Genomic DNA, 237,823 nt, shown 5'->3' with positions numbered 1-237,823 from the left:
AACTTTTTTCTTGTAAGAGTAATTTTTTTGGCCCTCTCCACTGCTGCTGCTCACTGCTCCCCTCACCTCCCAGGGGGTGATCAAGGGTGATGGGTCAAATGCAGAGAATAATTTCGCCACACTTTGTGTGTGTGTGACAATCATTGGTACTTTAACTTTAACTTAACTATGACTTTATTCTCCTAATTTTTGCTCGTTTCTTTGTTCTTGTTCCTTTTTTAAGACTGTGGTTGCAGATTGCATACTATAGATGCTATAGGTCCTTGATATTAATACTCTAAAGCTCTGTGAGAAAGGGGAGACCTCATGGCATTGGCTACAGAGGGGAGGGGGCGTGTTGTCTTAATCCAATGTCCAATGTGTTTGACTGGTAGAGCTCTCAAACGCTCCCACACTTGCCTCGCTGTGAAGCCCGAGCAGGAGAGGCCTCTAATTTAGGTGGAGCTGCAAGCTTGCTGGGAAAAGGTGAGGGGGTCAGGTGGTCTCAGTGGCCGTTTTAGGTCCTCTAATGTCCGCTGGGCGTGCAACTAGCGCCCCTTAGCGGACTGCTTGGAAAAGACAGATCAGTAAATCTATTTTTTAAAGCATGGACACTGCAGTTTATCAGGATGGTAATGGTGGTTAACACTGCCCTCTGGTGGTTACTCAAATCTCCTTCTCAGTGCACTCCATGCAGTTTCTCCATAATAGTGTCCTGCACAAAAAAATTGGGATACTGGGCTTTCTGGTAAAATGTCCGAATGAAGCTAAAATTCACTATAACCTTTCACAGATAAATGTATTTTTGGCCTTCTCTATACTTTATATGAAAAAAATCAGACCAGATTTAATTGACTTCACCCTGTATAACCTTTATTGGGCATGTTGGCCTCATCCTGAAATTTCACCCGAAATCTCAATATGATACCCCTAACTTTTTTTGAGCCATTTCACCAACTCCAGTAACTAAAATATATAAATGCGTGAACAAATTTGCTGTAAAACATGCTTATTGTTAAGTGTCCTGCACATTTAGAACTTTTTGGAAGCCTTCTGATCAGATAATTTTACAAGTCTAATTCATACTAATTAAAAAGTGTGATATAATTTGGTTATAGTAATGGTCATCCCAGCAGGCACAAGACTTTGAAAAAACGAGGACTTTTTTTAATTAGATCCTGACGTTGAGCAACAACCTAACGTTGGAACAATTAACATGCTTTTTGACGTTTAATCAATGTTGGGGTCTGACGTTGATTTGACCTTAGAATTTGGGAAATGTCTTAACCAAGACTCTACTACACAAATACAATGTTGAAACATGCTTTTTAAACGTTTATTCAATGTTAGGTTGTGACTTTAATTTGACTATTGAAATTTGGTCATTTCCCAACCAACATCGTGGATCCAACGTTAGACATCAATATTGTCTCAATTTACAAATACAACTATTTCGCAACGTTGTTTCAAAGTCGACAGGTTTAAAGGACATGTATAATAAACACATCGATGTCTTGTGCCTAATAGGATGTCACAGGTATATTCAATGGAAAATACCATAATTTGATGAACAGGCCGTGTATACTGTGGACTAAAGTTCATTAAAAAAAACTGAGCAAAATAAAAAAAGTTTTTATGCCCTCTGAAGAAATGGACTATCCGGTTTGTCTTTCTGGTATTGTGAAATAACTGCCAGTGTAAAGTACACCTTTTTAAAAAATGTTACATAAAACAATGGAGTGAAATAGATTTACTGAAAAGACAAAATAATCATTATCCCTGTTGGTTAAAACAACCCACAGCATAGTCCTGTTACCCGGATTATTTGCTGTAATGTGCTTAATGTAACAATGTTATTTGCAAAAATGGTACCAAGTGTGACTATTTCATGTGCATTATCCAATAAAATGTTACTTTCAGTCACTTCAGTTTAGGAACCCTGCTCTAAAAACACCCCAAGTTTCCTGTGATAGGATAATACACATTTTGTGTATCTTTACAGTTGAAAAATTAAGTTAGAGTTACAAGCAAATGGCACACTTTAGGCACCCTTATAGTAGTTGCAAGTGAAATCTCATGACCCAATGGCGAACTCGTATATATGCTACTAAATATATTTAATTTTCCTGCTGTACCATGTAAAGATTTAACGTCACGAATACACGAAGCCAGTGTTTTTCAACGTTTTTTGAGCTAAGGCAAATTTTTTTCATTGAAAAAATGCAGAGGCTCACAACCAGCAGAAACCCTTAAAAAATTAAGCTCATTAGCCGATATTGACAATAAAAAGTCGTCGCAATTGTTGGATATCACTCTAAACCACAACCAAGCATGCATCACTATAGCTCTTGTCTCAAAGTAGGTGTACTGTCACCACCTATCACATCACACGCCCTGACTTATTTTCACTTTTTTGGTGTTTTCCTGTGTCTAGTGTTTTGGTTCTTGTCTTGCGCTCCTATTTTGGTGGCTTTTCCTCTTTTGTTGGTATTTTCCTGTAGCAGTTTCATGTCTTCCTTGAATACTCTTCCCCACACCTGCTTTGTTTTCACAATCAAGAATACTGAATTTGTGCAGACTTTATCCTTCTTTGTGGGGACATCGTTGATCGTCATGTCATGTTCCGATGTACTTTGTGGACACCGTCTGCTCTACAGGCTGTAAGTCTTTGCTGTAGTCCAGCATTTCATTTTGCATAGCCGTGCCCAGGCTTCAATGCCTTTTCTTAGTGTCACTCACCTTTTGTATTTGGTTTAAGTGTTAGATACCTTTTTACCTGCACACTGCGTCCCGTATATTGTGATCACGACAAACCATGTTCCCGACTTCTACAAAGCAATTAGCTACCTGCTGCCACCTACTGATATGGAAGAGTATTACACGGTTACACTGCCGAGCTCTAGACAGCACTGACACTCAACGGCACATTTGCAGATTATAATCACTAGTTTGCAAAAAACATTTTTAACCCAATTAGGTGAAACTACATAACCGGTTGAAAAACACTGCACTAAGCAACATGCTGTGCCAGTCCAATTTTTATTCAACAGTCTGTTGACAAAACGTGCCTTCAGATATCATGCAACAAGGCCACACATTTTCACTGTACTGGGCCAATGGTTCTAAAATTAAGAAATTACAAATATGACGTACAGTCAGATTATCATGTAGAAAGTTAGACATCTGGAATGCAAAAAGTGGCAAATTAAGTATGAAGAAGTGAAAAAGACAAGTGCCCAGTAAGAGCTTTATTAAAACACCACTTTTGACCATGGGAATGCCACGAAAGCAAGTTAACACAAAACTGCAGCACCAGGAAAAATAACCAAAAAACAAAAGAGCTTCTTTGAAGCCACTTTTTAAAAAATACCCCAGGTGAGTAAATGCAAGCTGGAACCATACAAACTTCTACAGGTGTTCTACGCTAAAAACAATTAAATCACGCGATGCAGACGTCGTCCTGAGATGGCACAACTTCTAGGAGGACTTCCCGTTATACGGTCTTCTGCTGGCCCTTCTTTCCAATCAGAGATTTGTGGATGTGTGGGATCACACCTGCAAAGACACATCAAAGTAAGTCAAGGAAACAAATGAAACGTCCCTGAGATGTTTGGCGGTGAAGAGCTTACCTCCCGCCGGCGATGGTGGCCTTGATGAGTGAATCCAATTCTTCGTCTCCTCTAATTGCCAGCTGCAAGTGGCGGGGAGTGATGCGCTTCACTTTAAGATCTTTGGAAGCATTTCCTGCCAACTCCAGGACCTTGAGAGCCACGCAAAGTTATGGAGAACAGAACAGGTAAGCTTAAAGAAGAACAAAATATATAGAGAGAGTTTACTCGTAAGAAACTATTTACCTCAGCAGTGAGGTACTCGAGAATGGCGGCACTGTACACAGCTGCAGTGGCTCCAACTCTGCCGTGGCTGGTGGTTCTGGACTTGAGATGTCTGTGGATACGACCCACTGGGAACTGCGGGAACAAAAGAGTGTCTAGGGCCCTTGGTGCTTGCTGGCTGTAGCTCAGTTGCGTCTAAGCTTGACTGAGCCTCTCGGAATGAAGACTAGAGGAGGAAGACGAAAACCAACCCTGCAGCCCAGCTCGCTGTGAGCGCGAAATAGCCTTCGTCTTGGTCTTTCCGGAGTCTTTGCCCGCCTTGCCACCAGCCTGAACAACAAGCATCCGTTCGTGAGTTGAAACCACCGAAAAAATGCCTCGACTACAATGTTTAAAAAAAAGTAGGCCCCCTGTAAGACACATTCTACATTTAAATACTCCAATTACAATCAAAGCAGGAGAGGGTTAAGCTAGCTAGCTAGCATGCTAAGCTAGGCTAACAGCGATTGCCAGCAACTATAACATCGGCAACGCAGTGCAGCGAGCAAAAGTATTAAGCCAAAGCCTTTCGTTAAACGTAAAAAAGGGTCCAGTGGCTTAGCCGCGCAAAGAAGAGACACTTACCATGATTAAATCTTCGAATAGGTTCGGGCGCTGTAGCACAAAAGCTAAATGCAGCACATCGACTGATGGTTTGAACTACAATCCCCGCCTACAATTGTCCTTGTTAATATAGCCGAGACACATCCGGGACACTGCTGGGAGACAACCAACCAATCACGTTTTACTATTTGGGGCCTTGCTCGGCGTCCAGCCAATCAAGGACAAAGGATGAGCTTTGCGGGAAAAGGGGACTATTTTCCACCTCACGTCCTCATGGGTAATGTAGTACCAACGTGGAGGTCCTTTGTACTGTCCCAACAATAACAAACGGAACCGTTGATTTTTTTTTGTATCTGGAGAACATTAAGTGAGTTTGGCGCAAACGACGTCGTAATAAACACAAGTTGTGTATCTGATAGTTTCAGTTTGCGGATGTGTGCAGTATTTGATGGAGAAAAATCGCAATGCATGGATTAAAAAAAAGCACATTTAGTTTTCCAGTATGAAATATTAAAAAAAAGGGATTCAAAAAGTTGTTTTCTTTTTTCAATAATTCAAATATTTGACATTGACTTGTGCCAATATTTCCACAACCAATCAACAAAAATGTGTAACTACTTCCTATTTTATTGTTTTAGTAAAACATCACATTATTCATTTTAATCAGTATATAAACATACTTTAGGTGTGATTAATTTAACTGTTTTTTGTTGTTGTTGTTTTGTCAAAAGTCAACAATTATCAACAATGAACAATACTGCCTTGTAAAAAAAATATTGTAAATGTAAGGTATCATCTGCAACACTCCTGACAACCACACGAGAGCAGTGTGCAACTGTTCAATGTTCAGCAGCCATTGAAATATCATATCCATCCATCCATTAACTACCGCTTGTCCCTCTCGGGGTCGCGGGGGGTGCTGGAGCCTATCCCAGCCGCATTCGGGTGGACAAGTCACTACCTCATCGCAGGGCCAACACAGATAGATAGACACATTCACACTCACATTCACACACTAATAAAATAAAGAAATACAACTATAAGTGAGAATAGTCTGACTTTTCCTTGACAAATATCAAGAGCCAACATACACACGCACTTACACAAACACACACACACACGCACACGCACACACACAGATTCACAGCGCTTCGCTTATTCCATATTTTGTTATGTTAATCTTTCTTCCAAAATTGAATATATTCATTTTTGTCCTCAAAATTCTACACACAATACTCCATAATGACAGTGTAAAACTTTTTTTGTTTTTAGAATTTTTTGCAAAAAAATAAAAAACAAAGAAATCACATGTACATAAGTATTCAAAGCCTTTGCTCAATACTTTGTTGATGCACCTTTGGCAGCAATTACAGCCTCAAGTATTTTTGAATACAATGCCACAAGCTTAGCACACCAATTTTGACAGTTTTGCCTTTTCCTCTTTGTAGCACCTCTCAAGCTCCATCGGGTTGGATGGGAAGCGTCGCTGCACAGCATTTTCAGATCTCTCCAGAGATGCTCAATCGGATTCAAGTCTGGGCTGTGGCTGAACCACTCAAAAACTGAAGCCCTTACTTTAATATATTGTCTGTGTGCTTAGGATCCTGAAAGATTAACCCCATTCTGAGTTCAGGAGCACTCTGGAATAGGTTTTCATCCAGGATATCTCTGTTCATTGCTGCATTCATCTTTCCCTCTATCCTGACTATAGTCTCTCAGGTCCTGCCACTGAAACCATCCCCACAGCATGATGCTGCAAGTGCCATGCTTCACTGTAGGGATGGTATTGGCCTGGTGATGAGGGGCATCTGGTTTCCTCGAAACATGACACCTGGCATTCACGACAAAGAGTTCAATCTTTGTGTCATCAGACCAGCTCATTTTGTTTCTAATGGTCTGAGAGTATTTCAGGTGCAAACTTTGACAAAGTAATGGCTTCCACAGAGATGCTTGTCCTTCTGGAAGGTTTTCCTCTTTCCAAAGAGAAATGCTGTTGCTCTGACAGAGTGACCATCGGGTTCTTGGTCACCTCCCTGACAAAAGCCCTTCTCCCCCAATCGCTCAGTTTAGACGGCGGGCCAGCTCTAGGAAGAGTCCTGGTGGTTCTAAACTTCTTCCATTTACGGATGATGGAGGTTCATGTGCTCATTGGGATTTTCAAGGCAGCAGATATTTTTCTGTACCTTCCCCAGATTTGTGCCTCGATATAATTCTGTCTCGGAGATCTACAGACATTGTTTTTTACTTCATTCTTGGTTTGTGCTCTGTTATGCACTGTCAAGTGTGGAACCTTATATATAGGCAGGTGTGTGCCTTTTCAAACCAAGTCCAACCAACTGAATGTACAAAAAAAGGGACTCCAATTAATATGTAGCAACATCTCAAGACTGATCAGTTAAACAGGATACACCTAAGCTTACTTTTGAGCTTAATGCCAAAGGCTGTGAATTTGATTTCTCAGCTTTTTATCTTGAATCCATTTGCAAAGAAATTTGCAAAAAAAACGTTTTCACTTTATCATGGGGTATTGTGTGTAGAATTTTGAGGACAAAAATGAATGAATTCCATTTTGGAATAAGATTGTAACGTAACAAAATTTTTAAAACAAAGTGAAGCGCTGTGAATACTTTCCCTTTGCACTGTAATATATACACACAAATACATACATTTGTGAACACACATTCATACATACATAAATACATACATATACGCACATGCATTCAAATACATCCATATTGTATACTAATTGACACACATATACAAACATCTTTATTTTCATATTTTACTCATTTTTCTGCATGCTGCTGTTGTTGTTACAGTGGTGAGTAATTCATAATAGTGGCAAATATTCTTTGTTGAAATTGTTGTTATTACTATGACAATAATGATCACTGTCAGTAGGCCAGCTGTATTACTGTTTATATCACTAATTTGTTATTTTGGATATGCCAAACACCAAATCAATTAAGATATCTTAAAAGGTAACAAATAATGCAACAACAGAAGAAGTATCCTACACCTCTATTTTGTAAAGTCAATCTGATCTGATATCAACAATATTATATTCCATATAGTGAAGTGAATTATATTTATATAGCACTTTTTTCTAGGGACTCAAAGCGCTTTACATAGTGAAACCCATTATCTGCACCTTTAAGCGACATTTAAACAAGTGTGGGTTGAACTGGGAGCAGGTGGGCAAAGTTTCTTGCCCAAGTACACAACGTCAGTGACTGGGATGGTGGGAGTGGGGATCGAACCTGTAACCCTCAAGTTGTTGGCACGGTCGCTCTGCCAACTGAGCCTCGCCGCTCCAATATAGCTTGACAGGACAGGTTAAAAAGTAGAAAAAAAAGACTAATAATGGATTTGTTGGTATTTCCTCAGTACATAGTAATGGACTATACACTTTAAATAGCAGTTAGTTTAAATGAGAATGTATCCATGACAACATGCACAGCTGGTGTTGGGTTGGTCAGCATGAGTCACATGCCATACATTCTCAGTGGTAGTCCCTCTTGCAGCAGTCACTCTCTCTCTTGACCTCTTGCTTTCTTTTTTCCTCAGTCACTGTCAATCAACTCCTGGTCTATTTTAAAGACTGTGTTTATTCTCTAAAGTTTTCGATCCATTTCCAGATCTTTCCCAGCCGGGGCCAAGACGAGGCAGAGTCCTGAAATTTTTCCAGAAGTGTGCAGGGAATGTTGGCCCTTACCTGACACTTTAAATACTACAGTCTTTTGAGTGAACCAGGAAGCAGAAGTCAAATTGGCCTTAGTGGGGATCTCATAGGTTGCCTGCACATCTACTGTATCTCGGCAATAATCCAACAAAATATGAGTGGACATCCCATGCACACTTGGGAGGATGCAAAAGACAGAGAGGGAGAGCCCAGAGGAAGAAGGGACGTGCAGAGAGCGTGAGAAAGTGTGATGTCACAATTCTCTGCAGGGACCCGTGGACGACATAGCATTTGGTAATAAAACATTGCAGCACTCTTCTACCACACAATAGACAAATAATTGAAATTGTCTTACTGAAAATACTCCTCTATATACATCTTTGGCATTGCCTTAGGCTACTCTAGGTAACCATTGTTTTGCTCCATATGCTGACAGTTGCACTACTTTTTCCATTAACATTAAATCACCAAAAATGATTCCCGGGCACGGTACCGCTGCTGCCCACTGCTCCCCTCACCTCCCAGGGGGTGAACAAGGGGATGGGTCAAATGCAGAGGACAAATTTCGCCACACCTAGTGTGTGTGTGACAATCATTGGTACTTTAACATGTCACTTGCCTTTATTAATATTCCTAAACAGTATCAATGAATAGACATATAGCACAGAGCTACTCCATAATCAACACTTTTATAGCTGGTAGTAAAAAAAAATGCAATAAAGTATCAATTGAGCAGGGAGCCATAATTTCCAGATACAGTGCACCGAATGAGTTGATCCATAACTCTTGAGGGGGGGACTTGAAATAGGCTCTGTGTTTTTTCCCGACCCAACACACACACACACACACACACACACACACACACACACACACACACACACACACACACACACACACACACACATATATATATATATATATATATATATATATATATATATATATATATATATATATATATATATATATATATATATATATATATATATATGCACTCTTCTACTATGAAGCCACATTGATGTAACACGTGGCTTGGCATTGTCTTGCTGAAATAAGCAGGGGCGTCCATGGTAACGTTGCTTGGATGGCAACATATGTTGCTCCAAAACCTGTATGTACCTTTCAGCATTAATGCGCCTTCACAGATGTGTAAGTTACCCATGTCTTGGGCACTAACACACCCCCATACCATCACAGATGCTGGCTTTTCAATTTTGCGCCTATAACAATCCGGATGGTTCTTTTCCTCTTTGGTCCGGAGGACACGATGTCCACAGTTTCCAAAAACAATTTGAAATGTGGACTCGTCAGACCACAGAACACTTTTCCACTTTGTATCAGTCCATCTTAGATGAGCTCAGGCCCAGCGAAGCCGACGACATTTCTGGGTGTTGTTGATCAACGGTTTTCGCCTTGCATAGGAGAGTTTTAACTTGCACTTACAGATGTAGCGACCAACTGTAGTTACTGACAGTGGGTTTCTGAAGTGTTCCTGAGCCCATGTGGTGATATCCTTTACACACTGATGTCGCTTGTTGATGCAGTACCGCCTGAGGGATCGAAGGTCACGGGCTTGGCTGCTTACGTGCAGTGATTTCTCCAGATTCTCTGAACCCTTTGATGATATTACGGACCGTAGATGGTGAAATCCCTAAATTCCTTGCAATAGCTGGTTGAGAAAGGTTTTTCTTAAACTGTTCAACAATTTGCTCACGCATTTGTTGACAAAGTGGTGACCCTCGCCCCATCCTTGTTTGTGAATGACTGAGCATTTCATATACCCAATCATGGCACCCACCTGTTCCCAATTTGGCTGTTCACCTGTGGGATGTTCCAAATAAGTGTTTGATGAGCATTCCTCAACTTTATCAGTATTTATTGCCACCTTTCCCAACTTCTTTGTCACGTGTTGCTGGCATCAAATTCTAAAGTTAATGATTATTTGCAAAAAAAAAAAAAGTTTATCAGTTTGAACATCAAATATGTTGTCTTTGTAGCATATTCAATTGAATATGGGTTGAAAATGATTTGCAAATCATTGTATTCCGTTTATATTTACATCTAACACAATTTCCCAACTCATATGGAAACGGGGTTTGTATATATATGTGTGTATGTATATATATATATATATATATATATATATATATATATATATATATATATATATATATATATATATATATATATATATATGTATGTATGTATGTATGTATGTATGTATGTATGTATGTATGTATGTATGTATGTATGTATGTATGTATGTATGTATGTGTATGTATGTATGTATGTATGTATGTATGTGTATGTATATATATGTATATATATATATATATATATGTATGTATATATATATGTATGTATGTATGTATATATATATACAGTATATATATATATGTATTTATGTATGTATGTATATATATATATATGTATGTATATATATATATGTATGTATGTATATATATATATGTATGTATGTATGTATATATATATACAGTATATATATATATATATGTATTTATGTATGTATGTATATATATATATACAGTATATATATATGTATGTATGTATGTATGTATGTATGTATATATATACAGTATATATATATATATATATATATATATATACATATATATACATATATATATATATATATATATATATATATATATATATATATATATATATATATATATATATATATATATACACATATATACATATATATATATATATATATATATATATATATATATATATATATATACACATATATACATATATATATATATATATATATATATATATATATATATATATATATATATATATATATATATATATATATATATATATATATATATATATATATATATAAATATACATATACACATGTGTGTGTAATATAGGTCAAAACATCCTCTTAGCTTTGTTGCACTATGATTTGGTTAGTAGTACATGTGTACTACTAACCAAATCAGTGTAATGCTTAATAATATTTTTTATTTGGAATATAATTCTACAAAATGCTTCAGGCCGTTAAAAGTGAACTGTGGCTGTGGGTCAAAAATGGCCCCCATTCAAGGAGCGCTCAATGAGCAAGCAGAAGCCCTGCCCCCGTTTATGTAAATCACAATAATGACGTTGTGACCGCACCCATTCCTTTTCCTCTACTGACAGAAGCGTGTCGCTTAGACTTCCGGCCTGGGACATTCACGGTAAAACACTCTAAAAGCCAATAAAATAGGCTAAAACATTACTATGTGATTGTTTAGGGGTTTTGTTGTGGATCTGGCTAAGTACAAAAAGCCATCAAGGCAGTGTCTACGACTTTAGAAACTACCCAAAACAAACAGATTCTGAGAACACAAATATGCTAAAAAAATGTGATTCAACAGAATTATTTGCCGCACAGAACTTTGATGTTGACCGATATGATTTGAACAATTCTGTGTTGTTATTTTTCTTTGTGGTGACGAGCTTGTGCTTTTATTGTGTAAGATGACGCCGGTATTATCGTTGCGACATGTGCGTACTCGACGCAACTTCCTGGCAGATTGACAGCTTCGCAGTAGCAGTAGTTGTGTGATACGCCAGTCAAGCTCAGGCTACTTCACAGCTTTTCTAATCATTTGATGTTATCCACGATGTTTTATTCTGGGAGCCCCCCCTTCGTAGTTTAAAATCATCCGGGGTGCCGGAGAGTGGCACAGACGCTCGAAACAAAAGTAAGAAGGACGCCCAAACTGCGTGTTTGATGGCGGCTGGGGATGGAGCCCAGCTGCCGGCCACAGTAGCGGCCAGTCGGAGTGTGGAGAAAGCCCTGGAGGACGCCGCCGCCAGCGGGGCTCTCAACTTGGCCAACCGAAAGCTGAAGGAGTTCCCGCGTAGTGCCAGAAACTACGACCTGTCCGACATTACCCATGCAGGTAACTTTTTCGATCTTAACATTTGAACACGCAGCATTTTTTTTAAATTGGAAGTTAGTGTCTTTTGTTTTGCCGCCACCTGCTTCTCTTCCCCCATTGCTAATTGCTGGGATTCTCCCTGTAAACTAGCATAGGCTGCACAACACTTTTCTAATAATACCCCTTCATTTGGTTAAATATACAACTTCAAACTCATAACAAAGTCATTTATATTTCGTTTCATGTGTATATTGCGTGTGAAGTGCAGATCGGTTTCCTGTAACAAAGCATCCTGATTCAGTTAGCGGCTCCTTTCTTCAATAAAATGGCTTCTTGTGGCCTATTTGCTGTACATTTTATATGGAAAAGTTCCACATTGAAGTAACACCACTTGGAGCTTTAATGGAATAGTTGTTTGCCACCAAAGAAATGCCATGCCTTTTTACAATTTTATTGGGATTGGAGCAAGTTTGATGTTCATATTGGTTCAATTATTAATACTTTGACCCCTTTAATGTTGACCTTTAATTGTGTATTTTCATTTTGCTGGTTTGGAGATCTTTTTAATTGTGTTGTTGTCAGTGTGTGTATTTGTGTGTGTTGCTAAGTAGCTTGTAATGTTTGGACTAAAGTGAGTGGACTACCTGGTCCTCACTGTGTGCCCAAAGAGGATTACGCCAGCCAGGTTGGCTGACATCAATCTTTGCTCCACCGTGACTTAAAACAACGCTGACTAATTATGACCATCTGCCTCATAACAAGCCAGGTCTTAACCCACAGAGGCTTTGAAAGCATCCCCACGCTCACACCTGCCATTAACAACCGCACATTGCCTGTGTCTAGTAAAGTCATGACTTGGCAATAGAACCCTTGTATTCGCAACAACGAAAAATCGCAAATAATGAAAACACCCATAAAAATAAAAACATTTTAAATAAGCCTAGATATTATTTCTGCGTCAAGGTGCTGCCTATACGCTAGCCTACACCTGCTTGCTCCTCCCTTTCCAAACCCTCGTGTCTAGCTTGATTTTGGATCATAATTTGCCGAATTGGCAATGACTGTTGCCATAGGCTCCGATCTACATTTCTGCCAGTGGGTGCTCAGTGTGTGTATTAAAAAAAAAAAAAGACGTTCAGCGAAGTTAATATCCCATATGATTTGTGGCTTTATTATTTTGTAAAACGGACCAAACTCGCCACAAAATTAACTACAACTAGATTGATTTTTCAAAAATGATTTTAAAGATTGAAAGTTGCCATCAATCCCACGTGGGTGCTCGGCATTGTCCGTGGGTGCTCTGGCCCCGAAGCACCCACAGGATCGACTGTTGCAACACACCAATTAGTTCCAGCTCCAGTAACACTGCATGTCTCCCTGTAACTGCCATTGTTCACTCACAACAAAATAAGCTTAACAACCTAAATGCACATATGCAATTGTCTGAGGGCTCAGACATTTAAAGTTGATACAACCGGAGCCAAGGTTTAGCATTTTCCCTTGCCATCAGTCTCCTGTCTCCATCTCCTTCTTATGCGGCTAGTGGTGATGTGTTGCTGCTCAGGCCGCTCGGTCTTCCCGGTTAGCAGTTGAGGTGATCCAGCATTCCTTCAATGACGCATCTACAAAATCTAAAGTGCTTGTCTGTTGTAATTCCAGTAACAAGTTACTGTGCGATGATACATTAACTTGTGTTTTGCCTCGATAGTTTTAAGGCCGGATTGTAATAAAGTTGACTTTCGAAGCAAGTGCTTTTGCGGCGACACAGGGATCCACCTTCTTACACTGTCACGCCATCACACCGTGAGTATGAAGTGATGCATTCACATTACCTGAAACGATTCCTCGAGTAATTCAAGCAAGTCAGTTACAAAAAATTATAGCGTAATCTTTCTCTGCCTCAAGGAATCGTTTATTTCATGGTGAAGCGAAAAGCATGACGAATTTTAATGTGGTCCAACACGTTTATGTCAACCACGCAGAGGAAGGAGAAAGTGGATGCAGTGTTTCCCATATATTAATTTATTATCATATCATAATATATGCATTTATAAACAAATTACATTTTCCCCCCAACAAAGGCATATTTGCCGCTTCCAGTTTGCCCTCGCTCATAAACAAATTATAATGAAAGTGTGGTGGCATGTATCGTACCTCTGGTTTATGCCAGACATACACACCTACTTTGCCAGGGATGTACAGCAGCATAAGTGATTTGTGCTTCCAATGTCGTAATTTAGACGTTATATTTAGCAAGCAAGATCGAAAAAGAAGTGTGTCTTGCGTCATGCGTTTATTCGGTAATCAAATACAATTACAGTACTAAACTTAGAATAATAACATTTGCAAAATAAAGAGTCACATTACATAATGTGTAAATGTAATAAATTAGGAGCAGCACGGTGGAAAAGGGGTTTGTGCGTCTGCCTCACAATACAAAGGTCCTGGGTTCGATCCTGCGCTCGGGATCTTTCTGTGTGGAGTTTGCATGTTCTACCCGTGACTGCGTGGGTTCCCTCCGGGTACTCCGGCTTCCTCCCACTTCCCAAGACATGCACCTGGGGATAGGTTGATTGGTAACACTAAATTGGCCCTAGTATGTGAATGTTGTCTGTCTGTCTATCTGTGTTGGCCCTGCGATGAGTTGTCCAGGGTGTACCCCGCTTTCTGCCCGAATGCAGCTGAGATAGGCTCCAGCACCCCTGCGACCCCGAACGGAACAAGCGGTAGAAAATGGATGAATGGATGGATGTTAAGAAGGCTTAAAATAATGAGAACAAAGCAGAACTGTTGACCCTAGTCATGAATAAAAACAAAAATAATTGTCTTAAAATATATGTATACAATGTTGAGGGTGAGCATTTATTAGAAAAAAAGAATAATGTTGATGGCAAGCAAAACATGTTTTGTTTATTTCAACTATGTTCCCTAAAATAAGCATTGAGGCTAGAAAGTGTGTTTTATCTGATTACATGATTGATCGGACTCAATAATCGATAGATAACTCTATTATTAATGCCCTAATTCACATTGCGCCAGCTTCGTACACAACACTGTGAAAGATCTGCTACAGTGTTCATGTTCATGACTTTGTTTGTTGTTGAACTTGTACGTCCGTCTTTGTGCTCGTATCGGGATGAGAGCCCAGAAGTGTTTATGATAAAACCAACCCAACCCCCTCGCTCCCCTTCTGGCAACTTCCTAGCTCCAGGAAGGTCAAAGGTTCGTACACATTCGCACAAAGAAGGCTTGCTTCTTTCCCAGAGTGCTAGAAGCCAACAAAGCTTGGGTCTTGTATACTCAGCGCACCCTCTGGACCTGCAAGTGTGTGTGTGTGTTATTAGTGTAGTAGTTTGTCTTTGATAAGGATATGTGCAGCCCACCCTCAGGTCAATGAATCTCTCGACGGATTTGTCATGGATATCTAAATACAGTATCTCTCAAAGATGGTGGCGCTAGTTCTATAAAGACGGTTGCAGCCAAAGTGCAATATTGTCTGTTTATTTTGTTGGATAAGAAGCTGCCCCCTTCATAGTAACGCAAATACAATGTTCTGATATTATTACCAGCATAAAAGCGAAGGAAGGATCAAACTTCAAAGTTTGTTTAGTAGCATGCCAAAATTGAATTCTCAGTACATGGCTTCGAAGTTAATATGAATAGCTTCTTAGGGATGTGAGAAATGAAAGAATTACCTCATAGTGTACCGCACAATGTACAACTTTTGAATATATTTGGACATTTCTAGTCTTCAACTTTGTCAAAACTTGCACCCTGTATCGCGCATGTGCCATTGTTTTCCTGACAAATACATCACATGGTGTCGCTGTTCTTAAAGTTCGACCACATAAGTAGGACTGACTTGAAATGTCTCAGACACATCAGTTCGCCTTATAAAAACACCTGCTGTAACTAGGGATGGGTAACGAAATCGATATTTTTATCGGTACCGATAAGTCTGTTGGTACTACCGGGCAATGATCCACGTAAAATCAAACGGTGCCATTTTTCAATACTTTTTGTTGCATGTGACCTCATGTCAGGTTGCAGACTCTGCATAAGCTCAATCAAGGCTGCACGATTATGGGCAAAATAATAATCCCGATTATTTTCGTCAATATTGAAATCACGATTATTGATCACAATTATTTACTTTAATTAAAAATATGTTATTGCACTGTCTTTTCTAAACACACAGTATGTGAACTTTAATCTCTAAATTAATCTATAAAATAATTAATTAATAATGAAATAAAATCCAACTAACTCAAATAAACATGCCATCGCAGAGTGCGATCATAAAGTGCAAACAAGTGAAGAAATTAGATTATGCACGGAAGGCACATATAAATGAACATAATCATTGTACTACTCACAGTATATATGACATATGTCTTTGGCCAGTTGTTTGTATACACACAATTGTAAGCTATTGACCATATATAATACCCATATGCGGCAGAGCTTGGACATACATTTTTTTTAAGTGGCATTAAAAATGTTATTAAAAAGCATTACATTTGATTTGCTCATAATATCTGTAGAAACCCTGAAGCAGCACATTTGTTGTACTTTATTTAATTTATTCAGTCTTGCACTTTAATTCCCACTTGTTGTTGAAAAGTACATCTGACTAGGGAACAGACGAGGGTTGAAAGGAAAAGATGAGTTTGGCGAAGGACTACGGTCCGTTAAAAAAAAATCCCCAAAAACTTCCATACTGTTGAAGTGACTTTTCTTGTTTTATCTACAATTTCTTCGCCACTGAAAAAAATCAACAAGATAGCGCAATCAAACTTAATAGTTGATACTGTTCCGTGATTGGCAGTTTGTGTCCCTTCCATTTCTCACTGAGCACTTCCTGCTTTGTTAGACCACAAGTGCCAATGTTCATGCAATCAACCATGCTTAATTATTTCCGGTTTCTTCTGACCCCCAAAAAATTTATAAATATATTGTACATTTTATCGGACACATTTTTTATTGATATCGATTGTCTATTGCAATATAGATATCGTTTTATCGGCCTAAGTACAGTACTTACAGTATAAACACTTTGTAGGTCTCAACAAAAAAGACCCAACACATTCAGCTTAAAGGGGTACTGCATTTTTTTGGGGGGAATTTTGCCTATCATTCACAATCCTAATGAAAGACAAGAAGAAATAAGTTGTTTTTTTTCAGTCTCGCATATAAAAATTGTCTTGTGATAGGTGGCTAGCAATGCAGCCAATGGGAGCAATCAATTCTACCTCCTAAATCACTTTGAAAATGCATTCAAAATCCGCCAACAATACTTCATTTACGTTCCGTAACCTGTATAAGTGTTGTTAAAAGGAAAGGCCATGTAACACAGTGGTAAAAATGCCTCTGTGCCAACTGCAAAGTGTTGCTGCCATTAAATTCTAAGTTAATTATTATTTGCAAAAATAATTAAGTTTCTCAGTTCGAACATTAAAAATCTTGTATTTGCAGTCAGTATATACAATTGAATATAAGTTGAAAAGGATTTGCAAATCATTGTATTCTGTTTTTATTTACGATTTACAACGTGCCAACTTCACTGGTTTCAGGTTTTGTGTATATATATATATATATATATATATATATTTGCAGTGTGTATATAAAATGTTGATGGAGGGTTTTAGACGGTGACTCCCATTAGCCGCATCTTCCAAGCGTTTATTATTTTTAAAATCCTAAAAATAAAAAAAAAAGACGTGTTCTTGTCTCTCTCATAATGATTGTGAACGATAGGCAAAATTCCCCCCCAAAAAGTTCAGTTCCCCTTTAATGGCAAATACAACTTCCTGACTAAGGCAACACACTGTAGTCCAGTTTAATGCCATCTAACATCTTGGAATTGCAATTACATGCAAAGTCTTCTATATATTACAGTACAGTACTTGCAAATGAGACACAAAAGTGTAAGAAAACAAGATAACTAGACAGCACAGCTCATTGTAAATGTTAAATTAATACAATTGACATTGTTTAAAAAATATATTATTTATGGTGGTTTGGGAGGGATGAGCTGATCCCAGCTGCACTTGGGCATAAGTGATCAAAGTCACGGTCATGTTTTTAAAAAGCGTTTTATACTTTTCTGATCGTCTTACAGCCTGGACGAGTCGCCACCTCATTATCATGCATTATTAGGCAGCCTACATACTCATACACATACAGTATATATGGCAGTATAACACACTTTTTCAGGGATATAAATCACGCATGACAACCTGCTTTGCTGTTCTGCAGCTTTTCGTGTGGCACAAACTATTCTTTATCCTCTTCGTGTGTTGCTGCAATTTTTTTTTACTGAGTTTAGTTTACGTTTTTTTTTAAATTTCTCTCCCAATCATACAAACATGCTTCTACTGTAACGTACTGTTTCCATATCGATAATTTCAGCAGCTGTGTTTCAAGTGATTCACAGACACGTCGTACGTAGGGTAGTACAAGTCCCCTGATAAAAGGCAGAAGCCGATATTTGTCAAAAGGCCAAATATCGGCGCCAATATTCGGGCCGGCAGATAATTGGTCAATCCCTACTACCGGGTATACATGCGTTTTAAAAAGCTGGTTTCGAGCCAATACATGCAATAATTCTTAATTGTAAAACTACTGAATAACTGTAGCTGTGAATGGTTGTGTCCGCTATATGTGATACCCGTCTCGCTCTGACCCAGAGTTCAAAGTTCAAATCTGTATCTTAGCATTCTAACATTAGCTACACAAAGCTTAGCAACATTACCCTTGTGTGTCTGCTTGTGTGTATGCACGTGAGCCTATCATGTGGGGAAAAAAACCTTCTCAGTTGTTAACATCTGTTGTGTCATTAGACTTGCGTGCGTACATGTTGAGTGCCCAACCACCCCACGCAAGCCCAGACCAGCCCAGCCCCTCTTGCTTTATTTCCTCCTGGCTGCGGATGTGGGCTCACTGTTCACTCAAGTCTTTACTTCTGCTTTGTCTTGTCTTCACTGTCTGCATTTCTCACTGCAGGAAGCTGTGAACACTATTCTTTTGCTGTAAATACATGACTTGTATTCCATCTTAGTGCATGGTTGTCATGCTGGTCACAGTGTTGTTACTCGACTTCATGTTGTTTGAATATTGAAACAAAAACCAAGCCATACCATTATAGTGTTTGTGGTTGACTTGCCGTCAGGAACACACAACCAAAAAAGTAGCTGCTTTGCGTGAAATTGTCATGTTTTTATGCAATTTTTTAGTTCTTCAGTTAACTATATGCAGGTCAGTGTGGATGATTCAGAGCATGATTCATGTGTAGGGGTGGTGGTTTAGCATTGAAAGTATTTTCGAGCCCCATGGCAGCTGGTGCAGAGGGGTACTCCCTCTCCAGTCCCATGGGAGGTAACCAGAGCGAATGCTGGGAGCACAAGAGCACACTTGACTGTTCATGCGCCAAGGCTTGATTCAAACACTCGGTCACCTGCACAGTCGGGCTGAAACTAACAATTACTTTGATAGTCGATTAGTTGGCTAATCAGATAATAAAGCGTACTAGGGCTGCAACTAACGATTAATTTGATAATCGATTAATCTGTCGATTATTACTTCGATTAATAATCGGATAAAAGACACAAACTACATTTCTATCCTTTCCAGTATTTTATTGGAAAAAAACAGCATACTGGCACCATACTTATTTTGATAATTGTTTCTCAGCTGTTTGTACATGTTGCAGTTTATAAATAAAGGTTTATAAATCAAAAAAACATTTTTTTTTACCTCTGCGCATGCGCATAGCATAGATCCAACGAATCGATGACTAAATTAATCGCCAACTATTTTTATAATCGATTTTAATCGATTTAATCGATTAGTTGTTGCAGCCCTAAAGCGTACCCATATTTAATATCTCTAATTTTTCCATCGACTTTTTCCAAGTTATTTTAGGCATGTGCTCACGAACAACAAAGATGACTAATTCATTCATATTTATTTATACTGTAACTGTGCTGCTCATTCAGCTGTTACAACAATTAAAAATACTAATAAATTGTTGTCCATTTAAAAGAAATGAAAGGCTAGGTGCTAAAAAAAACAATTAACCTTGTTTATGTATTTAAAACAAACAGTAAAATGGCAGCAATGAAAACAACAAAACACAAAATCTAACTTTCTCAAAGAGAAAAGCATTTTGTGATGTTTAAAAAGCTGCACACTGGTGTAACGACTATTGATTAACTCTTGGCAGTTTTAGCACTCTAATTGACTCAATTTGTATAATTCTATATAATTAATAGATTGTATGTGTAATCTTTATGATACCTCCGCATTGGTGACTGTCTATCTTTCTCTGTCTGTGTGTTCACGCGCGGTTGGTGTTTGTTAAAGTGCCTTTTTTGACGGCATTGCAAATACTCAATGTGTAGAATTATATATTTGATTCATTCTTAAAATGTTGGCTATTTAATATAATGTATGCATTGGTGCCTGTCATTCTCTCTTTGTGTGTGTGTGCGTGTGTGCACGTGCGCGGTTCGCGTTTAAGTGCCTTTTTTTCGGCATTGCAAATTGAGGCTGCTTTAAAACATACTTGAATTGATGTAGACCAAGTTTAGCTGGCTGAATTGGGCTAAAATGATATTTAAAGTTATTTTTCACACAACTTTGTCTCACTCTTGTTAGCTAGCTAGCAAGGTAGAAGCTAACACTTTTACCGAGATTGAGACCGCATCCTCTCTCCAAATGTCCGACATCATGCCTCTGCTTTAAATGCTTGCGTATCACAGATGTACTGCCATAAAAAAAAGGTCCACTTAGCAAAATGAGCAAGGTATTCATGTATTTAACAAAAACAAGAAGAAATGTCTTCACACTTTACATGTAGTTAATGCGAGTGGCAGTGTGGGCCGTTTCCGCCCCTAAAAACACAGTGATGACGTCACGACAAATATTATTGTCAAAGACAAATTTTATTGTCGACATTTTTCTACAATGACGACTAATCGTTGCAGCCCTACTGCACAGACACTCTTGCTGTGACCCAAAAGAACCCTTTGAGGTTATGTAAATAATCTAATGGTTTGTGAGAAGGACTGACTGGTGAATATTGAAAAGCCAGGTTCTGTATGCCTTATTATGTAAATTGGCAGATCCTTGAACCTCCACACTGTTTGCTGTCCAGATGGCTCATTTAGCGGGGAAGTTCATGATGTAGCATTTTCAAACGGCCTCTGAAGGCACCTCTATCTAAGGTTGGATCCATTACCATTGGAACGTAGATGATTCACAATGGTTAAAGTAATACAGACGGTACCAAAATGCGTAACTAGCGTGGACACGCGGAGCAAAAACACATAATATGATAATACACAATGTAATAAAAATGCATAATTGATAGGTGTGTAACGATTGATCGATATATCGATAGATCGACTAGTTGGCCTTCCAGAAGCTATATATGTCGAGCTAACATTGTTTTAAAAGCTAATGAATCAATTTTATCAATACTATAAAAGAAAACATTGGCTTTAAGAACAGCGGACATTTATATACAGCTGTTTTTACCCCTTTTTGAATGATTGTATACCGCAAATGTTCTGTGAAAAGATCCAAGATAGCGCTCTCCACAGGGCACCGTCATGGAGGCGTCCGACTCAACGTCCTTTTACTTCTTTTCCTCAGCTTCTTGTCCAGAGCTTGAAGGACATACTCTGGAAAAAGTTTTTTATGATCAGGCGACCTTAATAAAGCCGAAAGAGCGCATAAATGTCTAACTTTTGGACCCAGCTACGCTCAAGTCCTTCTCTGAGCTGGCATGCTATGCCAAACCGACAGACCGCTGCAGACGGGGTCACCAGACAACAAGTCGAAAGGAAAGTGCGGCAGACAGTGAGGAGATGACCATAGACTCTGGAGCATGGTTAGCGAAAGAAGGCTAACTCTTCCAGTTATCCATCCATTTTCTACCGCTTGTCCCTTTTTTGGGTCGCGGGGGGTGCTGGAGCCTATCTCAGCTGCAATCGGGCGGAAGGCGGGGTACACCCTGGACAAGTTATAGTACTGGCAAATGTTTAATATTTGGAAAATATGATGGACGGACTTCAACTTCAGCGGCAAGACTCGGGTAGGAGGAATAAACAGGCATGGTACACAGACAGTAATATGATTTCAAACTCCTGCTCTGAATGTGGAATATCTGACTTTGATGTTAAGGCCATTTTATTTGCCCAGAGAACTGAAATGTATTATCGTAAGTGTCGTGTACACCCACCCACCCTCTAAGGAGGAGCCTGCCCTTAAGGAAAATACACAAGAGGATCAATGGGCATGACAATACGTACCTGCACTCTGCTGATTTTTGGTGATTTTAACCACTGTAAACTATGGTAATACTTTTGCAAGAAATAACAGGAATTTAGGAAACTTCACCTTCAGTGTCCAGTATTTATTTCAGTCACACTTGTTGAATTTTTGAATTGTTTCGGATCGTATAGTTCTAAAAAAATAACGCCGTTCCTGAATCGTATCGGCAACTATATGCTGATTTAAATTGAATCGTTGTTAAAACAAATCATTACACTCCTAAAAAATAATACATGTATAATTGAATCGTAGCCCCTGAATCGTAATCGAATCGTGAGACTATTTCCACGCCTACATCTAACACAGTGTTGTTTTCAGCATCACTTTGAAATCATTACTGTAGCTTTTTTTGTTGCAGTGAGAAGGTTCTTTAAAAAAGGATATATATGTCCGAAGCGTTCATTTTGTGAAAAACTATAACTTGAGATTAACCTGTGATTGTGGTCCCGTGTAATTGGGTCACAAGAAATATGAAAAGCGTACCAAATTGGCAAGGATGTCCATGAGTGCAGGCAGTTAAGCCCTGCAATGGATCATCAACAGTCTTCAATGTAGCCTTCAGTGATGTATGGTTGACATGAGGTTATTGTGCAGAAGACCGTAATTGCTTAAAGCTGCTTAGACTTTTTTTGAAAAGCCTACAACGTGCACACTCGCTGTGGGACACCTTTTGAGCTTTAACAGTAGGATATACTAAAAGACTATCCCACTTTTTGAAACTGACCTGATCTACAGTGGGAATGCACCATTTTGCAAAATATGTGAATTCCAATTTTCTCACTTGTTGATTATTAATTTGTCTTACATACACAGAGCCACACGCTTTCATTTGAAAGAAGTCACACTATTTTCTACTATATTATTGTAAATATTTTTAATATCATTATTTGACTTTTCATTGTCTTATTCTGCTATAAAGAAACTTCTAATGGTCTTTCTGACATTCTTCATGGAAGGTCTCGGAAGGACAGTTTAATAGAAATGAATAAAAAGACAAAACAATCCATCAAGTCAGACAAAATGTTGGGCTAATGCAACTCCACGATACAATCATGCATGCAATAAAGGCAAGTCAAATGAAAAATAATTTAAAACTCCAAAATGATGAGTCATGGAAAGTGAGAAAGCAGTGCCGGCTGTCATGCTGAGTCCTCGAGTAAAATGGCAGCATTTGTTAAGTATATTTTGTTAAATTAGAAGTTGTGGCTTGTACAGCCCTTTGAGACACTTTTGATTTAGGGCTATATAAATAAACATTGATTGATTGATTGATTGAAGTTTGAATTTGACTATTTAGAATTAGAATGTATGTGAAATTGTGAATTGAGATTTTGTTAAATTTTATTTTGTTTTGTGTGTGTGCACTCTTTATCTACAGTGTTCTCGGAATAGCCCTCTGTGCATAATGTAACCTGACTATTTTACTACAGTACTTCCTATCTAATGCCTGCTACAATTACTTCACCGCATTCTTCTTTCGTTGTGTAGCCGTGTTTTCAGAGCCTGGACGTGTGCATGCGGTTGCCATGGCAATTTGTTATTTTTGCTGGTTTTACCATCTGCTCTGTATCTCACTTTTCACTGTGCTGCACTATTGAGTTGCAACTTGCAATCACATTTGTACAGACATTATCGCTGAGATACATTTCTTTTCTGCTGTTGATGCGTTCATAAACTGAGCTTTGCATGCAAACGGCACGTCAGTGGGAGGGAAAGATGAGCGAGGAGCAGGAGGAGGTGAAGATTCACAGAGAGAGGCAAGAGTGTAGGAGGAGAGAAGGCCAAGTCAGAAGAGATTTCTCTGCCAAGGACATAACACACACCATCATCTGTTGTAAGAAGGGTCTTTGGCGTATTCATTTTACTCTTCTACTCTCAAATGCTTCCCTTTAATTTTAGCACTCTTTCTCTGTGTTGAATGCATGTCGCTCAGCTCGAGGTGCTTATTACAGACATGCGGCTTCTCTGTAGTTTCCCTGAGACGTTTCCATCTCGAATGACTGCTCAAGTGAAGATGATTGGTACCTCCTTGTGCTACTTGATGCCTTACTTGCTAGCAGAACAGTGTAAAAACATTTGATACGACCCACAATTGTGAAACCGTCGAAGTAAAGCTTGTTTGTGGTTTCAAAATACTTGCTTGTGAGTTTCCAGAAACCTGTTTTCATCATTCGTCAAGGGCCTCCTTTAAAAAAAACAACTGAATAGCCCTGCAACCTAACGCAATTAAGAGATACTGAGAGCTTTGTTTCTTTTCAATTGTATGATGTGACTCATATATTCCTTTAGTGCGATGAAATGTTTGTGATTCACCTTTGGCCGCACCCCAAGAAGTGATTTCATAGCAAGTGTTGTGTATTAGCCGTCTGCGAGTGTGAGTAGTGCATACTGGATCTATTACACTCTGGCTCTGGTAAACAGTGGAAAATACATGAACTGGATGTACACCAGTATAAAGTTTTTCAAGAAAAAATTGGAAAAGGTGTGTTGCTATCTTAGGTTTATTTTCGTGTTGCCAACATAGGCACATTATTTAATCTTATAACATCAGGAACAACTAGCTGTAATTGCAAACTACTTTAATGTAGTCTGAGTAGAGCTGTCCTCTTGTATTGGACTTTGCATCATAGTGCTCGGTAAGGAATGTTGTCCTACTTTATGCAGCCCTGCACAGCATTTTTATCCCTTGACCAGTGACCCACATAGAAATCAAAGGAAACGCAGGGCCAACAAAGACTGAGAAAGTACTTTTAGTACTCTAGGCAGATGGACGGCGATTGTTCATGTCAATGTGTGAAGGGACCTGGTGGTGTATTATGAATGATACATAGTACAGTATCCAATAGTATCACTGTGTAACGGTGCGTAAAGAGGTCAGTATGTTTCAAGCTTGTATCTGTCAGCACCATGACGATGTCAGCAATTTGTCAGTCTGCTGCTGTCATGCTGAATCACGGAAGGCTAATGCCAGTCCACATGCTTCTTACATGACCCTTATAGTCTTTGTTGTCAGTGCTATAAGGATGTTTGGGAAGATGCCTAAAAGAGAATAACTGCCGACATACCGGTATTTCACTAAATAAGCGTTTGTCACATGCAACTTTAAAAAACAGTGCATTTGTAAAAAGAAACAGTTAAATTCCCACATTTATTAAATAATGGAAATGTGCACAAACCTGGAACATCTGAGCCCTACAATAAAGAAGCTTGTCTGATCTCTCGGTGCAGTCTACAAAATTTTAGAACTGTCTGCATTTCTTTATTTACAATAAATATATTGATTATTGACATTGAATAATAGATTTTATAATTGTCCATGTCCGAATTGCGATTAATCTAAAAATCGATTATTTCCCCGACCTAAACTGGAGCTCTTGAATTAAACAGGGGTGAGAGGGTCGATACAAATATTGACAGTAACAATACCATTCATAGTATCAGTATATTAATACTGTAGTGATTAGAAAAAAAAGAAGTATTATCACAAAAGCGTGTTTTGTTATTGTTTTTCAACTCAAGTAATAAGTCCTGTGTTCTTGTCTGATTATAATAGTGATCAAAACTGTAATCATTCAACGATCTTTAAAATTTTAAGTATCAGTCAGTATCAGCATTTTAAAACGTTTTAACCATTTTTATCAGCCTTTGGAACCTGTTTTGAAATGGTTCTATTATCATTTACATGCCAAATAATGTATTGTGATATATTTTGTTATCGAATGAGGCTGCAATATGTATCCCAATATAGATTTTAGGCCATATCACCCATCTCATCATACACCCATCATGTATATGTCGAGCTAAGACAGGTTTATAAAAAATGTTGACAATGTGTTACATGATCACAGTTTTTCTGCAGTGGGTTTACTTTAGGTTTACTGTTCATTCACCTTCTTGTAAAAACGGGGGCTGCCACATATTTGGTTGTCTCTTGTAACAATGGCAACTGAGACCAGAAGGCCTCTCCATCCCCCACGTAGACACCATTTCCACCCCCACCTTTTGTTAACGGTGCGCCCCTGCAGCTATGGGACACTGAAGATTGGGAGAGATCAGGATACACTGCCACTGTACTCCAGCCATCCATCCACTGTCCCTGTATTACATGAAACAAAATACATGCCAGGCTGCAGTGTTGATTTAATCCACAAGAAATGGTGCAAATACAAACGTTTATTTCATTGCTTTATTAGTCTTTCGAGATCATATTTTCATGTCTTACGTTGTGCCATTCCATTCCAACAAGAGCTTTGTTAAAATAACTTCCTGCTGCTGTGGAACTTACAAAAACAAATCAATAAACAGCCATCGGCCTGTCTGCCATTGACTGACGTTCGAGTCAGTAGAAGCTCAGTGCTAATGGTGCTTTTTGCAGCAGACATCTAGTCTAGTGAGTGTTTTCTGCTTGCTTGCTGCACTTATTACCAGTGTTTCTCCAGGTGAGAGCATATGGTGAGCAGTTAAAGTGTGGAAAGAGGATTTTTAAGCAAACCTGTAAAAATGTTCAATGTGTGGTATTTTTTCCAGATCTGTCCAAGAATCGTCTGTGTGAGCTTCCAGAGGAGCTCGGTCAGTTCATTTCTTTAGAAACGCTGACTCTCTACCACAATGGTATGCGTTCACTGTCCTCCTGCCTGGGCAACCTCCAGGCCCTTACCTACCTCAATCTCAGGTGAGAAAGATGCTCTTTGTTGCTACTGGGAATTTAATTATAAACAATATAATGATAAACAGCGGTAAAACTCCCTACATTTAGTAGTACCATTTTTAAATTAAAGTTATGGTAAAACTTTAATTAACAACCGCACTTCGATAAACTCACTAGTGATACTGCTCATTTACTTACTGGAGAAGCATGCTAGCAAGCTAATCGCCAGCTTGCTTAAATGCTAACATGAATACAAGAGACATACACGTATGACACAGAGGTGTCTACACCTGCGTAAACCTGCCTGATGTCCCATAAACTGGATGTGTGACCCTAATTTTACCTTTAGCATTAAAAAACACTAACCTGTACAAATCACAATGGAAGAAGATAAACCTATATAAACATTCAAAAGGTGTGCTTGAAAAGTACTTTGGAGCACATCCAACAATACCGTGATAATGATAACTGTGATAATTTTGGTTACAATAACCATGATGTTACGGTACATCCCTAATTGCTACCTATGTTATTGCTAAAGTCAGTAAATCAAACTAACTGCTTACTGACCTGTGTCTCAGACTACTTTTACACTGCAGGCCAAAGTTTTTGAAATCTGATTTTTTCCAGCTGACTGTTAACACTGCAAGAAAATGTGATATTTTTTAGACTCCAGTATAAACGCGCACAATGTGGCCTCAATGTCACTTGCATGCGCAGTTCGATAGTGAAAACAAAAGCAGTTGACCAGATTCCGTAAATGAACAAAATAAAATAAAAGTCACCAAACTTCTTTTACGTGAAAATAAATGTAGGTAATATGTGTGAATGAATATTTACAGTGTAATATATTTTGGAGGGTTCTAATCTTTTTATAGCTGTTAAGTAGAGGCGTCACAGACATCAGTGTGATTATTTTTGAACTCCCAAATGTAAACAACTTCCGCAATGTAGGTAACATGTAAGCAAATATGCCACAGAGTACACGTCAATTCTGGTCCTTTGTTCAGAATCAAAGTATATAATATATACGTATCTTCATACATTACATATAGCTAGATATTTGCGCACTATTGACCAGCGATGAACCGAAAATCCGGCCGCCAAAAAAATACTTTGTTCACCGAAACCGGATGTTGTGATGATGTATCCACTTCCACTGGCAAGCTCACCCAAAAATTACACAAAAGTCACATATAGGATGCATTCAGGACACATTTCCGGTTGTACTAAAGTCACATTTTAAAATCTCAGATTCCAATCGAATTCAGACTACTTCCTGATGTGGCCTGAATGTGACGATATAAGATCAGATTTAAAACACTTTGGAGCGTTTAGACTGGCAAAAAATATCTGATTTGTGTCAATTTAAAATCAGATTTGTTGTGTTTTTAGGCACTTTTTTATTGAAATGTGAAATGAAATGGATTGTGATATTAATCAGAAATCAGAAATACTTTATTAATCCCCGGTATATTACCGTATAATACCGTATAATACGATTATCTCTCGCAGAGTATCGCTTTTTTTGCAGTAATCTTTTATCACAGGTATTTCCTTTCATCGCTCCTTACATATCATCTACAGTAGGACGGGACATGAGTGGCTGAAAATTTGGCCAAGCCGAATTCACAGAAGAAAAAAACTAACTAGGCGCTAATATGGTGGACTCGAGCAGGGAAGTTAAACTTAAAGATGCACCAGCATCGTTGAAATCAAATATGTGCATCTGTCAAGTAAGATATGGGCTTGTAAAAAATGTCTCACAAAAATGCCAAATACAGCAGGCACAACAACCATCCACAGCCAGCCACCTAAACTCATTCTGAGCTCACACACAAGACTGTGCTTGAAAAAGAAAGATTTTTCTATTCAAAGGTTTTTTTTTAGTTTCTACGTTTATAGAGTTGATCTACTTGAGCATTAAGCTCTAATTGGATTGACTAATGCACTGACAGAAAGCTACTGATCATAACCAAAAAAAAAAAAGTTTCAACCATGTAAAAGGTTTCAAAATAAGAGTCTTTACATATATGTGCATAAACATTAAGAATTCTTAACACAATGTATTTATGGCGGGCAAAATTCAACATGGTATTATATTGTGTTATAAAATTGATAATGTCGTAATTAAAAATATATATGTATATTTATTTATTTAAAAGCCATATTTTGGGCCGATTCTACTTCAAGGACATGGCACCTCCGCTATGCAAAGTGTCGCTGTACTGCTATCACGCTGTGCGGGGTTAGTGGTGAGCAAGGCAATACAAGAAGTTGACAGGCAAGAAGTAGAGGGCATTTTTCTAACATTTACATTGCAAGAAACTTGATCCACTTCATGTACAATTGCAATAAATTGAAATTTATCATTTTAATTGGTTTTTGACTCCGTTCGTCCAAAGTCATTTAGTGTACATATTATACAACTTGTATTTTGAGATGCTTTTTTAAAAATGTATCAGTGAACTTTGTAGAATATCTCAATATATCACTATACCACAATGTCGCAATATTGTATCGTATCGTGATTTGTTGAAGTTCTTGCAAAGACCCAGCCCTAGGCAGCCACAGAGAAATTAATGTATATTTGAGACACAGCTTTGTAGCCTCAAAGTATTTTACAGCTCGCAGCAATCATAAGCATATTAACTGTTTACTGTGATCAGTACATTCATAATTAGTATGAAACGTGTCTTTGCGTCCCCAGCCGAAATCTTCTGTCCAGTTTGTCTCCGTCAGTGTTTGAGCTTCCTCTTCTGCGGGTGCTCATCATCAGCAACAACAAGCTGTCTTCATTGCCCGCCTCCATATTCTCCCTCACACATCTCCGACAGCTGGTAGGTACCACATACACACGCCACACACATGCACGTGTTCCAGTATCATTCTATTGTGTTTTTTCATGTCACTGTTTGCGTTTTGTCTTTGTCAGGACGTGAGCTGCAATGAGCTGCAGTGTTTACCCGCTGAGCTGGGCCAGCTAGAGTGTCTCCGGGACTTAAACCTGAGGAGAAACCAGCTCACTGCTTTACCTGAGGGTACACACACATGCGACTGAATAATTTCCTTGACATACAATCATTAGACCACGTAGTCAACAGAGGCACATTTTTTCACCCATGTCTAGAAATCTCAGAACTACCGCTTGTCCGCCTTGATGTGTCCTGCAATCGCATCACCCGGGTGCCCTTGTGCTACCGCCACCTGCGGCACCTTCAAAGCATCTTGCTGGACAACAACCCGCTGCAGATGCCCCCGGCGCAAACCTGCTCCAAGGGCAAGTACCACATCTTTAAGTATCTCAACATGGAGGCCTGCAAGAGGAGTCAGGAAGAGCTGGCGAGACACTTGAGGCCCACAGGCTTCAACAGCTGGTCAGTGATTTTTTTGCTCAGCACAGCCACATGATCACTAACCTCATTGACCCAATGAGTGATGTGCATATTGCAGTTTGTCAGACCAGGAGCTGTTCACAAGTCAGTTTGGAGGCTTGGACTCTGGTTTTAATAGCGTTGATAGCGGCAGCAAAAGATGGTCTGGAAATGAAGTAAGTCCACACGACAAATACGTGTTAAACATGCTAGTGCAGACCTGCCAACACATACTGTATGCATTTTACATACTCTGCACATATTTTGACCCATGAATGTATGCTTGTATGCTTTGCTGTTCTCCAGGTATGCATTATATTGCATTTTGTCAGTTTAGTCCAAGTTTAGTCCCTAAAGCCTGGATTAAGCTCCGATGTCCAGTAATATGTATGTGTGTATACGTCCAGTCAGCAGATGATTTCTCAGAGCGTTCCCTCCGCATGTCTGAAGTCAGCAGAGACCAGAGAAACCTGGAGGAGGAGGAGGAGGAGGAGGAAGTCTCTCCTTTAGACGCTAGCAATGGTGAGCACAGCCAGTAGAAGACATCCTGTCAAACAGCAGAATAGAATAAAAAGTCCATTGTGCTCTATCTGCAGTCAATGGCCAACCTGAGCAGATGGACTTCAACAGCACCATGACAGAGAAAGAGGACGACGAGATGAAGACAGACCTACCAACGCCTTCTCTTGCGACACGCCCACTTGTATGTGTGTCGCTATGCCCGACGTGATGCTCCTTCCTTGCACAACTTCCTCTTTTGATTGTGTCACTTATTTCCAGCAGCTGAAGGAGAGAACGTCGCCGTCCCACAATAACGACTCCACAGTATGCCGGTGTGTAACTTTTTATCACTTTCCCACAGTTTCATGCTTGTGTTCCAAGGTCACGTGACACAATATTTGCAGAGCTGGGGAAAGTCAACAGAACATTCTTTACTTAATCAGCCACCGGCCCCTATACTGTGTACTTTGAAAAATACCTTTTACATTCATCACCATGTGGACACCTGACAACAATCACTAATTCAGGGTTTCTTAAATGGCGGTACTTGTACCCCCGGGAATACTTGACATAAATACAGTACATCCGTAAAGTAGTTTAGTTTATTAAGGATCCCCATTAGTCTACACCGCAGTGGAGACTATTCTTCCTGGGGTCCAGGCAAAAAACATCACACAATCACAAAACAAAAGATTAAAATGCAGTACAACATGATCAAATAATAAAATGTTGTATTACAAAAATAGCAACAACAAAGAACCAAAAAAATAATAATAACTTCGAGTTTACATAATATTGTTCATACCAAAGATAAAAAGAGCAATATAAAAAAATATATATATATATTTTTGCAAAAAAAAATAAAACAAAGAACCAATGGCCTAAAATATATACATTAGTGTACCAAAGACAAACAGTAAGTGACGAAAAAAGTTCCATCCACCATTTTCTACTGCTTGTCCCATAATCAATAAAATAGTCAATAAAAACAGTCATGACATTAGGTACAATCTAGAATAATCTCTTTCCGCAATACTTCTCCTCTTAGTCTATTCTTAAAACCCACTCTGCTGGTGATTGATACCAGATATTGTGGAAGTCGATTCCAGTAAGTGATTGCCCTATACATTACAGTCTTTTTCAAAACATCACTTTTGGGTTTAAGACGGGTGAAAGCACCTCTTAGGGCTAACCTGGTACCATAGTTGTGACTTTCACTAGCAAGCAACAGCTGAGAATACAGATATGAAGGTTTATGGTATGTATAGATTGTTTTTAAAAATAGAATCAAACTACACGCTACTCTTTCACCAACTCTCATCCATGACAATTCATTATGCATGATCTCAAGGGTTAGATGCATTAGACCAGATTGCTGGGCAGTAGTCAATATGTGACAATACAAGGGATTGTATAACTTGTTTCGTAGTTGTGTTAGTTAAAAAATAGGCACTTCTTCTTATGATTGAGATGCTTCTGCTCATTTTTGTTACTATGTTATTAATGTGAGTGGCCCAAGATAGTCTTTCATCTATTGTAACTCCCAGCAACCTGGCTTCTTTAACTTGTTCAATATGAACTCCGTTCAAAGAAACATTCAATATGCGTTCTTTTCTATGAGCATGTTTTGAGCAAATAACAAGCCATTTTGTTTTGGAAATATTAAGTTTCATCTTATTTTCTGTAACCCATTTAGAAATCTGCATAACCTTGTCTTGTAGTATACTGCTCAGGTCTGTGCAATTATCAGCATAAGCATATATTGTTGTGTCATCTGCGTAAATTGCACAGCAACCATTCTTTAAAATACATGACATATCATTTACAAATATTGAGTATAATAAAGGTCCCAGGCAACTTCCCTGGGGAATACCACAATATAATGTTTTAATATTTGAAAGGGTTCCATTGAACATGACACATTGCTGTCTGTTGACTAGGTAGCTTTTCATCCAGTTAATCGCTGAGAGTTTAAAACCATAAGCAGACAGTTTTATAAGTAGTAGTTTGTGGTCAATAATATCAAAAGCAGCACTAAAATCTAATAGCACTGTGCCAACTAATAATTTACTGTCAATTTGTTTTAGCCAGTCATCTGTTAATTGTGTGAGAGCTGTGCATGTTGAATGGCCAGTTTTATATGCATGTTGAAAGTCTGAATTGTACAGGGCTTCACTTTTTCCATGTTTTGTAATGTTACAGCCTTATTCCGAAATGGAATAAATTAATTTTTGTCCTCTACACACAATACCCCACAATGACAATGTGGAATTTTTTTTTAGAGATTTTTGCAAATGTTTTTAGAATAAACAAATAAAAATCATGTACGCAAGTATTCACAGCCTTTGCCATGAAGCTCAAAAGTGAGATCAGGTGCATCTTGTTTCAGGTTTAGTGGATACTGGAACTATAAACCTAATTTATAGGAAAATTAAACGGTGGGTGTGGTCAATATGACGCCATCATATAATTTGCATAATCTGCGATCCATATATTTTCTTTAAAAAGGGTGAAAATAAGTTATACTTACATTTAAAAACATTTATTAATTCGTATGAACATGTATTTTTCTTACATTGTTCTTGCTCCATTTTCAATTGTTGCTGCTTATTGTACAATGTACTGTTTTGAGAATTTTTCAAGTTTCTAAAGACTTCTCCAACCCTTTCAGTGACTTTTTCTTTATCAAAAACTATCAACCAATCTAGCATCTTTCTCTGGTGTTATTGGAGACTACTCGTGTTATTGCTCGATGTCCACAACTAACAGCGAGCGTTGCAGCGAGCCTTATTCACGTCACGCTTGCTTTGCGCTGCTTCTCCAGCCTTCTTTTTCCCTTAAAAGCTGCCACTGTCCTCTTATTTGCACACTGCACATTTTGTAGATAGCTGTCCATGGGTGTATCTCGGATATATTAAATCATGTCCATACCTCAGATATGTTGCCTCTGCTCCAGATATATCCGTACATATTACTTGCATCACAATATCTTATTTGGGCAGCGCTGTTTCTGAAATTTCGGTACATCACTTGTCAATAGTGCGCAAATAATAGGCTATTTATATATCCATGCATGAATGGATATATAAATAGGTGTGGCAGCTTTTATTTTGCCGTGGCGGGTCGCCTCGATAAATTACATGTTGGAGAAACCCTGAGGGCTTTTTGAATTGATATTGTACAAAGTTTTTCTCAAGGGGCGAGGGTCCAAAATGCGACTTTGGGGCTATTTGTGGCCTGTAGCATATTGCAAAATGAATAACATACAAAAAACATAATTAATAAAGGGAAACGAGTGAAAAGGTCTAATGCAAATTGGAAAAGACAAAGTTAATTTGCATTTTTTTCTTTAAATATATATAACTTGTTAGCCTATATGATATTGTGCTTTAGCCTTCTTTTTTACAAAGTTGAAAATTAATGGTTTATTGGTAATTAACGTGAAATTATTTTATATGAAATTTTTTATTCTAAATGTTTAAAAAAAAGATCATTGTTTATGAGCACTGTTTTTGGACAGTTATAAACTAGAGTGATTGATGCTGCAGTACTGTGTTTTATCAGTTTTTGTAGAAATTAAATTAATATCTTATAGTATTCTTGGCTGAAATATATAATCCACAGTGGATACTTCACTGAAAAAAGGATTTTCCACTGCCTACATGAACAGTTAAAGTACCAATGATTGTCACACACACACTAGGTGTGGTGAAAGGTGTCCTCAGCATTTGACCCACAAATATAAAACAAATATACATTAATTTAACAGCTGCATATTGTTGGCGAATGTGATATTAATCACTGTTGACCAGTGTTAGGTTAGTTACTGAAAACCAGTAACTATTTACAGTTACTATATTTCAAAAGTAACTCAGTTACTTACACCAAAAAGTAATGCGTTACTGTGAAAAGTAACTATTTAGTTACTTTTTTTCCCCTTCTTTTTTTTTTAAAAGCTCCCATTAATGCCCTTTTAGCCTTCATTTCAGTACTGTTATTGCACTGGAGAATAATACAATGTGTTGATCAACTTGACATGCATTTGCATCACTGAACTCTGCTAAGCAATGTGGTCTACATACAACACACAAAGACAAAGATATGTTTCAAAGGGCCAATTTATTTCAGGCCAGAACAAATTGACAAAACTATTTTAAATAGCTGCACCATAACATACATAAGTAACAAATAGCATAATAACAACATAGCTGTAAACCTGGCTTCACCTAAGGAAGGCACACGTGACATACACAAAGCCTAACCAGGCAGATTTGAATTGTTGTTTTGGGCAGTAGACGGGATCTTTGATCCAAGACACAACTTACAGTTAACTAAAATGTTCTTTTCTTTGTGCTCGACAAAAGAAAAGAAGTGAGAATATCTCATACTTGCCAACCCTCCCGAATTTCAGTGCCTCTCCCCGGGACAACCATTCTCCCCACCTCCTTTCCCTCCCCTCCCCACACCCACACCCAGACACACGCCTCCGGCTTGTGACACAAGAGATTCAGAAGGACGACACTGCAGCGCTCCAATAAAACCCACTCAGATCTTCTGTTTCTACCTATACTACATAAAAAATAACGTAAAATAATACAGTAACGCATCATGTAGTAACGACAACTGAGTTACTGAATATAAAAAATAACGCGTTAGATTACTGGTTACCGCCGAAACTAACGGCGTTACGAAGTAACGCTTTAGTCCCAACACTGCTGATGACAGACCACGCCATTAACTGTATTTTTTAATACTCGTTACACTGATTGCAGTGACTGTCTTCATCCAAAAGGGTAGACAGTTTAACTAAAACAAGTTTTGTTCTCTTTAATGTAGAGTCACTTCGCACAAAGAGGTTGCCTCGCACTCGTCAGCCTCCCCATCACCGCTGTTCCCATCCAGCCCCACCATGGAGGAACGGCGCCAGCCGGGTTCGCTGCTCATCTGGCAGGAGCGAGAGCGACTACAGCAGCAGCAGCAGGGGGAGAAGGCCAGGTAAATCATAGTTTACTTGAGTCATGGCGGAGTCATGTTTCATTGCACAACAAAGGTTCTTCCAGAAAGCCTTGTGTACAGTGTATAACATATTGTAATATCACATTGCATGATGAAGCTAAATTCGAATGCAATTATCGGAGGCTTTGTTAGTTTATATTTGACTATAACATAGTGCTAGATCGTCATAAAGTAGACCATGGATACCGCTCTAATCCTCCCAACACATCTAATTATATGCTGCTCTATTTTTGCAGTTTACTGAAGTCACTCAGCAAAACAGGAAGTCTTGTGGCCTCTGCACCTCTGACAGGAAATGGCTCAGAGTAAGACTTTTGTGAACAGATTCAAGACAGCGAGTGCTTCCCATTTGATTTGAAAGTATTATTTACATTGTTAGGATGGAACATTTATAGGTGCATCTCAATTAATTACAATTATTTGAACATCTCATTTGTTTTAGTAGTTCAATTAAAAAAGTGAAACTCTTATAAAAGAGGTCATGGGTCTACATACAAGTTATTTTCTTCCGAGAGCAGTGTAAGTTGAGGTTTAGTGTATATTGGAACTATAAAACTAATTTATAGGGAAATTAACAACCAAGTCTCCCACACTGTAAACGGAAAGATTAGTGTTGACAATTGACAGTTCAATTTAATAAACTACTTAAATCAAATAACTTTTGCATAATAATTTGTTTTAATTCATTAAGAGATGCACCTAGGAAGTATCTGGGAAGTGAGTACACGTTACATATCTGCAAACATTTGATAATGTTTTCATGGAACAACACTGAAAAAATGACAGTAACACAGTTTACAGCTTGTATAACTGTGTAACGTTATACAAGTAGTCAGCAAGTTCTCTCTTGCTGACTACTCCCCCTTATAATTCTAGCAAGTCAGAACCATTTAAGCAACAACCCACCCAATCGCCAACAGACTTTTATTACCCTACTTGTTACTTTACAGAGTAATAAGTAGTGTCCCATCAAAATAACTATACACTATCATAAGTGTCTAAACTTCTGATGACAAAAGTGACTTATTCTAACAGTCAGCGGTTGCCAATGCGAGTCAATCGCATGAATGATTTTGTCTTATTTTTTACGTCGGGTGCCCTACCTGACACAACTCTGGCTGGAATTGAACTTGCCATGAAAGGCAGAATGTGTACCATTACCTCAAGTTAGTAGAAGTAAACAATATTAACTAGGCCTGAAAAACTAAGTAAATATCGGTGTCTCTTTTTGGTGCTTATTAGTATTAATTTTTATTACATGAGTGGTACCTAAATGAGGCCACAGTGCTGTATACGTCAGCCTAATTCCGTAGTCAACATTTACAATTACAGCAGTTTTGACAGTATACAACAATTATGATGTTATATCTTCAAACACTTGTTATAGCAGGTGGGTGAGTCGGCATATTTTGATGTGAACACTTGTCTGTACAGTTATCTTGGCCGAATTGCTATTTAATTTTTTCCTCTTTTCATTAATAACTATTAATTTAGCACCGAAAGGAGGCACAGATATCTATTACTTTTCTGGTTACTGCCCTCTGTCCTAGCCCATGCCGTTGTGGTACCAAGTTTGGGAACCCCTCCCTACGTATGAATGCTGCCAGCATTATTGCAGAGGTTATAGGGGTCTGGAGTCAGCCCATCAGTGTTCAGACCATATGCCATACACGGCATCAAATTGGTCTGCATTTCATGGCTGTTGTCCCAGAACAAAGCCTCTTCTAAGGATGATGCGCAAAAAACTGTTTTTGAAGACAAGTAGACCACAGCACATGGATTACTGGATCCACGTGCTCTTGTCTGATGAGACCAAGATACACTTATTTGGTTCTGATAGTGCCAAGTATGTGTGGCGGCAACCAAGTGAAGAGTACAAAGTCAAGAGTATCTTGCCTACAGTCAGGAGTGTCACAATCTGGGGCTGCAAGAGTGCTCCGTCACTGAGGTGTTAGTTCATTGAAGGAAACATGACAGCCCAGGTGTACTGTGACATACTGACTGAAACTGGGCCACAGGGCAGTATTCAAACTTAAGGACCCCCAAAACACCACCAAAAGCTAACTTGAAAAGGCATTTTTCCAGACCAAAACCCCATTGAGCATCATCTTCAAACGGCAGGTGGCACAAGGGCTTTAACATCCACCAAGTCTGTGATGTCATCATAAGGAGCAATGGAAGATGATTTTAGAAGAAACCTGCGATGGTCTAGTGAATTTAATGCATATGAAAGTTAAAGCAGTGCTGGAAAATACTAGTAGCTCCTCAAAATAATGACACTTAAGACATTTTCCCGAAGAAGTGTACTAGCTTTTGTGGCCAACAGTCTGAGTACTTAACAAACATTGTACAAACATGTAAATTCTTCAGTCAATCATCAAATATTTGCAAGAAGACCAATTAAAATATATGATCAAATATTTTTTAAAATGTATGGGGCGTACTCACTTACGTGAGGTAGCATATATTAATTGAAAGTCATCAATATGCTGGCTTTAGCAAGTGTTGTAATGTGTGCTTTGTTTCCCTCTAGTGGTCTGTCGCCAGATAGCAGCCCACCCCACCGTGGACCCCAACTGAGATGTGCAGTAAGTCTGTTAATTTTGACAGCTGTTTATTAGGTCATCAAAGAATTGTGCAATTTGTTGTTCTTATAGCCAGACCTGTGTGTTTAATTCCGTACCTGACCGTTTCGGCTACAACTGTGGCCTTCCTCAGAGGTGGTCGTGTAATGTTGCTGTGACGTGTCTGGTCAGCTGATTTAAACCATTTTTGGCGCTGTCTTCCTGCTTGTAGTAGCAGGCGGACAGTGCCATCTGCAGTCCGACCTCTTCAGGACTGTGTCCAAGGTGTGGTAAAGTTTGTCTGCCCCTCGTCCCGGTTCAGTCTGGGCGGCGCGCTTCTGCATCTCGATGGCTTCTCTGATCCGACGGTGGTATTTGTTGCTCTCTGTGCCGATAACACGTGCATTGTCCCAACCTATGAGGTGGCCAGACCCGTCACAGCAACATCACGTGACAACCTCTGACAAAGGCCACAGTTGTAGCCAAAACCGTCAGGGATGGAAATAAATACACAGGTCTGGCTATAAGAATATGAAATTGCAAAATTTTTTGTTGTAGTCTTGGTTATAGTCATATAAATTAATTTAGTTTTAGTCCAGTTTTAGTCGATAACATTTTAGTTGACTAAAATTACAGTAAATATTGTCGATTGAAATTTAAAGTATAGCCGACAACGCATCTTTGAAGTTGTCTTGAAAGCACTTATTATTATTATTACAATTATTATCGCAGAGCATCTCAAAAACTAAATTATTTTCAAATGTTGAATAATACATGACTAAAATGGTCACATGAAGAAACTAACTAGCTTTATTCGAGATTGGCGGGCAAGCTCACCTATGCGTACAACAAAAGTAGTGCTAGAGTAAGCAGTCTTGCTCCTCTACTGTATTTAAAGGGGAACTGCACTTTTTGGGGAATTTTGCCTATTGTTCACAATCATTATGAAAGACATGACGGATGGATTTTTTTTAATGCACTCTTAAATATTGAATACATTTGATCAAAAGTCAATGGAGCCTCTGGGAACACCCAAAAACCTCCATTAAGGTTTTATATACATGATGTAAGTACCGTATTTTTCGGACTATAAGTCGCAGTTTTTGTCAAAGTTTGGCCGGGGGTGCGACTTATACTCAAGAGCGACTTATGTGTGAAATTATTAACACATTACCGTAAAATATCAAATAATATTATTTAGCTCATTCACGTAAAAGACTAGACGTATAAGATTCCATCGGATTTAACTATTTGGAGTGACAGATTGTTTTGGTAAACATATAGCATGTTCTATATCAGGGGTGTCAAACTCAAATACAGAGTGGGCCAAAATTTAAAACTGAACAAAGCCGCGGGCCAAGGTTGAACAAATTAACCTTTTAATAGGGACCCAAACAAGTTTTGCATTGAATATTGAACAAGCAAGGCTTATATAACTTTATAGTGACATGCAAAATCGAGTTTCAAATAATAATAATAATAATTAAAAAAATATCAATGGCATATCAAATACAATTTAAATAAAAATGTAATGCCTCTTTTCTATTTGCAGCCTTCTGAGGTAAATATCAACATTAACTTTTTCCACAGACTAATAAATTAGAAAATAAAATAACAATCAATAAACCAACCATTCAGGACTTTAAACTGCTCAGTTTGCAACACACTGATCTAATCTGATGTGCCCAAGCCAGATACCTGGCATCTTTTCTTGGATGCTATTTCATTAATGTCGGGGCTCAGGCTTTGAGCTGAGGCATCTTTCATTATCGAACACAGTTGTTCATTAGTCATTATACCTCATAGTCCACCCGGACCACAGTCTTGGGGGCGTGTTTAAAGGCACTGCGTTTATCGTCCTCCACAAGCTGTCGTCACGTCTGCTTTTCATCCATTCCAACGACGTGCCGGCCCGATCACAAAAAATGTGCGACTTCAGCACGCACACACACGTAAATGCAAGGCATACTTGGCCAACAGCGATACAGGTTACACTGACGGTGCCCGTATATAAAACTTTAACACTGTTAGAAATATGCGCCACACTGTGAATCCACACCAAACAAGAATGACAAACACATTTTGGGAGAACATCCGCACAGTAACACAACATAAACACAACAAAACAAATACCCAGAATCCCATGCAGCCCTAACTCTTCTGGGCTGCAATATACACCCCCGCTATCACCAAACCCTGCCGCCCCCCCAACCCCGCCCACCTCAACCGACGCACGGAGGGGGGTGGGGGGTATTTGGTGGTAGCGGGGGTGTATATTGCAGCCCGAAAGAGTTAGGGCTGCATGGGATTCTGGGTATTTGTTTTGTTGTGTTTATGTTGTGTTACGGTGTGGATGTTCTCCCGAAATGTGTTTGTCATTCTTGTTTGGTGTGGATTCACAGTGTGGCGCATATTTCTAACAGTGTTAAAGTTATTTATACGGGCACCATCAGTGTAACCTGTATCGCTGTTGGCCAAGTATGCGTTGCATTCACGTGTGTGTGCGTGCTGAAGTCGCACATATTATGTAACTGGGCCAGCATTCGCTGGACTGGGTGAAAAGCGGACGTGACGATTTTTGGGAGGGGCACTGAAATTTGAGAGTCTCCCGGGAGGGTTGGCAAGTATGAGAATTAGTGGTGAATGCGGTGTTACCGCGGCACCGCCGCTGAATATAATTAGCGGGCCAGCTCTAGTGTTAATTTGATATCACCTCAAGGGCCAAATTTGGCCTGCGGGCCAGAGTTTGACACCCATGTTCTATATGTTATAGTTATTTGAATGACTCTTACCATAATATGTTACGTTAACATACCAGGCACGTTCTCAGTTGGTTATTTGTGCGTCATATAACGTACACTTATTCAGCCTGTTGTTCACTATTCTTTATTTATTTTAAATTGCCTTTCAAATGTCTATTCTTGGTGTTGGGTTTTATCAAATACATTTCCCCAAAAAATGCGACTTATACTCCAGTGCGACTTATATGTTTTTTTCCTTCTTTATTATGCATTTTCGGCCGGTGCGATTTATACTCCGGAGCGGATTATACTCCGAAAAATACGGTATATATGTAATGTAATATTGAGCACATTTATAATAAACATTTAATATTTTAAATATTTTGATAATTTTAAGCATACGCGGCGCGTTAGTTTAAAAAACGCACCACGTTTGCATTTTTTCTTCACTGATTTCTGCTCACTGCAGACTTTGAGCCAGCAAACATAATAAAACACCACTAACTGTGCAATGTCTGCTGTCATTAAGATGCTGACTGCTAGGATGTTCATATATTACCATTTAAATGAAAAATGTCTCACAATCCTCGCAAAGAAACGAGGTAGGGTCGCGGGGGGAACAAGCACTTTTCGCGTTGTTCCCGCTAGTTCCAGATCCTAAGTGGTGGTCGAAGTGTCCCAACTTTTCGAATTATACCACCTTCTGTCCAGGTGAGAGGCATGATTTATGATTAACAATAAACTTACAGGGAGCAGGGAAGCGTGGAAGCAGCAGACCACTCGATGATGTAAACATTGGCACACAGGAAGTGATCACGTCACCGCTATAAACAGTTTGTGTTAGCGCTTATAATATCATTAATATTTGGTTAATATTCAAATCATGAAATGTATAGGGAGTATTGTTGGCGCTTTTTCAATGGTTATTTATCAGATTTTATGGGCGAAATAGTGGAGCTACTATTGGCTCCACTGTAAGCGGACTTTTACCTGTTTATTTAATATTTGGAATGAATTTTAAAAAAAATCCATCCATCATTGTGTCTTTCATGATGATTGTGAACGATGGGCAAAATTCCCCAAAAAGTGCAGTTCCCCTTTAATAGTAACAGTAATTCAGCAGCATGAGTCATTGGGAAATATTAGTTAAGGCCTACTTACTGTTGTGTAGATGTCCTGATGATTAGCCTGCTGAAGACATTTCAAGTTGGTTGTATTTTTACCAGAGAAAATGAAGTCTACCATGCAAATGTAAACTGTGTCCATATGTCTTCTATCTTCCAGGGGTGGAAGACATATTGAAATGTGTATAACAATACAGAATAGGGATGTAACAATATGAAAATTACATATCACGGTTATTATGACCTTAATTGTCATGGTTATCATTATTATTGTGGAATGTGCTCAAAAAGCTTTTTGGTTATTATGACCTTAATTGTCATGGTTATCATTATTATTGTGGAATGTGCTCAAAAAGCTTTTTAAACATAACTAAAATAAATAGGCACACTGTTAGAAAAACACTATTTTGCATTTCTTGTGTTTGTTTCACTGAAATGTTTTATCTGTTTTAATAGCTAATCTTTTATTGTTGTACTGTAAATATTTTTTTGTACAGTAGCACTTGAAGATTTATTCAAATGAAAAATGCGTAACAAATAAAATCTATTCTAATTATGTATCACTTTTGGCGGGTATTGTCTGTCCTACTCTGTTCAGGGGTACTTGAACACACCATAAAAACACCTGCCTCGTTTCCTCTGAGGAAAGATCGATCATCATAATTCCGTGCTGTGAGAGCACAGCTTGTAGGTTTAATGTGCACAACTGAATGGCTTAGTTGCTCAGACAGTAATGTGCTTATAGAAGTTTAGATTGGGGTATGTTGTTTTTAATGGGCAAAGACATATGTCTCTTGTTTTCATGTTAGCATTTAAGCTAGCGAGCTGGCACCAGTAAGTCCGCTGTGGCCCGTGAGTTTATAGAAGTGCAATTATTGTTTTTTAGATCATTTTAATTTAAAAGGGTAATACTAACCGTCGGGAGTGTTGTCGTCGTCATCGTTTTTACCGTTTATCGTTACATCCCTACAATAGTCTTTTTTTTCCCGGTGAAAAAGGCAAACACCGTGTCTTTGTAGTTGTAGTTCTGATTGGATCGCCGCCGTGATTTACCCCGCCCCTCTTCTCCATCGCACTTTGATTGGATTGATTCCTAACTTCTTCTACGTACCTAAAGACGAAATTAAATATGATTGGATTTTGTCTTTGTCAATAATTTCTTCAAATTTTTATTCTACTAAATTATCAATTTCGTCCTTGTTTTCGTCAACGTGGATTTGTTTTGACTCGTTATAGCCCTATTTTAGTCAGGGGCAAATAGGTTGACGACGATAACTAAGACAAAAAATGTTAGTCAACATAAATAACACTGGCAGTATGTAGTAATAATAATTCTGTCCACGTTATTTGTAAATATTTTTCACTAGTGCCAACTTCCAATGTGTCAAACGTTTGTTTTTCCACAGAGCACTGAACACCTCGTGTGTTCATCAACACTTCTTCAGCGCTCCAGGAGCAGGACAGGTACCTCAAACACACACACATTTGTAGCTCATATAAAAGTATATGCTTCCTGTTATCCATGTGCTTTGGTCTGCTTATAGTCATACACTAGCAAAATATGAAGGAAAAAAGGTAAAATGGATATTTTCCAGAGGGACTGTCCTCCCCAAAGACGTCTCCTCCGCCTGCAGAGAGCCAGAAACCCAACAGCTTCCTGTTCCGCACGTCCTCTCGCAGCAATGTCAGGCCTGCGGGTCAGTGTTACAAAGCAGTGCTGATGTTGACTAAATTGACTTGGTGTCTCTAAGTCTTCCTTTGATGTCCTCAGGTTTGTCTTCCTTTGAGTCTCGCATCACAATTCGTTCGCCTAAAGAAGAAAGCGCGGACGTCGCGCAGCTCCGCAAAGTAAGACGACTTATTCCGAAGCTTTTTTTCGTCTTCCTGTGTACTTACTGATGCTGTTGTCCGCCCCCTCAGACGCTGGAGACACGGCTGAAGATCACCCTGCCGGAGGACCTGGGGGAGGTTCTGTCCAACGGCACTGTCCTTTGCCAGCTGGTCAACAGCATTCGAGCTCGCTCTGTGTCCATCATTCACATTCCGTCCCCTGCAGTGGTGCGTCTGTCCACAACACCCACTTTAGCAGACCACTACGTTACCGCAGTCAATTTTTTGTCTAACGTATGATGTCGTCTCGCCTTTCAGCCAAAACTGAGCTCAGCCAAGAGTCGACTCAACGTGGAACACTTTCTCGCCGCGTGTCGCAAGCTGGGCGTCCCCGAGGTAACAATGTATACACATATATGACATTCTGCTTTAGGGCTGCAGTTTTTTCATTAGTAATCGAGTAATCTATTAATTGATTTGTTTAATTAATCAAATAAAACACTTCATAAGCTCAATGTGTTATAGCACCAAATTTTAGGGAAAATAGTTGAAATACACAAGGATTTTTTGCTATCTTTTCTCGTTTTTTCGTGTAATTGCACATAACTTTTAGATTGCATTCTTAACTTGAGAGCATCACCATTATATTTAAGGTAAGGTAAAAAGTAGTGTAGCCTAAAACTAGCTAATAAAAAGTCAAACTACTGAAGAAGGTTTTCTGATAAAGTGATAGTTATAAAATGTTAAAAAATGTTTTGACACTTGTGCTATTTGTTGAATAATAAGAAAACACATTCTGTAACTTTAATTATACTGTGTATATATATATATTCTAAATTGAGTGACAATGAACTTAACAATTCATCACATAACACATTTGATAAGGTATTATTTGGAGGTGTGGTATTTGATTTTGGGACAAACTACAGATGCTAAAATGTCCTCACATGTGTTTGAATACAACATTCGTTACACGAGTCAAACATGTACGATGGCGTTATCTGCAGGGATGCAACGATTATAGATTTACATTGTATGATTATGGTCTGAGTAATAATCATGGTTTCGTGATTACTATGCGTTAATTTCACAACCAAAAATGTATAAAACCACATACATTTTCATAGAAATAACAGTCATCAGATATTATAAAGGTACAAAATATCTATAAACTAATAGTATAGAAATAACAGTCATCAGATATTATGACAGTACAAAATATCTATAAACTAATAGTATTAAGAATAAGTGAACATAATAATTCTGTCATTAATATAAGACTTAAGCTTAACTTTATTGATCCCCATTGAAAAATGGTACTTAAGTGGGTAATATACTGTTACTGTCAATTTTCATTCATGCATGTTTATGCATTTTTATAATCTATCTTATGCTGTATGGACATAATTAGATCCCATGGTATAGTGCTGTTATTCTACAAGCTTCTGATGTTATGCTAGTGTTTTATACTTGCTATATTAACTTCCAATGCCTACCTTTTATTCAACACCAACAAAACAAAGCAATCTTTAACATGAAATGGTCACTGAATGAAGGCCTTGACAGGAATACCTGTTGCCGTTTACACTGAACTGACTAAACGCTAAGCAACTTGCCGCTAACATAATTTAACTCTGTTGTCTTACCTTTACTTTGGCGTGTAAAATTGAAGATCTTAGACCATTTATCATGAACTTTCTTTTGGCAGGTTTTGCAAATGGTCATCTTCACTGACTTTCTGGTAAATTTTTAAGTACCCAAATGTTCCCACGCTGCCAACGTCAGCTTTTTTGGGGGTGGGAAAATTTTGCTACTTTGCTCTGCTGCCATTTTTAAGCTAAAGTGGCATACAAGCTTGTCTCTCGATAGGTGCGTACAAACTTGTGCACCGCTGTTGTAACTTTGTTTTCATTGCATTCAGGTTGTGATGAAAATAACCTACCAACTTAATGTCAGTTTATAGCAATCGAGGACAATTGAAACACACGCTGTCGTAAAGCTTTTGTGCTTAAATAACTGACTCTTTTAATCACGGTTAATAGTAAAAGTGGTTAATCGTTGCATCCCTAATTAAAGTGGCTCGCAAAAGTATTTATACCCCTTGAACTTTTCCATATTTTGTCACATTACAACCATAAACAAATGTTTTATTGGAATTGTATTTGAAACGCCAACATAAAGTGGTATACAATTATGAAGTTGAAAAAAAAATTGTATACTTGATTTCTTCACTTTTTTTTTTTTAACCAAATAAAGTGAAGCGGGCATTGTGAAAAAGTATTCAGCCCCACTCAGTAATAACTTTGTGAAACCACCTTTTGCTGCAATTGTAGCTGCAAGTCTTTTAGGGTATGTCTCTACCAGCTTTACACATCTAGTGACTGAAATGTTTGCCTCGTTTTCTTTGCCAAACAGCTCAAGCTTAGTTCGATGAACAGCAGTTTTCAGATCTTGCCACAGATTCTCGATTGGGTTTAGGTCTGGACTTTGACTTAGCCATTCGAACACATGATTTGTTTGAAACAATTCCATTGTAGCACTGGCTTTATATATATGGTCGTTGTCCTGTTGGAAGCTGAACCTGCACCCCAACCGGTTTTCTTCCAAAATTGTCCTGTATTTGGCTCTATTCATCTTCCCTGCCCTTGCTGAAGAGGCATGATGCTGCCACCACCATATTTGACAGTACGTTTTGCATTTTGGTCAGAAAGTTCAATTTTGGTCTCGTCTGACCAAAACCCCTTCTTCTACGTGTTTGTTGTGTCCCAAACATGGCTTCTGGCGAACTGCAAAAAGGACTTCTTATGGTTTTCTTTTAACAATGGATTTCCTTTTGCCACTCTTCCATAAACACCACACATGTGCAGTGCACAAGTAATTGTGGTCCAGTAGACAGATTCCCCCAATTAAGCTGTGGATCTCTGCAGTTGGTCCAGAGTCACCATGGGCCTCTTGGCTGCATCTCTGATCAGTGCTCTCCTTGTTCTGCTGTAAGTTTAGGTGGACAGCCTTTCTTGGTAGGTTTACGGTTGTCATACTCTTTCCATTACTGGATGATGATGAACAGTGCTCTGTGAAAAGTTCAAAGCTTGGGAAATCTTTTTATAGCCTAAGCCTGCTTTAAACTTCTCTACACTTTATCACTGACGTGTCTGGTGTGTTCCTTGGACTTCATGATGCTGTTTGCTCCCCAATATGCTGTTAACCACCCTTTTCAGATCATCACAGAGCAGCTGTATTTGTACTGAGATTAGGTTACACACAGGTTAACAGTATGAGCACACATCATGCAACTTCTGTAGGCAATTGGTTGCACTCAGAGAAAAGGGGCTGAATACTTTTTGCACACTGCAATTTGGTTTTTTATTTGTAAAAATATGTTTTGAGTCATGTATAATTTTCTTTCAACTTTAAAACTATATACCACTTTGTTGGTCTTTCACATACAATTCTAATAAAATATACTTATGTTTGTGGTTGTAATGTGACAAAATATGTAAAAGTTCAAAGTGTATGAATACTTTTGTAAGCCACTATCTGCCAAATTAGACTCTTACCTTGTTTCTACTGGTGTGCTCTGTAAATATCCAGATTTTCCTGGTAATGTTCTGCTTCATCGATGTAGTGCCAGCTCTGTGCGTCAGTGCAAACATAACCACGATGTCTGTCTTTTGTCTGTCGTTTTTCTTTGAGCCATCTCTTTTATTTATTTTTTTGCCTGTTTGCCGCCCACACCCACACACCACCGCTCTTATGTGCGCCCTACTGGAGCAGTCTTGCAGAAACAATGCCCGCATATTAGAAGTTCCAGGCACCCCATGATGTCTGGATTTCATACATTTTAATGAGTTAAACTCAACTCAAACTTCCAAATACAAGTCTGTTTTCTTATGGAATTAATTGTTGCAGCCCTAGTCTGCTTTCTAACTGGACATAAAGTGCTACGTGTTGCCACTGTTTGGACTGATGTCTTCAATCACACCAGTCACCAGTCCAAACTTGACTCTGCTTTTGTCCTAACAAAACCTCTCAAATGTTTAATGTGTGTGTCCCCAGATGGACATGTGTGTGTGCTCTGATGTGCTTCTATCTAAGCTGCCCAATGTGCTGCAATGTGTCAAGGCCTTGCTGGCCCTGGAGGAGGGGGGCCTGGACAAGCACTCCCTGCCTTCGTCCTCCTCGTTGCTGTCCACAGATTTCCTGCTCTTCTACTGTGTGGCCATGGTGCTGCTCTACGTCCTCTACTGCTACGTGCTCACTTAGGCTACATCCCATAATAATAGCAATCAGGACAGCAGTGTGAGTGTGCAGCAGGAAATGCAAAGCAAGGAAACGCTACACTGGAACATTTCAGGTTAGCATGTAAATAGTCTAGCCAAGCCTCCACACCACAAGTTCTTTGAAACATCTGACCACTTCACACATGTTAATGACACATTAAAGGTCACTAGTACAGGTCCAACATATACTACCATTTTCCATTTATAGTTTGTTTTTCCTAATTGCAAAAAAATATTTCAGACAGGCAATGTTATTCAAAACATTTTTATTTTTTTTGCGAGAAAACAAGCACACCATGTGCATGTCTGTATGCTGACATGAAGCAACTGTGAATGTCTCTGTTATCACTTTGAACCTTCTAGATGAGGTGTGTCCAAACTCCAAAATCAACGGATGCAGGGGACCATTTTGTTACGTTTATTTATATTCAGTTTTGTAAAAAGGCGCACAAAAGGTCAAAATTTCAGCTTTTTCTATTTACATTGTGCCTTTTCCCCTAAGTTTTGCTTTTACATTTTTTTTGTGCAATGGGGCGCAAATGGCCCCCCGCCTCGCACTTAGGACACCACTGTTCTAGAACTCAACTGACACGCACCACTTTGACCCTGTTCTGCTTCATGCGAGCAGCAAGGGGCAGTGTTGCTACATCAAAGGCCCAACATGGTTTGAAAGTTTATTTTTGGGGGGCCAAACTAAAAAGGTACAAACCACGCACGTGTACATATATATATATAAATACATATGTTTTTTTTATGGTTGCCAGGTGACGTTGTAAAAATGTAAACAGGTGATTAAATTATCTATTTTTTTTAATTTATTTTGAGTGTTTTTTCCACACAGGTAAGAGGCTACTATGATAGATAAAAGGTTGAAGCTTACAAGTGACAGGGAAATTATTCAAGCTTAAAATACCATTGGGGTTTTTTCCCCTGAGTAAGAAAATATGATTTCCCGGAAGCTTATTGACTGTTTCTACTTGACACTCGTGTCTGCCTTATTGCACATAAACAGTTAAAAATGAACTTTATGAAAATATTTGTGTTCCTTAGGAGAATTCTAGGGCCTTGACACGAAGTAAACGTTGATTTCCTGCATTTGTCACAGTAGCTTAAATGTTTTTCAGCTGCTGTTTTTCTACCGGCATGCAATTTGCATTTAAATAGTTTGAATACATACAGATGTATATTTTATCTTTACAAAACCAAACCTAACGCTGGTTTTTGCAGTGTTCACAGAGCCGATATACACTTTAGTGACATTTTGTACATGACGCTCTGGGTTTTTCAAGTTGACGTCAATTTGATGTGTTTGCCTCTCCTCTTCCTGCTGTAAAGAGTTTTATTAAAAGCAACTTTGACTTTGCCGTTTGCGCATCTGTCTGCTTTCCCCACGGGAACATTATATTGGAGCAACAAAATGTGTGCGTGATGAAGGAACCGTTGATTGGCTGTCTCCTCACACGTGACTTACTCATTCAAAAAGGCGCGCGCGTGCATCGAGACGCATCTGACGCTACTTTGCATTGCCGGGGTCGTGCGAAGTTTGTATCTCCTGCCGCGGGAGCGCGCATTGGGGCGGAGCTCTGTGCCTTGTTCAGACAGCGGTAGCACTTCCGTGTTATTAGCGATGTCAATGATTATAAATACTATTTATGTGATTAATAACATCAGTTCAAATTCACAAGTTTTGTTGATGACGCAAAGTATCTATATAATAAAACATGTTAGTACAGACCTGGGCAATTATTTAGACACGGGGGCCAAATTTATAGAAAAAAATGTGTCTGCGGCTGGTATATCTATTTTTAGGAACACTAATGCTAAACCTCACAATAATGTCTGATTGAATGCTTAAAAAGTTATTACAGACCGCCTTAAAAAACAGAATGGAATTTAAATTTTTTTTACTGAATGAGCCAGAATGTACATGGAAATAAATAATGTGGGGTTTACAATATCAACTATGAACGATAAAACCCTGAATATTGTCAACAAATGAACGTCAATTGACATATTTTACAATAAAGTGAAACGCAACAAAATGCAAACAGCGAAATATGAACGCGAAAAGACAAGAAAACCCACCTATCTGGTATATAACCTTTACAACTTTGGTGTAAAAATCTCCTTCCGCGTTTGTCCCTGACACCCGCATTTCAGGCTGGCCGCTCTGGAAACGCTCCCCACCCACACTGCTTCCTCGTCTGAGCTGCTGTGACAGATTACCATAGTAACTAATTAGATTACCAAAGTAACTAATTCGATTACCATATTAACTAGTATATCGTGCAAAAGCGCAGATCCCAACCATTGAAATACTTTGTATAGTTCAAGATTTACGGTAATTTGAAAAAATCACTGCACATCATAATGGCAGCTTCAGTTTCCATCTTAAAGATCTAAAAAAAATATTTGGGAATGTCCTGCGGGCCGGATTGAAAGATTTAACGGGCCGCATGTGGCCTCTGGACCTTAATTTGCCCAGATCTGGAGGGGTGTCACATTTTATGGCAGCACAGAAATATGATGTATCCCCTACTATTGTTGTAATGAATAAAATGAGTCCAAATTCACAAGTTTTGTCTGTACACATAATCCACATGTTAGTACATACTGGGGACGTACGTGGGACATATTTTCTGGCATAAATGAGATGGGGTTTTTTTGTTTTGGTTTTTTAACATGGAATAGTCTACTCTGTAGTGTTTGTTCTTACTATATTGGTGTTATTTTATAATCTATCAGAAGATGAAATAAACAATATAAACCAAATGACATGTTATGTAATGTAATTTGCAGAAAATAAATAGGCTGACCAACCGTTCTCTGCAGCATGACACCGTATGGGTGAGGGCCGACATCCGGGCAACTGAGCTACATACGGGTTCTTTGAGCCATAGCAACGAGACTGGCGTTGAAAACAAACCGTTGCCATTACTCTTTAACCTGTCGACCTACGCTGGTTAATAAACTCGTCATTCTGCCTCCAAAATGCCGAAAAACTGTTGTTTTTGGTTGTGCTAACCACAACTGGAAACAGGGAAAACAAAGGTTGTATTTTGTTCTGCCAAAGCGTGATAAAAGCCCACAGAGACGAGACAAATGGCTCGCAGCTTTACACTGGGAAAACGAGGACGGTTCTCACTGGAGTCCCCCAAAGTCCCGGGTCGTGTGTTCGGATCACTTCGTTTCTGGTAAATATAAGGAACAAAAATCCACCTTCTTAACTACAACTTGGCTATACCGTCCGTGCTAATGTTGTACTTGTTGAATTTTTACCTTATAACGTTCGACAGCTGAAGTTGTTGTACAAAAATAACATGCAGTGTATACTATATAGTCTATAGCCTAGCTAGCTATTTTCGAAAACCGGACAACGAGAGGATACCAAAGGCAGCGTTAAGATGGACACCACCGGGAAAACGTAAGCCAGGGCGGCCAAAGAACACCTGGCGAAAAACAGTTGTACTTAAACAATACATGTAGCCCTCAAATCTCTCAATATTTTATACACTAACACTTGATCTTCCGCGTCTCTTTCTTAGTAGCGCGCAGGCTAAGCTAACTAGCAAGCTAAGCTAAGCCTGAGAAGCTTTAAAGTTCACTGAAACGAGTCTGACGCAAAAAATACATTTTCGTTTTTTCACACGATATGCGAATAAGTAAAAATGCGTAAATGAAGGATTTAACGCCGACTTCCAAGCCACAACGCTCGTTAAATGCTTTTTCTGTCAATGCTGTGTTCGCTGTGAGCTGGTTTGTTTTCAACGAATTCCCGGTTGCTAGGGGATTGGTAGGCGGAAGTGACGTAGGTCCGCCCTCACCCATACAATAGAAGCGTGTGCAGCGATGTGAATACAAAATACAACATGTAATGTACCGATTATCAAAAGCATTTATTCGGGTCGGAATGCCACATGTTACACCAACAACATTTTTGACGATCAAAGCATGATCGTGAGAATCCACATTTTGTATAATTGACATCGCTAATAACACGGAAGTGCTGCCGCTGTCTGAGCAAGGAACAGAGCTCCGCCCCCATGCGCGCTCCCGCGGCAGGGATACAGAATTTGTCACGACACCGACACTCACCGCTAGCCGGCGCTAGCACCCACTTATATTTAGGGTGTCAAAGTTGGGAACGAGATTTGCACATTCCAAGTTATTGGATCCATAACGAAAATTATTTTGAAACTCAAAACAATCCAGCTTTGTGAGGTAGATCACGTGCTACGAGATGTTTTCCAACGCAGTTTGTCTCTAACAGGAACTCTGACACGGTGCGCAGGGACCGTCTACAAAGTGCAGCGAAAAACCCCATAAATGTTTTATAATTTATAACTTCATTATTATACACTACAGGCCAACGTGCTTCTTTGCACTTGAGTTGTAATTATGCAAGGTACTTAAATGCTTCTGCCTATTACACACAACTTTTGTACATTAATAACAAAACTGAAAATTAACTGAAATTGTTAGTAGATACCAGACTGATACATTTGACTGTTGACATGAAATGTAATTTTAAAAAAATGTCACTAATGCTAAATGACAAAAAATGATCCTTGCGTAAAAATCAAAAAGTTCATGGTTTGTAAAATATTTGTGAAAATATAATGAAAAATACACATTTTATTACGTAGCCCTCAGTGTCATTAGTTTAGGTTGAGTTTAAAATCCACGATATATCTAAACCTCTCAACTCTGGACGAGGTTATCGCCCAGACCCTGAAGGTAAAAAAAAGTGTAAAACCTTTATTTTTGTGAAAATGCAATAAAGGCACAGTTAACCCTCTTTTTGGCATTAAAACCACATTAGTCCAGGTCCATATGAAACATTTCTCGAGTTAAAATTCTCTAATGTGGACTATATTCTACTTTGAGATTTTTCCAATTTTTTTTTAATGCAATAAAGGAACTTTTAACCTTTTTTAGACATGTAGACCACATTAGTCCTGGTCCAGAAAAAAAGAGCTTTTTACCTCAAATCTGGATTAGATTATCCCACAGACCCAAAAGATTAATAAAAACACAGTTTGTGAAATTTGAAACCTTTATTCTATTTGTAAAACTGCAATAAAGTCACATTTAACCCTTTTTTTAATATACGCACCACTAAAAAACAGTTTGTCAGTGCTTCTCAAATAGTCGTGTGGCCCCCTGGAAGGAAGTGGTGGGGGGTGTGAACATCCTTTATCAGCATCAAACTGCACTTCGAAAAGTTGCACTACAAAACGTGCTCATTGTAACCATTTTGGACTTCTTCATTTTGATTTAAATTGTATGTTAAAGTGTTTTATACATTGTGCTCCTGAGCAGTGTTCTGAAAATTACTTTTCAAAAGTAATTTATTGTAATTTGTTACTTTAACCAAAACGTAATTGAATTACTAACGGAATTACTCTTTAATAAATGTAATTCATTGCTAAGGAAAGTAATGTATACATTACTTAAAAAAAAATAATAATTTAAATACCTGGCATATGCATTTGAGAGACGTTTGTGATGTGTGTCAGAGGGTTTCAACGGAGCTGTGTTTGTTAGCTTTAGCCGTTAGCAGCGTCCTTTGTTGACGTTGACATCAGCTCTTTTGAATCTTTTCACCGGATTGCGTTACCTCTGCCTAATAAATAGATTGAATGTTATTCGATGGCTGTCATATCTTCTTGTCAACAAACTGTGTATTGTTTGGATGGCAAATTTGTCACGTCAATCATTGATTTATTGTTCAATATTCCCATCATGTACGTGTGTGTATGTTGTCTGCTGTGTCTTAATAAAGATCTATCGTTATGAAGAGGTCTACTTCTAACAATACTATTTTTAGTCGCGGTAGAGAGCGCCTCTTTTAGTGCTGCTTGTTGCGTTCACCAGTAAAACGATATTTCCTGCATTGAACTTGCTGAACTTATGACGCTGTCTTGTTGACATAAATAAAACCACTTCTAAAGTAGCGTGCCACGTTACACCGAGCTATCACTAACAGCGTTGTAACGGACCTAAAAGTAAATAGATTACTCGTAACTAGAAAAAGTAACGGTGTTACCAACACTGTTATTACGAACATTGCTCCTGAGGTAATATTGCTGATAAATTTATTTTTAGGTTTACTGGAATTTTATTTTTCAGTATCAAATGTTTCAAATCAGTCTCAAAAAATGTTTAAAATAAGGATTTATTTTTTTTATTTCAGGCAAATTGATTTATTTTAAATCTTTGCTGTTACAGACTAAAAATAAAGTTATTTGTTGTAAATTGATCAATTTTTTTTCTTTAATGTTAATAAGGATCCAACGTTATGAAGAATCAGTGGTACCGTCAGGGCCAGCAAGGCATTCTCTGCTGGCCTAACATAACCAGAAATCATGATCATAATTAAAGATATTTTTAAATATCTAAAATAATTCATATTATCTTCATGTCATATTATGCTCCTTCCAGTGCTGTTTTTAGTTTTTGTTCGTATCCAATCAGAATTCAGCTAGTTTATGTTGCTATGCTGTACCAAATCTGCCCGAGGCCTTCAGAATCAACAATGCGGGCGTCAGTGCACTGTAAGTGAACAGGGACATACAGTTGATAGACAGTTGCGATAGCCAATCAGATCACAAGTTGTTGACAGTATCCTAAGTAGCCTGATGTTAACTAGACTGATTGGACACTCACTTGTCATTCCAAAGTGAGTATCCAATCACAAGTTGCTTAGCAGGAAGCAGGAAGTGTTGACCCACAAGCCACAAGATGCCATTGTGGCTTGTGCAGCCCTTGGAGACACTCGTTATTTAGGCTATACAAGTAAACTTTGATTGATTGATCGATGAAAGGAGGAAAAAACGATTAGGTGGCAGATATAAAGTTATGTTATGAGTTAGGCAACATAAGAACTCCATTACCCAGCATGTCACAGTAGTGAGCAAGCGCAGTATCGCCGTTTAGGTTGTAGCCATGCCGGCAGCTGGATGTTATTGACGAGCACGCTGTGGAGTAAACTTTAAAAACTCAGCCAACTCGCCTCGTCTGCATCTTTTATGATTAGACAAGACAAGGACATAAGGACATTTAAAGAGAAACTACACCTTGTGAGACAATGTCGGCCAACCCCGGAAGCTCGAATGGGTTCTACTAGTTGTGAGTTCAAATATTTTATTTCTTTATTTTTTCACGTTTAATATGTTTTATGCAATTGTAATTTTGACAGTACCACATAAGATATGTTTTAATTGCTGATGCGTTTTAATAGATTTTTAAATGCGCCAGAAAATAACCTGTTATGTACACTGTTGATGTGATTCAATGCACAGTAGTGCGTAAATGTGTTCCTGTATAGTATTTCTCCAGCAATGGTCAGGTGGTGACATCAATGATGGTATTTTTGTCAGGCCTGGGTCAGAAATAGGACTCAGATGCAGAGGTGGGGAATAATCCGGCAGGCTTTTATTTTGAAAAGTTCACTTTTCACCTCTTGAGTCAAGGCAATACAACAACGGCTATAAATTGTAACAACTAGGCGAAAATAGTGTGTGTGTGACAACCATTGGTACTTTAACTTTAAAAAGGTTTCACAAAATGTTAAACCGAAAATCACTCCAAAAAGGAGAAAACAAAAATATCTCTAACTACACCAGCGAGGAATATCCATCCCATCCATTTTCTACTGCTTATTCCCTTCGGGGTCGCGGGGGGTGCTGGAGCCTATCTAGGCTACAATCGGGCGGAAGGCGGGGTACACCCTGGACAAGTCGCCACCTCATCACAGGGCCAACACAGATATAACTATGAAATTTAAACAACAAAGACGCTCCAAAAAGGAGGGAAAAACAATGGGCTATAAAGTTTCTACACTAATTCTTATTGGAGGAATAATTAACAAAAGGTCACTCAAAAATGAGGAAAAGAAGAGACGGTAAAAGTAAACTGAACTCACCACTGCGACTTGAAAACGTAAACAAAAACTCCCTCTGCTTAAGAGGAAAAAAGGAAAACTCAAAATACCAACTCGTAAATTCAGGATCTGGATAACAAGCCGAGACAAGGCTTGGGTATGAGGCTGGAGATGCACAAAACATTCTGGCACAGAACAAAGGAAGGCGTGGGCTTATAAGACACATGGGGGTGATGGGGAACAGGTGGAAACAATCAGGGATCAGGGATGACGTCAGACTGATGACCCAGAAGGAAAGGCAAGTGACCTGAAATGAGAGAAGAGTTACTTTTCAAACTAAAACATGAAATTCACAAGACACAAAAAAACCAAGACCAGACATCCCTCACCGCGGTGTGACAATTTTGAGAGGTAATCATTGAAGTCTGACACCACTGAAGACCTAGGTGGGAAACGCACGGCCCGCCACATAGACGATACTACTTTTAGTCGCGGTGGAGAGCGTTTTCTTCTTCTACCTAGGGGGGCATAACAAAAATAAACTGAGAAGCAGTAGTTTATATTAATTTTCATGGTCTGTGGGATAATCTAGTCCAGATTTGAGAAGTTTTTGATCTGGACTTTGACTAATGTAGTCTACATGCCTAAAAAGGATAACGTGTGCCTTCCATGCATTTTCACAAATGAATAAAGGTTTCAAAAATCCCAAACAGTGTTTTTATTAATTGTCAGGGTCTTTGGGATAATGTAGTCCAGACTGGAGAACTTTAAATATAGTGGTTTTTATTCTGGACCTTCAGTCATGTGGTCTTCCCTCTTTAAAAAGGGTTAAATATGTTTTTTGTTTTTTTTTTTCGCATTTTCACAATTACAGTTGGTTGTTAGTCAACATTTTGAGTCACTTGTTCATTACTTCCTGTCAAACATTGGACAAGAAAATGGATAACAGAGCTCTCATTTTCAATGAGTACATCATGCTTGTCATTGTCTCATACAGTGATTCTCATACTGGCAAGTGCTATCCCAAATAATCACCTAATTAAATATTGAAACACAGTATTACTGTTCAAACGATGTGTAATGTTAGTGGCCCAAAATATTAAATATACTTATTTTTAATGAATACTTGAGCCTACTAGGCTACTGTATTTTAATGTTGGTCGCTATGGTGGTACTTGGAGAATCAAGTTTTTTCTGTGGCCCTTGGTGGAAAAAGTTGTGAGAACCACTGGTCGGTTATGGAGCTTTGATGCCATTTCTTGTACAAACCCCGTTTCCATATGAGTTGGGAAATTGTGTTAGATTTAAATATAAACGGAATACAATGATTTGCAAATCCTTTTCAACCCATATTCAATTGAATGCACTACAAAGACAAGATATTTGAAGTTCAAACTCATAAACTTAATTTTTTTTGCAAATAATAATTAACTTAGAATTTCATGGCTGCAACACGTGCCAAAGTAGTTGGGAAAGGGCATGTTCACCACTGTGTTACATGGCCTTTCCTTTTAACAACACTCAGTAAACGTTTGGGAACTGAGGAGACACATTTTTTAAGCTTCTCAGGTGGAATTATTTCCCATTCTTGCTTGATGTTCAGCTTAAGTTGTTCAACAGTCCGGGGGTCTCCATTGTGGTATTTTAGGCTTCATAATGTGCCACACATTTTCAATGGGAGACAGGTCTGGACTACAGGCAGGCCAGTCTAGTACCCGCACTCTTTTACTATGAAGCCACGGTGATGTAACACGTGGCTTGGCATTGTCTTGCTGAAATAAGCAGGGGCGTCCATGGAAACGTTGCTTGGATGGCAACATATGTTGCTCCAAAACCTGTATGTACCTTTCAGCATTAATGGCGCCTTCACAGATGTGTAAGTTACCCATGTCTTGGGCACTAATACACCCCCATACCATCACACATGCTGGCTTTTCAACTTTGCGCCTATAACAATCCGGATGGTTCTTTTCCTCTTTGGTCCGAAGAACACGACGTCCACAGTTTCCAAAAACAATTTGAAATGTGGACTCCTCAGACCACAGAACACTTTTCCACTTTGTATCAGTCCATCTTAGATGAGCTCAGGCCCAGCGAAGCCGACGGCGTTTCTGGGTGTTGTTGATAAACAGTTTTCGCCTTGCATAGGAGAGTTTTAACTTGCACTTACAGATGCAGCAACCAACTGTAGTTACTGACAGTGGGTTTCTGAAGTGTTCCTGAGCCCATGTGGTGATATCCTTTACACACTGATGTCGCTTGTTGATGCATTACAGCCTGAGGGATCAAAGGTCACGGGCTTAGCTGCTTACGTGCAGTGATTTTTCCAGATTCTCTGAATCCTTTGATGATATTACGGACCGTAGATGGTGAAATCCCTAAATTCCTTGCAATAGCTGGTTGAGAAAGGTTTTTCTTAAACTGTTCAACAATTTGCTCACGCATTTGTTGATAAAGTGGTGACCCTCGCCCCATCCTTGTTTGTGAATCTACTTTTATACCCAATCATGGCACCCACCTGTTCCCAATTTGCCTGTTCACCTGTGGGATGCTCCAAATAAGTGTTTGATGAGTAATCCTCAACTTTATCAGTATTTATTGCCACCTTTCCCAACTTTTTTGTCACGTGTTGCTGGCATCAAATTCTAAAGTTAATGATTATTTGCAAAAAAAAAAAGTTTATCAGTTTGAACATCAAATATGTTGTCTTTGTAGCATATTCAACTGAATATGGGTTGAAAATGATTTGCAAATCATTGTATTCCGTTTATATTTACGTCTAACACAATTTCCCAACTCATATGGAAACGAGGTTTGTATTTTGACATAGCTTTTACAAAAAGGCAATATGAAAAATTTTGAAAAAAAAAAAAAGCAAAGACTGACCATATTCTTGGTCCTCGCTCAGGATTCCTTATGCTCACCTCAACTCATCACGGAGGAAGACGGCCTGAGTCGACTGGCCCACACGGTCCAGGTTCTGGTGGGACTGGCTGACGGATCCACGTGACTGCAAGCATTCAGAACCTGCAGTCAGAATGTTTGACCTCCCAACGTGAAGTAAATTGTCTGCAAAAGACTTGCTGGTTGTTTTATTTTTGTCCCACAAGGACCATAGGGGCCCTAGGTGACCTTTGAACCCAAGCTCAACTATATCGGCTGGTGATGCATTCAAGAGCTGTGCCAAAAAAATGTGCTTAATATTGGTTCATTAAGTATGTCCTTTGCGGTCAAATGATCAGAGTGTGTGCTACAATATTTCATTATCTGTGAAGAAAGCACACTTGGATGCAGTTTAAAGTAGTTGTACAGTGTAAATCGGCTGTGGCCTCAAAACCCGACTTTTTAATGGGTGGTCGGTGCAGATGGTAGAGCAGTCGTGCCAACAACTCGAGGGTTCCAGGTTCGATTCCAGCTTCCGCCATCTTAGTCACAGCTGTTGTGTCCTTGGGCAAGACCCTTTGGCTCCTGATGTGTCGTGCGTGGCTTCTGCCATCAGTGTGTGAATGAGTGTGTGTGAATGGGTGAATGTGATGTATAGTGTAAAGCGCTTTGGGTGTCATTCCAGGTATGGTAAAGCTCAGTATAAATACACAACATTTACCAATGAGGCCTTGAAGTATTAGCGTCTGACAGCATGGAGCCAAACCACTTAAAAGGCCATCTAGAACACAGGTGTTCAACATGGGTATGCACACTGCAAAAAGTCAGTGTTCAAAAACAAGAAGAAGAAAAAAAAGAAAAAAAACAAAACAATTAGGGGTATTTTATTTGAACTAAGCAAAATTATCTGCCAATAGAACAAGAAAATTCGGCTTGTCAAGACTTTCCAAAACAAATAAAATTAGCTAACCTTAACGAACCCAAAAATACCTTAAAATAATCTCACTAATAACAAGTGCACTTTTCTTGGTAGAAAAAAAATGAGACCTTTTTGCTCAATATGTTGAAAAATGTTCTTAAATGAAGCAAATGCTAGTGCCATTATCTTGACATAATGATATGCGCTCGGCATCGTAATTTTTTTTTCATGCTTGAAATAAGAAATGATTACTTTAAAAAAGTAGTTTTATACTTGTGAGTGTTGATGACACAGCTTTGCAACAGTTGATATTCTAGTTTCAAGCATGTTTTACTCAATATAGCTCATCAATTCTCAGCTACAAGCTGTAATATCTTACTGAGATCATTTAGGACCAAAACCCTTAAAACAAGTAAAACACTCTAACATAAAATCTGCTTAGTGAGAAGAATTATCTTATCAGACAGAAAATAAGCCAATATCACCCTTATTTGAGATATTTAATCTTACTTAGATTTCAGTTTTTGCAGTGCAGGGGGCGCTATGACATTCCGGGTTGCTTTTTTGTAATATTTTTTTTAAATATTTAGCACCGGAATTTCTCCTCAAATGGAAATGTTTTTGAATACACCTGAATTTATCATTGACCCCACACACTGTCATGTAGTTGAATGTGTGCAAAGAATACTATTACAACATGAATCACCAACAACTATGTTGTTATAGTCATGTTAGCATTAAAGATAACTAGCGTTTAGCGCTCTAGTTGTCAGCTAGCGATTAGCGTCCTAGTTGCCAGCTAGCAATCAGCGTGCAAATTGTCAGCTTGGGATTAGCTCTCTCGTTGCCAGCTAATGATTAGCGCTCTAGTAGTCAGCTAGCGAGCAACACATTGATTCTCAAATGGCAGGCTCCATCTTGTGGTACGCCAAAGATTAGATTCATTATTTAAGTACAGTGTTTTATTTTCCTATATTCAAACTGTTCAAACTGTGTGTAATGTTACAGTGGCCAAATGTATCAAATATACTTGTTAAATAAAACCTGTGCCTTGTTTTTAATTAATACTTTGGCCAACTACGCTACTCTATTTTAATAGTGGTCATTATGGTGGTACATGGAGAGACAAGTGTTTCCTGAGGTGCTACTTGGTGAAAAAGTTTGAGAACCACTGTCCTAGTTGTTTACTAGCAATTGGCGCGTTAGTTGCCAGCTAGCAAGTAGTGCGCTAGTTTTCCGCTATCAATTAGCACCCAAGCTGCCAGCTCGCGATCAGCGCACAAGTTGTCAGCTTAGGGTAAGCTCTTTAGTTGCTAGCCAACAATTAGCGCTCTAGTTGTCAGCTAGTGATTAACACCCTAGTTGTTGACTAGTACGCTAGTTTACCGGTATTAATTATCGCTCTAGTTGCCAGACAGCGATTAACGGACTAGTTGCCCGCTAATGATTTGTGCGCTAGTTGTCAGCTAGCAATTAGCGCATTAGTTGTCAGCTAGCGATTAGCACTCTAGTTTTCTGCTATCAATTAGCGCACTTGTTGCCAGGTAGTGATTAATGGGCTATTTGCCAATTAATGATTTGTGCGCTGGTTGTCAGCTAGCAATTAGCGCATTATTTGTCAGCTGGTGATTAGCGCACTAGTTGTCAGCTAGCGATTAGCACATACGTTGCCAGCTAGCAATTAGCACACTAGTTGTCAACTTGGGACAAGCTCTGTAGTTGCTAGCTAACGATGAGCACTCTAGTTGTCAGCTAGCGATTACCACCCTGGTTGTTAGCTAGCGATTGCCGCATTAGTTACCAGTTAGCGATTGGCACGCAGGTTTTTCGCTATCAATTAGCGCACTAGTTCACATCTAACTAGCGATTAGCACACTAGTTGACTGCTAGAAATTTGCGCTCTAGTTGCCAGCTAGTTATTAACGTGCCAATTGCCAGCTAAGGATTAGTGCGTTAGTTGTCAGCTGGTGATTAGCGCACTAGTTAGTATGGCACAGTAACAATGTACCTTTAGGACCAGTTTAATGTCAAATAAAATCATTATTTCATCCAGGATATGTGCAGAGGGGGACCCCGCTCCTTATCTCCATTAGTTTGAGGGCCCTTGGCCTGGAAAACGATGAAGACCCCTGATAATCTCAGCAGATTTGCCAAAGCAGCTGTTTGCAGTCAAATGCAGTTGTCATATAAAGTCATGTTCTGCAGAGTTACCTCCATTATTGCTTTATTTCTGTCGACGCGTCCGCTTTTTCACCATACAAACAGCGTGCCGGCCCAGTCACATGTTGTATGCGGCTTCTGCATACACACAAAAGTGACTGCGAGACATACTTGATCAACAGCCATACAGGTCACACTGAGGGTGGCCATATAAACAACTTTAACACTGTTACAAATATGCGCCACACTGTGAACCCACACCAAACCAGAATGACAAACACATTTCGGGAGAACATCCGCACCGTAACACAACATCAACACAACAGAACAAATACCCATAATCCCTTGCAGCACTAACTCTTCCGGGCTACAATATACACCCCCGCTACCACCAAACCCCGCCCCCCCCCAACCCCGCACACCTCAACCCCGCTCCCCCACACCTCAGTAATTATTTTAAACCTGCGATGCACTAAAAGACCACCTAAGTGAAAGTGAAAGTGCTGAGGTAACGCAAAAAAGAGTTAAAAAAACGCCACTCTGAGGAATTATTTGTATTATTGTGAATGTAATGACCTCTATGATTGATGCAGCGACAGCCAACAGATAAAGAAATGACCACAGTGAGAGACAACACTAATGTTATTCATGAAATGCCGAAAGACGTGGAGGAGTATCTTCACGACAAGATACAGGATGGTCGTGTTGCCCTGCAGGTGCAACACGGGCTGCTTATTAATCATCTGTGTCAGATTCATCCACACTGACGATCTGAAAGAGGTTCTGCTTTTCTGTAAGCTGAGTGATGCCATTTTGATGAGGGCCATCTTTATGTAGCCACAAATATGTGTAACACTTCTCCACAGAGTTCGCTATCTGACAACTAGAGTGCTAATCGCTAACCAGCAACCAGAGGATATTTTCACGTCCTCGACTGAGAGGGTCAAACTCCCTCTTCTCCCAAGAGTCAGTCGTGTGTCCAGCAACAACCACTCCATCAAGACAGGCAGGTTCCACCAAACCCAATATCTTGTCAATTTCGTTGAGAGGCCAGTTAATTAGTTCCATTGTTTAGATTTGGAGAGCAGTGCAAAAAGAGGCAACAAGAAAGTTAAGACAAGACAAAGAAGCAGGCAAGAGACATGAGGGAGAGGAAAGGGGTGCCAGTGAGAAGATATATACTGTGTATATGTATATATTTATATATATATATATATATATATATATATATATATATATATATATATATATATATATATATATATATATATATATATATATATATATATATATATATATATACTGTATATATATATGTGGCTTGTGCAGCCCTTTGAGACACTTGTGATTTAGGGCTATATAAATAAACATTGATATATATATATATATATATATATATATATATATATATATATATATATATATATATATATATATATATATATATATATATATATATATATATATATATGTATATGTATATATGTGTGAATGTGAGTGTGAAATGTTGTCTGTCTATCTGTGTTGGCCATGTGATGAGGTGGCGACTTCCGCCCGAATGCAGCTGAGATAGGCTCCAGCGCCCCCCGCAACCCAGAAAGGGACAAGCGGTAGAAAATGGATGGATGGATGGATATATATATGAACCCCACCATATGTTATATATATATATGTATATATATATATATATATATATATAAAATATAACAAAATGTGTGAAAAGTAAAGTAATCCTCTCCGGATGCACTATATATATATATATATATATATATATATATATATATATATATATATATATATATATATATATATATATATATATAGTGCATCCGGAGAGGATTACTTTACTTTTCACACATTTTGTTATATATATATATATATATATATATATATATATATATATATATATATATATATATATATATATATATAAATATATATATATATATATATATATATATATATATATATATATATATATATATATATATATATATATATATATATATATATATATATATATATATTGTGCATCCGGAGAGGATTACTTTACTTTTCACACATTTTGTTATGTTACAGCATTATTCAAAAATATGATAAATTAATTTTGGTCCTCAAAAGTCAATACTCCATAATGACAATGTGAAAACGTTTTTTTTTCTTTTTCGAAAGTTTGGCAAATATTTAAAAAATAAGAAACACATGTACACAAGTATTCACTGCCTTTTGCCATGAAGCCAAAAAAGTGAAATCCGGTGCATCCTGTTTCAACTGATCGACCATGAGATGTTCCTACAGCTTAATTGGAGTCCACCTGTAGTAAATTGACACGAACCGGCTGCGGCCTACTTCTCCTCTGACTTGCAGAATCAGAAGAGCAGAAATAACAAAGTTTGTGCAATCCCTCGACGTAATTTGCTGCTAAATTACCCACAACATGAGCTGAAAACATGATGTGGCCATAGTCCGACAACAAGTCAGAGTCTTGTCCAGCTGTTTTCTCACGTTTTTCATCAATGATGGGAGAGAGGCAGGCAGGCCGAGAAGTTAAAGACAGTTTTATTGTTCTACAAATTAGACAAGCTCACTAGTTTCATTTAAATGGTAATTATTGCGATAAAAAGGTAAGTCTTAGGTTGTGCTCCATGACAGTCTGGTGAGATATATATTGTTATATGAATAGTGTGATGCTGCTTCTGCTTCAACTCCGTTAGTAAATAGTAAAACATTAAATGTGTGTACTGGGTTGTCAGCTTTAGGTGAGAATCTATAAGGTACTCTTGTTATTATCTCTTTTGCAAAACGATTAAGAAGCAGATGTACCGGAGGCCAGCCAGTTTGGCCGTGCAAGAGTTTGTTGGTAAACCCCTGGACACAAGAGGACTTTGAGGGCAAAAAGGATTCCAATGAGTCAATTTTGCTTTTGTTTAGTTATTGTGTACTATTGACTTTGTTTCGCTCAATGAACTACCGTATTTTCCAGACCATAGGGCGCACCGGATTATAAGGCGCACTGCCGATGAATGGTCTATTTTCAAGCTTGTTTCATATAAAAGGCGCACCGAATTATAGGGTGCATTAAAGGAGTCATATTATTATTATTATTTTCTAAATTGTAAACACTTCCATGTGGTCTACATAACATGTAATGGTGGTTCTTTGGTCAAAATGTTGCATAGATTATGTTTTACAGATCATCTTCAAGCCGCTTTTTGACAGTCGCTTCAGGATGCGCCGTTTGTGGGCGGTCTCATTTACGTGGCTCACCTTCGGCAGCGTCTTCTCCCCGTCATCTTTGTTGTAGCGGTGTAGCGTGCAAAGGCGGGACTGGAAGAATTTTCAGAAGATGGAGCTAACTGTTTTAATGACATTCAGACTTTACTTAAATCAATAACGGAGCAATCAATAATAATCTCCTCATCCGCCGGAAATGTGTCCCATGAAAAACCGTCCGACTGGAACTCTCTAATAACTAAAGTTCCTTGGGTGAATAATGTAAACTCACTACACCAGTATGTTTTAGGGCTTTCATGACAGATATAAGTAAGAACTTTATACTACTTTATATTAGAAATGGCAACAGCGGAGGATGAATGTCCCAAAACAAGAAGACAGAGAAAAAGAAGAAACTTATCGACTACGGTGTCTGCATGGACTGCAAAGGCGGACGCACGCAATTTTTCTGGATTTATGCAGATCCCAAATACAGATCAGCAGGTACCAGAAGGTAACAAAAGTTGCTTTTGCATAATATTGTGAAACAAAATGCCAGATAATATGTTTTACCTTATACACACACCATAATAATACTTGTATGTTGAATCACAGAACAATCCATCAAGCGGTGCGGCTTCACAGCTTACCAAAGTCGTACTAAAACATTTTGATAGATTTTTGAGCGCCGTGTGTAATGTTCTATATTTTCAATGGAACAAATAAAATGTTGGTGTTGTTTACTTGAGTCATATTGCAGTCTACATGTATCTCTTGTGTGTGACTGCCATCATAGTGCAGTTTACACATATCTCTTATGTTTGACTGCCATCTACTGGTCACACTTATCATTTCACCATGTACCGAATAAAATAGCTTCGAGGTCGGTAAGTAAAACCAGAATTATTCCGTACATTAGGCACACCGGGTTATAAGGTGCACTGTCGAGTTTTGAGGGGAAAAAAAGGATCTCTAGTGCGCCTTATAGTCTGGAAAAATACAGTAGTTTTAATATTGTACTATTGTTAAACTGTCAGTAGCCCTCATTATAGTACATATTTTTAAAATTTTCAGTTAATACAAGTGCTCGGTATTGTTATTGTTCCACAATTAATTCATGTCCTCGGTATTGGTATTGGTATTGGTCCATCTCACTCATAGATGATCGGAATCAGCAGCACAAAACCCTGATCGGAACATCCCTAATTTCCCAAGCATAAAAGAGGCCGAATGAACTAAAAATATCAATACTACAGTAGTATTGACAACTGGATCAGACTGTCCAGTGTTGTGGTGACTGATTGGCTTATCCTCAGGCAGCATTACTATATTGGATTAAAAGATTGTAAAGCTGACTAAATGGTGTTATTTCATGTCTAGAGGGCTCTCATAATGTCGACAAACATATGGAGAAGGCCGTAAACAGGTTTATTATGCGGTAGTTATGAAAAAATTTGATTTTGAATCAATGAATCGTACTTCGCAGACATACATTTTTTGGCAGTCATGTCTGGAACCAATCAACAGTGACAAGTGATATGTGTTTTTCTTGTTCATTCAAACTATATACACTATATTGCCAAAAGTATTTGGCCACCCATCCAAATGATCAGAATCAGGTGTCCTAGTCACTTGGCCCGGCCACAGGTGTATCAAATCAAGCACTTAGGCATGGAGACTGTTTCTACAAACATTTGTGAAAGAATGGGCCGCTCTCAGGAGCTCAGTGATTTCCAGCGTGCAACTGTCATAGGATGCCACATGTGCAACAAATCCAGTCATGAAATGTCCTCGTTCCTAAACATTTCTAAGTCAACTGTCGGCTTTATTGTATGAAAATTGAAGAGTTTGGGAACAACAGCAACTTAGCCACCAAGTGGTAGACCATGTAAACTGACATAGAGGGTTCAGCGGTTGCTGAAGCGCATAGTGCAAAGACTTTCTGCACAGTCAATTGCTACAGAAAACTTCATGTGACCTTCCAATTAGCCCACGTACAGTGCGCAGACAGCTTCATGGAATGGGTTTCCATGGCCGAGCAGCTGCATCTAACCCATGCATTATCTAGTCCAATGCAAAGCGTGGGATGCAGTGGTGTAAAGCACGTCACCACTGGACTCTAGAGCAGTGGAGACGCCTTCTCTGGAGTGATGAATCACGCTTTTCCATCTGGCAATCTGATGGAAGAGTCTGGGTTTGGAGGTTGCCAGGAGAACGGTACATTTCGGACTGCATTGTGCCGAGTGTGAAATTTGGTGGAAGAGGAATTATGGTGTGGGGTTGTTTTTCAGGAGTTGGGCTTGGTCCCTTAGTTCCAGTGAAAGGAACTTTGAATGCTCCAGGATACCAAAACATTTTGGACAATTCCATGCTCCCAACATTGTTGGAACAGTTTGGAGCGGGCCCCTTCCTCTTCCAACATGACTGTGCACCAGTGCACAAAGCAAGGTCCATAAAAGACATGGATGACAGAGTCTGGTGTGGATGAACTTGACTGGCCTGCACAGAGTTCTGACTTGAACCCGATAGAACACCTTTGGTATGAATTAGAACGGAGACTGAAAGCCAGGCCTTCTCGACCAACATCAGTGTGTGACCTCTAAAATGCGCTTTTGGAAGAATGGTGGAAAATTCCATGTACACACTCCGCAACCTTGTGGACAGCCTTCCCAGAAGAGTTGAAGCTGTAATAGCTGCGAAAGGTGGACCGACATCATTTGGTTTAGGAATAGGATGGCACTTCAAGTTCATATGTGAGTCAAGGCAGGTGGCCAAATACTTTTGGCAATATAGTGTACATTGAAAATGCCTAGCTGTGCTTTTTTAAAAATTAATTACTAGAAATAATGATGATTTTACAGTATGAATCATTTTTGCAATAAGTGCCCTTTTTTCTGGTTTGAGTACCAGCTCTCGAAAATATACTGACTTTTGTGAGGTACTGTACATGCAGCAGGAGAGGCTATAAGAGACAGCGGACCAAATGATGAGCAAAAATAAAATGTAGCTTCACATGCATGGAAAGTTGTGTGCGGTTGGGCGAGTTAATACCGTACTTCTTTTATAGGGTTGTTTTAAAAGCTTTGTGCTTGGAGGGTTTTCAATCAGGTTAATGGCCCTATCTGCTCAGCCTCTTCCTGTCCTTGAATGAGAAGAACAACACTGGAAGACAAACCCAAGTTGAGGAAAAGTCTTCCATGCCGAGCAAGATCAATTTGACCAATCAATGAGACGACTAAGAAGAATTAGTATTCATCCCTTTTTCAGAAGATGAAGAAATGTGAAATGGCAGACATTTTATTTCAACCGTGAGAAAGCACACAAGAGAAGAAGAACAACAAAGAAACAATCACCGCTTTTTATATTGTCTCCTGGAACTACAAATAGCGAATAATATAAATGAACAAAGTCTAGTTTCAAATCATTTATTTGTGTGGTTGTTTATAGCAAAGAGTGGCCTTTTGTCCAGACTCACTGGAACGCAATACTTGATTGGCGTCTTCTTTGTAGCAAACAGATAGGTTGTTCATCTAAACCAGTGGTCTTTAACATTTTCCAGTCCAAGGATCCCCAAATTGATGGAGAGAAGGAGCGGTGACCCCCTATTTATATATCCTTTACAAATGTTGCATTTTACATTAAACTGGTCCTAAAGGTATGCTGTTATTGTGCAATACTAACATTATCCAATAATAACAGAATTGTGCTGCTAATTGCCAGTTGGCAACTATCATGGCAAGTAACGCGCTAATCACTTGCTGGTAACTGGAGTGTTAATCTCTAGCTGGCAACTAGTGCGCTAGTCACTAGCTGACAACTAACACACCAATCGCTAGCTGGCAATAGAGTGTTAATCGCTAGCCGGCAACTAACATGCCGATTGCTAGCTGACAATTAGACCGCTAATAGTTAGGTGACAACTAGATCGCTACTTGTTACCTGACAACCGGAGCGCTAGTTGCTAGCTGACAAGTAAAGCGCTAATTGCTGTCTGTCAACTGTAGCGCTTATCGCTAGCTATCTTCAATGCTAACATGAATATAATATTATTAATATTTATTAATGTGATATGTTATTATTTACATGACAGTTGGTTGGCTCAATGGTCATGTGTGTTGACCAAGTCGGAGTCCAGGAAGGAGAAGCAAAGGGAAGATTCTACGCCTGGAAGCAGACACCTCATTGCATATTCATCCATCCCTCCATCCATTTTCCACCGCTTGTCCCTTTCGGGGTCGCGGTGGGTGCTGGAGCGTATCTCAGCTGCATTCGGGCAGAAGGCGGGGTACACCCTGGACAAGTCGCCACCTCATCGCAGGGCCAACACAGATAGACATATTGTGATATATCTTGTAAGTAGCCCTGTGTAAGTCGCCGTGTTGAATGCTACTAGGGACAGATAGCGCTCAGACAAACTGTATTAGAATTGTATCCAATAGGGAATAAATACTTCTGATTTCAAGTGTATGAATCATATCGTCTTTAAACATCTTCTGGCTCCAGATTACACGAATACGACGACAGTGTTCAAAGACATTTTCATTTGTGGAAAAATTGCGGTGGGGAAAAAATTCCTGTGTTCGACAGGAATTATCTCTGCGGTTCTCAGGTCTAAATGTAGCGAGCATGCCTAAAATTTACAAACGTATTCAAAGTAGCTAAGGTGAATATGTATTTACCTTTATGTGTATAAGTCATACAAACATGTGGAAACGCATGTTTAAACATAAATATTATGATCCATGGTCTCCACTCCTCCTTTGAGAAAAGCTTGGCGGGATTGGATTGGCTCTAACTGGTAATGTCAGGGACAGTATCGCCGATAATTGATACTGATACCAACACTTTGTCAAGCTTGAATGATTTGGTCATTTTTGTTTCACACTGAGCACAAACATTTAACACACTTTTGTGAACAATCTAAAAATATAACAACACAACAATGTAACACAAAAATAGTGTGATTTGGGATTGATGTCTGGAATGGCGTTGTATGGCAGCAAGTTGGTTGTATATAATCGTATATGATATCATCAGAACACAATTACTTTTACTAAATGATCCAGAATTCCATAATATTGTTGTATGACTGACACATGATATCATTTTGATTAAAGAAAACAGTTTAAAAATAACATTACTTTGAAACAAAGAGTACAGGACCAATATTGTCGATACAGATACTTTTTACTTGAAATTATTCAAGATAATTTGTTGATCATGTTTATAATCTGAATAAAATACAATATAAATGATAATTGGGTTATACTTGTATAGCGCTTTTCTACCTTCAAGGTACTCAAAGCGCTTTGACAGTATTTCCACATTCACCCATTCACACACACATTCACACACTGATGGCGGGAGCTGCCATGCAAGGCGCTAACCAGCAGCCATCAGGAGCAAGGGTGAAGTGTCTTGCCCAAGGACACAACGGACATGACTAGGATGGTAGAAGGTGGGGATTGAACCCCAGTAACCAGCAACCCTCCAATTGCTGGCACGGCCACTCTACCAACTTCGCCACGCCGTCGTACATTGTATATACTATATATACATTTAATAATATATATTTATATATATATATATATATATATATATATATATATATATATATATATATATATATATATATATATATATATATATATATATATAATACATTTATATATATACATATAAAACTGTTGTAGTTGACCAAATTCAACAATTATTACCTTTTACTGCAAATAATTGTTAGTGCAAAATGACTAAATAAAAGCAAAAACTACTATTGGCTCTCATTGCAATGATCCAATTATCTACTGACCTATTCCCTGAGTTTTAAAAATATATAACAATATAAAAAGGTCTATATAATGCCAACAATATGAAAAACAGCAACAAAAACACAGATATTTGTGAACATAAATTAGTGTTGTCAAATGATTACATTTTAAAATCAGATTAATCGCAGAGTTGCTATATGACAAGACAAGACACATTTTCAACACTTTACTGCAGACCTGGGCATTCTGCGGCCCGCGGGCCACATCCGGCCCTTTGTGCGTCCCTGTCCGGCCCGCGTGAGGCCAATCATAAATTAAAAAATAAATTTAAAAAAGTATCTATGTCGAGTGTGCAATACAACGGTGCTGCTTTTGTTTTGAAAAGCGTTATTTGTATTACTTCCGTGTGGACGTATGCACGTGCGTGATTGTGAGTGAACGTGAACAGCTGCAATCACAAATTACAAAATAAAGTTGAAAAAACATCTGTGTCGTGCGCGCAATACAACTGTGCTGCTTTTATTTTGAAAAGTGTTATTTATGGGCGTATGTCCGTGTGTAACCTGTGAGTGAAGGTGCACAGCGACAAGTGATGCACGGTTTACACCCGAGACGCTAAAAAGAGAAAAGTTGATGACGAATGGCGTGTTTTCAACAAGACATGGGCTGCCAAGCAACGTTCCCTCTAAGGTGCGCGCCTGCGCAATTGCGCACTGCTTAAGCGTCCTCTGCGCACAGCAAATATATGCCGCGCACCAAATCAAATCCCATCTGAATTCTAAACAAAATAAACACATTTATTCTGTGTAATTTTGCAATGCAACTTTGAGTGACAGTGACAACAAGCGGCCCTAATGGTGTTCGTCAACACCGTTCAATTGAACACCGTTCAATTATTGTAACGTCTATCGAGATGCTTCGAGGCCAGGAATTATATCGATCACTTTTTTGAGCAAAACTGTTTATATTCGGCCATAACCACACCAAAAACATGAGTAAAACACTTCTATCTCGAAAAATTAGTCATTTTCTGCCGTACAAACCAGGCCAAAACCAATTTGTCATCTGTCACCAACACGCATACCACTAAACCACTGGTGCGTTTATGGCCACACAAAAAGTCGGACAACTCAAACACCACACAAAGTTACACTATGACTCCTCAGTCATACATGTGCTTATTTTACTGTCATTTATTATTAAAGTTAATTTATTCATATTAATCATGGAATGCTATTACTAGAGAAAGTTACAGGAATGCACACTTCATCCAAAGCTTACATTTCATTGTGCAACATGAGGATGTTTAAGGGGAACTAAATGTGATCTCTGAAAGGCGTACAAATGATTTCCAAAGCAGTGCTTTTGGTATAAAGTTAAGTTAGGTTAAATGAAAGTATTATTATTATTATTAATTATTATTATTATTATTATTATTATTATTATTTATCTTACGTATATATCAAAAATAATATTGAGCAAAATTTTATTGAAATATTGTCGATGTGGCCCTCCAGCAGTGCTCGGGTTGCTCATGCGGCCCCGGTAAAAATTAATTGCCCACCCCTGCTTTACTGCCATCTGGCGGCTAAAGTGTATAGTGCACCACCCCAAATAGTCATGTTTCATGTCTCAGGTAAACCGTGACAATTCGGTCCAAATAAATCGCCTTCCGACTGTATGCACACTTATTGCTTTTATTAAAGTCATGACCGAGTGCAAACTATCACTTTGCAGACCGGAGCTCCCTTGAAAGGTGGAAAACACAGGAAGTACATCACTTGGGTGACTTTGGAAGAACTTGCTATCTCCTTGTTGTGGTTCTTAAGCAGGCAGAGGAGGCGTTAGCTTCGCTCCGGCTGCCGAGTGGGATCCAGCTGAGCTTCACTTGATAAAACACTTCTGCGTTGTCAAAAGTGTGTCATCCTCCCCCAGACAGGTCTGCTACTAATATTAGTGCAGCCCAAAGGAAGCTTGCTTCAGTCTTTTTATGTATTTAAGTCCCCTTCAGAGGCTGCAAACCGCGCGGAAGCATATGGCGCATATGCATAAGTCATTAAGAGGGCTGCTATTCGTTTAACAACACGTTCAGTGCTACGCTTGTTGTGTCCGTGTCTCGCCGACAGATGTCGAATGTTGCTAAATATTTGAGCTGTCCCATGACTTCCCCGGTTTATCATGAAGGTGTGTCCTCATCGTTTGCATTGCAGTCCATCTGATGCATTTGTCTCGGCCTGTTGTCTCGTGGCGCGCCGTTAATGGGATGATGGAGTCAGATGGGTTTCGAGGACGCTCTTGACCTTTTCTGTGTTGCGAGTGTCCGTGACAGCAGCCCCGAAGCAGAACTGAGGGACGCCAACAATAATAACGACAACGGGCCAAAAGAGCTCATTGTGCAAAGCGGACAATGCGGTAAAATAAATCTGCCTGGTCCAGAAACCATCTGAGTTTAATTCCCAAGTCAATAGGAGCAAGCAAGACAATGGCTGTGTTACAGTTCTCACACTTGTATTTATCATTGTGACTGCACAACATAAGTGTGTTCACACTCGCAAAATGCACCGTCACTACATGTTGCACTCAAAACACATCCAAGCAACTGATATCAGGAAATCACATGTGCCTTTAGGAGTTGTGACATATGTAAGTCACATATTATAGTAAAGAGCTGACAAAAATTAACATTAAAAGACTTATATTTTAGGAAAAAAGTCAGGATCTGGCAGCTCTCTTCTTTTTGTTGCAGTGCCTGGTTTCTGGGTCACGGGGAAAAGCCACCACCATGCACACCTGATACTCATTTTCTTCTGACTACTTAAGCTCTCCAGTCCCTTCACTTGGCGCCAGTAGATTCTTGATGATTTACTTTTCCGGTAGTGTTCATCTCCTCTGCTTTGGCTCCACTCACGCTTCTTGTTTCCCGAGCTGCCCAGCAGGGGCGCCACTAGCTTTTAAGGACGGGGGGGCTTAGCCCCCAGGAGATGCACAGGATGCGAGCGAACGTAGCGCACGATCACAAAACTTCACAAACGGCTAACAAAGACTTAGAAATTATTCATTGTTATTATTATAATTTCAGTCAGTTTATTTTCAATCTGTGTTCAGTACAACAACAAACATGGGTTTGCACAGTGACATTTTCTTTACAGCATCAACAAGAAACAATTACTTGGTGGATGGAAGCATCAGAGAATGTCGTCTGTTTTTAAGGGTGGCAAATCGGTCTATCACTCTGTTGTGTCTCAGATGCTGAAGCTCGTTTTTTTCAATTGACATGACTGCAAGACTGTGAAGTCTTTTCTGACCCATTGTTTGACACAGCCAGGAATGCAGCTGAAGCAGTGCACTAAAGGACCTCTCACATGAGCAGTTGCTTACAGGCATTGTTAGGGCAACTTGGATGGTTGCCTTCAGAGAGGGAAACATGTCTGAATCAAGGAGGTTGTGCACAGACAAAATATCTTTGGGTGAACATCCAGCCTCTGTTTTCCGGGCAAGAAAGTTTCTGGCCACTAGGACCTCCTCGGTTTTCAAGTCAATGCTGTAGTGTTTTGCAAGTTCATTCAAGTGTGATTCACTCAATAAGTTCTCACATTTAGGACTGCATGCCTGGATGCCTTTTAGTAGCCCTGCATCTACACTGCAAAATCTTTGCTCAAGCTCGCCAACCATCCTATCCACACAAGGGAAAAGTAACTCTCTTTTGAATGTGTCTGATTTGTTCAATTCAGTGCGTGAACCTGCAGTTGCCTCCAGCACAAAATCCTCCCTTTTCCTCTGTTTATGCCTCGTCTTGGCACCTGGTTCTGGGATACTGTGGGTGTGGCACAGGGCTTTGGTTCTATCATACAGCTCTGTGGCAAATGCATCTGTGCGTTTGCCCTTGAGTGTGTCACACTGCTTGTTTGCAGATAAAAGCTTCTGCCAGGTCTAAAGTCTCTTTCTGAAGGAGCTTGTGGAGTCCTTCAGTTATTGACAGAAGTGACTGAAACATCAGGAGTGTGTAGACTGCTGAGAACTTAAAGAGTTATGTTCTGAGACCAACAGCTATGGCGGATCCAATGGCAGAAAGGCACTCCAAAATGGCAGACAATGACTCAAGAACTGCACTGATCGATCGCAACTGACATGCCCAGCGAGGTTTTGAAAGTTGCACAAGCTCAATTTTTGTCAATCCAAGCCTTGCCTGAGCCTCCATGAACTTATGATGATTCACTAGGGAGGTGCTGAAGAAAGAGTACACACACTCCAACAAGCTGAAAAGCTCCTCAGCCTCTGGGATGGCCTTGCAAGTATGGCACAACACCAAGTTAAGTTCATGAGCATAACAATGCACATAGATAGCTTCAGGATGAAGCCTTCTAAAATGTGCTTGTACACCTCCAGTGGACACACTCATGACAGCTGCACCATCATATGTTTGTGCTACACACTTAAGCTCTGCAAGACCGTTGTTATGTTACTGGGCATCAAATGATTTTATCTCTGCAAGTGCTAGGAAACGTTCTTTCACTGTCCCCTCTGACACATACCTGACACAAACAGCTAACTGCTCTGATTTTTCATCCCTTGCCTCATCTGCCATGATGGCATAGATTTTGGACTTTGTCATTTCAGACACAATGACACTAGTAACTTCCTGGGCACAACAATCAATCATTTAATTCTGGGATATTGGTGAGATATACTGAGCATTTGATGGGGGATTATGTTTTTGAAGAAAAGGATCAAATTCCTTCAAAAGCTCCATGCACGCAAGAAAATTCCCTCTGTTTGTGCTGTCTCTACCTTCATCATGGCCACGAAAAGGGATTCCCTGTCTCCCCAACATATAAGTAACTGCAACAATTCGCCTGAGATACTGCTAGCACTGCTAGACAGGTTTTTATTTGTCAAACACAGACCTGGTGTAAAGTGGAGCTAATACATTTTACTACAAGCAGTGATGAATACTTACTTTCTTGAAAAAGTTTCTTATGTCCATTTTGCATCCGTTCACGTTCTTGTTCTGCAGCGCTGTGTGCTTCAAAGCTGCACACCTGCAGGACCGCAAGCAAGGTCGCAGAGAAAATGTGGACTGGATTTTGAGGGATGTGGGCATTTTCTATATGAACAAGTGGAATGGATTGAAAACCGACGCACTTAAGGGGCTTTCTACCTTACGCTATGAAGTGAGGGGAAACTGAGTGAATAATGACAGGTTATATGATTATTTATTTAAACTCATATTCTGGCCACTTTATAAGGAATATGTCTGCATGTATTTGTAAAAAATTAAAACAAATTAAAAATAAAATAAAATATAACACCAAATTATTTAGGGGGGCTTAAGAATATTTTAGGGGGGGTAGAGCCCCCCTAAAATAGGCCTAACAACGGCAATGGGTAGCAAAGGTTGTGATGTAGCTGGATTCTTCGCTCAGCTTCACGTGCCAAAAGCCATGCTTGACATCGCACACTGTGAACATCTTTGCTTTCGAAAGCTCCGGAAGTATGTCATCAATGGTAGGAAGAGGAAAATGGTTTCTTTTCAGCGCCTTGTTCAGCGGTTTAGGATCAATGCAAATCCTAGGTCTTCCATTTGGTTTCGTCACCGTCACTATGCTGCTTATCCAGTCAGTGCTACATTCTACTGGTACAATAATTTATTTCTTTTGTAGTTCTGCTAGTGCCTTTTTCAGTGGTGTCAGCAGAGCTACAGGCACTCTGCGTTTAGGCAGTTTCACTGGGGGTACACTTCTGTCCAGTTCTATGTGGTACTCCCCCTCCAGGCATCCCACACCACTTTGATGTTGTCAAGTGTCATGCTTCTCTTGATGATGTCCTCGACAGCACAATGGCCTTTAAAGGCCTACTGAAATGATTTTTTTTTTATTTAAACGGGGATAGCAGATCCATTCTATGTGTAATACTTGATAATTTTGCGATATTGCCATATTTTTGCTGAAAGGATTTAGTAGAGAACAACGACGATAAAGTTCGCAACTTTTGGTCGCTGATAAAAAAAAGCCTTGCCTATACCGGAAGTAGCGTGACGTCAGAGGAGGAAAGGCTGCTCACATTTCCCTATTGTTTACAATGCAGCGAGAGAGATTCGGACAGAGAAAGCGACGATTACCCCATTAATTTGAGCGAGGATGAAAGATTTGTGGATGAGGAACGTTAGAGTGAAGGATTACAGTGCAGTGCAGGAAGTGTTTTTTTTCGCTCTGACCGTAACTTAGGTACAAGGGTTCATTGGATTCCACACTTTCTCCTTTTTCTATTGTGGATCACGGATTTGTATTTTAAACCACCTCAGATACTATATCCTCTTGAAAATGAGAGTCGAGAACGCGAAATGGACATTCACGGTGACTTTTATCTCCACGACAATACATCGGTGAAGCACTTTAGCTACTGAGCTAACGTGATAGCATCGGGCTTAACTGCATATAGAAACAAAACAAATAAGCCCCTGACTGGAAGGATAGACAGAAGATCAACAATACTACCAAACTCTGGACATGTAAGTACACGGTTAATGCTTTCCAGCTTGGCGAAGCTTAGCAATGCTGTTGCTAACGACGCCATTGAAGCTAACTTAGCTACGGAACCTTGACAGAGCTATGCTAAAAACAATAGCTCTGCACCTACGCCAGCTCTCATCTGCTCATCACGACCCGTGCTCACCTGCGTTCCAGCGATCGACGGTACGACGAAGGACTTCACCCGATCACCGATGCGGTCGGCGGCCCGGAGACGGAGGAAGTCAAGGTGAGGTCGGCGGCTAGCGCGTCTGTTATCCATCTCAAAGTCCTCCTGGTTGTGTTGCTGTAGTCCACCGCTAATACACCGATCCCACCTACAACTTTCTTCTTTGCAGTCTCCATTGTTCATTAAACAAATTGCAAAAGATTCACCAACACAGATGTCCAGAATACTGTGGAATTTTGCGATGAAAACAGAGCTTTTTGTATTGGATTCAATGGGCTCCGAATACTTCCGTTTCAACGATTGACGTCACGCGCATACGTCATCATACATAGACATTTTCAACCGGAAGATCAGCGGGAAATTTAAAATTGCACTTTATAAGTTAACCCAGCCGTATTGGCATGTGTTGCAATGTTAAGATTTCATCATTGATATATAAACTATCAGACTGCGTGGTCGGTAGTAGTGGGTTTCAGTAGGCCTTTAACAATACTGTCCATCGCCATAATGTTATCATATTGTACTTTAATCAGCTTCATGGCCTCACAGGCCTTCCTGCCAATCAAAGGAAGCTTATCTTTCTGGTCCACCACTTGAAACTCCAATCTGTTCAATCTATTGTTGCGAGGATTTCTGATTTTTACCTTACACTTGCCCAGTGGCCACAGTTTGCTCTTGTTGTACATCAACAACACCTTTTCTGTTGGCTCCAACTGTGTGTTTGGGCTCAGCAGTTGAATAGGTATAACATTACAGTTGGCACCACAGTCTATTTGGAAGTCAAATGTTTTTTGGTTCAGCAACATACCTGTGAAAAGTTGCTAACTTTGAGCTTTGTTCTCCTACATATTTCCTGGTTTCTACATGTTTCTGTTATCGTGGCGATGTCCTCATATGCATCAGTCTCCGCTGTTACAGCATGCACGGCTCTCTGTCTTCTATTTTGTTCAGCATGTGACCTACATTCCTAACAACTTCATGGCCCACCTTGTTGCTTGCTGGTGAAGGATTTCAATATTTTTATTGCTAACTACATATATTGCTAGCATACACATACACATACGCCTAATAAAATTAATATATTGATCTTAGCACCACATTTCTGCTGGCTAACTATCATATCGTTAATATAGTATATAATAATGGTCAGTTCTAAAGTAATACATATAAATGGACACAATAGAGCTCTGACATGAGGGTGTGAGGTATTTGCGAGCAGCAATAATCATTAAGATAAGGCAGCGAAGGAGTAGTTACCATGGAAACCGGACTCAGATGGGACAAAGACAACCCAACCCCTCTTTGGAAAAGAATAATATCAGAGGGAGAAGACAGACATTTTGCGAGGAGCCAGAGACAGCAGGATGTCTCCTCTTTCCCTTGTGGCCATAAGGGAATTGTATTTAATAATAATAGTAATAATGGATTAGATTTTATATCGCACTTTTCTATTATTAGATACTCAAAGCGCTCACAGAGAAGTGGGAACCCATCATTCTTTCACACCTGGTGGTGGTAAGCTACATTTGTAGCCACAGCTGCCCTGGGGTGGACTGACGGAAGCGAGGCTGCCAGTTTGCGCCTACGGCCCCTCCGACCACCACATATCATTCATTCATCATTAATTCACCAGTGTGAGCGGCACCGGGGGCAAGGGTGAAGTGTCCTGCCCAAGGACACAGCAGCAGCAATTTGGATGTCAAGAGGCGGGGAGCGAACCTGCAACCCTCAGGTTTCTGGCACAGCCGCTCTACCCACCACGCCATACCGCCCCATTTCTTTGCTTCAAACAATCACACTGTAAAATGTGCAAACAAAAAGATGGTGAATCTGAAAATTGACAATGACTTGGTGAGCTTTGTTAGAGATTAAACAAATGTTTATTCTAGATCATAAATCATGCCTCTCACCTGGATAGAAGAAGGCTGAGGACATACTCTGACATGCTGGTACACTTTAAAGGCCAAATAAGACCAAGGACAACACGAAAAGACGCTTGGTTCCACCCCCGTCTCTTTGTGAGGATTATGAGTCATTCGTAATTTAAATGAGAATATATCAACATCCCTAGCAGTAGGCATCCAGAGCAGACTTTGCACAGTATGTTTGTTTTCTCTCATAAAGTCTGCAGGGAGTAGTAATCATGCAGTGACGTTAAAAAAAAAAGGGAACGCTGTGGTGCGTTTGTGAAATGAATGCACCACGTATGCTTAAAATGATCAAATACATGAATGTTAAATGTTATTATAATTGGCCCTAGTCTGTGAATGTGAGTGTGAATGTTGTCTGTCTATCAGTGTTGGCCCTGTGATGAGATGGCGACTTGTCCAGGGTGTACCTCGCCTTCCGCCCAAATGCAGCTGAGATAGGCTCCAGCACCCCGCGCGACCCCGGAAGCAGTAAAAAATGAATGGATTATATATGTGCCCATTACTACATTACATATATACTTACATTATGTGTTTAAAACCTCAATGGAGATGTTTGAGTGTTTTTATGGACTTTATAGGCAGAATAGAGTGGTTCCTATAGGCTCCATATTTTTTAATATTCAGATTGCATAAAAAAATATACATCCGTCGTCATGTCTTTCATAATGATTGTGAACGATAGGCAAAATTCCAAAAAAAATGCAGTTCCTCTTTAAAGGCGCCTCGAAATCTTGGCCTGAAACAAACACGTTACGCCCCCACCTCAGGACTTCTGGGTGTGACACCAGGGGTGTCAATTTCTTTTTAGCCCAGGGGCCACACGGAGGAAAATCTATTCCCACGTGGGCTGGATGGGTAAAATCATGGCATAATAACTTAAAAATTCAACTACGACAACTTCAGATTGTTTCCTCTGTTTTACTTCGGCCCAAAATAGAACAAGCACATTCTGAAAATGTACATATCACAAACAATCCCCTTGACAAAACACTTCAAGTTAGTAGAAAATTCTGAGGAAAATGTTGGTGAAGTTTCAAAAACACCATGAAGAACACAATGAACTTCTCAGTGTGTCTACAAAGCAGTTTGTAGACAAAACAAAAGCATGTTTTATTGTACGTTTAAGAGCTGGAGTATATTTACAATTATATTTGGACTTATTATTTATGGTTTATTTCATCAGGAAAACTAATGTCAGAACAACTCAATTGCAGGCATCGGGGCACAGCCGCACACGTCCTAGGTACCAAACATGGCGCCTCTCGTTTAGTTGTCCATTCTCTCTCTATACACGACTGGCTCGATTTCTCCATCAGTTTGGGGGAATTTTGATCATCCCTGATGTAGAGGAAGGGGAAGGGAGTAACTCCAATGCTTTCTAAATATTCACACCCTCAGGAAATAAGTATACATATGAAGCATACTCATTGAAGTGTACCGGCAGAAGTATTTTATTTGAGACACACCCAATGGGTCTGGACTTCCTCACCTCACACACATTGGACATTGAAACTCAGAAGATTATTTTGCATCTTGAAATGTTGCACAATTCTCCCCATTTTAGCGTCTCCTTCCAGCTACTGTATCTCAATATTCAACAGGATTACGAGAGAGAGTCAATGGCAGATTGGAAATGGAACCCAATTGGAAGCGTTCCATGCATTATTCATCTCTTATTTTTATAGAGGGCTTTATGCAAATGAAAAACAATAATTCATTCACTAATGCTTCTGACATCCAATCCCAGGGCTCACCCCACTCCAACAATAGCGCAATTCTTTATTCATGTTGTCACCTTCTGCCAACATTATTATTTACTGTACCTAATTGTTAAGAAAGATGCCTGCAGAAATATCAGTGGATTTTTGAAGAAATTGTTTTTCCATCCATCCATCCATTTTCTACCTCTTGTCCCTCCCGGGGTCGCAAAGGTGCTGGAGCCTATCCCAGCTGCACTCTGGTTTTTGCTTATTTATTTTATCATGCACCCACTATGTGTTTTATTAATGTGCAATGGGGGAATCCTCACCTTGTTTTGTGCTTTTCCGAGCGGGGTCAAGCTAAACATTGTCACAGCATGGCAGCAGATGATTTTAACTTCATAGTAAAGTAGCCAAATCATGTAAAGGCATTAAATAAAATATAATACAGAAAAATAAGAGATTTGACACAGTACTACTTTCTACTTTTCTACTTTTTATGTTATTTTACTACAAATAATGTATATGTTATTATACAATGTCTATGTGACTTATATTTCTGTACTTATTATTTATTCTTCATTGTTTACATTATTTGATGTTTTATCATATGGTGCACAATGTTTTTGACCTGCTTTTGTCAACCCTTCTTTATCTATCTGCGGTTTTACTATACGCAGCCTTCAGCGACTATTTTGTGGATATTGTTACATTGTCCTATATTGTTATGTGTAGTATTGAGAATCAGACTCAGAACCAACCAGCTTTATTGGCCAAGTATGTTTAACACTCAAGGAATTTGACTTATTAGACTGTGCTCTCATTGTTCAACGTAAACAATAAATATAAACCATGAACTAAAAATGTAAACAAGCACTTAAGTAACTAACACATGCAAGGCTAATAAATATAAAGTACTATCTATCTAAATAAAAGTGTCGTGGTGAATAGAGCAAAAAGCAGAAAGTTGATGACGTGGACATGAGTTAGTACATTTGCAGTCACAGATTAGTTTTAGAGTTTCTTCATAGCGTTCATCAGCTTGATAGCCTGGAGGAAGAAACAGTTCTTATGACACATTTTTTTACGTATAGTGATTAATGCAATGGTTTTATTTGTGTAGGACACGTTTAACAAGTTACACTAAAGAACATAGCGTGTTTACTGAAAAGGAGTAGGAAGAAGAAAATATTGGTCAATTCTGCCCCTTCTCCAAATCTTAGCAATCACTGAAAAATAATAATTTCTGGTATAGCGGTATAGCTCGGATGGTAGAGTGGCCGTGCCAGAAACTTGAGGGTTCCCGGTTCGATCCCAGCTTCTGCCATCCTAGTCACTGCCGTTGGACAAAACACTTTACCCACCTGCTCCCAGTGCCACCCAAACTGGTTTAAATGTAACTTAGATATTAGGTTTCACTATGTAAAAGCGCTTTGAGTCACTAGAGAAAAGCGCTATATAAATATAATTCACTTCACTTCACACTTCACTAACCATGCTGACACTTACAATAATTCATATGTTGGGAAAATGTGTTCACTTTCTGTGTAGGTCTCCATTTTGTAATAGGGATAGAAAAGAATAGACATAAACCAATAAACCAATAAAATACATAAATATAGCAAAAGTTGAAAAGTAGGATAAACAACATAGGAAAGGAGCAGACTGACAGCTACAAAAAGCTAAAGCTTTTTTTTAAATCACTTTTAGATAATATAAAGTTCATTACAGTATAAATACAATGTTATGTTGTTTATTATTATTATTATTATCATTATTATTATTATTATTATTATTATTATTATTATCACTATTATTATTATCATCATTATAACTTATTCATTGAGAAAAATGGAAATGCATTTTGTACTGTTGAGCTATTCACAAATACATTTGTGGATAATTTATCATCTTAATCATGTGTGTTATTTTGAGTGTAATCATTAACAACAAATTAAAGGCACAAAATAGTATCGGTATCAGTATCAGCAGTATGGCTTTGTGGTTTGTACAGTACAACGGTACAATACTTTCTTTGTATCGCATGTATACCAAAATGTTGCCGTATCGCCCAACCCTACTCATGTCACTAGTTTGACGTTACATCAAAGGAATTGGGGCGAAGGCTAGTTTTATTTTGAAGGCGCCAACCGGAACCGTATGCTTTTATTCCTCATGACTGCCACCTTGAGAAGCGAGGCGGCCAGGCTGAGTTGAACAACGGCGAGGACGACGAGGGAGGACGGGCGGAGGCACCCAGGCTTACAGGGATGTACAGTAAACACAGGCAGAAAAATGGCCACATAACTTCGGCGACATGTGGACGTTTGCTCTTCTTCCTTTCTTTTATTTCGCTCATCGGCGACCTGGCAAGAGCCGGTGAAGAAAGCAGCCGAAAAGGTAAAGAAAAAGCTGGAAAACTTGCATTTCTGTCAACCAGTTGCTTCTCTGGGCTGATGTTAATTGCGATAAAAAGCGTGTTGTTGGTAGATTTAGGTTGAAGTTCGTGTTGCGGGTGTTTTCTGTCAACTTTCCCTAAGTGGTACTTGGTCCAAGCCAAAGACCATTGATGAATACATGTGTTCATTTAATGTGTCGCCTGTCACGGTTAAAAACAACAGCAACACACCGAGTTATCAATAGTGGTGTGTCAGTTAGCTCAGTAACAAGTATCACAAACATCGTGAATCATTCTTTATACTTATGCTTTTATCGCTGCTGCTACTGCAGACTCAGAGATGGAGGCTCTCGATAAGGCGGAATCCAAGTTAAACAGAAAGAAGATCATGTTTTATCAAGACTGGAACAGTTGCTGTGGCAGTCAATGACAACATTTCTCTGTTGGGTTCCATTGGTCACTAACTTGCTGGTTGTTCAATGGTGGAAAATGAATATGATCCAGAGCTTGCTCATTTATTGTATTGAGAGTGTGTTCCAGGAAGGTGTACTTTCTTTGCTGTGCCTTTGTCCATAAAAGGAATTGTTGAAGACGTGAAACTCACTTTTTCTACGGTGGGCATAAGGAGCAAACGCTCCAAACACAGAAACGATCCAAAACTGAAAACCATAAAACAAATGCAACAGAAAACATTTATCTTATTTTCCCTTATGAAAAACTTCCCTTGCGTTGACTAGCTATGTTAAAAACAAGGGCTTTGAATCTTTGGGTGTCCCACGATTTGATTCAATATCGATTCTTGGGTCACGATTCGATTCAAAATCTTTTTCTTTTTTTTTTTAATTCAACACGATTCTCGATTCAAAAACGATTTTTTTCCCGGTTCAAAACGATTCTCTATTCATTCAATACATAGGATTTCAGCAGGATCTACCCCATTCTGCTGACATGCAAGCAGAGTAGTAGATTTTTTTTAAAAAGCTTTTATAATTGTAAAGGACAATGTTTTATCCACTGATTGCAATAATGTAAATTTGTTTTAACTATTAAATTAACCAAAAATATGACTTATTTTATCTTTGTGAAAATATTGGACACTGTGTGTTGTCAAGCTTATGAGATGCGATGCAAGTGTAAGCCACTGTGACACTATTGTTCTTTTATTTTTATTTTTTATAAATGTCTAATGATAATGTCAATGAGGGATTTTTATGAATTTTTTTTTAAGGCACATTCTTGCAGTATAGTCTCATTTTCCAATATTTTGTTGGGGTGATCGATAAAGATGTTCACTAAGCAGGACTTCCATTTCCGAGTTAAGAGTGACAACAACTCTGCGGCTAATTGAGGCTATCTTCACCGCGACAATCAAGTTGACCAATTTTTGACACAAATAACTTTTTGACGCACTTCAACTTCAACTCCTGCCTCATCAATAACACCTCTCCACATTGACGAGTAGGATTGGGTAAAATAAGCAATTTGATCGATTTTGGATCAAAATCTTTTAGAATTTTGCAATATTGATTGATCGATAGTTGCAACAGCAGTCCCACTGATTATGCTAACATTAGCACGCCTTCCCAGGCAAAACAAAATAAAGTGTTGGACTTACTAGTGTAATTATGTCACCCGATTTTCTGCGGGCCATTAAGATATACAGTAATAGAAGCTTTCACAACTTTTGTTGGCAAGTATTCACGGCTTCATGCGGTTTGTACTCTATAAGTGAACCACACTACGTTATGATCATGCAATGCAAACATCTGACTGAAACTATTATTTGTATTGATTATGTTTGTAACTGAGAGTCTTGTAAGGTCACTGCTGGAGAGAGGACAGCAGCTGTACTCCGGAGGTACGTTTATTTACTCCCTGCACTCAAACAAGTGCACACCTCCGGCCTTCACAATAAAATCGCTGTGCGTAACATCCTGTCTGACTGCGCTAACAAAGTAAGAGTTCCAGAAGAATAGCTTACATATTTACAGTTATTTTGTACCTGAAGAAACAATACCTTAATGTAATTTGTTATTATGAAATGTTGCATACTAGTAAACCTTTTCTTGCAATTCCTTTCTAATTTCAGAATTGCACTTTTGACATTTTTTTAAATATTTAAATCAGAGATTGACCGATTATTGGCCGGGACACATATCAATACCGATATTTGGCATTTTAAAGTATATCGGTATCTGTATTTATCTGCGTTAGTTTTTTTTCTTCTTCTTACAACTACAACAGAACTACAGCAGCAGGTACAATATATAAACATATGACACCAGTATTTAGTATATAAAAATATATATAATTAGTCAAGCAGATAGTTAAAAACACTGCTCAAGCACCAGCACAATTTCCCTGCATGTGAAGAGTTCCCTTTTTATTTACTGCAGCCCCCCCAAACCACACACACACTTTCTTTTCCTCCTGCAATGTTGGTTGCTTGTACAAACCCCGTTTCCATATGAGTTGGGAAATTGTGTTAGATGTAAATATAAACGGAATACAATGATTTGCAAATCATTTTCAACCAATATACAGTTGAATATGCTACAAAGACAAGATATTTGATGTTCAAACTGATAAAAAAAAATTTTTTTGCAAATAATCATTAACTTTAGAATTTGATGCCAGCAACACGTGACAAAGAAGTTGGGAAAGGTGGCAATAAATACTGATAAAGTTGATGAATGCTCATCAAACACTTATTTGGAACATCCCACAGGTGAACAGGCAAATTGGGAACAGGTGGGTGCCATGATTGGGTATAAAAGTAGATTCCATGAAATGCTCAGTCATTCACAAACAAGGATGGGGCGAGGGTCACCACTTTGTCAACAAATGCGTGAGCAAATTGTTGAACAGTTTAAGAAAAAACTTTCTCAATCAGCTAATGCAAGGAATTTAGGGATTTCACCATCTACGGTCCGTAATATCATCAAAGGGTTCAGAGAATCTGGAGAAATCACTGCACGTAAGCAGCTAAGCCGTGACCTTCGATCCTCAGGCTGTACTGCATCAACAAGCGACATTGGTGTGTAAAGGATATCACCACATGGGCTCAGGAGCACTTCAGAAACCCACTGTCAGTAACTACAGTTGGTCGCTACATCTGTAAGTGCAAGTTAAAACTCTCCTATGCAAGGCGAAAACCATTTATCAACAACACCCAGAAACGCCGTCGGCTTCGCTGGGCCTGAGCTCATCTAAGATGGACTGGTACAAAGTGGAAAAGTGTTCTGTGGTCGGACGAGTCGACATTTCAAATTGTTTTTGGAAACTGTGGACGTCGTGTCCTCCGGACCAAAGAGGAAAAGAACCATCCGGATTGTTATAGGCGCAAAGTTGAAAAGCCAGCATCTGTGATGGTATGGGGGTGTATTAGTGCCCAAGACATGGGTAACTTACACATCTGTGAAGGTGCCATTAATGCTGAAAGGTACATACAGGTTTTGGAGCAACATATGTTGCCATCCAAGCAACGTTACCATGGACGCCCCTGCTTATTTCAGCAAGACAATGCCAAGCCACGTGGTACATCAACGTGGCTTCATAGTAAAAGAGTGCGGGTACTAGACTGGCCTGCCTGTAGTCCAGACCTGTCTCCCATTGAAGATGTGTGGCGCATTATGAAGCCTAAAATACCACAACGGAGACCCCTGGACTGTTGAATAACTTAAGCTGTATATCAAGCAAGAATGGGAAAGAATTCCACCTGAGAAGCTTAAAAAATGTGTCTCCTCAGTTCCCAAACATTAACTGAGTGTTGTTAAAAGGAAAGGCAATGTAACACAGTGGTGAACATGCCCTTTGCAGCCATGAAATTCTAAGTTAATTATTATTTGCAAAAAAAAAGTTTATGAGTTTGAACATCAAATATCTTGTCTTTGTAGTGCATTCAATTGAATATGGGTTGAAAAAGATTTGCAAATCATTGTATTCCGTTTATATTTACATCTAACACAATTTCCCAACTCATATGGAAACAGGGTTTGTACATTGTATATCACTTCTGCTAAGCGTTCAAATTTTTTATTTTTTCCAGGAAATCCAGTTTCTGTCCTTCTTTCCTGGCATCTCACCGATTCCGTTTTGTTCGCTTCGCTACTGCAACGATCAAGCCTCTGTCCGCAGCTCTTGGAATGTGGGCTTATTAAAGGAGCGTGGCAGGTTTCATGTTCCGTGATTCAATCAAATAATGCGGCAGACAAGGATGGACATTAAGATGACAGAAAATATATCTTTGCCAAAAATACCAACTTTGTATAAATATATTGACACATGAGAATTATATGTAAGAAAAAGAGGCAGCATTCTTATGCTTCTGTAACATCAAGAAGAAATTATGTCAGCCAGTTTATAAAATGTCTAAACTATAAACTACGTGGAGGAGCCTAGAATTGTTTTTATTTCAATGTTCGCATTATTTCAGGGTTCCTCACAAATAAATCTTACTGTGTATTAAATCCATAAATTGCTAAAACATTGTATGAAATTAAGTAGATAGTGAGTTATTGTGATGTAAAAAACGCCCCTCCCTTTTTTTAAACCAATTTTCCCAAGAGATTTCCCATATTTTGAAATACAATTGTTGATTCTCCTTTGACCCGCAGCTTTAGATACACTTAATAAAGGTGTTTATGAAATCCCCTGATGTTGTTTGACGCTAAATTAACCACAGCATCAGTGCCACATTGAACATTATGTTGTTATTGGTCTGATGTTTACTCAAAAATAATGTTAAAAATACATCATGTGGCGTACAACAAGAATCAAAACTGGGACCAACATTGTTCAATCTTTATATAAGTGACATTTGTAAAGTTACAGAAGACTTAAAGTTAATATTATTCGCAGATGATACGATAGTGTTTTGTTCAGGAGAGAACACACAGAAGCTAATACAACTAATAACAAGAAATTAATCAATTTAAGAGACAGTTTGACAAAATCAGGCTATCTTTGAATCTCAGTGAAAGTCAAAAAATCAAATTTGGTAACAGTAGAAGAGAAAGTCAAATACAAATGGACAGAATAGACATTAATGGAGTAAATTACATCCAATTTTTGGGTGTAATAATTGATGATGAAATGAACTGGAAATCTCATGTAAAAATATACAACATAAGGTGGCAAGAAATACATCAATAATGAATAAAGCAAAATATGTATTGGACAAAGACATCACTGCATATTCTCTACTGCTTGATAGTGTTACCATATCTGAGTTATTGTCTAAAAATTTGGGTAACTACAAATGTACGCTTTAGTCACTAACCGTGTTACAAAAGAGGTCAGGTAGAATAATTCATATTGTTGGATATAGAGAACATTCAAACTTTTATTTATTGAATTACAAATATTGAAATTCACCAATGAAGTGAATTTGTAAACTGCCAAAATTATGCACAAAGCAAACTACAACCTGCTACTCAAGAACATACAACAATTCTTATCAACAAAAGAAGATAAATACAACCAGTATTATCAGTATCAGGACCATGTCATATTTAACATACCACCATCATGCTGGTGATTTTCAATCAGGAACCTTTACAGCCTTTACATACCTATTCCATTGATGCAATCTCATATACTGTCAGATTGTATGACATGCACTTAAAATCAGAGGCCGCAGTGTTATTAATAGGATGCATTGCATGAACCATTCTTAGTGTCACATTACCACCAAGAATAACAATCATTTAATTATCACAACTAAAAATGGCACCACTTTATCTATTAAACTTTGTCCGTACAAAATAACACTTGAAAGATGCATGAAAACACAGTCAAAAGTGATAATTGTAACAATAGCAAGGCATGCTGGGAAACACTTGCTTCTCCGATGTATTCTCAGATTAGGTGCATCAATTAATCCGGTTCGGCCCGCAATCTAAATGGTGCTTTGAATTTTGGCCTCTGTGTGATTGAGTTTAACACCTCTGCTCAGGCTTGTCGCAACCGGATAGGCAAACTAGGCAATTGCCTAGGGCCCCCAGCTGAAAGAGGCCCCCCTGACAATGACTCAAATTTAACAGCATCAACAAATTTCTGATTCTATCACAGGAAAATACAATGACAATATCAGAGTAATGTCAAATACACTGTCGGAATCCCTCTTGAGGGGTCCCTTCCAGCAACCAAAAGTCTCATGTGCACAATGATAATGACAATGAGGAATACATTAATTACAATGGTACTGTATAGCACAGTGTCACTCAGTATGTGTCCATGCACTAAATTAGTCCGACTTCTCAAATAGTTTCGCTCTAAATAAGCCTCCTACAGCCCATGGAAACACCTTAATCCAAACGTGTTGGTTTTTTGAAAGGTAAAACACCTGGATTATGCGATTGGAAACCAGATCTCTTTAGGCGGGGTGTGCGACAGGAGAGGATCCTTAGTATCATGCATGCGGCAGTCTCAACGCGCAGGATACAACCCGGAAGCAGATACAATTCAATAAAAACAACAACAATTGTAATGAAAGTAGACTGTTTATTTGCTTCACAAATTAAAAGAACAAATCATTTTAAAGTGCATCGATGCTAGAAAAAAAAAAAAGGTTTATTTAAGAAGGTAGCTAAGGAAATGTAGAATGCCGGCTTAATTCGGACTCCCGAACGAAATACAAATGAGATGAAATAGAATGAAGCAGGTATATTAAAGGCGAATAATAAAGAGTACACAAACCTCTTCAAGCTGCAATTGTGCAAGCCTACTGATTTACTCTTCGCACAACTGGCAAGATAGTCCAGAACAATAGAAACCTTCCTCTGGATATGAGTCGGGGCACGATCTGTCTTTTCTTTTGGATTTAAAACTCCTTTCATCTATGCACACAGCCTTTTGGATGAACTTTAAAACATTTAAAAGCTTTGTTTCCATGATTTTCGTCCATCAAATATTAATAAAATGGCCAGAAGCCAGAACCACTTAGCCTCGATAAACAAGGGACAAGTGTAATTATTCTTTATATTTTACTGTATGTTTTTTATCCTTTAGTTCTCTACAGTTTTTCTGTAAGTGTTTGTTTTGAATGTATTGTATCGCCATAGCCTGTGAGCAAACTGGAGTGATTGATAATAGCTGCTGTGAAGACATCATGTGAACCCGACTAATCTAACAATCGCTCCCATTCATAAAAGAAAAACATGTTCAACTTAGCTCAGTGTGTTTTTTAACAGTTGCAGTGATCATTTAAAGTACCAAAGTACCAATGATTGTCACACACACACACACACACACACACACACACACACACACACACACACACACACACACACACACACACACACACACACACACACACTAGGTGTGGCGAAATTATTCTTTGCATTTGACCCATCACCATAGATCACCCCCTGGGAGGTGAGGGGAGCAGTGAGCAGCAGTGGTGGCCGCACCCGGGAATCATTTTTGGTGATTTAACCCCCAATTCCAACCCTTGATGCTGAGTGCCAAGCAGGGAGGTAATGGGTCCCATTAATGGGCGGACACTCTAACCACAAGGCCACTGAGTAGGTCATCTAATGCTACTCAGTTCCATCCATCCATTTTCTACTGCTTGTCCCTCTCGTGGTCGCAGGGGTGTCTGGAGCCTATCCCAGCTGCATTTGGACGGAAGGCCCTGGACAAGCCGCCACCTCATCGCAGGGCCACCACAGATTTACAAACAACGATTCACACTCAGATTCACACACTAGGGCCAATTTAGTGTTGCCACTATTCCCAGGTGCATGTCTTTGGAGGTGGGAGGGAGGAAGCCAGATTACCCGTAGGGAACCCACACAGTCACGGATAAAACATGTAAACTCCACACAGAAGGACCCGAAGGGCGGGGATCGAACCCAGGACCTTCTCATTGTGAGGCACCAGCACTAACCCCTGTCACACCGTGCTGCCTGCTACTCGGTTATAATTTATAATTCATTGATCAATAATATTAACTGTAAAGTGAAATAGCAAGAGTAGTGTTCGCACTACTTCCTGTTACCAAACTGTCAGCCTTGTTTTAAATAAAACTGGTCCAAAGGGACCCTAATTTTGTACAATACTCACCTGTCCCTCTCACAAGTGAGTGATAAGTTTTAGTGAAAGTCAGATCTTTTTCTTATCTTACACAAAACAAACAAAGAACATTTAAAATACACAAATACATTAAATACAAGAATTTAATAAAAAAATTATAAATCCCTCTAAGAGAGATTTTTTTCTGAGACAATTATTTATATCCAACATTATCTTTCTCACCGTCACGTCACAGTAGTCATGTCTACTGTACCTTCTTTAACCCCGGTTGTTATCTTTCAGGCGTTTCTACCTTCTTAAAATATTGTCCCAGGCCAGTCAGGAAATATAAACTCCTCCTCTCCTACCAGGTCTTGTAACCGCATGTAATCATTGATCACTCTAACTTTCATAAAAAATCAGAAAATAAGGAACAAACTTTTTGTAGCCATTTATCATCTCTGAGCTTATTGTGTTGTTCATTTTCACTTTCATGGCACACAGCTACATGGGAGAGATAACGAACCTGTGAAGTTAACAAAAATTTGCATAATTTGCATAATTTACTATGATGATATGATTTTCTTTAAAAAGGCTCAAAGAATGTAGTCATACCTTTTTAAAAACAAATTTGCTTGTATTGATTAGCATTAACATATATATCATATAAATTTGCCACATTTTTAATTGTTGCTGCTTATTATACAATGTACTTTGTTGAGAATTCTTCAGTTGTGTAGACACTTTTAGTGACTTTTTTATTAAAAGGACTAGCAAAAAATCTAGCATCTTTCCATCCATCCATCCATCTTCAACCGCTTATCCGGAATCGGGTCGCGGGGACAGCAGCTCCAGCAAAGACCCCCAGACTTCCCTCTCCAGAGCAACATTTGCGACTTCCTCCTGGGGAATCCCGAAGCGTTCCCAGGCCAGAGAGGAGATGTAATCCCCCCATCTGGTCCTTGGTCTGCCGCGGGGCCTCCTCCCAGTGGGACGTGCAACGAGGACCTCCCTAGGGAGACGCTCGTGAGGCATCCGCACGAGATGCCCGAACCACCTAAGCTGGCTCCTTTCCAAGCGAAGGAGCAGCGGCTCTACTCCGAGTCTCTCTCGGGTGACTGAACTTCTCACCCTATCTCTAAGGGAGATGCCAGCCACCCTTCTGAGGAAACTCATTTCGGCCGCTTGTATCCGCGATCTTATTCTTTCGGTCATTACCCACACTTCATGACCATAGGTGAGAGTAGGAATGTAGATAGCTCGGTAGACCGAGAGCTTTGCCTTCTGGCTCAGCTCCCGTTTCGTCACAACAGTGCGGCAGAGAGACTGCAATACTGCCCCAGCTGCTCCGATTCTCCGGCTGATTTCCTTCTCCATCTTTCCCTCACTCGTGAACAAGACCCCGAGATACTTAAACTCCTCCACCTGGGACAGAGTCCTGTCCCCTACCCGGACTGTACAAACCATCGGTTTCCTGCTGAGAACCATGGCCTCAGATTTGGAGATGCTGATCCTCATTCCAGCCGCTGAACACTCGGCTGCGAACCGATCCAGTGAGAGCTGAAGGTCACGAACCGAAGGTGCCATCAGGACCACATCATCTGCAAACAGCAGTGACGCAACCTTTAGCCCCCCGAGACGTATACCCTCTCCGCCATGGCCACGACTCCGCCTAGAAATCCTGTCCATGAAAATCACAAACAGGATAGGTGACAGAGCGCAGCCCTGGCGGAGACCAACCCCCACTGGAAACGGATCCGACTTACATCCAAGCACCCGGACACAACTCTCGCTTTGGTTGTACAGAGATTGGATGGCCCTCAACAGGGTTCCCCTCACTCCGTACTCCCTCAGCACCTCCCACAAGATCTCCCGAGGGACGCGGTCATACGCCTTCTCCAAATCCACAAAACACATGTAGACTGGATAGGCATACTCCCAGGCCCTCTCCAGGATTCCCGCAAGCGTAAAGAGTTGGTCAGTTGTTCCACGACCAGGACGGAATCCACATTGCTCCTCTTGAATCTGAGGTTCGACTATCGGCCGGACCCTCCTTTCCAGTACCTTGGCGTAAACTTTCCCAGGGAGGCTGAGTAGTGTGATACCCCTGTAATTAGCACACACCCTCTGGTCCCCCTTTTTGAAAAGGGGAACCACCACCCCAGTCTGCCACTCCCTCGGCACTGTCCCAGACTTCCACGCAATGTTGAAAAGGCGTATCAACCAAGACAGCCCATCAACACCCAGAGCCTTCAGCATTTCTGGACGGATCTCGTCAACCCCCGGAGCTTTGCCACTGTGGAGTTGTCTAACTACCTCAGTGACTTCACTCCGAGAGATCGACGTCGATCCCCCATCATCCTCAGGCCCTGCTCCTATCAGGGAGGGTGTGTCTGATGTATTTGGGTTCAGGAGTTCCTCAAAGTGCTCTTTCCAACGCCCCACGACTTCCTCACTTGAAGTCAGCAAAGTCCCATCCTTGCCGTACACAGCTTGGATGGTTCCCTGCTTCCCCCTCCTGAGGTGCCGTATGGTCTTCCAGAACAGCTTTGGTGCCGCCCGATAGTCCTTCTCCATGGATTCCCCGAACTGCTCCCACACCCTCTGCTTAGCCTCGTCCACAGCCACGGCCGCTGCCCTTCGGGCCCGCCGGTACCTTGCAACTCCCTCCGGAGTCCCCTGGGATAACATACCCCGGTAGGACTCCTTCTTCAGTCGGACGGCTTCCCTGACCACCACTGTCCACCAGGGTGTTCGAGGGTTACCGCCCCTTGAGGCACCTAAGACCTTCTGGCCACAGCTCGCATCTGCAGCTTTAGCAATAGAGGCTTTGAACATTGCCCATTCCTGTTCAATGTCCCCAACCTCCACAGGGATGGCAGAGAAGTCCCGCCGGAGGTGTGAGTTGAAGTCCTTCCGGACAGAGGACTCCTCCAAACGTTCCCAGTTCACCCGCACTACACGCTTGGGTTTGCCAGGTCTGTCCAGAGGTTTCCCCCGCCATCTAACCCAACTCACCACCAGATGGTGATCAGTTGACAGTTCAGCCCCTCTCTTCACCCGAGTGTCCAAAACATACGGCCTCAGATCAGCTGATACGATTACAAAATCGATCATTGATCTTTGGCCTAGGGTGCTCTGGTACCAGGTACACCTATGAGCATCCTTATGCTTGAACATGGTGTTTGTTATCGCAAGTCCGTGACTAGCACAGAAGTCCAATAACAATCCACCACTCAGGTTCAGATCAGGGAGACCGTTCCTCCCAATCACGCCAGTCCAAGTATCACTGTCATTGCCCACGTGCGCGTTGAAGTCCCCCAGCAAGACTATGGAATCCCCTGCCGGCGCCCCATACAGGACCCCATGCAAGGTATCCAAGAAGGCTGAATACTCTGAACTCCTGTTTGGTGCGTATGCACAAACAACAGTCAGAGTTTTCCCCCCTCCAACCCTAAGGCGAAGGGAGGCGACCCTCTTGTCCACTGGGGTGAACTCCAACGTACAGGCACTCAGCCGGGGACTCGTGAGTATCCCCACACCCGCCTGTGCCCTCACACCCTGAGCAACTCCAGAAGTGAACAAGGTCCATCCCTTGTCCAGGAGTGTGGTTTCAGAGCCCTTGCTATGCGTAGAGGTAAGCCCCACCAGATCCAACCGGTAGCGCTCCACCTCTCGCACCAGCTCAGGCTCCTTCCCCACCAGCGTAGAGACGTTCCACGTCCCGAAAGTCAGCCTCTGCTGCCCCGAATTGGTCCGTCCGGAGCCTCCACTTTCACCGCCATCCACTTGGCAGCGCACCCGACCCCACTGGTTCCGACCGCGGGTGGTGGGCCCACGTGGCAGAGAAGATGGCGTGTCCACGTAGCTTCTTCGGGCTGTGCCCGGCCGGGCTCCGTGGCAAGCCCGGCCACCAGGCGCTCGCTGACGAGCCCTACCTCCGGGCCTAGCTCCGGAGGAGGGCCCCGGGCTTCCTCCGGGCCGGGTAACGCATCCTCTTTTAGTGTAGTTCATGGGGGGTATCGTAACCCTGATGGGGGGGGCATTCGGGTGCTACACCTTGCCCAAGGGTGTCCCGGAACTATGTAAGGCAGGGGCGTTCAACTCCCTGAGGCTTAATACAAGCCCACATACCTAGCATCTTTTTCTGGTGTTATTATAGAATCTGCTCGTGTTTAGAGACTCTACTCCTGTCTAGGGATGATACTCGAAACCGGTTTTCCCGGTTGTTTGATAAGAAAAGAACCGAGTCCTCGGACTCGAATCCCTTTTTGAGAACCGGTACCCGTTATCGAGACCACTATAGTAAAGGAAAAGAGTTGATTCTTTATTCGAATCCCGTCCCGACCAGAAATGCTCCGTGGGACATCACGTAGCTCAGTCATTAGGCGCAGATAGCGAAAGCAGGAAAACAATGGACGGGAAAAAGCGCTCCAAGGTGTAATAAAGTTCAAAACAAAAGCTATAATCCATCGAATAACTTTACTGAGAAATTTTAGCAGGGTAAAACACATGACGAACACTTTTACGACCAACCGGAAACATAGCAACGCGCCTCCTTTACGGCAGCTGTCGCAACGTTCTTAAAACAACCGCAGCACATACATATATATACAACATATCTCCCTTTTTTAACTTTTGTTTTTCTTTCCTTGTAAACAAAACAAAATCACACTGTAGATGTGTTGTCGGTCTAATTATAAATAATGCAGACGAGGCGTGTTGGCTGAGTTCTTGACGTTTACTTTCACAGCGTGGCAACATGCAACACTTTTCGGGGCTACCGCGCATGCTCGTAACTCCCGTTGCATGCTGGGTAGTGTAGTTGTTATATTCTCTAGCTCATAACATTTTTCCCCCATAAAGAAATAATGTTAACTCAATAAAGTGTATTTCTTTTTTTAGCTTTAACTTTTCATTTATTAGCATTGTAACCAGATTTGCAAATAACTTTTCTCTTCATAGAATGTTCTTTCAATAAAGAAATAAAGTGCAAAAATGTCAAAGCATCATAACAAACAGTTATGTCAAAATGCAGCAGAAGTGCACTTTTTGGAGAGCTGTATTATTTTCAGTTTTGTGCCCAAGGGACTGATTTTATTTAACACTATATTATTATTTATACACCTATAGTGATCACAGAGACAGGTTGTTTTTGTGTTACTGTATATATTTGTTTCTCTGAAAAATCCCACTTAATATACTTTGGGTAACAACAGTCAATATTTATTTATTTTATTTTATTTTTTTTAGGTGGGTAACAGTCAATATTTATTTATTTATTTATTAGATTTTATTTTTTTATTATATAATAAAAGTGAGCTTTTGTTAAACCAAATATTGTGTGTTTTTTTTCATTTACAACAACCTATCTGGACTCGATAAGAGAATCGATAAGGAAGCGGTTCGATAAGAGGATTCGATAATAGGCTCGAACTCGATAATTCCTTATCAAACATCATCCCTACTCCTGTCCCTCGATAGCCGCGACAAAAGAGGCGAGCTGCAGCGAGCATGACGACACTTGCTTCGTGCTGCTGCTACGGTTGGACTTTCTCCCCTTAAAAGACACCACCGTCCTCTCAGTGGCCTAGTGGTTAGAGTGTCTGCCTTGAGATTGGTAGGTCGTGAGTTCAAACCCCGGCCGAGTCATACCAAAGACTATAGAAATGGGACCCATTACCTCCCTGCTTGACACTCAGCATCAAGGGTTGGAATTGGGGGTTAAATCACCAAAAATGATTCCCGGGCGCAGCCACTGCTGCTGCTCACTGCTCTCCTCACCTCCCAGGGGGTGATCAAGGGTGATGGGTCAAATGCAGAGAATAATTTCGCCACACCTAGTGTGTGTGCGACAATCATGGGTACTTTAACTTTAACTTTTTAATATTTACACATTTTGTAGATTGGAGACGAACGTTTTTGCTTGGGAAGTAAAACCTGTTGTAATTGTGCCTGTTCTTAGCATATGATTGGCATTTAAAGTTAATAACAGCGCCAGGCTTTGTGTGACTTCTTTTGGAGGCTACAATACATTATATTACTTGAATTTGTTTTTACATAAACACCTTATTTTCAAGGTGTGGCGATTACAAATTTGCCGTGGCGGTGCGCCACATTCAGTTACACTAATGGGAAACCTTAAAATTTTTGTGGCAGATCTAAATATTGAGGTACATAAAAAAAAAAGTGGCTTTGCAAAGTGATTTGATGTTTTCTGACACACAAGTGTGGCGTAAACATAAATACTGTATATAAATCAGCAACAAATCACACAAACTCAAGTACAGATTAGAATAATGCAAACAAATTTGTGGCTTTACTACTTCAACGTGTTCAACTCATACATGTATCTAAACACACATCTTGGTCTTATTATGAGTTATTAATTAACACATTTAAACTTTCTGTCATTACATGATGCCCTTTTGCTCAAATGTTTCTGGGGTTTTTTGGGGCTATGGAAAAAACAACCACATTCCATGTTTAGCCAGCATGGTGTCAATTGGACACCACATGACAAGAGTGTCTCCAGAATCTAGTTCCCACTGTGGATAGCCATTAATCATGCTAGTGTAAGGAGAAAAGAAGAGCAGCGTGTTTAGCAGGCTTCCACACCTGTCGCCGTGTAATAACAGTGGGGTAAGTCCACGGAAGTCAGGGGCAAAAAAACGAGGTGACCGACTGCAGCAGCCCAAAAAAAGTTGGCAATGCTGGCCAACATGGAAGTGTACCCACTCCTCATTCATACACGCTTCCGCACCAGGGGAACAGATTCTGTCGGGATTTAATATCTGGCACAACACCGTCCAGTATCGTGCAGTATGAGCAGTATCATCGTAAGTTTTTCAAAGTGCGATAGTTAAAATTTGAAACGAAAGTAGTAACTGTTAATAATGTTTCTGCTGTTTATTATTCTAATGGGAATTGTAATATCTCTAATCTTCATTTAGTTTTGCTGCTGAAAGCTGATGGGAGTCTTATTAGCATTAAGTGGTGCGCCGAGTCATATCAAGGCCTGCTACGTTCGCTGTTGCTCACGTCAAAGGTTTACCATTAGGGCTAGTTTTAATGGCCAATTTTCCAAATTGATTAAATTTGAGTATGGCTCTGGGCCATACTCAACAGTCTCTGGCGTGGGAGGCATCACGACGACCTGCTGTTGCTTTTCGTACTGCCGCAAGCTCCGCTCTGCTGTTGCTCCGCTCTGCTGTTGCTCCGCCGCTATGTGTCTAGTCAAATTGCAGCCTTTAATTAGCAATTAAGAATCTGATTAACAAAAAAACCTAACGTGCTAAATATTAATGTAATTTCTTAGCCTCAATCATCAATCAAGCACAATATTAAACCTGGCAGGTGGAAATTTGGTTTGGAATATTTGAATACGTCCAATGTAAAGTCATAAAAGACCTCACTTTATTTACCTGTTCTTTAGTGCGCAACCTTTTGTCCCAAGGCAAAAATGTGTGAACGCTAAGCAAATAAGACCAAAGTGTGCACGCAGTATTGTTTTAATTTTTTGTTCAGACCAGAGTACCCAACCACAAGTGCGGATTTAGCCTAAATCCTTATATGTAAGTCTAAAGTCGATTAATGCAAAGGTTACCAAAAAGACCGCTAATGCACCGCCACGCTGCTCTTTGGGGATTCACACAAAGTTTTAGCTCAGCAGTATTACTTACAAGATGTGCACCGCGGCCCATTTAGCAGAACATCAAATGCAGCCCTGCTTGCCTGCCTGCCTGCCTGCCTGCCTGCCTGCCGGGTCTACTTGCGCCACGCTTTTGTAATGCAAGGCGTGTTCTCCAGAGCCAAGAAGAAGTAGAAGAAGCCATTCGGAGTGAGCAGTGTCTCTAAACAAGCTCACGCTTACCGGCTGCACGTTCGCCAACAATGCCCTGCTGCCTCACCCTTTGACATTGCCTCATTTCCACATGCAGGAAAAGGTTGAATATGCTTCTACAAATCTAAGTAGACGTGTATGGTTTACTGTGTGTAAGGCCTCCGCAGAAAGACCTTGACAGATAGTCTCTGATGGGCCGCAAACAGTCGCAGTAGATTTTCTTGTTTGCATGTGTTGCGTTTAAAGCAGGGGTGCCCATTACGTCGATCGCGAGCTACCGGTCGATCGCGGAGGGTGTGTCAGTCGATCGCCAGCCAGGCATTAAAAAAATAGTCCTAAAAATGAGTGATCATAAATCTTCACTACGACGTCACCTTCGCTACTTGATTGACATTCACGGCACCTGAGGGTCTTGTGAGATGACGCTGGCTGCTGCCAGCTCATTATTAAGAAAAAATTACGACAGGAAGGCGAGAAACACCTTTTATTTCAACAGACTCTGGCGCCGTACCTGTCGTCAAAACTCCAAAGACCGACTGCACAGTTGCACAATAAAAGCTCTGCTTCATCCTGCCTACGCTAACAAAATAAGAGTCTCAGAAAGCTGGCGTGCACAAGCTAGCAAGCTACGGAGTTTGCAGCCAATGTATTTCTTGTAAAGTGTATACAAAGGAGTACGGAAGCTGGACAAATAAGATGCCAAAAACCAACCACTTTCATGTGGTATTGGACAGAAAGGAGGACTTTTTTTCTCCTCCATTTGAAAATGCGGATGTTATCAGCACCACTGTCTGATTCCTATCAATGCAAGTCATCAGAATCAGGTAATACACCAAATCATATTCTTGTCTTCATGAAAGAAAGGAATCTATATGTGTTAAACATGCTTGTATTATCATTAAACACCTTTAACTTATTAAAAATATTAACTATATGTGTTAAACATGCTTGCATTATCTTTAACCACCTTTAACTTGTTAACAATATTAACTATATGTGTTAAACATGCTTTTATTAAATTTAAACACCTTTAACTTGTTAACAATATTAACTATATGTGTTAAACATGCTTGTATTATCATTAAACACCTTTAACTTATTAACAATATTAACTATATGTGTTAAACATGCTTGTATTATCATAAAACACCTTTAACTTATTAACAATATTAACTATATGTGTTAAACATGCTTGCATTATCTTTAACCACCTTTAACTTGTTAACAATATTAACTATATGTGTTAAACATGCTTTTATTAAATTTAAACACCTTTAACTTGTTAACAATATTAACTATATGTGTTAAACATGCTTGTATTATCATTAAACACATTTAACTTATTAACAATATTAACTATATGTGTTAAACATGCTTGTATTATCATTAAACACCTTTAACTTATTAACAATATTAACTATATGTGTTAAACATGCTTGTATTATCTTTAAACACCTTTAACTTATTAACAATATTAACTATATGTGTTAAACATGCTTGTATTATCATTAAATACCTTTAACTTGTTAACAATATTAACTATAGGTGATAAACATGCTTGCATTATCTTTAAACACCTTTTAAACTAGTTAACAATATTAACTATATGTATTAAACATGCTTGTATTATCATTAAACACCTTTAATTTATTAACAATATTAACTATATGTGTTAAACATGCTTGCATTATCATTAAACACCTTTAACTTGTTAACAAAAACATATCTTTCATAAATAAGTAAATTACCTGTATATATATGAATGAGGTAGATCCCCACGACTTGATCAATTGAAAAGTAGCTCGCCTGCAGAAAAAGTGTGGGCACCCCTGGTTTAAAGGATGTGAGGGTCCACATTGTGTAGATGAGGTGTCAGCATTGTAGTGTGCTTCCCCTACTACGTATACTTTTTTCACTTTAATGCTATCAGTCTCTGAGCCAGGATGGAGTTTTCTCCTTTTTCCCACAACAAAGGACCTTTGCAATCCCCTAAACAAAAAACACTAGTAGTTTGGTTTCCGGACCTACACACTAAAATAGTGTGTCGCACACAGTACACATACAGTCGGCATAGTGGGTACTTGATCCCCTGCTTGTTGTGCAAGTTTACCCCATTACGAAGATGTGAACATTATAGATGGTCGGTTTATTGTAACAGAGACAGACATAATGTAAAAAAACATACGCAGTTCATAAATTAGTTTGTATTTTAATTAAGCTGAATAAGTGTGCGATCAGGGCAGTACGGTGGAACAGGGGTTAGTGCATGTGCCTCACAATACGAAGGTCCTGGGTTCAATCCTGGGCTCGGGATCTTTCTGTGTGGAGTTTGCATGTCCTCCCCGTGACTGCGTGGGTTCCCTCCGGGTACTGCAGCTTCCTCCCACCTCCAAAGACATACACCTGGGGATAGGTTGATTGGCAACACTAAATTGGCCCTAGTGTGTGAATGTGAGTGTGAATGTTGTCTGTCTATCTGTGTTGGCCCTGCGATGAGGTGGCGACTTGTCCAAGGTGTACCCCGCCTTCCGCCCGAATGCAGCTGAGATAGGCTCCACCACACCCTGCGAACCCGAAAGGGGATGGATGGAAGTATGCGATCACCTACCAATCATTCTTGTGTCCATTAAACACACACTTGCTAATTTTAGTCTTCTCGCTTTCGGAAAGTACTTCTAATCTGAACTCACGTGCCTAAAATAGAAACATGCCTATAACCTCTCAACCACCAAGACCATCCATCCATCTTCTTCCGCTTATCCGAGGTCGGTTCGCGGGGGCTGCAGCCTAAGCAGGGTAGCCCAGACTTCTCTGTCCCCAGCCACTTCGTCCAGCTCCTCCCGGGGGATCCCGAGGCATTCCCAGGCCAGCAGGGAGAGATAGTCTCCCAACGTCAACGTGAATGTCAAGATGGCGGCGCATTGCTATGCAGCAGCTTGAAGACGCTCTTGGGAGTGTAGAGCGATTTGGCAAAAAACACCCGTCATTTCTGTCAATTTCATGGCTGGCTCAAAGCGTGAACACTCTGTGATCACATACGACCGACAGACAATTCTGGATGTGGATGGATCGGGTCGTTATAGACTGAAAGATGCATGTACGGTGGACCTCCTCGCTAGCATGGGAATACTTCGCGGGTTACATCGAGCGGCCTTTGTAGCAGCGGAGTCAAGTGCTAGCGGTGACCGCCAATGGAGACGACGTAAGCGGTGTGAGCGGAAGCAGAAGCGGGGATGCCGAGCGAGGCTAACAACAAAGGGAAAAGCTAACCAAAGAAGCGTGGAGTGTCCGGGTAAGAAGCCATTTAAACTAGAACTAGCCGGCGCCAGGCTGGATAATCCCTGCACACATAGCAATTCTCTTAGAATAAAACACAACTCACATAATGTTTTTTCTTTTGTGACCGTGTCAGAGGCAGACATGCAATCTACTGAGGTGGCTAACTATGATGCGTTCAGTTTATCGCAACATCTAGCAAACAATCGGACAATTCCCGTCGTATCAATTCCTAGATATGGTCGAAACTATTTAAAGTGCACTACGCATAATAAACGCAACATTATTAATATTGCTACTTCGGATAATTTCAACAAACAATCCTCAAAACAGCCCACTACCTATAATATGGGCTTTTTAAACATAAGATCATTATCTTCCAAAACGTTATTAGTTAATGAGGTCATTAGAGACAACAAACTTGACGTCGTTGGTCTCGCCGAGACCTGGCTCAAACCAGACGATTTTTTTGCGCTAAATGAGGCATCTCCTCCTAACTATACCAATGCACATGTTGCCCGTCCTCTTAAAAGGGGTGGGGGTGTCGCACTAATATACAATGAAAACTATAATTTTACACCTAACCTAAATAATAAATATAACTCGTTTGAGGTGCTCACTTTGAGGTTTGTCACACCGCTGCCTCTCCACCTGGCTGTTATCTACCGCCCTGGGCCCTATTCGGACTTCATCAGTGAATTCTCAGAGTTTGTTGCTGATCTAGTGACGCACGCCGACAATATAATCATAATGGGGGACATTAATATCCATATGAATACCCCATCGGACCCTCCATGCGTGGCGCTCCAGACTATAATTGATAGCTGTGGTCTTACACAAATAATAAATGAACCCACGCATCGCAACGGTAATACGATAGATCTAGTGCTTGTCAGGGGTGTCACCACCTCTAAAGTTACGATACTCCCGTACACTAAAGTAATGTCCGATCATTACCTTATAAAATTCGAAGTTCTGACTCATTGTCAACAAACTAATAATAATAATAATAACTACTATAGCAGCAGCAACATTAATGCTGCCACAACGACGACTCTTATTGACCTACTGCCTTCTGTAATGGCACCATTCCCAAATTATGTGGGCTCTATTGATAACCTCACTAACAACTTTAACGACGCCATGCGCAACACCATTGATAGTGTAGCACCGCTAAAGCTAAAAAGGGCCCCTAAAAGGCGTACCCCATGGTTTACAGAAGAAACTAAAGCCCAGAAATGATCATGTAGAAAGCTGGAACGCAAATGGCGTGCGACTAAACTTGAGGTTTTCCATCAAGCATGGTGTGATAGTTTAATAACTTATAAACGCATGCTTACCTCAGCTAAAGCTAAATATTACTCAAATCTCATCCACCTCAACAAAAATGATCCTAAATTTTTGTTTAGTACAGTAGCATCGCTAACCCAACAAGGGACTCCTCCCAGTAGCTCCACCCACTCAGCAGATGACTTCATGAATTTCTTTAATAAGAAAATTGAAGTCATTAGAAAAGAGATTAAAGACAATGCATCTCAGCTACAACTGGGTTCTATTAACACAAATACGACTGTATATACGACGGACACTGCCCTCCAAAATAGTTTCTCTCTCTTTGATGAAATAACATTGGAGGAATTGTCAAAATGTGTAAATGGGACAAAACAAACAACATGTTTACTTGACCCAATTTCTGGGAAACTTATCAAGGAGCTTTTTGTATTATTAGGTCCATCAGTGTTAAATATTATAAACTTATCACTTTCCTCTGGCACTGTTCCCCTAGCATTCAAAAAAGCGGTTATTCATCCTCTACTCAAAAGACCTAACCTCGATCCTGACCTCATGGTAAACTACCGGCCGGTGTCCCACCTTCCGTTTATTTCGAAAATCCTCGAAAAAATTGTCGCACAGCAGCTAAATGAACACTTAGCGTCTAACAATCTCTGTGAACCTTTTCAATCCGGTTTCAGGGCAAATCACTCTACGGAGACAGCCCTCGCAAAAATGACTAATGATCTATTGCTAACGATGGATTCTGATGCGTCATCTATGTTGCTGCTTCTTGATCTTAGTGCCGCTTTCGATACTGTTGATCATAATATTTTATTAGAGCGTATCAAAACGCGTATTGGGATGTCAGACTTAGCCTTGTCTTGGTTTAACTCTTATCTTACTGACAGGATGCAGTGTGTCTCCCATAACAATGTGACCTCGGACTATGTTAAGGTAACGTGCGGAGTTCCCCGGGGTTCGGTTCTTGGCCCTGCACTCTTTAGTATTTACATGCTGCCGCTAGGTGACATCATACGCAAATACGGTGTTAGCTTTCACTGTTATGCTGATGACACTCAACTCTACATGCCCCTAAAGCTGACCAACACGCCGGATTGTAGTCAGCTGGAGGCGTGTCTTAATGAAATTAAACAATGGATGTCCGCTAACTTTTTGCAACTCAACGCTAAGAAAACGGAAATGCTGATTATCGGTCCTGCTCAACACCGACATCTATTTAATAATACCACCTTAACATTTGACAACCAAACAATTAAACAAGGCGACTCGGTAAAGAATCTGGGTATTATCTTCGACCCAACTCTCTCGTTTGAGTCACACATTAAGAGTGTTACTAAAACGGCCTTCTTTCATCTCCGTAATATCGCTAAAATGCGTTCCATTTTGTCCACAAGCGATGCTGAGATCATTATCCATGCGTTCGTTACATCTCGTCTCGATTACTGTAACGTTTTATTTTCGGGCCTCCCTATGTCTAGCATTAAAAGATTACAGATGGTACAAAATGCGGCTGCTAGACTTTTGACAAAAACAAGAAAGTTTGATCATATTACGCCTATACTGGCTCACTTGCACTGGCTTCCTGTGCACCTAAGATGCGACTTAAAGGTTTTACTACTTACGTATAAAATACTACACGGTCAAGCTCCTGCCTATCTTGCCGATTGTATTGTACCATATGTCCCAGCAAGAAATCTGCGTTCAAAGAACTCTGGCTTATTAGTGATTCCCAGAGCCCAAAAGAAGTCTGCGGGCTATAGAGCGTTTTCTATTCGGGCTCCAATACTATGGAATGCCCTCCCGGTAAAAGTTAGAGATGCTACCTCAGTAGAAGCATTTAAGTCTCATCTTAAAACTCATTTGTATACTCTAGCCTTTAAATAGACTCCCTTTTTAGACCAGTTGATCTGCCGTTTATTTTCTTTTCTTTTCTACTCTGCTCCCAACCCGGGGTGGACCGCTAGCCTGTCCATCGGATGGGGACATCTCTACGCTGCTGACCCGTCTCCGCTCGGGATGGTTCCTGCTGGCCCCACTATGGACTGGACTTTCGCTGATGTGTTGGACTTTCACAATATTATGTCAGACCCACTCGACATCCATTGCTTTCGGTCTCCCCTAGAGATATGCGGTCCTCTCCAAGGTTTCTCATAGTCATTCACATTGACGTCCCACTGGGGTGAGTTTTCCTTGCCCGTATGTGGGCTCTGTACCGAGGATGTCGTTGTGGCTTGTACAGCCCTTTGAGACACTTGTGATTTAGGGCTATATAAATAAACATTGATTGATTGATTGATTGAACGTGTCCTGGGTCTTCCCCGTGGCGTCCTACCGGTCGGACGTGCCCGAAACACCTCCCTCGGGAGGCGTTAGGGCGGCATCCTGACCAGATGCCCGAACCACCTCATCTTGCTCCTCTCGATGTGGAGGAGCTCAAATTAAAGTCGCTGCTCCTCCACATCGAGATGACAGAGCTTCTCACCCTATCTCTAAAGGAGAGCCCCACCACCCTGCGGAGAAAGCCCATTTCGGCCGCTTGTACCCATGATCTTGTCCTTTCGGTCATAACCCAAAGCTCATGGACCGACCGGTAAATTGAGAGCTTTGCCTTCCAGCTCAGCTCCTTCTTCACCACAACGGATCGATCGATCCCACGATCCCCTCTTCCCTCACTCGTGAACAAGACTTCAAGGTACTTGAACTCCTCCACTTGGGGCAAGATCTCCTCCCCAACCCGGAGATGGCACTCCACCCTTTTCCGGGCGAGGACCATGGACTCGGACTTGGAGGTGCTGATTCCCATCCCAGTCGCTTCACACTCGGCTGCGAACCGATCCAGTGAGAGCTGAAGATCTTGGCCAGATGAAGCCATCAGGACCACATCATCTGCAAAAAGCAGAGACCTAATCCTGCAGCCACCAAACCAGATACCCTCAACACTCTGACTGCGCCTAGAAATTCTGTCCATAAAAGTTATGAACAGAATCGGTGACAAAGGGCAACCTTGGCGGAGTCCAACCCTCACTGGAAACGGGTCAGACTTACTGCCGGCATTGCGGACCAAGCTCTGACACTGATCATACAGGGAGCGGACCGCCACAATCGGACAGTCCGTTACTCCATACTCTCTGAGCACTCCCCACAGGACTTCCCGGGGTACACGGTCGAATGCCTTCTCCAAGTCCACAAAGCACATGTAGACTGGTTGGGCAAACTCCCATGCACCCTCAAGGGCCTTGCCAAGAGTATAGAGCTGGTCCACAGTTCCACGACCACGACAAAAACCACACTGTCCCTCCTAGATCCGAGGTTCGACTATCTGGCGTAGCCTCTTCTCCAGTACACCTGAATAGACCTTACCGGGAAGGCTGAAGAGTGTGATCCCACGATAGTTGGAACACACCCTCCGGTTCCCCTTCTTAAAGAGAGGAACCACCACCCCTGTCTGCCAATCCAGAGGTACTGCCCCCGATGTCCACGCAATGTTGCAGAGTCTTGTCAACCAAGACAGCCCCACAGTATCCAGAGCCTTAAGGAAGTCCGGGCGGATCTCATCCACCCCCGGGGCCTTTCCACCGAGGAGCTTTTTAACTACCTCGGCAACCTCAGCCCCAGAAATAGGAGAGAAATAGAAAGCTCCGCCCCTCTCTTCACACGAGTGTCCAAAACATGAGGCTGCAAATCCGATGACACAACTACAAAGTCGATCATGGAACTGCGGCCTAACATAAGAGTGTCCATATGTACACTTGGCACCAGGACACAATGGTGTATGTTATGGACAATCTGTGACGAGCACTAAAGTCCAATAACAAAACACCAATCGGGTTCAGATCCGGGCAGCCATTCTTCCCAATCACGCCTCTCCAGGTTTAACTGTCGTTGCCAACATGAGCGTTGAAGTCCCCCAGTAGAACGAGGGAATCACCCAGGGGAGCACTCTCAAGTACTCCCTCCAGTGAATCCAAAAAGGGTGGGTACTCTGAGCTTCCGTTTGGCGCGTAAGCGCAAACCACAGTCAGGACCCGTCCCCTCCACCCGAAGGCGGAGGGAAGCTACCCTCTCGTTCACTGGGTTGAACTCCAACGTGCAGGCTCTGAGCCGGGGGGCAACAAGAATTGCCACCCCAGCCCGTCGCCTCTCATTGCTGGCAACGTCAGAGTGGAAGAGAGTCCAGCCCCTCTCGAGAGAACTGGTTCCAGAGCCCTTGCTGTGCGTCGAAGTGAGTCCGACTATATCTAGCCGGAACTTCTCCACCTCGCGCATTAGCTCAGGCTCCTTCCCCCAGCGAGGTGACGTTCCACGTCCCAAGAGCTAGCTTATGTAGCCGAGGATCGGACCGCCAAGTGCCCTGCCTTTGGCTTCCGCCCAGCTCACATTGCACCCGACCTCTATGGCCCCTGCTATGGGTGGTGAGCCCATTGGAGGGGGGACCCACGTTGCCTCTTCGGGCTGCGCCCGGCCGGGCCCCATGGGGACAGGCCCGGCCACCAGGCGCTCGTCATCGTGCCCCACCTCCGGGCCTGGCTCCAGAGGGGGGCCCCGGTGACCCACGTCCGGGCGAGAGAAATCTGGGTCCTTCGTTTTTATTTTTCATAGAGGTCTTCGAGCTGCTCTTTGTCTGATCCCTCACCTAGGACCAGTTTGTCTTGGGAGACCCTACCTGGGGGCATAAGGCCCCCGGACAACAAAGCTCCTAGGATCATTGGGACACGCAAACTCCTCTACCACGATAAGGTGGCAGCTCAAAGAGGAGCTGCCAAGACCAAAGGAGTCCAAGACCAAATAACTATTAAAATACCTTAAATGACAAGATTGTAGACCTGCACAACAACTGGAAATAACTTAAAGACTATCAACAAGAAGCTTGGTCAGAAAGAGCTCACTATTAGTGCAATAATTAATAAATAGGAGAAATACAAGATAACGTTCAATCTCCCTCGCTCTGAAGCTTTTTGCAAGAGTTTACCTGGTGGTATAGGCATGAATATGAGAGGCAAGGTCCCAGCCTAATATGAATATTAGTCCAAAAATACCCTCCCTACTGTCAGACATGGGAAAGATTAAAGTACCAATGATTGTCACACACACACTAGATGTGGTGAAATTTGTCCTCTGAAGTGGAAACATTTTGCTCTGAGGATGTTTTGTTACGTTCAGTCGGTCTTAAACCCCCAAGATGCAGAGACAGGAGATGGCATGCTATGTAATACGAAAAAACAATCAGCAGGGTATCAAATATTTGTTTGCCCCTTTTATAAATAACTTTTATAGGACATTACAGAAACAGCTTGTGTACAAATATGGTGAATAGGAGACATTTAATTTATTCCGTGTGGTTTAAACTTATGAATGTCAGCTATGAGAACCACTACCTTTCCAGTGGCTTTTAATCAGTTTTTTTTAACAAGCAACTGTAAAAGGGCTCATCAGTTAAGCAGAATAAAACTGCACCTTTCTGTACAACACATTAATTATCATGTGGACAACAAACTTTGTGTTGAGTGAGCCATTTAAAGGCCTACTGAAACCCACTACTACCGACCACGCAGTCTGATAGTTTATACATCAATGATGCAGTGGTGTGCAGTCACTAGAGGCAGGGGAGGCACGGCCTCACCTGCCATCATGGAAAGAAAAAAATAAGTAAAAAGAAAAAAAAATTAATTAAATTGTTATATGTATCCAGTGATTATACTAAAGTTATTTTCCATTTAACTTCACCAGTTTTAGATTATTTTTGTTTTTATTTTCACATTTGCCGTTCAAATACTGAGAAGAGACGGTGTGGTGATCAGCAGCCAGTTGAGGCACGTCACTGCGTTGTGCCTCAACATGGATTGTGCGCAATGACTCGGCTAACTGCTGGCCTGCTGTGCAGTGAGACCGTATTGCTATATGAATTATATTATACATTTCCATAGTTTAGTTAGCTGAGGTATATAATGTAAAGTGTATTTTGTCAACAACTGTATGTGTGTAACGTATTTATTGTGCTGAGCGATCATAAATCTGCTGCGAAGACGGACTGTGAGAGGCTCGTCTCATAACCCCGCCTCCTGGTGCCAAGCACCTCCGCCGCAGAATGCACCGCCGGACGGGAGCGCCGCGGCCACACCAACCAAAGCCTACACCCATACCCTCCACGTGCAAGACCAAATCCACCCAAAAAAAGTCACTTAGAAGAAGCCAAAAAGTGCAAAAACAACAATGCTCGCGCTGTAGGAGCCGCTAACGACCGCAGGGACACAACATTAGGTACACCTGCAGACTGCAGCACGGATTTCATATTTCATTCATTCACAACTCTTCCAACACGAACACCACTGTTCCCGCACTTATAAGTAAAGGTAAGACCATAATAACGTTTTTTTTATTAAATGTGCTTTTTTTTGTGCTACAGTTTGTAAGTGTAAAGTTAAAGTTAAGTTAAAGTACCAATGATTGTCACACACACACTAGGTGTGGTGAAATTTGTCCTCTGTATTTGACCCATCCCCTTGTTCACCCCCTGGGAGGTGAGGGGAGCAGTGGGCAGCAGTGGCGCCGTGCCTGGGAATCATTTTTGATGACTTAACCCCCAATTCCAACCCTTGATGCTGAGTGCCAAGCAGGGAAGAATGCTGGTATGAGCTTTTAAACATAACCCGTTAACTGCTGCCAATCACATGGTGAATAAGATACTATTTAGGGTTCATATGTTTGTAAGACTGACTGTGATGATGCAGTGCCTCACCAGACATTAACCTCACCGCACCCCACTGCAATGATGAAATCTTAACATTGCAACACATGCCAATACGGCCGGGTTAACTTATAAAGTGCAATTTTAAATTTCCCGCTAAACTTCCGGTTGGAAACGTCTATGTATGATGACGTATGCGCGTGACATCACGACGGCAACGGAAGTATTCGTACCCAATGTGTCACCATACAAACTGCTCTGTTTTCATCGAACAATTCCACAGTATTCTGCACATCTGTGTTGGTGAATCTTTTGCAATTTGTTTAACGAACAATGGAGATTGCAAAGAAGAAAGTTGTAGGTGGGATCGGTGTATTAGCGGCTGGCTGTAGCAACACAACAAAGAGGACTTACTTGGATAGCAGACATCTGTGATCGGGTGAAGTCCTTCGTCGCGCCGTCGATCGCTGGAACGCAGGTGAGCACGGGTGTTGATGAGCAGATGAGGGCTGGCTGGCGTAGGTGGAGCGCTAATGTTTTTATCATAGCTCTGTGAGGTCCGGTTGCTAAGTTGCTAAGTTAGCTTCAGCGTCGTTAGCAACAGCATTGTTAAGCTTTGCCAGGCTGAGAATTATTAACCGTGTAGTTACATGTCCATGGTTTAATAGTATTGTTGATCTTCTGTCTATCCTTCCAGTCAGGGATTTATTTATTTTGTTTCTATCTGCATTTGAGCCAGATGCTATCACGTTAGCTCAGTAGCTAAAGAGCTTCGCTGATGTATTGTCGTGGAGATAAAAGTCACTGTGAATGTCCATTTCGCGTTCTCGAAAAGATACACCCTGCACTGCCTCTCTAGTTCATCACTCTAACGTACCTCATCCACAAATCTTTCATCCTCGCTCAAATTAATGGGGTAATCGTCGCTTTCTCGCTCCGAATCTCTCTCGCTCCATTGTAAACAACGGGAAATTGTGAGGAATCCTTCCTCCTGTGACGTCACGCTACTTCCGGTATAGGCAAGGCTTTTTTTTTATCAGCGACCAAAAGTTGCGAACTTTATCGTCGTTGTTCTATACTAAATCCTTTCAGCAAAAATATGGCAATATCGCGAAATTATCAAGTATGACACATAGAATGGATCTGCTATCCCCGTTTAAATAAAAAAAAATTCATTTCAGTAGGCCTTTAAGAAGCGGCAGTTGCATGTTAACCACAACCAGTCGTATTGATTAAAAAAAACAAAAAAAAAAACGCTGTACATCTTTCGTCCTGTAAATTTATTTGCTTGACCTGAAATGGCTTCCAAATCCCTCAACGTGTCATGTGATTTTTTTCGTACCCAAAAGGCAGCATCATAATGATAAATTGGGCGTTATGAGAAGCACAGTGAATAGTGGGACTAATTGAGTGTCTAATAAGGGATGGGATTTGCCAACAGCACACAGTGGAGGCATTGTTCACATAATGTTCATTTAAATAAAAAGTCTTCAGTGAAGTAATGATTTTTTCTAATTTGGTTACAGTGTGGGAACTCAGAGAAGTTGGTCATTTCTGTCATGAACAGAAACCAAATGCAAATGTATTTAGTCTTGTATTTTTTGGGTAATTTATTTAGTGCCATTGTCATGTGTACACCAGCAAATATAAAAACAAGAATATTCATAGTGGAAGAGACACTTGCTATTAGGAACGACACAGTGCATCTCATACCATTCATGGTGAGAATGTGACTCAGCTTCAAGCAAACCTGAACTGCCGCATTGCAACTTTTATTAAAAGCAATGCTCAGCCTTGGTTCATTTATTTATTTCTCTTTTAGGTATTTCGCTGTAAGGGAGAAGCGGTAGAAAATGGATAGATGGATGGTGTTCCGCTGTTGTTAAATAACTGTGGTTAGTTGGGATTTAAATTGATAAGGTTTTTCCAATTCTGATTCCAGCTTGATTGAGCTATTCAGAGTGATGCATTTGTATCCTTCTTTAGATGAGTGTACATATATAACAGACAATGCACAGCTTTTGGTGTTTGTGAGTTACTTTTTTGTCTTTTTACAAAGATTTTTTTAAATCACGAATATGTCCTGATGTAAGATGCACCTTTTATTATTGATAATAAATTTGTTTTTGTTTTCTTTCAGTCGTTGTAAACGAACCTTATTTAACTTTAATTGAAGACCCATGTTGTAGAATATACACTACCGTTCAAAAGTTTGGGGTCACATTGAAATGTCCTTATTTTTTAAGGAAAAACACTGTACTTTTCAATGAAGATAACTTTAAACTAGTCTTAACTTTAAAGAAATACACTCTATACATTGCTAATGTGGTAAATGACTATTCTAGCTGCAAATGTCTGGTTTTTGGTGCAATATCTACATAGGTGTATAGAGGCCCATTTCCAGAAACTATCACTCCAGTGTTCTAATGGTACAATGTGTTTGCTCATTGGCTCAGAAGGCTAATTGATGATTAGAAAACCCTTGTGCAATCATGTTCACACATCTGAAAACAGTTTAGCTCGTTACAGAAGCTACAAAACTGACCTTCCGTTGAGCATATTGGGTTTCTGGAGCATCACATTTGTGGGGTCAATTAAACGCTCAAAATGGCCAGAAAAAGAGAACTTCCATCTAAAACTTGACAGTGTATTCTTGTTCTTAGCAATGAAGGCTATTCCACAAAATTGTTTGGGTGACCCCAAACTTTTGAACGGTAGTATATATACATATATATATATATATATATATATATATATATATATATATATATATATATATATATATATATATATATATATATATATATATATATATATATATATATATATATATATATACATATACATGTTTTTTTTTTCCTTCGCCAGGAGGTTTTGCACCTGCGGCGATTTGTCTGTTTATTAGTTTGTTAGCATCATAACTCAAAAATGTATGGGTGGATTTTGATTAAACTTTCAGGAAATGTCAGAAATGGGATAACGAACAAGTGATGACTTAAAGGCCTACTGAAATGAATTTTTTTAATTTAAACGGGGATAGCAGATCCATTCTATGTGTCATACTTGATCATTTCGCGATATTGCCATATTTTTGCTGAAAGGATTTAGTAGAGAACATCGACGATAAAGTTCGCAACTTTTAGTCGCTGATAAAAAAAGCCTTGCCTGTACCGGAAGTAGCGTGATGTCGCAGGTTGAAAGGCTCCTCACATTTCCCCATTGTTTACACCAGCAGCGAGAGCGATTCGGACTGAGAAAGCGACGATTACCCCATTAATTTGAGCGAGGATGAAAGATTCGTGGATGAGGAACGTGAGAGTGAAGGACTAGAGTGCAGTGCAGGATGTATCTTTTTTCGCTCTGACCGTAACTTAGGTACAAGGGCTCATTGGATTCCACACTTTCTCCTTTTTCTATTGTGGATCACGGATTTGTATTTTAAACCACCTCGGATACTATATCCTCTTGAAAATGAGAGTCGAGAACGCGAAATGGACATTCACAGTGACTTTTATCTCCACGACAATACATCGGCGAAGCACTTTAGCCACGGAGCTAACGTGATAGCATCGGGCTTAACTGCAGATAGAAACAAAATAAATAAACCCCTGACTGGAAGGATAGACAGAAAATCAACAATACTATTAAACCATGGACCTGTAACTACACTGTTAATGCTTACCAGCCTGGCGAAGCTTAACAATGCTGTTGCTAACGACGCCATTGAAGCTAACTTTGCTACGGGACCTCACAGAGCTATGCTAAAAACATTATCTATCCACCTACGCCAGCCAGCCCTCATCTGCTCATCAACACCTGTGCTCACCTGCGTTCCAGCGATCGACGGAGCGACGAAGGACTTCACCCGATCATCGATGCGGTCGGCGGCTAGCATCGTATAGCGCGTCTGCTATCCAAGTCAAAGTCCTCCTGGTTGTGTTGCTGCAGCCAGCCGCCAATACACCGATCCCACCTACAGCTTTCTTATTTGCAGTCTTCATTGTTCATTAAACAAATTGCAAAAGATTCACCAACACAGATGTCCAGAATACTGTGGAATTTTGCGATGAAAACAGAGCTTTTTGTATTGGATACAGTGGTGTCCGAATACTTCCATTTCAACCATTGACGTCACGCGCATACGTCATCATACATAGACGTTTTCAACCGGAAGTTTCGCGGGAAATGTAAAATTGCACTTTATAAGTTAACCCGGCCGTATTGGCATGTGTTGCAATGTTAAGATTTCATCATTGATATATAAACTATCAGACTGCGTGGTTGGTAGTAGTGGGTTTTGTTAGGTTCACACCCTGTTGACATCTATTAAAACAGACAAGAGACAAAGAATCAAACAGACAGAATTAAATTTGGACTCAATTGAGGAGAGACATGGCCACTGTACTTCTCTGTACAGTCTTGCACCACGCTCTGACGAAGAAGGTTTTCGTCTTCTCTTTTATTTAGATGTTCAATGTTTACGCAACAACACATTTCTCAACAGGATTGGGTAGTATGTAAACAGTCCTTGTTTTCGGTCACATGAGAAGACAAAAGAAGAAGATTCAAATCCAGCTGCAACTTGATTTACCAATTTATAGTCGTCAGATATACTTCTTTGGACACCCATCAATATAGGTTGGATCTACAACACTTTGCCAGTTTACATCATGTCTAGTTATTTTCCAATGTTCAGATATCAAACTGTTCAGGCGTGTTAACAATTCTTGTACAAATATTGATACATTTACTATGTGTATGCAGTTATCTGATGATACGTTTCCTAACTGTTGTACAGAGCCTTGCATGTTAATGCAGGTATAATTAGCTTTTTTCACATATTTATCAAATATTGGTTTCTGCTTTGTCTCTTTAGCTACAAGGTCAATTTTGTTTTGCTCATTACTTCAATTCAACTTTTTTGACTCATTTTGAGTAATTTTCTGGGCTTATATATACAAACACAATCAGTTTTTGTAGCCTTTTCCACTTGCTCCGCCATAAGGAACAAATTAATTACCAAAACAGGAACCAATTATTATCAAACTTTGACACACCATCAAATGGTATGCTTACAACTAGTCACAGTGGAATTTGTAGTGTGTTAGTTAACATGTCCCTTTGATAACACAACTACAATCCCAAATACTTTTTTCATTATATGACATTTTTACAATGTAAATACAATCCCAAATACTTTTCCCATTATATGACCTTTTTACCATGTGCTAAGTGTACTCAGCTTGGTCTTTCCACTATCTTTACTGCTTTTTAAGTTATCTACAATCTCTCCCCTCTTGGAGAATGCTCATGTTTTCTTTTCATTGATTTTTCAAATTTTGGTAGCTGATAAGGTCTTTCAAATATTATTTCAAATGGTCTGAGTACTGTTGTACTTGTAATGTTCATGTACCGTACATTTTTACTAAATCTATACATTGTTCATGGACGTTTTGTTTTTTCCATACATTTCTTTAATCTGTTTTTATTTTATTCCCGTTTGTCCTTTTCACTAATCCTGCGCTTTGTGGATGATAAGCACAGTGATTTTTTTGATATCAATGTGGAATAATGATTCTATATTGTTGATCAATTGATTCCCAAAATAAGGTCCTTTGTCACTGTATAGATTTAGTTATACCATATCTTGGTATTATCTATTTGCATAATGCTTTTGCTACTGTTAGTGCATCTGCTTTTCCTTTAGGAAATATTTCTACCCATTTTGAAAATGCATCTACTATGACCAGACAATAATGTTCTCCTTCACTCTTATTTAGTTTAATTAAAATCTATGCCTAGATGTCGTATACAAAATTTTTTTTATACGAATTAAACTATAGGAAGTATAGTACTTCTGTATGACAATATTCATATCCCTCCTGTTGAGCCATGAGTTCAACCTTGGCTCAATATTGCTACTCACTTATACCGATTTTTCTTTATAAGATTGGTTTATTGTCTGGACATACATAGATGTCTTCTTTGTTCATCATCATCCTTATCATTTATTTTTATTCCTTTCATGAAAATGCATATATACAAGCCACATACAGTTGACACTTAAATTGTTTTTTTTTTTTAATACATTTCCATGATCAGAAAGGAATAGATGGAAGAATACTATTCTTATATTTATTTGACCCTTTTTTAACACAAAAATATTTTTAGCTGACTTCATCACTGTTACCTCTACCAACACCCTAACTCCAAAATACTTTTAATTTTCGTTTAAGCATTTTCAAAATGACACGTCCAATCAAAATCTAAATCAGTTTGATATAATTACAGTTGTCTTTCTGTGCAACTCTCCCTAAATTCAAAAATATTCTTGCAGCTTTTTAAATCTTTCTTTCTTTCTTTCTTTAGAGAATTCCATACTTTCACAGCAGCAACAGACAAGTATATTTGCTTCAAATGTGTTGGCACTCTTAATTAGTTTAAAATCATACGGCCTTCTGTGGTTCTCATCTTCAGATGTGAACACAAGTAACTTTTATAAGTCCTTCGGAAGAACTTTATTTCTAGCTTTGAACATCACTAATAGAGTATGCTATTCTACATTGTCTTTTAGTTTTAATAATCCTGACCTAATGAAGAGTAGATTTGTGTGGTCTCTATATCCTACCGTAAAAATTATACGAATTGCTCTTTTCTGCGAAAGAAATAAAGGCATTATGTTGCTGTGATATGTATTTCCCCATATTTCTACACAATAATTGAAATAAGATAGAATAATTGAGCAATATTACATTCTCATTGTATTATTTAACCTTGTTCAAAATAAATAAGCTTTTAGATACCTTATTTTTCACATGCAATATATGAGCTTTCCATGTCAACTTTTCATCTAAAAAGACCCCAAGAAATCTGATTTCAGACAACTTCTCAAATTTTCACATTGTTTATGGATAAACTAACTTCTATCTTTCTTTTATTACTGAATACTATAAATTTAGTCTTTTCCAAGTTTAAAGATAATTTATTTACATCAAACCATAATTTTTGTTTAACCATTTCCTCTTCAATATTATCGGCTACGATTTTCAAGTCATCTCACTAAGAAACATTGACTACATAACCCTATTTTCCCTTTTCCAGACATCCCCTGATGTATCATTAGCTCTTGGTATTTTGTTTGCTAAGCTAGGTCCTACATTTACAAAGAATTGATTTAATTCATTGACAATTTCATCTTTGTTTTCAATTAACATATTATCTTTAAATGTCTAGGTAATTCTGTTCGCCTTGTCCTATTCCCTTTGCTTTATTCAAAATATTCTATGTAGCCTTTATGTTATTTTTATTTTTATACAACCTTCTTCTGTAATATTCCCTTTTTGCTTGTCTCAATGTATTGGTCAACTTGTTTTTGTAGTTCTTATAACGTTTTTCAGCATTTTCTGTTCTTGATTTGATAAACTCCTTATAAAGTCTATTTTTCTTTTTACATGCATTTTTCAAACTGTTTATCATCCAATATGCATTATTTTGCCTTTGTTTAGATGTGCATGGAACCTCAGGACAATGCTTGTTTTGCTGTTTTGTCAGCAAACACTTTTCCTATTGATACTGTGTCTGTTCCTTTGGTGTGTGTTGCACATTTGCATATTGCTATTTTAGCTGTACTGCTTCCATTCTTTCTTTTTCTCTTTCTTTTTTTTATACAAATTAAACTTTATCATTCCTATATTTTGGCTATATTTATATATTGTGACCTTTTGATCTTTCATTACTTTACATGCTTCTAGTTCTGCTGCTTGCATTCAGCAATTTGATGGTCATTTGATAGCTTTTAAAAGTTTCGTTACTGTAACAATCGCACATTCTGTTCTATTTTTATTTCACAGAATGTTGCTTCAGCTTCTGAATTCCACTCTACAGATGATTACATTTGTTCATTAATTTACTTAAAGGAGTTACTATTTCATCATCATTTGGTATCCAACTTCTACAATGATTCGTTAATCCTAAAAATTACCTAAATTGCTTTTGTTTGCGGTTTTTGTACTTGTCGTACTTTGTTTTTCTATTTTCCACAATAGTGCGTCCATCTCTGTTTAGAGAACGTCATAGATCCTTTACTTCTCTTTTGCATAATTTGACTTTTATTTTGCTTATTTTGTGTCTTTCACTATGTAGATTATTTAATAACGCTAATGTTATTTTTCTCCTAAATCAAATGTTATACATCTTACTTTATGTATTTTTTAAGTAACGTTTTAAACTCACTTAACTGTCTATACGCCACTTAATCTATACTTTTACACTATGAATTTACATTCTTCCCATTGTTTATATTTCTTATTTGCAATTATTTTTCACCAATATTCAAAGCAAACAGTTGTCTATCGCTAGCTGATAGTTTTCCTGATTGCCATAGCTCCTTATTTATTCTATTTTATGTCATCATCTTATCTTAGCTCAACACTCAGATGTATGGTGTTGCAAATGTCTAAAACATAATCTAACCTAAGAATGTTATACTACACTTCAAAGTTAAACCTACTTTAACCTTTCATGTAATAAATTCATTTTCACACCTCCCCCAATGCACCACGCACACACACCCACACACACACACCCAAGGTGGTGTGTGGGTGTGTGTGTCTGTCACACCGCTACCTCTCGACCTGGCTGTTATCTACCGCCCCCCTGGGCCCTATTCGGACTTTATCAGTGAATTCTCAGAGTTCGTTGCTGATCTAGTGACGCACGCCGACAATATAATCATAATGGGGGACTTTAATATCCATATGAATACCCCATCGGACCCTCAGTGCGTGGCGCTCCAAACCATAATTGATAGCTGTGGTCTTACACAAATAATACATGAACCCACGCATCGCAACGGTAATACAATAGATCTAGTGCTTGTCAGGGGTGTCACCACCTCCAAAGTTATGATACTTCCATATACTAAAGTAATGTCCGATCATTACCTTATAAAATTTGAAGTTTTGACTCTTTGTCAACAAGCTAATAATAATAATAACTGCTATAGCGGCCGCAACATTAATGCTGCCACAACGATGACTCTTGCTGACCTACTGCCTTCGGTAATAGCACCATTCCCAAATTATGTCGGCTCTATTGATAAACTCACTAACAACTTTGACGATGCCTTGCGCGAAATTATTGATAGTATAGCACCGCTAAAGCAAAAAAGGGCCCCTAAAAGGCGCACCCCATGGTTTACAGAAGAAATTAGAGCTCATAAATTATCATGTAGAAAACTGGAACGCAAATGGCGCGCGACTAAACTTGAGGTTTTTCATCAAGCATGGAGTGATAGTTTAATAACTTATAAACGCATGCTTACCTTAGCTAAAGCTAAATACTACTCAAATCTCATCCGCCTCAACAAAAACGATCCTAAATTTCTGTTTAGTACAGTAGCATCGCTAACCCAACAAGGGACTCCTCCCAGTAGCTCCACCCACTCGGCAGATGATTTTATGAATTTCTTTAATAAGAAAATTGAACTCATTAGAAAGGAGATTAAAGACAACGCATCCCAGCTACAACTGGGCTCTATTAACACAAATACGACTGTATATACGACGGACACTGCCCTCCAAAATAGTCTCTCTATTTTTGATGAAATAACATTAGAGGAATTATTACAGCGTGTAAGTGGGATAAAACAAACAACATGTTTACTTGACCCACTTCCTGGGAAACTTATCAAGGAACTGTTTGTATTATTAGGTCCATCAGTGTTAAATATTATAAACTTATCACTTTCCTCCGGCACTGTTCCCCTAGCATTCAAAAAAGCGGTTATTCATCCTCTGCTCAAAAGACCTAACCTCGATCCTGACCTCATGGTAAACTACCGACCGGTCTCCCACCTTCCGTTTATTTCCAAAATTCTCGAAAAAACTGTTGCACAGCAGCTAAATGAACACTTAGTGACTAACAATCTCTGTGAACCTTTTCAATCCGGTTTCAGGGCAAATCACTCTACGGAGACAGCCCTCGCAAAAATGACTAATGATCTATTGCTAACGATGGATTCTGATGCGTCATCTATGTTGCTGCTTCTTGATCTTAGCGCCGCTTTCGATACCGTCGATCATAATATTTTATTAGAGCGTATCAAAACACGTATTGGTATGTCAGACTTAGCCTTGTCTTGGTTTAACTCTTATCTTACTGACAGGATGCAGTGCGTCTCCCATAACAATGTGACCTCGGACTATGTCAAGGTAACGTGCGGAGTTCCCCAGGGTTCGGTTCTTGGCCCTGCACTCTTTAGTATTTACATGCTGCCGCTGGGTGACATCATACGCAAGTACGGTGTTAGCTTTCACTGTTATGCTGATGACACTCAACTCTACATGCCCCTAAAGCTGACCAACACGCCGGACTGTAGTCAGCTGGAGGCGTGTCTTAATGAAATTAAACAATGGATGTCCGCTAACTTTTTGCAACTCAACGCTAAGAAAACGGAAATGCTGATTATCGGTCCTGCTAGACACCAACATCTATTTAATAATACCACCTTAACATTTGACAACCAAACAATTAAACAAGGAGACTCGGTAAAGAATCTGGGTATTATCTTCGACCCAACTCTCTCGTTTGAGTCACACATTAAGAGTGTTACTAAAACGGCCTTCTTTCATCTCCGTAATATCGCTAAAATTCGTTCCATCTTGTCCACTAGCGACGCTGAGATCATTATTCATGCGTTCGTTACGTCTCGTCTCGATTACTGTAACGTATTATTTTCGGGTCTCCCTATGTCTAGCATTAAAAGATTACAGTTGGTACAAAATGCGGCTGCAAGGCTTTTGACAAAAACAAGAAAGTTTGATCATATTACGCCTATACTGGCTCACTTGCACTGGCTTCCTGTGCACTTAAGATGCGACTTTAAGGTTTTACTACTTACGTATAAAATATTACACGGTTTAGCTCCAGCCTATCTCGCCGATTGTATTGTACCATATGTCCCGACAAGAAATCTGCGTTCAAAGAACTCCGGCTTATTAGTGATTCCCAGAGCCAAAAAAAAAGTCTGCGGGCTATAGAGCGTTTTCTATTCGGGCTCCAGTACTCTGGAATGCCCTCCCGGTAACAGTTAGAGATGCTACCTCAGTAGAAGCATTTAAGTCCCATCTTAAAACTCATTTGTATAATCTAGCCTTTAAATAGACCCCCCCTTTTTTAGACCAGTTGATCTGCCGTTTCTTTTCTTCTCTCCTCTTCTCCCCTGTCCCTTGCGAGGGGGAGTTGCATAGGTCCGGTGGCCATGGATGAAGTGCTGGCTGTCCAGAGCCGGGACCCCGGGTGGACCACTAGCCTGTGCATCGGTTGGGGACATCTCTGCGCTGCTGACCCGTCTCCGCTCGGGATGGTTTCCTGTTGGCCCCGCTGTGGACTGGACTCCCGCTGATGTGTTGGATCCACTGTGGACTGGACTTTCACAATGTTATGTCAGACCCACTCGACATCCGTTGCTTTCGGTCTCCCCTAGAGGGGGGGGGTTACCCACATATGCGGTCCTCTCCAAGGTTTCTCATAGTCATTCACCGACGTCCCACTGGGGTGAGTTTTTCCTTGCCCGTATGTGGGCTCTGTACCGAGGATGTCGTTGTGGCTTGTACAGCCCTTTGAGACACTTGTGATTTAGGGCTATATAAATAAACATTGATTGATTGATTGATTGGTGACTGCACTCTTAAGGGCAAAGGTCAGCAACACTTGAATAGGGATGATGTTTGATAAGGAATTATCGAGTTCGAGCCTATTATCGAATCCTCTTATCGAACCGATTCCTTATCGATTCTCTTATCGAGTCCAGATAGGTTGTTGTATATGGAAAAAAACACACAATATTTGGTTTAACAAAAGCTCACTTTTATTATATAATAAAAAAATTTAATCTAATAAATAAATAAATATTGACTGTTACCCACCTAAAAAAATAAAATAAAATAAATAAATATTGACTGTTGTTACCCCAAAGTATATTAAGTGGGATTTTTCAGAAAAACAAATATATACAGTAACACAAAAACAACCTGTCTCTGTGATCACTATAGGTGTATAAATAATAATGTAGTGTTAAATAAAATCAGTCCCTTGGGCACAAAACTGAAAATAATACAGCTCTCCAAAAAGTGCACTTCTGCTGCTATTTGACATAAATGTTTGTTATGATGCTTTGACATTTTTGCACTTTATTTCTTTATTGAAAGAAAATTCTATGAAGAGAAAAGTTGTTTGCAAATGTGGTTACAATGCTAAAAAATGAAAAGTTAAAGCTAAAAAAAGAAATACACTTTATTGAGTTAAAATTATTTCTTTATAGGGGGAAAAATGTTATGAGCTAGAGAATATAACAACTACACTACCCAGCATGCAACGGTAGTTACGAGCATGCGCGGTAGCCCCGAAAAGTGTTGCATGTTGCCACGCTGTGAAAGTAAACGTCAAGAACTCAGCCAACACGCCTCGTCTGCATTATTTATCATTAGACAGACAACACATATACAGTGTGATTTTGTTTTGTTTACAAGGAAAGAAAAACAAAAGTTAAAAAAGGGAGATGTCATATATGTATGTGCTGCGGTTGTTTTAAGAACGTTGCGACAGCTGCCGTAAAGGAGGTGCGTTGCTAGCCTGGTTGCTATGTTTCCGGTTGGTCGTAAAAGTGTTCGTCATGTGTTTTACCCTGCTAAAATCTCTCAGTAAAGTTATTCGATGGATTATAGCTTTTGTTTTGAACTTTATTACACCTTTGAGCGCTTTTTCCCGTCCATTGTTTTCCTGCTTTCGCTATCTGCGCCTAATGACTGAGCTACGTGACGTCATTTCCTGTGATGTCCCACGGAGCATTTCTGGTCGGGACGGGATTCGTTCCCAGGGATTCGAATAAAGAATCAACTCTTTTCCTTTACTATAGTGGTCTCGATAACGGGTACCGGTCTTAAAAAGGGATTCGAGTCCGAGGACTCGGTTCTTTTCTTATCAAACAACCGGGAAAACCGGTTTCGAGTATCATCCCTACACTTGAAGAGGTTTCTCTTCTTTTTTTTTTCCTTCTTCCCTCAGCTAATAAACATGTAACCCCCTTTATCATTTTATCATACTTTACATCTCAACTTTTATTATAGTTTTTAATCTAGGTTTTTATTTGTTCCATTATTTAATCATACACATATATATTTGTATATATAAAAGCGCTCTTTATATATCCAAACATACATGCATATCTTCAGTCTACCTTTTCTTAATCTCTTATTTCAATACCCCCCATTATCTCTGTCGTAAGCATTAGTTTATTCCATTTAGCATTATTTCTTATTATTGATTTTTTTTCCCATTTCTTCATTTATTTTTACTTTTCTCTCACTTTAGCACTTTGAGTTTTCTCTTATTTTATTTTTCTCTCCCTCTCTGTCTCTCTCCACACTCAATCTCAATTTTACCATCTATTTTTCTATTTTTCATTCCTCCTTCATAATCTGATACTATTGCTAAACCTAGCACAGTCATTTTATTCTCTACATGTTCCCCTCACCCCCCAGGGTGTGATCATGGGTGATGGGTCAAATGCAGAGAATAATTTCGCCACACCTAGTGTGTGTGTGACAATCATTGGTACTTTAACTTTTTTAACTTTACATGATCTGCTGTCACACAAAAAATTGATTTCTTTAGCCTTTTTTATATCATTATCTCTGATTTACTCGCTGTTTGTTTACTTAAGTCCTCATAATTTAGTATGTCCTTATTATCCCTCTGATCAATTTCTTTGTCTTTTCGTGTGGTCTTTGGAGATTTGGATGTCTCCTATTTTAGTTACAATAGATTCTAATAGACCATATCAGGTCTGCGTTTTTTGTGTCCCTCTTTCCATTTTGAGAATTTGGAGTAATCCGTCGTCCCCTACAGAGCCGAACTTATAAGGATTACTTTTCTCTTTGTTGTAAGATAGTGGTTTAAATTATTACAGTGGTACACGACGCTTCTACTGGAGATGATTCCCCATTGGAGGTGTCTTGCCTAAAGCTTCCACAGTAACCCACTATTTACTTCTCACAACTTTAATATGGAGTGATAGCCTAATGGCGATTACTCCCACACACTCTGACGTTCATGCATACTTTTCAGTGTTATGGTATTCGGAAAATTTTCAATGTTTCATGTAGGAGTCCGACCCCCTCCAGGTTATTGTTGTTTACGGACAAAATTCAGTTTTTTTCTCTGAATAGACCTTTTTAGGTCTGCTTGGACGCCGTTGCCCTCAGATAATGGCTTACGGATATTTCAAATTAATGTAGGCTCCGCCTCCCCCAGTATGTTGTTTTATGGATTACGGATGTTCCAGTTTTCGCGGTCCCGTTTACCTGCAGTATTTTGGCCTCTTCACTTTTCTTTATCTTATTTCGAATTTTAGAATTTTAGTTTTTAGAAATTTAGTTTCGGGTATTCCTGTTTTCGCGGACCCCGACGTCCTGCAGTATATTGGCCTTTTTACCTGTTAGAGCCTAGGATTTACAGGGTTTGTATATGCGTCGTAACCCTCAGTCACACGCTTTTTCTTAGTCGTTTCTTTCTCTTAAAACGTACTCACTGCTCTCTGCGTTCCTTCCTCTTGTCCTCGGTTTTCCGTCAATTTTTCAAATTCCAGCCAAAATGAAGAAAAGCAGTTCCTCAATCAGGATTTGGTTGCCATGGTCTTTCTGGTTTCACTCACTCTTGCCGGAATCGTCAAAACGTATTGGATCCGGCTCGAAGGGCCAATTTGATGTCAGGTTCAAACACTGATGACATCTATTAAACAAGACAAAAGGCAAGGAATCAAACAGAGACAGAATTCAATTTGGACTCAATTGAGGAGAGACATGGCCTCTGTACTTCTCTGTACAGTCTTGCACCACGCTCTGACGAAGAAGGTTTTCGTCTTCTCTTTTATTTAGATGTTCAATGTTTACGCAACAACACGTTTCTCAACAGGATTGGGTAGTATGTAAACAGTCCTTGTTTTCGGTCACATGAGAAGACAAAAGAAGAAGATCCCTCGGGCCTGGGCTTGTCGTAGATTCAGCTTTGGCAGGTTTTTGGAGGACAATGGATGACCCCTCCCGTCTGATTCCATCGTACACAGCGGAATCTTCCGAGCGTTTGGCTTGGTGCCACAAAGACAGCTTCTTGTCTGTTCAATGGAAACTCACAATGGAAAGTTTTTTGATAATTTAAATACAATTTTTCTGACAGGTTTCAGTAGGCCTTTAAGGGGTGATTGGGATCATTTCCACTATGTTACCTTACATTTTAACTTCTCTGTGTTTGTATGCTAGTGGTGTACAAAGTGCACCATGTGTTATATTGTAGTAATAGAATAAGCATAATAATATTTTGAGCAAAACGATATAATGTAGCAGGAAAAACATATATTGATACTCATAACACCTTTTGCCTTTTATTTACACTGATGATGCCACGGACTTGCCCCCACCGTCACAAATAGATTGACAATCTGGAGGGAAACACAGAATAATACTTAAAATGCAGCTACTGCCAGCTTGTGGTGTTGATAAAAACATTATCTACAGCCACACCTGGTAATGCCAATGTTTTTTAAACCGGCGCTAAACACCTCAGTGGTTATTTGCTTTCACAAACCACACACCCGGGTACAATTGGAGACTCTGCAGCTAATTGAATAAGGGTGTGAATTGGACAATATACATTGCTAAACTATGTTTTATTGATATGATATACAGGAATATAGTACTGTATTGTTAGATTGTACATGTCTGCAAGAGGTGCCATCATACAAATTTCCTCATACTGTAGAGCAGTGGTTCTCAAACTTTTTTTGTCATCCCCCACTTTGGACAAGGGGGAATTTTCAAGCCCCACCTGCCCCCATCGCCCCAACAGAACTCTAATGCCAAGCTTAACATTTTCAAATGTATTGAACATCAAGTAACATCAAGTTGTATACATTCAAACTCAATAACATAAAATAACATCAAGTTCAATAATAAATAAAATAACTGTGCAGCTGTGGTATAACTTGCATCAAGTTCAATATCAAATAAAATAACTTGCATCAAGTTCAATAATAAATAAAACAAAAGTGTTATAACTTGCATCAAGTTCAATAATAAATCAAAAAAAGTGTCATAACTTGCATCAAGTTCAATAATAAATCAAATAAAAGTGTTATAACTTGCATCAAGTTCAATAATAAATCAAAAAAAGTGTTATAACTTGCATCAAGTTCAATAATAAATCAAATAAAAGTGTTATAACTTGCATTAAGTTCAATAATAAATCAAATAAAAGTGTTATAACTTGCATCAAGTTCAATAATAAATCAAATAAAAGTGTTATAACTTGCATCAAGTTCAATAATAAATTTTAAAAAAGTGTTATAACTTGCATCAAGTTCAATAATAAATCAAATAAAAGTGTTATAACTTGCATCAAGTTCAATAATAAATCAAATAAAAGTGTTATAACTTGCATCAAGTTCAATAATAAATCAAATAAAAGTGTTATAACTTGCATCAAGTTCAATAATAAATCAAATAAAAGTGTTATAACTTGCATCAAGTTCAATAATAAATCAAATAAAAGTGTTATAACTTGCAACAAGTTCAATAATAAATCAAATAAGTGTTATAACTTGCATCAAGTTCAATAATAAATCAAATAAAAGTGTTATAACTTGCATCAAGTTCAATAATAAATCAAATAAAAGTGTTATAACTTGCATCAAGTTCAATAATAAATCAAATAACTTGCATCGAGTTCAATAATAAATAAAAATAAAAGTGCCACTTTGCAATCTTTGCAAAAAAAAAGGAGGAGCTAATGCATTTGGCAAGACAGGGCAAGTGAACATGAGTTGTACAGTACTCCAGCATTAGTGGCTGCAATGAGCCTGTTTTGCACTGCACAGCTTTTCAAATCGGGGTTGCAGGCTTGACACTGCCACTGTTAAAACCTCATTGAGTTCGGGGCTGAGCTGTCTTGACGCAAGTGCTTCCCGGTGGATGACACAGTGTGTCCAATGCGCATTTGGCGCAACCCTCTTTATTAGAGCCTGCAGCCCGTTTCTTTACCCTGCCATGGTCTGTGCGCCATCAGAGCAAAAGTCCACACAGTTTTCCCATTTAAGGTTGTGTTCTTTGAGGAAACTGTCCATTATATTGAACAGCTCATCAGCATTGGCTCTATTTTTTATGTATTTGCAAAACAGCAAATCCTCGCACAGTGACTCGCCATTCACAAAGCTTCCGCTTAGCCCCGCCCCCATTAGTTACTGTTGCTATGTCTGTTAAACTTTCGCTCCTACCTAGAAATTTAAAGCCTACAGGAAAAATAAGTAATTTACATTTATTTATATAGCAGATTTCACAGACAGAATCACAAAGTGATTTACAGTGCGTATAGAAAATGAAAGCATGGTAAAAAAAAAAAATCTAAGAATATAATTGAAAAAAAAAACAAATTAAAGTGAAATTTCCTCCCGTTCCTCGCGCCCCACCTGTCATGTCTCTATTCCCCACACTTTGAGAAACGCTGCTGTAGAGTAAGGGTGACCACACTTTTGCAGCAGGCGAGCTACTTTTTAAATGACCAAGTCGAGGTGATCTACCTCATACTGCATATATATATACATATATATATATATATATATATATATATATATATATATATATATATATATATATATATATATATATATACATATATATATATATATACATATATATATATATATATATATATATATATATATATATATATATATATATATATATATATATATATATATATATATATATATATATATTTAACGGTTAAATAAATAAATATATATATATATATATATATATATATATATATATATATATATATATATATATATATATTTATTTATTTATTTAACCGTTAAATATATATATATATATATATATATATATATATATATATATATATATATATATATATATATATATATATATATATATATATTTATTTATTTATTTATTTATTTATTTATTTATTTAACCGTTTTTGTTCACATGTTAAAGGTGTACAAAATACATGCATGTTTAACATATAGATTCCTTTCTTTCATGAAGACAAGAATATAAGTTGTTGTATTACCTGATTCTGATGACCTGCATTAATTGGAATCAGACAAGATTCACAGTAGTGCTGACAACTTCCACATTTTTGATTTTACATTGTGGAGGACAAAAAAAGTCCTCCTTTCTGTACAATACCAAATTGAAGTGGTTGGTTTTGGCATCTTGTTTGTCCAGCTTCCATATTCATTTTTATACACTTTACAAGAAATACACGACGGCAAACTCTGTGGCTTGCTAGCTTGTTTGCGCTAGCTTTTGGAGACTCATATTTTGTTAGCGCAGGCAGGATGGAGCAGCACTTTTATTGTGAAGACAGGAACTGTGCGGTCAGTCTTTCGGCTTTTGACGGGAGGTACGGTTGAAAATAAAAACTGTTTCTCGCCTTCCTGACGGTCTTTTTTTCCTTCACACTGAGCTGGCAGTAGCCAGCATCATTTCACAAGATTCTTGGGTGCCTTGAATGTCAATCAAGTGACTAAAGTGACGTCATAGTGAAGATTTATGATCGCAAATTTTTAGGTCTATTGTTTCAATGGCTGACTGGCGGTCAACTGACACACCCTGCGCGATCGACCGGTAGCTCGCGATCGACGTAATGGGCACCCCTGGTATAGAAATTCCCTAAGGTGTTTTATGGCAGCAAAAAAAAGCTATTGGCCAAACTCCAACTGAATTGCATTGAAGACTGCGCTATCTCACTTCCTAGTTACAGTTTTATACGCTGGTCATCAAGTATGGTGCGATAAAAAAAAGGAGCATAGTGGGTTTTATGTGAGACAAAGATAGAGCTGGTAAGGGTTAAACATGTCCTCTCAAGCCCCTTCCCAAAAGAAAATCCACCAACCATTCGTCAAGAATATAACGTCGACTATTCCTCACATCTCTGCTGCCCATCCCTTTTCCTCCCCCTGCTATCTTTGGGCTGTCTGTTCAACCTCCTCCCTCTCTATTTTTCTCTGTGTGTGAAGACTTATGGTTTCTGGTGTCACCTGAGAGTCCCTTGGGGGCCAGTGAGGAAATGGCAAAGAAATGAGGCTGTATGAGTATAAAAGGTAAAAGGTCTCTATAAGACTGCAGGGAATGTGCCATCAGGACACACTAGAGAACAACAGTCCAGACTCTTTGTAATCTTGTTTCATGCCTCTTTAAAGGAGCGTCTCCAGTCATTCACTTAGCTTAAAGCTTTCACAACAAGCATTTTTCTCTCATTATTGTCTCTCATAATTTTTTTCACAAACAGTTTAAAGTGAGCCTGCCTGCCGCTTACAAATGTGTTGAGTCGGCATCATTTTGCATTTTCCTCAACTGAAATTGCCTTTTTGATTTGTGAATCAATAATAAAAACAAACCATCCCATTTTAATAAATTGCTTACATGCAAAGCGTGATTTATGTTTTATTTCAGAGCCTTGTAATCTTTCTATTGGCGCTTCAGCAAAACAATAAGTGAGACGTGACCGATGGCCACTAAGTCATATTTACAGTGTGTGCACTCATCTTTGCTGCACACAAGCATCTAAGTTACCGGGGGCCACTATTAATATTTTTCTTATTTGTTAAACAAGCAAACACTAATCCGAAGTAGTTTAAGACTAGCTAAACAGTAAAAAAAAAAAAAAAAGAAGTTATTTGTTATTTGTTACTTGCAAAATACTATAGATTCTTATCGGACAATATTAAAAATATCTCATTGATTTTTATTTATTTATTTAGTGTGATCCTAATCCCTAATATATTGTTAAATTTTTGGAATAGGGGCTAATAATACAAAACCCAAAACCAGTGAAGTTGGCACGTTGTGTAAATCGGAAATAAAAACAGAATACATCCATCCATCCATCCATCCATTTTCTACCGCATATTCCCTTCGGGTTCGCGGGGGGCGCTGGAGCCTATCTCAGCTACAATCAGGCGGAAGGCGGGGTACACCCTGGACAAGTCGCCACCTCATCGCAGGGCCAACACAGATAGACAGACAACATTCACACTCACATTCACACACTAGGGCCAATTTAGTGTTGCCAATCAACCTATCCCCAGGGGCATGTCTTTGGAGGTGGGAGGAAGCCGGAGTACCCGGAGGGAACCCAAGCAGTCACGGGGAGAACATGCAAACTCCACACAGAAAGATCCCGAGGCCGGGATTGATCTCACGACTACTCAGGACCTTCATATTGTGATGCAGACGCACTAACCCCTCTTCCACCGTGCTGCAGAATACAATGATTTGCAAATCCTTTTCAACTTATATTCAATTGAATACACTGCAAAGACATACTTAAAGGCCTACTGAAATGAATTTTTTTTATTTAAACGGGGATAGCAGATCCATTCTATGTGTCATACTTGATCATTTCGCGATATTGCCATATTTTTGCTGAAAGGATTTAGTATAGAACAACGACGATAAAGTTCGCAACTTTTGGTCGCTGATAAAAAAAAGCCTTGCCTATACCGGAAGTAGCGTGACGTCACAGGAGGAAGAATTCCTCACAATTCCCCGTTGTTTACAATGGAGCGAGAGAGATTCGGACCGAGAAAGCGACGATTACCCCATTAATTTGAGCGAGGATGAAAGATTCGTGGATGAGGAACGTTAGCGTGAAGAACTAGAGAGGCAGTGCAGGGTGTATCTTTTTTCGCTCTGACCGTAACTTAGGTACAAGGTCTCATTGGATTCCACACACTCTCCTTTTTCTATTGTGGATCACGGATTTGTATTTTAAACCACCTCGGCTACTATATCCTCTTTAAAATGAGAGTCGAGAACGCGAAATGGACATTCACAGTGACTTTTATCTCCACGATAATACATCAGCGAAGCTCTTTAGCTACTGAGCTAACGTGATAGCATCTGGCTCAAAAGCAGATAGAAACAAAATAAATAAATCCCTGACTGGAAGGATAGACAGAAGATCAACAATACTATTAAACCATGGACATGTAACTACACGGTTAATAATTCTCAGCCTGGCAAAGCTTAACAATTCTGTTGCTAACGACGCTGAAGCTAACTTAACAACTTAGCAACCGGACCTCACAGAGCTATGATAAAAACATTAGCGCTCCACCTACGCCAGCCAGCCCTCATCTGCTCATCAACACCCATGCTCACCTGCGTTCCAGCGATCGACGGCGCGACGAAGGACTTCACCCGATCACAGATGTGGTTGGCGGCTAGCATCGGCTAGCGCGTCTGCTATCCAAGTAAGTACTCCTTGTTGTGTTGCTGCAGCCAGCCGCTAATACACCGATCCCACCTACAACTTTCTTCTTTGCAATCTCCATTGTTCATTAAACAAATTGCAAAAGATTCACCAACACAGATGTCCAGAATACTGTGGAATTGTTCGATGAAAACAGAGCAGTTTGTATGGTGACACATTGGGTACGAATACTTCCGTTGCTGTCGTGACGTCACGCGCATACGCATCATACCTAGACATTTCCAACCGGAAGTTTAGCGGGAAATTTAAAATTGCACTTTATAAGTTAACCCGGCCGTATTGGCATGTGTTGCAATGTTAAGATTTCATCATTGATATATAAACTATCAGACTGCGTGGTCGGTAGTAGTGGGTTTCAGTAGGCCTTTAACGTTCGAACTGGTAAATGTTGTTAATTTTTGAAAATATTAGCTCATTTGGAATTTGATGCCAAAAAGCTGTCACAATTGGCAAAAAAGTTGGGGAATGAATCCTACATCCCACAGGTGAATGGGCTAATTGGGAACAGGGGGGTGCCATGATTGGATATAAAAGCAGCTTCCATGAAATGCTCAGTCATTCACAAACAAGGATGGGGCGAGGGTCACCACTTTGTGGACAAATGCGTGAGCAAATTGTCGAACAGTTTAAGAACAACATTTCTCAACAAGCTATTGCAAGAAATTTAGGGATTTTACCATCTACGGTCCGTAATATCATTAAAAGGTTCAGAGAATCTAGAGAAATCCCTGCACGTAAGCGTACAGTGCCTGTGACATTCGATCCCTCAGGCGGTACTGCATCAAAAACCGACATCAGTGTGTAAAGGATATCACCACATGGGCTCGGGAACACTTCAGAAAACCACAGTCCGTAACTACAGTTTGTCGCTACATCTGTAAGTGCAAGTTAAAACTCTACTATGCAAAGCGAAAGCCATTTATCAACAACACCCAGAAACGCCGCCAGCTTCGCTGGGCCCGATGGACTGATGCAAAGTGGAAAAGTGTTCTGTGGTTTGACGAGTCCACATTTCAAATTGTTTTTGGAAACTGTGGACGTTGTGTCCTCCGGACCAAAGAGGAAAAGAACCATCCGGATTGTTATAGGCGCAATGTCTGTGTCGCATCTGTGATGGTATGAGGATGTATTAGTGCCGAAGTCATGGGTAACTTACACATCTATGAAGGAACCATTAATGCTGAAAGGTACATACAGGTTTTGGAGCAACATATGTTGCCATCCAAGCAATGTTATCATGGACGCCCCTGCTTATTTCAGCAGGACAATGCCAAGCAACGTGTTACAACAGCGTGGCTTCTTAGTAAAAGAATGCGGGTACTAGACTCGCCTGTTTGTTGTCCAGACATGTCTCCCATTAAAAAAGGGGGGCGCAATGTGAAGCCTAAAATACCCAGACTGTTGAACAACTTAAGCTGTACATCAAGCAAGAATGGGAAAGAATTCCACCTGAACAGCTTCAAAAATTGGTCTCCTCAGTTCCCAAACGTTAACTGAGTGTTGTTAAAAGGAAGGGCCATGTAACACAGTGGTAAAAATGCCCCTGTGCCAACTTTTTTTGCAATGTGTTGCTGCCATTAAATTCTAAGTTAATGATTATTTGCAACAAAAAAAAGTTTCTCAGTTCGAACATTAAATATCTTGTCTTTGCAGTCTATTCAAATGAATATAAGTTGAGAAGGATTTGCAAATAATTGTATTCTGTTGTTTTATTTACTATTTACTAGGGCTGCAACTAACGATTAATTTGATAATCGATTAATCTGTCGATTATTACTTCGATTAATCGATTAATAATCGGATAAAAGAGGCAAACTACATTTCTATCCTTTCCAGTATTTTATTGAAAAAAAACAGCATACTGGCACCATACTTATTTTGATTATTGTTTCTCAGCTGTTTGTACATGTTGCAGATTATAAATAAAGGTTTATTTAAAAAATAATAAAAAATAAAAAATTGCCCATGCGCATAGCATAGATCCAACGAATCGATGACTAAATTAATCGCCAACTATTTTTATAATCGATTTTAATCGATTTAATCGATTAGTTGTTGCAGCCCTACTATTTACACAACGTGCCAACTTCACTGGTTTTGGGTTTTGTAAAACGAGTTGTGGGCTACAAATGGTACCCAATGTCACTTGGATATTTTATCCATCCATCCATTTTCTACCGCTTGTCCCTCTCGGAGTCGCGGGTTTTACATTTTATAATATTACAACTTCATTCTGCTAATATTTTCAATTTATACTTGGAAAATTGCTGCTTTTTTCTATTTCACAGGTGTTTTTGCTGCTTTAACTGTATTTTTTAGAATGTGCCTAAGGTTAATAAACAAACAAAGCTTTAGTAAAATCTGAGACATTGCCTTAAATGTCAATAAATTGTGACTTTTTCCAAGGAAAAAAAATGCATATATGTACGTGCCTCTTGTGTTTAAACCAGTGAGCAAAGTATCGCAATGTTTTATCACTAACAACTGCTGCCGTTCTGTTACATTGTATCTTAATGTCGAGTAAGTGAGTGTCTTTATCCAATGTATTTAATCACTTACAGACGTGGCAGTGTATCGAAATTTGATTTTAAGATTAAAAAAATCCTGGTAGAGACAATAATAACCATCTTGTTTACGCTACACAAAATCTCACAAGCTTATTCACTCTTCTGCTAAATCTGCTTAAAGCTTGTTAAAGTGTGTTTAATGACTCCCTGACGGCACGTCTGGCTCTGCAGCCTGTATGTTTTGTCAAGGCCTTCTGTTTTTGTCAGTGTTTTGAATTTGAATGGCTCTACTTGTACAATTGCCGCAAACAACTAAAACTGTTTTGACCTCTTCCCTTTCTTCAAATGTGAGATTTAGCAATTACGGTATAAACACAAACATTTTTAGAGGGATTCTTTGTAGATTCTTAAGAAAAAACCCTGCCAGTGCTTAATGTGATACTTGCCTTTGTTACATAGGAGTGAAACAGTACACCGTTGGGTTTGGTCAGCACCTCGCTTTTAAAGGGGACCAATGATCATTTTTGTCTTTTCTGACTCATAAACTTTGTTACAATGTTGGATACTCATGTTAAACAATGCATTTTACGGTTCAAGCATTTGAGCGTGAGCCGGCACACAGCTTTTGATGCCTCGGACACAAGTATTTTGCAATGTGGCTACGTTGTGATGTCACACTAAGGTGGACGTGCTTATTTGGATGTTAAGTAAAGCCCACGGCCAGAAGAGGCAATAGCTCTGTATGAGTTCAGCTGAGTTTGAGGAAACACAAGAAAAATATTATTTTCACTAGATATGTCCGATATTATCGGACTGCCGATATTATCGGCCGATAAATGCTTTAAAATGTGGTATCGGAAATTATCAGTATCGGTTTCAAAAAGTAAAATGTATGACTTTTTAAAACTCCGCTGTACGGGGTGGTACACGGACGTAGGGTGAAGTACAGAGCGCCAATAAACCTTAAAGGCACTGTCTTTGCGTGCCGGCCCAATCACATAATATCTACGGCTTTTCACACACACAAGTGAATGCAAGCATACTTGGTCAACAGCCATACAGGTCACACTGAGGGTGTCCGTATAAACAACTTTAACACTGTTACAAATATGCGCCACTCTGTGAACCCACACTAAACAAGAATGACAAACACATTTCGGGAGAACATCCGCACCGTAACACAACATAAACACAACAGAACAAATACCCAGAACCCCTTGCAGCACTAACTCTTCCGGGACGCTACAATATACACCCCCCGCTACCCCCTACCCAAAACCCCGCCCCGCCCAACCCCGCCCACCTCAACCTCCTCATGCTTTCTCATGGAGAGCATGTCCCAAATTCGAAGCTGCTGTTTTGAGGCATGTTAAAAAAAAATAATGCACTTTGTGACTTCAATAATAAATATGGCAGTGCCATGTTGGCATTTTTTTCCATAACTTGAGTTGATTTATTTTGGAAAACCTTGTTACATTGTTTAATGCACTTAGCGGGGCTTCACAACAAAATTAGGCATAATAATGTGTTAATTCCACGACTATAAATATCGGTATCGGTTGATATGGGAATCGGTAAATAGGAGTTGGACAATATCAGAATATCGGCAAAAAAGCCATTATCGGACATCTCTAATTTTTACCTAATCTTGGCATGGGCATAACACCGACGAGCAACAAGCAGTGTGACATACAGTAACTACTTCTATTTATCGATCATAGATGTTATAGGTGTACCTAATGCAGTATCCGGGTGAATCTATAAACTTATGAAATTTATTTTCGGTCCTGATTGGGAATAAAATAGGGGTGACTTTCTTATTCAAAATGCATATACAACAGTGTACATTTTCAAAAGATACGTTTTGATCCTTTTGGAGAGGGTGGGTCATCTTCTCACACCAACATCTTGCAGACATATTCAGAAAGTAAGTTATAAATTTGACTGTGGAGCAACATTCTCTCTAAGGCGCGTGCATGTGCAATTGCGCACTGCTCTCGCATCTTCTGCGCACAGCAAATCTATGCCACGCACAAAATATAATCCAATCTGCACTCTAAACAAAATAAACACATAACTATTTGTTTTTGTAGGATTCTGCAATGCAACTGTGACTGACAGGTGACAACAAGCGGCAACAACCGATAAAAAAAATGTTCATCAACACTGTTCAGTTATTGTAACGTCTGTCAAGGAATTCCATTGATGACTTTATTAAGCAAAACTGTTTATATTCGGCCGGAACCACGCCAAAAACATAAGTAAAAAACTTCTATATAGAAAATCTAGTCATTTTCTGGCATACAAACCAGACCAAAACCAACTCTCTCTCATCTGTCATATCAACAGCAGCCGCTCGCTCTCACTTGTGCCAACACACACACCCACGGCACTTAGCCACTGATGCGTTTATGGCCATACAAAAAGTCTGACTACTACAGTACCACACAAAGTGTAAATGCCAGGTCGTTACACTATGACTCCAGAATCAGATGAGTGCTTATTCTACTGTCATTTATTAAGAATGTTAATTTATGGATATTAATCATGAAATGCTGTTTTTAGATGACAGAAATTCTAATAAAAATATATATTTTACAGACAGAAAGTTACAGGAATGTACACTTGATCCCATGCTTACATCTCATTGTGCGACACATGTGAGTGTTTTAAGGCGTACTTAATGTGATCTCTGAAAGCGGTACAAATTCTTTCTAAAGCAGGACCCCTACCTAGACATACAATACTAGTTCATAGCTCACGAAAAACAATATGTTTTTTTAATTTTCATTGTAAGTGGGCCAAATCCCCTTATATTAGAAACAAGTATTTTAGTCTTGAAAATAATCTCATGAAAATTACTGCTGTCATTTAATTATTATAATAAAACATTTAGCTTATTAAAGGCCTACTGAAACCCACTACTACCGACCACGCAGTCTGATAGTTTATATATCAATGATGAAATCTTAACATTGCAACACATGCCAATACGGCCGGGTTAACTTATAAAGTGCAATTTTAAATTTCCCACTAAACTTCCGGTTGAAAATGTCTATGTATGATGACGTATGCGCGTGACGTCAATCGTTGAAACGGAAGTATGCGGACACATTGAATCCTATACAAAAAACTCTGTTTTCATCTCAAAATTCCACAGTATTCTGGACATCTGTGTTGGTGAATCTTTTGCAATTTGTTTAATGAACAATGAAGACTGCAAAGAAGAAAGTTGTAGGTGGGATCGGTGTATTAGCGGCGGACTACAGCAACACAACCAGGAGGACTTTGAGGTGGATAGCGGACGCGCTAGCCGCCGAACTCACCTTAACTTCCTCCGTCTACGGGCCGCCGACCGCATCTGTGATCGGGTGAAGTCCTTCGTCGCACCGTAGATTGCTGGAACGCAGGTGAGCACGGGTGTTGATGAGCAGATGAGGGCTGGCTGGCGTAGGTGGATAGCTAATGTTTTTAGCATAGCTCTGTGAGGTCCGGTTGCTAAGTTAGCTTCAATGGCGTCGTTAGCAACAGCATTGTTAACCTTTGCCAGGCTGGAAAGCATTAACCGTGTAGTTACAGGTCCATGGTTTAATAGTATTGTTGATTTTCTAATTATCCTTCCAGTCGAGGGGTTTATTTCTTTTGTTTCTATATGCAGTTAAGCACGATGCTATCACGTTAGCTCCGTAGCTAAAGTGTTTCGCCGATGTATTGTCGTGGAGATAAAAGTCACTGTGAATGTCCATTTCGCGTTCTCGACTCTCATTTTCAAGAGTATATAGTATCCGAGGTGGTTTAAAATAAAAATCTGTGATCCACAATAGAAAAAGGAGAGAGTGTGGAATCCAATGAGCCAGCTTGTACCTAAGTTACGGTCAGAGCGAAAAAAGATATGTCTTGTACTGCATTCTAGTCCTTCACTCTAAAGTTCCTCATCCACGAATCTTTCATCTTCGCTCAAATTAATGGGGTAATCGTCGCTTTCTCGGTCCGAATCGCTCTAGCTGCATTGAAAACAATGGGGAAATGTGAGGAGCCTTTCAACTGTTGACGTCACGCTACTTCCGGTACAGGCAAAGCTTTTTTTTTATCAGCGACCAAAAGTTGCAACTTTATCGTCGATGTTCTCTATTAAATCCTTTCAGCAAAAATATGGCAATATCGCAAAATGATCAAGTATGACACATAGAATGGATCTGCTATCCCCGTTTTAAATTTAAAAAATTCATTTCAGAAGGCCTTTAAGTCAGGTTTGGAACAGGTGTGATGCTGGTATGGCCACGGTGTGCACGTCTGATTTTTAAAGATTAAAGTACCAATGATTGTTACACACACACTAGATGTGGTGAAATTTGTCCTCTGCATTTGTCCCATCCCCTTGGGGAGCAGTGGGCAGCAGCGGCGTTTGCTCACATGTGCTACACTGAATACTCAGGGAGTTTTTGCGTTTTCTCACACACATGAAAAATTGGAGGGATTATTGCTGTGTAACAGGGTGTCTGCAAAAAAAGCATATACAATACATCTAGACCACAAGGAAGTGTATAAAATGTAAATCAAAATCATCATAGGTCCCCTTTAAAACCCCAGTTTGATTCATTTTGGGTACAGTAAGGCAACAAAATGCTAAACAATAGACAGCAGTTTTTTCTGTGAACGGCTGGAATGTTTTTTTAATGTTATATAAAAGAACTGCAAACTGTAATTCCCAAATAAATACATAGAAATAAATATTACTGTATAGTATACAATGTTTCTTTTTAGGAAAGTGCAACAATGTAGACGAGTGCAACACGAAACAGTGTGAACAAAGCAAATTATTATTTTATTTTTGGAATTGTAGAGTTCTGTATTGGCTAAAATGCATTATTAATCATTCCAGCGTATTTCTCTGTTTGCCATCTCTACGGCAGCACACCGCATCTTCTTATCTACTTGTCTTTAGGGCTGCAGCTATCGATTATTTCAGTGATCGATTAATCTTTTGATTAGTAGGTTAAATTAATCGAGTAATTGGTTAGAGTGTCCGCCCTGAGATCGGTAGGTTGGAGTTCAAATCCCAGCCGAGTCATACCAAAGACTATAAAAATGGGACCCGGTTCCCTCCCTGCTTGGCACTTAGCATCAAGGGTTGGAGTTGGGGGTTAAATCACCAAAATGATTCCCGGGCGCGGCGCCGCTGCTGCCCACTGCTCCCCAAGGGGATGGGTCAAATGCAGAGGACAAATTTCACCACATCTAGTGTGTGTGTGACAATCATTGGTACTTTAATCTTTAATCTTAATTAATTGGATAGAACACTATGCATATTTTTGGGAAAATAGTTTAAACAAACAAACAAAGATTTTCCTGCTTGCCATAACATTCTTTCTTTTTTTCATTGACATTGAAATTGCACTTTTAACATGTGTGCAAAAAAAAATACATATATTTTTTTAATTCTGCTGTCTGCCCCCACACAGATCATGGCACCCACACACCACCGCTCTCATATGCGCAGTATTGCAGCGGCAATGCAAAAACTATGTTTGCGTATTTCAATTTCCAGGCACTCTATGCAGTTCTGATTTTCTCCATACATACTCATTAAACAATTAATCGAAGCAACAGAATACAAACCAAAGCTTTTTTCTAGTCAAAGCAAGTGATTAGTTGTTGCAGTTCTACTTGTGTTTTTGTTTATGAATTTTACCGGGTCGACCAAGCGTTCCCAAACAGAAGATTTTGACGACAAGACAGTTTTCAAACTCTGGCTTTTCCTTGGCATTATTGCTAGCCATACCACCAGCTAGCCAAAGGCTGGGCTGCACTGTATGTGTTTACAGAGTCGACAACTTGTCGAGGCAGTTCGCTTCCTATCCCTTACTTAATATGTACTTAGTCTCTTTACCATAGCAAACAATAAAAATATGAATACATGTACTGTGACACACCTAGACTCATGAAAACCTGCTGGTTACATGTGTCCAGTGTTTACAAAGCAGTCCAAATCTTTGTGTAGTAGCCGCATGAAAGAAATAAGCAACCACCGAGGCTCGCTTGTGGTGTAGGCTGTCACAAGCGCAGCGGAACCAACACACTGGTGGGCTACGCTCACTGGGGTTGACAAGGAGTAAGTGTCTGCCATCTTTCCAACAACAGTGCAGCGTGACTCTTTGAATAAAATGGCAGGGTTTGCTCCTAATGCTGCTCGTTAAATAGAATTTAAAAGGTTTTTGTCATTTAGTAATGAGATTGTAATTTTCAAAATGAATTTCCCCCTGCAGTAGTAAGGCAAGGCAAGTATATTTATAGACGACAATTCGTACACAACACAATTCAAAGTGCTGTACAGAAAATCACAAGAAGGCAAAACCAAAAATAAAAGAATCAAAAAAGGAATCATAATTCAAATTAAAAACTAAATTCAATCATCATTAACATATTATAATTCTAAATCAAATCAAATTGTGTAGATAAATTACTTTCAGTTGTCATATTTACTGTCTACAATTAAAAAAAATAATCAGTCTGGATTTGAACATTGCCAACATTGAAGCCTGTCTCACATCTTTACGTATAGTGTTCTAGATTGTAGGAGCATAAAACTGAGGTTCTCAGAGATGGTTCATATGTCTCTTAGAGTTTAACTTTGGCATAAAACCATGAAAAGACATGTACTGTTTTGAAGTTTGAGCAACAGGAAGCCAGTGCAGTGACCTAGGCACTGGACTAATATGGTTGTATTTCCGGGTTATAGTCAGGACTCGAGTAGCAGTATTATGGATGTACTGCAGCTCCTTTGCAGTTCTTTTAGAGAGCCCAGTGAGAAGGTCATTACAGTAGTCTAACCTGCTGGAAACAAACACATGGATTAGTCTTTTTAAGTCTGATTTAGACATTATTCTTCTGATTTTGGCAATGTTTTTCAGGTGGTAAATAGCTGCTGATGTTATTGACCTAATGTGGCTGTTAACATTCAAGTCTGAGTCCATGATTACCCTTAGATTTCTAACCTGATCATTATGTTTCAGGGAGAGGGTCTCAAGGTGACTAATAATAGTGTCTTGGTGCTTCTGTGCGCCAAAGACAGTAGTACCCCTCAGTGACACTCAAGTTATTCCATGCTTACATTTATTTAGGTGTGCTTCTATTGTCTAGCTTGGATAAATAGTCAAGTTCCTGTCTACATTGTCCAAACTAGACATATTCAATTTGTGCTTATTGATTATTGAATAAGAGCAAGCTAGAGCATAGGGTACACACAATGTTTGACTGGCAACTTTATGGATATGGGACAGTGTCTTCCGTCAGCTTCTCTCCAAAGGAAGATAACATGAATTTAAATGTTTGTTGTCATTCCGACCCTGCAGCTCTCCACAGGACGCCCGACTACATTTATACCCGTATAGCTACAAATAACAACACTTGTCTAAGCAGCAGGTCCCCTCTTATGAATGTATTGTTTTGGATCTTTGACCATTCTTGTTATTTTCCAGAAAATGAGACACTGACTTAAATCACTGTGTCCTAGGTCTTTACTAGTTTACTTTCTATGTTGCGCCAGCGTCTACTTGTTGCGATTTAATGTTATGCAAATGAGCGTCACTAAGTGATGGACCAGTCTAATACCGGCAGCCTCTCCTACTTTCTTTCTTTCTTGTCTTGTTTTTCTTGCCTCAAATGCCACTGAAATGTTTCCCATTGACTGTCTGGAGTCATTTCAGGCCAAAGTTCTCACTGATATTCTATGGCTTCTTTTCTGTGTTATTCGCAAATGATTGTGACTTTTGCTTGAGGGGGAGAAAGGCGTTGTATCTTTCTTGCCATGAAAAAACACAGCTGTCAGCAAGTGTACATGGGCCAATGTTTGTGAAGGTGTAATTAAGCCATGTTTAAATGACAAAGCTTGATGAATCACCACACAAACATTCATGCTGCCTTTTATGGTCCTCTGGCTGTTTTTATGCTTTCCAGAAATTTGTGTGCTTGCTGCATCCACACTATTGTTAAAATGTGTGTGAAAGAGAAAACAGATGTGTAATAAACTGACAGCGTTCATTTAATTTGTCTTGTTCAATGTTCCAGGTGAAATGAATGCAGTGTCTTCTGCTAAACTAAAACCTCCAGACCAGCCAGACTCTTGTGGATGATTCACTTTATTCAATTTAGTGCCCTGCACAAATAAGGTTTTTCTTTTTACAAATTTGAAGGTAACTCATGATTCTTCAGGGATAAACTAGTCATCATTTCTTGTAGGGTGGTGCCATATACGTTATAAATGATACACATTTGGCCGATGATAGAGCTTTTTAATACTATCGTTATATTGTGATAATGCATGTTGAAGACACATACTAGCTGTGTCCTGCAAAGTTCACAGCGTGCAAAACCACTTCTAAGTCAGCAATCTTCGCTACCATGGCGGCAAGTAAACTATGTGTCTTACAAATATGATCCCTGGAGAACAAGTAATAGCGAAACATGCTACCCTACACAACGTAGGAGGATAAGCTAACCGCAAGCTAGCGCTCTTGAACGTAAACAAAGGTGGGAGGATCAGTACAAATATTGACAGTAACGACACCAAGTATAATGTTAAAGTTAAAGTTAAAGTTAAAGTACCAATGATTGTCACACACACACAAGGTGTGGTGAAATTTGTCCTCTGCATTTGACCCATCCCCTTGATCACCCCCTGGGAGGTGAGGGGAGCAGTGGGCAGCAGCGGTGCCGCGCCCGGGAATCATTTTTGGTGATTTAACCCCCAATTCCAACCCTTGATGCTGAGTGCCAAGCAGGGAGGTAATGGGTCCCATTTTTACAGTCTTTGGTATGACTCGATCACTACATGTCACTATATGGTCGATACAAAACTGTTAAGATCAATATTTTTTATTATCAAAAAATGTTTGGTCATTTTTGTTATTGTTCACAAATAACTCCTTGAATACAGGAGAGCTTTGACAAAAACCAAAGGATTTAAATCAAAGTCAATAGTAGAAAAAAAACAATATTTAGTTGATATTGGTATGCTGTGTTTTTGTCTGATTATAATTGTGATCAAATATAGTATCATTCAATGATCTTGAAAATTTGAAGTATGAGTATTGATATGAACCATACTGCTACTGTAACTACTTGGTATTGGATTGATACCCGGATTTTTTAGTACAGCATTACCCAAAACTAATGTAAAATATGAAACAAGAGAAGAATAAGTGCTTATTATCTTTTAACAGAAATGCAGATAAAACCATGTTACAAAACCAGCTAATAACAATAAGTTAGCGAGTAGAATAATAATAGTTTTCAAGAAGATAATACAGCTGGAAATAATGCAAAATGTTACCGCATACCACAGCAGCCAAATTAGGAGCCCTTGTAACCCGTTTGGAAATAATTATATTTTCATATACGCACCAAATAATATATCGTTATCGCAGAAGGCTGCAATATGTATTGCGATATACTGTAGATTTTAGGCAATATTGCCCATTCCTACTGTCTTGGAAAAACTGCAGCAGAAACATAGAAAATCGGAGAAAAAAAAAAAAATGGTAACATGGCTTGGAATTTATTAAATTGCCATCCTGGTCATTGTCCTCGTTGTCTTTTGTGTTTTTTCAGGCTTGCAAAGAGGGCGCACAGTGACGGTGCAATGGCTTTCTCAAGGTCGAATCAAGAGGGAGGCAAACATCTCAACTCAGGTCAGCGAACTCATTAGTGCTGCTTGAAGTGTTGATGATTGGGTAGAGCTATCTGACTGATAAGATAATATGCTATCAAGATTTACCATCCTCAGTCAGTATTGTGTTTCTTTGAGACCCGAACAAGGCATTAGCTGCAAGTAGGTCTGGGCTACGAAAGCATTTAATAACACTATTTTAGTCAAAGAAAAGGCCCGTTAAGAAAATCTGTTCCAGAAACCTGTGGACCATCACCCATTCATTATTTATTGTCTGTGCATTGAAGACAAATGCTCTGTGGTCTGCCACCCGAGCATACAATATTGTGTTGTCCTCAAACAACCACAGTCACTACATTTACATGCACTAAAAATATGTTGAAACCAGATTTATAAAATGCACGTAAACACCTTAATAGATCATTTTTAAAGGTTGGATGAACACATAAGTGGAAACCAGATCCCTCTTGCATGTATGCACTTAGATCAATTGATCCTTGTAGGGGGTTTTGTACACAGTCTCCATTGAGGACTAATGGTGCAGTTGGAAGGATCGGGACATGTTTTCAACAACAAGGAGGTCAATTAATGATACCGAAGCTGAAATAGGTCAATATTTCTGAAATGTGGCAGAACATTCTGAAAGAAAACCATTTCATACATGACAAAACACCTGAATACATCCCCCTTAGAAAGAAATGTATCCAACAGCCATATTTTAACAACAAAATTAAATTTTTGTATTTAGAATTGATTTAGGATAGACTGAAAATAATAAGTTTGTATTTGGTTAGTCAGTGATAAGTAAATGCCAACAACAACGTAGCTAGATATAACGACTCTTATTGTCTCCCAAAAACATATATCAGTGAGGAGAAAATCCACAATAGGTGCAAGTGTCCACTGAATCAACTGTAAAAAAAAAAAAAGTAAGAATATAATTCCCATATGTAACAATTTAGACAAAGTCAAAGCCATGAATTAATTGTAAATAATTCACTACGTATCGGAAAGTTTGTTTTTTAAAAGTCAGTCAAAGCAAACCATCACAACTGTATTTATTCTGCTCTATACGTTTACATTGACCGATCTTTTCGTAAGAGCTGTACAGTCCTGTACAGTACGTTACCCATTTAACCAGCCGGCTTCAACCAGTAGCATCTTTTAGCATTCTTCTCTTCTTCAGAAACTATGGAAGTATTATTGTAGCAAAATTTTTTGCAAGTGTATACTGTATCTCAATCTGTGCGTGTTTATTCCAATTCACGTGCGCGTGTTCTAATTTATGTGTCTGTATATCAATCTGAGTGTGTGTATTCAGATCAGCGTACGTGTGTTTTAGGTCTGCGTACGTGTATTTTTGATCCACGTACGTGTGTTTTGTCTGTCTGTCCCTAATCGGAAAGAACCCTCGATTGACTGTCTACTTACATGTGACTTTTGCGACACTTTTGCCGTGTAAGATTTGAGCGAACGTATCCAGATTTTTAAGCCTGTAATACATCGTGTGCACGCGCATTCAGAAGTGCATGCGTGTAATACATACAATATGCCTGTGCGAGAAGCAGGAACCCTCTATTGGCTGTCTTTTTTACACGTGCCTTTTGCGACACTTCTGCCGTGTACGATTTGTGCGAGTTTATTCAGATTTGTGAGCGTGTAATACAATGTGTGTGCGCCCATTCCGAGGTGCGTATACAATCTGTGTGTACGTATCTGATATGTGCCTACATTTAACCAACCACGTAAAACACCACACAATTTAAACCAATCAGAAACAACGTACAGCTGAGATTTGTGAAAGAGAGACGCCAAGACCCACCTTACGTTGTAAATACAAATGCACATACATACACACAATTATACATGGATATATACACACATACGTGTAGTTATTCATTGATACATACAAACGCGCACACATTGGTACTTACCCACATACATAGGTACCTACTAGAGATGCGCGGTTTACGGACACGACCGCGGAGTCCGCGGATAATCCGCGGGTCGGGCGGATGCATGACAAGAAAAAAAGATTTTGAATAGATTCGGGCGGGTGGCGGTTGAACCAATTCTCTCGAATGTCTGTTGATTTTCACCCAATCAACAATAATAAGGGCGTGCCGTGTTGGTACTGCCTTTATCACCCTCTACAACATGTACAGCCAGCGCGCTAGCCCAGCCACATGTTGTACGCAGCACCTGCTTGCACACGTAAGTGACAGCAAGGCATACTTGCTCCACAGCCATACAGGTTACACTGACGGTGGCCGTATAAAACAACTTTAACACTCTTAATATGTGCCACACTGTGAACCCACACCAAACAAGAATGACAAACACATTTCGGGAGAACATCCGCACCGTGAGACAACATAAACACAACAGAACAACAAATACCCAGAACACCTTGCAGTCCTAACTCTTTCTGGCCAAACCAATCCCCGCCCACCTCAACCGACGGAGGGGGGTGGGGGGGGGGGTTTGGTGGTAGCGGGGGTGTATTTTTCAGCCAGGAAGAGTTAGGACTGCAAGGTGTTCTGGGTATTTGTTCTGTTGTGTTTATGTTGTCTCACGGTGCGGATGTTCTCCCGAAATGTGTTTGTCATTCTTGTTTGGTGTGGGTTCACAGTGTGGCACATATTAAGAGTGTTAAAGTTGTTTTATACGGTCACCGTCAGTGTAACCTGTATGGCTGTGGAACAAGTATGCCTTGCTGTCACTTACGTGTGCAAGCAGAAGCCGCACACAACATGTGACTGGGCGGTCACGCTGTCTGTACATGTTGTAGAGGGTGATAAAGGCAGTACCATCACAGCACGCCCTAATTATTGCTGTTAGGGTGCGACCCCTGGTCTATATTATATATATAACAACAGGCGGGTGGCGGGCGGTTGTAGTTTTGATAAAATGTTAGTTCGGTTAGATGGCAGGTGGATGACGACTTTTGTGATGCGGATGCGGATGAAACAATTGCCTATCCGCGCATCTCTAGTACCTACACTCCCACATGAGAAGCATCCCACACTTCTCTTTTGTAAAGTACATCTGTACAGCAAATATGGGCATCTACATCAATAATATGATTTACCTGAGTAGCTGGACAGGACAAAAAAAATGTGCAAAAGTTTAAGAGTTATTTCTATTTTCGTAGCAGCGTAGTTACAGTATAAATTATTATTTCTGAAGGAATCGGTCACCTTTACGGTCACCTTTATTGTTTGTTAGCACATACCTAAAAATATCTGAAGCTGAATTTAAAAGTTGATGGCTAAATTATAATAAATAGACGTAAAAAGTTGTTACACTGCAGCTCTCTTGGTGGTGGAATGACGATGATCATGAGGTAAGATGACAAATGACACACAAATCGCGCAAATCAGACTTTTATTGACATCTACAAAACAGCACTTTGTATCTTACAGCACATCCACACTGGCCAAATTGAAGTGTGGAGTGGAACTCTTCTCTCATGGTCTGGCTCTAACTAGCACACAGCATTACACAACACTCCCAACGCTAAATATGAAAACAGAAGAATCAATCAGTTTCCCTTTTAGTTGTTAACATCTGTTTATATCAACATCAGTCAGCCAGTTTGAGGGGTGTCAAGATAAGCGGGTTCCACTGTAAGTATATGATGATGTTCGCTTTAGTAAGACTTGCGTCTCTAGAAAGAAATGCACTTGATCTGCAATGTTATGCCATGTTAGGAAAAGTGGTTGGCATTGTCCCATTTTTGGGAAGGTTGTTATCTATGACCATTCTCTTCAGTGCCACAAATAAGCGTCAGAGCAGCTGCAACAAGCTCGTATCTCTCCTCCATGCGCCCCCAATGATTAGATGATAAGTCACCTTCTTGAATGCGCTGCCGATAATATTTCACCCTGGTTGACATCAAAAAGTGTGCACATGGCAGCCACGTTTCACGGCAGTGGATGCTTGCATTTATTATTTGCGGACACACGCTTTTTGGCAAACTGATATGTTTTTGTATACCTGCTTGAAGTAATATGCTCATTAAAGCAGCCGACTGGCACTTTACTTGATTGATGGCCTCCATTCAGTCAGTGAAGTGGTCATGAGAATATGATGAAGAAAAACAGCTGAATAGTTTTATTTTTTGGCAGTAGCTTGTTTCCTGTAATCCCCATAAAAGTCAAATGATTATCTGGGAACTGTTCTATTTGGCCCGCCGTGTGCATTCTTTTTCCATTCAGTCATCACTTCATAACGGCCAAACAAGTGTTTTTATTTTAGCCACCACGGTTTATCAGCGATCATGTGATGTTTCCTGCTACTTTCTGTATAGTTGAGACAGCAAAAATGCAAACTAGGAAATGCAATAATCTACAAACCCCGTTTCCATATGAATTGGGAAATTGTGTTAGATGTAAATATAAACGGAATACAATGATTTGCAAATCATTTTCAACCCATATTCAGTTGAAAATGCTACAAAGACAACATATTTGATGTTCAAACTGATAAACTTTTTTTTTGCAAATAATCATTAACTTTAGAATTTGATGCCAGCAACACGTGACAAAGAAGTTGGGAAAGGTGGCAATAAATACTGATAAAGTTGAGGAATGCTCATCAAACACTTATTTGGAACATCCCACGGGTGAACAGCCAAATTGGGAACAGGTGGGTGCCATGGTTGGGTATAAAAGTAGATTCCATGAAATGCTCAGTCATTCACAAACAAGGATGGGGCGAGGGTCACCACTTTGTCAACAAATGCATGAGCAAATTGTTGAACAGTTTAAGAAAAACCTTTCTCAACCAGCTATCGCAAGGAATTTAGGGATTTCACCATCTACGGTCCGTAATATCATCAAAGGGTTCAGAGAATCTGGAGAAATCACTGCACGTAAGCAGCTAAGCCCGTGACCTTCGATCCCTCAGGCTGTTTTGCATCAACAAGCGACATCAGTGCGTAAAGGATATCACCACATGGGCTCAGGAACACTTCAGAAACCCACTGTCAGTAACTACAGTTGGATGCTACATCTGTAAGTGCAAGTTAAAACTCTCCAATGCAAGGCGAAAACCGTTTATCAACAACACCCAGAAACGCTGTCGGCTTCACTGGGTCTGAGCTCATCTAAGATGGACTGGTACAAAGTGGAAAAGTGTTCTGTAGGTCTGACGAGTCCACATTTCAAATTGTTTTTGGAAACTGTGGACGTCGTGTCCTCCGGACCAAAGAGGAAAAGAACCATCCGGATTGTTATAGGCGTAAAGTTGAAAAGCCAGCATCTGTGATGGTATGGGGGTGTATTAGTGGCCAAGACATGGGTAACTTACACATCTGTGAAGGCACCATTAATGCTGAAAGGTACATACAGGTTTTGGAGCAACATATGTTGCCATCCAAGCAACGTTACCATGGACGCCCCTGCTTATTTCAGCAAGACAATGCCAAGCCACGTGTTACATCAACGTGGCTTCATAGTAAAAGAGTGCGGGTACTAGACTGGCCTGCCTGTAGTCCAGACCTGTCTCCCATTGAAAATGTGTGGCGCATTATGAAGCCTAAAATACCACAACGGAGACCCCCGGACTGTTGAACAACTTAAGCTGTACATCAAGCAAGAATGGGAAAGAATTCCACCTGAGAAGCTTAAAAAATGTGTCTCCTCAGTTCCCAAACGTTTACTGAGTGTTGTTAAAAGGAAAGGCCATGTAACACAGTGGTGAACATGCCCTTTCCCAACTACTTTGGCACGTGTTGCAGCCATGAAATTATAAGATAATTATTATTTGCAAAAAAAAAAATAAAGATTATGAGTTTGAACATCAAATATCTTGTCTTTGTAGTGCATTCAACTGAATATGGGTTGAAAAGGATTTGCAAATCATTGTATTCCATTTATATTTACATCTAATACAATGTCCCAACTCATATGGAAACGGGGTTTGTATAATTCATGCTCTCTCATGTAAGGATTGCTTCCTAATAGAATTACGCTGTTCCGTTTTCATGCAGACTAGTGCGCACGTTGCGAAATTGGCTTTTTTTTTTTATCAAAACAAGTTTAGCCCCCACGGCTCTTAATGAAATTCATAAATCAACAAGAAGCACTTTTTTCTAGACATGATTGATCATGATGCCTTCATCTCAAAATAAAACAATGAAGACAAATGATAAGCTTACATCACAATCTTAAGAACTATGTTGATTCAAATTACTATTTTGAATAGTATTTTTAGTTCACCTTAATGTGGTTATTTTTGCTCCCTTTCATTAGCATGTTTGGTTGACATTTAAGCGTCAAGAAAACGCTAAAAGATACTTGTTGTGATCAGAAGAAGCGTCTTCTTTTTCTCGAGGGAAAACAAAGTGCAGTGTGTAGACGCAGCCAAGTGACATATTTGCTTGTTGAGAGAGCTGATAATCACATTGTTAGCGCAGCTCTGGTGACACTAAGGAGCTGCACAGCACATCTCTCGCTCTCTCTCTCGCTCTCTCTTTCTTTGTCTACATCTGGATTCTCTATTCCTCTGCCTTTCTGCATGGCGTTGTTTGAGCAAAGTCAGCATTTAGATGTGTGAGCCTGCCAAGTTGCTTTTCAGCCAAGAGCCACACAGTCAAAGTGAATTTTTTTGATCATATCTTAGTGTTGTCGTTGTCATCCAAACTGTTACAATGCAACGTTACCATGGACGCCCCTACCAATCTTGGTAGTGAAAAACTTGCTGTAAAATTCTCAAGCTGGAATGGGCAGAATCATTGATTAGCTGTTTAATAGTCGTTTAAGAATTTTCATCCACCTTGAAGCAACAGACGCAAAATGAAGCAACAGCGCCCCTGCTGGTTACAGTAGAATATAAATCTTAATGAATGATCAAGAATGGGTATATGCGTCATAATCCGATTAGTCGATTGATAAATGATATAAATTTGGCCAAAGGGGTCATATCATGGGTTTTTTTACATTTAAAACATGTAATTGTGGTCTACATAACATGTAATGGTGACTCTTTGTTAAAAAAAATTGCATAGATTTACAGACCTATTTTCAAGCTTTTTTTAACCTTTTTAAAATGGTTCGTTTTGAGAGGCAGAGTTGTTAGATGCAAATTAACCTCTCCTCATCACGTCCCTCACGCTGAGTGCGCATTCGTCTCCCCCCATGGCAAAAATTACATGTAGTTTTTTAGCTTTTTTGCTTTTATTGTGCTCTATGGACGTCGGTGACCGCCACTGTTTTGAGTGACTTTCACCACAACACAACATCCCAGATGATTTAGTGAGACCAGCTGTTCACCTTGTTTTGTTGACGGCAACAAAAAATGAGGCGATGCGGGTGGATGTGATCATGATCCGTATCCACATTCCTTTAGTTGTGTGAGTCAGTGTGTGTGCGTGTGTGAGTGTGAGCGTGTGTGCGTGCGTGCGCGTGTGTTCCCCACAAAAAAATCTAAGTATTCTGACAACTTTTGTATACTGACAAACAAACAAAAAACACAGCAGCAAACAGGCATCTCTTTATGCAAAGCCGTAGCTGTCAGTCTTATTTTGACAGCGTGGGAGTGGAGGAAAATAGTGATTTTAGAAAAAGTATGCAGAACATCAAAGGAGCCGATTATACAAATCAGCAGCTTATGTTTGGGACGCAAATACTGTACTTGGTTAACATAGGATCAAATGAAAATCAAGCACTCCCGTGTTTATTGAATATTAATTTTCTTGCAATAGCCAAGGTAAAAGTCATGGCTGACTTAGTTTTACCCTTTCTTTCTTCAGTTAAAATATATTTTCTTGTGCATTGTAATGACCCGTGGCAGTGAGCCTGGGTGGAAGTTACCACACATCATAAATTGAACTCTCCCTGCAATGTTGCAATGTTTTAAAAAGAGTCTGCTCTTGTAAATGTTCTGCACGAGTCCGAGTACGGTAAAGTACAAAACTCCAGGAGAACATATGGATGTGTGCATAACCTACAGTAAAACCCTTCACAATGCTCCTTATGCTGCATTTAATGTTTTATGTTGCCTTACCAATCAGTAATAGATCAATCATCCTTTAGGGAGGAAGATGCATTAGAAGATGCATACCTGCATGTTAAATTTTAATATGATTCTGTGGAAGAAGCTCCTAACATTACAATGCATTTTGCTTTCTCGGAGATCAGATAAACACACAAAAAGTTGTTTTCAAAGCAAAGAGGAAAACAAGTTCAAACAGAATGTCTAAGCCTTTTCTCATCTCTGCGCTTTGATTGACATACAATCACAATACATAAAGTATGCAGCTTAGAAATAAACTTTTAGATTAAAAACACTACACATTGGGAATGGAAAGCCTTGCAGGAACGACTTATTTAAAGAGTACATCTGTTTCCTTCCTCTTTGGAGACCATTATGTAGCAATCATAAATTGGCAAAGTGCTGCTAGTCATGCTCCATCTGGACACACACACACCAGTGACCTTATACTTTAAAGAATAAAAAAAGAGACATTGAGTGTGTATTTTAAAGCTCTGCCAACACCAATCACTGATATTGTCCTCGATTAGAGAGAATGTTTAGGCCATGTCTAAGCGAACACAGATATTTTCTAATTAAGTTAATTTTTCCCACTCTGGTGTTAAAATAAATTTTTTGTCCACAGACAAACATATGCACCAGCTATCATGCGCATGTTGGCCAATCAGAAGCCTAAAAAAGGCAACCCAGAGCTCACTTGGTCAAACGTCAAAGAGAGATTTTGAAAGTCTTCAACCTGGTCTGTGTTTTTCAAAAGCTCTAGTTTTAAAGACCAAAATATCTCTCTAAATGAAAGGCCAAAATGTATATAAAAACGTAAGTTTATAATAGGGGTGTATCAATTAGTTTTCACAACGATTTGATATTTGTGGTTGCCGATATGATTCAGGGGCGATGTCATTTTTTTTAAAATGATACGATCCGAAACAATTCAGTGAGTTGAAATCTATTCAGTAACATTTTAGCAAAAAATCACCACGTGTGACTGTGAAATAAATACTGGATACTGGACACTGCAGGTGATGTTTCCTATATTCCTGTTATTTCTTGAAAGATAATTATTTATGCATGAATAATGGATATAAACAAGCAGGTAAACAACAATTAATGGCCAGTGCATTCACATCTTATTTGAATAAAGTTAAATTAACAAGAGGAAACCTTTTCTGCTCACATGTTCTATATTTAAGACAGTTTAAAAAAAACTACAGTAACCAACATTTCAAGAGTAGATTTACCTGCTGAATAAAAAATCACCAATCAAACAGTATCTGACGGCCAGAGTCCCAGGTGTGTGGAAGCATGTATGCCCCCTCATCCCCATTGATGGTGTTGACTCCTTGCTTCCTAATTTCCATAGCCTCCTTGATCCATCTCTTGTATTTTTTTGTTTCTGATTAAGTAACTTCTCTTTGGGTCCCAGTTGCTGTGTTCCGGAAGTTAATGCGTCGTAACTTGCTCAGCTGTCACTTCCGTTTAGTTATTCACGTACTTTGCGGCTTAAAGTTAAGTTGTGGCTACATATTGTGTTGTGTCATTTTACTTTGTTGTGGCTATTGCAATTGTGCAGTAGCTAAAAGTTTTTATGTTTTAATTAATGATATTGTCTTGTAACGTTTGCGTTTGTTATTACCTTCTTGACCACCGTAGCTAGCCGCCATTTTTGCTTTGATGACGTCACAGACAGGCGAATAGACTTTACGTCCTTATTTTTAAAAGTGCTAAACTGAATAAAAAGTTTTTAAATTCAATGTTTTCGTTTTTCTAAATCGATCGATTCCCTTTTAAAACAATCTTGGATCGATACCTATCTTACCAGCACAGATCAATATACTTGAAATTTTGGAATAATCTATCGATACACCACTAGTTTATTAAGTATACGTGTTTATGTGGAGGAAGGCTGTGTCCCAAATTATTAACTTCCATACTTACACAAAGCCTTTTAAGTGCATACTATGTGCCTTCACACTGAGAAGAACAGCAGAATGCAGTGTACTGTCAGTAGCCGAATGTTTTACTCAAAATAGTCAAAATGGTGAGTGAGCAGTGATGGACACATAACGCCTGCCATCTGTTGTCGCCATCTTGGCAATGTAGCTAAAAGCGAGGGACTAACTTGAAATGATAGCATCTGAGTATCCACCGGGAGGAGTGGAAAGTAGTAAATTGAAGCGGGTAAATGTTGCTATCGTTATTTCTGATAAGTGCACAATGACAGTAATGGATTTGGGAAAGCACTACACTGTCAAAAATGGCGCACTCAGGAACTAAATACACAGTGCACACAGAATACATATTTTAAGTGTACTGATGGAAGTATTCCATTTGAGACACAGACATTCACATTGAGCACTGAATCAGCTCTCGCCCATAAGGATTTGACTGGCAATGGTGGAACTAAGGGGGCAAGTAGTTTGAATGTAAGAAGTAGAACGTGATAGAATTACAAGCTGGAAGGTGATAGAAAATAAATGACTCCCTATCATTAAAGCAATCCTAGATGTTTGTTTTTCATGAAAAAATCCAATCATCTTTTAGGATGAAGGGATTTCTATAAGGTGAAAGAAGGCGAAGGGAAGCACAAGCCACACTATGACAGCGCTGAAAGAGAGCTCCGAGAGATCCTTCAGGAGTCCTGTTTTGATCGCAGTGGGACGGGCTGGTGAACGCCACGCAGATAGACTTGACGGTGGCGCTGTTCCAATCGGCGGCGCCTTTGATCAGGTCCTCTTTGGAACGCTGAGACATCTTTGACAATGAGGCAGGAGATGTCAGTCTGTTGGGGTTTAGGGATATTTCAGGGAGCACAAATGGGATATGACTTGCTTTCAAAAGACATTTTGTGGTTTGAAAAGTGAGCAGTGCATTTTTTACTTGAATCAACAACAACAAAAACAGAATACTCAAATGGCAGACCTCCGCCAAGGCTCAAGAATTCAAAGTTGAATTTGTGTCTCTGCTAGAGTAGAGAGTTTGCAGGACATGAGAGCATTAAAGACAAGCAGAAGGGAATCAGCTTGTATTGTATTTCCAAGAAGTGGGCCAGCGACACATGGGGCCGCCCTGCTTCCAAATTCAGCTCTCTGAAGTATGAGAAACTTAGGCATACAGCCCGCTATATTTGTACACCAGCTGACAGCATTTTACAGGAGGTTCTCCATTTTTTGAACGAGTTCTATTCCTATGACGCGTTGTAAATAGATTTTTGTCGCAAGTCGGAAATTGTACCAAAATTACCACCTAAATTGCGCACAAGTACACAGAATTTAAAATACAGTAAAATAATTCAATAAAAAACTAAATACAAAATGAACCGTCTGTGGACATCCGATTGCAATTATCTTCAAAGCCAAACAGGACATAAGAGTCCTTAAGTTTTTTAAGGCCGTACAAACATTTAGGATTATTTTTTTCTCTCTCAAATTTCTCAAACTTTAGTCCAAAACAAAAATATCAAACATGTAATGTTTTTGGTTTTTTTGACCATTTAAAATGACATTTTTAATCAGATAATGTCACACGTTTGAATTAGTAAAATCACACGCTATCCAAATGTATACAAATTGACAACTGTGGCATAATTTGATCAATAGACCTTCATAAAGTAAAAAAAAAACCTTACATGTCTGGTATTTTGGTTTTAGGGCTGAAGTTGATTGAGAGATTTGAGAAAAAAAAAGAAAACGATTCAAATTTAGGATTCAGAACTTTTCTGTCCTGTTTGGCTTTAGGGTATTGTGGAATAACTGCCAGTGTGTTGTACACTCGTGAAAAAATTGGACAAAAAAAACCTTTCAGCAATATTATTGTATAATTGAGTACACAACAAAAATTTACATAAAGGACGAAAAAGTCAGCCTTTTTCGAGATGCAAGTTATGAACAATCATTTTGGGGACGGCGTGGCGAAGTTGGTAGAGTGGCTGTGCCAGCAATCGGAGGGTTGCTGGTTACTGGCGTTCAATCCCCACCTTCTACCATCCTAGTCACGTCCGTTGTGTCCTTGGGCAAGACACTTCACCCTTGCTCCTGATGGCTGCTGGTTAGCGCCTTGCATGGCAGCTCCCGCCATCAGTGTGTGAATGGGTGTGTGAATGGGTGAATGTGGAAATACTGTCAAAGCACTTTGAGTACCTTGAAGGTAGAAAAGCGCTATACAAGTACAACCCATTTATCATTATTTATTTATTCACATGTTCAAGGATACTATCGTCCAGGCCCGGGTCGAAGCGGGGACTTACCCGGAGCGGGACATGGCAGCGCCGGGCCCCTCACCTGGCTCTTCGCTAAGGAGGGCAGTCCTTTACCACGGCTTTGGTCCAGAGGAGCTCAGATCATGCAAACCGTGTTATTCTTATCACCACCAATAAAAGAGCTGGCCGTATGTGGGCTCATAGGTTGCCCCAGTCAGGATGAGTCACGGTTGCCAAAGACTGACTTGAGTGATTCAATAAGTGTAAAAAATGTAATGAAATGTTGTGCTGTATGACTGCAGCTTTATTTTGACTCTCACATTTCACTTTGCGACGTACAAATTTGCAAGTGGATTGACGATATTATCTCTAAGTGTATTCTTGGTAAAATCGTCATCAATCGTCCACCATCGTCATCGGTCACTTGTCAACACAGTACAAACTATGTGAGCAAATTTACTACAAAGTGTACATGAGTGGCAGTTCTTATTAACATACAAGTGGAGTGGCAAAGCTCAACGAAAAGGAAAAAAAAGAGACCAAGTGTAGCGGTGGTGTACTCTCTCTCTCAATTGGCTGTGTTCAGTTTTTTCTACTGCTCCGAATGGGGCGCAAACCCTGGTCGCTGGCGTAAGAGGTGAGCTAATTGACTACTGAGCTAAAAGCTCAGACTTTTTTGCTCGATAGCATAGTGTCATGTGTCTCGTCCACGGCCCGGCTCTGATTTGTTCTGCCACTGCTGTAGATCATTTCTCTACCAGAACACTGATAATAATAATAATAATAATAATAAATAATAACTTGAGCCAAGTTATTATCTCCAACAAGATAAAATGGAGCTCCCCAAATTTCATTTTGTGTAAAAACTGGTTTGCTTTGTTGAATTGGAAGAAAGGATAATTGGAAAAGAGATGAGAGTAGCACCATCATATCAATTGTCCTCTTAACAGGCACTTAAAGCAAGCTTTTCATTATAAGTTCATCTTTGTGGTTGCATTTGTTCCACAGCAATTTTGTCATTGATTTTTCTGTGGATTTCTTTGAAATGAAATCATCCAGGGAGCGATCAGAATAATGGGTACATTTGCCTCAAAGAAGTACTGTATTAAATTTGGACAGTGATGCTCTGTCGTAGAAACATTAAATTGTGTCCATTTAAGATGGAGTGCGCCATCATGCTGTCCTTTTCAATGTTAACATGAAAAGACATATCATTTTCAACATGTTCGTTTGTCACACACAGGCTTTAAAACCCTTGAAGTGATTATTGATATGGATATTCGTTAGTCTTTCCATGACAGTTTTTTCCAAGTCTTAGGCTGAAAAAAGGAACCTGAAGTTTTAGTTTGCCACACGGACGAGTAAAAATGAAGTTTATGAAACCTGTTTTCAGCCTTCATGGTGCTTTAATGCTACTCTGACTGATATGCATCCAAACATAACATAGTCTTAGCAAACCTTATCATTATTTGATTCTGATAATCAGCGTCCTTGTAAATTAACAAGCAGTAAGAAATAACTTCATCCTTTTTGGAAAGTTATGCTGTTTTTTTGGACATGCTTAAAATGAATAACTTACATTAGAAACATCAGATGATTGCATTTACACGTTTCAACATGTCTAAAAAGGAGTAGGATAATAGTACCCCTTTTTCCATCTTAATTACTGAGCATTTTTTTACACCATTTGTTCAATATAGTATTTACTGTAATTTGTATGTATAGCTATCTTCCTTAAAATGTTTGTTAACGGTCACACCTTGTGTTCAAGTGTCACAATGTATAATCATAAATAAATGCTGGATATAGATTAACCAGCATAGTAAAACAGCTCAGCATCACTTTCATATTATTACGTTTCACTGTGTCCTTGTGTTGGTCATGAACCCAGGATGCAGAGATGGCAGGCGAAGTTCAAGTAAAATGTGTTAAATAAGAAAACTAGTGCAGCAGGGAAGTGCACACAAAGAAAAAACAGTCACAGGAAGCATGGGAAAGCAATGCAACATGGAGGTACAAAGCACAGTGATCTAGTCCTGGTACGTCCTGATTGGCGAGAAGAGCCAACTCTCAGACAGTAGCGGCAAAAAGGATGGAAACAAAAATAAGAGCGCTACACAGGAAATAAAACAAAATACAAGAAACTAGTTATAAATCTCATGAAACATCAACACAAGTGAATAAAAAAAAACAAAAAAACATCTAAATGAATGTGTGCTCATGATTAGTGTGATTGTGTGCTAATTACCGCCCTAGAGCACCGTTACTGTCCGCCGTGTTCTAGCTGAAGGTTAATGAGCTGTTACGTTTCTAACTCCCGAGTGTGAAAATCATGGTGGTTCACAGAGTGAATCAGATAAATATTCAGAGTTCTTTTCTGAGATGAGCTAATATGTAGGCAATTGCTATGAAATGTAAAAAAGGTAGGATTAGATAAGCTCTTCTGCTTCCTACAACTTTTCGGACATGTTGAAATGTGAAACTGTTATTATGTAAAGTACCACACATTGTAACGTAATGCATATTCCAAATAAACTAATACCATAACATAACACTTCTTAATGATGCTTCTTTTAGAACATGCTCACAGACTAGTTGAGCATAGGATTGATTCCTCTTGTGGAAAGTTCAAGTGTAGTGGTGATCGAAACCACCTAATGTAAACCCATTTTTTAAAATTATGCACTCAAAATGCTTCTCCTATTGCACTGCTTGTGCTGTTTTGCTCTCAGGAGGCAGGAGGGGCTCGGCGGGATTGAGCAAGAAGGAGAGTGAGAGAAGAAGGGAAGAAAAAAGGCAGCAATGTTGCCGTAAATGTGGCTTTCATTAAGATGGCCGACACATGAGGGAAGAAAGAGTACAAGCCAAAAAACGTTATTCCCCCTCTTTCTTTTCTTTCTTGATTCCTCTTCTTCTGTTACCTCACCATTCTCTCTCTTATATTCAAATATGCCTCACCACACCCCAGCCGTCCAGACTTTTTTGCTTTCCAGGGCAGTGTGTTGCAAAAATTTACAACAGGGAAGAGGGATAGCTGTATGTCATTCTTGTTTTGGGTTTGTTCCGCAAGTTTGAGTTGGTTGTTTTTAACATAATCAATGCAGTTATTGGCTGACCTAGTTTTTAGGTCACAAAATGGTAAAAAAAATATTTTTGTTATTTATCTACTCAAATGTCAACGCACAGAGGAGAAAATGAGGGAATGTTTGGATTTACGGAAAAAACTCTGTTTCTTTGTTATTATTTATTCCATATTGTGTTTATCTGTGTGTGTGTGTGTGTGTGTGTGTGTGTGTGTGTGTGTGTGTGTGTGTGTGTGTGTGTGTGTGTGTGTGTGTGTGTGTGTGTGTGTGTGTGTGTGTGTGTGTGTGTGTGTGTGTGTGTGTGTGTGTGTGTGCTGATCACTAAGACTGCCTATGAATTTAATACCAAATTGAAGAGGGAAGTTTGCCAAATAAGATGAACATGTAAAAAATAGAGTACAACCTGCGGAAATGCCCAGTTTTTGGGGAAACTTGCCAATATGCTGTTATCTGGACCGATATCTCGATCGTTTCAACATACACTCTAAACACGCACGTAGTTCCGCAAACACAACAACACTTTTTTGGCCGCACAGCGCTGATTATAACGTAACTGTAATATTTTTTGGGGGGGTTCTTATCCTTTTTCAGACTGTTAAGTACAGGAAACAAGGACATCTGCATGGATCTACATAGCGTACGTGTCATTTCCAGTCCTTCAACAACAATCGCTGTTTCTTAGTAAAACAGGCTTTAGCGAACAGACTGAACAACACATTGACACCCCTATCACTACAATATGAAGTACAAACAATAAAACATTGGGTATCAAGAGTTTGTGAACCACTCCTACCTTGTTTACTTCCCTGACGACCTCCTCAAAGTTTTGTAATCCATCAGAAATATCAAGCAGCTAAAATCCGTCAAACATGTTGATGTGTGAAGAGAATGTTGTGCATTTTACATGCATTGTAGGGATTTAAATGGGTGTAATTTTGAATTGTGTGTGGTGCTTAGACATTTTTGGCCGCCGGTCCAGTGCCCTACGTCTTGCCCCAAAATCATGCCCTACTGAGGACAAGTACTATATTAAATGGCTAGATTGTTGGGAAAGACTTTTGTCTTTGACTTTGTATGAGTGATCAAATAACACAGCAGTAGAAGTGGATGTCCCCATAGAAGTCCCCAAAACAATAATAAATCTAGAGCTATATGTGCAGCAATGTTAGCACCTGGTCCTCTCTGATAAGGACTCGTGCCTCTTCAACACTTGGCATACTGGATAACATTTTCAAAGGACTGGACCCCCGCCTTGGAATCCCTCTTTCCAGCCTTCCAGCCACTTCTTCCCAAATGCCAACAGAAAGGTTAGCAGCGTCAGAGGTGACACATAAAGCAGTGATAGTGAGGTGTTATAGCATACACACTCTCAGAACTTAGATTTTTTTTTTTTTGGTAAAGAAAAGTTCCCTCTCTGCCTGTGGCTCAGGAGGGTGTGCAAGTTATCCTCTAATCCGCGGGCGTGATCCCCCACCTGGAGCCATTCGCTGCAGTTTAAGTAGCTCCTAATGGCCAAGACGGTTGCAGGCCTGTGAGCTGGAGCAGCTGGGTGGGCGACTCAGTGTTTTGAGCACACATAAGGTAGGAAAGTGACGCATAAATAATGTGTTTCTTCAGTGATATGTTCTAAAGCTCCAAATCACAATGTAGTAAGATCATACCTTGGCAAGAATATCAGTTTCACTTATAACACAAAAGCTAAAATGTGGATGTACAAAATGTATTTTTTTCATTTTGACATGGTGCATTAAAGGAGAACTGCACTTTTTTTGGAATCCTGCCTATCATTCACAATCCTTATGAGAGACGAGAACACATACCGGTATGTATTTAAAAAAATATTTTTTGCATTCTAATTTGTAATAATCAGCTTGTTCTTAATGGCTCGCAATGGTGTTAATGCGAGTAATTCATTTTGCCTTTAAACCACTCTAAAAATGCAAAAAAGCGCCAACTATACTTTATTTACAACTCGTGACCTGAATAATAACCAAGTATTAGCAATATTGTTACTATAAGCGTTTACGCAGACAAACAATTTTTAGCCCCGCTGCGATCGCAGAGAACTAACTAGCTTGTGCAACTGGAGTGTTGACATACTGAACTGCTGCTCCTGATCGCCTGTTAGTTTGTGAAATTTAATTCTAGATTATAAATCATGCCTCTCACCTGGATTGAAAAAGGTTGTGGACATAAACCAAGAAGTTGGTCATTCGTGACATTCAATTTATACCTGGTGATAACGTGAAAGACACAAAAAGATGCTAGTTTGGGGCACCAGATTTTTTTTAACCCTTCGAAATAATTATGAATAATTCTTCATCTATAGGGCAAGATTTGAACTTCCCATCAGTTGGCATCCTAGTGAGAGCAGACATTGTACAGTAATTGAATATTTATTATGTTTGTTTCTCAAGAAGTGTGCCAATTATTTTTAGTGTTGTTGTTGAAGAAAAAAAATAAATTTTGTAATGCGTCTATGAAATTAATATGCCACCATATGCTTAAAATGAGCAAAATATGTAATAATTGTTACATGTTATTGTGAAAGTTACTACATTACATTCATACTTACAGTTTGTATACAAAACGTTGATGGAGGTGTTTGAACGTTTTTTAGAGCGCTTTATGGGCAGAAGAGGGAGACTCTCATCGGCTCCATTGTTAGCTGACTTTCGTTAACACTTGTTTACGAGTTGGAATGCATTAAAAAAATATATATGTGTGTGCTTTGCTCACATAAGGACTGTGAATGATAGGCAACATTCCAAAAAAAAGTGCAGTTCCCCATTAACATATTGGGCTTAATATCACTCAAAAACCGCCTTTGCTCAATTCTGTTTGCATTCTTTTTACTTGACCAAGACTCCAGATATGAGGTCTTAGAGTACTGAGAATTATTTGCAATAATAGAATGTGCAGGCCATACTCTCTAAACTCTGTAAAGTCGTACATCTTTCTTTTTGGCTCACTTCCTTATCAGCACTAAATGACAAGTGTAAGGTTAAGCTAGTTTTTTGTAGATGTTGTTTTTTTTAACTGTTCTTTGTCACTTAATAACCTTTCCAAAGGCACCAGATTGTGTGAAGAATGGCCATCGCTGATTGGTGACCTGCTGTCAGTGGCGGGTGTTTGTTTGCCCTTCCAGAAGCTCTGCAGCTACAGTATAAATGGCAGCCATTAGCGGTGCACTTTATTTCCCTCTGAATGGACGACCTGCTTGCTGTAAGAAAGAAATATTACACACAAGAGATGTTTTAACTTACACCAGTCTTTTTTAAGCTGCAGATCTAATCAACATGCAAATCCAGTTTTGGTTTTCTGTGTGACGTGTTCTGCTCTCCATCAAAGCATCCTCTTGCATCTTCTTATTCCAGCCTTTATGCGTGTTCTCAGTGTTTTCAGCTGTTCTTTTGTCCGCCAAGCTTTTGTTTAGAAATTGACTGCAAATAAGGGCCTTGGCATTGTGGGCAAAAACATGCTGTACAGGTGAAATTAGATTTAATAGGTAGAGCTAATACAGGTATATGACCCAGGCTCATAACATGCAACTCAGGATATTTCAGGCGTTCTTCTGATATAAGTCTGATGATTATGGCTTACAGTTTATAATAATCGCAAATTGATAATCTCAGAAAAATTGGGGTTTTCAAAACGAAAATAAATTAAATCTTGACATATAATAAATCAACTTGCAGGTAATGATTTCATATGGTAAATGGTCTGTATTTTATATAGCGCTTTGCTATACCTGCACTATTCCCAAAGTACTTTACAGTACACGTTACATTCACCCATTCACACACATATTCTCACACTAATGGCGGAAGCTGCCATGCAAGGTGCTAACCACGACCCATCGGGACCAAGATAGGGGATATGTCTTGCCCAACTGCCGTGACTAGGATGGCGGAAGCTGGATTTGAACAAGGAAGCCTCAAGTTGCTGGCACGGCCACTCTGCCATCTGAGCGACGCCACCCACATATCACATATTGCTTGGATTTACATGACGTCACGTCCGGCTCATGTCCAGCGCAATTAATATGCGTGGCGGTCAAGTTAGAGTCTGTTCTCAATGGGTAATATGCACTATTTAGCCTTTCTCTGAAAAAAATGCCCTATGTTTGCATTATTTTTGGCTGTACGAACCATTGAAATTTCGACAGGATATTGGTTTCTTCAGAGTTCCTTGGGAGGTAATCAGGAAGGGTGGAAGAGTGCAAGATTTTATAAAACGACGACGAGAAAAGTGGCACACACTCAGGAAGCAAAGTGGAAGAATGCACACGTTTGCAGTGATCACTTTCAGGTTTGTCTGATTTACTTTTAACTTTTAGTACTTCCCAATTAAGTGTTATTGTGGTATTATTTGTATTTGTCAAAACACATTTTTGCTACAAGTGTTTTGTATAGCACCAACTCGGCGAGTCTAACTAAAAAAAAAGGAAATGTCAGCAAAACCTAAAGAGGTTAAGCTTTTACCAAGGGCAGCAATCATAAATGAAGCTTTCAGCACATACACAATGTTGACATCTATAGTTATATTTTGATAAAGATGGAGAAAAACATGCATACTCGTAAACAACGGGTTCACGGACAACAAACATGGCTGTAGATGCTAAGTTAAGTCATAAAATGCAACCTTACCCTAGCTAAAACAATGCATATTTCTCCGAGAGAGTCTTGATACCAATTTCCTTGACCCAGCACACACAAATAAATTGTAGGCCTTCATGCTTTTCCAAGTTTTCATCTGTTTGGAACATAAGATAGTTCAATATCTCTGGGAACTCCACCGGTGGATAATCCTTTATCACTCGACACATCTTTTTTTGATAGGGATCTATTCCATTGCATAGTTAGATTTTTTGCTCGTATCTGCTTTTTGCAGGAATATCTAGGTCCCTTGAGTACTCAGATAGCTTGCGCGCTGCTTGCAGCACAACAGCCACCCTGGCTTGGTTGACCACCACTGTTTTTCACTTACGGGAAGAAGTCACGTGACGGAATACATGCAATTAATTTCCCATTTCATGTTGAATTTCTAACATGAGTTAACTTTTGCACGATATTAAAAAATTTTGAGTTTCACCTATAAATATGCTAAATAATCACTTCTGAACTCCCTTTTGACATATCTAATAGACAATATACAGTCTACCAGTTGACTATTGTTTATCATTTACGAGATTCAGCATGAGTGACTGGTATTGCAGAATGCATGTGATTAGCCTGAATACGACAACATGTGACAGCCGTGCTGTCACATGTTGTCGACATCAATACACAGCCAAAGAGGCATCAGGTTGGCATGATGGAAACTCATATCTACTCTGTTAGTCCAATAACGAAACATACATTTGTTGCCGTGCTTTTGTTGGCAGATGATTATACAAATGTGACACTAGAATGGATACCTTACACATGATCCGAGGATGAGACTCACCGCATTGCCAGCGGCAGATGTGTACTTGATTGACAATTAGAGGGATTAATGAAAGTTTAATTAAATACAGTGAAAACATTTCTTGTAATTTTTCCTATTGTTCACAATCATGAAAGACATGACGACGGATGCATTTTAAAAATAAATAATCTTAAATAAAATTTTGCTTACAGCGAAGCCAATGGGAGCTCCACTGTTCCGCCCATAAAATCCAATAAATAACAATTTAAAAAGGGTTAATAATACTCAATTTACATTTCGTGCCTTGAATATTAAGTATTGGTGATATTGTTATTATAAGCGCTAACACAGACAAACTATTTATATCACTTCCGTTTGTCCCTGTGTTTACATCATCGAGTGGTCTGCTGTTTCCTCGCTTCCCTGCTCCCTGTAAGTTTATTCTAGATCATAAATCATGCATCTCACCTGGAAAGTATATGGCTGAGGAGATAATCCGACAAGTTGGGACACTTTGACTGCTATGTAAGACCTGGACCTGGCGAGAACGACACGAAAAGCGCTTCCACAGCCTTCCCGCCGATATTTTCCTGCTGCTGAAGAGTGCTCCTCCAGCCGCGGATCGGCCACATGCAGGCCTGAAGCTGCCCTGGGGTGTTTGAGGTTCTCTGCTCACCATGTCCTTTCTGCTCCTGCATTATTACTCTCCTAGCACATTGCCTGAAAAGCGTCAACTCTTCTCTAACACTGACTCCGAGAGTTAGCGTAACTTGGAATATCCTCTTTTTCAATGCCATTACTCGCTGCCACCAGCTTTCCCTCTTTGGTTACTTGGCTTGTTGTACATGCTGGATCTAATGAGACCGGAAGACGCCAAACAGAACCAATTAAAAAGGATTTCAAAGTCCTCTTCAATCTGCTTCACATATATAATATTACTGTTTTACAAAATACAGGTGATGCGTTGGCTGTGGGAATTCTCCATTATCTACCTACCCTGTTACACTCATAAAACTACTGTAGTGGTTTGTATTACTATTGTATTGTTTTTCAAACCATATTCCTTATCTAACGGTTTCTTTTTCTTTTTAAAAGGCATGTTTAAAGTTTAAATGTGTGCTGGTTTGAGAGGGCCAAGCATGGATTAAATTGATTTCACTGGAGAAGAAGGAGAAAAAAATCTATTATTGTCACATGTACAGCAAATGTAGTCCCAGAACTATCCTCTCTTGAGGAGCAGTGGGCAGCCATCGTGTAGCGCCCAGAGACTATATGTGGCTCGAGGTGGTTCGGCCTCTTGCTCAGTTAAACTTTCCTGTGGGTGACTAGGGTGGCAGAATTTGGATTCGAAATGGGAACCCATAACTTTCTGGACCGCCGCTCTACCCTTTGCGCCACTCCTTCCTTGGAGGCGCTGCTTCAAGATACGAGTGTTCCGGGTTACAATCTTGGCAGTGGAACGCATGTGCTCGTAGGTTGAGGTACCACTGTATATTTTATTATAATATATATAATATAATGCGATATATTAGTATATATTATAATATATACTAATCATAATTAGTCCAGTGGATGCTTTAGGAAAATTTAAATTTTGGGCCGTTTATATATTGCTGGAGGTATGCTTCGCCTGTTATTTTTATTTTAACACAAGCATAACCCAAAAAGGTTGCTATGAATTAAGCAGTGATCATGATCTATAGCCACATTTCTAACTTGTAGGAGGTCTGACCGTACACTGCATTTTGCTGTACTTTTCTATGTAAATGCACTTGTGCCCTTGTAGGACAAAGAGAAAGTACGGACGTGCACCAATTGAGACACAACTGAATGTCTGAAAATGCCCTTAAAGGGAATGTTTTATTTAATTGTTATATAGTCAGCAGCCTTGGGTCTACATATAATCTACATATGAGCTGTGGTTTAGCCTGGAAGAACATGTTGGTCTGCTGTGATTACAGGAAATGTAAAACACAAGGAGGAAACAATAAGGAAAAACATTGCCATTTGTGTTTCGTTAATGACAGCGTCCTGTTTCTCTGTGATAACTGAACTCTTTTCCTGGCATGTAGATTAGACATAATGAATGACCTCAGTGGGCGAGCTGCACTTTAGCAGAGCCCACGCTGGCCGCTTGAACATGCATCTATATTCAACACCTGCCACACTGCATTGTCGTTTTACCTCTTGTCATTGTCTGTTTGGGTCAACAAAAGCTCTCCATCCTTGTAAATCTCCCCAATTCTATTTTTAATCTCCTCACTCTTTTAGAAGATTTGGCATCGTCATGAAATCCCAATGACATTCAAAAATCACCAGTCACTCTCCCGTCTTAACCGCTTACTTACTTTATACATATCACACGCGGGCGTGCGGGGTGAAGCTTAACATCGGTAGCTCGGCTCAAATGACTCACAGCATAAATACGGGCTGGAAGGCGAAAAAAACACTTTACATGCTTTATGTGCCTTTTCCTGCACCAGAACCACCTTTGTGCTTTGTTTGGTACATTGTGTCATATTTACTTATTGTGTAGACGGCCGTGTATCAGGGGTAAGGCTTTGACAGTGATGCATTCTGGTAACAAAGGGGTTGTTATGCCTCTATTTGATGATCTAACTCCCTCTCTTCTTAATCCAACAGAATGAGCATCCAATTAGAGGGGAAATTGTGCTCTCCTCCAGCGACCTCCAACTGGTGCTACAAGTAGAACGTAACCAGTGAGTATTGCCCTTCTTCTTGCATCCAATTCAGAAATACTTGTCTTTTCTGGCTTCACTCGCTGCTTTGCTGTGTTTTCTTTTGCCTTAAACCAGTGCATCTCAATTCATTTCTGTTACGCCCCTCCTAGGAAGAAGAAAATATTTTGCGGCCCCCCCCCCCCCCCCACTATCCACTCTGACCATAAATAGTATAATTTGTCTATACATTTCTTATAACTATACCTCTGCATAACATTGTAAGTTTATTAACATCAAAGAAAACAACGTACCCGCCTTTTTCTTATTTCCCACCGTGGTTGCAGTAAAGCCAAGTGCTACATATGCTTTGTCATATTTTGGTATAGAGGGGAAAAAAAGCATGTTTCTGAGGTAACATTAACCGTATCCACTCAGCATTCATTGCACTGGTCGCCCAGGGGGGGTCCCCACATCTGCGGTCCCCTCCAGGGTTTCTTACTGCACCCAATGGGTTGAGTTTTTTCTTGCCCTGATGTGGGATCTTAGCCGAGGATGTCGATGTGGCTTGTGCAGCCCTTTGAGACACTTGTGATTAAGGGCTATATAAATAAACTTTGATTAATTGATTGATCGATTTCACAGCCCCCCCTCCCCAGGGGGGCCCGCCCCACTATTTGAGAAGGACTGCCTTAAACAAAAGCATTCATTCTTAAGCAGACATATTGTGGCCATGCAGACAGCTCCTTAAAACACTAGTTTGACCTTAAATTAACAGCTTAAGAATCACTTGCTGCTACATTATGAATGAGAACATTTCATGCATTACTTACAGTTGTATTCCTCTGGCACACAAGATAAAATAAATGAATGAAAGGGGTGTAAGAAGTGTGTTTTGTCAGAGAATGCGGAGGATTCCAGTTGCCTGGAAACAGATTGATGTGTTGGAGTAAAAGGAGACAGACGCTTGGGAAGGTCGGAAGCCCTGAGACAAAGTTGGCATTGAGTGAAGAATGAATGAGATGTCGTGGAGACGAGTGCTGCTGGTCATTAGTCAGCTCGGCCACTCGGCTCAGTCTGTCGACTTCCAGCACAAGTTTGGACCAGGGAATGTAGGTCACAGTAATGAAAGAGGGACTTACTTGGAATGTTATTCTATCTATTGGGCCCCCTCCCTGCTCCTGTGGGCATGAAGCAGCCATGCTAGTTCATCAACGTTGGACTTATATGGTACGATGATAAAATGTGTCATCACTTCTAGGCTCTTGAATGGTGGCCAGAAAAGCACACATGTTGCAGAATGTTTAAATAGTTTGCGCGTGACTCAAGGTCTGAGATTTGTGTAACTGCTAGCTAGGTCTAAGACACATGAGGATAAAAGTTGGCTAGTGTTACAAATCATCTTAGGCCCCCAAACAAACATGTAAGAATGTATCAACTATTTATTTTGTTAGCTACAATTCCAAGCCCTTGGAAGGAATCTAAGGACACTAAGGCTTTTCTGTCCATGGCTCAAACCTGTGGAACTCCATGAGTCCGAAACTCAGACTGGGTCATTTTAGATATTAACTTTTCGTATTTAAAAGAAGGTCAGTCATGTAGCTGTAACTGATTCAATGTGAAATGTTTAATGCCTTTCTTTTATTGCTTATTACATAATGTTTATGTGCAATTGTTGTTTTTGTAAAGGCCCTTTAATTTAGGCATGGCTATACTGTAAGTGCCGTAGCAATCAATTAATCAACAATAATTAATTTATTTATGAAGCACTTTTCATGCACAGGTGTGTTGTGAAGTTGATGCAGTTTTACTGCAGAGGTGCTCTTGTAACAGGAATTTTCAATGAGAGTAAAAAGCGGCCCAGCAACAACAGCGTGGTGCATGCGCAGAGCGCAGCTGACTCCGGGGCGAATTGGGTGGCCCGAAGGCGGACCCGCCCCGGAGTCAGATCCGCTCTAACCATCAGTCAGGTGCTATGATGCTTACTACACACAAGACGCAAAAACTTAAGAAGTTTTTTAATATAATTTTTTTAAAATAATATATATATCTGCGGGGAAAAAGTAAAAGACACCAAAATGCATCAATTGAATTTATTTTAATCAGCCCCTCAAAGTACAAGTACAGTGGAAAAACAAGTTGCCTCTATATTGAAGCTATTATCATATATATCTGATTTATGATGGCGAAAGACTTACACAGTTTGTGAGTAAATAGATATGATCAAATTAGTATCAATCTCACAGAGATTCCCGAGCCATTTTGAGAGATAATGAGCTAGCCAGATGCGTCATCACGTGACGTAGAGGTGGGAACTACACGTCCCTTGATCACCAACAATAAGATCCAGAACCTTATATCTTTGATCCCAAATATAAGGAAGATGAGCTACACGTTTTCGAAGCTCTGCTAAACAGATCCAGCTTTAGTGAAACACTAAGCATCATGTAGTAGTATATATGAATAATTAATCCGGATGCACACGAAGGGTTAACAAGTAAACGTCTCCCTGCAGACACTGTCTGAGGTTGTGTGTGCTTGTCCCCATCCGGGTATACATTGAATGTCACAGATGAACAACTTCTAGATTTATGGCAAAATTTTCCTAATATCCAGATGAGAGGCATGATTTATAATCTACAATAATTTTGACGAGCTGAGACGCGATGATGCGGGAGCAGCAGGACATCGCAGCCAGCTCACAGTAAAGCAGCAGAAGGCGACTTAGCTGTGTGCTGTCAATCCGCCGCTAAAAATTGTTTGTCTGCGTTAGCGTTTATAATAACATCGCTAATATTTGGTTTATCTTCAGGCATGATACTGTATGTAAATAGAGCATTGTTGGCGGGTTTTAGATGGTTATTTAGAAGGTTTTTATGGACGAAATAGAGAGCCTCCATTGACTACAGTACATTGTTGGCTGACTTATAATGTATTTATTTATTTAGGACTTAGGATGCATAAAAAAGGAAAACGTGTTCATGTCTTATTTAAGGACTGTGAATGATAGACGGCACATCTCTGTCTAATGTTTGCGTATTTCCAGTATGACTGATCTGATACTATGGTCAGAGTGCAGAAGTGTTACTCCAGTAACGTCAATCTAAGGAAATGACCAAAGACGTTTGGAGCGGAATTTTCAAAATGGGTGAATTTGTGGCATTTTGTGATGTTAAGACGGTATTTTCACATACTCAGCGGATTGTAAATACAATTGGTTATGGTTTAATGGATACAATGAAACACAATTAAGCATATAAAGTCAACTACTTTTTCCACTGTACTGTTACTTTAAGTCCTTTAACAGCGATAAGTAAAGTACCAATGATTGTCACACACACACTAGGTGTGGTGAAATTTGTCCTCTGCATTTGACCCATCCCCTTGTTCACCCCCTGGGAGGTGAGGGGAGCAGTGGGCAGCAGCGGTGCCGCACCCGGGAATCATTTTTGGTGATTTAACCCCCAATTCCAACCCTTGATGCTGAGTGCCAAGCAGGGAGGTGATGGGTCCTATTTTTATAGTCTTTGGTATGACTCGGCTGGGGTTTGAACTACCGATCTCAGGGCGGACACTCTACCCACTAGAATAACATTATAAAATAATGTTGCTGATTAGACAACATGTATAATTTTTTTTTTTTTTATATTTATATTTTTTATATTTTATTTATTTATCATTATTTCTGACCGTCCAAAATGTTGACACAAACTCCTTGAACGGAGAATTCTTGTCTGTCCATATATATTTTGCATATTAATGAAGAGAGACGCAAAATGGATCGCACGCCTTATTCTGCTCACTTAATAGACGCAATCCACTTTGCACACATTTAGTATTAGTAGATTAGCTTTGCGTGTGCTATCAAGTTTGCATGAGTTTTACTCCACGTAAACCTTTAGTAAATCAGGCAAGTGTGCATGAATTGTGCTGGCCTCTCAAAGATCTCTTCCAATCATGCTGAAAGAGGGGAATAGTGTTTCATCTGACTGTGGACACAAGTTAATGGTTCCGTAATTTAGATTGACTGTGTGCACACAAATCCACAAAGACTTGGAGATTATTGGATAACCAACACGTTATATAAATTGTATAATATAATAATATGTAATATACAGGTGGTCCTCAGTTTACGAACGTGCTCTCATAAATTAATAAAAAACTAAGAGAGCCAGCAGAGGGAAGGGAAATCATGCCCAAGTCCTGCACGCGTTCGCACATACAAGCTGTGTCCCAATTCAGGGTCTACATCCTTCGAAGGGTGAATTTGAAGGCCGCTTACATCACAACGCTGTGCGAAGGCTGTCCCAATTCATTCATATTTGAAGGCTCCTCCAAATGCAGCCGACGATTGCGCCCTCCTTTTCCCTGTATTCGGAGGATGTACCGCAACTATCCTTTGTGGCCTCCCATATCCCAAGATGCTTTGCGCGCCTTTGTTCAATCCGGATCTTTTTGACGATGGCGGCAAATACAAGCACCGGCACCGGCAACGAATACACTTTCAATTGTAAGTATCCTCCGCAGGCTAGACTGTCCCATTTAGCAACGGGTGACGCATCCTTCAGAGGTGCCTCCGAAGGTCCAGCCTTCTGCGCGCAACGTAGCAATTGCTCCTTGCGAGTTAAAAATGATAACTGACACAATTCATAATAGAAACAAACTATGAATCAAGTCTCAAGATCATCCAAAAGTCAAACCCATGGCACGCTCTGTCACCCGTGACAAAATTGAAAAGAATAATCCGACCCCAGACTGGAAACAATCCACAAAGTCAGGGAGATAACGTTTTAGTGATGGAACAAGTAAACGGGCTGTGGCTTGAATGCTCAGTTTGCACGCAGGCCTAGTGTGAGAATGCGTTTACTCTTTTGTAGTTGCAACTGATGCAGTCACTCAACTGTGTTGTGCCAGCTGGCGAGATCCTCCCACTTTTGAATACAATGTAGACATAAAGTATGAAGCTGTTTTTCCTGTGTATACTTAGCACTTAAAGGGGAGCTGCACTTTTTGGGGAATTTTAGATATTGTTCACATTCCTAATAAGAGACAAGAAGTCTCTTGTTAGTTGTTTTTTTTTGCATTCTACTTTGTAAAAATCGGATCGTTGTTGGTGGATGGCAATGCAGCGAATGGGAGCAATCCATTCTCCCGCTAAATCACTTTAAAAAATGCATCCAAAAACCGGCAACAATAATTAATTTATGTTCCGTAACCTGTATAATAACAAAGCTGTAGTGACATTGTTATTGTAAGAGCAAACACTGAGGAGCTCTCTTTCTAGCGTAGTAAGAAACCGTCTCGGGACAGCATGCTAAGGCATTAGCCGTAAGTGAGCTACGGAAAGAGATAAGCTAGCTTTTGTGTCAGCAGATGAATCACTTTTGAGTTTGTAATGCACAACACATGCGATAGCACACCAATCTGTATTATGTACAGGAAAAATCATCTGTAAAGTATTAGCCCACATTTCACGTTTTGTTTGTACACAGCTAGCTTGACAGTTTATGTAGTTGTATGGTGTGCTGCTTGTATCATGATCAATATTAAAATGACTCACTCGATGGACAGTTGTCTGTTTGGTCCAGCTGACTGGGGAAGTTTTTTCAAGTTGACTTTTGGTAAGCACGCCATACTGTATGTTTGCATAGTTTGGCTCCAAAGTTCCACATGCCGACTTCACTCTCTCGACTTCCGTCTGCTCCAACGTTTCACCCTCTCTTCCTGCTCACTTCGATAAGCTGCAGTTTGTATTCCGTATATTCAGGTTCAAAAAGATAAGGTTGTGAATCCTCATTTGTCCAAAAATAGTCATCTTCATTGTCTGTTACCAAGTCTGACATGATTACAACACACAGTTGGAAGAGCGCTGCTATGGAAACGGAAATAATGCGCTAGGAAAGAAGTTCCGATAATGCAGAAAATGACCAAAATACGATAAATATTGTTAATTATAGTCTACATTTTGAATCTTTCCTTTTGGTCTATAATAGATAATATGTATTGGATATGCTTTGGTGTCAGGGACAGCGCCAGGACTTTTTCTCTCCCAGGGCTAAGGGGGCGCTTGACTAATATTCAATAGGTCAATAAAATTGTATTTATATAGCTCTTAATCACGAGTGCCTCAAAGGGTTTGAATTTGTAAACATGAAGAAAAAAAAGTTTGACCTCTTTAAAAACTTATTTCTTGTGTTGTTTCAAGCTAGCTTAGCGATTAGCTTGTCTTCTCTTGGCTTGCTCGTACTGTGTAAAACATGTTTAACCTTGTCCTCCAGTGATACTCAAGCTTCTGAGAGATGTAGTTTATTTGCCACAATGGAGGTGATTATATTACTAAGCTGTTAACCACCTCTGTTAGTCGAGTGACCAAAAATAAATTACGTATCATTCAGAGGTGATCAGCTTTGAAAGGCATTAATTGGCAAGGCCAGATCACATATTTTTTCACAAAGTCGTGGTGCTAAGAAAATAATCGATTTCAATGAATTCAGTTCCCATTGTTTCAATAAAAGCGGTTATGATACACAGCATGAGCATGTTTGATACAAAAGTAGTTTTAACTGAATTTAACCAAAGAATATTTAACAAAATATTTAAGCCTAACACAAGCGATGATGGCAAAAAATGTTATACGTGCATAGGTGACCGATACGTCAGCGGACCACGCCAGAGAGCTTGAGTTAATGTCCAAATAAGAACGTTCTCCTCGTTGTGATGTCACAACGTAGCCAGACTGCAAAACTCCGCCAACAGAGGCATCCAAAACTGTGTGCAAGCTCACGCCCAAATGCATGAACCTTATTATTTGATGAAACACAAGTATCCAGAAGAAAATACAAAATTTGTCGTATGTCCCGTTTAATGAAAACAACACCAATGTTAGTATGACCAATTTGTTCCAAAAATGTGATGGATATGTCATAAAACATCTTTATGTGGAGCAATAGTGAGAGTCACGCAAGGTCAAAATTGGACATTATACAGCGATAACATTGAGATTCAACGCTCAAAAATAAAACGAAACAGTACCTGGTGACGCCGATTTTGTTTCCGAATACACACCTACTTCATTGAAATTAATGACATAACAAGGTGTATCTTTCAGTGTTACATACAACTTTCTGCATCCTCCAAAATTGGTTTCCGCTCATCAAAAATCTAAGTTTCCGTAGTAGAGGTAATATACAGTACACAGTGTCTCTATTTGGCAAATATCTTATCCATGCTCATTCAACAAGAGGGTGTTCTGTGTGTGAGGAAGTGAACGCCAACAGGCAGATTGAATCCTATTCTACAAAACATCACTGATGAGGCATGTCCTAGATAATGTGCTGTCTTCAGCTTCATGTTTTGGCACCCAACACAACAAGGTGGGAGTTTGGAGTCCTGCAAAAGTCTGGATAACCTCCGGAGACGCATAAGTCTGTCTTATTTCGACATATTGACAGTTTGTTTGAACTCGGCTGTGATTGAAATCAAATAAGAGCTTTGTTCTTATCAGAGTCTCTTCCTGCTCTGGATGATAGCTGAGATGATGACTGGCAGCTCAGAGTCAACAGCGCTGAGAAAAGAAAGAAATTGTGGAGTATAGGCGGGTCTGGGAGGGATTGAGCAGCATTAAATAAATAGTCTGTTGCGGGCTAGAAAGATACAGGAAATGGAATGAAGAGGGGAGGAAGTTGAAGACAGAGAGCAACGGCTGTTTGGCCTGTTGTGCCTAAGTGCTTCCTGTCAAGTTCAGGAAGTACTGTAGCTGACTTCATGCACACTATGAGAGTTTATTTGAGTTTAGAGTTTATTGTCTCCCTAAAGACAAGCAGGCTTCTTCGCTCACAGTGTGACCTTCAGGGTCTGAGACAGTGAGATGGGCCGTGAGCAATCTGTGGTCCTGCAGGGCGTCTTTCATTTGGCTTCACCCTCCTGAAGGCCAGAATATTTAGCCAGACATCTATGGAAGTAGAAATGTCTCGCTTCAACTTATATATATCTATATGATATGAATACATATGCATATATTAATAAATATACAAATACAAATGTGATATACAAATAAATAAATAATTTGTATAAATAAACGCGTATTTGTAAATATATTTTTGAGATTTGAAAATATATACAAATAAAATGTGTAAATATAAAAATGTGACATACAAATAAATCAAGAATTTGTATGAATAAACGTGTATCTGTAAATATATTTTTGAGATTTAAATATAAATGTGCTTGATTTTGTAATTGTATTTGTATTGAATTTGCATATGTGGATCGCTTTTTTGCTTTTGTGTCGATGAGACAGTCCTACCACAAACCAGATGCACAAATAAATGTGACCTACACACTCCCCTGAACAACCAGCAGAGGGCACTGCAGCCAAAGTGGTCTAGGTCACAGACATGGTAACACACTGGCGAGCCAATCATAGGCACACTAGGGAGGGTCATATTACGTCATGACTTTTGGGATGATTTGACAGATTGCACTGATAAGAGATCAGTATCTACTGTACATCGGGACAAGGTCATTAAACGGCATTGATACAATAAAATAAGCAGCTAGCACGGTCCTTCAGATTAACTGGATGAATTAGCATTAGCTAATACAACACTAACGTTAGCTAGCTCAGGCCCATTGTGCGTTCTCTCTGTAAAGACGTGGATTGTTTTTGGGCAGAGAACTCTGGGCATTTTGCATATAACGCATATAATGCTCTGTGACCCAGACCGCTCTGGCTGCAGTGCCCTCTGCTGGTTGTTCAGGGGAGTGTGTAGGTCACATTTATTTGTGCATCTGGTTTGTGGTAGGAATGTCTCATCGACACAAAAGCAAAAAAACGATCCACCTATGCAAATTCAATACAAATACAATTACAAAATCAAGCATATTTATATTCAAATCTCAAAAATATATTTTACAAATACACGTTTATTTATACAAATTCTTGATTTATTTGTATGTCACATTTTTATATTTATAAATGTTATTTATATATATTTAAAAATCTCAAAAATGTATTTACAAATACGCGTTTATTTATACAAATTATTTATTTATTTGTATATCACATTTGTATTTGTATATTTATTAATAAATGCATATGTATTAATATCATATTGATATATATAAGTTGATGTGAGACAATTCTACTTCCATAGACATCCACCTTCTCTATTCTCTGGAGACAAAGTAATAACCAAACAGACTCAACGACTTAAAAAAACTGTTTAAAAGTAAGCTTTCCTAGAATTTAAAGAAATCATTACTTTTCTTAAAAGGCGAAAGCTGAATTTATACCAAAATCATATTTTTACAGTGTTAATTATTATGTTATTTCATGATTTATCTTATCTAGCAGGTTGATTTCTGATGGGTTTAAGGCTTTTTATGTAGGTTTTTTTGTGATTTAAAATACAGTATGTGCAGCAACACACGTGGGACATACGGTGAGGCACATGGCTGGTGAGGTACTGAATGTACAGATGGCTACAAGATGTATGGATACTAGCATGCTATGATCGATATTTTTCACTTCTCGTCTATTCTATTATAAAAAAGTCCTTGTTTTTTTTCTAGTTTTGCTCACATTGCTACACTGTTAATATTACGTTATATCTATATTAGTGCTGTCAAATGATATTTTTCTATCAGATTAATCACAATTTTTCCATTTATATGAACCATGATTAATCAGGTTATTACTCGCTTCCATAACTCAAATTAACTTAAAAAAAATACTGCAGTATACGACCACAATTTCAATTTTATTTTTAGAATGTCTCACAGGAAAATAATTCAAATGGTTTACTTAAATGCAGGTCATTTGCTCTAAATTAGGTACGGGCTATATAAATAAACATTGATTGATTGATTCATTGAGTTTTATCCAAAGGCTAGTCAGGAAGTATTTTGAAGTGAAATTTAACAGCAAGCACAATGATCGATGACAGCGAGCATTCAGTATAGGAACACTAATATATAGGAACATTGTTTTTGTGACACCACTCGTGCGTCTGCTCTGCTGTGTGTAATTGTTGTCGATCGTTGGAGCGCATCTGCTTGTTCTGTTTTTCCAGATGTCACTGAGAGAAGGCCGGGAATTCTACATAATTACATTAACTGCAGCCAAGCCATTGATTTTCTGCCTCTTTTTTCCCCAGAGGCCTGCCTGTGAACATTATATGTTGTTTTTTTATGTGGACAAGAAAAGTGATGATTCGATGTTGCTACAGGAAAAACATGCCTCAACCCTCTTTGTTGCTTTTGGCTGGATAAAATAAAACCAATTTAATTAAGCCTTTTTTTTTGCTTTCCTCACTCTAACCTCTCGATAAGAATGCTATAGCACTCCTTCTTATTGCTGACTTTAATTAAAACCAGCTAGGTGTAATCTGTAGCGATTAGAATTGACTGGTGCTAATGCACACAGCCTTTGATGGTTATAGATGGATGTGTTTTCTCCTTAATGACTGCTTGCACAGAGAGGCTTTATTTAATATTCAGCATGTGACTGTGTGTCATTATGAATGAACCGGCCTGATGGTATTCCTATTCAACACGGTGTGCATTCTCACAGACAAAAGAATGTTTTGATGCTTTCTTGTTAGTCACTAACATGTGACTAACATGTCAGCATTGCTACAAAACTGCATGCATTCTGCTGTGTTTGAAGCCTGTGTTTTGACATTTGCAGCGCCTGTGTTGGCTTCAAATAAATTAAATCATAATCACTCATAACTGCTTTTTTTTTTCGCTTTTTTTACCCAGTGAGCTTTTGGGTGCAGACTTCACAGAAACCTACTACACAGACGATGGAAAGCCAGTGACTGTGACCAATCACAATTACACTGTAAGTACAAAGCAAATGCAAATGTTGCACAATGCTGTATTTTTTACTTGCAATAGAATGATAACACATATTTTGGGGAAAAATAGGTATTTGATGATTCCGTAAGTTTACCCCCTTACAAAAATTATATATCACAATCGTTTTTTTCCTATCATCCGATATTACATATAATTTTTTATATTGTTTTTAATCTGCCAGTTTTAAACCATCTGTACTAAAACTATAGAAACTAGAGATTAGTTCATTATTTAGTTAACATATGAAGCAAACATAACAAGTCAAAAAAGATGAACATAGAAAATATTTAAAATGTTTACTCAACAATAGAACAAATGTAGAAAAAATTAGCACAATGCTGTATTTTTATTTGCAATAGTAGAATGATAAAACATCACATATTTTGGGGAAAAAATTGATATTTGATGATTCTGTAAGTTTACTCCCTTACAAAGTGTTAAGTCTTGGCAAGAATGAGGACTCAGTTGCAGACGGGGAACGATTGACGCAGGCTTTTATTCAGCAGTTTAAGAACTCTCTTTAGACAGAGTGAATAAACAAATTGTGACAATCTGGGCGCATGGTGCAGCGGGGGTCGTTTTCCCAAGATACAGACGGACTCCGGACACAGCGTGCAGGTAGGAAATTATTTATTTACCAATAAATCAGGCGGTAACAAACAAAAGCGTGCTCATAGCACGGAAGGCAAAAGCTAAGGGGGCTAGCGTGGGAACTAGCAAACAAAAAGGAGCTTAGCGTGGAAGCTATCATAACAAAATAACCTAGCGTGGAAGCTAGTATGTAAAGAGCAGGAATCAAAACCGCCGTCAACTGTTGCGTGAAGCAAATTAGGAAGCCGGACTGAGTGTGGAAAGAAACGGGAATAAATAGCACTATGATTAGTGCCTGGCAGCAGGTGAGCATCCCAGACACTAATCAGAGGCAGCTGCAACCAATCAGCACCCATGGTAACCAAGGAGACACAAAACAGGGGTGCTGAAACAGAACTAAGGGAGTCCAAAAACCAAATAGAACATGATCCGGGCAGCGGATCATAACACAAATGGCTATAAACTTTAGACTTGATACACGAGAGTAACCATCAAAAGAAACGTAGCACAGGGCGCAAAACAATGAACACAAAATCACTCCCGAGGGAGGATAAATGGCGATAGCAAAATTTACACTATCTAATAACAAAAAACAAAAATCTATGATTAGCTACACCAAAAGAAAATCGCTCACCAAGTGGAAGAGACAAAAGGCTATAAACAGAAACTACACTGTAAAGAGCTAAGAAAACTGCAAATTAAAGCGCTCCAAGAGGAGGGAAAAAAGAAGGCAGAGCACTATGAAATTAGCTCAAACAAAAACTGACCAAAAATGTTAGCAAATCAAAATCACTCTTCTTCAGAAGGTACAAAGAAATCAAGGAACAAAGCAAGGCAATACTTAGCGACTTTGACAAAACTGTGGAAGGCGGCTGGCGGTACACGGTGAGACGATATACTCTGGCAACAAGACAGGGGAAGACGAGGGCTATATACACATGAGGGAGGGTGACACAGGGGGGGGCACAATCAGGCAATCAGGAAAGACATCAGACCAGTGACACAGGAGGAAGGGCAAGTGGCCTGAATTGAGAGGAGGGTTAGACTTTCCAACATAAAACAGGAAGTTCGCCAGACAACCCCAAAACAGAACTTCCCTCACCGCGGTGTGACACAAAGCTATAAAGAGTCAATAGGTTTTATAGTAGGTTTATTGTGACTAGGCCTAGGCTGACAATCAATTAATTGAAGGATGAATGCAATGAACTTGATACATTTTGTGGCGTCGACAAATTGCCATGTACGTATGTGTTTGTTTTCTTTGTCTCTATAACAAAAACAACAGGGTTCAATCTGTGTATTGATCTACCCTCACAAGGGTGTATTTGTTCAATAGCGAAATAAAATGAACAGAGTGAACACTCTTGTGCAAAAAAAAAAAATATATATATATATATATATATATATATATATATATATATATATATATATATATACACTACCGTTGAAAAGTTTGGGGTCACCCAAACAATTTTGTGGAATAGCCTTGATTTCTAAGAACAAGAATAGACTGTCGAGTTTCAGATGAAAGTTCTCTTTTTCAGGCCATTTTGAGCGTTTAATTGACCTCACAAATGTGATGCTCCACAAACTCAATCTGCTCAAAGGAACGTCAGTTTTGTAGCTTCTGTAACGAGCTAAACTGTTTTCAGATGTGTGAACATGATTGCACAAGGGTTTTCTAATCATCAATTAGCCTTCTGAGCCAATGAGCAAACACATTGTACCATTAGAACACTGGAATGATAGTTGCTGGAAATGGGCCTCTATACACCTATGTAGATATTGCACCAAAAACCAGACATTTGCAGCTAGAATAGTCATTTACCACATTAGCAATGTATAGAGTGTATTTCTTTAAAGTTAAGACTAGTTTAAAGTTATCTTCATTGAAAAGTGCAGTGCTTTTCCTTCAAAAATAAGGACATTTCAATGTGACCCCAAACTTTTGAACGGTAGTGTATATATATATATATATATATATGTGTGTATATATATATATGTGTGTGTGTGTATATATCACAACAATTGTTTTCCTATCATCTGATACTAAATATCACAATTTTTTTATATTGTTTTTAATCTGCTAGTTTTAAACTGTCTGTACTAAAACTATAGAAACTACAGATTAGTTCATTTTGTAGTTAACATATGAAGCAAACATAACATAATAATAATAATAAGATGAACATAGAAAATATTTAAAATGTTTACTCAACAGTAAAACAAATGTAGAAAAATATAAAATACCACCTAACCTGAGTGTTTGTGTAGTTATGCAAGACCCAAAATAAACAAAGACGTTTTCAAATGTAAACATTACCATTTTAAAATGAAGATGCTACATACGGTCAGCACAGCGGTTATCACCAACAGGCAGCACGGTGGTTAGCCCTCATTCCTCACAGTGAGAAAAGCCTGGGTTCCATTACCGGGCTCACAGCCTTTCTGTGTGGAGTTTGTATGCTTTCCTCGTGAATGTGCAATTTGCACCGGGTACTGCAGCTTTCTCCCACCTCCAAAGTAGGCCTATTGGTTGATTGTTAACACTAAATTGGCCCTAGTGTGCGAATGTTGGTGTGAATGTTGTCTGTCTATCTGTGCTGGCCCTACAATAAGGTGGCGACTTGTCCAGAGTGTACCCTGCCCTCTGTCCGAGTGCAGCTGGGATAGGCTCCAGTCCGGCAACCCCAAGAGGGATGCCAAATACGTTAACATCATTGCTACTTGCAAATGTGCATTATCTTTTAGAACAATACAGTTTCGCTCAAGGCACAATTATATACCGGTAATCACCATACCACAAAACCCTTTGTCTCTTCGGGTGGAGGCAGAGGTGGTTGTTGACACACAAAGGGTGCACCGACAAAGCCTTGCTAGTCACAAGTGAGAATCACAGCAAGGTAACGTATTAAAAATTAGGAAGAAAAAAGATGATTGAAAAGCCAAATGTGGGAATATTTCGGCTTCAAACCAAATGAGAAAGATGAATAAAGACATTAGCACAGATGAGCCAGCATGCCAATTTTTTGGGAAAGTGATTGCAACAAAATATTAAGGATGTAACGGTATCAAAATCTCACGGTACGATGATATCACGGTATTAAGGCTCGGTACGATATTATTGCGGTATATATCCACACAAAAAAGCTTGATAAAAATGCCATAGTGTGTAAAATGAATTAGCAGAAATGCTTAGAATAAACACATTTACTGTAATTGAATACAAACTAAATGTTAAAATGTCATAGTTATTACTACAAACTAGTATTTCTAAGTGCAAATAATTATGCAGGAATATCTACTGTTTCAAGTAAATATTTTAAATAATAACTTACAGTTGATGTCTCTAAAGACAGTGTAAACACCCAGTGAACAAGTATAAAACAATAATGTACAATCAATCAATCAAAGTTGATTTATATAGCCCTTAATCACAATTGCCTCAAAGGGCTGCACAAACTGCACTTTTTGGAGAATTTTGCCAATCATTTACAATAATTATGAGAGACAAGAAGACAAGTTATTTTTATTTTTTTTGCCTTCTAACATGTAAAAATCGGCTCGTTCTAGGTGGCTAGTAATGCAGCTAATGGGAGCAATCAATTCTACCTATAAATCACTTTCAAATGCATTCAAAAACTGTCAACAATACTTTATTTACGTTTCACATCCAATATAATAACCAAGCTGCAGCGACATTGTTATTGTAGAAGTGGACACTGAGGAACTCTTTTTCTATCGTAGTAACACATCGGTATTAGCCGTAAAAGCTAACTACGGCAGGAGATGAGCTAGCTTCTACAACAACACGTAACGCATTTGAGTTTGTAATGCACAACACAATGCTGACTGAAAAACATCAACAATCCTCATTTCTTCAAAAATAGTCGTCTTCGTTGTCTGTTACCAAGTCGGCCATGATTAAAAAACACTCTTGTGTTTGATTCCGGAAGTAGGAACACACATGTTGCCACATATTAGGCGTGCACTGCTATGGAAACAGAAATCAAAGCGTGGAAGAAATGTTTAAAATGATCAAAATACGGTTAATATTGAACATATTTATTTAATTGGGCATACATGCACGCACATACCCTTCCCCAATCAACGCCTTCACCACTGCTTTATTCCTCCGGGGTTGTGGGGGCTGAGCAGCGCTTAACAGCAGCTGCTGGCCTCCAAGGTCCTGTTGGATGACTTTGTTGCGAGTTTGTTGTGATTAAATGTACCTTGTTTATGTGTGCCATGCTATGTGAGGTTTTTTTCCTCGGACTCAGTCTGGACCATTCCTGAGGGTCCAGCCTCAGACTGATATTTTTTTTACTTCCACCCTCCCCCCAATGTCACCTTTTTCCCACCTTTTTGAGGAGCGCCTAAGTGAGGCTGATCCGTTGGCGGTCCCGTCTTGTCTCCCTGTAACGTATGTCTGCTCTTAGCGGGATTGTGCCGAAAATGTAATTTCAGTTCTTATGTGTCTTGTACATGTAAGAATGGACAATAAAGCTGATTGATTGATTGATATTACATTTTGTTATGAACGTGATTGTTAGTACATTATATATAGACTTGCAGTGTGTATATAAAACGTTGCTGGGGGGTTTTAAAGTTGTTTTAGAGAGCTTTGAAGGCTACAACGGTGACTCCCATTAGCCGCATCTTTAAAATTGTTTAAAAAAAATTTTAAAAGACGTATGTTCTTGTCTCTCATAATGACTGTGAACGATAAGCAAAATAAAAATTAAAAAAAAGTGCAGTTCCCATATAAGGGCAAACACCAAATGATTTAAATCAGAGCCAATAGTAGGGAATTATATAAATATTTTATTGCTATTGCTACACCATCATCCTGTGTTTTTGTCTGGTTATAATTGTGATCAAAATATCAATCATTCAATAATCTTGAACATTTTTGTTGTCATTATTGGTATAATACAATACTGCCGATGTAACTACCGTATTTTTCGGATTATAAATCGCTCCGGAGTATAAATCGCACCAGCCGAAAATGCATAATAAAGAAGGAAAAAAACATATATAAGTCGCATTTTTTGGGGAAATGTATTTGATAAATTCCAACACCAAGAATAGACATTTGAAAGGCAATTTAAAATAAAAAAAGAATAGTGAACAACAGGCTGAATAAGTGTACGTTATATGACGCATAAACTACCAACTGAGAATGTGCCTGGTATGTTAACGTAACATATTATGGTAAGAGTCATTCAAATAACTATAACATATAGAACATGCTATACGTTTACCAAACAATCTGTCACTCCTAATTGCTAAATCCAATGAACTCTTATACGTCTAGTCTCTTACATGAATGAGCTAAATAATATTTGATATTTTACGGTAATGTGTTAATAATTTCACACATAAGTCGCTTTAGAGTATAAATCGCACCCCCGCCCAAACTATGAAAAAAACTGCGATTTATAATCCGAAAAATACGGTACCTTGTATTGGATCAATACATAATCGCCCAAAACTAATGTGATGTAGCCAAACAGATGAATAACTGCTTATTATATTTTAGTAGAAGTGCAGCTAAAACCATGTTACAACAGAACATAACCAACGATTGACTGTAAAATTACCAAGTGGATCAATAATAGTTTTGATAAAATAATACAACCGGAAATGACATGTTACTGTGTATGTCAGCAGCCAAATTAGAAGCCTTTCTAACCCATTTTGAAATGGTTCTATTATCATTTATATGCCAAATAATGTATCGTGATTTATATCGTTATTGTAGGAGCTTGCAATATATATTGCGATAGAGATTTTAGGCCGTATCGCCCATCCCTATGGTGAATCCTTGTGCACACATTTGGGATCCGACTAAATATTCTACTAAGTGCATTGAACCTCACACAGGCCATTCTGTACGCTTTTAAAATTCATTCTTTGAAAATGTCTTGGCACAGGAACAACACGGCTCCCTCTCACCGGGTTCATTAGCATAAAGAGCGGAGCCGTAAGATCCGACCGATCACGAGCAAGTTGCGTGGGGGTGGGTGGAAATAACAAAACATGCACACAGAGTCATGCAGTCAAAAGTGAGGAGTATGAAGTTAAAAGATTTGTCAGTATTGCATTCTGCATCATCCTACGCATACAAAGATGATTTTCCACTTGCATTACAGAGGATTTAATTTCTGCATTTTCTTTTCCCTTTGACTTTTGCCTCCACTAAACTGATTTGGCTGAGAGTGTTATTAAATTACCACTTGTGAGCTTTGTCTTCCAAAAGGAATTATAGTTGGGGGTAATTTTATAATGCAGGCCACCTCAGGTAAAACGGTGGCCGCCTCCTCTAGGGATGGGACCTCCTCCTCCTCCTCCTCCACCTCCTAACCCCCCGCTCCTATTTTTTTTTTTTTTTTTTTTTTTTTCTTCAGCCCCTTTGATAATGTGCTATGCAGTGCCCTTTTCACATCCAATCATGCACCTTTGTGTTTAAAAAGATGATATACAGTACGTGAGATCACACCTGTACGTGCATGCTGCAAGCTGTGTGCGCACAAATCATAGCAGCGGTATTCACATCAAATTCCATCAGCACACTAATTGCTGGATGTTTGCGTGTGTGTGTGTGTGTGTGTGTGTGTGTGTGTGTGTGTGTGTGTGTGTGTGTGTGTGTGTGTGTGTGTGTGTGTGTGTGTGTGTGTGTGTGTGTGTGTGTGTGTGTGTGTGTGTGTGTGTGTGTGTGGTGGTGGTGGTGGTGGGAGGGGGCGGCTGGAGAAACTGTTCTTTCTCGCTGACAATTAATTTGTATGTTCGCTATAACTGAGCTGGAATGAAAGAGCTCATTTCACGCTCTGATGAACTGACAATTTGGGATGATAAAAAAATAATAATAATAACCTGCTTGCATAATTTAAAGCTAGTGGCGATAAAATCTCTTTTAACATCAGCAGCTGGTAATAAGAGCCTTCCAGCTGCTTTTCATTTCACCAAAAGTTCACAAAGCGTCACAGAAGCTTGTTTGCTTTTCACTTCGACATCAAACTAGAATTTGGTCAATTATAATGTGCTGTTGCAATACGATTTGGGCTAAGAAGCAAATTACTATATCGTCATTTCTTTATGTCTGCTATTAAAGTACTTGGATCACCTGGTATTGGCTATGTAAGTGCAATGTACCTTAAAGCCACTATGGTTTTTCTTCCAGGATCACTGCTTCTATCACGGCCACGTCGGAGGACATCCGCATTCCTGGGTGGCCCTCAGCACATGCTCAGGTGTCAGGTATGTGCATTTTAATAACATGACATGACGCCACAGGTTCAAGCTCACTTTGACCTCTGTTAACATTTAAACAGTGAAAAGAAATTAGCTCCGCTATGATTCATGTCCGGAATAATACGTATGTAAGTTGGCTAGATAATAATTATAATAGTTACACTCTTAACCGTTTTTTTCTTAAGAATGGTTTATTTTTAGATTTTCTTTCTGCATTAAGCAGCATGAATTTGGACTAACTTTGGAAAGAGAGAGGACCAGTATTTTTACAGTTTCCTCTTTTCATCTTATTCAGGACTGATTTTGATCCTCTTAATGTATCTCAGGAAGAAGTTGTAAAACTGTACGTATGGCGGAAATGTGTGCATATTTCACAGCTAAATAATTCACGACGTTGATGTGACTAAAAATGAAAATGAAAATTATATTCTAGTTTTTCATGTACAGTAAGGCATGGTTTGTCCAAATGTTTTTCGTCAAGGGCCATGTGTAGAAAAATATAAGGATCCAGAGCCAGGGGGACATTTTTGCATTTTGCCTTCTTGTTTATTCTACATTTTAAAACCAATCCAAAGTGAAGCTATACTATGCAGGGAAATGTATTTGTTTTTTTAAACTGCCAGCTACACAGATTTTGGTTATTCAGCTGTACTTTGGCTTACGAGTTGAATTGGTGTTGTGATGGAACTTGTAACTCAAAATAGTCGTATCTCAAACCATTGTTGCCCATTGATATCGATTTTAAAATATCGGTTCAGAGCCCCCAAAAACACCACACTTTTAACATGTAACATGCTTCTTAATAAGAAAAACAAACTTCTAGTTAATGAATATTGTATGAAAAAAATAAAACTATACAATGTACGACAAACAACTAATTTAATAAATAGTTGTATTACCCTATATTTGGGGACTATAGAGCGAACCAGTATATAAGCCACACCCACAAAATTTTAGAAGAAAAACTTTTTTTCCATGTATTAGCCGCACCTGACTACAAGCCGCAGATATTTACATTGTGAAATGAGTTATTTACACAGAAAGATTTTGTAAATGTTTATTTACATACCTTAATTGTTTCCAAACAGCACCTGTATCACTGCAGTAAAATTGCTGTTCGAACAAAAGAGAAGTCACCGTCATGGACCCACTCGTTGTGGAAGCTAGCTCTCCAATCAGCTTAATAAACTCAAAAACTCCACATTGATGTTTTGGTGAATTTATTGAGGAATTGGTGAAGCTGAAACAATACAAAAATAATGAAATTATAAGTTAATAATGCTAACACAGACACTTTTAGACATGTTAGCATATCAGCTAATGCTAATGACGCAAGCTTCATTGGCAATTGGAAAGATTCATAAGTTAGCCGCACCGTTTTGTAAGTTGCAAGGTTCAAAGTTTAGGGAAAAAGTAGCGGCTTATAGCCCGGAATTTACCGTAAGTAAATTTTTATTAAGTAATGTACAGCAATAATAATGTACAACATTTACCTTGGATAGCGGACTTGTACGATATCCCCTTCCTGGTGCTTCTCCATCAAATACACCATAGGCAGCTTTATCATGATTTCATTGATAGATGGCCGCCATTCAGAAATTATTTTAACATATTTGTGTTCTTTAACGGTTCCCTGTTGTTTTCCTACCAAGATGGCGCAGCGGATGGCTACCACGGTACTGTGCTCTCGCGTAGTTGTTGCATTTTTCTTAGTTTCTAGTGTTGAACAAAGAGAGCACAGTCTACCAAGTCAAATTCCTTGTGTGTTAAATATACTTGGCAAATAAAGCTGGTGGTGATTCTTCTTAGCACCCTCCTTCACAATCACTTTCTTTGGACACACGGTTGGAAGTTTTGTCTCTCTAGCTATTGATCTGCTATCAACTAATGCTAGCCAGTGAGACACGGGATGTTGGGCAGGGCTCACTGCGACATTTGTTACGCTAAATAGTGGTAAGGAGGTATCTGAAGCTGGCTCATAACCCACATTTTTGCTCACAACTTAAAGGGGCCCTTCTATGCAAACCCAACTTTTCTTACCTGTTTGTGCCTGCTTTTGTGTATTTGGGATTTGCATACGTCCTGAAAATTTGAAATCAAAACCCGCAGGCATTGCAGAGATATTTATAAAACTATCTTGCCTTCCTTCATACTTCCGCTAAACGATCAGTTTGGAATTTTCCCCATTAGTGGCGTTTTTCCCATTGGTGGCGTCAGCGGATTATCCATTAACGGTGAAGTTTTCCCCGAAGAGCTATGGACGTGTCTGCCATTGTAGTCAAACACTGGAGTCAATAAGCCTCTTTTTTTCGCTATCCTCTTGTTGTGGGGCAGACTGGCTGGTAAATGCGCATACATCCTCCGTTGTTGCCATTTGTAATGCAAAATAGCGTATAGTTCAAACTTATATCTGTCAGTAGACTCGCTATGGAAGCGCTAAAAGCTACAACAATGATAGCGGGGAGGAAATGCTGTCGAAGTGGAGCCACGTAAATAAGACCGCAATGAATTCTGAAGAGACGGTCAGAAAGCAGCTTGAAAACAATTTGTAAAACATAATCTATGCAAAATTTTAACATTACAACAAGGAAGTGTTTTAAATGTTGAAACAAATCATAATCTGACCCCTTCAAAGAAAAAGTCTTCAGAGAAACAACTCATATCTCCAAAAATTTGTGAGGTATGCCACTCGTAAGCGGAGGAACCACTGTATGTTAATATTATAGTTTTTTTTCTTTTTTGTCCAGGGTACTATTTACCATTTTTGTATTTAAACAGAGAAACTATAGGTTTTGCCTCTGTTGGTTTTCTTTTCTTTTTTTTTCAGTATAACCTCATGTGTAATGGAGGGTCAAATGGGACTGAATCCATCCATCCATCCATTTTCTACCACTTAATCCCTTCGGGGTCGCGGGGGGTGCTGGAGCCTATCTCAGCTACAATCGGGCGGAAGGCGGGGTACACCCTGGACAAGTCGCCACCTCATCACAGGGCCAACACAGATAGACAGACAACATTCACACTCACATTCACACACTAGGGCCAATTTAGTGTTGCCAATCAACCTATCCCGAATGAAATGTTTAAATAATTACTAAAATGGGTTGTTAATTAATTTAAATTGTAATTAAATATATGCATGTGTTATTTATTTATTGTAAAATTATATATTTTATTATTTATTCATGTAAAATTGTACATTATCTGTTTTAATATTAAATCACTTATCCAACTATTTAACTGATTATTTCACAATGTAATTATTTTTCAATGTATTTATTCCACAATTTAATCAATTATTTTATGCTTTAATTAATTATTTCAAGATTTAATTATTTATTTCAAGATTTGAAAAAAAATGTCTAGCTATTTAACGAACCTGTAGGGCAGCACTTCATGAATGTATTTTTATTTCTCAAAGTCAGCAGGCGGGTCCTACCATCTGATTGGTTACCTAGCACTTTCACTTCTCTATGAAACACTTACACTGTACCAGAGAAGCAGATTACTACTTCCCCTACTTTAACTGCCAAATGCTCTGGATCAGAAGGTCTCGCTTCCACATAATCCGCAAGGTCTTAAATGTCTACCACAAATATTACGGGTATATTTGAGCCAACAAGACACTTGGGCAAGACACTTCACCCTTGCTCCTGATGGCTGCTGGTTAGCGCCTTGCATGGCAGCTCCCGCCATCAGTGTGTGAATGTGTGTGTGAATGGGTGAATGTGGAAATACTGTCAAAGCGCTTTGAGTACCTTGAAGGTAGAAAAGCGCTATACAAGTGTAACCCATTTATCATTTATTTATTTATAACATTTCAACATCATTGGCATTATTCGAAATAGCGGAAGACATTACCAATGCAATAGATCAGTGGTTCTGAACCTTTTCCCCCAAGTACCACCGTAGAAAACACATGGCTCTCTAAGTACCACCATAATGGCCAACATTAAAATACAGTACACCTAAATATTTATTAAAACACAGCAGCGGTTTTATTTAACAAGTATATTAAATATTTCTGGCCACTGTACAATTACACACAGTTCAAACATTAACACTGTGTGAATATTTAATTTAGGGATTCTTCTGCGTACCACTAGTGGTACATGTACTACCATTTGAGAATGACTGCAATAGATGGTAAACAGTGTGTAGCTGCAGTGTTTATGGATCCAACAAAAGTATTTGACACAATTATTCGTAATATCTTTGTTGACAAATTAAAACAGCATGGTATCAGAGGGTTGGTCTTGAACTGGGTTAGAAACTACTTAACCAACAGGAGCAATTCGAGAAGCTAGGCGAACATATGTCTACAGCGCTAAATATATATTGCGGCATACCCCAGGGCTCAATACTGTGACCAAAATTGTTAATCTCTATATTAACGACATTTGTAAAGTTATAAAGGACTTAAAGTTCAGCATCAAGGGTTGGAATTGGGGGTTAAATCACCAAAAATTATTCCCGGGTGCGGCCACTGCTGCTGCTCACTGCTCCCCTCACCTCCTAGGGGGTGATCAAGGGTGATGGGTTAAATGCATAGAATAATTTCGCCACACCTAGTGTGTGTGTGACAATCATTGGTACTTTAACTTTTTTACAGTAGTGCTGTTTGCAGACAACACAAATGTGTTTTGTTCGGGAGAAAACGCACAGAAGCTTATACAAATAACAGAATAAATTAACAAATTAAAGAGATGGTTTGACAAAAACAGACTATCTTAAAATCTAAGTAAAACTAAAATATTGTTATTCGGAAACAGTAAGAGAGAAAGTCAAACACAAATACAAATAGACGAGTAGAGATTGACAGGGTAATAGAAATAAAATGTTTGTGTGTAATAAATGATAAAATGAACTGGAGGTCTCATGTAAAAAATATACAACAAGTGAGAAACACATCAATAATGAATAAAGCTAAATATGTTCTGTACTAAAAATCACTCCATATTCTCTACTGCTTGCTAGTTTTACCATACAGTATCTGAGTTATTGTGTAGAAAAATGAGAAAATAACTACAAAAGTATGCTTTATTCACTAACCATGTTACAAAAGAGGTCAGTTAGAATAACACATAAAGTTGGCTACCGAGAACATTCAAACGCTTTATTTATTTTATCCAAAAAAAAATTTATTTAATAATTTAGTGCAATTGCAAACAGCTAAAAGTATGCACAAAGCAAACTATAACCTGCTACTCGAGAAAGTACAACAATTCTTCTCAACAAAAGAGGAGAAATATAATTTTAGAGAAAAATTTTACATAAAACATTTGTATGCACGTACAACATTTAAAACCTTTAGTATATCAGTAAATTGAATTAAAATATGGACTAGATTAAGCAAATAAGTCAAACAATGTACTAATATGATCCAGTTTTAGAAACTATTCGAACTCAGTGTTTACAATGTACAAAAAAGAATCCTCTTAAACCTTATTGAAAAATGTGATAATGTTATTTATCTAACTATGTGAATCATACATTACTTCACTATTTATTCATGAGAACTTTATTAATATTTTATTTACTCATTTGTCTATGTATTTATTTACTTGCTCATTGTGAAACATAGAAGATGAAACATAGGAAGTGAAACATAGGATGTGTAACAATGTATTTATTCGCTTTTGTGTTACAGATTGAGTACAAATAAAAGTGTTAGAAATTGCTATGATACAAAAAGGGGTAAGATTACATAAGCTCTGCTTCTTCCTAATCCTTTTCCGACATGCTCTAATGGTACACTGGTAAAATGGGATGTATCATATTGTATTTATATGCACGTTTGAAATAAACTAACACCATAACTAGAATAATTTAAGTAATAATTCAAAGATTTATTTATTTATTTTATTCAGTCCCATTTGACCCCTCATAATGTGTGACTGTACAGTTATGTTCATTTTGATTTAGTGGTCATATACATATTTACCCCTGATGTAAGGTTTAAGGTGTGAATATTATTTTCTCTTTGTCCACTCTGTTTATTCTTCAAGATTCATTTTTCCCCACCCTTTGATGCAGGGGCTTGATATCTTTGAATTCTAACAACACTTTCTACCTGGAGCCAATGGCCAGGCCGGGTCCTCCCCACCATCATTCATTGCAGACTGTGGACCAACTGGAATTTAATGGTGGAACGTGTGGCCAAGGCTATCACAGCACAGTATCCACACTGTCCTCTCACATCGCCAACCTCCTCACAGCACATCATTCAAGGGTGAGTGTAAATACTGTATTAGTTGAGAAAATTTCTTGAGAATTGTCATTGTTTAATTCGGTCTTTGAATGGACCCCTCGGGTTGATCCTCCAACGGTTTATTGAAGAAAAATGAATGTAGTTTACTTTGCTGCTCTTCTAGTACGTCATTTGTCTAGAGGGGTTTGAATATATTTTTTCCTCATTCAATGTCTCCATCAATCACTTTAAAATGCCTCACATCATTAGCTAAAGCCCTCACAGCTCTCCACTAGGCCCTGATCCTTTTGCTATTCCTTCATTTCTTTATCTTCCTCATTCCGCCATCGCGCCCCTTGGCTTTGCTATTTCCCTCGACTGGCACCCATTCATCCATTATGGCTGTGGAGAGTGCAGACATGCTAGCTTGAGACGGCCCACACTGGGCCCTTAAGGCTTTTGTTTGCTTCAACAATACAGAGTCCACACTAGTGCACTACGGTGGTGTCACAAAGCATTGGCAGCAGTTTCCCTACATGTTAATTAATTATTTTTAAAGGGGATCTGCCCTTTTTGGAATTTTGCCTGTCGTACACAATCATTACAAAAGACATGACGATGGACAGCACGGGGCCAGAGGGGTTAGTGCGTCTGCCTCACAATACGAAGGTCCTGGGTTCGATCCTGCGCTCAGAATCTTTCTGTGTGGGGTTGGCATGTTCTCCTCGTGACTGCGTGGGTTCCCTCTGGGTACTCCGGCTTCCTCCCACCTCCAAAAACATGCACCTGGGGATAGGTTGATTGGCAACACTAAATTGGCCCTAGTGTGTGAATGTGAGTGTGAATGTTGTCTGTCTATCTGTGTTGGCCCTGCGATGAGGTGGCGACTTGTCCAGGGTGTACCCCGCCTTCCGCCCGTGTGCAGCTGAGGTAGGCTCCAGCACCCCCCGCGATCCCTAAAGGGACAAGCGGTAGAAAATGGATGGATGGATGGATGACGACAGATGTATTTATTATTTTTTGCATTCTAACTCGTAAATATACGTAAATAAATGTTGGCTTATAATGGAGTCAGTAGGAGGTCCTCTATTCCCACCATTAAACCCAATAAAAAAACATCTAAAAAGCGCCAACAATACACCATTTATATTTTATGTCTTGAATATAAACCAAGTATTAGGGATATTGTTATTTTAATACAGACAAACTATTCATCACAAGCTTATATGGCTATGTTCACATCATCGAATGGTGAGCTGCTTCCTCGCCTTGGTGCTTGTGGAAGTTTATTGTAGATCATAAATCATGCCCCTTACCTTGATAGTAGAAGGATGAGGACGTATTACGACAAGTTGGGTTACTTTGACAGCCAATTTAGACCCGAGAATGGCGAGAATGACACAAAAAAACGCCTGGATCCACACCCCTTTTCTTTGCGAAGATTATGAGTCATTCTTTATCTAAACGGTAATATAACAAGATTCTATCAGTCGGCATCCCAATGACAGCAGACATTGCACAGTAAGTAATGTTTTATTATGTTTGTTGGCTCTCATGAAGTCTGAAGTGAGCAGTAATCAGTTATGTTGTTGGGAAAAAAAAGCGAACCTTGTGATGCGTTTTTTAAATTAATGCACCGCCTATGCTTAAAATGAGCAAAATACATAAATTTTGAATGTTGTTATACATTTGCCCGTTACTGCATTACATATATACTTACAGCATGTATATAAAACCTTGATGGAGGTGTTTGGAGGTTTTTAAGGGCGTTATAGGCTCCATTGTAAGCGGAGCATGCTTGTCCTTGACCAACAGCTTTCATAAGGGGCGGCGTGGCGAAGTTGGTAGAGTGGCCGTGCCAGCAATCGGGGGGTTGCTGGTTACTGGGGTTCAATCCCCACCTACTACCATCCTAGTCACGTCCGTTGTGTCCTTGGGCAAGACACTTCACCCTTGCTCCTGATGGCTGCTGGTTAGCGCCTTGCATGGCAGCTCCCGCCATCAGTGTGTGAATGTGTGTGAATGGGTGAATGTGGAAATACTGTAAAAGCGCTTTGAGTACCTTGAAGGTAGAAAAGCGCTATACAAGTATAACCCATTTATTTATTTATAAAATATTCCCATAAATGACACAAAAAAACACAAATAACAAATACGCCTAAACTAAACAGGTAACAAATAATAAATAAATAAATAAATCATGAAGAAATTCAATTCATTCAGACTAATTCAATAAACACTAAATACTAAACTAAACAACACTAAAAACGACAAAATAATTAAATACTTTGCTGTAATAAATATGTTTTAAAATTTTTAAAATAAGGTTTTATATATATATATATATATATATATATATATATATATATATATATATATATATATATATATATATATATATATATATATATATATATATATGCAGTATATAAATATACTATATTTACAGCATATACAGTGTGTGTGTATTTATATATATATATATGTATATATATATATATATATATATATATATATATATATATATATATATATATATATATATATATATATATAATTTTTATTTATTTTTAGTTTTAGTTATTTATTTTATTTTTATTTTTTAATATGTTCTTTGAAACCACTAATAGTAACACAAGCTAGCCGGTGGTGTTTTTTTCACATTCCTCCACACTCCGCACTCCACACTTGTTGAATGTGTACAGAGTAATGTTGTTGAGGAGGGCAGTCTCGGTTGGTAGATCATTCAATACAGCAGTGGATTGAATTACGGTGCTCAGCTTTTTTCTTGGAACAAGATGACTGTTAAAACTTTGCATACTCCTGATCGCGATGCTTTTGCGAATATTTTGATCACATTTGTATTGTTGATACTGTAGCCCTTAAACTCTTGTTGCACAAATTGCGCACAACCATTCTCTTTGCTGTAGAAGGTAAAGTAACTCCAAATGTTTACATTGATATATGTAGTGATTGACTAAGGAAAACTAGTACGTATGTCTGCTCACATTAAAGTACACCAGGTTATGGTTACTATACTCTCAAGTATGGTAACATCTGTAGTCACCATGGCAGCAGCACCATCGCCATTGTCCTTACTGCCAAAATATATTTTTTGTGAGTGCTTCTAAAAATAAAGCAGCTTTTTTTTACCCCGATGACAGGTGAAAAGGAGCACGTGGGGCACCACAAAGTACATGGAACTCTACATAGTGGCTGACAACACGCTGGTAATCTCATTCTTCTTTATTTCATACTGTGGTATCCACTTAATGAAGGAGAGTGAAAGGACAATATGCTCCAATGATGAGACACTTAGTCTTCATAAACATCCACCTATTTCATTATGACTTTTTCCTTCTAAGTGCAGTCGTAACCCAGTATAATGTGTACAATTATGATGATGGACACACTAAAAAGCGGTAAAGCAAGACATATTGGCTTTCACTGAAGGACTTTTTTTACCTCATTATTGCCACTGATTCTTGGCCGTCTCTCCTTTACTGCAGTTTAAACGGCAGAATAAAGATTATGAGAAAATCAAAGCGAGGATCATGGAAATTGCTAATTATGTGGACAAGGTAAGCCGGTTGAGCTGCACGTCTTTCTATCTGTAGCAAGACTTGTGAGCAATCTTTGTGTGGTTTTTTTTCCAGTTCTACAGGGCACTGAACATCCGCGTTCCTCTGATTGGTCTGGAGGTTTGGACCGACCGGGACCAGTGTATTGTCAGCGAGGAGCCCAACGCCACCCTGTGGTCCTTCCTGCAGTGGAGACAGAAGTTGAAGTCCCGCAAGAAGCATGACAACGCCCAGCTGCTAACGTGAGGAAACGCAGCACTAACTTTTGGATGTTTGAGATAAAAAAGACTGCACATTTTTCCAGTCTCCTGCAAACGTCTGCACGAAGAAGAAGGTGGAAATATTAATTAGGAAATGTGGTTCTTGGACTTGTATTATTGTGGCGCTTTAAAAGTTAGCAAAAAAAAAGAGCAAGTCTCTTCGTCGCTGTTAAATGCTTTGGATAACATGGACTCATTTCTTTAGGCGGACAGGCTTCAAGCACACTCTTTACGTTAAGTGCCCAAATGCTTGTTTTTCTTTGATGTACGTTCACTTTAATTGCCTGCACACAAAAAAACCCTAAAGCAGTGGTCCCCAACCTTTTTGTAACTGCGGACCGGTCAACGCTTGAAAATTTGTCCCACGGACCGGATGGAGTGTTTTTTTTTGTTCTTTTGTTTTTTTTTTGTCATGAAAAAATACAATCATGCGTGCTTACGGACTGTACCCCTGCAGACTGTATTGATCTATATTGATATATAGTGTAGGAACCAGAAATATTAATAACAGAAAGAAACAACCCTTTTGTGTAAATGAGTGTAAATGGGGGAGGGAGGTTTTTTGGTTTGTTGCACTAATTGTAAGTGTATCTTGTGTTTTTTATGTTTATTTAATAAGAAATAAAAATAAATATATATATATATTTTTTTAATTTCTTGTGCGGCCCGGTACCAATCGATCCACGGACCGGTACCGGGCCGCGGCCCAGTGGTTGGGGACCACTGCCCTAAAGCACCTTCTAGTGCAGGGGTAGGCAAACCATTTCACTTGCGGGCCATTTGTAAAAAACATGTGCGTTTGCACTTGTTTTAGAACTACTTATTTTAACATCTGGCAGTTGTTCTGCATCCCTATATGCTTTATTTAAATTATTGGTGTCCCGATCCGATATTGTTATCAGATATTGGTTCGATACCAGCAAAAATCGAAAACCTCCGATACAACCAGTCCTGCAGAGCATTTATTTGTGCAATGCTGGACAGTTTACCTTTACATTTACCATCTAAATGTCCTCCGATAAGCATACAAAGTTGGTCTTTTGTTATATTTTTAATTAAGTAATTTACTGGTAAACATAGTGCCAGCAACTTGAGGGTTTCAAGTTTGATTCCTGCGTCCGCCATTCTAGTCACTGCTGCCAGTGTCACCCTCACTGGTTTAAATGAGCCTAAAAATGTAAATAATGGGTTTCATCGTGTAAAGTGCTATGTATATATATAATTCACAAAATATAATTCATGGAGAAGTGTCCTTAGTTGAACAATAAAACAAAAGAAAATGAAAAAGAACGTATCCTCTAACAAACGTGTCTTGATCATTCAACCGCATCTTGAGAGTCATACGCTTAACTTTATGAATTATCATGGCCACTGTCCATTTCAGTTACTTAATAGGTTAGTGTTTTTCATACCTGCTATTGTTTTCAGTTTGAGTAATTTTACTTGATCAAGCACTTTCTAACATTCCACATTACAAAATAAAGTATGTGCTATGATTTCTGCTGAAATCATAGCGGATTAATTATGGTATTAGGGATGTAAAGATAAACGGTAATAATAACTGCGGTAAAACTCCCGAAGGTTAGTTAGTATTACTGTTTTAAATCAAAATTATAAAAAAAAAAACAGTGTTGATAACTTCACTTTGATAAACTCACGAACTGACTGGAGCCAGCTCACTAGCTTAAATGCTAACATAAAAATTCCCATTTTGCCCATTAGGAAACAACATACCCCAATCTAAACTTATATAAACACATTGCTGTCTGAGCATATAAGATATTCACTTGTGCAGATTGAACCTAAAAGATGTGCTCTCTTAGGACAGAGTGACACCTTACAATGTGTCTATTTATCAATTTTTTTTGTCAAAAGATTTCACTGTGTGTACATTCAACAATACCGCGATAATAATGATAACCGTGAAAATTTTGGTCACAAAAACAAGGATATGAAATGTTCATATCGTTACATGATACCTAATCGGTATTGGCCCCATATGTGCCCATACAATGAACAAACTACAACTAATAGACTAAAAGCTTGGTGACAACTACTATGGTATAATAAAAACCTAATTTTAAAAAATGGGAGAATTTGGGGCGGCCGTCTCCACTGACTGAACCCACTAACACACTGATTGCACATGAGACTGATAAGACAGGCATCACTTGTGTTTGGGATGCTAAATGCAAAAGGAAGATGGAAGTCTCCTTGTCATGTGACAGTTGACATCACCAATCAATGTGCATCCACTGTGGATTCATTATATCAACAGGAAGCAGATCTAAGTTAAGTGATTTTTCTCTTTGTGTGTGTCTTCATGTGTGTCACAGTGGCGTGATTTTCAAGGGGACGACTATTGGCATGGCACCGCTGGAAGGCATGTGCAGTCTGGAGAACTCAGGAGGGATCAATGTGGTATGTGGAAATAACGTTTGTCCTCTTTGTGTTCCTTTCTTTTCACTGTTTGAAATCATTTGCTATTGATTGATTGACTTATCCATTCTCTCCAAAGGAGGCCTCACTAGTGATTTATTCTTCACTAACCATATTAAAAAACACATATGCAGTGCTTAGCTTGTGTGAGACCATATTGGCAATAAGAAAACAACAGAACCTTGAATTACAGTAAGTGCCCCAAAGAGGCATGTAAATAAGCTTTGCACGCTTCATTGGCAACATTAATAATGTGGGATGAGTGAATATGATTTATTTTAGAAATATGAAACATCTCAGACATGTAATGAAGATGTTTACTGCGAGAAAGGAGAATGAAAACACACATTTCTAGCTCCAGGTGGCAATTTATTACAGTACATTGGATGTGTTCGTTCCCGCCGAAAGTAACGGACATGTGTCAATGAAGGAACCCAGCTGGAGAGATCAATAGCTTGATTAGTTACTGATAGCTGTTCAGCATCTCGTGGGTCGAGGTGCTTTAACAAATCCAAATGGCGTCGTTTAGAAAGCACCTACACCCCTGTTTTTGTCATTATGCAGAATTTTGAAGAAGGGTTAAAAGGGAATGACTTCATTTCGGAGTATTGTGTCTGTGTAACACAGCGCTATGGATGGCTTTCATTTGAATTGAAGCCACTTTCCCCCGTGGCGCATTTAATTCTAATCATGCACGTTAAAAGTTCTAACAGGAAACACAGAAAAAATGTGAGCTCAGCGCTCTGTCAAATGTTTACGCCAGCAGGTAAGGTGTAATAAAGAGTGCACTTTGTGAAAAATAAATTTGCATCCACTTTAGAAGGTACAATATCACCGAGTGGCTTTTGACTTGTTGGTATTTGGAGAGTCGGTTAGAAAAAAAAAACATTATTTCTACAGTGTAAGGAGTGGACTTCTGACTGGCATTGACATCAATGTAAGAAGTTGCAGACATAATCAAATTAATGCACATTTACTTGTGACTTTGTCCAAAGCTGTAAGTATAATGAACAATAAAACTTTTTTTTACCTAGAGCAGTCTGTTTACATATTTATCCTTGTTTTATATACATTTTATGTACATAATTTTGTATTTTCTGTATTTGTATTATATTCTTATTTAACAGCTGCAGTAATTTGTTGTACATCTTGCCCATATTGACAATCAAGCTTTTTTGCGTGCACAAATCTTTCTTTTGGTGGGTAACAATCTTTAAAAAAGAAAATGAATGTAATAGAATTAAGTTTAATTCTCCCAGTCTTTTTATGATAACTGTTTTACTGAACAGGTAGTCATTGAATGCTGTGTAACTTTGGATGTGGTTGGGCTGCAACTAACCATTCTTTTAATAGTCGACTAGGGTATTTTTTGATTAGTCGAATAGTCAAACCATTATTGCCTATATTATCTGCTATATATGTTGGAGTCCATGACTTGATTTGACCTGATTTCCCAAAAAAATTATAGTAAATTGTTGGTAAGTTCTATGTTGGTCTTGACCCACAAGATGCAGAGAAAGCAGGCGTAGCGCAGGTAAAAGTAAATTTCATTTAAAAGAACAAAGCAATAGTGCAGCAGGAAGTGCACAGGAAGCATAAACACTTGAAAGAAAACGCATGAAACCAAATGGTCCATAAAAGCATCCTGGTTGGTAACTAGGGACAGTTGTGTGTCAGACTAGAGCTCAGACAAGGGAACTGGTGGAGGCAAACCGCAAGTGCAAAACGAAAATAAGAGTGCTGGACAGGAAATAAATAAAGAAACTAATAATAAAGTCCAAACTGCAATGCGAAATCATGACAAATTCTAACAAAAGAAACATAAATCACTAAGGAATCAATGGTTTTACTTTATTACACAAAGTAGATAACCACAGTGAAAAATAAATAGACTTAAAGTGCAAAATATCCTGTAAACTTGAATTTCAGTGTGAACAAAAAGCCTGAAGACTACTTTTGTCTTGTACTGGATTACTCAGATGCCATCAGTAACCTGAAGGAAAAATATAAATGTTCCTTATCAAAGTAAAAAAATATTAGCATTAGAGATGCGCCGATTTTATCGGCCGATAAATGCTTTAAAATGTAATATCGGAAATTATCGGTATCGGTTTCAAAAAGTAATGTTTAAAAAAATAATAATAATGTTTGTCCTGTCCAGCTTCTCAGGCAAATTATATAGTTGATGTAGATGCCCGTATCGGCTGTTCAGATTGAGCCCAGTTTATAATTTCTTGTTATACAGTATGCCAGGCAGTCTTGCCCTAAAGGAGGACTATGTTATTGTTTACTTTATTACTCTAGTATACTCTGGACTGAAGCTGTGTGCCTTCATTGTTTTTGTAGCTGTTGTTTTGAGGCATGTTTAAAAAAAATAATGCACTTTGTGAAAGTCAAAGTATAGTACTTCCTATAGTTGTAGTGGGTATCAGGATTATCTCAGGGAGAGCATGTCCCAAATTCCAAGCTGCTGTTTTGAGCCATGTTAAAAAAAAATAATGCACTTTGTGACTTCAATAATAAATATGGCAGTGCCATGTTGGTATTTTTTTCCATAACTTGAGTTGATTTATTTTGGAAAACCTTGTTACATTGTTTAATGCATCCAGCGGGGCATCACAACAAAATTAGGCATAATAATGTGTTAATTCCACGACTGTATATATCGGTATCGGTTGATAGCGGAATCGGTAATTAAGAGTTGGACAATATCGGAATATCGGATATCGGCAAAAAAGCCATTATCGGACATCCCTAATTAGCATCCTGCTTTACTTTTTATCTGCTATTGTTGTAGGCTCCAACTCAACTGTCAGTTTTTATTCATGCATTTGGCTTATGTTAATGTGGCAAGGGGTTATGTTGGTAGAGTGGCCGTGCCAGCAATCGGAGGGTTGCTGGTTACTGGGGTTCAATCCCCACCTTCTACCATCTTAGTCACGTCCGTTGTGTCTTTGGGCAAGACACTTCACCCTTGCTCCTGATGGGTGCTGGTTAGCACCTTGCATGGCAGCTCCCGCCATCAGTGTGTGAATGTGTGTGTGAATGGGTGAATGTGTAAATACTGTCAAAGCGCTTTGAGTACCTTGAAGGTAGAAAAGCGCTATACAAGTATAACCCATTTATTATTATTATCACTTTGTGAAATTTAAAATTGCATCCACTTTAAAAGGTACAATACCACAGAGTGGCTTTTGACTTGTTGGTATTTGGAGAGCCAATTAGAAAAGGACAATAAAACTGCAAATTGACCTTAAAAGCTTCCATTTGTTGTGTAAAATGATTGCGGCAACGCACCTGCATTCAGCACACTTCCTAATGACCTTATTTTTGATTAAATCATAAGTAAATGCCATTATGATTTCCACAGGATCACTCAGAGGTTTCTATTGGCGCTGCCGCCACAATGGCCCACGAGATCGGACACAACTTTGGGATGAGTCATGACCACGACGGCTGCTGCTTGGAAGCGACTGCTGACCAGGGGGGTTGCGTTATGGCAGCTGCCACTGGGTGAGGCTCCCTGAATGCAACACACAACATTAGGTATACATATTCACGTCGCCATGATTTCCTTCACAGACATCCATTTCCGAGGGTCTTCAGCCACTGCAGCAAACGTGACCTGGACAGCTATTTCCAGAAGGGGGGAGGCATGTGTCTCTACAACATGCCCAACATGAAGGACCTCGTGGGGGGGAAGAAGTGCGGCAATGGCTTCGTGGAGGATGGAGAGGAGTGCGACTGCGGTGAACCGGATGTGAGTGCACTTTAGTCTGTTCTGCTTTGAAGCTTGTCTTTGGTGTGTTTGATGGATGTGTAGTCAGAGATCTTGGGGCATCCTCACGCTATGCAACTCGTGACATGCCGGACTTGGGCACCATTCCCCTTCCTTCTCTTCCATTCACACAGAGCATTCAAGTTACAACCAGTTTGCTTCTCCCATCATTACACTACTATGACTGCAATTTCCCTTACTTTGTGATTATTTGTCAATAAGTCTTACTTCAAATTGTTCTGATTATTCATTTTGTGCGAGGAGGCCATCGTTATTACTTACAAGAGGAGCCATCGCATTAATTAAATGAAAGGTGTTTATAATATGTGAGCAAGCGTGCCGTGGGTTTGACTTTTGGAGATTTTAGATTGTTTTGTACAGTGGAGCCCGTTTATGTCGACGTCTCTTGGGCAGGCCAATTGACTTTGGCTTGGTGGTAAACTAGCCATTACTTTGACCAGAGGCATAAGGTGACTGGGCGATTATAAAGGATTTTTAAACCTGTAACTGTTTTTAGTTTTCCATTTTATAATTTAGATTCTTCTTGATCATATATGTTATACATTTATTTAATAGAGCTGCTGCTGTAATTTTGTTGTATGTCCTGACTACAATGACGATAAGCTTTTATACAATGTAAAATCTAAAAAAAAAAATAAAAAAAAAGGAAATGCATTTTTTTAAATTGCTGGGTTCATTATCAGGATATCTTGCTGGCGTGATCCAAGAATGCAGAGAAGGAAGGTGAAGTGCAAGCAGGAAGTAATTTTATAAGGTAACAGGCAGAACTTTGTGCAGGAACTCAGGTATATTGCACATGCACTGTTGCATACAGAAAACAATGAACCAGCATCGAACAGCAGGCAATACTGGAAGATACACCTTCCAAATTAGTCGTCCTGACAGGTGAGTCACCTAATCACCACAGGTGTGCTCAATCAGAACAATATTTTTAAGAAATGACCAGTTTACGCCGACGAAGTGGTCAACGATGTATGACGACACAAGACGTAACACAGTATTAATAAAAACACGGTGAACTGGGACCGTCCAAAGTGGGTTCCACTGTGTTTTGTTTCTATCGTGGATTTTGTCGGTTATCACTAATGCTCTTAATAGACTGCATTACAATCATTTTATGATTTGTCGATGTTGTGCGCATGCATATGTGTGTACATGGATTGTGCCGTGCCCTAGACCAGTGGTCCCCAACCTTTTTGGAACCGCAGACCGGTCAACGCTTGAAAATTTGTCCCACGGACCGGGGGTATTTTTTTATTTTTTTTTGTCATAAAAAAATACAATCATGTGTGCTTACTGACTGTATCCCTGCAGACTGTATTGATCTATATTGATATATAATGTAGGAACCAGAAATATTAATAACAGAAAGAAACAACCCTTTTATGCGCATGAGTGTGAATGAGTGTAAATGGGGGAGGGAGGGAGGATTTTTGGGTTGGTGCACTAATTGTAAGTGTGTCGTGTGTTTTTTATGTTGATTTAATAAAAAAAGTAGAAAAAATTTGTTTTTATTTTTAATTTTTTTATTTCTTGTGCGGCCCGGTACAATCGATCCACAGACCGGTACCGGGCCGCGGCCCGGTGGTTGGGGACCACTTCCTCTATTCTTGCCAGATGAGTGGAAGTGTCCGTGCACTTACCGTTCACTAGCAAAAGGTACCAAACTTAGTTGTGAAGTGAGCCTCAGCACATTACAATTGGCATTGTGTGATTAAGCCCTTAAAGGAGAATGGCACTTTTTGGGGAATTTTGCCTATCATTTACAAACATTATGTAAGGCAAGTACACATATGTTTTTATTTTTTTATGCATTCTTACTAGTAAATAAATGTGAGCAAAAGTCCACTTACAATGGACCCTATTGGAGTCACTCTATTGATGCCTATAAAGCCCTTAAAAAAAACCTCCAAACATTTCCATCAATATTCTGTATATGCAAGTATACACTACCGTTCAAAAGTTTGGGGTCACCCAAACAATTTTGTGGAATAGCCTTCATTTCTAAGAACAAGAATAGACTGTCGAGTTTCAGATGAAAGTTTTCTTTTTCTGGCCATTGTGAGTGTTTAATTGACCCCAAAAATGTGATGCTCCAGAAACTCAATCTGCTCAAAGGAAGGTCAGTTTTGTAGCTTCTGTAACGAGCTAAACTGTTTTCAGATGTGTGAACATGATTGCACAAGGGTTTTCTAATCATCAATTAGCCTTCTGAGCCAATGAGCAAACACATTGTACCATTAGAACACTGGAGTGATAGTTGCTGGAAATGGGCCTCTATACACCTATGTAGATATTGCACCAAAAACCAGACATTTGTAGCTAGAATAGTCATTTACCACATTAGCACATTATTTCTTTAAAGTTAAGACTAGTTTAAAGTTATCTTCATTGAAAAGTACAGTGCTTTTCCTTAAAAAATAAGGACATTTCAATGTGACCCCAAACTTTTGAACGGTAGTGTATATTTAATGTAGTAATATGTATGTATTTTGCTCATTTTAGGCATAATTTCATAGATGCATCAAACATAATTAAACATCACTTACTGCACAATGTTTGCTCTCACTGGGATGCCGTGTGATGGGATGTTTATATCTTCTCGTTTAGATGAAGAATGACACATCCTCCTCGCGAAGGGTTAAAAAAAATAAGGTGAACGCAAACCAGTATCTTTCGCGTGTCTTTCTCGCCATTTCCGTTAAAGTGTAACAACTTCTCAGTTTATGTCCACATCATTTTGCTATCAAGGTGAGGGACATGATTTATAATCTATAATTAACTTTCACAAGCACAGAGGTGAGACAACAGCTCACCAGTTGATGATGTCAATACAGCAGCATAAAGCAGTTGCCGCTCTCTGATCAATGCTTCGCTAAATGTAGGACTTTAACGTTAGCGCTTATAATAACAATATTGCTAATACTAGATTAATATTCAGGTCACGAAATGTAAATAGAGTATTGTTGGCACATTTTGGATGTTTATTTATTGGGTTTTATGGTCGGAATAAACGCAATAGACGTTACGACGTCATGACGCCCATTGGCTTCTTTGTTAGCAGACTTTTATTTGCGAGTTAGAATACATTAATTCCAAAAAAAAGACATGTGTTCTTGTCTCTAATGAAGATTGTGAATTATAGGCAAAATTCTAGAAAAAACAAAACAAGTATAGTTCCCCATTAAGTTCTTCCACATCAAATTGATCCAAGGTGAGGAGGAATTTTAAAGTATTACAAAAAACTTCCCAAAGTGGACCTCTTTTTTGTTACTATGCTAAACACTTGTTACCACGAAGTTAGAAGTATAGAATTGTCTTGGTCAGATTAGGAATTGGGATTCAGCTGGGAACGAAGAGCTCTAGGCTAACCCCTAATTGATCAATTCATTGATTAAGCGTCTTTGTGGTGCTTCTTTAACTAACTAGGCCTCATCCTACATGCAGCATGCGTTTCATTGTTTTCTCACACTTGAGAGATTTTCGTAAAGTTTGTTCAAATGTCTGCTGTGTAAAATCAATAGAGCGGCTGAGCAAACCCGCTTTGCTTTGAGCAGCTGCAAGTGGCTGTCGCCGGGAGGCTTCTGACAAGCTCCTCGCTTTCAGTACAGCTACAAGACGCTGCTTGATAAACATACATACGCACACGTTGCCAGCGTTAGGGTTTGCAGACAAGGAAAGTCCAAAGAGCAGTTTGAAGAGTTCTTTGTGCTTTGCTCAGAGATAATTCCATCATTTGTTCTTTGTGACAGCACACAAACGACTGCATACTCTTGTTGTTGTTTTCATCACCCATAATCTCCTACGTCTCCTGCCAGCATGATCACCTTCTTCCTCTTTAAATCCTCCTCTCCTCTTGCTCGAATCAACTTCTACATTTATTAGAGGGTGCCATGGCAACAGGAGATGCTCTGTGCCGCAATGTGTCGCACCTCTGCATTTTATTTTTACACACTTTCCCTCACCCCCATCTTTTTGAAGTTTTGACATGCCTGTCGTACTTTTAATCCCCTAATGCCCCACCCAAAGCACTGCAAAGTCACTCATTTTTAATGCTTTCTGAGTGGCATGGTGCACTTTACTAACATGACTCAGGGCAGTGCTTCTACATTATTATCTGTAATGACCCCTGTGGGGGACAGAAATGTTTCCATGACCCCTCTGAATGAAACTACTATTGAGAACTTGATCTTATCTTTTTATTTATCTGTATAGACTGTGTGAGCTATATTCTTTATATATACCGCTGACGATGACTCCTTTTTTCTTTTCATTCCTGTCACATCTCTCTGCCTCCGTTATCTCTGTACACATCTGTTCCTTTGTACTTAACTACTGCTACCAGGTAGAACAGGGAGCTTGTTGATTAGATTGACCACTGCTGCCATCTAGCTGCAAACATGTGTATCATTCTAGCATGAATACAAGAATGTGGACATAAATAATGAAAGTCTCGCCTGAAAACTCACCAACTGACCAGCCCCCAGGGCGTCCCCACCCCCAAACCCTCCCTTGTGCAATTCCTTCATGTGGTGTTTTAAATCCAAAAACAAAACAGACAAGGTCATGATATTTTTTGATGTGTTATAAAAGACCTTGCCACACGAGCACACATACAGTAAAACCCAGTGAAGTCAGTCCCACGTGTATGTCGATAATTGCTCTATGTTGATCAACTCATTCATCGTGTTGTTTTTAGCACTAAAAAGTGCCCGCCTAAGCATTTTCAACATGGTCGACCGTTTTTGTCAACACAAATTTTAATCAAAGAGATCATTTCTATGAAAACCCAGTGCATTTTGTCAACAATGGTGTAGTGAAACAACAACATGCAATGATTTATACCCATTGAGGAAATTTTGATTTAAAGGAGACCTCAAATGAGTCTAATCAACAGTTAACACACTTTATTGTGATCTAGATTTGAGTAATTTGTATTTGATACGCTTAGGTATACATTTTGTGTACATTTTGCTCCACAGTTACATTATAACCAGCTTTTTTGGTCTGTCTGGTTTGTGTGTGGAAGCGTTCCCTTTAGATTGCAAATGAAACACTCCACGCCCCGCACTCAACAACATTTTTAGAATTGATCTTATGAAAATGTACACTGTTTGGGTATTTTGAAGACAAATCACCACTATTTATTTTGTATGTATATTTACCAGTCCCAACAGTAGGTATACCTTGTGTACCGCACGACGCAAAAAGAGCAGCATTTACCATCATTTACTGTATTTATTAATTGCATATCAGTGTTTTTGTGTGCATACCACGATAGACCTGCTCAGTGGCCTTGTGGTTTGAGTGTCCGCCCTGAGATCGGTAGGTCGGGAGTTCAAACCCCGGCCGAGTCATACCAAAGACTATAAAAATGGGACCCATTACCTCCCTGCTTGGCACTCAGCATCAAGGGTAGGAATTGGGGGTAAAATCACCAAAATGATTCCCGAGCGCGGCGACCACTGCTGCTCACTGCTCCCCTCACCTCCCATGGGGTGAAACAAGGGGAGGGTAATTTCACCACACCTAGTGTGTGTGACTATCTTAACTTTAACTTTAATAAGATGATGCGTCCAAGGTGAAAATAATACTTTACTCTATGATTCCAACTTTTTCATTATTGTTCCTCAAACCAAATAGTGTTGTCGCAATGACACAATTTTTTGTCTGAGTTTAGCAGCTAATCCAACTTTGTATTGGTCCGTGACAAAACAGTCCAAAGTAAAATGTATTTATTGTATTATATTTGTTGTATTTATTGTATTTATTTTATAGACATCAGAGCAGGCTGGAGAGCATGAGACAAAAATAAAATACATTGTCGGCTTCGGGCAGCGGCAAACAGTCTCACAGCCTGAAGCAGAGGTGAAGGAAATTCTAGAAATGACCACATAAGTACATTCACCACATAAGTACATTCACCACATTGTGACATCCCACTGCGCCCAAAGTTAAAAGAAGACTCCAAAACACGGTGTTCAGAGGCATCGAAAACAGCATGCAAGCTCACGCCCAAATGCATGAACCTTATGATTTGATGCTTTGGCATTGTTTAACATAAGTATCCAACATTGTAACATTTTGTAAGTCAGTAAACAAGAAGATAATCATAGGTCCTCTTGAAGCTTAAAAAAAACATTGCAGTTATATCGTTTCAATCACAGCGACTAACAAAATACGCCTATTCATTTTTTAGATATTTGGTCACCAGGAGAAAGATCTGTGCGTGTGCTTTATTGTCATTGCAGTCAAGACGTATAATAAAATTACCGCTTTAAAAAAGATTTCGGTTTTGTCGATGTCAATGAGCTTGTCTGAAGTACGTCGTAAGAGGCGGTTCCACTGTATTATCTAAAAGTCAAATTTTCCAAATTTGAAAAACATCCGTTCACATGAAACCACATTTACCAATGCCCATGTCCGTGTTGACAGCCTCAGTATTCTCAATTGTTTACAGGAATGTACCAATGACTGTTGCAATGCCAACAACTGCACTCTGAAGGAGGAGGCTCAGTGTGCTCATGGGGTGTGTTGCCAAGGCTGTAAGGTAACACGCGCATGCACACACACACATACAGCAGTCCATTATGACATTATCACCTTCGTAGGCTTTTACGACGACTTCCGTTGCGGCACCTAGTTTCAGTTTCAAACCGCAACAGCGTCCCTAAGTGCAGCGCTGTAATGCTGATTCTGACATTTCGCTGTAAGAGAGAGGTGTCAAAGCTGAGTACCTACACTGTTTGTTTCAGATGTAATCCAAAGTTACAGAAAAAAATGAAAATGCAAAGAGTCCACTTGGATACGTTTTTGTTCATTTAAGCTGCTTAACTAGCTGGACAATAAAACATACTTACATAAACAAAGATGCATATGCAAAAGTGCAATATATTTATCTGTACAGTAATCTATTTATATCTGCACATTATTTTGTAAATGCAAACACTCTGCACCTTATTGCTCTTTTATCCTGCACTACAACGAGCTAATGCAACGAAATTTCGTTGTTATCTGTACTGTAAAGTTCAAATTTTAATGACAATAAAAGGAAGTGTAAGTCTTAAACCAATTCAATATAAATCAATATATACTCAGGTTAAAGGTAGATGTCGTTGGAGATGACAAAGTAAAATAATAAATGTATTTTATTTTTACAATATGCTGGAGGTCAATAAAAAACGAGCTGCATGCTAAAAATGGTCACACCACTGTTTATTTGTTACCATTAACTATGTATTATAGATGGTTAAACAATGGGCTTCACATTTATGATTGGTAATGAATGCAAACTTGAAAAGCGTCTTTATGAGGCACGGGTGAAACATGCAATTAGTCAGTTGTGGGATCTATAAAAATCCTGTGGATGGGGTGTTAATTAATCGTGTGTACAAGCAATTGAGGCATAATGGATTGTACCACTTGGCTGCAACCATCTGCGGCTGTTCAGCAAGCAAGTTGAATTCTAAAAGGATCACTGTTAAGAAAAAAATGACAATTATGCCCACAGTTGTATCACCAACATTCAGAACAGTCCTGTGCTTCGCCATTTGACCTTGATATGAAAGCATTAGAATCATTTATTCAACATTTCTTGCATCGCTGCTGTTGCCATAGCGATCCAGTCTTTGTGGTCTATAATATTGATGGCAAAGGCCCAGATAGCGCCCTATGCCGTGGGGCAAACCATAAACATGAGAATGCTTACTTCGTATCTTCACCCCTCCTCTCTCGGCTCCAGTTGAAACAGGCAGGCACCATGTGCCGGGGCCCGGCTGGGACCTGCGATCTGCCCGAGTACTGCACGGGGGCGTCGCCTTACTGCCCCGCCAATGTCTACCTGCTGGACGGCTCCACCTGCCAGTACGGACGGGCCTATTGCTACAACGGCATGTGTCTGACCCACGAGCAGCAGTGCCTCCAGCTGTGGGGCTCCGGTAAGGAAGCATCCTCTTCTCGTGAACATTGTGCTCAATTCTCTTGTAAATGTGACGTTTCCGTCAAACATGTCAACCACATTGACTGTGAACTCCTACAGTTCAGCTGTGAAGTGTTTATCTATTGATTTATTGTTTTTATTTTTTCGAGCAGTAAGCAATTATGGAATACATGGTGTTTCCAGGTGCCCGGCCGGCCCACGACGCCTGCTTTGAAGACGTCAATGCGGCAGGAAACGCTTTCGGAAACTGCGGTAAAGATGAGCACGGCAACTACATGAAGTGTGCAAAAAGGTGAGTGATGATGGTGAATGAAGATGTGCTCTACTCCAATGTGTGGTGACGCAGGATGTCCACAATGCGCTGAAGACTATTTTAGGATGAGAGGAAATTGGTGGATTAGATGAAGTGAAGCGAACATAATCCTCCTCCTTTTTTTGTCCTATGTTAACATTTAGGGGGGGAAAATCATGTTTTGGGGGTTTTTTTACATGCTAACCCAGTTAGCCTAACTATGGCGGTGCTGCAGCTAATGAATGGATCTAAATGAGCAATTTAGTTATGTTAATTAGGAAATTGATAATCATGATGATGATGATGATGTTGCCCCACAGTAGTCATTAGACACTGCAGTGAGGCTGATTAGAGGATATGTAAATGCAATACGTCCCCAGACGGAGCCTGACTAATCGTTGCATTAGTCACCGCGCTATCATACTGTAATTGTCAGCATTTATCCACTCAGACGGCACATGTGAGTTTGTGTACTTGCCTGTCTCTGTCTGCATATCAATGAAGAAGATGTTAGTGATGATAAGAAAGTATTCACAAGAATAGATCAACAAAAAACAAACCAATACAGTGGAGGAAATAAGTACAGTGGTACCTCAACTTTAGAGTGTGTTTGAGATAAAAGCTTTCTCAGTTAAAAGTTATGCTTTAATTTGCCGACAAAAATTTGAGTTACAAGCATACCTGCCATTAGTTAGCGCAGCAAATATCACAGTAAACCCTGTAAGATCCGCCTAAAACATCTGGTCTTACTCGCTAGCATTAGCTTATAGCTAGGGGTCGACATAACTTTGTTTTCTAACCATGGGAACGGAGAAAGTGAGTGAGAAGGACAATGCTATAAAGAAGCAGATGATATTTATTGATTTAAAGAAAGAAATCATAATAAACAAGCTCGCTAACTTAACAACGGCTAAGATGTTAAAATATCTAAACAGCATACATTTATCCTTGAAAATATGGAACAACTGGAGGAGAGACCGTAGAAGTCCACTCCACAAGGTAAATTCTGTACATTATTTTTACATTACTTCATAAAGTACTGTTGGATTGTTTGTAATAATTTCTATTGTATTGTAATATTTATTTTCTAAAAGTGAAGTGTTTTTCTTTTTAAAAGGCATGTTACGTGTTACAATCGTGCTGTTTTTTAGGGGTTGGGGGTTAAGGGGGAAAGCACCAATCAAATTGATTTTAATACATTTCAGTGGGAGATGTTCATTTGAGATAGTGTTTTCAGTTAAGAGCTCTGTCACAGAACCAATTAGGCTCATAAGTTGAGGTACTACTGTGTTTGTTTTTATTATGTAAATTTACCCTCTTATAGAGATTTCAAGATTCCATTATTTAATGGCAGATTAATTGTACAGAGAGAGACATAATGTGAAAAACATTTAAAGGGGTCTTATTATGCAAAAACAACTTTTAGATTAAACCACCCACAAAACGGCGCATCCTGAAGAGAATAGATCCTGAAGATAGTCTGTAAAACATTATCTATGCAAAATGTTGACCAAAGAACCACCATTACATCTTATGTACACCACAAGGAAGTGTTTAAATTTAGAAAAACATCATAATATGACCCCTGTAAATAAAGACTGTATATTATTACTAAATTATAAAATATTAAAGAAATTAGTATTTGATCCTCTACCATACCGGTTATGTGTCCATTAAGCACACATTAATCGTGTCCCATTACGAAAGTACTCCTAATCTCAATCTCTTAAAATTGATAAAAGACATGTTTCAGAGAAACAGTCTCTTGTGTTCAAACATCTCCACCACAATGGGGAAGACCAAAGAGCTATCAAATGACCTCAGGGACCAGATTGTAGACCTGCACAAGACTGGAATGGACCACAAGATGATGAGAAATAGGCCACTTTTGGTGCAATAATTCATAAATTGATGAAATACAAGATAGCAATCAATCGCTCTTGCTCTGGAGCTCCATGCAAGAATTCACCTGATGGTGTAAGAATGATTGTTAGAAAGGTGAGAGACTAGCTCAGAATTACAAGGGGAAAGCTGGGTAATGGTATCAAGGACGTTGGAAGCACAGTCACTAAGAAAAAACATTAGTAACACTTTTCTGTAATGATTTGAGAACCTGCAGAGCCTGAAGGTCCCTCTGCTTTACAGGCCCATCTGAAGTTTGACAATCAACACCTGAATGACTCAAACATTGGGAGAATGTAATGTGGTCGCATGTGACCAAAATCAAGCTCTTTGGCATCAAGTTGACTGGAAGTGTTTGGGTGCAGAGAAATGCTTAATCTGACTCTAACAACAGCATCCCTATTGCCAAACATGGAGGTGCAAACATTCTGCTGATTTTTCTTCTGAACAAAAACCCTCCTGTGATCGTTGCAATTCTGCTGACCAACTCCAAGAAACATAAACAGGGGTTGTACAAAAAGTGTATAATTTATAACCTCTATGTATTGTTATTTGTTGCACTCTGTCTCTGTGTTACAATAAATGTAGCATAAAAGTTCTGGATTGTTCATTTTAAGGGGTTAGACTTAAACAATCAAGACGGGATCAAATACTTGTTTTACGCACTGTGCATATAGTTCTCCTGCTAGTTTGTGGGCATTAAGACTGTTGCATGTGTTTGTGTGCAGTGATGCCAAGTGTGGAAAGATCCAGTGCCACAGTGCTGCCAAGAAGCCCAAAGGTACCAACGCTGTGTCCATCGACACCACCATCAAGACGGGAGGCATGGAGGTGAAGTGTCGCGGGACCTACGTCTACAGCACGCAGGACGGCCAGGGGGACCTACCCGACCCCGGCCTTGTCGTGACCGGCACCAAGTGTGGCGAGGGCCAGGTGCGTCCTCGATTCAGCAAAGTGTGACGTTACTTGTTATTCAAAGTCAGCCGAAGCCAAATTACAAGTCTCGGATATTTGAACAACGAGCGCTGTCTCTCTCTCCTGGGCACTTATCAAATGCAACGTTTGGATCGGAGGAACGACCTTGCTAATTCTCAGCCACTTTTTCCAGACAAATTCCACTTCGACAATTGAGGTACGCACCATGAGCAATATATTTAAGAAGTAATAGAAAATACACTGTCAGGCAGTCAGTTCACCTGCTCTACTATTGCGACTTTAGCACTAACAGATGTGTACACACACCGCTGTGTCCCTTCTGCTATTAGTGTGGCATTAAAGTTAAAGTTAAAGTACCAATGATTGTCTCACACACACACTAGGTGTGGTGAAATTTGTCCTCTGCATTTGACCCATCCCCTTGTTCACCCCCTGGGAGGTGAGGGGAGCAGTGGGCAGCAGCGGTGGCTGCGCCCAGGAATCATTTTTGGTGATTTAACCCCCAATTCCAACCCTTGATGCTGAGTGCCAAGCAGGGATTTAATGGGTCCCATTTTTATAGTCTTTGGTATGACTCGGCCGGGGTTTGAACTCACAACCTACCGATCTCAGGGCGGACACTCTCACCACTAGTTGTATGGTATGTAACAAAAATTCTGCAAATGCCAAAAAACACACACAACCCCCAAAGACAACTGCAGGAGAGATATGCTGCAACTTCACAAAATATAACAAAAGTTAGCCAGGCACCACCAGGAAGTTAACTGGGGGCACCAAACCTGAGAGTTATGTGTCATTAAATACTTAAGATGTCATATTTTACAAGATTATTGAGCAAGCAATTTCTACAGCCAAGTAAAGACCTAAATAACAATTAATTTTACCAACATTTTTGTGGGATATCTTTAAAGGGGAACTGCACTTTTTTAAATTTTTTCTATCATTTACAATCCTTATGTGAGACAAGCACACATATGTTTTTCTTTGTTTATGCAGTCTAACTGGTAAATAAACGCTAGCAGAAGTCAGCTAACAATGGAGGTAATGGGATTCACTCTATATCGCCTATAAAGCACTATTTAAAAAATGCAATAACCTCCTTTTATATACATGCTGTAAGTGTATATGTAATGTAGTAACAGGCACATTCATAACAACATATAATATTTATGCATTTTAGTCATTTTAAGCTTACAGCTGTGGATTAATTTCAAAGACACATTACAGCGTTTGCGATTTCCTTCAAAAATAAAATACAACTACTACTTGGCAGACTTTATGCTAGCCAACAATGACTACTTTGAGACAAATGATGATCCAGAACCTTATATTTTTTAGCCTAAGTATGAGGATAATCAGTTACAAGTTTTAGAAGCTAAGTGATCTAATCCAGCAAGTAGCAGTATTGCTAAGTGCTAAACAAGAAATACAAACTACAAACATAATAAAACAATCACTTCTCTCACTGAGATGCCGACTGATGGGATGTTCATATTTTCCCGCTAAGATGGAGCAATAATTGTAAACCTCACGCAGGTAAAAAAAAAAAAAAAAGGTGGCAACAAACCAGCGTCTTTTCATGTCTTTCTTGCCTTTGTTTGTAGCATTTCTGCACATTTGCCCCTGTACACCACTGTAAGTAGAGTGTAGGATATTTGTACTAGACACTGAATTGTGAATTATTTTTCTTTAGCACTTTTCTCTAGAGACTCAAGCGCTTTACATAGTGAAACATATCTACATCTATTAAGCTACATTTAAACCAGTGTGTGTGGCACTGGGAGCAGGTGGGTGAGGTGTCTTGCCCAAGGACACAATGGCAGTGACTAGGCTGGCGGAAGCGAGGATCGAACCTGGAACCCTCAAGTTGCTGGCACGGCCACTTTACCAACCGAGCCGCGCTGCCACAAAGCAAATAAATGGCAGTGGATTAAACCAGCAGGGGGCACATTAATTGGAGCATTTTGCATGATTCTATTTGAAAAACAGACCTAATCAGTAAAATATCTGCAAATAAGACAGCAGCAACAGTAACAGCATGATACTGGTACTTTCTTTTTCACGTCACTCTTTAAAATGTGTATTTCTGTGTAAAAGTGCCAAAGTGTACTCCCTTAAAAACAAAAGGGAGAGAATTTCCCACGACCAACCTGAATTTAATTACTAGTGAGAACTTGATATTAACCATCATATTTTTTCTGTACAACGCACTGTGCGAGTTACATTCTTTATATATGCTGCTGACTCCTTTTTCTTTTCAATCCTGTCACCTCACCTCACCGTGACCCCCCAGGGGATCCCATTCCACTATTTGAGAAACACTGTGTTAACGTTTTCTTTCTTTGCAAGTAATAGAATACACAAGTGAGATGGTTGATCATGAAAGTGCTCAAACTGGAAGAACGCATAAAGTTTTAAATCTGTTTTCAGTGCCAGCTGAAGTGTGTCTCTGAGGCAAATATTCCACATCCACTTGCTTTTGTTCTCACAGGTATGTCGGGACCGCCGGTGTCAAAACGCATCTTTTAACGAGCTGGAGGTTTGCATCGCACGCTGCCACGGCAATGGAGTAAGGACACACACACACACACACATACACACACACACAGAAAAAAACCACTGCCATGATCTGTGTCCTTGTGCTAAACTTGTGTGTTTTGCCATTGCACAAAGCAGCCGTAAAAGGCAGGAATGATAAGATGAAATTAAACAACAGCTGAAATACAGCAGTCTTCCCGAGGTAATGAGCTATTTATTGGAACCGTACAAGCAAGCCTGAGGCAGATAAGGAGACATCATGCAAGGTTTATGAGTCCATAAACTTTTGCTCAAGGCTTCATTGTGGTGATGGTCACCAGGCTCTAGCTGATATTTTACAGTAATGAAGTAGCCAATGTGGGTCAGTACGCCTCCTGCATATGGCTGTCTTTTGTCATCGAGACTACTATGCATTAGTGGATGGGGATGTAGGAGGTAGACTGTGGACATGTGCGTTGCGCGACACGATGAAGTCATGTGATGTTGGACAAGACCAGGCTAGTCCCAGCTGTCACCAAGGTTTACACGAGGGTCCCGATTGTTGCTATTATTATTATTATTATTATCCTGCATCCACACACACTGTTCAATGTGTTGGCTTTTAGGATCATGGTCACTTTGAAACATGTCCGACACACCAAATGAAGGAACATACCTTAAACACAGACTTGTGCATCCTAAAGACCGGACACCCCACACCCACAAAGACAATCTGGTCTATGCTATCCAGTGTAATGTTGAATGCACTGATTCATATATTGGGGAAACAAAACAACCACTAAGCCGACGCATGCCACAGCATCGACGGGCAAATTCTTCAAGCAAAGACTTAGCTGTCTACCTGCACCTTTGGTAGAAACAGCACTCATTTGAGAACAAAAATTTACAGATTCTGGACAGGGGGGGGATTGTACCAAAGAGGAGTGAGGGAAGCCATCTATGCCTGCACTTTTTTGGTAACTTTGCCTATCGTTTACAATCATTATGAAAGACACAAGATGGATGTATTTGTTAATGCATTCTAACTTGTAAATAAACGTACATAAAAGCCTGCTTGAAGCGGAACAATACTCCATTTACATTTTGTGACTTGAATATGATTGGCAACACTAAATTGGCCCTAGTGTATGAACGGGAGTGTGAATGTTGTCTGTTGATCTGTATTGGCCCTGCGATGAGGTGGGGACTTGTCCAGGGTGGACCCCGCCTTCCGCCCGAATGCAGCTGAGATAGGCTCCATCACCCCCAGCGACCCTGAAAGGGACAAGCGGTAAAAAATGGATGGATGATTGGACTTGAATATTAAAGGTGCCATGTGTAATAATGTGGCCAGAAATGGTACTGCAATTACGGTCAAAATTCTGTTGTCCCCTACCACTCTTCATGACTGAGGTTGCCAGATACGCAGCCGAATCCGAATCATACTCCAAGGAACTTCAAATGGCAATCGACGAGTCCTACGCTGTAGGTTCCTCTTGTTTATGCAAGATGGTTTACTAAGTAATTATGCCACATTTTACTGATGTCGATTAGCCAAATGTATTTGTAAATTTACACAGCAATATTTTCGTCAGGAGTCGGAACAGATTGTTGGCATTACCCTGCTAATATTTCCTGTTTGACTGCACGGACTACCATCAAAATAATTATATATAATATATTATATATCGCATAGGCCTACTTTGATGGCCAGCCAAGGCCAACACTAAAATGACTGCCACATTTCGTTTAGCATAACTCCATGTTGCATCCAACCTGACGCACTGCATTCTCTTCCATGTATGCACATCACTAAGCTGACCTTCCGTCCTCTTTTCCCCGGACATGTCCTCTTTTGCGGGGGTGTCCGGGCGGGCTTTCTTAAATGCCTCAAATGTCCGGCATTTTGAATTAGGGTTGCGAGTATTTTCAATGTACGTCCAGGGTTAAGTTAAGAAGGGGTTGAAAAAAAAAAACTGAAGGTGTGTGCACCACCAACATTCGGGAGGGAGGGGCAGAGACACAGAGCGAGAGAGCTAGTGAGTGGAGAGAGACATGAGAACAAGAAATGCCGAAACGTAAATGCAACTTCACGGATGATTTGCAGGAAAAGTATCCGTGTTTTCGTCCTGGCCGTGACACATGGGAAGCAGAATGCACTGTGTGCAAAGCAGCAACGTATGTATCTGTGGCAAATAAAGGGGCCAAAGCTCTACAAGCCCATATCAACACTACAAAGCACAAAACAGCTGTGCAGGGCGAGAGCTCGTCTGCTGTTTTTTGTTTAAATTTAATTAACTTGTTTTGAGGCATTATTTATGTTTAGATTATATACAAGAGGTTATTTTGAATATTTCTACCTCTGCACTTTTTTTTCCAAAACTGTGAATGTTACAGAATATAAGTGTGACTTATTTTTTATACTGTCAACCAGTGTTGGCGTTAACGCACTTTTTGTGTTGTTTTTTTTTTATTTTACCATTTGTGGCCCACAGCTAATGTTTTAAAGGCCCACGGCACATTCTAAAAATACTATTAAAATAAACAAAAACATAACAAAAGTGAAATAAAAAAGCTTAAAGGTAAAAATGTAATTTAGAAAAAGTTGCAATGTTGACTAATAAAACAAAGCTGTTTTTTTTTTCTTTCAAACAGTCATTGCTCAAAACATAATATTGAATCAAAATCAATGTTATTATGAATTATTGACCTATCAAAGGTTCCGATTACTTCACATCAAATATTCCACTTTGAAAAATATTTTTGGTGGAAGATTTTGCATATTTTGTGTGTTTGCCATAAAAAACATAGTTTTGTTTGACAAAAAAGGGCGAAAAACAAACAAAAAAACCAACATAAAAAAAACTAAAACATTTTGAAATTAGGAATAGATCTGAAGTTGATGTAGACTCCAGAGATTTAAGCGTTAAATATAAAATGTATGTATGCCCTGGCACACCATTATCATCATTTCATGACCCAAGCAAAACACTTTTTACACTTTTATACTGAAATAAATACCCCTACAACTTATTAAATAAAAACATAGAAAAAACTACCAGCAGCGGTAAAGTTTAGATCCATGAAGGAAAGAAGAAAGTGAATGAATGTTTATAACTGAATACATTTACATATGTATACTCATTTGTTTTCTTTTGTATTATCTTTTTTAATGAATTAAGTAACGTTGATGACAACCTTTTTCCAAAACACAATATAGAATGTGAGATATAACAGAATAATGCATACATTTGTCATTTGTTTTCTAAACGCTTACAAAAAAGTGGGACCCCAAAAATTTACTGTGGGACCCCATTTTCATGACTTGATGGGGTCCCTGGCACCCCATTTTGAAAATTCCTAGCGCCAACACTGCTGTCAACAGAGGAGAAAAAATGCTTTATTTAAATAAATATATTATTTATAAAGCAAGTTCGAGTATCATTGGCAAATGTTCACCTAGTCCCGGCCTTGGCGTGCTGCCCGCCTTGGCACGCATATATGTGTCCTCTTTTTGGGATTTCAGAATATGGTCAGCCTACACATCACCATCTTTCAGTGCAAAGTGCAATTATGTTACGCATAAATCATAAAGCTTACTACCATGTCAATACACAAAGTAGAAAATATTACATGTAATGCATTATATTGTCCCTAGCAAATACCACCCCACATGTGTTTGATGCATATGCAGTACCAGAAACCGCAATTAGCCGTGCTAATGTTGGAACGCATTTCCTCAGCGTATCAGCATATAGAGAACGAAATTGGTACTGACACTACCCATATCCACGTAGGTTTTATTTGTCGAAAATATAATTGACCGGGCTAGCATGCTAATAAGCATTACACTAGTGTGATACTGCTTCGCTCCTAAGCATTCGTTGCACGAACATACTAGCTTTGTTAGACAAGATCAAAGACTGTATTGGACAATATAGTTTACATACAAAATGTCCATTTCCATTTATTACAAGTAATAAGAAAACGTAAATGCCTGACTTACCTATCAAGGGGTAAATTAGAAAGTTTGGAGTCAGATGAAAAAATCTTCTCCGCCTTCAATCATCTCCATCTTTCAAAGGCAATCCCGATACAAAATCCATCCTTCGTTGTGTCTTTCATAATGATTGTGAATGCTAGGCAAAATTCCCCCAAAATTTGCAGTTCGCCTTTCATGATTACGGCCTTTTCAAATTTAAAGTGTTATCTTTTTCACAAATTTCACTGACATTCTCAAATGTTAGGAAAACTCCATGTTCTATGATTTTCACATTACCATTTCCTCCTTAGTTAAATTAACATTCACAGCTTACTCACTTGTGTCTCCTTTTTACAACGTGAGGTGGGCGTGTACCCAGCCTGGGTGGGAGACTACGAATAAGAAAAAACGTGGGTAACTCCAAGCACATGAAAAAATAACAGGAGAATAAGGTCCTAAGTGTTCACTCTCACTTTGCAACAAAAGTACATCAAGTCACACCTTAAAATAAATCTTAAATTGGGGCTGTCACAGATCACTATTCATTTGATGACGCCTTGACTACAAAAAGTCCATCCCAAATGCGTCAAAATCACAAAAAATGGTACTTCCTTCATTGTCTGATTGTTTGTGTGCGTACTGCAGGTGTGTAACAGCAATGGCAACTGCCACTGTAATCGAGGTTGGGCACCGCCCTTCTGCGAGAAGCCAGGCCTTGGAGGCAGCGTGGACAGCGGGCCCGTGCAGTACGACAGTGAGTACACACACACACTTTTAGGAAGTCATAATAAAGACTCCACATAACTATTCAGTTAAACGCCAAGTCTCCTGTAGTGGTCTACAAAACCAAGTAACCAGAGTCTCTAATTTCAAAAAACATTGGTGTTAACCGTTTTGATGGCAGTACAGTACTATTTACGGTACGGTATACGCACATTCGCTATTTATTTTTTCTCTGCTTTAAAGTGTAAATATTTTTGGGGGATAACTTAATTAGAAAGTATGCGAAAAGGAGTGTTGCGGCTACGAATCCAGCAGAAGGTGCGGCCTCAAGTCAATTCACTCAATGTAGGAAGAAGAAATTGCTAGACATGTGTAAGACTAAATTCAAAACGTGTTTAAAGACTTTCAGGAATATTGTAGGATTTGGAGTTTAAAAATAGGCATCTTTATGGCTTATTATGATGTGTCCATTGTTCACGGTATTCCACCATTCTGGAACTACTGTAGCTGCATTTGCAGTTTCATCAGTGGTCAGCATCCAGCAACTTTATCTACCTCCTTATATGAATGGATGGGGGCCACCCATCCATTCCTTTTCTACCGCTTGTCCCATACTTTGTTCTACATTTAAAACACTTCCTTGTGGTCTACATAACATATAATGGTGGTTCTATTGTCACAATGTTGCATAGATTATGTTTTACTGACCACCTTCAAGCAGTTTTCTGACCCTCTCTTCAGAATGCGCCGTTTTGTTGGCGGTCTTATTTACGTGCCAAAGCCTTCCTCCAAGTCAAGCCCCCTTCGGCTCCATGTACCCCATCAGCCATTTTGTTGTTTTTAGCGCTTGCAGATCGATTCTACTAAAAGACATAAGTTGGAACTATATACGCTACGATTCGATTCAATATTTGTGGTTGCCAATACGATTGAGGGACGATCGCATGCGAAACGTTCCAGTGAGTTGAAATAGATTCAGTAACTTTTTAGCAAAAAAATGAAGCAGTGCGACTGTGAAATACTGGATACATGACACTGCAGGTGGAGTTTCCTGTATTCCTGTTATTTCTTGTAAGGGAATTATGTATAAATGAATTATGGAAACAAACAAGCAAGGAAACAACAATTAATGGCCAATGCATTCACATCGTATTCGAATAAGGTGCAACCAACACTTTAGGTTCAATTATCAAGAGGAAACCTTTTCTGCTCACATGTTCTAAATTTAAGACAGTTTCGATAAAAGTACGGTAACCAACATTTTAAGAGTAGATTTACCTCCTAAATAAAGTTCCCCGACCTGGCCTTACAGTATTTGTTCTTCGCCCTGGCCAGAGTCCCAGGTGTGTGGAAGCATATATGCTCCCTCATCCCTGTTGATGGTGTTGACTCCTTGCCTCCTAATTTCCATAGCCTCCTTGATTCATCTCTTGTATTTATTTGTTTCTGATTAAATAATTGGGTGCAAGGTGTTGTGTTCTGGAAGTCGGTGCGTTGCCATAACTTGTTCCGCTGTCACTTCCGTTTTCTCAGTCGGTCGGTTTTGTGGCTTTATATTATTGTGTTGTGCCATTTGTCTTTGTTGTGGTTGCAGCTGAAAGTTTTTGTATTTTAATTAATGATTTTGTCTGTCAGCGTTTGCGTTTATGAATTTTCTTGAGCACCATAGCTATCCGTCATTTTTGTTTTGATTGTACCACAGACGGTGAAATTAACATTTGACGTCCTTATTTTTTAAAAGTGCTAAACTTCCCATAAGGTCGGCATTTCTTAAATCCAATGTTTTCCTTTTTCTAGTATCGATAAAATTGATCGATTCTCTTTTAAAACGATCTCGGATCGATACCTATTTTCCGAAAGACAAACTGGCCAAGCACAGAAATTTGAAATTTAGGAATATAAATATATTCGTAAAAAATATATATATATTAATATATATATTTACTAGGGGGTGTAACAATTGATCGATACATCCATATTTATTAGGGCTGCGAATCTTTGGGTGTTCCACGTTTCGATTCAATATCGATTCTTGGGGTCACGATTCGATTCAAAATCGATTTTTTTCGATTCAACGCGATTCTCGATTCAAAAACGATATTTTTCCTATTCAAAACGATTCTCTATTCATTCAATACATAGGATTTCAGCAGGATCTACCCCAGTCTGCTGACATGCAAGCAGAGTAGTAGATTTTTGTAAAAAGCTTTTATAATTGTAAAGGACAATGTTTTATCAACTGATTGCAATAATGTAAATTTGTTTTAACTATTAAATGAACCAAAAATATGACTTATTTTATCTTTGTGAAAATATTGGACACAGTGTGTTGTCAAGCTTATGAGATGCGATGCAAGTGGAAGCCACTGTGACACTATTGTTGTTTTTTGATAATGATAATGTCAATGAGGGATTTCTAATCACTGCTATGTTGAAATTGTAACTAATATTGATACTGTTGTTGATTATATTCATTTTTGTTTCACTACTTTTGGTTTGTTCTGTGTCGTATTATTTATTTATTTATTTGTGTCTCCTCTCAATTGCTCTGTTTATTGCAGTTCTGAGTGTTGCTGGGTCGGGTTTGGTTTTGGAATTGGATTGCATTGTTATGGTATTGCTGTGTATTGTTTTGTTGGATTGATTAATTAAAAAAATAATAATAATAATAAATAAATAAATTTAAAAAATCTATTTTTTAAGAATGAGAATCAATTCTGAATCGCACAACGTGAGAATCGCGATTCGAATTCGAATCGATTTTTTCCCACACCCCTAATATTTATATTACTAAATTTCATATATATATATATATATATATATATATATATATATATATATATATATATATATATGTGTGTGTGTGTGTGTGTGTGTGTGTGTGTGTGTGTGTGTGTGTGTGTGTGTGTGTGTGTGTGTGTGTGTGTGTGTGTGTGTGTATACAGTATAGGCCAAAAGTTTGGACACACCTACTCATTTAAAAGCATTTTCTTTATTTTCATGACTATTTACCTTGTAGATTGTCACTGAAGGCATCAAAACTATGACACCTGTGAAGTTAAAACCATTTCAGGTGACTACCTCTTGAAGCTCATGGAGAGAATGCCAAGAGTGTGCCAAAGCAGTAATCAGCGCAAAGGGTGGCTATTTTGAAGAAACTAAAATATAAAACATGTTTTCAGTTATTTCACCTTTTTTTGTTAATTACATAACTCCACATGTGTTCATTCATAGTTTTGATGCCTTCAGTGACAATCTACAATGTAAATAGTCATGAAAATAAAGAAAACTAATTGAATGAGGTGTGTCCAAACTTTTGGCCTGTACTAAGGCAAAATATATCACTAAAGTATCAAAATTTCCACGGCTCATTTGGAGCAAATTTGGAATAAGGCAAGATGGTTTTATAAATATCTCCGCCATGCGTGCATGGTTTTATTTCATATTTTTGGAACTTATGGGGATCCCAAATACACAAAAACAGGTACCAACAGGTAAGAAACATTGTTTTTAATAATAGGACCTCTTTTCAAAACGTTGCTACTCAGATGTTTGTGTGCATGTTACACTTGCCACACTGTTGTTTTGCATGAACTCATCAGCGCTATTAATGCAGTTTGCTACGTCGTGCGGTAACACCATTAGTTTTTTTTGCTGCTGTGTAGCGCAACATACTTGACATACCCATAAATGACTGTGTGATCAAAGAGCCCAATGTTTTCCTTTCCACTTTATCGTGCCCACAAAATCAGCGGATGATGAGGACATACAGGTATAGTTACATACGTACCTAACGTTGCACGTGTGTGTTTGCAGGTCAAGTGGGCTTGGTGATTGGCCTTTTGTTTGCCTTCCTGGTGGTCCTCCCCGCTGTTCTTCTGCTCTTCTACTGCTACCACGTCAAGACGTCCTACTTCCACAAGTGGCTCACACAGCGAGAGAAGAACAAGAGCAACAAGTACGACAGCCATGCATGTGATGTCATTGTTGTTTGGCACGCAGGAGACGTCATGTCACACGTCATGTGCTGCCTGGGACTTCGAGAGATCAATACATTTTTAACGACCGCGCCAGCTTGCCCCCGTCACACGCAAACAAAATCCAAGTCCTTATTACCTTGAGAGCTTCTTTTACGAGAGCATCCCTCTGCCTGAAGCTGCGTGACGGAGTGCCGTAAGGCATCCTCAGCTCCTCGCGTGCTGATTTACACCACAGAGAATTTTCTGGAGACCATTCAGTCTTTTAACGAGACCGGCTTTGCAAATGAAGACGACAGGAAATATATCCTGATGGTAGCAGATAGAAGCAAACACGACGACTGGCTTTTAATATGCCACCACATCCATCCATCCATTTTCTACCACTTGTCCCTTTCGGGGTGGCGGGGTTTGCTGGAGCCTATCTCAGCTGCATTCGGGCGGAACGCGGGGTACACTCTGGACAAGTCAGGGCCAACACAGATAGACAGACAACATTCACACTCACACTTACACACTAGGGACAATGTTTAGTGTTGCCAACCACACTGATTCCAAATAGTCTTCAAAGCACAAGGCTGGCAATCAGGGCTGTCCAGAGTTGGACCAATTGGTGGCATGTAACTTGGTGTTTATTGGCCCTCAGGGTATTCTAAAAATAGGTTTCAGCACATTATGATGGCGGATCACTGATAATCAAAAAAGTTTTGGATAAAATAAAGTTTTTTCCACTTAGCATGTCAATCAGAATATCATCCAAAAGTTATTTGATTTCAGGAGTTCAATTCACTTAATTATTATTTTGTGTGGACAGGACGAATACGTCTGCGGAGAACGGGAAGAAGAACGGCCATCTGAATCCCGCCTTTCACTTAAAGGTTGTGGGACCAATCAGCAAAGCCGGCGTCCACAAGGGGGTGCGTCGCATTTTTGAACTGCCATCATGACTCATGTTGTCAAAATTATTTTATTTGTTTGATTTATCGCTCCTGCAGCTCCCCGCCACCAGCAAAGAGGTCCTTCCTCTCCGACCGGCACCGCCTCCCACCGGCACCCAGCCAGTCAACATTGTGCGACCCCTGCGGCCGGTTCCAAAAGGGTCCCGCCCACCTCTTCCGGCAGGCAAGCCGCCAGGAGTCGCCCGGAAAACCCCACCACCACCACAGCGTCTTAGCCCTCCCAAGAAGCCACTCCCCCTTAACCCGACACGATCCCCACTGGTGAGGCTGTCTTTTGCCTTCCTTTTTTATGCAAAGGAATCAATACAAATGTTTTTTTTTAGCTGCAGCCCAGACCCTCCCCCTTCCCACCTCAGAGGCCCCTGCCCCTCAGTCCTGCCAGGGGAGCCTCACCTACAGCAAGTCCAGTCCGAGTGCTGACCTCAAAACCTCCTCCAAGACTGCTGGTCGTGATGCCTCCAGCAGGAGGACTCAGACCTGTGGGGAAAGTATCCACCGTCCCACCTCTCAGAGCTCTTAGGTGGGCACCCTTGGGTTGTTTGTGACGGGCGTCCTGATGCTAGCGTGAATTTTTGTTTTATTCTCTCCTCCAGACCGGTCCCAGGTGTCAAAGCAAACACGGCCTCACCGCCATCATGAAGATGACCTTCTCCCTGGCCGCTGCGCAGCCCTTCCCCACAAAGCCTATTTGCACTAAAGCAACATTGCCGTTTTGGTCGCCCGCAGAGAAGCCGCAAGAGGAAGACGATGTCAGGAGAAACAAAAGCGGGCAAAAAAAAGAAGAGAGAGCGCTCTAAATTTAGCCACATTGACGCAGTTTTGCACGGAGGCCTTGCAGACTGAGACGTTTTGCCAAATCTGTTGTTCTTTTACAGTCATTTTTAAATGTGTAACTCTTGTCTTGTTTACAATTGTTTTTAGGATTTGTGTTCTGTGCCAAAGAGGTCTCTCCATGCCAGGGTGGTGTGTGTCCACAATTGCTTAAAAATTGTCTCAAAGATAATGTTTCGTTACGTTTACCGCAAGTCCACTGATCGTCATAATTTATTGTACCAGAAGAGGAAGTAATGACAGCACTGTTGTTTACATGTGAATGGCGCACACCACCCTGCTGACTTTCATTTGAATGTCTTTTGTGTTGTGTCTTGAAATGTCACATAAAATATTTTTTACAAAACTAATTTGTGTCATTTTTAAAGCCTTGCTGTGCCGGAACAAAGACTTACGGAGCTGCGTCATGATGATCCAAAGGTTCTTCCATCCATCCATCCAGCCATTTTGTACCACTTGTCCCGGACCCTTTCATATCAGCTGTTGGTAACGGATCCCACTCTGTTGGAAATGAGACGCCCGTTTCTCTCTGTGAAGCCTAATGCTTTTGGAAAGTACGCTTGGAGTGGAGAGCTGTGTCAAGATGAATGCCCTAATGGAGAGATGGATTCATGTAGATCTTTTCCTAGTCAATTACCAGGGTAGCCAAACAAATTTGGTGCGAGACACTGGATGTGATCACAATGACTGTAACAAGGAAGGTGTACACTGCAGTACTTGTGTATGCTAGGAGAGTGCACTCAAATAAACTTGTCCTTGGGGGCCTAAAGGTCGGTGTATGTTTTGGTATGTCAATTTTATTTTCATAAATAGAAATGAAAAAAATTTGAAAAACAGAGCGTTTTTGGTTTTGGAAAGAAAAAATGAAGATTCCCAGTAAACAAAAAGGGAAAAACAGACCAAAGCGGATGTTTTTTCATGGTCTGACACCAGAAGGCTTAGTTTTCAAAGTAAAAGCGGGAAACTACAGCACCCGTGTGTCTGGCTAAAATGTCTTTGGAGCCCTACACATAAGAGTATTTTAGACATGGCACAACGAGGTCTGACGTCTGCATACACATATATCTATATGCACATATGATACGACAGTGAAGGCAAAAGGATTCGATCGCGCATTATAGTGCTGTAGGGAATTCTGGGAATTTGCTCTGTTATCTGTGTTGGCCCTGCGATGAGGTGACGACTTGTCCAGGGTGTACCCCGCCTACCACCCGAATGCAGCTGAGATAGGCTCCAGCACCCCCCGCGACCCCGAACGGGACAAGCGGTAGAAAATGGTTGGATGGATGTTTATGTCGTGTTGCGGTGCAAATATTCTCCCGAAATGTGTGTGTTATTGTTATTTAGTGTGGTTTCACTATATGGCACAAGTTTATAACAGTGTTGGCGTTGTTTATACGGCCACTCTTAGTGTGACATGGATGCCTGTTGAATAAGTATTACCTGTATTCACTTTCATTCATTTCATCAAATTTAACATGCGTGACAGCTTCAGGTAAGACCTTTAATATTTCGTCAAATGACGTGGTCCTGTTTTATAACCGCAAGTTTTGTTTCCACTGTCGTAGTACGAAACAACCAATTTTAGGTTATCTCTTAAATTCCAAATTATAGATGGTTCTGTAGAAATCTGAGAGTTATGTGTGGTACGAAGCGGTAGATAGAAAATAGATTAGAAAGGGCAGATTGAAAAAAAATACTTTTTTTTTTTTTTTTAGTTGGGACTTCCCACGGGCCGTAGTTTGGGGACCCTTGCACTAGAACATGACTTTCTTTTTCTAATGCTGGGACACACTAGATTTGGTACTAAAGTTTCGGGGCAAAATTAGAGGACTTTATGATAATATTAATAGTTGTGTTTTACTAGTCTCAGGCACAACCCCAGTTTCCTAATCAATGTGGGCATTCCTCAAGGATGTCTGTTATCACCATATTTGAACCAACTGGCATGGAAGTAATAGTCAGTTAGCAGATGAAACAACTCTTTTCCTAAAACATGAAGAACAAATTCCAACTGCTATTGAAAATATTTAAGAATTATCTAATGTATCAGGACTTTTCCTGAATCTTTAAAAAAAGGGGGAAATGCTTCCTATCCATGAATGTGTGAAAGAAAATATTTCCAATGTCTCCGTAAAGTCGGCGGTGAAATATTTAGGAATGAACCTATCAAATAAAAAATTATATATACATAAAAATTAAAAAAACTTACAACTCACAACAAACAAAAATACAATTAAAGAATCCCAAACTAAGATAAATGTATAGCAACAAAGAGATTTGTCACTACTTGGACATATTTATTTAACTCAAATGGAAAGTTTATCCATATGTTTTTATCTTGCTTATTCTCATTCCATATACTAGAACAGGGATATCAAACTGGTTTTCATTGAGGGCCACATTACAGTTATGGCTGCCATCTGAGGGCCACTTGTAACAGCAAATAATGTATGAATTGGCCTCTGGATTTCCTTATTAATTATATCAATTGTTTTAAGTAGACTGTAAATTTTACAGTAAAAACTTTACATTTACAAAATGTTACTGTAAAATATAGTGAGGTTTTTTCAATTTCAACAACATTTTACGGTAAATGGAAAAACAGTACCACTGTTTTTTTGGTATGGGGGGTTTACGGACAAAGCTAGCCGTTTAGTTGCCAGAATGTTTGTGTTAAATTTACATTGTTTTTTTACAACATATTGTTAATGGAAAAACAGTACAAGTTCTTTTTTTATTCTGGCAACTTAGCTGCAAGTTTTTCTACCGTAAAAACAAATGTACCGTCTTTCCATTTACAGTAATGCACCGTTAAAAACTACAACCGTCGATTTTACAGTCAAAAACTGGCAGCTCAGTCAACAGAATTTTAACGCAAAAAAACGTTTTTTCAATTCAAAGTAATTTGCTGTAAAGAACCACGTACAATGTATTGTCATTTTTATGAATTTGATGGGTAGTTTGCTGTAAGGTTAAGTATTTTTATTTAGACAAAAACATGTTTGGAAAGTATGATAATATACTGTAATATTTGTTGCAATAATGGATACTAGTAAAGTTTAAAATGTATGCAATATCAAGCAGTACATATATTTTTTTTGTCAAAATGAAAAAAAATCAATTAGATTTATTGAGAAAATATTAAGTACTTTATTGACACATATAATTTCCAGGTGTTTGCGGGCCAGATAAAATGATGTCGTCGGCCAGATCTGGCCTTTAGTTCGACACCTGTGTACTAGAATGATAAAAATCATAAACCAACTCCACTTCAATTTCATTTAGGGAAATAAAACTAATTATATAAAAAAGGCAACAAGATGAAAAAAATAAAGATGGCGGACTAAACGTTTTTGATTGTGATAGTTTAGATCAGTGGTTCTCAAACATTTTTTACCAAGTACGACCTCAGAAAACACTTTGCTCTCCAAGTACCACCATAATGACCGCCATTAAAATACAATAGTGATGTAAGCCTTCATGTTCATTAAAAACAAGGCATAGTTTATAATTAGCAAGTATACATTTCATATTTTTCCGCCACTTTAACACGACACACATTTTGAACAGTAACCCTGTCTTTGAATATAGGAAAATAAAACACTTTACTTTAATCAAGCGGTTCTTTGGCATACCACTAGATGAAGAACAAGTACCACAGTTTGCACACATTTAAATGGTACCCTGAAATCGAACTGGTGAAATTCATGGATTAATTCTTCTGGTACTGCATACCACTAAAAATATTTGATAAATTAGAAGGATTGAAGTTCCATGACATGCGACTTTGAAATTGAGACGCCTCCTGTCAAACACTTATTTGGAACATCCCACAGGTGAACAGGCTCATCGGGAACAGGTGGGTGCCATGATTGGGTATAAAAGCAGCGTCCATGAAATGCTTAGTCATTCACAAACAAGGATGGGGCGAGGGTCACCACTTTGTGGACAAATGTGTGACCAAATTGTCAAACAGTTTAATAACAACATTTCTCAACGAGCTATTGCAAGGAATTCAGGGATTTTACCATCTACGGTCCGGAATATCATGAAAAGGTTCAGAGAATCTAGAGAAATCACTGCACGTAAGCAGCAAGGCTGAAAACCAACATTGAATGCCCGTGACCTTCGATCCCTCAGACGGTACTGCATCAAAAAGCGACATCGGTGTGTAAAGGATATCACCACATGGGCTCAGGAATACTTTAGAAAACCACTGTCAGAAACTATAGTTTGTCGCTACATCTATAAGTGCAAGTAAAAACTCTACTATGCAAAGTAAAAGCTATTTATCAACAACACCCAGAAACGCTGCTGGCTTCGCAGGACCCGAGCTCATCTAAGATGGACTGATGCAAAGTGGAAAAGTGTTCTGTGGTCTGATGAGTCTACATTTCAATTGTTTTTGCAAACTGTGGACGACGTGTCCTCCGGACCAAAGAGGAAAAGAACCATCCGGATTGTTATAGGTGCAAAGTTGAAAAGCCAGCAGCTGTGATGGTATGGGGGTGTATTAGTGCCCAAGGCATGGGTAACTTACACATCTGTGAAGGCGCCATTAATGCTGAAAGGTACTTACAGGTTTTGGAGCAACATATGTTGCCATCCAAGCAACGTTATCATGGACGCCCCTGCTTATTTCAGCAAGACAATGTCAAGCCACATTCTGCACGTGTTACAACAGCGTGGCTTCATAGTAAAAGCGTGCCGGTACTAGACTGGCCTGGTTCTAGTCCAGACATGTGTCCCGTTAAAAATGTGTGGCGCAATATGAAGCCTAAAATACCACAACGGAGACCCCAAACTGTTGAATAACTTAAGTTGTACATCAAGCAAGAATGGGAAAGAATTCCATCTGAAAAGCTTAAAAAATGTGTCTCCTCAGTTCCCAAACGTTTACTGGGTGTTGTTAAAAGGAAAGGCCATGTAACACAGAGGTAAAAATGCCCCTGTGCTAACTTTTTTGCAATGTGTTGCTTCCATTAAATTCTAAGTTAATGATTATTTGCACACAAAAAAATAGTTTCTCAGTTTGAACATTAAATATCTTGTCTTTGCAGTCTATTCAATTGAATACAAGTTGAAAAGGATTTGCAAATCATTGTATTCTGTTTTTATTTACGAATTACACAACGTGCCAACTTCACTGGTTTTGGGTTTTGTAACAGGCGGATATAATTACTACCTTACCGTGTCGTGTGCCGCTGGCTAACATGTAAAGAAAATCATTTAGACATGGCACAAAGTTCCCAGACATCTACAGAAATATCTACACACATATCAACAGAAACTAAAACTGAAAAGCAGACCAAAATTGATGTGCTTTCTTATTCCGACATCGGCACCGGAAGTTGTCATTTTGAAGACAGCACTGTGAACGGTCCTGTAAGACAATCAATACTATAATGCATGATCGAATCCATTTTTGCCTCCACTTTCGTATTATATGTGCATATAGATATATGTGTATGCAGACGTCAGACCTCGTTGTGCCATGTCTAAAATATTTATGTGTAGGGCTCCAAAGACATTTTAGCCAGACGCACCGGTGCTGTAGTTCTCCGCTTTTACATTGGAAATTAAGACTTCCGGTGTCAGACTACGAAAAAACATCCGTTTTGGTCCCCGTACCTTCCGTTCATTATATTTCCAATTCTGAAACGCAAATCAAAAAACAAAGTTAGGGCCGTTTTTCAATTGTTACTCTATATGGCAGATTTGAAAACAAATTAAAAAAAAAGGGGTTGATTTTCATTACAATATTGCCATAACATTTTATTTTGTGCTGTTTTCTTTTTATGGATTTTGATTTTTCCAGATAAATACAAAAATCTAATTCATGTTTATCCAAAATGAAAAAATGCGTGGTTATCTGTGTGATGACAAATTGAACCGAAAACAACATTTTAGCTTTTCCTTCGCGTTTAGCATGTTTTCTTTAGCATAACGCTAACATGTTTGTTCAGCAGGCGTCCTATTGTCGTTTTTTTTTTTTTAAAGTGCCATTAAATAGTTGTCCAACTTTTGTTTCAGAAATGAAAATAGAAAAAATGGCCCGAAATTTGTTTTTTTAATTGCATTTAAGAATTGGAAATAGAGTGAAAGGAAGGTAGCCCGTTTTGGGTTGTTTTTCCGTTTTTGTTTACTGGGGAACTTCTTTTTTTTTTTTTTAAACCAAAAAAGAAAAACACTTTGTTTTTCAATTTTCTTTTTTGCGTTTTAAAACGAAATTAAAATAAACCAGTAGGGTTTCCTTTTATAAAAAGAAAATTGAAATACCAAAACATACACAGACCCCTAAATATTATATAATAGCAATGTGCGTTCTTTGTTAGTTAGTGGGATTAATGTGTTGTTCGCAAAAGATTAAAATAATGAGAAGTGACTAGAACAAAAGTTTTAGCAACTGTTATGTAAAAGAAAAGGGGTAGGATTAAATAAGCTCTGCTTCTTCCTACTCCTTTTCGATCATGTTGAAAAGAGAAACAGGAAATTGTGATGCATCATGTTGTATGCTTGCATGTTCGAAATAAACTCAAACTCAACTCAACTCAACTCAACTGTACTTTTGTCCTGCTTTACAATATATGTCCAGCAGGTGGCAGTATCATTGTCAAACTCGTGTTATTCGCCTCAAAAGAAGAAAAGAATGCTTGACTACGCATGCGCTAATGTCATGGTGGAGCTTCTTCTTACTTCTGGTGAAATTCGGTTAAAGTCTTGCTTTTTAGTGACAGACATGGCGTGTTGGTAGCTCACTTCTCGCAAATATCAACCTTAGGAAGAAGACTACGTCACAGGGAAGGAAAAGCGTAATAATGACAACAAACGAGGATCAAGAGGTAGGGAGGAGTGAATGATGACGATGCTAGCTGCTGTTAGCCGCACAATGCTAATTTGTTCATGCTAAAAACCCGTATATGTCGAACGAACACGGTGTTATTATTGTTATAAAAAGTGCCCGTTTAAGTTAACGTCGACCATGGTAAACCGCTTTTTTTCCACGTAAAATGCGGTCAAAGGGGGTCATTGTGGTGACAATTGCTGTCCTAGTGCAGTACTCTTAACTTCATCATTTTTGCCAAGTCACAACATAACTAATGTCACGTTACATAGCATCGTGCATGCAGTAACTTCCTGTTCAGTGCAAAATACGTTTCAAAATAAAATGAGATATTCTTCATCTCAGTATGTTAATGACTGAATTAAAGGCCTACTGAAATGAGATTTTCTTATTTAAACGGGGATAGCAGGTCCATTCTATGTGTCATACTTGATCATTTCGCGATATTGCCATATTTTTGCTGAAAGGATTTAGTAGAGAACATCGACGATAAAGTTCGCAACTTTTGGTCGCTGATAAAAAAGCCTTGCCTGTACCGGAAGTAGCGTGACGTCACAGGTTGTGGAGCTCCTCACATCTGCACATTGTTTACAATCATGGCCACCAGCAGCGATTCGGACAGAGAAAGCGATGATTACCCCATTAATTTGAGCGAGGATGAAAGATTTGTGGATGAGGAAAGTGAGAGTGAAGGATTAGAGGGCAGTGGAAGCGATTCAGATAGGGAAGATGCTGTGAGAGGTGGGTGAGACCTGATATTCAGCTGGGAATGACTAAAACAGTAAATAAAAACAAGACATATATATACTCTATTAGCCACAACACAACCAGGCTTATATTTAATATGCCACATAACAAACACCTCCCTCCTCCCGTCCATATAACCCGCCAATACAAATCAAACACCCGCACAACACACTCAATCCCACAGCCCAAAGTACCGTCCACTTCCGCAAAGTTAATACAGCACATATATTTCCCCAAAGTCACGTACGTGACATGCACATAGTGACACGCACGTACGGGCAAGCGATCAAATGTTTGGAAGCCGCAGCTGCATACTCACGGTAGCGTGTATCCAACTCAAAGTCCTCCTGGTAAGAGTGTCTGTTGTCCCAGTTCTCTACGTGTTTGTGTTGCTGCAGCCGTCCGCTAATACACCGCTTCCCACCTACAGCTTTCTTCTTTGCTGTCTTCATTGTTCATTAAACAAATTGCAAAAGATTCACCAACACAGATGTCCAGAATACTGTTGAATTTTGCGATGAAAACAGACGACTTAATAGCTGGCCACAATGGTGTCCCAAAATGTCCGCTACAATCCGTGACATCACGCGCAAACGTCGTCATACCGAGATGTTTTCAGCAGGATATTTCGCGGGAAATTTAAAATTGCACTTTACTAATATAACCCGACCGTATTGGCATGTGTTGCAATGTTAAGATTTCATCATTGATATATAAATGGTCAGATTGTGTGGTCGGTAGTAGTGGGTTTCAGTAGGCCTTTAATTAATTACATATTACAAAACTGTTGTATATACTAATTCATAGATGTTATTTTATTATATAAAAAGGTCAGTAAATGATTCTATATAATTGTAAACACTTTGAAGTGGGAAAGGGGTAGGATTAAATAAGCTTTGCTTCTTCCTACTCCTTTTCGGGCATGATGTAAAATGAAATGATATGAAATTGTGTGATGTATTATGATGTAAGTGTGTTCATGTTCGAAATAAACTAAAGAAAGAAAATAAAAGTATGCCAGTATTGACCTGGATTGTACACCCATGCTTAAATTGTTAACCACCAAAATAAAGATTTGTGCTTGTATGTAAGCTTTAATGTAATTGTAATCAAGACATTAATTGAAATTGCTGCTGCAAGTCTGTTAGATAATGGTATAAAATAGTGTAATGTTGGCAGAATGGCGATGGGATGACTGTTTACGAATCAGCCTTTCATTGGCCTCTATTAAAAGAAAAAAAGCCCTGTAAAACCTTACTATATAGCAAGACACTCTCTACATTGACCAATTAAACAACGTTCTCGTCACTATTTTTGGCTGGCTCTAATTGTCAGGCAGAGCTATGTAAAGAGAGAGTATGACCAACCCTGTTTCAGGCAATCTCTTTAATGATTGGTCAAAAGGCACTCACGTGACTACAGAGCGCCATGTTTGCTACCAACTTTGAGCTGATGCTGTGTGTTTTCTCATTTGTTTTTCGACGTGTAAAATTGCCCTGCTTTACCCGCGAGAATTGCGGAAAGTTTTTACATCACTTTTCCCACAACCCGAAAAGAAGACAAGTATGGGAAGTGAGAGTTTGCCGGTTCGCCGTCAACACTGGACACCGATTACAGTGTCTTGTGCGAGGTAAACACACAACGTCTGCGTTTTTTTCAGGACAGAACACACATGAGCTAACACAAATAATAACAGAATAAATTAACTAATTAAAACAATGGTTTGAAAAAACAGACTATCTTTGGATCTCAGTAAAACTAAAATAATGCAATTTGGTAACAGTAGAAGAGAAAGTCAAACACAAATAAAAATAGATGGACATTGAAATAGTAAAAGAAACCAAATGTTGGGTGTAATAATAGATTATAAAATGAACTGGAATTCTCATGAAAATATACAACATAAGGTGGCAAAAAATGCGTCAATATTGAATAAGGCAAAACATGTTATGGACCAAAAATCACTCCGTATTCTCTGGTGTTACCATATCTGAGTTATTGTTGAGAAATATGGGGGAAAGTCATTATTTCTCAGTGATTGTTGGTCCAAAGATAATTAAAATGTTGGCAAAATGAGGATAATAAGTTATTTTTTGGGTTGTTCAGTGTATTTTTTTACCTTTATTGTGCCGTCGAATAAGTGTTAGAGAGCCTGCTGGTCACTAAACGCTCCATGAATTTAGCACCATAGTGCATCAAATATGGCAGCATAATTATACTTAAACTAAATAAAAGCATGTTTTATTGTAATTTCATAAGCTGGAGTATGTTTAGAAATATAATAAGACGTATTATTTTGCAGCATACGTCCTCGGTAGAAAAACGTGGCACCTATCGTTCAGATGGCCATACTCTTTAAACACAGCTCTGTTAGCAGATAAATGTTGCTGTTTCCTAGAGCCCAACCCCCAAATCACATCTTAGAACCTTATACAATACTCTTTCGCAAACAATACCATATAATAACAGAAAAGTACAAATATGCACAAATGGATATTGAATTATCTCAAGAAACTGCGGTAGGTTTAAAAACGATCACCTGTTCTCTGAGTAAATGTAAGCAATGGTTAGTTGTGATTTTGATTTTGGCTACATCGACAACCATCTATGTCAGGGGTTGGCAAGGCAGGGCTCCGCTTCATGTGGCGCTTAAAAACCTTCTGTTGTGGCTTCCTTTGCTGAGCTCAGAGATATGACGGAAATGTACATGTTATAAGGAGCTTTATATTTCCCTTTCGGCAAGCGAAGTGAATGCGTCCAGGTTGAGTTCTGACTCGAGATTAGATGAGCGCGTGGAAAGGAAGGGGTAGGGAGTGTTTGACTGTGTGCGACTGTGGAGAAAAGTTGGTTTTGCATTAGAGCCCCTTTAAGGGTGGAGGAAAATATTGATATGGCAATATATTGCGATAATTTTTCTAATGATTTTTTAAAAAAATACTGTTTAGTGTACATATATGTAACTTGTATTTTAAGATGCATTTTAAATTTATCAGTGAGTTATGTAGAATATCGCAATATCGTGTGGTGATATGTATCGTGAAGTCATTTCTAATACCCTGGTCTAGACTATATTCAGATGGGAGGGACATGACATCCTTACACCAGTCCTTCTCAAATGGTGGGGCAGGCCCCCCTGGGGTGGGGTGATGCGATGCCAGGGTGGGCGCTTGTGACCTCGGGGAACATGCTTTTTTTGCCTTACCAGAATATGAT

At 39.3% G+C, this 237,823-nt stretch overlaps 4 protein-coding genes across 7 annotated transcripts in view; 3 read left to right on the top strand and 1 right to left on the bottom strand.

Annotated features, from left to right (window-relative positions):
* Positions 1–3,212: 3,212 nt before the first annotated feature.
* LOC133661693 (histone H2A.Z) lies at positions 3,213–4,568 on the bottom strand. The gene is made up of 5 exons (XM_062065092.1): positions 4,437–4,568; positions 4,069–4,142; positions 3,834–3,951; positions 3,612–3,739; positions 3,213–3,536 (listed from the first exon to the last, which is right to left on the bottom strand). Exons 1-5 carry the CDS (start codon positions 4,437–4,439, stop codon positions 3,473–3,475), a joined length of 387 nt encoding a protein of 128 aa, XP_061921076.1. The 5' UTR covers positions 4,440–4,568; the 3' UTR covers positions 3,213–3,472.
* A 6,737-nt stretch (positions 4,569–11,305) lies between these two features.
* Positions 11,306–59,383, top strand: LOC133661676 (leucine-rich repeat and calponin homology domain-containing protein 4-like). 4 transcript variants are annotated; one of them, XM_062065067.1, is made up of 18 exons: positions 11,306–12,026; positions 26,871–27,015; positions 29,702–29,831; positions 29,927–30,032; positions 30,122–30,368; positions 30,445–30,541; positions 30,773–30,887; positions 30,962–31,068; positions 31,146–31,198; positions 35,703–35,861; positions 36,119–36,187; positions 38,416–38,470; positions 43,718–43,775; positions 43,907–44,008; positions 44,083–44,159; positions 44,232–44,369; positions 44,460–44,537; positions 59,215–59,383. In XM_062065067.1, exons 1-18 carry the CDS (start codon positions 11,855–11,857, stop codon positions 59,314–59,316), a joined length of 2,010 nt encoding a protein of 669 aa, XP_061921051.1. In that variant the 5' UTR covers positions 11,306–11,854; the 3' UTR covers positions 59,317–59,383. The 4 variants fall into 4 exon arrangements, with proteins under 4 accessions (XP_061921051.1, XP_061921049.1, XP_061921048.1 ...); XM_062065065.1 differs by lacking the exon at positions 59,215–59,383 and adding an exon at positions 48,198–49,784 and having other exon boundaries at positions 11,307–12,026; positions 31,149–31,198; XM_062065064.1 differs by lacking the exon at positions 59,215–59,383 and adding an exon at positions 48,198–49,784 and having other exon boundaries at positions 11,307–12,026.
* Positions 59,384–83,763: 24,380 nt separating this feature from the next.
* Positions 83,764–227,366, top strand: LOC133661666 (disintegrin and metalloproteinase domain-containing protein 33-like). The gene is made up of 23 exons (XM_062065047.1): positions 83,764–83,976; positions 144,561–144,640; positions 167,947–168,023; positions 178,746–178,827; positions 186,619–186,695; positions 192,726–192,921; positions 196,044–196,109; positions 196,389–196,460; positions 196,536–196,702; positions 199,057–199,141; positions 202,530–202,672; positions 202,742–202,919; positions 209,419–209,508; positions 210,700–210,895; positions 211,081–211,189; positions 213,820–214,024; positions 216,519–216,596; positions 221,172–221,280; positions 225,066–225,207; positions 226,041–226,143; positions 226,222–226,446; positions 226,509–226,705; positions 226,779–227,366. Exons 1-23 carry the CDS (start codon positions 83,847–83,849, stop codon positions 226,822–226,824), a joined length of 2,853 nt encoding a protein of 950 aa, XP_061921031.1. The 5' UTR covers positions 83,764–83,846; the 3' UTR covers positions 226,825–227,366.
* A 6,280-nt stretch (positions 227,367–233,646) lies between these two features.
* Positions 233,647–237,823, top strand: part of LOC133662725 (RWD domain-containing protein 4-like) — a 10,626-nt gene continuing 6,449 nt past the window's right edge. Inside the window, exon 1 of the mRNA XM_062066852.1 lies at positions 233,647–233,861. Coding sequence (XP_061922836.1) covers positions 233,838–233,861 — 24 coding nt within the window. The 5' untranslated portion in view covers positions 233,647–233,837. The remainder of the gene's footprint in view (positions 233,862–237,823) is intronic.

The sequence above is a fragment of the Entelurus aequoreus genome, linkage group LG12 (genome assembly GCF_033978785.1).
Source record: "Entelurus aequoreus isolate RoL-2023_Sb linkage group LG12, RoL_Eaeq_v1.1, whole genome shotgun sequence".
Classification (NCBI taxonomy): domain Eukaryota; kingdom Metazoa; phylum Chordata; class Actinopteri; order Syngnathiformes; family Syngnathidae; genus Entelurus; species Entelurus aequoreus.
This window is presented reverse-complemented; position numbering and strand designations above follow the sequence as displayed.

Excerpts from the sequence above, each read along its gene's own strand:
- LOC133661693 (XM_062065092.1), bottom strand. Across the intron at positions 3,952-4,068 it reads CGCTCACAGCGAGCTGGGCT|GCAGTTCCCAGTGGGTCGTA; the intron begins GCAGGGTTGGTT and ends TCTTTTGTTCCC. Across the intron at positions 3,537-3,611 it reads AAGGCCACCATCGCCGGCGG|AGGTGTGATCCCACACATCC; the intron begins GAGGTAAGCTCT and ends ATGTGTCTTTGC.
- LOC133661676 (XM_062065064.1), top strand. The coding sequence starts at position 11,855 with ATGGCGGCTGGGGATGGAGCCCAGCTGCCGGCCACAGTAGCGGCCAGT. Across the intron at positions 44,009-44,082 it reads CAGCAATGTCAGGCCTGCGG|GTTTGTCTTCCTTTGAGTCT; the intron begins GTCAGTGTTACA and ends TGATGTCCTCAG. Across the intron at positions 44,538-48,197 it reads GCAAGCTGGGCGTCCCCGAG|ATGGACATGTGTGTGTGCTC; the intron begins GTAACAATGTAT and ends GTGTGTCCCCAG.
- LOC133661666 (XM_062065047.1), top strand. The coding sequence starts at position 83,847 with ATGTACAGTAAACACAGGCAGAAAAATGGCCACATAACTTCGGCGACA. Across the intron at positions 192,922-196,043 it reads TCACAGCACATCATTCAAGG|GTGAAAAGGAGCACGTGGGG; the intron begins GTGAGTGTAAAT and ends CCCCGATGACAG. Across the intron at positions 196,110-196,388 it reads TAGTGGCTGACAACACGCTG|TTTAAACGGCAGAATAAAGA; the intron begins GTAATCTCATTC and ends CCTTTACTGCAG.